Consider the following 287,760-nt stretch of genomic DNA (forward strand, 5'->3'; position numbering starts at 1 on the left):
GAAATTGGACCGTATGTGATTAGAAATACAGGCCAACAACGAGTGTTATTTAATCCATCATGGTCTCTCAGTCGAGTAGAGCTATTAATGCAAATTATATCTCTACAGTCAAACCGACCTGTTCACCATTCTTAGGTACGTCCTATGTGGGATGGACGGCGTGGTTACATAGGCGAACCCTCACCTCTCCAAAACGAACAAGGAGAGATGTGACCGGTATCATAGGAACAGGATTGGGAGTCCTAAACAGTATAGATGCTGAAGTACTCGTAAATAAACTGAGCACAACAAGAAGTGACTTATACAGATTAAAACATCCACTGAGGTCTTCTCTATTAGCATTAGGAACTAACCAATGGCTTTCATCTGAGATATTACCTCAATGGGAAGAAATGACTGAAAAAGATCACCACTTGATAGTGGATGCACTTGGGGAAACCCAAATTAATATTTCCCTGGCCCCCAGTTGCATCCAAGCTCAACTGTGGATGCAATCTATGGTAGCAGCGATTATAAGGGAAGGGGAAGAGGGCACTTTACCCACTGAAATTCGAAAGGTAATTTGGGATAATGCGACCGAATTTGAAAAGGAATTCCAATCCTGGTGGTATCTGGTCAATTTTACTTATGATCCTATCAACACTAAGGCCACAGCCTTTGTTTCAACAATACGTAATGCTTCAACATATACAATATATCCAATCATTGCGTTAGGATTAAATCACAATGGAGCTATACTCTATCCATTGGAACATAGAGTATGGGCCCAACGAAATGGAAATAAATGGCAAACTGTGGACGTTAGCGCATGCATTGTACGGGAACAGCAAGGGTTTATTTGTGAAAGTAATACTATCAAAGCCCAAGACATTTGTCTTGACACTGAGCAAAATGTTTGTCATTTTGAAATACACCCTGATGAAACACCTGAAACTATACTTGTATATATTGGGAGAGGATGCGTATGTATGAGAACCTTTTGTAGTTATAGATGGCATTGTAGTAGATATGAGTAATCATTGAAATATTTGTATTTGTAGCTTTACCAAAATCATGGGATGTGATTTTAATTATTCAGCTCCTATCACGTCTTATCAATTGTTACAATCTAATTATACATTAATTCAAAATTTACTACCTACCCCCATTGGGATGAATCTCACCCTGGTAAGGAAACTACTACAACATGATGATTTGCATCGACTGTTAGAGCGCATCCAGAACAGTGGACAGAAAACTCTAATCACTGTTCCCCATGATGCAAAAGAGATACATCATATCTTGGAAAGGGTAAAAAGGGACGGACAACATCATGGCTGGGAAACTCTTGTAGGGTGGTCACCAACTGCAACAGGGATTTATAATCATGTATTGCACCCGGTAGTAGCTGTGTTCAGTTTAACTGTGTTATGCCTATTGCTTACGATCATATTATACATAAGATTAGGGAAAGTGATAGTATGCCTCGAAAGGCTTCGAGAACTCTGTTTAAAATATTAGCAGGGATGCTTCATAAAAACAAAGGGGGGAAACTGTTAAAGAATAGTGAATTGAAACTGTCTAGAAATGGCTGCTTAGCACAACTTACATAAAACTTGCTTAGCATGAGTGGCTAGATTTGCTGAAGCCTTAGGCCGAGCGTGGGAAAAGTAACGAATCTTTACTTATTTTAATAAAAAATAGTGCCTCAGAGCTCGTTCAGGCTGGGAAGATAAGGGAGCCACACACAGTCGGCGCACCTGTGTCACCGACTCCGAGAGGGAAGACGCCAAAACAATGGGGAAAAATAAGACCTTGGGAAACAGCCGCCAGACCCAACAAAAACAGAAGTACAACCGTCATCAGAGACTGCAAAAAACAAAAATGAGGAGAAAAAACAACTTGCCTCAGAAAGACGATGAGACCCAATGAGGAGCAGGAGACCCCAGACCAAAAAAAATTACTATTGGTCTAACTATCGCGTGAGGGGTGGGAAGTGGAAGTCGAAAAGACTATAATTACCCAGGATTTGTTTATGTTAGGGTCCCTCTTCGGAGGCACCCAGCTCAAGCTCTAATTACGGCACGCATGTGATTAAATTTTAATTTGTTTTGATTTGGCTCTGAACTTTACTTGGGGGAACCTAGGGTCGAACTCTGTTATGGTGGCCGACAAGCCTAATTTCCATAACAGGCTGATGAGGCTGCAAAAAGGGCAGCATTCTCCGTGTCAATGGCAGCATTAGTTCCAGAGAGAATGTTAAAAATGGAAATCCCAGTATACACTGAAAAAGAAAATAAATTAGCAGAAATACTGAAATGCATAAAAACTCCTGAAGGATGGTGGGTGACATCTACTGGACAGTGTGTGGTAACTTTGCTGATAATGAAGAAGCTGATGAAGCAAATACATGATAGTACCCACATGGGAGCTGAGGCATTGGTTGAAACAGTTAAAAGATTTGCTGTGGGAGTTAGTATGTTAATAATTGCAAAGGGTATTACACAAAAATGTGAAATCTGTCTTAGAAATAATCCCAAGATTCAGAAGAAGCCTCCCCCAGGGGAAGTAAAAAGGGGCTTCATGCCCGGGGATTACTGGCAAATTGATTTTTCTGAATTACCAAGATGTAATGGATATAAATATTTGTTGGTAATTGTTGACACCTTTTCAGGATGGCCTGAGGCTTTCCCGTGTCGTACCACAAAAGCAAGGGAGGTAGTGAAAATGTTATTAAAAGAAATCTACCAAGATTTAGGGTACCAGAAGGGTTTTCTTCAGATAGGGGACCTCATTTTATAGCAGAAATAGTACAGCAAATCTCAAAAATACTACAAATTAAATGGGACTTACATACCCCCTGGAGGCCACAATCCAGTGGAAAAGTGGAAAGAATGAATCAAACAATTAAGAGATGAGACAGGTAGGAAAATTGTGTCAGGAGACTCAGATGAAATGGACTGATGTTTTACCTCTGGCATTATTAAGAACCAGAATAACCCCAAGGGTTAGGGAGAAAGTTAGTCCATTTGAGATTCTGTATGGTAAACCTTACACTGTAAATTTAACTGGAAATGAAATTCAAATGCACGTTAAGGGTGATCAAATTTTAAGTGATTATCTCTTGTCTATGGCAAAGGTTCTTCTCTCTGTAGGTACATCCAGTTATACTTTTAGGTTACACCCAAGTGAAAGCAGTACCTCGAGAGACGTGGAAAGCTGAACAAGTTCAACCTCTAAAGTTAAAAATATATAAAGATATATGAGTTGTATTAGAAGCGAATCGGTTTTAAATTTAGATTGTATTCAGGGAAAAAAAATGCTTTAATCTGTTTGTTAGGAATAGGGTTAATATTGTTGTTATGGTATCTGTGTAAAAATGATGTTCTCCTTAACAACCAGGGGAGAAATGTGGTGGTTAGTTTTTCTAGGTTACCTGAGCCAAACAATTAAAGGGAATCAGGAAGGATTTTGGAGTCACAATCTCCATTTGGAAGTAATTACGAAATCTATGAAGATAGTTAACCAGAGGGATTGCTGGGTGTGTACCCATTTCCCTGAACATTCCAACAAGGGCTTCCCACTAATTGGAGTGCCTATGAAACAACCAAACAGGAATGGGAAGTCCAGAGTGTGACAGGAGATTATTATCAATGTATCCAAAGATGTAAGAATAGTAATAAATGGTGGGAGAAAACTATACTTCATGGAAAGCAACCGATCAACTGTACTGGAGCCATTAAGGTAGGAGGTTATAAAGATTGCTCTCGGATAGCTGAATAGGTTTATAAGTGGCCAAGTAAGGAACTAAATGGGTGGCGTGTTCCAAAAGGTAGTGGATGGTATTGGTTGTGTGGAAACAAGGCACGAAAAGTGCTACCTCCTAATTGGTCAGGGACATGTACTTTAGGGGCAATAATCCCTAATGTTACTCTAAGAAAAGAATTGAGTAATAAATACCAAAAATCCTGGCTAAGAACATTCATAAGGAGACAAAAGAGGGTCAATAATCCTTTAATAGATCGACCTACTAGGTTGCAGTCATTCGTAAGGTGGCTGTTTCCACAACTGGGAGTGAGTGAACTTGAAAAAGCAATAGTAAATATTTCAGCAGTTATTGAAAAAAATAGGGAATAAAACCTCTGATGCCATTGCAGCTTTACAAGAGGAGGTTTCAGAAACTGCTAAAATAAGTACCCAAAACAGGATGGCTCTAGAGATGTTATTGGCATCTCAGGGAGGAGTATGTACAATAATAAATACTAGTTGCTGTGTATATGTGGATCAAAGCGGGAGAATTTCTACCGATCTAAATGAAATCTGGAAGCAGACTGAAATCTTACATGGGGTTCAGAAAGAGGATACCTCTTTTGGATTTGAAGAAACATGGAAATGGTTGACTTCCTGGTTCCCTGATGTGAGCTCATGGGTTAAAAAGTGTTTAACAATTTTGGGAATGGTGTTAGTAGTTTTTGTATGCGTTTATGTAGTGATTCAATGCATTTCTAGATGTTGTACAAAATTAATATGGGAAAGATTTTAAAAGAGTGAGACTAATATGAAAATGATCATATAAGTCTCAAAGGGGGGGAATTGTTACAAGACAACCCTGGGAAGCTCAGAAAGAATGTTTGAACTAGGTAGATTAGGATAACTTCTAACATTAAGTCTGAAGTGGTCTAGAGGTAGCCACTTAGATAAAACTTGCTTCATGAGTAGCTAAATTTGCTGATGCCTTAGGCCGCACTCCTAGTTCAGTAAGAAAGGGCCCCAGAGCTGGTGCAGGCTGGAAAGATAAGGGAGTTACAAGCAGGCTGCATTCCTGTGCCCCACACTCCGAAAGGGAGGATGTCAAGGCTTTGAAATAAGGCCTGCTTGGGCACCAGGACCTTGGGGAGCAAAACCTCCTCTCATTGCTGAAACAAAGTTTATTAAGGGGTCTGGACTATCTCCCCCTTGTCAGGACTTTGGGAGATAACACCTACTGTCCCTGCTGGGCAGTGTTAAATGATCTCCCCTCAGTAGGACCTTGAGAGACAGGGGTGGGACCCGGGGAATGAAGAAATCACTGACCAATCAGTGTAAAAGGGAAAACTGCAAATCTGGCAATTTGTTTGTATAAATGCTACTTGAAAAGTTGGGGTGGGGGGAGTGTGCTTGATTTGTGGGAAACCACCGAGCACCCAGGCTTGCGCAACTCTGAAATAAATAAGCAAATGTCTCTCCTGAGTGTGTAATTATTGGCTTATTGCACACCGGGCAACGAATCCGCTTTTCGGACAATAACAGCAGCCTCAGTGCCTGATAGGCTAGTGGCAGGCCCTTAGCTGCTGGCTGTGCTTGTGAGGTAACAGCATCCTCAGTGCTTCACAGGCCAGTGGCAGGCCCCTGGCTGCTGGCTGTGCTTGTGAGGTCACAGCAGCCTCTGTGCCCTATAGGGCAGTGGCAGGCCCCTGGCTGTTTGCTGTGCTTGTGAGGTCACAGCAGTCTGAGTGCCTGATAGCCAGTGGGAGGTCCATACCTGCTGGCTGTGCTTGTGAGGTCACAGCAGTCCTATTGCCTGATAGGCCAGTGGCAGGCCTCTGCGTGCTGGCTGCCTTTTGAGGTCACCTTTGTCTCAGTGCCTCATCAGGCAGTGGGATGCCCATGGCTGCTGACTCTGCTTGTGACCTCACAGAAGTACCAGTGCCTGATAGGCCACTGGCAGGCCCCTGGCGTCTTCCTGTCCTTGTGAGGTCTCATCAGCCTCTGTGTCTGATAGGGCAGTGGAAGATGTTGTAGAGGCCTCCAAGTGCCTTTTTTGTGGTGCAGGGGCCTCCAAGTGCCTTTTTTCGCGTTGTAGCAGCCCCGGAGTTCCTTTTTTTGTGGTGTGTGGGCCACCGAGTGCCTTTCTTTCCAGTGTACAGGCCTGCAAGTGCCTCTTTTTCCAGTGCAGGGCCTCCAAGTGCCTTTATTTCCAGTGTACAGGCCTGCAAGTGCCTCTTTTCCCAGTGCAGGAGCCTCCAAGTGCCTCTTTTGGTGGTGCCGGGCCCTCCGAGTGCCTTGTTCCACATTGTAGCAGCCCCCAAGTGCCTTTTTTTGCAGTGTGGCGGCCTCCGAGTACCTTTTTTTTTCCAGTGTAGGGGCAGCCTTTTGCCTTTTTTTGTGGTGCAGGGGCCTCCAAGTGCCTTTGTTTGAGGTGCACTGCTGTCTGAGTGCCTTTTTTTGCAGTGAAGGGGCATCTAAGTGCCTTTTTTCCTGTCTAGTGGCCTCCAAGTGCCTATTCTTGCGATGCAGGCTCCCAAAGTGCCTTTTTTTCCAGTATACTGCCTTTTTTTCCAGTATAGTGTCCTCCATGGGCATATTTTTGCAGTGCATGGCCTCCTAGTGCCCTTTTTTCCCAGTACTCATGCCTCCAAGTGCCTTTTTTCTGTTATGGTCCTTCAACGTTCTGTGATATCACTTTACCCTCTGCCTGAAATGATATTGTCAGGTCCACCACTGCTGGATGAGATAGTCATGTCACTTCTGCCTCACGGCCTGGTAGGCCAGTCAGGCCCATCAGTCCTTGTTCTGCTTGTGAGGTTGCTTCTGCCTCTGTGCTTGATAGGGCAGTGGCAGGGCCATGCCTCCTGACTGGGCTTGTGAGGATACTTGTGTCTCCATGCCAAAAAGGGCAGTGGCAGGCCCATGGTTGCTGGTTGCGTCTTATGATGTCACTTTGACCTGCATGCCATTGCATGCATGGCATGCATGGCATTCACTGCCACGCCCATGGCTGCTGGTCTGCTTGGGTGTTCCCTTCTTTCTCCGTGCTTGATGCGCCATGGCAGGCCCTTCACTGCTGGCTGTGCTTGTGAGGTCCCTTTGACCTAAGTGCCTGATGAGGCACTCAGAGCGCCAGGAGTCCTGCCTGTGCTTCTGAGCTCACTTCTGCCTCAGTGCCTGATTGGCAAGTGGCAGGCCACTGGCTGCTTGCTGAGGTAGTGAGGTCATTTTTACCAGCAGCCCTAAACTTAGCACTACGGGAGGTTCAGAATCCTCCGTGACAGCCTCTAAGACTATTGCCAGTGGAAATTCTTTTGGGGAGACCTTTAGCCACAGTGGGCAACTCAGGCTAAAAGCAACCGCTTGGGTGGAGATGAGCGAATTACACTTACAAAAGGCAGGGGAAAAGCTCAGTGGGCCCACTCAGTACCAGGTGGCGTGCAAGCACACGCTATCCAGCCTGGACGTAAGGGGTTGGTACAGATAGTCACCTGAAAGTCCGAAGTGCAACCAAATCGCGGGAGGCCCCCTACACTGTACTGTGGAGTTCTTATTTCACTGTTAAACTTCCAGGGAAAGAAAATTGGCTCCAATCAGTCAGATGTAAAGCGGCTGAGTGGACCGGAAGCTCTTGGAAGCACCACATGAGCTAAGCCGTCCGGGACATTAAATGTTACAAAGTGTGGCGTGTAACGCTTGTGCTGTTAGTTGTTGTCGTGACCTTTGTGCTTGCACTGGAGTATTGTTTAACCGCCCTAGCAAAAAACCAACCTGGGGGTAAAATGTGTTGTAGCCAAAATCGAGGAGAAGCAATTTGGGAAGCAAATGAGGAATGCTCTTGTTCCTACTTGTATCAAATAGCGCATCCACAGAGTTGACAGCATGTTGCAGTACTGGCCTGCCACGTTGAAGGTGAGGCAAAAGCCCTGGAGGAGCATCCCATACGGATAGAAATGGGACCAAGACATTACCCAAACTGAGAAGTCCAGTGTGTCACTAACTACAAATTGTAGTGACTCTCGCCTGGTGCCGGAGAGACGATTGCACTGAGAACTTCCGCCTTCCATTGCCCGGGTCCCGGCAGACCCCGGTGATGTGTTCTAACGAATGCTCTTGTAATGGGAGTGTAACTTGTAAGTCTACTCCATTAGTTCTACCCTGCACTCTCAGGAAGGGGCTTTCAACACTCTCTCCTGCTTTAACCACTTCCCCAATGCTCTCCATTTTAACTTTCCCTGCAGTCACTGCAGGAACAGCCCGGCCATCTCCGCAGAGCTCCCACGCAGTTAAATCAACCGGAACACAAAAGTTACTGTTGAACCCTTTGTGGTCTCTAAAACCTGTAGCGTTACTCAGGCAAGAGAACATGTCTATGATTAAACCATCCTGTCTGCCATTTTTAAATATAGCTTACACCGCATGGCTGGAATGGTTACGCAAGCGGACCTGACACACCAAATGGCGAGAAAGAAAGGATGTCAGTGGTGTTACAGGGCCAGGATTAGGAGTTCTAAATAGCATCGATGCTGAGGCATTAGTGAATAAGTAAGTGCCACAAACAGAGATGTGGCTACATTAGCAAAGCCAAGCCATTACGATCATCTCTGTTACCTCTTGGACGTAATCAACGGTGCTCCTCTCAGATTTCTACCTCAGTGGGAGCTCAAAGAAGGAAAGCTCATCAGCTTCCTTAGTTGCATCAGGAGGAGCTGAAACTAATGTTTCTTTGGTGGTCCATTGTATCCAAGCCAAATGGACACAATCTGGACCAGTTGCAACAACTCGGGCAGGTGAGAAAGGGCTCCTACCCAGTGAAATTCGCAAAGCAGGACTCCTTCCAAAGGAGTTCAATATTAAGGAATCTTGGACTGCCACCATCTAGAGTTAATCAGAGTCAGGCCCGGGCAGCCCCATGACATTGCCTCCCGTGCCTCACTTACACCACGTCCACTCACAGCTGCCTCCTAAGACTGCCCGCCTGCTCAGCTGCCTGTCTGAACAGCCCACGCTGACAGGCAAGAGCTGTTGCCAAGCAAGCTTGACCTGCATGCGCAGGGCAGCCCCACAGCACTTTCACAGCTGCCTTCCTTGCCGGTTGACACTTACAGCAGGGCTATTCCCCCCGAACGCCTAGGAGTGCCACACTGCTCCAACGCCTCCACTGACAGTCAGGGCTCACAGGCAGGAGCTAGTCCCAGCCAAGCTTGCCCTGCATGCCTAAGGCAGTCCCACAACAGGATAACGGCTTGCCTTCCTTTCCCGTTGACATTAATAGCACCGCTACTCCTGCCTTCCTCCTAGCAATGCCACGTTGCTCAAATGCCTGTCCAACGAGCAAGGGCTGCTAGGCAAGAGCGCGGGTATGCGAAACTAGCCTTGGGCAGCCCCACAAGAGGTATCCATCTCGCCTTCCTCCCCCGTCAACAATTACAGCAGGTGTACTCACAGCTTCCTCCTAAGAATGCCCAGCTGCTCAGACGCCTGTCCGAACAGCAAGGGCCGCTAGGCAAGAGCTCTGGGCATGCCAAGCTTGCCTCGGGCAGCCCACAGCATATTCCCTGCTCTCTTTCTAGGTGAGGGCCTTTTGGCCTTTACCCCCTGGCTACTCCCAACTTAGTCCTAAGAATGCCAAAATGCTCAGATGCCTTTGTGAGCAAGCAGGGCTCAAAAGCAAGAGCTCGTCCCCACCACACAAGACCTGCTAAGCCACAGCAGGCCCAGTACACCTTCACAGTTGCCTTCCTCTCCTGGCCACACTTAAAGGCTGCGTACTCACGCCTTACTCAGAGGAGTGCCACATTGCGCAAACGCCTCTCTCTCCTTTGTCAGTCCTCACAGGCAAGAATTCTGGACACAAGTTGGAAAAGAGCTTCTGGCAGCCGCACGATATGCGCAGCTCACCGTTCACTTGTGTTGCCGATCACACCAGGCATATTCAGCGCTTCCTCCAATGAATGCCAGAATAGTCAGTGGCGCGTCCGAGCAGCCAGGGCTTACAGACAAGAGCCTTCATCCCTGAGGCCACCGCACAGTATGTTCCTGAGTGGCCATCCTCGCCTGGCAAAACAGAGGGGCTTGCTCGCTCTAAGTGTGGAGGGAAGAGGTGGGCAAGCTGCGAACCTGTTGTAGAGCTGCCTTAGCTATGCAGCTCAAGCCTGTGAGCGCTGGCTGTTCGGACAGCCGTCGGAGCAGTCTGTCGGGCTTAGGAAGAAGCTGTGAGTACGCCTGGTGTAACTGTCGACAAGGGAGGCTGGTGAGCCCGGCTCGTTTTGTGGCCCTGCCAGAGACAATCTTCTCCTGCCCAGATCTCTTGCCTATGAGTGCCGGCTCTCCGGAGAAGCCTCTGAGCAGCCGAGCCCTCTTAAGAGTAAGTATGGTGTAATTGTTGATGGGGGAGGATGGCGAAATGTGACTTCCTGTGGGGATGGCCAGAGACAAGCTTGTTGTGCCAAGAACGCTCGCCTGTGAGTAATGACAGGGGAGAAAGGCATTTGAGCAGTGTGCCACTCCTAGCAGTAGGTTGGAATCGGCGCGCTGTAACTGTCAGCAGGCGAAGAAGGCAAGTCGTGAACGTGTTGTGGAGCTGCCCTAAGCATGCGGTGCAAGCTTGCTGGGGCAACTCTTTTGCCTGTGAGCTCTGGCTGTTCGGACAGTCGTCTGAGCAGTCTGGCATTCTTAGGCAGAAGCTGTGAGTACGCCTGGTGTAATTGTCGATGGGAGGAGGATGGCGAGACGGGCTCATTTTGCTGTGCTCCCAGAGACAAGCTTGTCGTGCCCAGCGCTCTTGCCCGTGAGCTTTCTAAAGCGTAAGCCTGGTGTAATTGGTGACAGCTCTCACAGGCAAGAGTGGTGGACTCTCCCCCCCCCGTCCCAGGATTGCTCTGCATGCTTAGGGCAGCCCGACAACACATTCACGGCTCGCCTTCTCTGCCGGTCGACTCTTACGAGCTTTCTTAAGAGTAAGCATGGTAGTCGGCAGGGGGCACAGGCAGGAAAGCTAGCCAACCAAGCTTCCTTTTCATGCTTAGGGCAGCCCCGCAACACATTGACAGCTGCCTTCCTCGCCGGTCAACACTTACAGCGGGGGTATTCCTCCTGAATGCCTAGGCGTGCCACACCGCTCAAGCGCCACCGACAGTCAGGGCTCACAGGCAGGAGCTAGTCCCAGCCAAGCTTGCCCTGCATGCCTACGGCAGTCCCACAACAGGATAACGGCTTGCCTTCTTCTCCTGTCGACATTAAAAGCACGTCGGCTCCCACCTTCCTCCTAGCAATGCCACATTGCTCAAATGCCTGTCCAACGAGCAAGGGCTGCTGGGCATGCCAAGCTTGCCTCGGGCAGCCCCACAAGACGTATCCGTCTCACTTTCCTCCCCTGTCAACAAACACACCATGCATACTGACAGCTTCCTCCTAAGAATGCCAGAGTGCTCAGATGCCTGAGCGAACGACAAGTGCAGAGCGGTAATAGCTCTGGGCATGCCAAGCTTCCCTTTGGCAGCCCACAAAATATTCCCTTGCTCTCTTCCTAACTGCGCGCCTTTTGGCCCTTTACACCACGGCTACTCACAAGCCTTACTCCTGAGAATGCCGGCCGGCTCCGACACCCGTCGTGGCAGAAGTGGATTCAGAGGGAGAGCTCTGGGCACTACAGGCTTGCCTCGGGCAGCCTCACAAAAAAATCCATGGCTCGCTTTCCTTCCTGTGGACACTTACAGCTGGACTCTTCCCACCTCACTCCTGGGAGAGGCACAGGTATCACACGCCTCTCCCACTAGTCAGCACTCACAGGCAAGAGTTCTAGTCACACCAAACTGGCTTCCGGCAGTCTCGCAAAAAGCCCCCCCTCTCGCCATCCTCCCCCTTGATAAGAAGACCAGGCCAACTCAAAGCTTCCTCCTAAGAATGCCAGAAGACTCAGATACAGCCAAGGCTCACAGGCAAGAGCTCTTCCCAAGCAAGCTGGCCCTTCATCCCTAAGTCCACTGCACAGCATGTTCACGAGCCGGGGGTGGCCTTCGTATGCTGGCGACACATACAGCGGGGTTTGCTTGCTCTGTGGCGAGGAGAGAAGAGGTAGGCAAAGTGCACATCTGTTGTAGAGCCGCCTTAGATATGCAGCTCAGGTCTGTGAGCTCTGGCTATTCGGAAAGGTGTCAGAGCAGTCTGGCACTCTCAGGAGGAAGTTGTGACTATGCCTGGTGTAATTGTCGACGGGGAGGATGGCGAGACGGGCTCATCTGATGGTGCTGTGCAAGACAAGCTTGTCATGCCCAGATCTCATGCCTGTGCATTCTGACAGGTGGAGAGGCGTTTAAGCAGTGTAGCACAAATAGGCGTAAGGTGGGAAAAGGCCTTTTGTTATCGTCGACAGGCGAATAAGGCGAGACTGGGAATTTTGGTGACAATGCCCGAAGAAAGCTGTCCTTCCCCAGAGCGCTTGCCTGTGAGCCTTTGCTTTTCAGACAGGTGTCTGAGTATTTTAGCATTCTTCAGAATAAGGTGCGAGCAGAAGTGGTGTGTCGACCAGGTCGTTGTGGGGGGGTGGTAGTCAAGGGCACGTTCCGCAGGGCTGCCTGAGGAAAGCTTGGCATGCCCAGAGCTCTTTCCTATGAAAGCTTGCTGGTCTCAGACCCCTGTCCCAGCAGCCAGGGCTCACAAGGCAAGAGCTCTTCCCAAGCACGCTTGACTTTCATCCCTAAGGCAGCCGCACAACACAACCAGGCGTGGCCGTCCTCTCCTGGCGACACTTACAGAGGGACTTGCTTGCTCTGTGCTGGGAGAAGAGGCAGGCAAACTGCGAAACTGTTGGAGAGCTGGCTGAGATGTGCAGCTCGGGTCTGTGCGCTCTGGCTGTTTGGACAGGCAGATGAGCAGTCTGGCATTCTAAGTTGGAAGCTATGAGGACACCTGGTGTAATTGTCGATGGGGAGGATGGCGAGGCGGGCTCGTCTTGTGGAGCGTCGCGATACAAGCTTGCCATTTCCAGAGCGCTCGCCTGTGAGCACTGACGAGGAGAGAAGCGTTTGAGCAGTGTGGCACTCCTAGCAGTAAGGCGGGAATAGGCTGCTGCATGTGTTGACGGGCAAAGAAGGGGAGCCGGGAATGTGTTGTTGGGCTGCCCTGAGCATGAGAAGCAAGCTTGGAGGGAGGGGCAGCTCTTTTGCCTGTGAGCGCAGTCGACAACTACACCAGGCTGACTCCTAAGAAAGTAAGCTTGCTGGGACGCCTGTCCGGAGAGCCGGCACTCATGGGCAAGAGCTCTGGACACAACAAGCTTGTCTCGGGACGGCCCATGGGCAAGCCTGATTCTCCATCTTCCCTCGTCGACAATTGCACCAGGCGTTCTCACAGCTTCCTCCTAAGAATGCCAGCCTGCTCAGCTGCCTGTCTGAACAGCCAGAGCTCACAGGCTTGAGCTGCATATCTAAGGCGGCTCTACAACAGTTTCGCTCTTTGCCTACCTCCACACAGCATAAGCAAGCCCCGCTGTAAGTGTCGCCAGGAGAGGAAAGGCCCCCCCCCGTGAAGGGCTGTGCGGCTGCCTTAGGGCTAAAAGTCAAGCGTGCTTGGGAAGAGCTCTTGCCTGTGAACGCTGGCTGTTCGGGCAGGCGTCTGAGCATTTTGGCATTCATAGGAGGAAGCTTTGAGTTGGCCTGGTGTTATAATCGAGGGGAGGATGGCGAGAAAGGGGCGTTTCGCAAGGCTGCCGGAAGCACAATTGGCTTGCCCAGAGCTCTTGCCTCTGAACCCCTTCCAGATGGAAGCTTGTCCTGCCCAGAGGTCTTGCCTGTGAGCGCTGGCTGTTCGTACAGGCAGCAGAGCAGGCGGGCATTCTTTGGAGGAAGCTGTGAGTGGATGTGGTGTAAGTGTCCACGGGGAGGATGGCGAGATGGGCAGAGCCTCGAGAGACAAGCTTGTCGTGTCCAGAGCGCTTGACTGTGAGTACTGACAGGGGCGAGATACACGTTTGAGCAGAGTTGCACTCCCAGCAGTACGATGCAACTGCAGTGTCGACAGCGCCTGCGAGGCCTGGGTGTTCGGACAGTTGTCTGAGAAGTCTGGCATTCTTAGGAGGAGGCTTTGAATACGCCTGCTGTAAGTGTCGACGGAGAGCCGGGTCATCTCGCAGGGCTGCCAGAGACAAGCTTGGCGTGCCCAGACCTCTTGCCCATGAGTGGCGGCTCTCTGGACAGGTGTCCGAGCAGGATGGCTTTCTTAGGAGTCAGCCTGGTGTAGTTGTCGACTGCACTCACAGGCAAGAGAGCTGCCCCACCAAGCTTGCTCCTCATGCTTAGCCCAGCCCAACAACACGTTCCCGGCTCGCGTTCTTTGCCCGTAGACACATACAGCAGGCATATTCCCGCCTTACTGCTAGGAGTGCCACACTGCTCAAACACCTCTCTCCTCACCAGTACACACAGGCAAGCGCTCTAGGCACGAAAAGGTTGTCCCTTGAAGTCCCCATCTCGCCCGTCGACAATTGCAACAGTGCACGCACAGCTTCTGCCTAAGAATGCCAGGCTGCTCTGATGCCTCTTGGACCAGCAGGAGTTCACAGGCAAGTGCTCTGGGCACGGCCAGCTTGCTTCGAGCAGTCTCGCAAAAAGTTCCCCGTCTCGCCTTTCTCCTGTGTTGGCAATGTTCTCCTGTGTGGGCTATGCCCACCTTACTGCTAGGAGTGTCACATTGTTTAAACGTCTCTCCCTTGTCTTTTCCCACAGGCATGAGCTCTGGGCATGCCAAGCTTGTCTCGGGCAGCCCTACAAGACAAGTCCTTCTCGCCATCCTCCCCATCGATAATAAGACCAGGCATACTCAAAGCTTCCGCCTAAGAATGCCAGACGGCTGTCCGAACAACCAGAGCTCACGACGTTGCTCTGCGGCTCTCCAACAGGTTGGCAGTTTGCCTACCTCTTCTCGCCACACTTAGAACAAGCAAGCCCCGCTTTACGTGCTGCCAGGAGAGAACGGCCACTCGGGAACGTGCTGTGCGGTGGCCAGAGCCCAGGCTGTTCGGACAGGTGTCTGAGCAGTCTGGCATTTTTAGGAGGAAGCTCTGAGTATGCCTGGTGTAATTGCCGACGGGGAGGAAGGCGAGATGTGGACTTCCAGTGGGACTGCCAGAAAGAAGCTTGATGTGTCCAGAGCGCTTGCCTGTGACTGCCGCCTGTCCAGAGAGGCATCTGAGCAGGCTTGCTTTCTGAAGATTCAGCCTGCTGTAATTGTCGACTGCGCTCACAAGCAAGAGCACTGCCCCAGCAAGCTTGCTCCGCATGCTCAGGGCAGCCCAACAACACGTTCCCGGCTCCCTTCCTTTGCCTGTCGGCACGTACAGCAGGCCTATTCCACCTTACTGCTAGGAGTGCCACACTGCTCAAACGGCTCTCTCCTCGTCAGTACGCACAGGCAAGCGCACCGGACATGACAAGCTTGTCTCTCGAAGCTCACAAGAAACCTCATCTCGCCCTCCTCCCCTTCGACAATTGCAACAGACATACTCACAACTTCCTCCTTAGAATGCCAGACTGCTCTGACACCTTCCCGAATAGCCAGAGCTGAGAGCCCTGAGCTGCGTATCTAAGGCGGCTCTACAACAGATGTGCACTTTGCCTACCTCTTCTCGCCACACTTAGAGCAAACAAGCCCCGCTGTAAGTGGCTCCAGGAGAGGAAGGCCACTTGCGAACGTGCTGTGCAGTGGCCTTTGGGATGAAGGGCCAGCTTGCTTGGGAAGAGCTCTTGCCTGTGAGCCTTGGCTGTATCTGAGTCTTCTGGCATTCTTAGGAGGAAGCTTTGAGTTGGCCTGGTCTTCTTATCAAGGGAGAGGATGGCGAGAGGGGGCTTTTTGCGAGACTGCCGGAAGCCAGTTTGGTGTGACTAGAACTCTTGCCTGTGAGTGCTGACTAGTGGGAGAGGCGTGTGATACCTGTGCCTCTCCCAGGAGTGAGGTGGGAAGAGTCCAGCTGTAAGTGTCCACAGGAAGGAAAGCGAGCCATGGATTTTTTTGTGAGGCTGCCCGAGGCAAGCCTGTAGTGCCCAGAGCTCTCCCTCTGAATCCACTTCTGCCACGACGGGTGTCGGAGCCGGCCGGCATTCTCAGGAGTATGGCTTGTGAGTAGCCGTGGTGTAAAGGGCCAAAAGGCGCGCAGTTAGGAAGAGAGCAAGGGAATATTTTGTGGGCTGCCAAAGGGAAGCTTGGCATGCCCAGAGCTATTACCGCTCTGCACTTGTCGTTCGCTCAGGCATCTGAGCACTCTGGCATTCTTAGGAGGAAGCTGTCAGTATGCATGGTGTGTTTGTTGACAGGGGAGGAAAGTCAGACGGATACGTCTTGTGGGCTGCCCGAGGCAAGCTTGGCATGCCCAGCAGCCCTTGCTCGTTGGACAGGCATTTGAGCAATGTGGCATTGCTAGGAGGAAGGTGGGAGCCGACGTGCTTTTAATGCCGACAGGAGAAGAAGGCAAGCCGTTATCCTGTTGTGGGACTGCCTTAGGCATGCAGGGCAAGCTTGGCTGGGACTAGCTCCTGCCTGTGAGCCCTGACTGTCAGTGGAGGCGTTGGAGACGTGTGGCACTCCTAGGCGTTCGGGGGGGATAGCCCTGCTGTAAGAGTCGACCGGCAGAGAAGGCGAGCCGTGAATGTGTTGTCGGGCTGCCCTAAGCATGCAGAGCAATCCTGGGGCAGGGGGGGAGTCCATCACTCTTGCCTGTGAGACCTGTCGACAATTACACCAGGCTTATGTATGTGTCCACAGGGACAGAAAGCGAGACCTTTTTTTTTTCTGAGGCTGCCCGAACCAAGCCTGTCGTGCCAGCACATTCGCCTCTGAACCCATTTCTGCTCTTTGGACAGGCGTCTGAGCAGGCTGGCATTCTTAGGAGAAAGCCTTGTGTAATTGTTGATTGGGGAGGATGGTGCGATGGTATGTCTTCTGGAGCTGCCAGAAGCTCTTTTCCAGCTGGTGTCCAGAATTCTTCCTTGTGCGTACTGACGCGGAGAGAAGCATTGGAGCAGTGTGGCACTCCGAGCAGTAAGGTGGGAGTAGGCCTGCTGTAAGTGTTGAGAGGCAAAGAAGGCGAGACGTGGACGCAGAAGAACTCAAGAACTCTTCCCTGTGAGTGCTGACAAGTGGGAGAAGCATGTGATACCTGTGCCTATCTCAGGAGTGAGGTGGGAAGAGTCCTGCTGTAATGTCCACAGGGAAGGAAAGCGAGACCTGGACTTTTTTTGTGAGGCTGCCCGAGGCAAGCCTGTAGCGCCCAGAGCTCTCCCTCTGAAACCACTTCTGCCACGACGGGTGTCGGAGCCAGCCGGCATTCTCGGGAATAAGGCTTGTGAGTAGCCATGGTGTAAAGGGCCAAAAGGCGCGTACTTAGGAAGAGAGCAAGGGAATATTTTGTGGGCTACCAAAGGGAAGTTTGGCATGCCCAGCAGCCCTTGCTCTTTGGACAGGCATTTGAGCAATGTGGCATTGCTAGGAGGAAGGTGGGAGCTGACGTGCTTTTAATGTCAACAGGAGAAGAAGGCAAGCCGTTATCCTGTTGTGGGACTGCCGTAGGCATGCAGGGCAAGCTTGGCTGGGACTAGCTCCCGCCTGTGAGCCCTGACTGTCGGTGGCGCTTGAGCGGTGTGGCACGCCTAGGCATTCAGGAGGAATACCCTTGCTGTAAGTGTTGACCGGCGAGGAAGGCAGCTGTGAATGTGTTGCGGGGCTGCCCTAAGCATGAAAAGGAAGCTTGGTTGGCTAGCTTTCCTGCCTGTGCCCCCTGCCGACTACCATGCTTACTCTTAAGAAAGCTCGTAAGAGTCGACCGGCAGAGAAGGCGAGCCGTGAATGTGTTGTCGGGCTGCCCTAAGCATGCAGAGCAATCCTGGGGCGGGGGGGAGTCCATCACTCTTGCCTGTGAGACCTGTCGACAATTACACCAGGCTTACGCTTTAGAAAGCTCACGGGCAAGAGCGCTGGGCACGACAAGCTTGTCTCTGGGAGCACAGCAAAATGAGCCGGTCTCGCCATCCTCCCCCCCATCGACAATTACACCAGGCGTACTCACACCTTCTGCCCAAAAGGCCCTCACCTAGAAAGAGAGCAGGGAATATGCTGTGGGCTGCCCGAGGCAAGCTTGGCATGCCCAGAGCTCTTGCCTAGCGGCCCTTGCTGTTCGGACAGGCGTCTGAGCAGTTGGGCATTCTTAGGAGGAAGCTGTGAGTACGCCTGCTGTAATTGTTGACGGGGGAGGAAGGCGAGATGGGTACCTCTTGTGGGGCTGCAAAAGGCTAGTTTCGCATACCCCCGCTCTTGCCTAGCAGCCCTTGCTCGTTGGACAGGCATTTGAGCAACGTGGCATTGCTAGGAGGAAGGTGGGAGTAGCGGTGCTATTAATGTCAACGGGAAAGGAAGGCAAGCCGTTATCCTGTTGTGGGACTGCCTTAGGCATGCAGGGCAAGCTTGGCTGGGACTCGCTCCTGCCTGTGAGCCCTGACTGTCAGTGGAGGCGTTGGAGCAGTGTGGCACTCCTAGGCGTTCGGGGGGAATAGCCCTGCTGTAAGTGTCAACCGACGAGGAAGGCAGCTGTGAAAGTGCTGTGGGGCTGCCCTACGCATGCAGGTCAAGCTTGCTTGGCAACAGCTCTTGCCGGTCAGCGTTGGCTGTTCAGACAGGCAGCTGAGCAGGCGGGCAGTCTTAGGAGGCAGCTGTGAGTGGACGTGGTGTAAGTGAGGCACGGGAGGCAATGTCATGGGGCTGCCCGGGCCTGACTCTGATTAACTCTAGATGGTGGCAGTCCAAGATTCCTTAACACTGAACTCCTTTGGAAGGAGTCCTGCTTTGCGAATTTCACTGGGTAGGAGCCCTTTCTCACCTGCCCGAGTTGTTGCAACTGGTCCCGATTGTGTCCATTTGGCTTGGATACAATGGACCGCCAAAGAAACATTAGTTTCAGCTCCTCCTGATGCAACTAAGGAAGCTGATGAGCTTGCCTTCTTTGAGCTCCCACTGAGGTAGAAATCTGAGAGGACCACCGTTGATTACGTCCAAGAGGTAACAGAGATGATCGTAATGGCTTTGCTTTGTCTAATCTGGACACATCTCTGTTTGTGGCACTTACTTATTCACTAATGCCTCAGCATCGATGCTATTTAGAACTCCTAATCCTGGCCCTGTAACACCACTGACATCCTTTCTTTCTCGCCATTTGGCGCTTCAGGTCCGCTTGCGTAACCATTCCAGCCATGCGGTGTAAGCTATATTTAAAAATGGCAGACAGGATGGTTTAATCATAGACATGTTCTCTTGCCTGAGTAACGCTACAGGTTTTAGAGACCACAAAGGGTTCAACAGTAACTTTTGTGTTCCGGTTGATTTAACTGCGTGGGAGCTCTGCGGAGATGGCCGGGCTGTTCCTGCAGTGACCGCAGGGAAAGTTAAAATGGAGAGCATTGGGGAAGTGGTTAAAGCAGGAGAGAGTGTTGAAAGCCCCTTCCTGAGAGTGCAGGGTAGAACTAATGGAGTAGACTTACAAGTTACACTCCCATTACAAGAGCGTTCATTAGAACACATCACCGGGGCCTGCCGGGACCCGGGCAATGGAAGGCGGAAGTTCTCAGTGCAATCGTCTCTCCGGCACCAGGCGAGAGTCACTACAATTTGTAGTTAGTGACACACTGGACTTCTCAGTTTGGGTAATGTCTTGGTCCCATTTCTATCCGTATGGGATGCTCCTCCAGGGCTTTTGCCTCACCTTCAACGTGGCAGGCCAGTACTGCAACATGCTGTCAACTCTGTGGATGCGCTATTTGATACAAGTAGGAACAAGAGCATTCCTCATTTGCTTCCCAAATTGCTTCTCCTCGATTTTGGCTACAACACATTTTACCCCCAGGTTGGTTTTTTGCTAGGGCGGTTAAACAATACTCCAGTGCAAGCACAAAGGTCACGACAACAACTAACAGCACAAGCGTTACACGCCACACTTTGTATCATTTAATGTCCCGGACGGCTTAGCTCATGTGGTGCTTCCAAGAGCTTCCGGTCCACTCAGCCGCTTTACATCTGACTGATTGGAGCCAATTTTCTTTCCCTGGAAGTTTAACAGTGAAATAAGAACTCCACAGTACAGTGTAGGGGCCTCCCGCGATTTGGTTGCACTTCGGACTTTCAGGTGACTATCTGTACCAACCCCTTACGTCCAGGCTGGATAGCGTGTGCTTGCACGCCACCTGGTACTGAGTGGGCCCACTGAGCTTTTCCCCTGCCTTTTGTAAGTGTAATTCGCTCATCTCCACCCAAGCGGTTGCTTTTAGCCTGAGTTGCCCACTGTGGCTAAAGGTCTCCCCAAAAGAATTTCCACTGGCAATAGTCTTAGAGGCTGTCACGGAGGATTCTGAACCTCCCGTAGCGCTAAGTTTAGGGCTGCTGGTAAAAATGACCTCACTACCTCAGCAAGCAGCCAGTGGCCTGCCACTTGCCAATCAGGCACTGAGGCAGAAGTGAGCTCAGAAGCACAGGCAGGACTCATGGCGCTCTGAGTGCCTCATCAGGCACTTAGGTCAAAGGGACCTCACAAGCACAGCCAGCAGCTCTGGGCCTGCCATGGCACATCAAGCACGGAGAAAGAAGGGAACACCCAAGCAGACCAGCAGCCATGGGCCTGCCACTGCCCTTTTTGGCATGCAGACACAAGTATCCTCACAAGCCCAGCCAGGAGGCATGGCCCTGCTACTGCCCTATCAAGCACAGAGGCAGAAGCAACCTCACAAGCAGAACAAGGACTGATGGGCCTGACTGGCCTACCAGGCCGTGAGGCAGAAGTGACATGACTATCTCATCCAGCAGTGGTGGGCCTGACAATATCATTTCAGGCAAAGGATAAAGTGATATCACAGAACACTGAAGGACCATAAGAGAAAAAAAGGCACTTGGAGGCATGAGCACTGGGAAAAAAGGGCACTAGGAAGCCATGCACTGCAAAAATATGCCCATGGAGGACACTATACTGGAAAAAAGGGCACTTTGGGAGTCTGCATCACAAAAATAGGCACTTGGAGGTGGCTAGACCGGAAAAAAGGCACTTAGATGCCCCTTCACTGCAAAAAAAGGCACTCAGACAGCAGTGCACCTCAAACAAAGGCACTCGGAGGCCCCTGCACTGCAGAAAAAAGGCACCCGGAGAAGAGTGAACCACAAGAAAAGGCACTCGGAGGCCGCTACACTGCAAAAAAAAGGCACTTGGAGGCCTCTATGCTGCAAAAAGAGCACGCGGAGGACCATGCACCGCAAAAAAAGGCACTTGGTGGCCCCTACAGCACAAGAAAAGGCACTCGGGGTCTGCTACAATGCAAAAAAAGGCACTCGGAGGGCTCTTCACCGCAAAAAAAGGCACTTGGTGGCCTCTGAAACACAAGAAAAGGCACTCGGGGCCACCACACTGCAAAGAAAAAGGTACATGGAGGCTACTACCCCAAAATAACAGCACTCGGAGGCCCCTGAACCACAAGCAGAGGCACTCGGTGGCACCTACACTGAAAAAAAGGCACTCGGGGGCTGCTATAATGTGAAACATGGCACGTGGAGGGCCCTGCACTGGAAAAAGAGGCACTTGCAGGCCTGTACACTGCAAATAAAGGCACTCGGAGGCTCCTGCACCACAAAAGAAGGCACTTGGAGGCCCCTACATTACAAAGAAAGGCACTCGGAAGCACCTACATTGCAAAAAATGGCACGTGGAGGCTACTACACTGCAAAAATTGCACCCTGAGGCCCCTGCACCGCAAAAAAAGGCACTCGGTGGCCCCGAACGACAAGAAAAGGCACTCGGGGGCTGCTACAATGTGAAACAAGGCACTCGGAGGGCCATGCACCACCAGAAAACGCACTCGGAGGCTCCTGCAGCACAAAAGAAGGCACTCGGAGGCCCCTACATTGCAAAAAAAGGCACTTGGAGACTACTACACTGCAAAAAAAGGCACCCTGAGGCCCATGCACAGCAAAAAAAGGCACCCTGAGGCACATGCACAGCAAAAAAAGGCACTCGGTGGCCCCTACACCACAAAAAAAAGGCACTCGGCTGCCCCTACACTGGAAAAAAAAAAAGGTACTTGGAGGCCCGTACAACACAGAAAAAGGCACTCAGGGGCTGCTAGAATGCAAAAAAAAGGCACTCGGTGGCCCCTACACTGGAAAGAAAGGCATTCAGAGGCCAGTGCACCACAAAAACAGGCACTTGGAGGCCGCTACATCGCAGAGAAAGGCACTCGGAGGCACCTGCAACGGAAAAAAATGCACTCGGAGGCCCCTACACCACAAAAAAAAGGCACTCGGAGGCAGCTACAATACAAAGAAAGGTACTCGGAGGCCCCTACACTGGAAAAAAAGGTACTCGGAGGCCAGTGCACCGCAAGAAAAGGCATTCGGTGGCCCCTGCACTGCCAAAAAAGTCAATCACAGCCCCCTGAACTGCAAAAAAAGGCACTCGGAGGCCGCTACACCACAAAAAAAAGGCACTTGGAGGACGACACCACAAAAAAAGGTACAGGGTGGCCCCGACAGCACAAACAAATGCACTTGGGGGCTGCTGCAATGTGAAACAAGGCACTCGGAGGGCCCGGCACCACCAAGAAAGGCACTCGGAAGCCCCTACATTGCAAAAAAAGGCACTTGGTGGCCCCTACACCACAAAAAAAGGCACTCGGGGCTGCTACAATGCGAAAAGAAAGGCACTCGGAGGATGCTGCAACACAAAGAAAGGCACTCGGAGGGCCCTTCACCGCAAAAAAAGGCACTCGGAGGCCAGTGTACTGAAAAACAGGGCACTTGGAGGCCAGTGCACCGGAAAAAAAAAAAGCACTCAGAGACCTCCACACCACAGAAAAAGGCACTCGGAGGACCACACCACAAAAGAAAGGCACTTGGCTGCCCCTACACTGAAAAAAAGGCACTCGGAGGCCCCTACAGCACAATTTTTTTCCTATTTTTCCCCTATTTTTTTCAATAACTGCTGAAATATTTACTATTGCTTTTTTCAAGTTCACTCACTCCCAGTTGTGGAAACAGCCACCTTACGAATGACTGCAACCTAGTAGGTCGATCTATTAAAGGATTATTGACCCTCTTTTGTCTCCTTATGAATGTTCTTAGCCAGGATTTTTGGTATTATTACTCAATTCTTTTCTTAGAGTAACATTAGGGATTATTGCCCCTAAAGTACATGTCCCTGACCAATTAGGAGGTAGCACTTTTCGTGCCTTGTTTCCACACAACCAATACCATCCACTACCTTTTGGAACACGCCACCCATTTAGTTCCTTACTTGGCCACTTATAAACCTATTCAGCTATCCGAGAGCAATCTTTATAACCTCCTACCTTAATGGCTCCAGTACAGTTGATCGGTTGCTTTCCATAAAGTATAGTTTTCTCCCACCATTTATTACTATTATTACATCTTTGGATACATTGATAATAATCTCCTGTCACACTCTGGACTTCCCATTCCTGTTTGGTTGTTTCATAGGCACTCCAATTAGTGGGAAGCCCTTGTTGGAATGTTCAGGGAAGTGGGTACACACCCAGCAATCCCTCTGGTTAACTATCTTCATAGATTTCGTAATTACTTCCAAATGGAGATTGTGACTCCAAAATCCTTCCTGATTCCCTTTAATTGTTTGGCTCAGGTAACCTAGAAAAACTAACCACCACATTTCTCCCCTGGTTGTTAAGGAGAACATCATTTTTACACAGATACCGTAACAACAATATTAACCCTATTCCTAACAAACAGATTAAAGCATTTTTTTTTCCCTGAATACAATCTAAATTTAAAACCGATTCGCTTCTAATACAACTCATATAGCTTTATATATTTTTAACTTTAGAGGTTGAACTTGTTCAGCTTTCCACATCTCTCGAGATACTGCTTTCACTCGGGTGTAACCTAAAAGTATAACTGGATGTACCTACGGAGAGAAGAACCTTTGCAATAGACAAGAGATAATCACTTAAAATTTGATCACCCTTAACGTGCATTTGAATTTCATTTCCAGTTAAATTTACAGTGTAAGGTTTACCATACAGAATCTCAAATGGACTAACTTTCTCCCTAACCCTTGGGGTTATTCTGGTTCTTAATAATGCCAGAGGTAAAACATCAGTCCATTTCATCTGAGTCTCCTGACACAATTTTCCTACCTGTCTCGTCTCTTAATTGTTTGATTCACTCTTTCCACTTTTCCACTGGATTGTGGCCTCCAGGGGGTATGTAAGTCCCATTTAATTTGTAGTATTTTTGAGATTTGCTGTACTATTTCTGCTATAAAATGAGGTCCCCTATCTGAAGAAAACCCTTCTGGTACCCTAAATCTTGGTAGATTTCTTTTAATAACATTTTCACTACCTCCCTTGCTTTAGTGGTACGACACGGGAAAGCCTCAGGCCATCCTGAAAAGGTGTCAACAATTACCAACAAATATTTATATCCATTACATCTTGGTAATTCAGAAAAATCAATTTGCCAGTAATCCCCAGGCATGAAGCCCCTTTTTACTTCCCCTGGGGGGCTTCTTCTGAATCTTGGGATTATTTCTAAGACAGATTTCACATTTTTGTGTAATACCCTTTGCAATTATTAACATACTAACTCCTACAGCAAATCTTTTAACTGTTTCAACCAATGCCTCAGCTCCCATGTGGGTACTATCATGTATTTGCTTCATCAGCTTCTTCATTATCAGCAAAGTTACCACACACTGTCCAGTAGATGTCACCCACCATCCTTCAGGAGTTTTTATGCATTTCAGTATTTCTGCTAATTTATTTTCTTTTTCAGTGTATACTGGAATTTCCATTTTTAACATTCTCTCTGGAACTAATGCTGCCACTGACACAGACAATGCTGCCCTTTTTGCAGCCTCATCGGCCTGTTATGGAAATTAAACTTGTCGGCCACCATAACAGAGTTCGACCCTAGGTTCCCCCAAGTAAAGTTCAGAGCCAAATCAAAACAAACTAAATTTTAATCACACGCGTGCCGTAATTACAGCTCGAGCTGGGTGCCTCTAAAGAGGGACCCTAACATAAACAAATCCTGGGTAATTATAGTCTTTTCGACTTCCACTTCCCACCCCTCACGCGATAGTTAGACCAATAGTAATTTTTTGGTCTGGGGGTCTCCTGCTCCTCATTGGGTCTCATCGTCTTTCTGAGGCAAGCTGTTTTTCTCCTTATTCTTGTTTTTTTGCAGTCTCTGATGATGGTTGTACCTCTGTTTTTGTTGGGTCTGGCGGTTGCCTCCCAAGGTCTTATCTTCCCAGTTGTTTTGGCGTCTTCCCTCTCGGAGTCGGTGACACAGGTGCGCCGACTGCGTGTGGCGCCCTTATCTTCCCAGCCTGAACGAGCTCTGAGGCACTATTTTTTATTAAAATAAGTAAAGATTCGTTACTTTTCCCACGCTCGGCCTAAGGCTTCAGCAAATCTAGCCACTCATGCTAAGCAAGTTTTATGTAAGTTGTGCTAAGCAGCCATTTCTAGACAGTTTCAATTCACTATTCTTTAACAGTTTCCCCCCTTTGTTTTTATGAAGCATCCCTGCTAATATTTTAAACAGAGTTCTCGAAGCCTTTCGAGGCGTACTATCACTTTCCCTAATCTTATGTATAATATGATCGTAAGCAATAGGCATAACACAGTTAAACTGAATACAACTACTACCGGGTGCAATACATGATTATAAATCCCTGTTGCAGTTGGTGACCACCCTACAAGAGTTTCCCAGCCATGATGTTCTCCGTCCCTTTTTACCCTTTCTAAGATATGATGTATCTCTTTTGCATCATGGGGAACAGTGATTAGAGTTTTCTGTCCACTGTTCTGGATGCGCTCTAGCAGTCGATGCAAATCATCATGTTGTAGTAGTTTCCTTACCAGGGTGAGATTCATCCCAATGGGGGTAGGTAGTAAATTTTGAATTAATGTATAATTAGATTGTAACAATTGATAAGACGTGATAGGAGCTGAATAATTAAAATCACATCCCATGATTTTGGTAAAGCTACAAATACAAATATTTCAATGATTACTTATATCTACTACAATGCCATCTATAACTACAAGACTACAAAAGGTTCTCATACATACGCATCCTCTCCCAATATATACAAGTATAGTTTCAGGTGTTTCATCAGGGTGTATTTCAAAATGACAAACATTTTGCTCAGCATCAAGACAAATGTCTTGGGCTTTGATAGTATTACTTTCACAAATAAACCCTTGCTGTTCCTGTACAATACATGCGCTAACGTCCACAGTTTGCCATTTATTTCCATTTCGTTGGGCCCATACTCTATGTTCCAATGGATAGAGTATAGCTCCATTGTGATTTAATCCTAACGCAATGATTGGATATATTGTATATGTTGAAGCATTACGTATTGTTGAAACAAAGGCTGTGGCCTTAGTGTTGATAGGATCATAAGTAAAATTGACCAGATACCACCAGGATTGGAATTCCTTTTCAAATTCGGTCGCATTATCCCAAATTACCTTTCGAATTTCAGTGGGTAAGGTGCCCTCTTCCCCTTCCCTTATAATCGTTGCTACCATAGATTGCATCCACAGTTGAGCTTGGATGCAACTGAGGGCCAGGGAAATATTAATTTGGGTTTCCCCAAGTGCATCCACTATCAAGTGGTGATCTTTTTCATTCATTTTTTCCCATTGAGGTAATATCTCGGATGAAAGCCATTGGTTAGTTCCTAATGCTAATAAAGAAGCCCTCAATGGATGTTTTAATCTGCATAAGTCACTTCTTGTTGTGCTCAGTTTATTTACGAGTACTTCAGCATCTATACTGTTTAGGACTCCCAATCCTGTTCCTATGATACCGGTCACATCTCTCCTTGTTCGTTTTGGAGAGGTGAGGGTTTGCCTATGTAACCACGCCGTCCATCCCACATAGGACGTACCTAAGAATGGTGAACAGGTCGGTTTGATTGTAGAGATATAATTTGCATTAACAGCTCTACTCGATTGAGAGACCATGATGGATTAAATAACACTCGTTGTTGGCCTGTATTTCTAATCACATACGGTCCAATTTCAAAGATTTGTGGGGATAAGGTTTTCTTACTCTTCATGGTAACAGAGTTATTTATATTGGTGGAAATAATTGTAGTCAGGGTAGGTATTGCTGTACTGGGCTCAATAATGTCTATTTTAAATTTAAATGATAGTCCCACATTGTGGTGAGCCCACAGACAAACTATTAAAACAGGCTGTTCTAAGGTAAAATTGTACCAGCAATCCAGGTTTTCACTGGCACAAATTTTCCTTTCTTTTTCATTTGATTTGATTTTAGTGAGAGAGATTTGAGTCGCCTTCTCATGGGTGGACCCGCCGATCACTCGACACCCTCTTTATTTCCTTTCCTGTCCCTCCCAGGAGTTGGGGAAGTTGGTTAGTATTATCCCAGCTCCATTCATTTTCTGAGTATACTTCAGTTCCATGCATGATTTTTATCCATGATAATTTTAATCACGCGCGTGCAGTAATTACAGCTCGAGCTGGGTGCCTCCGAAGAGGGACCCTAACATAAACAAATCCTGGGTAATTATAGTCTTTTCGACTTCCAGTTCCCACCCTTCACGCGATAGTTAGACCAATAGCAATTTTTTGGTCTGGGGTCTCCTGCTCCTCATTGGGTCTCATCGTCTTTCTGAGGCAAGCTGTTTTTCTCCTTATTCTTGTTTGGCTGCTGGCTGTACTTGTGATGTCTCAGCAGCCTCAGTGTCTCATAGGCCAGTTGCAGGCCCATGGCTGCTGGCTGCATTTTGAGGTCAGCTTTGTCTCAGTGCCTCATACTCCAGTGGGATGCCCATGGCTGCTGGCTGTACTTTTGAGGTCACAGAAGGACCCTTTCCTGATAGCTCAGTGGCAGGCCCCCGGCTGCTGGCTGTCCTTGTGAGATCACAGCAGCCTCAGTGCTTCACAGGCCAGTGGCAGGCCAATGGCTGCTGACTGTACTTGTAAGGTCACATAAGCCTCCGTGCCATATAGGGCAGTGGAAGGCCCACAGCTGCTGTCTGTGCTTGTGAGGTCACAGAAGTACCAGTGCATGATAGGCCAGTGGCAGGCCTCTGGGTGCTGGCTGTGCTTGTTAGGTCACAGCAGCCTCCGTTCCCTATAGGCCAGTGGCAGGACCCTGGCTGCTGGCTGTGCTTGTGAGGTCACAGCAGTCCCATTGCATGATAGGCCAGGGGCAGGCCCCTGGGTGCTGGCTGTTTTTGTGAGGTCACAGCAGCCTCAGTGCCGCATAGGCCAGTGGGATGCCCTGGCTGCTGGCTGCTGGCTGTGCTTGTGAGGTCAGAGAAGCCTCAGTGCCCTATAGGGCAGTGGCAGGCCCATAGCTGCTGGCTCGGCTTGTGAGGTCACAGGAGCCTCAGTGCCTCACAGGCCTGTGGGAGGCCCGTAGCTGCTGGCTGTGCTTGTAAGGTCATAGCAGTCCTATTTCCTGATAGGCCCATGGCAGGCCCCTGTCTGCTGGCTGCCTTTTGAGGTCCCATTTGTCTCTGTACCTTATAGGGCAGTGGGAGGCCCCTGGCTGCTTGCTGTGCTTGTGAGGTCACAGCAGCCTCCTTTTGCTGTAGGCCAGTGGCAGACCCATAGCTGCTGGCTGTGCTTGTGAGGTCACAGCAGTCCTATTTCCTGATAGGCCCGTGGAAGGCCCCGTCTGCTGGCTGCCTTTTGAGGTCACATTTGTCTCTGTACCTTATAGGGCAATGGCAGGCCTCTGGCTCCTCGCTGTGCTTGTCAGGTCACAGCAGCCTCAGTGCCCTATAGGGCAGTGGCAGGCCCATAGCTGCTGCCTGGGCTCGTGAGGTCATAGCAGCCTCAGTGCTTCACAGGCCAGTGGCAGGCCCCTGGCTGCTGGCTGTGCTTGTGAGGTTACAGAAGCCTCCCTGCCCTTGAGGGCAGTGGCAGGCCCATACCTCCTGCTGCTGTGCTTGTCAGGTCACAACACTCCTACAGCCTGGTAGGCCAGTGGCAGACCCACAGCTGCTGGCTTTGCTTGTTACGTCACAGCAGCCTCAGTGTCTCATAGGGCAGTGGCAGGCCCCTGGCTGCTCGCTGTGCTTGTGAGGTCACAGCAGCCTCCTTTTCCTATAGGCCAGAGGGAGGCCCACAGCTGCTGGCTGTGCTTGTGAGGTCACAGCAGTCGTATTGCCTGATAGGCCTGTGGCAGGCCCTTGGCTGCTGGCTGTGCTTGTGAGGTCACAGCAGCCTCAGTGCCTGATAGGCCTGTGGGAGGCCAATGGCTGCTTGGTGTGCTTGTGAGGTCACAGCAGCCTCCGTGCCTCATAGGCCAGTGGCAGGCCCCTTGGTGCTGCCTGGGCTCGTGAGGTCACAGCAGCCTCCGTGCCTCATAGGCCAGTGGCAGGCCCGTAGCTGCTGGCTGTGCTTGTAAGGTCACAGCAGTCCTATTTTCTGATAGGCCCATGGCAGGCCTCTGTCTGCTGGCTGCCTTTTGAGGTCACATTTGTCTCTGTACCTTATAGGGCAGTGGGAGGTCCCTGGCTACTCGCTGTGCTTGTGAGGTCACAGCAGCCTCAGTGGTTAAATTTAAATCAGTTAAATTTAAATTTAAATGATAGTCCCATTTTGTGGTGAGACCACAGGCAAACTATTAAAACAGGTTGTTCTAAGGTAAATTTGTACCAGCAATCCAGGTTTTCACTGGCACAAATTTTCCTTTCTTTTTCATTTGATTTGATTTTAGTGAGAGAGATTTGAGTCGCCTTCTCATGGGTGGACCCGCTGATCACTCGACACCCTCTTTATTTCCTTTCCTGTCCCTCCCAGGAGTTGGGGAAGTTGGTTAGTATTATCCCAGCTCCATTCATTTTCTGAGTATACTTCAGTTCCATGCATGACCAGGGTTGAGAGGTTTAAGTTTTTATCAGAATTTAATCCCATACTTCCGGTATACTTAACACGGGCCTGGGACCATGGCCACTCTAAGGTTCTTTGACCACAGCTTAGGGAAAGTAGCATTGCCAGGGTTTGAAACAGCAACATGAGCACGGCACTTCTGCCTGCCATCCTGCAGGGTGCAGTAAAGGCAAAGAGATTTGTGTTAGTGAGGCGAGTCCCAACAGATTACCCTGGGGAAGTCGTGTATCCCATGGTTGTCTTCATTGTTCTGCTGCAAGCTCTGCTGTGTTTGCTTCTTGGACTGTCACTCGTTTCACGTGAGAGTGGTGAATCCAATTCTCTTTTCCTAGAATTTTAACAGCGTAGTAAGAACTTAACAATACAGTATAGGGTCCTTCCCATTTTGGTTCTAGTTTTGTTTTTCGCGAGAATACCTTTTTCAGCACTTTATCTCCAGGCTGTATATCATGTGCCTGAATGTCTGATGGCACCGGCTAAAACCACTGAGCCTGATTTTGCAAGGCCTTAAACTGTTCTTGTAAGGCTAGTACATATTGTGTCACTCATTCATCTCCGTCTAATAGGCTGGTCTTAGCAGGGATATAAGTCCCTGGTATCGCTAAATGTCTCCCAAAAAGAATTTCTGCTGGTGTTAGTCCTATGGGTTGCCGTGGAGAATTTCAAACATCCCATAGAGCTAAGTTTAATGCCTCTGGCCATTTTAGGCTAGCATGTGTGCATATTCTTGCTGTTTTCTCTTTTAATGCTCTATTCATTCTTTCTACTTGTCCTGAAGATTGTGGGTGATAAGGAGCATGTAGGTTTCTTTTTATTCCTAACGATTTGTATAACTGATTGATTATGCTTGCTGTAAAATGGGCACCCCTGTCTGAATCAATGGCTTCTGGGACCCCATACCTGGGTATGATTTCCTTCAGTAAGGTTTTTACCACTCCCCCTGTGTCAGCCTTTCTTGTTGGGAAAGCTTCTATCCAGCCTGATAACTGATCTACTATCACTAACAAGTGTTTGTATCCATAGACAGATGGCATATCTGCATAATCTATTTGCAGCTTCTGGAAAGGGAAGAAAGCCCATGGTCGCCCCCCCCAAATCTGAGCTTGGCTTGTTATTTGAAAACTTCAGGCAGGTCGGGCAGCTATTCGTTATTCTTGCAGCAGCTGCATAAATTCCTGGAGCAGCCCATACTTTCTGTACCTGTTTAGCTATTGCCTCGGCTCCCCCATGAGCTTTATCGTGAAACCACCTAGCTATAGTAATTAAATATTTTTTTGGTAGAATTGGTTTTTCCCCAATTGTCCATATTCCATCATCATTTTGTTTTGCTTCCCACTGTTCCCATTGTTTTTTCTCTTCCACTGAGCACTCTTTTTCATACATAGTTTTGGGGTCTATTAAGTTTGGCCACTCACTCTGGTCCATCCTTGGAACTGCCCCCATACATTCTCTCAGAGGTTGTTGAGCTGCAGCCCTCGCAGCAGCGTTGGCTAGAGCATTTCCTCTGCTAATTTCTGTAGTGTCTTTAGTATGGGCTGGGCAGTGTATTACCGCAATTTCTTTGGGCAGTTGAACTGCTTCCAGCAAATTACGTATTTCTTCTCCATTAGCTAATTTCTTTCCTGATGATGAAAAGAATCCTTGTTCTTTCCATAACATCCCTGTTGCATGACACACTCCAAATGCATATTTAGAGTCGGTATAGATATTTACCCGCAAGCTCTTACCTATATTTTGCTGCTTGGGGCAATGCTATTAATTCTGCTCCTTGAGCACTTACTGATGGAGACAAAGGATTGGCCTCGAGCACCTCAAAGACGTTAGTGACAGCATAGCTGGAGTGACGTCTTCCGTCCAAATAATAGGATGACCCATCTGTAAACAGAACTAAGTCCGGGTTCTCCAAAAGTTCTTCTTTAAGGTCCTCCTGGGGCTTGCTCGAGCTGACCACCACCTGCTCACAGGAATGATGTGGCTCTCTGTCCTCCGGTTGAGGCAATAGCGTTGCTGGATTCAAAATATTGCATCTTTTTAAAGTCACATTATCTGCATGCAGTATTATCAGTTCATAGCGGTGAGCTCTCTGTGGGGATAGTGCTTGAGTCGCATATTGCTTCATTAACAGTTCTACTTCATGTGGCACATACACAGTCAATGAATGACCCAAAACCACAGGTCGTGTTTTTTTCAATAAGAGCTGCAGTAGCTGCTATTGCTCTGATGCATCCTGGAGTGCCTTTAGCTACCTCATCTAGTTGCGTGGAGTAACAGGCCACTGGTCTACGGTGAGGGCCTAGTTTTTGGGTGAGTACCCCACTTGCTACTCCCTGTCGCTCATGGACAAATAATTCAAATAGTTTGCTATAATCTGGTAACCCGAGAGCAGGGGCTGAAACCAACGCTTTTTTCACAGATGTAAAAGCTTTCTCCCTTTCCCTGGGGCCTTGGGCCCCAGGCCAAAGGCTCTATCTCCTCCTTTTTTGTTGCCTGCACCAGAGGCTTAGTAAGTTCTGCTAACCCAGGAATCCACGGTCAGCAGAAGGGTCAGGCCCCTTGCTGCTGGCTGTGCTTGTGAGGTTACTGAAGCCTCAGTGCCTGATAGGCCAGTTCGAGGCCAATGAGTGCTGGGTGGGCTTGTGAGGTCAGAGAAGCCTCAGTGCCCTATAGGGCAGTGGCAGGCCCATAGCTGCTGGCTGTGCTTGTGAGGTCAGAGCAGCCTCCATGCCCTTGAGGGCAGTGGCAGGCCCCTGACTGTTTACTGTGCTTCTGAGTTGACAGCAGTGTCAGCGCCTCATCGGGCAGTGGGAGGCTAATGGCTGCTGTCTGTGCTTGTGAGGTCACAGCAGCCTCACTGCCTGATAGGCCCCTGGGAGGCCAATGGCTGCTTGGTGTGCTTTTGAGGTCACAGCAGCCTCCGTGCCTCATAGGCCAGTGGCAGGCCCGTAGCTGCTGGCTGTGCTTGTAAGGTCACAGCAGTCCTATTTCCTGATAGGCCCGTGGCAGGCCTCTGTCTGCTGGCTGCCTTTTGAGGTCACATTTGTCTCTGTACCTTATAGGGCAGTGGGTGGCCTCTGGCTCCTCGCTGTGCTTGTGAGGTCACATCAGCCTCCTTTTCCTGTAGGCCAGAGGGAGGCCAATGGCTGCTTGGTGTGCTGGTGAGGTGAAGGCAGCCTGAGAGCCTGTTCGGACAGTGGCAGGCCAATGGCTGCTGGCTGTGCTTGTGAGGTCACATCAGCATCTGTTCCCTATAGGCCAGTGGCAGGCCCATAGCTGCTGGCTGTGCTTGTGAGGTCACAACACTCCTACAGCGTGATAGGCCAGCAGCAGGCCAATGGCTGCTGACTGGGCTTGTGAGGTCACAGCAGCCTCAGTGCTTCACAGGCCAGTGGCAGGCCCATTGCTGCTGGCTGTGCTTGTGAGGTCAGAGCAGCCTCAGTGCCTCATAGGCCAGTGGGCGGCCAATGGCTGTTTGGTGTGCTTGTGAGGTCACAGCAGCCTCAGTGCTTCACAGGCCAGTGGCAGGCCCCTTGCTGCTGGCTGTGCTTGTGAGGTCACAGCAGCCTCAGTGCCTGATAGGCCAGTTCGAGGCCAATGACTGCTGGGTGGGCTAGTGAGGTCAGAGGAGCCTCAGTGCCCTATAGGGCAGTGGCAGGCCCATAGCTGCTGGCTGTGCTCGTGAGGTCACTGCAGCCTCCATGCCCTTGAGGGCAGTGGCAGGCCCCTGATTGTTTACTGTGCTTCTGAGTTGACAGCAGTGTCAGCGCCTCATCGGGCAGTGGGAGGCCAATGGCTGCTGCCTGTGCCTGTGAGGTCACAGCAGCCTCCTTTTCCTATAGGCCAGTGGCAGGCCCTTCACTGCTGGCTGTGCTTGTCAGGTCACAGCAGTCGTATTGCCTGATAGGCCTGTGGCAGGCCCTTGGCTGCTGGCTGTGCTTGTGAGGTCACAGCAGCCTCAGTGCCTGATAGGCCTGTGGGAGGCCAATGGCTGCTTGGTGTGCTGGTGAGGTCACAGCAGCCTCAGTGCCTCATAGGCCAGTGGCAGGCCCCTAGCTGCTGGCTGTGCTTGTCAGGTCACAACACTCCTAGAGCCTGATTGGCCAGCAGCAGGCGCCTGGCTGCTGACTGTGCTTCTGAGGTCACAGCAGCCTCCGTGCCTCATAGGCCAGTTTGAGGCCCATAGCTGCTGCCTGGGCTCGTGAGGTCACAGCAGCCTCAGTGCTTCACAGGCCAGTGGCAGGCCCCTTGCTGCTGGCTGTGCTTGTGAGGTTACTGAAGCCTCAGTGCCTGATAGGCCAGTTCGAGGCCAATGAGTGCTGGGTGGGCTTGTGAGGTCAGAGAAGCCTCAGTGCCCTATAGGGCAGTGGCAGGCCCATAGCTGCTGTCTGGGCTTGTGAGGTCAGAGCAGCCTCCATGTCCTTGAGGGCAGTGGCAGGCCCCTGACTGTTTACTGTGCTTCTGAGTTGACAGCAGTGTCAGCGCCTCATCGGGCAGTGGGAGGCTAATGGCTGCTGTCTGTGCTTGTGAGGTCACAGCAGCCTCAGTGCCTGATAGGCCCGTGGGAGGCCAATGGCTGCTTGGTGTGCTTTTGAGGTCACAGCAGCCTCAGTGCCTCATAGGCCAGTGGCAGGCCCATAGCTGCTGACTGTGCTCGTGAGGTCACAGCAGCCTCAGTGCTTCACAGGCCAGTGGCAGGCCCCTTGGTGCTGCCTGGGCTCGTGAGGTCACAGCAGCCTCCGTGCCTCATACGCCAGTGAACAGGCCCGTAGCTGCTGGCTGTGCTTGTAAGGTCACAGCAGTCCTATTTCCTGATAGGCCCATGGCAGGCCTCTGTCTGCTGGCTGCCTTTTGAGGTCACATTTGTCTCTGTACCTTATAGGGCAGTGGGAGGTCCCTGGCTACTCGCTGTGCTTGTGAGGTCACATCAGCCTCCTTTTGCTGTAGGCCAGAGGGAGGCCAATGGCTGCTTGGTGTGCTGGTGAGGTGAAAGAAGCCTGAGGGCCTGTTTGGACAGTGGCAGGCCAATGGCTGCTGGCTGTGCTTGTGAGGTCACATCAGCCTCTGATTCCCATAGGCCAGTGGCAAGCCCATAGCTGCTGGGTGTGCTTGTGAGGTAACAGCAGCCTCCGTTCCCTATAGGCCAGTGGCAGGCCCATAGCTGCTGCCTGTGCTTGTCAGGTCACAACACTCCTAGAGCCTGGTAGGCCAGCAGCAGGTCCCTGGCTGCTGACTGTGCTTGTCAGGTCACAGCAGCCTCAGTGCCTCATAGGGCAGTGGCAGGCCCATAGCTGCTGGGTGTGCTTGTGAGGTCACAGCAGCCTCCGTTCCCTATAGGCCAGTGGCAGGCCCCTGTCTGCTGGCTGCCTTTTGAGGTCACATTTGTCTCTGTACCTTATAGGGCAATGGGAGGCCCGTGGCTCCTCGCCGTGCTTGTGAGGTCACAGCAGCCTCCTTTTCCTGTAGGCCAGTTCGAGGCCAAAGGCTGCTTGGTGTGCTGGTGAGGTCAAGGCAGCCTGAGAGCCTGTTCGGACAGTGGCAGGCCCCTGGCTGCTGGCTGTGCTTGTGAGGTCACATCAGCCTCTGTTCCCTATAGGCCAGTGGCAGGCCCATAGCTGCTGGCTGTGCTTGTAAGGTCACAACACTCCTAGAGCCTGATAGGCCAGCAGCAGGCCCCTGGCTGCTGACTGTGCTTGTGAGGTCACAGCAGCCTCAGTGCCTCATAGGCCAGTGGCAGGCCCATAGCTGCTGGGTGTGCTTGTAAGGTCACAGCAGTCGTACTGCCTGATAGGCCTGTGGCAGGCCCTTGGCTGCTAGCTGTGCTTGTCAGGTCACAGCAGCCTCAGTGCCTGATAGGCCTGTGGGAGGCCAATGGCTGCTTGGTGTGCTTTTGAGGTCACAGCAGCCTCCGTGCCTCATAGGCCAGTGGAGGCCCGTAGCTGCTGTTTGTTCTTGTAAGGTCACAGCAGTCCTATTTCCTGATAGGCCCATGGCAGGCCTCTGCTTGCTGGCTGCCTTTTGAGGTCACATTTGTCTCTGTACCTTATAGGGCAATGGCAGGCCTCTGGCTCCTCGCTGTGCTTGTGAGGTCACATCAGCCTCCTTTTGCTGTAGGCCAGAGGGAGGCCAATGGCTGCTTGGTGTGCTGGTGAGGTCAGAGGAGCCTCCGTGCCTCTTCGGACAGTGGCAGGCCAATGGCTGCTGGCTGTGCTTGTGAGGTCACAGCAGCCTCAGTGCCCTATAGGCCAGTGGCAGGCCCTTGGCTGCTGGCTGTGCTTGTAAGGTCACAGCAGTCCTATTTTCTGATAGGCCCATGGCAGGCCTCTGTCTGCTGGCTGCCTTTTGAGGTCACATTTGTCTCTGTACCTTATAGGGCAGTGGGAGGCCCCTGGCTACTCGCTGTGCTTGTCAGGTCACATCAGCCTCCTTTTGCTGTAGGCCAGAGGGAGGCCAATGGCTGCTTGGTGTGCTGGTGAGGTCAGAGGAGCCTCCGTGCCTCTTCGGACAGTGGCACGCCAATGGCTGCTGGCTGTGCTTGTCAGATCACAGCAGTCGTATTGCCTGATAGGCCTGTGGCAGGCCCTTGGCTGCTGGGTGTGCTTGTGAGGTCACAGCAGCCTCAGTGCCTGATAGGCCCGTGGGAGGCCAATGGCTGCTTGGTGTGCTGGTGAGGTCACAGCAGCCTCAGTGCCTCATAGGCCAGTGGCAGGCCCCTAGCTGCTGGCTGTGCTTGTCAGGTCACAACACTCCTAGAGCCTGATTGGCCAGCAGCAGGCCCCTGGCTGCTGGCTGTGCTTCTGAGGTCACAGCAGCCTCCGTGCCTCATAGGCCAGTTTGAGGCCCATAGCTGCTGCCTGGGCTCGTGAGGTCACAGCAGCCTCAGTGCTTCACAGGCCAGTGGCAGGCCCCTTGCTGCTGGCTGTGCTTGTGAGGTTACTGAAGCCTCAGTGCCTGATAGGCCAGTTTGAGGCCAATGAGTGCTGGGTGGGCTTGTGAGGTCAGAGAAGCCTCAGTGCCCTATAGGGCAGTGGCAGGCCCATAGCTGCTGTCTGTGCTTGTGAGGTCACAGCAGCCTCAATGCGTGATAGGCCCGTGGGAGGCCAATGGCTGCTTGGTGTGCTTTTGAGGTCACAGCAGCCTCAGTGCCTGATAGGCCCGTGGGAGGCCAATGGCTGCTTGGTGTGCTGGTGAGGTCACAGCAGCCTCCGTGCCTCATAGGCCAGTAGCAGGCCCATAGCTGCTGGCTGTGCTTGTGAGGTCACAACACTCCTAGAGCCTGATTGGCCAGCAGTAGGCCCCTGGCTGCTGACTGTGCTCGTGAGGTCACAGCAGCCTCAGTGCTTCACAGGCCAGTGGCAGGCCCCTTGCTGCTGGCTGTGCTTGTGAGGTTACAGAAGCCTCAGTGCCTGATAGGCCAGTTTGAGGCGAATGACTGCTGGGTGGGCTTGTGAGGTCAGAGGAGCCTCAGTGCCCTATAGGGCAGTGGCAGGCCCATAGCTGCTGTCTGGGCTTCTGAGGTCAGAGCAGCCTCCATGCCCTTGAGGGCAGTGGCAGGCCCCTGACTGTTTACTGTGCTTCTGAGTTGACAGCAGCGTCAGCGCCTCATCGGGCAGTGGGAGGCCAATGGCTGCTGCCTGTGCTTGTGAGGTCACAGCAGCCTCCTTTTCCTATAGGCCAGAGGGAGGCCCATAGCTGCTGGCTGTGCTTGTGAGGTCACAGCAGTCGTATTGCCTGATAGGCCTGTGGCAGGCCCTTGGCTGCTGGCTGTGCTTGTGAGGTCACAGCAGCCTCAGTGCCTGATAGGCCTGTGGGAGGCCAATGGCTGCTTGGTGTGCTTCTGAGGTCAGAGCAGCCTCCATGCCCTTGAGGGCAGTGGCAGGCCCCTGACTGTTCACTGTGCTTCTCAGTTGACAGCAGTGTCAGCGCCTCATCGGGCAGTGGGAGGCCAATGGCTGCTCGCTGTGCTTGTGAGGTCCCAGCAGCCTCCGTGCCTCATAGGCCAGTGGCAGGCCCATAGCTGCTGGCTGTGCTTGTCAGGTCACAACACTCCTAGAGCCTGGTAGGCCAGCAGCAGGTCCCTGGCTGCTGACTGTGCTTGTGAGGTCACAGCAGCCTCAGTGCCTCATAGGGCAGTGGCAGGCCCATAGCTGCTGGGTGTGCTTGTGAGGTCACAGCAGCCTCCGTTCCCTATAAGCCAGTGGCAGGCCCATAGCTGCTGGCTGTGCTTGTCAGGTCACAGCACTCCTACAGCGTGATAGGCCAGCAGCAGGTCCCTGGCTGCTGACTGTGCTTCTGAGGTCACAGCAGCCTCAGTGCCTCATAGGCCAGTGGCAGGCCCATAGCTGCTGGGTGTGCTTGTGAGGTCACAGCAGCCTCCGTTCCCTATAAGCCAGTGGCAGGCCCAGAGCTGCTGGCTGTGCTTGTAAGGTCACAGCAGTCCCATTGCCTGATAGGCCTGTGGCAGGCCCTTGGCTGCTGGTTCTGCTTGTCAGGTCACAGCAGTCGTATTGCCTGATAGGCCTGTGGCAGGCCCTTGGCTGCTGGCTGTGCTTGTGAGGTCACAACAGCCTCAGTGCCTCATAGGCCCGTGGGAGGCATCTGTCTGCTGGTTGCCTTTTGAGGTCACATTTGTCTCTGTACCTTATAGGGCAATGGCAGGCCTCTGGCTCCTCCCTGTGCTTGCGAGGTCACAGCAGCCTCAGTGCCTCAAAGGCCAGTGGCAGGCCCTTGGCTGCTGGCTGTGCTTGTAAGGTCACAGCAGTCCTATTGCCTGATAGGCCCGTGGCAGGCCTCTGTCTGCTGGCTGCCTTTTGAGGTCACATTTGTCTCTGTACCTTATAGGGCAATGGCAGGCCTCTGGCTCCTCGCTGTGCTTGCGAGGCCACAACAGCCTCAGTGCCCTATAGGCCAGTGGCAGGCCCATAGCTGCTGGCTGTGCTTGTAAGGTCACAGTAGTCCTATTTTCTGATAGGCCCATGGCAGGCCTCTCTCTGCTGGCTGCCTTTTGAGGTCAGATTGGTCTCTGTACCTTATATGGCAGTGGGAGGCCCCTGGCTACTCGCTGTGCTTGTCAGGTCACATCAGCCTCCTTTTCTTGTAGGCCAGAGGGAGGCCAATGGCTGCTTGGTGTGCTGGTGAGGTCACAGCAGCCTCAGTGCCTCATAGGCCAGTGGCAGGCCCCTAGCTGCTGGCTGTGCTTGTCAGGTCACAACACTCCTAGAGCCTGATTGGCCAGCAGCAGGCCCCTGGCTGCTGACTGTGCTTCTGAGGTCACAGCAGCCTCCGTGCCTCATAGGCCAGTTTGAGGCCCATAGCTGCTGCCTGGGCTCGTGAGGTCACAGCAGCCTCAGTACTTCACAGGCCAGTGGCAGGCCCCTTGCTGCTGGCTGTGCTTGTGAGGTTACTGAAGCCTCAGTGCCTGATAGGCCAGTTCGAGGCCAATGAGTGCTGGGTGGGCTTGTGAGGTCAGAGAAGCCTCAGTGCCCTATAGGGCAGTGGCAGGCCCATAGCTGCTGGCTGTGCTTGTGAGGTCAGAGAAGCCTCCATGTCCTTGAGGACAGTGGCAGGCCCCTGACTGTTTACTGTGCTTCTGTGTTGACAGCAGTGTCAGCGCCTCATCGGGCAGTGGGAGGCTAATGGCTGCTGTCTGTGCTTGTGAGGTCAGAGCAGCCTCAGTGCCTGATAGGCCCGTGGGAGGCCAATGGCTGCTTGGTGTGCTTTTGAGGTCACAGCGGCCTCAGTGCCTCATAGGCCAGTGGCAGGCCCCTTGGTGCTGCCTGGGCTCGTGAGGTCACAGCAGCCTCCGTGCCTCATACGCCAGTGAACAGGCCCGTAGCTGCTGGCTGTGCTTGTAAGGTCACAGCAGTCCTATTTCCTGATATGGCCCATGGCAGGCCTCTGTCTGCTGGCTGCCTTTTGAGGTCACATTTGTCTCTCTACCTTATAGGGCAGTGGGAGGTCCCTGGCTACTCGCTGTGCTTCTGAGGTCACATTAGCCTCCTTTTGCTGTAGGCCAGGGGGAGGCCAATGGCTGCTTGGTGTGCTGGTGAGGTGAAAGAAGCCTGAGTGCCTGTTTGGACAGTGGCAGGCCAATGGCTGCTGGCTGTGCTTGTGAGGTCACATCAACCTCTGTTCCCTATAGGCCAGTGGCAGGCCCATAGCTGCTGGGTGTGCTTGTGAGGTCACAGCAGCCTCAGTGCCTCATAGGCCCGTGGGAGGCCAATGGCTGCTTGGTGTGCTTTTGAGGTCACAGCAGCCTCAGTGCCTGATAGGCCCGTGGGAGGCCAATGGCTGCTTGGTGTGCTTTTGAGGTCACAGCCGCCTCAGTGCCTCACAGGCCAGTGGCAGGCCCATAGCTGCTGACTGTGCTTGTAAGGTCACAGCAGTCCTATTGCCTGATAGGCCTGTGGCAGGCCTCTGTCTGCTGGCTGCCTTTTGAGGTCACATTTGTCTCTGTACCTTATAGGGCAATGGCAGGCCTCTGGCTCCTCGCTGTGCTTGCGAGGTCACAGCAGCCTCAGTGCCTCAAAGGCCAGTGGCAGGCCCTTGGCTGCTGGCTGTGCTTGTAAGGTCACAGTAGTCCTATTTTCTGATAGGCCCATGGCAGGCCTCTGTCTGCTGGCTGCCTTTTGAGGTCACATTTGTCTCTGTACCTTATAGGGCAGTGGGAGGCCCCTGGCTACTCGCTGTGCTTGTCAGGTCACATCAGCCTCCTTTTGCTGTAGGCCAGAGTGAGGCCAATGGCTGCTTGGTGTGCTGGTGAGGTCAGAGGAGCCTGCGTGCCTCTTCGGACAGTGGCAGGCCCAATGGCTGCTGGCTGTGCTTGTCAGGTCACAGCACTCCTACAGCGTGATAGGCCAGCAGCAGGTCCCTGGCTGCTGACTGTGCTTGTGAGGTCACAGCAGCCTCAGTGCCTCATAGGCCAGTGGAGACCCGTAGCTGCTGCCTGTGCTTGTGAGGTCACAGCAGGCTCAGTGCTTCACAGGCCTGCGGCACGCCCTTGGCTGCTGGCTGTGCTTGTGAGGTCAGAGCAGCGTCAGTGCCTCATAGGCCAGTGGGCGGCCAATGGCTGCTTGGTATGCTTTTGAGGTCACAGCAGCCTCAATGCGTGATAGGCCAGTGGAAGGCCCCTAGCTGCTGGCTGTGCTTGTCAGGTGACAACACTCCTAGAGCCTGATTGGCCAGCAGCAGGCCCCTGGCTGCTGACTGTGCTTGTGAGGTCAGAGCAGCCTCAGTGCCTCATAGGCCAGTGGCAAGCCCATAGCTGCTGCCTGTGCTTGTGAGGTAACAGCAGCCTCCGTTCCCTATAGGGCAGTGGCAGGCCCATAGCTGCTGCCTGTGCTTGTGAGGTTACAGCAGTCGTATTGCCTGATAGGCCTGTGGCAGGCCCTTGGCTGCTGGCTGTGCTTGTGAGGTCACAGCAGCCTCAGTGCCTGATAGGCCCGTGGGAGGCCAATGGCTGCTTGGTGTGCTTTTGAGGTCACAGCAGCCTCCGTGCCTCATAGGCCAGTGGCAGGCCCATAGCTGCTGCCTGGGCTCGTGAGGTCACAGCAGCCTCAGTGCTTCACAGGCCAGTGGCAGGCCCCTTGCTGCTGGCTCTGCTTGTGAGGTTACAGAAGCCTCAGTGCCTGATAGGCCAGTTTGAGGCCAATGACTGCTGGGTGGGCTTGTGAGGTCAGAGGAGCCTCAGTGCCCTATAGGGCAGTGGCAGGCCAATGGCTGCTGTCTGGGCTTGTGAGGTCAGAGCAGCCTCCATGTCCTTGAGGGCAGTGGCAGGCCCCTGACTGTTTACTGTGCTTCTGAGTTGACAGCAGCGTCAGCGCCTCATCGGGCAGTGGGAGGCCAATGGCTGCTGCCTGTGCTTGTGAGGTCACAGCAGCCTCCTTTTCCTATAGGCCAGAGGGAGGCCCATAGCTGCTGGCTGTGCTTGTGAGGTCACAGCAGTCGTATTGCCTGATAGGCCTGTGGCAGGCCCTTGGCTGCTGGCTGTGCTTGTGAGGTCACAGCAGCCTCAGTGCCTGATAGGCCTGTGGGAGGCCAATGGCTGCTTGGTGTGCTTGTGAGGTCACAGCAGCCTCCATGCCCTTGAGGGCAGTGGCAGGCCCCTGACTGTTCACTGTGCTTCTCAGTTGACAGCAGCGTCAGCGCCTCATCGGGCAGTGGGAGGCCAATGGCTGCTCGCTGTGCTTGTGAGGTCCCAGCAGCCTCCGTGCCTCATAGGCCAGTGGCAGGCCCATAGCTGCTGGCTGTGCTTGTCAGGTCACAACACTCCTAGAGCCTGGTAGGCCAGCAGCAGGCCCCTGGCTGCTGACTGTGCTTGTGAGGTCACAGCAGCCTCAGTGCCTCATAGGGCAGTGGCAGGCCCATAGCTGCTGGGTGTGCTTGTGAGGTCACAGCAGCCTCCGTTCCCTATAAGCCAGTGGCAGGCCCATAGCTGCTGGCTGTGCTTGTAAGGTCACAGCAGTCCTATTGCCTGATAGGCCTGTGGCAGGCCCTTGGCTGCTGGTTCTGCTTGTCAGGTCACAACAGCCTCAGTGCCTCATAGGCCCGTGGGAGGCCAATGGCTGCTTGGTGTGCTTTTGAGGTCACATTTGTCTCTGTACCTTATAGGGCAATGGCAGGCCTCTGGCTCCTCGCTGTGCTTGCGAGGTCACAACAGCCTCAGTGCCCTATAGGCCAGTGGCAGGGCCTTGGCTGCTGGCTGTGCTTGTAAGGTCACAGTAGTCCTATTTTCTGATAGGCCCATGGCAGGCCTCTCTCTGCTGGCTGCCTTTTGAGGTCACATTTGTCTCTGTACCTTATATGGCAGTGGGAGGCCCCTGGCTACTCGCTGTGCTTGTCAGGTCACATCAGCCTCCTTTTCCTGTAGGCCAGAGGGAGGCCAATGGCTGCTTGGTGTGCTGGTGAGGTCACAGCAGCCTCAGTGCCTCATAGGCCAGTGGCAGGCCCCTAGCTGCTGGCTGTGCTTGTCAGGTCACAACACTCCTAGAGCCTGATTGGCCAGCAGCAGGCCCCTGGCTGCTGACTGTGCTTGTGAGGTCACAGCAGCCTCCGTGCCTCATAGGCCAGTTTTAGGCCCATAGCTGCTGCCTGGGCTCGTGAGGTCACAGCAGCCTCAGTGCTTCACAGGCCAGTGGCAGGCCCCTTGCTGCTGGCTGTGCTTGTGAGGTTACTGAAGCCTCAGTGCCTGATAGGCCAGTTCGAGGCCAATGAGTGCTGGGTGGGCTTGTGAGGTCAGAGAAGCCTCAGTGCCCTATAGGGCAGTGGCAGGCCCATAGCTGCTGGCTGTGCTTGTAAGGTCACAGCCGTCCTATTTTCTGATAGGCCCATGGCAGGCCCTTGGCTGCTGGCTGTGCTTGTGAGGTCACAGCAGCCTCCGTTCCCTATAGGCCAGTGGCAGGCCCCTGTCTGCTGGCTGCCTTTTGAGGTCACATTTGTCTCTGTACCTTATAGGGCAGTGGGAGGCCCCTGGCTACTCGCTGTGCTTGTCAGGTCACATCAGTCTCCTTTTCCTGTAGGCCAGAGGGAGGCCAATGGCTGCTTGGTGTGCTGGTGAGGTCAGAGGAGACTCCGTGCCTCTTCGGACAGTGGCAGGCCCATAGCTGCTGCCTGTGCTTGTGAAGTCACAGCAGCCTCCTTTTCCTATAGGCCAGTGGCAGGCCCATAGCTGCTGCTTGTGATTGTCAGGTTACAGCAGTCGTATTGCCTGATAGGCCTGTGGTAGGCCCTTGGCTGCTGGCTGTGCTTGTCAGGTCACAGCAGCCTCAGTGCCTGATAGGCCCCTGGGAGGCCAATGGCTGCTTGGTGTGCTTGTGAGGTCACAGCAGCCTCAGTGCCTCATAGGCCAGTGGAGGCCCGTAGCTGCTGTTTGTTCTTGTAAGGTCACAGCAGTCCCATTTCCTGATAGGCCCATGGCAGGCCTCTGTCTGCTGGCTGCCTTTTGAGGTCACATTTGTCTCTGTACCTTATAGGGCAATGGCAGGCCTCTGGCTCCTCGCTGTGCTTGTGAGGTCACATCAGCCTCCTTTTGCTGTAGGCCAGAGGGAGGCCAATGGCTGCTTGGTGTGCTGGTGAGGTCACATCAACCTCTGTTCCCTATAGGTCAGTGGCAGGCCCATAGCTGCTGGCTGTGCTTGTAAGGTCACAGCAGTCCTATTTTCTGATAGGCCCATGGCAGGCCCTTGGCTGCTGGCTGTGCTTGTCAGGTCACAGCAGTCGTATTGCCTGATAGGCCTGTGGCAGGCCCTTGGCTGCTGGCTGTGCTTGTGAGGTCACAGCAGCCTCAGTGCCTGATAGGCCCGTGGGAGGCCAATGGCTGCTTGGTGTGCTTTTGAGGTCACAGCAGCCTCCGTGCCTCATGGCCTGTGGGAGGCCCGTAGCAGCTGCCTGGGCTCGTGAGGTCACAGCAGCCTCAGTGCTTCACAGGCCAGTGGCAGGCCCTTTGCTGCTGGCTGTGCTTGTGAGGTTACAGCAGCCTCAGTGCCTGATAGGCCAGTTTGAGGCGCATAGCTGCTGGGTGGGCTTGTGAGGTCAGAGGAGCCTCAGTGCCCTATAGGGCAGTGGCAGGCCCATAGCTGCTGTCTGGGCTTGTGAGGTCAGAGCAGCCTCCATGCCCTTGAGGGCAGTGGCAGGCCCCTGACTGTTTACTGTGCTTCTGAGTTGACAGCAGCGTCAGCGCCTCATCGGGCAGTGGGAGGCCAATGGCTGCTCGCTGTGCTTGTGAGATCCCAGCAGCCTCTGTGCCTCATAGGCCAGTGGCAGGCCCATAGCTGCTGGCTGTGCTTCTCAGGTCACAACACTCCTAGAGCCTGATAGGCCAGCAGCAGGCCCCTGGCTGCTGGCTGTGCTTGTGAGGTCACAGCAGCCTCAGTGCCTCATAGGCCAGTGGCAGGCCCATAGCTGCTGGGTGTGCTTGTGAGGTAACAGCAGCCTCCGTTCCCTATAAGCCAGTGGCAGGCCCATAGCTGCTGGCTGTGCTTGTAAGGTCACAGCAGTCCTATTGCCTGATAGGCCTGTGGCAAGCCCTTGGCTGCTGGCTGTGCTTGTGAGGTCACAGCAGTCGTATTGCCTGATAGGCCAGTGGCAGGCCCCTGTCTGCTGGCTGCCTTTTGAGGTCACATTTGTCTCTGTACCTTATAGGGCAGTGGGAGGCCCGTGGCTCCTCGCTGTGCTTGTGAGGTCACAGCAGCCTCCTTTTGCTGTAGGCCAGAGGGAGGCCAAAGGCTGCTTGGTGTGCTGGTGAGGTCAAGGCAGCCTGAGAGCCTGTTCGGACAGTGGCAGGCCCCTGGCTGCTGGCTGTGCTTGTGAGGTCACATCAGCCTCTGTTCCCTATAGGCCAGTGGCAGGCCCATAGCTGCTGGCTGTGCTTGTCAGGTCACAACACTCCTAGAGCCTGATAGGCCAGCAGCAGGCCCCTGGCTGCTGACTGTGCTTGTGAGGTCACAGCAGCCTCAGTGCCTCATAGGCCAGTGGCAGGCCCATAGCTGCTGACTGTGCTTGTGAGGTCACAGCAGCCTCCGTTCCCTATAAGCTAGTGGCAGGCCCATAGCTGCTCGCTGTGCTTGTAAGGTCACAGCAGTCGTATTGCCTGATAGGCCTGTGGCCGGCCCTTGGCTGCTAGCTGTGCTTGTGAGGTCACAGCAGCCTCAGTGCCTGATAGGCCTGTGGGAGGCCAATGGCTGCTTGGTGTGCTTTTGAGGTCACAGCAGCCTCCGTGCCTCATAGGCCAGTGGCAGGCCCCTAGCTGCTGGCTGTGCTTGTCAGGTCACAACACTCCTAGAGCCTGATTGGCCAGCAGCAGGCCCCTGGCTGCTGACTGTGCTTCTGAGGTCACAGCAGCCTCCGTGCCTCATAGGCCAGTTTGAGGCCCATAGCTGCTGCCTGGGCTCGTGAGGTCACAGCAGCCTCAGTGCTTCACAGGCCAGTGGCAGGCCCCTTGCTGCTGGCTGTGCTTGTGAGGTTACTGAAGCCTCAGTGCCTGATAGGCCAGTTCGAGGCCAATGAGTGCTGGGTGGGCTTGTGAGGTCAGAGAAGCCTCAGTGCCCTATAGGGCAGTGGCAGGCCCATAGCTGCTGGCTGTGCTTGTGAGGTCAGAGCAGCCTCCATGTCCTTGAGGGCAGTGGCAGGCCCCTGACTGTTTACTGTGCTTCTGAGTTGACAGCAGTGTCAGCGCCTCATCGGGCAGTGGGAGGCTAATGGCTGCTGTCTGTGCTTGTGAGGTCAGAGCAGCCTCAGTGCCTGATAGGCCCGTGGGAGGCCAATGGCTGCTTGGTGTGCTTTTGAGGTCACAGCAGCCTCAGTGCCTCATAGGCCAGTGGCAGGCCCATAGCTGCTGACTGTGCTCGTGAGGTCACAGCAGCCTCAGTGCTTCACAGGCCAGTGGCAGGCCCCTTGGTGCTGCCTGGGCTCGTGAGGTCACAGCAGCCTCCGTGCCTCATACGCCAGTGAACAGGCCTGTAGCTGCTGGCTGTGCTTGTAAGGTCACAGCAGTCCCATTTCCTGATAGGCCCGTGGCAGGCCTCTGTCTGCTGGCTGCCTTTTGAGGTCACATTTGTCTCTGTACCTTATAGGGCAATGGCAGGCCTCTGGCTCCTCGCTGTGCTTGTGAGGTCACATCAGCCTCCTTTTGCTGTAGGCCAGAGGGAGGCCAATGGCTGCTTGGTGTGCTGGTGAGGTCAGAGGAGCCTCCGTGCCTCTTCGGACAGTGGCAGGCCAATGGCGGCTGGCTGTGCTTGTGAGGTCACATCAGCCTCTGTTCCCTATAGGCCAGTGGCAGGCCCATAGCTGCTGGCTGTGCTTGTCAGGTGACAACACTCCTGCAGCCCGATAGGCTAGCAGCAGGCCCCTGGCTGCTGGCTGCCGTTTGAGATCACATTTGTCTCTGTACCTTATAGGGCAATGGCAGGCCTCTGGCTCCTCGCTGTGCTTGCGAGGTCACAGCAGCCTCAGTGCCCTATAGGCCAGTGGCAGGCCCTTGGCTGCTGGCTGTGCTTGTAAGGTCACAGCAGTCCTATTTTCTGATAGGCCCATGGCAGGCCTCTGTCTGCTGGCTGCCTTTTGAGGTCACATTTGTCTCTGTACCTTATAGGGCAGTGGGAGGTCCCTGGCTACTCGCTGTGCTTGTGAGGTCACAGCAGCCTCAGTGGTTAAATTTAAATCAGTTAAATTTAAATTTAAATGATAGTCCCACATTGTGGTGAGACCACAGGCAAACTATTAAAACAGGCTGTTCTAAGGTAAAATTGTACCAACAATCCAGGTTTTCACTGGCACAAATTTTCCTTTCTTTTTCATTTGATTTGATTTTAGTGAGAGAGATTTGAGTTGCCTTCTCATGGGTGGACCCGCTGATCACTCGACACCCTCTTTATTTCCTTTCCTGTCCCTCCCAGGAGTTGGGGAAGTTGGTTAGTATTATCCCAGCTCCATTCATTTTCTGAGTATACTTCAGTTCCATGCATGACCAGGGTTGAGAGGTTTAAGTTTTTATCAGAATTTAATCCCATACTTCCGGTATACTTAACACGGGCCTGGGACCATGGCCACTCTAAGGTTCTTTGACCACAGCTTAGGGAAAGTAGCGTTGCCAGGGTTTGAAACAGCAACATGAGCACGGCACTTCTGCCTGCCATCCTGCAGGGTGCAGTAAAGGCAAAGAGATTTGTGTTAGTGAGGCGAGTCCCAACAGATTACCCTGGGGAAGTCGTGTATCCCATCGAGCTTTACGTGGTTGTCTTCATTGTTCTGCTGCAAGCTCTGCTGTGTTTGCTTCTTGGACTGTCACTCGTTTCACGTGAGAGTGGTGAATCCAATTCTCTTTTCCTAGAATTTTAACAGCGTAGTAAGAACTTAACAATACAGTATAGGGTCCTTCCCATTTTGGTTCTAGTTTTGTTTTTCGCGAGAATACCTTTTTCAGCACTTTATCTCCAGGCTGTATATCATGTGCCTGAATGTCTGATGGCACCGGCTGAAACCACTGAGCCTGATTTTGCAAGGCCTTAAACTGTTCTTGTAAGGCTAGTACATATTGTGTCACTCATTCATCTCCGTCTAATAGGCTGGTCTTAGCAGGGATATAAGTCCCTGGTATCGCTAAAGGTCTCCCAAAAAGAATTTCTGCTGGTGTTAGTCCTATGGGTTGCCGTGGAGAATTTCGAACATCCCATAGAGCTAAGTTTAATGCCTCTGGCCATTTTAGGCTAGCATGTGTGCATATTCTTGCTATTTTCTCTTTTAATGCTCTATTCATTCTTTCTACTTGTCCTGAAGATTGTGGGTGATAAGGAGCATGTAGGTTTCTTTTTATTCCTAACGATTTGTATAACTGATTGATTATGCTTGCTGTAAAATGGGCACCCCTGTCTGAATCAATGGCTTCTGGGACCCCATACCTGGGTATGATTTCCTTCAGTAAGGTTTTTACCACTCCCCCTGTGTCAGCCTTTCTTGTTGGGAAAGCTTCTATCCAGCCTGATAACTGATCTACTATCACTAACAAGTGTTTGTATCCATAGACAGATGGCATATCTGCATAATCTATTTGCAGCTTCTGGAAAGGGAAGAAAGCCCATGGTCGCCCCCCCCAAATCTGAGCTTGGCTTGTTATTTGAAAACTTCAGGCAGGTCGGGCAGCTATTCGTTATTCTTGCAGCAGCTGCATAAATTCCTGGAGCAGCCCATACTTTCTGTACCTGTTTAGCTATTGCCTCGGCTCCCCCATGAGCTTTATCGTGAAACCACCTAGCTATAGTAATTAAATATTTTTTTGGTAGAATTGGTTTTTCCCCAATTGTCCATATTCCATCATCATTTTGTTTTGCTTCCCACTGTTCCCATTGTTTTTTCTCTTCCACTGAGCACTCTTTTTCATACATAGTTTTGGGGTCTATTAAGTTTGGCCACTCACTCTGGTCCATCCTTGGAACTGCCCCCATACATTCTCTCAGAGGTTGTTGAGCTGCAGCCCTCGCAGCAGCGTTGGCTAGAGCATTTCCTCTGCTAATTTCTGTAGTGTCTTTAGTATGGGCTGGGCAGTGTATTACCGCAATTTCTTTGGGCAGTTGAACTGCTTCCAGCAAATTACGTATTTCTTCTCCATTAGCTAATTTCTTTCCTGATGATGAAAAGAATCCTTGTTCTTTCCATAACATCCCTGTTGCATGACACACTCCAAATGCATATTTAGAGTCGGTATAGATATTTACCCGCAAGCTCTTACCTATATTTTGCTGCTTGGGGCAATGCTATTAATTCTGCTCCTTGAGCACTTACTGATGGAGACAAAGGATTGGCCTCGAGCACCTCAAAGACGTTAGTGACAGCATAGCTGGAGTGACGTCTTCCGTCCAAATAATAGGATGACCCATCTGTAAACAGAACTAAGTCCGGGTTCTCCAAAGGTTCTTCTTTAAGGTCCTCCCGGGGCTTGCTCGAGCTGACCACCACCTGCTCACAGGAATGATGTGGCTCTCTGTCCTCCGGTTGAGGCAATAGCGTTGCTGGATTCAAAATATTGCATCTTTTTAAAGTCACATTATCTGCATGCAGTATTATCAGTTCATAGCGGTGAGCTCTCTGTGGGGATAGTGCTTGAGTCGCATATTGCTTCATTAACAGTTCTACTTCATGTGGCACATACACAGTCAATGAATGACCCAAAACCACAGGTCGTGTTTTTTTCAATAAGAGCTGCAGTAGCTGCTATTGCTCTGATGCATCCTGGAGTGCCTTTAGCTACCTCATCTAGTTGCGTGGAGTAACAGGCCACTGGTCTACGGTGAGGGCCTAGTTTTTGGGTGAGTACCCCACTTGCTACTCCCTGTCGCTCATGGACAAATAATTCAAATAGTTTGCTATAATCTGGTAACCCGAGAGCAGGGGCTGAAACCAACGCTTTTTTCACAGATGTAAAAGCTTTCTCCCTTTCCCTGGGGCCTTGGGCCCCAGGCCAAAGGCTCTATCTCCTCCTTTTTTGTTGCCTGCACCAGAGGCTTAGTAAGTTCTGCTAACCCAGGAATCCACGGTCAGCAGAAGGGTCAGGCCCCTTGCTGCTGGCTGTGCTTGTGAGGTTACTGAAGCCTCAGTGCCTGATAGGCCAGTTCGAGGCCAATGAGTGCTGGGTGGGCTTGTGAGGTCAGAGAAGCCTCAGTGCCCTATAGGGCAGTGGCAGGCCCATAGCTGCTGGCTGTGCTTGTGAGGTCACTGCAGCCTCCATGCCCTTGAGGGCAGTGGCAGGCCCCTGACTGTTTACTGTGCTTCTGAGTTGACAGCAGTGTCAGCGCCTCATCGGGCAGTGGGAGGCTAATGGCTGCTGTCTGTGCTTGTGAGGTCAGAGCAGCCTCAGTGCCTGATAGGCCCGTGGGAGGCCAATGGCTGCTTGGTGTGCTTTTGAGGTCACAGCAGCCTCAGTGCCTCATAGGCCAGTGGCAGGCCCGTAGCTGCTGGCTGTGCTTGTAAGGTCACAGCAGTCCTATTTCCTGATAGGCCCGTGGCAGGCCTCTGTCTGCTGGCTGCCTTTTGAGGTCACATTTGTCTCTGTACCTTATAGGGCAGTGGGTGGCCTCTGGCTCCTCGCTGTGCTTGTGAGGTCACATCAGCCTCCTTTTCCTGTAGGCCAGAGGGAGGCCAATGGCTGCTTGGTGTGCTGGTGAGGTGAAGGCAGCCTGAGAGCCTGTTCGGACAGTGGCAGGCCAATGGCTGCTGGCTGTGCTTGTGAGGTCACATCAGCCTCTGTTCCCTATAGGCCAGTGGCAGGCCCATAGCTGCTGGCTGTGCTTGTGAGGTCACAACACTCCTACAGCGTGATAGGCCAGCAGCAGGCCAATGGCTGCTGACTGGGCTTGTGAGGTCAGAGCAGCCTCAGTGCTTCACAGGCCAGTGGCAGGCCCATTGCTGCTGGCTGTGCTTGTGAGGTCAGAGCAGCGTCAGTGCCTCATAGGCCAGTGGGCGGCCAATGGCTGTTTGGTGTGCTTGTGAGGTCACAGCAGCCTCAGTGCTTCACAGGCCAGTGGCAGGCCCCTTGCTGCTGGCTGTGCTTGTGAGGTCACAGCAGCCTCAGTGCCTGATAGGCCAGTTCGAGGCCAATGACTGCTGGGTGGGCTAGTGAGGTCAGAGGAGCCTCAGTGCCCTATAGGGCAGTGGCAGGCCCATAGCTGCTGGCTGTGCTCGTGAGGTCACTGCAGCCTCCATGCCCTTGAGGGCAGTGGCAGGCCCATGACTGTTTACTGTGCTTCTGAGTTGACAGCAGTGTCAGCGCCTCATCGGGCAGTGGGAGGCCAATGGCTGCTGCCTGTGCCTGTGAGGTCACAGCAGCCTCCTTTTCCTATAGGCCAGTGGCAGGCCCTTCACTGCTGGCTGTGCTTGTCAGGTCACAGCAGTCGTATTGCCTGATAGGCCTGTGGCAGGCCCTTGGCTGCTGGCTGTGCTTGTGAGGTCACAGCAGCCTCAGTGCCTGATAGGCCCGTGGGAGGCCAATGGCTGCTTGGTGTGCTGGTGAGGTCACAGCAGCCTCCGTGCCTCATAGTACAGTGGCAGGCCCCTAGCTGCTGGCTGTGCTTGTCAGGTCACAACACTCCTAGAGCCTGATTGGCCAGCAGCAGGCCCCTGGCTGCTGACTGTGCTTCTGAGGTCACAGCAGCCTCCGTGCCTCATAGGCCAGTTTGAGGCCCATAGCTGCTGCCTGGGCTCGTGAGGTCACAGCAGCCTCAGTGCTTCACAGGCCAGTGGCAGGCCCCTTGCTGCTGGCTGTGCTTGTGAGGTTACTGAAGCCTCAGTGCCTGATAGGCCAGTTCGAGGCCAATGAGTGCTGGGTGGGCTTGTGAGGTCAGAGAAGCCTCAGTGCCCTATAGGGCAGTGGCAGGCCCATAGCTGCTGGCTGTGCTTGTGAGGTCAGAGCAGCCTCCATGTCCTTGAGGGCAGTGGCAGGCCCCTGACTGTTTACTGTGCTTCTCAGTTGACAGCAGTGTCAGCGCCTCATCGGGCAGTGGGAGGCTAATGGCTGCTGTCTGTGCTTGTGAGGTCAGAGCAGCCTCAGTGCCTGATAGGCCCGTGGGAGGCCAATGGCTGCTTGGTGTGCTTTTGAGGTCACAGCAGCCTCAGTGCCTCATAGGCCAGTGGCAGGCCCATAGCTGCTGACTGTGCTTGTGAGGTCACAGCAGCCTCAGTGCTTCACAGGCCAGTGGCAGGCCCCTTGGTGCTGCCTGGGCTCGTGAGGTCACAGCAGCCTCCGTGCCTCATAGGCCAGTGAACAGGCCCGTAGCTGCTGGCTGTGCTTGTAAGGTCACAGCAGTCCCATTTCCTGATAGGCCCGTGGCAGGCCTCTGTCTGCTGGCTGCCTTTTGAGGTCACATTTGTCTCTCTACCTTATAGGGCAATGGCAGGCCTCTGGCTCCTCGCTGTGCTTGTGAGGTCACATCAGCCTCCTTTTGCTGTAGGCCAGAGGGAGGCCAATGGCTGCTTGGTGTGCTGGTGAAGTCAGAGGAGCCTCCGTGCCTCTTCGGACAGTGGCAGGCCAATGGCGGCTGGCTGTGCTTGTGAGGTCACATCAACCTCTGTTCCCTATAGGCCAGTGGCAGGCCCATAGCTGCTGGCTGTGCTTGTCAGGTGACAACACTCCTGCAGCCCGATAGGCTAGCAGCAGGCCCCTGGCTGCTGGCTGCCGTTTGAGATCACATTTGTCTCTGTACCTTATAGGGCAATGGCAGGCCTCTGGCTCCTCGCTGTGCTTGCGAGGTCACAGCAGCCTCAGTGCCCTATAGGCCAGTGGCAGGCCCTTGGCTGCTGGCTGTGCTTGTAAGGTCACAGCAGTCCTATTTTCTGATAGGCCCATGGCAGGCCTCTGTCTGCTGGCTGCCTTTTGAGGTCACATTTGTCTCTGTACCTTATAGGGCAGTGGGAGGCCCCTGGCTACTTGCTGTGCTTGTCAGGTCACATCAGCCTCCTTTTGCTGTAGGCCAGAGGGAGGCCAATGGCTGCTTGGTGTGCTGGTGAGGTCAGAGGAGCCTCCGTGCCTCTTCGGACAGTGGCACGCCAATGGCTGCTGGCTGTGCTTGTCAGGTCACAGCACTCCTACAGCGTGGTAGGCCACCAGCAGGCCCCTGGCTGCTGACTGTGCTTGTGAGCTCACAGCAGCCTCAGTGCCTCATAGGCCAGTGGCAGGCCCATAGCTGCTGCCTGTGCTTGTGAAGTCACAGCAGCCTCCTTTTCCTATAGGCCAGTGGCAGGCCCATAGCTGCTGCCTGTGCTTGTCAGGTCACAGCAGTCATATTGCCTGATAGGCCTGTGGTAGGCCCTTGGCTGCTGGCTGTGCTTGTGAGGTCAGAGCAGCCTCAGTGCCTGATAGGCCCCTGGGAGGCCAATGGCTGCTTGGTGTGCTTTTGAGGTCACAGCAGCCTCAGTGCCTCATAGGCCAGTGGAGGCCCGTAGCTGCTGTTTGTTCTTGTAAGGTCACAGCAGTCCCATTTCCTGATAGGCCCGTGGCAGGCCTCTGTCTGCTGGCTGCCTTTTGAGGTCACATTTGTCTCTGTACCTTATAGGGCAATGGCAGGCCTCTGGCTCCTCGCTGTGCTTGTGAGGTCACATCAGCCTCCTTTTGCTGTAGGCCAGAGGGAGGCCAATGGCTGCTTGGTGTGCTGGTGAGGTCACATCAACCTCTGTTCCCTATAGGTCAGGGGCAGGCCCATAGCTGCTGGCTGTGCTTGTAAGGTCACAGCAGTCCTATTACCTGATAGGCCTGTGGCAAGCCCTTGGCTGCTGGCTGTGCTTGTGAGGTCACAGCAGTCGTATTGCCTGATAGGCCTGTGGCAGGCCCTTGGCTGCTGGCTGTGCTTGTGAGGTCACAGCAGCCGCAGTGCCTGATAGGCCCCTGGGAGGCCAATGGCTGCTTGGTGTGCTTTTGAGGTCACAGCAGCCTCCGTGCCTCATAGTCCAGTGGCAGGCCCATAGCTGCTGGCTGTGCTTGTAAGGTCACAGCAGTCCTATTGCCTGATAGGCCCGTGGCAGGCCTCTGTCTGCTGGCTGCCTTTTGAGGTCACATTTGTCTCTGTACCTTATAGGGCAATGGCAGGCCTCTGGCTCCTTGCTGTGCTTGCGAGGTCACAGCAGCCTCAGTGCCCTATAGGCCAGTGGCAGGCCCTTGGCTGCTGGCTGTGCTTGTAAGGTCACAGCAGTCCTATTTCCTGATAGGCCCATGGCAGGCCTCTGTCTGCTGGCTGCCTTTTGAGGTCACATTTGTCTCTGTACCTTACAGGGCAGTGGGAGGCCCCTGGCTACTCGCTGTGCTTGTCAGGTCACATCAGCCTCCTTTTGCTGTAGGCCAGAGGGAGGCCAATGGCTGCTTGGTGTGCTGGTGAGGTGAAAGAAGCCTGAGTGCCTGTTTGGACAGTGGCAGGCCAATGGCTGCTGGCTGTGCTTGTAAGGTCACATCAGCCTCTGTTCCCTATAGGCCAGTGGCAGGCCCATAGCTGCTGGCTGTGCTTGTCAGGTCACAACACTCCTAGAGCCTGATAGGCCAGCAGCAGGCCCCTGGCTGCTGACTGTGCTTGTGAGGTCACAGCAGCCTCAGTGCCTCATAGGCCAGTGGCAGGCCCCTTGCTGCTGGCTGTGCTTGTGAGGTAACAGCAGCCTCCGTTCCCTATAAGCTAGTGGCAGGCCCATAGCTGCTCGCTGTGCTTGTAAGGTCACAGCAGTCGTATTGCCTGATAGGCCTGTGGCAGGCCCTTGGCTGCTAGCTGTGCTTGTCAGGTCACAGCAGCCTCAGTGCCTGATAGGCCTGTGGGAGGCCAATGGCTGCTTGGTGTGCTTTTGAGGTCACAGCAGCCTCCGTGCCTCATAGGCCAGTGGAGGCCCATAGGGGCTGTTTGATCTTGTAAGGTCACAGCAGTCCTATTTCCTGATAGGCCCATGGCAGGCCTTCTCCTGCTGGCTGCCTTTTGAGGTCACATTTGTCTCTGTACCTTATAGGGCAATGGCAGGCCTCTGGCTCCTCGCTGTGCTTGTGAGGTCACATCAGCCTCCTTTTGCTGTAGGCCAGAGGGAGGCCAATGGCTGCTTGGTGTGCTGGTGAGGTCAGAGGAGCCTCCGTGCCTCTTCGGACAGTGGCAGGCCAATGGCGGCTGGCTGTGCTTGTGAGGTCACATCAACCTCTGTTCCCTATAGGCCAGTGGCAGGCCCATAGCTGCTGGCTGTGCTTGTCAGGTGACAACACTCCTGCAGCCCGATAGGCTAGCAGCAGGCCCCTGGCTGCTGGCTGCCGTTTGAGATCACATTTGTCTCTGTATCTTATAGGGCAATGGCAGGCCTCTGGCTCCTCGCTGTGCTTGCGAGGTCACAGCAGCCTCAGTGCCCTATAGGCCAGTGGCAGGCCCTTGGCTGCTGGCTGTGCTTGTAAGGTCACAGCAGTCCTATTTTCTGATAGGCCCATGGCAGGCCTCTGTCTGCTGGCTGCCTTTTGAGGTCACATTTGTCTCTGTACCTTATAGGGCAGTGGGAGGCCCCTGGCTACTCGCTGTGCTTGTCAGGTCACATCAGCCTCCTTTTGCTGTAGGCCAGAGGGAGGCCAATGGCTGCTTCGTGTGCTGGTGAGGTCAGAGGAGCCTCCGTGCCTCTTCGGACAGTGGCACGCCAATGGCTGCTGGCTGTGCTTGTCAGGTCACAGCACTCCTACAGCGTGATAGGCCAGCAGGAGGCCCCTGGCTGCTGACTGTGCTTGTGAGCTCACAGCAGCCTCAGTGCCTCATAGGCCAGTGGCAGGCCCATAGCTGCTGCCTGTGCTTGTGAAGTCACAGCAGCCTCCTTTTCCTATAGGCCAGTGGCAGGCCCATAGCTGCTGCCTGTGCTTGTCAGGTCACAGCAGTCATATTGCCTGATAGGCCTGTGGTAGGCCCTTGGCTGCTGGCTGTGCTTGTCAGGTCACAGCAGCCTCAGTGCCTGATAGGCCCCTGGGAGGCCAATGGCTGCTTGGTGTGCTTGTGAGGTCACAGCAGCCTCAGTGCCTCATAGGCCAGTGGAGGCCCGTAGCTGCTGTTTGTTCTTGTAAGGTCACAGCAGTCCCATTTCCTGATAGGCCCATGGCAGGCCTCTGTCTGCTGGCTGCCTTTTGAGGTCACATTTGTCTCTCTACCTTATAGGGCAATGGCAGGCCTCTGGCTCCTCGCTGTGCTTGTGAGGTCACATCAGCCTCCTTTTGCTGTAGGCCAGAGGGAGGCCAATGGCTGCTTGGTGTGCTGGTGAGGTCACATCAACCTCTGTTCCCTATAGGTCAGTGGCAGGCCCATAGCTGCTGGCTGTGCTTGTAAGGTCACAGCAGTCCTATTTTCTGATAGGCCCATGGCAGGCCCTTGGCTGCTGGCTGTGCTTGTCAGGTCACAGCAGTCGTATTGCCTGATAGGCCTGTGGCAGGCCCTTGGCTGCTGGCTGTGCTTGTGAGGTCACAGCAGCCTCAGTGCCTGATAGGCCCGTGGGAGGCCAATGGCTGCTTGGTGTGCTTTTGAGGTCACAGCAGCCTCTGTGCCTCATGGCCTGTGGGAGGCCCGTAGCAGCTGCCTGGGCTCGTGAGGTCACAGCAGCCTCAGTGCTTCACAGGCCAGTGGCAGGCCCCTTGCTGCTGGCTGTGCTTGTGAGGTTACAGCAGCCTCAGTGCCTGATAGGCCAGTTTGAGGCGCATAGCTGCTGGGTGGGCTTGTGAGGTCAGAGGAGCCTCAGTGCCCTATAGGGCAGTGGTAGGCCCATAGCTGCTGTCTGGGCTTGTGAGGTCAGAGCAGCCTCCATGCCCTTGAGGGCAGTGGCAGGCCCCTGACTGTTTACTGTGCTTCTGAGTTGACAGCAGCGTCAGCGCCTCATCGGGCAGTGGGAGGCCAATGGCTGCTCGCTGTGCTTGTGAGATCCCAGCAGCCTCTGTGCCTCATAGGCCAGTGGCAGGCCCATAGCTGCTGGCTGTGCTTGTCAGGTCACAACACTCCTAGAGCCTGATAGGCCAGCAGCAGGCCCCTGGCTGCTGACTGTGCTTGTGAGGTCACAGCAGCCTCAGTGCCTCATAGGCCAGTGGCAGGCCCATAGCTGCTGACTGTGCTTGTGAGGTAACAGCAGCCTCCGTTCCCTATAAGCCAGGGGCAGGCCCATAGCTGCTGGCTGTGCTTGTAAGGTCACAGCAGTCCTATTGCCTGATAGGCCTGTGGCAAGCCCTTGGCTGCTGGCTGTGCTTGTGAGGTCACAGCAGTCGTATTGCCTGATAGGCCTGTGGCAGGCCCTTGGCTGCTGGCTGTGCTTGTGAGGTCACAGCAGCCGCAGTGCCTGATAGGCCCCTGGGAGGCCAATGGCTGCTTGGTGTGCTTTTGAGGTCACAGCAGCCTCCGTGCCTCATAGGCCAGTGGCAGGCCCATAGCTGCTGGCTGTGCTTGTAAGGTCACAGCAGTCCTATTGCCTGATAGGCCCCTGGCAGGCCTCTGTCTGCTGGCTGCCTTTTGAGGTCACATTTGTCTCTGTACCTTATAGGGCAATGGCAGGCCTCTGGCTCCTTGCTGTGCTTGCGAGGTCACAGCAGCCTCAGTGCCCTATAGGCCAGTGGCAGGCCCTTGGCTGCTGGCTGTGCTTGTAAGGTCACAGCAGTCCTATTTTCTGATAGGCCCATGGCAGGCCTCTGTCTGCTGGCTGCCTTTTGAGGTCACATTTGTCTCTGTACCTTACAGGGCAGTGGGAGGCCCCTGGCTACTCGCTGTGCTTGTGAGGTCACATCAGCCTCCTTTTGCTGTAGGCCAGAGGGAGGCCAATGGCTGCTTGGTGTGCTGGTGAGGTGAAAGAAGCCTGAGTGCCTGTTTGGACAGTGGCAGGCCAATGGCTGCTGGCTGTGCTTGTAATGTCACATCAGCCTCTGTTCCCTATAGGCCAGTGGCAGGCCCATAGCTGCTGGCTGTGCTTGTCAGGTGACAACACTCCTAGAGCCTGATAGGCCAGCAGCAGGCCCCTGGCTGCTGACTGTGCTTGTGAGGTCACAGCAGCCTCAGTGCCTCATAGGCCAGTGGCAGGCCCATAGCTGCTGGCTGTGCTTGTAAGGTCACAGCAGTCCTATTTCCTGATAGGCCCGTGGCAGGCCTCTGTCTGCTGGCTGCCTTTTGAGGTCACATTTGTCTCTGTACCTTATAGGGCAATGGCAGGCCTCTGGCTCCTCGCTGTGCTTGTAAGGTCACAGCAGTCCTATTTTCTGATAGGCCCATGGCAGGCCTCTGTCTGCTGGCTGCCTTTTGAGGTCACATTTGTCTCTGTACCTTATAGGGCAGTGGGAGGTCCCTGGCTACTCGCTGTGCTTGTGAGGTCACAGCAGCCTCAGTGGTTAAATTTAAATCAGTTAAATTTAAATTTAAATGATAGTCCCACATTGTGGTGAGACCACAGGCAAACTATTAAAACAGGCTGTTCTAAGGTAAAATTGTACCAACAATCCAGGTTTTCACTGGCACAAATTTTCCTTTCTTTTTCATTTGATTTGATTTTAGTGAGAGAGATTTGAGTTGCCTTCTCATGGGTGGACCCGCTGATCACTCGACACCCTCTTTATTTCCTTTCCTGTCCCTCCCAGGAGTTGGGGAAGTTGGTTAGTATTATCCCAGCTCCATTCATTTTCTGAGTATACTTCAGTTCCATGCATGACCAGGGTTGAGAGGTTTAAGTTTTTATCAGAATTTAATCCCATACTTCCGGTATACTTAACACGGGCCTGGGACCATGGCCACTCTAAGGTTCTTTGACCACAGCTTAGGGAAAGTAGCATTGCCAGGGTTTGAAACAGCAACATGAGCACGGCACTTCTGCCTGCCATCCTGCAGGGTGCAGTAAAGGCAAAGAGATTTGTGTTAGTGAGGCGAGTCCCAACAGATTACCCTGGGGAAGTCGTGTATCCCATCGAGCTTTACGTGGTTGTCTTCATTGTTCTGCTGCAAGCTCTGCTGTGTTTGCTTCTTGGACTGTCACTCGTTTCACGTGAGAGTGGTGAATCCAATTCTCTTTTCCTAGAATTTTAACAGCGTAGTAAGAACTTAACAATACAGTATAGGGTCCTTCCCATTTTGGTTCTAGTTTTGTTTTTCGCGAGAATACCTTTTTCAGCACTTTATCTCCAGGCTGTATATCATGTGCCTGAATGTCTGATGGCACCGGCTGAAACCACTGAGCCTGATTTTGCAAGGCCTTAAACTGTTCTTGTAAGGCTAGTACATATTGTGTCACTCATTCATCTCCGTCTAATAGGCTGGTCTTAGCAGGGATATAAGTCCCTGGTATCGCTAAAGGTCTCCCAAAAAGAATTTCTGCTGGTGTTAGTCCTATGGGTTGCCGTGGAGAATTTCGAACTTCCCATAGAGCTAAGTTTAATGCCTCTGGCCATTTTAGGCTAGCATGTGTGCATATTCTTGCTATTTTCTCTTTTAATGCTCTATTCATTCTTTCTACTTGTCCTGAAGATTGTGGGTGATAAGGAGCATGTAGGTTTCTTTTTATTCCTAACGATTTGTATAACTGATTGATTATGCTTGCTGTAAAATGGGCACCCCTGTCTGAATCAATGGCTTCTGGGACCCCATACCTGGGTATGATTTCCTTCAGTAAGGCTTTTACCACTCCCCCTGTGTCAGCCTTTCTTGTTGGGAAAGCTTCTATCCAGCCTGATAACTGATCTACTATCACTAACAAGTGTTTGTATCCATAGACAGATGGCATATCTGCATAATCTATTTGCAGCTTCTGGAAAGGGAAGAAAGCCCATGGTCGCCCCCCCCAAATCTGAGCTTGGCTTGTTATTTGAAAACTTCAGGCAGGTCGGGCAGCTATTCGTTATTCTTGCAGCAGCTGCATAAATTCCTGGAGCAGCCCATACTTTCTGTACCTGTTTAGCTATTGCCTCGGCTCCCCCATGAGCTTTATCGTGAAACCACCTAGCTATAGTAATTAAATATTTTTTTGGTAGAATTGGTTTTTCCCCAATTGTCCATATTCCATCATCATTTTGTTTTGCTTCCCACTGTTCCCATTGTTTTTTCTCTTCCACTGAGCACTCTTTTTCATACATAGTTTTGGGGTCTATTAAGTTTGGCCACTCACTCTGGTCCATCCTTGGAACTGCCCCCATACATTCTCTCAGAGGTTGTTGAGCTGCAGCCCTCGCAGCAGCGTTGGCTAGAGCATTTCCTCTGCTAATTTCTGTAGTGTCTTTAGTATGGGCTGGGCAGTGTATTACCGCAATTTCTTTGGGCAGTTGAACTGCTTCCAGCAAATTACGTATTTCTTCTCCATTAGCTAATTTCTTTCCTGATGATGAAAAGAATCCTTGTTCTTTCCATAACATCCCTGTTGCATGACACACTCCAAATGCATATTTAGAGTCGGTATAGATATTTACCCGCAAGCTCTTACCTATATTTTGCTGCTTGGGGCAATGCTATTAATTCTGCTCCTTGAGCACTTACTGATGGAGACAAAGGATTGGCCTCGAGCACCTCAAAGACGTTAGTGACAGCATAGCTGGAGTGACGTCTTCCGTCCAAATAATAGGATGACCCATCTGTAAACAGAACTAAGTCCGGGTTCTCCAAAGGTTCTTCTTTAAGGTCCTCCCGGGGCTTGCTCGAGCTGACCACCACCTGCTCACAGGAATGATGTGGCTCTCTGTCCTCCGGTTGAGGCAATAGCGTTGCTGGATTCAAAATATTGCATCTTTTTAAAGTCACATTATCTGCATGCAGTATTATCAGTTCATAGCGGTGAGCTCTCTGTGGGGATAGTGCTTGAGTCGCATATTGCTTCATTAACAGTTCTACTTCATGTGGCACATACACAGTCAATGAATGACCCAAAACCACAGGTCGTGTTTTTTTCAATAAGAGCTGCAGTAGCTGCTATTGCTCTGATGCATCCTGGAGTGCCTTTAGCTACCTCATCTAGTTGCGTGGAGTAACAGGCCACTGGTCTACGGTGAGGGCCTAGTTTTTGGGTGAGTACCCCACTTGCTACTCCCTGTCGCTCATGGACAAATAATTCAAATAGTTTGCTATAATCTGGTAACCCGAGAGCAGGGGCTGAAACCAACGCTTTTTTCACAGATGTAAAAGCTTTCTCCCTTTCCCTGGGGCCTTGGGCCCCAGGCCAAAGGCTCTATCTCCTCCTTTTTTGTTGCCTGCACCAGAGGCTTAGTAAGTTCTGCTAACCCAGGAATCCACGGTCAGCAGAAGGGTCAGGCCCCTTGCTGCTGGCTGTGCTTGTGAGGTTACTGAAGCCTCAGTGCCTGATAGGCCAGTTCGAGGCCAATGAGTGCTGGGTGGGCTTGTGAGGTCAGAGGAGCCTCAGTGCCCTATAGGGCAGTGGCAGGCCCATAGCTGCTGGCTGTGCTTGTGAGGTCAGAGCAGCCTCCATGCCCTTGAGGGCAGTGGCAGGCCCCTGACTGTTTACTGTGCTTCTGAGTTGACAGCAGTGTCAGCGCCTCATCGGGCAGTGGGAGGCTAATGGCTGCTGTCTGTGCTTGTGAGGTCACAGCAGCCTCAGTGCCTGATAGGCCCCTGGGAGGCCAATGGCTGCTTGGTGTGCTTTTGAGGTCACAGCAGCCTCCGTGCCTCATAGGCCAGTGGCAGGCCCGTAGCTGCTGGCTGTGCTTGTAAGGTCACAGCAGTCCTATTTCCTGATAGGCCCGTGGCAGGCCTCTGTCTGCTGGCTGCCTTTTGAGGTCACATTTGTCTCTGTACCTTATAGGGCAGTGGGTGGCCTCTGGCTCCTCGCTGTGCTTGTGAGGTCACATCAGCCTCCTTTTCCTGTAGGCCAGAGGGAGGCCAATGGCTGCTTGGTGTGCTGGTGAGGTGAAGGCAGCCTGAGAGCCTGTTCGGACAGTGGCAGGCCAATGGCTGCTGGCTGTGCTTGTGAGGTCACATCAGCCTCTGTTCCCTATAGGCCAGTGGCAGGCCCATAGCTGCTGGCTGTGCTTGTGAGGTCACAACACTCCTACAGCGTGATAGGCCAGCAGCAGGCCAATGGCTGCTGACTGGGCTTGTGAGGTCACAGCAGCCTCAGTGCTTCACAGGCCAGTGGCAGGCCCATTGCTGCTGGCTGTGCTTGTGAGGTCAGAGCAGCGTCAGTGCCTCATAGGCCAGTGGGCGGCCAATGGCTGTTTGGTGTGCTTGTGAGGTCACAGCAGCCTCAGTGCTTCACAGGCCAGTGGCAGGCCCCTTGCTGCTGGCTGTGCTTGTGAGGTCACAGCAGCCTCAGTGCCTGATAGGCCAGTTTGAGGCCAATGACTGCTGGGTGGGCTAGTGAGGTCAGAGGAGCCTCAGTGCCCTATAGGGCAGTGGCAGGCCCATAGCTGCTGCCTGGGCTCGTGAGGTCACTGCAGCCTCCATGCCCTTGAGGGCAGTGGCAGGCCCCTGACTGTTTACTGTGCTTCTGAGTTGACAGCAGTGTCAGCGCCTCATCGGGCAGTGGGAGGCCAATGGCTGCTGCCTGTGCCTGTGAGGTCACAGCAGCCTCCTTTTCCTATAGGCCAGTGGCAGGCCCTTCACTGCTGGCTGTGCTTGTCAGGTCACAGCAGTCGTATTGCCTGATAGGCCTGTGGCAGGCCCTTGGCTGCTGGCTGTGCTTGTGAGGTCACAGCAGCCTCAGTGCCTGATAGGCCCGTGGGAGGCCAATGGCTGCTTGGTGTGCTGGTGAGGTCACAGCAGCCTCCGTGCCTCATAGTCCAGTGGCAGGCCCCTAGCTGCTGGCTGTGCTTGTCAGGTCACAACACTCCTAGAGCCTGATTGGCCAGCAGCAGGCCCCTGGCTGCTGACTGTGCTTCTGAGGTCACAGCAGCCTCCGTGCCTCATAGGCCAGTTTGAGGCCCATAGCTGCTGCCTGGGCTCGTGAGGTCACAGCAGCCTCAGTGCTTCACAGGCCAGTGGCAGGCCCCTTGCTGCTGGCTGTGCTTGTGAGGTTACTGAAGCCTCAGTGCCTGATAGGCCAGTTCGAGGCCAATGAGTGCTGGGTGGGCTTGTGAGGTCAGAGAAGCCTCAGTGCCCTATAGGGCAGTGGCAGGCCCCTGACTGTTTACTGTGCTTCTGAGTTGACAGCAGTGTCAGCGCCTCATCGGGCAGTGGGAGGCTAATGGCTGCTGTCTGTGCTTGTGAGGTCAGAGCAGCCTCAGTGCCTGATAGGCCAGAGGGAGGCCAATGGCTGCTTGGTGTGCTTTTGAGGTCACAGCAGCCTCAGTGCCTCATAGGCCAGTGGCAGGCCCATAGCTGCTGACTGTGCTCGTGAGGTCACAGCAGCCTCAGTGCTTCACAGGCCAGTGGCAGGCCCCTTGGTGCTGCCTGGGCTCGTGAGGTCACAGCAGCCTCCGTGCCTCATACGCCAGTGAACAGGCCCGTAGCTGCTGGCTGTGCTTGTAAGGTCACAGCAGTCCCATTTCCTGATAGGCCCGTGGCAGGCCTCTGTCTGCTGGCTGCCTTTTGAGGTCACATTTGTCTCTCTACCTTATAGGGCAATGGCAGGCCTCTGGCTCCTCGCTGTGCTTGTGAGGTCACATCAGCCTCCTTTTGCTGTAGGCCAGAGGGAGGCCAATGGCTGCTTGGTGTGCTGGTGAGGTCAGAGGAGCCTCCGTGCCTCTTCGGACAGTGGCAGGCCAATGGCGGCTGGCTGTGCTTGTGAGGTCACATCAACCTCTGTTCCCTATAGGCCAGTGGCAGGCCCATAGCTGCTGGCTGTGCTTGTCAGGTGACAACACTCCTGCAGCCCGATAGGCTAGCAGCAGGCCCCTGGCTGCTGGCTGCCGTTTGAGATCACATTTGTCTCTGTATCTTATAGGGCAATGGCAGGCCTCTGGCTCCTCGCTGTGCTTGCGAGGTCACAGCAGCCTCAGTGCCCTATAGGCCAGTGGCAGGCCCTTGGCTGCTGGCTGTGCTTGTGAGGTCACATCAACCTCTGTTCCCTATAGGCCAGTGGCAGGCCCATAGCTGCTGGCTGTGCTTGTCAGGTGACAACACTCCTGCAGCCCGATAGGCTAGCAGCAGGCCCCTGGCTGCTGGCTGCCGTTTGAGATCACATTTGTCTCTGTATCTTATAGGGTAATGGCAGGCCTCTGGCTCCTCGCTGTGCTTGCGAGGTCACAGCAGCCTCAGTGCCCTATAGGCCAGTGGCAGGCCCTTGGCTGCTGGCTGTGCTTGTAAGGTCACAGCAGTCCTATTTTCTGATAGGCCCATGGCAGGCCTCTGTCTGCTGGCTGCCTTTTGAGGTCACATTTGTCTCTGTACCTTATAGGGCAGTGGGAGGCCCCTGGCTACTCGCTGTGCTTGTCAGGTCACATCAGCCTCCTTTTGCTGTAGGCCAGAGGGAGGCCAATGGCTGCTTGGTGTGCTGGTGAGGTCAGAGGAGCCTCCGTGCCTCTTCGGACAGTGGCACGCCAATGGCTGCTGGCTGTGCTTGTCAGGTCACAGCACTCCTACAGCGTGATAGGCCAGCAGGAGGCCCCTGGCTGCTGACTGTGCTTGTGAGCTCACAGCAGCCTCAGTGCCTCATAGGCCAGTGGGAGGCCCATAGCTGCTGCCTGTGCTTGTGAAGTCACAGCAGCCTCCTTTTCCTATAGGCCAGTGGCAGGCCCATAGCTGCTGCCTGTGCTTGTCAGGTCACAGCAGTCATATTGCCTGATAGGCCTGTGGTAGGCCCTTGGCTGCTGACTGTGCTTGTGAGGTCACAGCAGCCTCAGTGCATGATAGGCCCCTGGGAGGCCAATGGCTGCTTGGTGTGCTTGTGAGGTCACAGCAGCCTCAGTGCCTCATAGGCCAGTGGAGGCCCGTAGCTGCTGTTTGTTCTTGTAAGGTCACAGCAGTCCCATTTCCTGATAGGCCCGTGGCAGGCCTCTGTCTGCTGGCTGCCTTTTGAGGTCACATTTGTCTCTGTACCTTATAGGGCAATGGCAGGCCTCTGGCTCCTCGCTGTGCTTGTGAGGTCACATCAGCCTCCTTTTGCTGTAGGCCAGAGGGAGGCCAATGGCTGCTTGGTGTGCTGGTGAGGTCACATCAACCTCTGTTCCCTATAGGTCAGGGGCAGGCCCATAGCTGCTGGCTGTGCTTGTAAGGTCACAGCAGCCTCAGTGCCTGATAGGCCTGTGGCAAGCCCTTGGCTGCTGGCTGTGCTTGTGAGGTCACAGCAGTCGTATTGCCTGATAGGCCTGTGGCAGGCCCTTGGCTGCTGGCTGTGCTTGTGAGGTCACAGCAGCCGCAGTGCCTGATAGGCCCCTGGGAGGCCAATGGCTGCTTGGTGTGCTTTTGAGGTCACAGCAGCCTCCGTGCCTCATAGTCCAGTGGCAGGCCCATAGCTGCTGGCTGTGCTTGTAAGGTCACAGCAGTCCTATTGCCTGATAGGCCCGTGGCAGGCCTCTGTCTGCTGGCTGCCTTTTGAGGTCACATTTGTCTCTGTACCTTATAGGGCAGTGGGAGGCCCCTGGCTACTCGCTGTGCTTGTGAGGTCACAGCAGCCTCAGTGGTTAAATTTAAATCAGTTAAATTTAAATCAGTTAAATTTAAATTTAAATGATAGTCCCACATTGTGGTGAGACCACAGGCAAACTATTAAAACAGGCTGTTCTAAGGTAAAATTGTACCAACAATCCAGGTTTTCACTGGCACAAATTTTCCTTTCTTTTTCATTTGATTTGATTTTAGTGAGAGAGATTTGAGTTGCCTTCTCATGGGTGGACCCGCTGATCACTCGACACCCTCTTTATTTCCTTTCCTGTCCCTCCCAGGAGTTGGGGAAGTTGGTTAGTATTATCCCAGCTCCATTCATTTTCTGAGTATACTTCAGTTCCATGCATGACCAGGGTTGAGAGGTTTAAGTTTTTATCAGAATTTAATCCCATACTTCCGGTATACTTAACACGGGCCTGGGACCATGGCCACTCTAAGGTTCTTTGACCACAGCTTAGGGAAAGTAGCATTGCCAGGGTTTGAAACAGCAACATGAGCACGGCACTTCTGCCTGCCATCCTGCAGGGTGCAGTAAAGGCAAAGAGATTTGTGTTAGTGAGGCGAGTCCCAACAGATTACCCTGGGGAAGTCGTGTATCCCATCGAGCTTTACGTGGTTGTCTTCATTGTTCTGCTGCAAGCTCTGCTGTGTTTGCTTCTTGGACTGTCACTCGTTTCATGTGAGAGTGGTGAATCCAATTCTCTTTTCCTAGAATTTTAACAGCGTAGTAAGAACTTAACAATACAGTATAGGGTCCTTCCCATTTTGGTTCTAGTTTTGTTTTTCGCGAGAATACCTTTTTCAGCACTTTATCTCCAGGCTGTATATCATGTGCCTGAATGTCTGATGGCACCGGCTGAAACCACTGAGCCTGATTTTGCAAGGCCTTAAACTGTTCTTGTAAGGCTAGTACATATTGTGTCACTCATTCATCTCCGTCTAATAGGCTGGTCTTAGCAGGGATATAAGTCCCTGGTATCGCTAAAGGTCTCCCAAAAAGAATTTCTGCTGGTGTTAGTCCTATGGGTTGCCGTGGAGAATTTCAAACATCCCATAGAGCTAAGTTTAATGCCTCTGGCCATTTTAGGCTAGCATGTGTGCATATTCTTGCTGTTTTCTCTTTTAATGCTCTATTCATTCTTTCTACTTGTCCTGAAGATTGTGGGTGATAAGGAGCATGTAGGTTTCTTTTTATTCCTAACGATTTGTATAACTGATTGATTATGCTTGCTGTAAAATGGGCACCCCTGTCTGAATCAATGGCTTCTGGGACCCCATACCTGGGTATGATTTCCTTCAGTAAGGTTTTTACCACTCCCCCTGTGTCAGCCTTTCTTGTTGGGAAAGCTTCTATCCAGCCTGATAACTGATCTACTATCACTAACAAGTGTTTGTATCCATAGACAGATGGCATATCTGCATAATCTATTTGCAGCTTCTGGAAAGGGAAGAAAGCCCATGGTCGCCCCCCCCAAATCTGAGCTTGGCTTGTTATTTGAAAACTTCAGGCAGGTCGGGCAGCTATTCGTTATTCTTGCAGCAGCTGCATAAATTCCTGGAGCAGCCCATACTTTCTGTACCTGTTTAGCTATTGCCTCGGCTCCCCCATGAGCTTTATCGTGAAACCACCTAGCTATAGTAATTAAATATTTTTTTGGTAGAATTGGTTTTTCCCCAATTGTCCATATTCCATCATCATTTTGTTTTGCTTCCCACTGTTCCCATTGTTTTTTCTCTTCCACTGAGCAGTCTTTTTCATACATAGTTTTGGGGTCTGTTAAGTTTGGCCACTCACTCTGGTCCATCCTTGGAACTGCCCCCATACATTCTCTCAGAGGTTGTCGAGCTGCAGCCCTCGCAGCAGCGTTGGCTAGAGCATTTCCTCTGCTAATTTCTGTAGTGTCTTTAGTATGGGCTGGGCAGTGTATTACCGCAATTTCTTTGGGCAGTTGAACTGCTTCCAGCAAATTACGTATTTCTTCTCCATTAGCTAATTTCTTTCCTGATGACGAAAAGAATCCTCGTTCTTTCCATAACATCCCTGTTGCATGACACACTCCAAATGCATATTTAGAGTCGGTATAGATATTTACCCGCAAGCTCTTACCTATATTTTGCTGCTTGGGGCAATGCTATTAATTCTGCTCCTTGAGCACTTACTGATGGAGACAAAGGATTGGCCTCGAGCACCTCAAAGACGTTAGTGACAGCATAGCTGGAGTGACGTCTTCCGTCCAAATAATAGGATGACCCATCTGTAAACAGAACTAAGTCCGGGTTCTCCAAAGGTTCTTCTTTAAGGTCCTCCCGGGGCTTGCTCGAGCTGACCACCACCTGCTCACAGGAATGATGTGGCTCTCTGTCCTCCGGTTGAGGCAATAGCGTTGCTGGATTCAAAATATTGCATCTTTTTAAAGTCACATTATCTGCATGCAGTATTATCAGTTCATAGCGGTGAGCTCTCTGTGGGGATAGTGCTTGAGTCGCATATTGCTTCATTAACAGTTCTACTTCATGTGGCACATACACAGTCAATGAATGACCCAAAACCACAGGTCGTGTTTTTTTCAATAAGAGCTGCAGTAGCTGCTATTGCTCTGATGCATCCTGGAGTGCCTTTAGCTACCTCATCTAGTTGCGTGGAGTAACAGGCCACTGGTCTACGGTGAGGGCCTAGTTTTTGGGTGAGTACCCCACTTGCTACTCCCTGTCGCTCATGGACAAATAATTCAAATAGTTTGCTATAATCTGGTAACCCGAGAGCAGGGGCTGAAACCAACGCTTTTTTCACAGATGTAAAAGCTTTCTCCCTTTCCCTGGGGCCTTGGGCCCCAGGCCAAAGGCTCTATCTCCTCCTTTTTTGTTGCCTGCACCAGAGGCTTAGTAAGTTCTGCTAACCCAGGAATCCACGGTCAGCAGAAGGGTCAGGCCCCTTGCTGCTGGCTGTGCTTGTGAGGTTACTGAAGCCTCAGTGCCTGATAGGCCAGTTCGAGGCCAATGAGTGCTGGGTGGGCTTGTGAGGTCAGAGAAGCCTCAGTGCCCTATAGGGCAGTGGCAGGCACATAGCTGCTGGCTGTGCTTGTGAGGTCAGAGCAGCCTCCATGCCCTTGAGGGCAGTGGCAGGCCCCTGACTGTTTACTGTGCTTCTGAGTTGACAGCAGTGTCAGCGCCTCATCGGGCAGTGGGAGGCTAATGGCTGCTGTCTGTGCTTGTGAGGTCACAGCAGCCTCAGTGCCTGATAGGCCCCTGGGAGGCCAATGGCTGCTTGGTGTGCTTTTGAGGTCACAGCAGCCTCCGTGCCTCATAGGCCAGTGGCAGGCCCGTAGCTGCTGGCTGTGCTTGTAAGGTCACAGCAGTCCTATTTCCTGATAGGCCCGTGGCAGGCCTCTGTCTGCTGGCTGCCTTTTGAGGTCACATTTGTCTCTGTACCTTATAGGGCAGTGGGTGGCCTCTGGCTCCTCGCTGTGCTTGTGAGGTCACATCAGCCTCCTTTTCCTGTAGGCCAGAGGGAGGCCAATGGCTGCTTGGTGTGCTGGTGAGGTGAAGGCAGCCTGAGAGCCTGTTCGGACAGTGGCAGGCCAATGGCTGCTGGCTGTGCTTGTGAGGTCACATCAGCCTCTGTTCCCTATAGGCCAGTGGCAGGACCATAGCTGCTGGCTGTGCTTGTGAGGTCACAACACTCCTACAGCGTGATAGGCCAGCAGCAGGCCAATGGCTGCTGACTGGGCTTGTGAGGTCAGAGCAGCCTCAGTGCTTCACAGGCCAGTGGCAGGCCCATTGCTGCTGGCTGTGCTTGTGAGGTCAGAGCAGCGTCAGTGCCTCATAGGCCAGTGGGCGGCCAATGGCTGTTTGGTGTGCTTGTGAGGTCACAGCAGCCTCAGTGCTTCACAGGCCAGTGGCAGGCCCCTTGCTGCTGGCTGTGCTTGTGAGGTCACAGCAGCCTCAGTGCCTGATAGGCCAGTTCGAGGCCAATGACTGCTGGGTGGGCTAGTGAGGTCAGAGGAGCCTCAGTGCCCTATAGGGCAGTGGCAGGCCCATAGCTGCTGCCTGGGCTCGTGAGGTCACTGCAGCCTCCATGCCCTTGAGGGCAGTGGCAGGCCCCTGACTGTTTACTGTGCTTCTGAGTTGACAGCAGTGTCAGCGCCTCATCGGGCAGTGGGAGGCCAATGGCTGCTGCCTGTGCCTGTGAGGTCACAGCAGCCTCCTTTTCCTATAGGCCAGTGGCAGGCCCTTCACTGCTGGCTGTGCTTGTCAGGTCACAGCAGTCGTATTGCCTGATAGGCCTGTGGCAGGCCCTTGGCTGCTGGCTGTGCTTGTGAGGTCACAGCAGCCTCAGTGCCTGATAGGCCCGTGGGAGGCCAATGGCTGCTTGGTGTGCTGGTGAGGTCACAGCAGCCTCATTGCCTCATAGGCCAGTGGCAGGCCCCTAGCTGCTGGCTGTGCTTGTCAGGTCACAACACTCCTAGAGCCTGATTGGCCAGCAGCAGGCCCCTGGCTGCTGACTGTGCTTCTGAGGTCACAGCAGCCTCCGTGCCTCATAGGCCAGTTTGAGGCCCATAGCTGCTGCCTGGGCTCGTGAGGTCACAGCAGCCTCAGTGCTTCACAGGCCAGTGGCAGGCCCCTTGCTGCTGGCTGTGCTTGTGAGGTTACTGAAGCCTCAGTGCCTGATAGGCCAGTTCGAGGCCAATGAGTGCTGGGTGGGCTTGTGAGGTCAGAGAAGCCTCAGTGCCCTATAGGGCAGTGGCAGGCCCATAGCTGCTGGCTGTGCTTGTGAGGTCAGAGCAGCCTCCATGTCCTTGAGGGCAGTGGCAGGCCCCTGACTGTTTACTGTGCTTCTGAGTTGACAGCAGTGTCAGCGCCTCATCGGGCAGTGGGAGGCTAATGGCTGCTGTCTGTGCTTGTGAGGTCACAGCAGCCTCAGTGCCTGATAGGCCCGTGGGAGGCCAATGGCTGCTTGGTGTGCTTGCGAGGTCACAGCAGCCTCAGTGCCTCATAGGCCAGTGGCAGGCCCACAGCTGCTGACTGTGCTCGTGAGGTCACAGCAGCCTCAGTGATTCACAGGCCAGTGGCAGGCCCCTTGGTGCTGCCTGGGCTCGTGAGGTCACAGCAGCCTCCGTGCCTCATACGCCAGTGAACAGGCCCGTAGCTGCTGGCTGTGCTTGTAAGGTCACAGCAGTCCCATTTCCTGATAGGCCCGTGGCAGGCCTCTGTCTGCTGGCTGCCTTTTGAGGTCACATTTGTCTCTGTACCTTATAGGGCAATGGCAGGCCTCTGGCTCCTCGCTGTGCTTGCGAGGTCACAGCAGCCTCAGTGCCCTATAGGCCAGTGGCAGGCCCTTGGCTGCTGGCTGTGCTTGTAAGGTCACAGCAGTCCTATTTCCTGATAGGCCCATGGCAGGCCTCTGTCTGCTGGCTGCCTTTTGAGGTCACATTTGTCTCTGTACCTTACAGGGCAGTGGGAGGCCCCTGGCTACTCGCTGTGCTTGTCAGGTCACATCAGCCTCCTTTTGCTGTAGGCCAGAGGGAGGCCAATGGCTTCTTGTTGTGCTGGTGAGGTGAAAGAAGCCTGAGTGCCTGTTTGGACAGTGGCAGGCCAATGGCTGCTGGCTGTGCTTGTAAGGTCACATCAGCCTCTGTTCCCTATAGGCCAGTGGCAGGCCCATAGCTGCTGGCTGTGCTTGTCAGGTGACAACACTCCTAGAGTCTGATAGGCCAGCAGCAGGCCCCTGGCTGCTGACTGTGCTTGTGAGGTCACAGCAGCCTCAGTGCCTCATAGGCCAGTGGCAGGCCCGTAGCTGCTGGCTGTGCTTGTAAGGTCACAGCAGTCCTATTTCCTGATAGGCCCGTGGCAGGCCTCTGTCTGCTGGCTGCCTTTTGAGGTCACATTTGTCTCTGTACCTTATAGGGCAGTGGGTGGCCTCTGGCTCCTCGCTGTGCTTGTGAGGTCACATCAGCCTCCTTTTCCTGTAGGCCAGAGGGAGGCCAATGGCTGCTTGGTGTGCTGGTGAGGTGAAGGCAGCCTGAGAGCCTGTTCGGACAGTGGCAGGCCAATGGCTGCTGGCTGTGCTTGTGAGGTCACATCAGCCTCTGTTCCCTATAGGCCAGTGGCAGGACCATAGCTGCTGGCTGTGCTTGTGAGGTCACAACACTCCTACAGCGTGATAGGCCAGCAGCAGGCCAATGGCTGCTGACTGGGCTTGTGAGGTCACAGCAGCCTCAGTGCTTCACAGGCCAGTGGCAGGCCCATTGCTGCTGGCTGTGCTTGTGAGGTCAGAGCAGCGTCAGTGCCTCATAGGCCAGTGGGCGGCCAATGGCTGTTTGGTGTGCTTGTGAGGTCACAGCAGCCTCAGTGCTTCACAGGCCAGTGGCAGGCCCCTTGCTGCTGGCTGTGCTTGTGAGGTCACAGCAGCCTCAGTGCCTGATAGGCCAGTTCGAGGCCAATGACTGCTGGGTGGGCTAGTGAGGTCAGAGGAGCCTCAGTGCCCTATAGGGCAGTGGCAGGCCCATAGCTGCTGCCTGGGCTCGTGAGGTCACTGCAGCCTCCATGCCCTTGAGGGCAGTGGCAGGCCCCTGACTGTTTACTGTGCTTCTGAGTTGACAGCAGTGTCAGCGCCTCATCGGGCAGTGGGAGGCCAATGGCTGCTGCCTGTGCCTGTGAGGTCACAGCAGCCTCCTTTTCCTATAGGCCAGTGGCAGGCCCTTCACTGCTGGCTGTGCTTGTCAGGTCACAGCAGTCGTATTGCCTGATAGGCCTGTGGCAGGCCCTTGGCTGCTGGCTGTGCTTGTGAGGTCACAGCAGCCTCAGTGCCTGATAGGCCCGTGGGAGGCCAATGGCTGCTTGGTGTGCTGGTGAGGTCACAGCAGCCTCATTGCCTCATAGGCCAGTGGCAGGCCCCTAGCTGCTGGCTGTGCTTGTCAGGTCACAACACTCCTAGAGCCTGATTGGCCAGCAGCAGGCCCCTGGCTGCTGACTGTGCTTCTGAGGTCACAGCAGCCTCCGTGCCTCATAGGCCAGTTTGAGGCCCATAGCTGCTGCCTGGGCTCGTGAGGTCACAGCAGCCTCAGTGCTTCACAGGCCAGTGGCAGGCCCCTTGCTGCTGGCTGTGCTTGTGAGGTTACTGAAGCCTCAGTGCCTGATAGGCCAGTTCGAGGCCAATGAGTGCTGGGTGGGCTTGTGAGGTCAGAGAAGCCTCAGTGCCCTATAGGGCAGTGGCAGGCCCATAGCTGCTGGCTGTGCTTGTGAGGTCAGAGCAGCCTCCATGTCCTTGAGGGCAATGGCAGGCCTCTGGCTCCTCGCTGTGCTTGTAAGGTCACAGCAGTCCTATTTTCTGATAGGCCCATGGCAGGCCTCTGTCTGCTGGCTGCCTTTTGAGGTCACATTTGTCTCTGTACCTTATAGGGCAGTGGGAGGTCCCTGGCTACTCGCTGTGCTTGTGAGGTCACAGCAGCCTCAGTGGTTAAATTTAAATCAGTTAAATTTAAATTTAAATGATAGTCCCACATTGTGGTGAGACCACAGGCAAACTATTAAAACAGGCTGTTCTAAGGTAAAATTGTACCAACAATCCAGGTTTTCACTGGCACAAATTTTCCTTTCTTTTTCATTTGATTTGATTTTAGTGAGAGAGATTTGAGTTGCCTTCTCATGGGTGGACCCGCTGATCACTCGACACCCTCTTTATTTCCTTTCCTGTCCCTCCCAGGAGTTGGGGAAGTTGGTTAGTATTATCCCAGCTCCATTCATTTTCTGAGTATACTTCAGTTCCATGCATGACCAGGGTTGAGAGGTTTAAGTTTTTATCAGAATTTAATCCCATACTTCCGGTATACTTAACACGGGCCTGGGACCATGGCCACTCTAAGGTTCTTTGACCACAGCTTAGGGAAAGTAGCATTGCCAGGGTTTGAAACAGCAACATGAGCACGGCACTTCTGCCTGCCATCCTGCAGGGTGCAGTAAAGGCAAAGAGATTTGTGTTAGTGAGGCGAGTCCCAACAGATTACCCTGGGGAAGTCGTGTATCCCATCGAGCTTTACGTGGTTGTCTTCATTGTTCTGCTGCAAGCTCTGCTGTGTTTGCTTCTTGGACTGTCACTCGTTTCACGTGAGAGTGGTGAATCCAATTCTCTTTTCCTAGAATTTTAACAGCGTAGTAAGAACTTAACAATACAGTATAGGGTCCTTCCCATTTTGGTTCTAGTTTTGTTTTTCGCGAGAATACCTTTTTCAGCACTTTATCTCCAGGCTGTATATCATGTGCCTGAATGTCTGATGGCACCGGCTGAAACCACTGAGCCTGATTTTGCAAGGCCTTAAACTGTTCTTGTAAGGCTAGTACATATTGTGTCACTCATTCATCTCCGTCTAATAGGCTGGTCTTAGCAGGGATATAAGTCCCTGGTATCGCTAAAGGTCTCCCAAAAAGAATTTCTGCTGGTGTTAGTCCTATGGGTTGCCGTGGAGAATTTCGAACTTCCCATAGAGCTAAGTTTAATGCCTCTGGCCATTTTAGGCTAGCATGTGTGCATATTCTTGCTATTTTCTCTTTTAATGCTCTATTCATTCTTTCTACTTGTCCTGAAGATTGTGGGTGATAAGGAGCATGTAGGTTTCTTTTTATTCCTAACGATTTGTATAACTGATTGATTATGCTTGCTGTAAAATGGGCACCCCTGTCTGAATCAATGGCTTCTGGGACCCCATACCTGGGTATGATTTCCTTCAGTAAGGCTTTTACCACTCCCCCTGTGTCAGCCTTTCTTGTTGGGAAAGCTTCTATCCAGCCTGATAACTGATCTACTATCACTAACAAGTGTTTGTATCCATAGACAGATGGCATATCTGCATAATCTATTTGCAGCTTCTGGAAAGGGAAGAAAGCCCATGGTCGCCCCCCCCAAATCTGAGCTTGGCTTGTTATTTGAAAACTTCAGGCAGGTCGGGCAGCTATTCGTTATTCTTGCAGCAGCTGCATAAATTCCTGGAGCAGCCCATACTTTCTGTACCTGTTTAGCTATTGCCTCGGCTCCCCCATGAGCTTTATCGTGAAACCACCTAGCTATAGTAATTAAATATTTTTTTGGTAGAATTGGTTTTTCCCCAATTGTCCATATTCCATCATCATTTTGTTTTGCTTCCCACTGTTCCCATTGTTTTTTCTCTTCCACTGAGCACTCTTTTTCATACATAGTTTTGGGGTCTGTTAAGTTTGGCCACTCACTCTGGTCCATCCTTGGAACTGCCCCCATACATTCTCTCAGAGGTTGTCGAGCTGCAGCCCTCGCAGCAGCGTTGGCTAGAGCATTTCCTCTGCTAATTTCTGTAGTGTCTTTAGTATGGGCTGGGCAGTGTATTACCGCAATTTCTTTGGGCAGTTGAACTGCTTCCAGCAAATTACGTATTTCTTCTCCATTAGCTAATTTCTTTCCTGATGACGAAAAGAATCCTCGTTCTTTCCATAACATCCCTGTTGCATGACACACTCCAAATGCATATTTAGAGTCGGTATAGATATTTACCCGCAAGCTCTTACCTATATTTTGCTGCTTGGGGCAATGCTATTAATTCTGCTCCTTGAGCACTTACTGATGGAGACAAAGGATTGGCCTCGAGCACCTCAAAGACGTTAGTGACAGCATAGCTGGAGTGACGTCTTCCGTCCAAATAATAGGATGACCCATCTGTAAACAGAACTAAGTCCGGGTTCTCCAAAGGTTCTTCTTTAAGGTCCTCCCGGGGCTTGCTCGAGCTGACCACCACCTGCTCACAGGAATGATGTGGCTCTCTGTCCTCCGGTTGAGGCAATAGCGTTGCTGGATTCAAAATATTGCATCTTTTGAAAGTCACATTATCTGCATGCAGTATTATCAGTTCATAGCGGTGAGCTCTCTGTGGGGATAGTGCTTGAGTCGCATATTGCTTCATTAACAGTTCTACTTCATGTGGCACATACACAGTCAATGAATGACCCAAAACCACAGGTCGTGTTTTTTTCAATAAGAGCTGCAGTAGCTGCTATTGCTCTGATGCATCCTGGAGTGCCTTTAGCTACCTCATCTAGTTGCGTGGAGTAACAGGCCACTGGTCTACGGTGAGGGCCTAGTTTTTGGGTGAGTACCCCACTTGCTACTCCCTGTCGCTCATGGACAAATAATTCAAATAGTTTGCTATAATCTGGTAACCCGAGAGCAGGGGCTGAAACCAACGCTTTTTTCACAGATGTAAAAGCTTTCTCCCTTTCCCTGGGGCCTTGGGCCCCAGGCCAAAGGCTCTATCTCCTCCTTTTTTGTTGCCTGTACCAGAGGCTTAGTAAGTTCTGCTAACCCAGGAATCCACGGTTGGCAGAATCCTACAGCTCCTAAAAATCCCCTAAGCTGTTTTTTTGTTACAGGACGAGGCATATCAAGAATTGTCTTTACTCATTCTGGATCAACTAACCTGTGTCCTTCTCTTAAGATAAAACCCAAATATTTTACCTCTCTTTGACACAGCTGGAGTTTAGACAGAGATGCTCGATGCCCTTTTTCTGCAAGAGCGTTACATAGAGAAACAGTATCTTTCAAACATGTCTCATAATCTTTACTTGCTAATAACAAATCATCTACATATTGTATTAATACAGAATGTCCTGGAAGTTCGATATCTGAGAGGTCATTTTTAAGTATACGCGAAAAAATAGTCGGAGACCCAGTAAATCCCTGTGGCAGCCTTGTCCAAGTTAATTGTTGTCCCTTCCAAGTGAAAGCAAAGAGATCTTGGCTATCTTCAGCTATTGGTATACTAAAAAAGGCTGCTGTTAGGTCAATCACAGTAAAATAAGTTGCCCAATGGGGTATCTGTAGTAAAATGGTTGATGGGTCGGGGACTACTGGATGTGGAGCAACTACATGTTCGTTTATAGCCCTTAAGTCTTGTACAAAGCGATACTCTGGATCACCATCAGCATCTTGCCTGTTCTTTTTAGCTGGCAGAATTGGGGTGTTATATGGGGATTCACAGACTCTAAGGATACCCATTTTCAGATAATGATCAATTTGTTTTTGGATACTCTTCTCTGCTTCCTTCGGGATAGGATATTGTTTAACTGCAGGAGGCAATCCCCCCTTTGTTTTTATCGAGACTAGACTGGCTGATTTCAGTAGTCCCACATCCATTCCTGAAGAGCTCCATAATTTTTTAGAAACTGATCCTAAACCTGTTGGAATTTGCAGACTAGTTGACTCTGGTTCTGGTGTCTTAGCCAGAACACACGAACCCATAATTATTAGATTTATCCCTTCCGGCTGTAAGCAGATCTGAGTATCCAAGGCTTGCAGGAGATCCCTCCCCAAAAGGCATATAGGTGCGTCTGTGGAAATTATAAAACGTCCCCACACTGTTTTACCCCCAATAGTGAGTAATAAGGGCTTAGATAACTTCGTTTGCCCTTTCCCATCACTCCTTGCATCACTATTTTATCTGATGATTTGCATCCTTTAGGCTCAAAATTTAAAAGGGAAAGGGTGGCTCCAGTATCCACTAGAAAGGGAACTTCTAAACCTTCTGTATTGCCATTACGTGACCCTCAAAATCCAAATCTACATCCCATAAATTTACTCCAATTTCCACAGTATTTTCTGAGTCTCCTGTTTCCTCTCATTGTGGATTGACTGGGAATCGCCTGGTCTCCTCCTTAGTGTTTGATTGTCTCATGCCGGTTCCTCTGTTCCTAACTACATGGGGCCTCACTGGGCACTCCCGCTGCCAGTGTCCTTGTTCCCCACAATTATAACAAACATCATTAACTCCTGACTGTACAGCACATTCACTTTGACTCCATCTATCTCTCCTGGCTCTTTCACGTCCCCTCCCCCTGGGTCCTCTAAATCCATCTCTTAACACAGCTGCTAACACACTAACTTCCTCTCTTTTTTGCTGTCTCTTTTCTTTTGCCCTCTCCTCCTCTCGACTGTTATACACAAATGTGGCTAAACGTAATATTTCATCCATTCGCTTTCCTGGCCAGTCAGGGACATGTTTGGAAAACTACTTTTTAATGTCCGGGGCTGCTTGGTCTACAAATGTGGAAATCATTAGCGGCCTGTTAGCCTCAGCTTCTGGGTCTAGTCCTCCCCCATACATTCTGACTTGCTTAATTAGCCTAGCAAAGTAAGCCGAGGGGTGTTCCTCTGCCTGTTGCTGACACTCCCTTACTTTAGACCAATTTGCAGTCTTTTGTCCTGCCAAAGGTATAGCTTCTTCTAAGCCCTCTCTGGCTAATTGCAACTGCCTGTAATCTGCATCTACATTATGATTCCATCCGGGGTCCACAGCTGGCCAGGCTGTTTGAGCAGTCCCGACACCCCCCTTTGCTGCCCAACGGCAGTTTGCATCCAAAATTGAGCACCTTTCATCTGGAGTGAACACAGATTCAAGGCGTGTTTGTACATCTCCCCAGGTAGGGCCATACGCCCGCATAATTCCCCTTATGATTTGTAACACTCTTTCTGGATCATCCCCAAGTCTGGGGAGCCGTTGACTCCATATAATTAAATCTTGGGGTCTCCAGGGTCGGTAAACTCGTGTAGTGGCGACCCGAGGTACCCCTTCCAGATCGGGTGGGGGCACTCCTGGCACAGGAAGGCCTTCCAGAGGAGCTTGAAAGGCGGGGGCGGAAGGCAAGCGGGGGTATAGGGAAGCTGAAGCAGAGGGTAGCGCATAGGGTGGAATAGTTTCCACAAGTGTTTCAGCAGCTGCGGTACTTACAGCATTCTGAGGAAAGATTCTCTCTTTCCTAGGCGCCTCTTTTCGTCTAGCAAATGCCCAGTTGTCCCATAGATACCAGTAATCCATTTGTCTGGGGAACCTGTTCTCCAAATGATGACGCAGGAAAGTTAGTTCCTGGTAACCGAAGGTCCCCTGGGGCGGCCATCGCTCTGCCAGATTACCTTCCTTAGTCAGGAACGGCCAATCCTCCTGACATAGTTGGACTAACCTTTTTCTCCCTAAAGTTTTGGTACCATCAATCTTACTCCAGTTTACCAAAATTTCGGCTAAGGGCATCCCCTTTTCTATGCCGAAATTATTTCCCATATTGAGTTCCTGAAAAGTGCGTCTTAAGCAAATCAGGCAGTGCACTTCCTTACCGGTAACACCAGATGCTGTAGCTGGTGTGATCACACGCACTATTTCTCTCTTTCTCTTTCTCTCGCTCCCTGGGAACCACACTCACACCACCCGAGTCTTTAACTGCTAGGACTGCTGTCCCTTCGCAGCGGGCGGCTTCTCAGTCGACGGGTGCCCCAATCGGTTCCCAGGCTACACGCACTCACACACACACACGCAAACACACAGTACTGTTTACACTCACACCAGTCACAGTGACTCTAGATTTCGGTCTTATAGTTTTGCAGTGCGCCTTATGCTGATCAGGCTGCACACCCCTCCTCCGGCCGAACCGAGCTGGGACTTAAAACCCACTCTAACCCTGGGGATGGGACTCCTACCTGTCCCCCTGGTATGCCTTACAGTGACCAGCCCGCGTACACCCCCCCCACACACACACACCTGGTACGCCTTACGGTGATCAGCCCGCGTACCCCTTCAGTGCACTGTTACCAGACTAGATTTTAGAATTTAGGCGGGAGTTTAAGACTCACCTTCTCGGTGCCTCTCGTTGCCAAAGATCCCAGGTGAACTCACCCGATGGCGCCAGATGATTGTTTGGAGATGAGAGGCCCCGACAGTGGTCGCCTAGGGTCCCATCTGGGGTGCCAAACTGTTATGGAAAATAGGCTTGTCGGCCACCATAACAGGGCTCGACCCTAGGTTCCCGCAAGTAAAGTTCAGAGTCAAATCAAAACAAATTAGATAATTTTAATCACGCGTGTGCAGTAATTACAGCTCGAGCTGGGTGCCTCCGAAGAGGGACCCTAACATAAACAAATCCTGGGTAATTATAGTCTTTTCGACTTCCAGTTCCCACCCTTCACGCGATAGTTAGACCAATAGCAATTTTTTGGTCTGGGGTCTCCTGCTCCTCATTGGGTCTCATCGTCTTTCTGAGGCAAGCTGTTTTTCTCCTTATTCTTGTTTGGCTGCTGGCTGTACTTGTGATGTCTCAGCAGCCTCAGTGTCTCATAGGCCAGTTGCAGGCCCATGGCTGCTGGCTGCATTTTGAGGTCAGCTTTGTCTCAGTGCCTCATACTCCAGTGGGATGCCCATGGCTGCTGGCTGTACTTTTGAGGTCACAGAAGGACCCTTTCCTGATAGCTCAGTGGCAGGCCCCCGGCTGCTGGCTGTCCTTGTGAGATCACAGCAGCCTCAGTGCTTCACAGGCCAGTGGCAGGCCAATGGCTGCTGACTGTACTTGTAAGGTCACATAAGCCTCCGTGCCATATAGGGCAGTGGAAGGACCATAGCTGCTGTCTGTGCTTGTGAGGTCACAGAAGTACCAGTGCCGCATAGGCCAGTGGCAGGCCTCTGGGTGCTGGCTGTGCTTGTTAGGTCACAGCAGCCTCCGTTCCCTATAGGCCAGTGGCAGGACACTGGCTGCTGGGTGTGCTTCTGAGGTCACAGCAGTCCCATTGCATGATAGGCCAGGGGCAGGCCCCTGGGTGCTGGCTGTTTTTGTGAGGTCACAGCAGCCTCAGTGCCGCATAGGCCAGTGGGATGCCCTGGCTGCTGGCTGCTGGCTGTGCTTGTGAGGTCAGAGAAGCCTCAGTGCCCTATAGGGCAGTGGCAGGCCCATAGCTGCTGGCTCGGCTTGTGAGGTCACAGCAGCCTCCGTGCTGTATAGGCTAGTGGCAGGCCCTTGGCTGCTGGCTGTGCTTGTGAGGTCACAGGAGCCTCAGTGCCTCACAGGCCTGTGGGAGGCCCGTAGCTGCTGGCTGTGCTTGTAAGGTCATAGCAGTCCTATTTCCTGATAGGCCCGTGGCAGGCCCCTGTCTGCTGGCTGCCTTTTGAGGTCACATTTGTCTCTGTACCTTATAGGGCAGTGGGAGGCCCCTGGCTGCTTGCTGTGCTTGTGAGGTCACAGCAGCCTCCTTTTGCTGTAGGCCAGTGGCAGACCCATAGCTGCTGGCTGTGCTTGTGAGGTCACAGCAGTCCTATTTCCTGATAGGCCCGTGGCAGGCCTCTGTCTGCTGGCTGCCTTTTGAGGTCACATTTGTCTCTGTACCTTATAGGGCAATGGCAGGCCTCTGGCTCCTCGCTGTGCTTGTCAGGTCACAGCAGCCTCAGTGCCCTATAGGGCAGTGGCAGGCCCATAGCTGCTGCCTGGGCTCGTGAGGTCATAGCAGCCTCAGTGCTTCACAGGGCAGTGGCAGGCCCATAGCTGCTGCCTGGGCTCGTGAGGTCATAGCAGCCTCAGTGCTTCACAGGCCAGTGGCAGGCCCCTGGCTGCTGGCTGTGCTTGTGAGGTTACAGAAGCCTCCCTGCCCTTGAGGGCAGTGGCAGGCCCATTCCTCCTGCTGCTGTGCTTGTCAGGTCAGAACACTCCTACAGCCTGGTAGGCCAGTGGCAGACCCACAGCTGCTGGCTTTGCTTGTTACGTCACAGCAGCCTCAGTGTCTCATAGGGCAGTGGCAGGCCCCTGGCTGCTGGCTGTGCTTGTGAGGTCACAGCAGCCTCAGTGCTTCACAGGCCAGTGTCAGGCCCCTGGCTGCTGGCTGTGCTTGTCAGGTCACAGCAGCTTCCGTGCCCTTTATGGCAGTGGCAGGCCCGTGACAGTGTGCTGTGCTTGTGAGGTCAGAGCAGTGTCAGCGCCTCATCGGGCAGTGGAAGGCCAATGGCTGCTGGCTGTGTTTGTGAGGTAACATCAGCCTCCGTTCCCTATAGGCCAGTGGCAGGCCCTTCACTGCTGGCTGTGCTTGTGAGGTCACAGCAGCCTCAGTGCCTGATAGGCCAGTGGCAGGCCAATGGCTGTTTGCTGTGCTTGTGAGATCACAGCAGCCTCCCTGCCTGACAGGCCAGTGGCAGACCCACAGCTGCTGGCTTTGCTTGTGACATCACAGCAGCCTCAGTGCCGCATAGGCCAGTGGAATGCCCTGGCTGCTGGCTGTGCTTGTGAGGTCACAGCAGTCCTGTTGCCTGATAGGCCAGTGGCAGGCCAATGGCTGCTGACTGTGCTTGTGAGGTCAGAGAAGCCTCAGTGCCCTATAGGGCAGTGTCAGGCCCATAGCTGCTGGCTCAGCTTGTGAGGTCAGAGCAGTCCTATTTCCTGATAGGCCCGTGGCAGGCCTCTGTCTGCTGGCTGCCTTTTGAGGTCACATTTGTCTCTGTACCTTATAGGGCAGTGGGAGCCCCCTCGTTTTTCTCCTTATTTTTGTTTTTTTGCAGTCTCTGATGACGGTTGTACCTCTGTTTTTGTTGGGTCTGGCGGCTGTTTCCCAAGGTCTTATTTTTCCCCATTGTTTTGGCGTCTTCCCTCTCGGAGTCGGTGACACAGGAGCGCAGACTGCGTGTGGCTCCCTTATTTTCCCAGCCTGAACGAGCTCTGAGGCACTATTTTTTATTAAACTAGGTAAAGATTCGTTACTTTTCCCATGCTTGGCCTAAGGCTTCAGCAAATCTAGCCACTCATGCTAAGCAAGTTTTATGTAAGTTGTGCTAAGCAGCTATTTCTAGACAGTTTCTATTCACTATTCTTTAACACTCACAAACACAGCCAGCAGCCAGGGGCCTCTCTCTGGCCTATGAGGCACTGAGGCTTCTCTGACCTCACAAGCACAACCAGCAGCTATGGACCTCACACTGGCTATCAGGCACTCATAGTGCTGTGACCTCACAAGCACAGCCAGCAGCCATGGGCCTGCCCCGGTGTATGAGGAACTGGGACTCCTGTGCCTTCACAAGCACAGGCAGCAGCTGTGGGCCTGCCACTGAACTGTGAAGCACGGAGACGAACATGGCCTCACAAGCACAGCCAGCAGCCGGGGCATCCCACTGGCCTATGAGGCACTGAGACAAAGGCGACCTCAAAACACAGCCAGGAGCCAGGGGCCTGCCACTGCCCTATGAGACACTGAGGCTGCTGTGACCTCACAAGCAAAGCCAGCAGCCAGGGGACTCCCTTTGGCCTATGAGGCACTGAGGCTGCTATGACCTCACAAGGACAGCCAACAGCCAGGAGCCATCCCACTGGCCTATGAGGCTATAGGACTGCTGTGACCTCACAAGCACAGCCAGCAGCTATGGGCCTGCCAGTGACCTATCAGACACGTGTCACGGCCCGAAAGGAGTCATTCAGGACGACCTCCCTCCCCTTAGGACCAATGACCAAGTTCGTGATGCCCTTGGACTGATTTAAGGTGAAAACGACACCAGCCAACCAGTTTAAGATTTATTAAGGCAAAATGGAATCAACTAACCAGACACATCCCGCATGACATGTTTAGGGAAAAAGACAGGAAAAGGGGAAGAGAGAGAGAGAGAGAGAGAGAGAGAGAGAGAAAGATATCACCACCCGTGGATCCAGCGGCGTCCCGTTGGTCCTCTTCTTTTGGGAGTCTTGGCGGCGGGGGGGGCAGAGGGGGGAAGCTTCCGTCTGGTTCTGCTGACTCCGCTCGAGTTCTTCAGTCGTCGCAAGCAAGCCCCCCCATTCACACAGGCTGCAGTTTTTATAGGTTCTTGCCCGGCCTCTGGGAGGTGCTTCCTCGCTTCCCATGCAGATTAACGGTCATGTGCAGTCCGCCCTCTCGGAACCTCCAGAAACGGGCTGGGGCATCTGGGGCTCTCCTGCTCATGTGCAGATGGCAAATGAGTACGTGCGGTTCGTGCCCTAGAGACGACCTTCGGCCCTTTTCGCACCTTTTTTACACCGTGCAGGTGCACGAGGTTGTTTACTTCGCGGACGGCTCCCGGGGGCGCCAGCGTGGCATTACCTGACGCACCTTGGTAGCGGCGGCTTTGCAGCACCAGCAGAAATGTCGAGACAAAACCGCATTTAGCACCGGTCCTCTACAACACGGAGGCTGCTGTGACCTCACAAGCACAGCCGGCAGCCATTGGCCTCTCACTGGCCTCTCAGGTATTAAGGCTGCTGTTACCTAACAAGGAAAGCTAACAGCCAGGAGCCATCCCACTGGCCTATCACGCTATAGGACTGCTGTGACCTCACAAGCACAGCCAGGAGCTATGGGGCTGCCACTGGCCTATAGCAAACGGAGGCTGATGTGACCTGAGAAGCACAGCCAGCAGCCATCGGCCTCCCACTGGCCTATGAGGCGCTGACCCTGCTGTGACCTCACAAGCACAGCCAGCAGCCAAGGGCCTGCCAGTGACCTATCAGACACGGAGGCTGCTGTGACCTCACAAGCACACCAAGAAGCCAGAGGCCTGCCGCTCGCGTATCAGGCAATGGGAGTGCTGTGACCTCACAAGCACAGGCAGCAGCTATGGGCCTGCCACTGGCCTATGAGGCCCCGAGACAAACGTGATCTCACAACGCAGCCAGCAGGCATGGGCCTGCCACTGGCCTATAGGGAATCAAGGCTTCTGTGACCTCGCAAGCACAGCCAGCAGCCATTGGTCTCCCACGGGCCTATCAGGTAGTAAGGCTGCTGTGACCTCACAAGCACAGCCAGCAGACAGGGGCCTACCACTGGCCTATGAGGCAATTGGACTGCTGTGACCTCACAGGCACAGCCAGCAGCTATGGATCTGCCACTGGCCTATAGGAAACCCAGGCTGATGTAACCTGACAAACACAGCCAGCAGCCTTTGGCCTCCCAATGGCCTATCAGGCACTGAGACTGCTGTGACCTCACAAGCACAGCCAGCAGACAGGGGCCTGCCACTGGCTTATAAGGCAATTGGACTGCTGTTCTTGTCCGAAAAGCGGATTCGTTGCCCGGTGTGCAATGAGCCAATAATTACACACTCAGGAGAGACATTTATTTATTTATTTCAGAGTTGCGCAAGCCTGGGTGCTCGGTGGTCTCCCACAAATCGAGCACACCCCCCCAACTTTTCAGGTAGCATTTATACAAACAAATTGCCAGATTTGCGACTTTCCCTTGTACACTGATTGGTTAGTGATTTCTTCATTCCCTGGGTCCCACCCCTGCTTCTCAAGGTCCTGATCAATTAACACTGCCCCAGCTAGGTCAGTAGACGTTATCTCCCAAGGTCCTGACGAAGAGGACATAATCCAGACCCCTTAATTAACACTGTTTCAACAGTGAGAGGAGGCTTTGCTTCCCAAGGTCCTGGCACCCAAACAGGCCTTATTTCTCAGCCTTGGCATCCTCCCTTCTGGAGAGTGGGGCACAGGAATGCAGACTGCTTGTAACTCCCTTATCTTTCCAGCCTGCACCAGCTCTGAGGCCTTTTCTTAACGAACTAGGAGCACGGCCTAAGGCTTCAGCAAATTTAGCTACTTATGCTAAGCAAGTGTGCGGCTACTCATGCTAAATAAATTCTGTCTAAGATAGAAGTTATCCAAATCTACCTACTTCAAACATTCTTTCTGAGCTTCTCAGGGTTGTCTTGTAACAACCTCACAAGCACAGCCAGCAGCCAGGGGCCTGCCACTGCCCTATAAGACACTGAGGCTGCTGTGACCTCACAAGCAAAGCCAGCAGCTGTGGCTCTGCCACTGGCCTATCAGCCTGTAGGAGTGTTGTGACCTGACAAGCACAGCCAGCAGCCAGGGGCCTGCCACTGGCCTGTGAAGCACTGAGGCTGCTGTGACCTCACAAGCACAGCCAGCAGCTATGGGCCTGCCACTGGCCTATGAGGCACTGAGGCTGCTGTGACCTCACAAGCACAGCGAGGAGCCAGAGGCCTGCCATTGCCCTATAAGGTACAGAGACAAATGTGACCTCAAAAGGCAGCCAGTAGACAGAGGCCTTCCACGGGCCTATCAGGAAATAGGACTGCTGTGACCTGACAAGCAAAGCCAGCAGCTATGGGCCTGCCACTGGCCTATAGGAAACGGACGCTGCTGTGACCTCGCAAGCATATCCAGCAGCTGTGCGCTTGCAACTGGCCTATCAGGCACGGAGGCTGCTGTGACCTCACCAGCACAGCCAGCAGCCATTGGCCTCCCACTGGCCTATCAGGTCCTGACGCTGCTGTGACCTCACAAGCACAGCCAGCAGTGAAGGGCCTGCCATGGCGCATCAAGCACGGAGAAAGAAGGGAACACCCAAGCAGACCAGCAGCCATGGGCGTGGCAGTGCATGCCATGCATGCCATGCATGCAATGGCATGCAGGTCAAAGTGACATCATAAGACACAACCAGCAACCATGGGCCTGCCACTGCCCTTTTTGGCATGGAGACACAAGTATCCTCACAAGCCCAGTCAGGAGGCATGGCCCTGCCACTGCCCTATCAAGCACAGAGGCAGAAGCAACCTCACAAGCAGAGCAAGGACTGATGGGCCTGACTGGCCTACCAGGCCGTGAGGCAGAAGTGACATGACTATCTCATCCAGCAGTGGTGGACCTGACAATATCATTTCAGGCAGAGGGTAAAGTGATATCACAGAACACTGAAGGACCATAACAGAACAAAAGGCACTTGGAGGCATGAGCACTGGGAAAAAAGGGCACTAGGAGGCGATGCACTGCAAAAATATGCACATGGAGGACACTATACTGGGAAAAAGGGCACTTTGGGAGCCTGCATCACAAAAATAGGCACTTGGAGGCCGCTAGGCCGGAGAAAAAGGCACTTAGATGCCCCTTCACTGCAAAAAAAAGGCACTCAGACAGCAGTGCACCTCAAACAAAGGCACTCGGTGGCCCCTGAACCACAAGGAAAGGCACTCGGTGGCTCCTACAGCACAAAAAAAGGCACTCGGGGGCTGCTGCAATGTGAAAAAAGGCACTCAGAGGCCCCTGAACCACAAGAAAAGGCACTCGGTGGCCTCTGAACCACAAGAAAAGGCACTTGGTGGACCCTACAGCACAATAAAAGGCACTTGGGGGCTGCTACAATGTGAAACAAGGCACTCACAGGGCCCAGCACCACCACAAAAAGCACTCGGAGGCTCCTGCACCACCAAAAAAGGCACTCGGAGGCTCCTGCACTGGAAATAAAGGCACTTGGAGGCCCCTGCACCACAAGAAAAGTCACTCGGAAGCCCCTACATTGCAAAAAAAGGCACTTGGAGGCTACTACACTGCAAAAAAATGCACCCTGAGGCCCCTGCACCGCAAAAAAAGGCACTTGGAGGCCCCTGCACCACAAAAAAAAGGCACATGGAGGCCCCTACAGTGGAAAAAAAGGCACTCGGAGGCCCCTACACCACAAAAAAAGGCACTTCAGGGCTGCTACACTGGAAAAAAGGCACTCGGAGGCCCCTTCACCAGAAACAAAGGCACTTGGAGGGCCCTGCACCACAAAAGAAGGCACTCGGAGGCCCCTGACCCACAAGAAAAGGCACTCGGAGGCCGCTGCATCACAAAAAAAGGCACTTGGAGGCTACTACACTGCAAAAAAATGCACCCTGAGGCCCATGCTCAGCAAAAAAAGGCACTCGGTAGCCCCTGCATTGCAAAAAAAGGCACTCGGAGGCCTCCACACCGCAAAAAAAGGCACTTGGAGGCCGCTACACTGCAAAAAAAAAAATGCACCCAGAGGCCTCGACACCACAAAAGAAAGGCACTCGGAGGACCACACCACAAAAAAAGGCACTCGGCTGCCCCTACACTGGAAAAAAAGGCACTCGGCTGCCCCTACACCACAAGAAAAGGCACTCAGTGGCCCCTACAGCACAAAAAAAGGCACTTGGTGGATGCTAAAATGCAAAAAAAGGCACTCGGAGGCTGCTACAACGCGGAAAAAGGCACTCAGAGGGCCCTGCACCACAAAAAAAAGCACTCGGAGGCTCCTGCACTGGGAAAAGAGGCACTAGCAGGCCTATACACCGGATATAAAGGCACTTGGAGGCCCCTGCACCACATAAGAAGGCACTTGGAGGCCCCTACACTGCAAAAAAAAAGGCACTCGGAGGCCCCTACACCACAAAAAAAGGCACTCGGCTGCCCCTACAGTGGAAAAAAAGGCACTCGGAGGCCCCTACACAACAAAAAAAGGCACTTGGAGGCTGCTACAATGCAAAAAATGGCACTTGGAGGCCCCTGCACCAGAAACAAAGGCACTTGGAGGGCCCTGCACCACAAAAGAAGGCACTCGGAGGCCCCTGACCCACAAGAAAAGGCACTCGGTGGCCCCTACAGCACAATAAAAGGCACTCGGGGGCTGCTACAATGTGAAACAAGGCACTCGGAGGGCCCAGCACCACCAAAAAAGGCACTCGGAGGCCCCTGCACTGGGAAAAGAGCCACTTGCAGGCCTGTACACTGGAAATAAAGGCACTTGGAGGCCCCAGCACCACAAAAAAAGGCACTCGGAAGCCCCCACATTGCAAAAAAAGGCACTCGGTGGCCCCTGCACCGCAAAAAAAGGCACTCGGTGGCCCCTGCACCGCAAAAAAAGGCACTTGGAGGCCTCTACAACACCTTCCACTGCCCTATCAGACACAGAGGCTCATGTGACCTCACAAGGAAAGGAAGCCGCCAGGGGCCTGCCACTGGCCTGTCAGGCACTGGTACTTCTGTGAGCTCACAAGCAGAGTCAGCAGCCATGAGCATCCCACTGCCTGATGAGGCACTGAGACAAAGGTGACCTCAAAATGCAGCCAGCACGCAGAGGCCTGCCACTGGCCTATCAGGCAATAGGACTGCCGTGACCTCAAAAGGACAGCCAGCAGCCAATGGCCTCGCACGGGCCTATCAGGCAATAGGACTGCTGTGACCTCACGAGCACAGCCAGCAGCTATGGGCCTCCCACTGGCTATCAGGCACTCAGACTGCTGTGACCTCACAAGCACAGCAAACAGCCAGGGGCCTGCCACTGCCCTATAGGGCACAGAGGCTGCTGTGACCTCACAAGCACAGCCAGCAGTGAAGGGCCTGCCACTGGCCTATAGGGAACGGAGGCTGATGTTACCTCACAAACACAGCCAGCAGCCATTGGCCTTCCACTGCCCAATGAGGCGCTGACACTGCTCTGACCTCACAAGCACAGCACACTGTCACGGGCCTGCCACTGCCATAAACGGCACGGAGGCTGCTGTGACCTGACAAGCACAGCCAGCAGCCAGGGGCCTGACACTGGCCTGTGAAGCACTGAGGCTGCTGTGACCTCACAAGCACAGCCAGCAGCCAGGGGCCTGCCACTGCCCGATAAGACACTGAGGCTGCTGTGACGTAACAAGCAAAGCCAGCAGCTGTGGGTCTGCCACTGGCCTACCAGGCTGTAGGAGTGTTGTGACCTGACAAGCACAGCCAGCAGCTATGGGCCTGCCACTGCCCTCAAGGGCAGGGAGGCTTCTGTAACCTCACAAGCACAGCCAGCAGCCAGGGGCCTGCCACTGGCCTGTGAAGCACTGAGGCTGCTATGACCTCACGAGCCCAGGCAGCAGCTATGGGCCTACCACTGCCCTATAGGGCAGGGAGGCTGTGTGACCTGACAAGCACAGCGAGGAGCCAGAGGCCTGCCATTGCCCTATAAGGTACAGAGACAAATGTGACCTCAAAAGGCAGCCAGCAGACGGGGCCTTCCACGGGCCTATCAGGAAATAGGACTGCTGTGACCTCACAAGCACAGCCAGCAGCTATGGGCCTGCCACTGCCCTATAGGGCACTGAGGCTTCTCTGACCTCACAAGCCCACCCAGCAGTCATTGGCCTCAGACTGGCCTATCAGGCACTGAGGCTTCTGTAACCTCACAAGCAGAGCCAGCAGCAAGGGGCCTGCCACTGGCCTGTGAAGCACTGAGGCTGCTGTGACCTCACGAGCCCAGGCAGCAGCTATGGGCCTCCCACAGGCCTATGAGGCACGGAGGCTGCTGTGACCTCACAAGCACACCAAGCAGCCATTGGCCTCCCACGGGCCTATCAGGCACTGAGGCTGCTGTGACCTCACAAGCACAGCCAGCAGCCAGCAGCCTGCCACAGGCCTATCAGGCAATACGACTGCTGTGACCTCACAAGCACAGCCAGCAGCTGTGGGTCTGCCACTGGCCTATCAGGCACGGAGGCTGCTGTGACCTAACAAGCACAGCCAGCAGCCATTGGCCTCCCACTGGCCTATGAGGCAATGAGGCTGCTGTGACCTAACAAGCAAAGCCAGCAGCCATTGGCCTGCCACTGGCCTATGAGGCAATGAGGCTGCTGTGACCTCACAAGCACAGCCAGCAGCCATTGGCCTCCCACTGGCCTATGAGGCACTGAGGCTGCTGTGACCTCACAAGCAAAGCCAGCAGCTGTGGGTCTGCCACTGGCCTACCAGGCTGTAGGAGTGTTGTGACCTGACAAGCACAGCCAGCAGCTATGGGCCTGCCACTGCCCTCAAGGGCAGGGAGGCTTCTGTAACCTCACAAGCACAGCCAGCAGCCAGGGGCCTGCCACTGCCCTATGAGGTACAGAGACAAATGTGACCTCAAAACGCGGCCAGCAGCAAGGGGCCTGCCACTGGCCTGTGAAGCACTGAGGCTGCTGTGACCTCACGAGCCCAGGCAGCAGCTATGGGCCTCCCACTGGCCTATGAGGCACGGAGGCTGCTGTGACCTCACAAGCACAGCCAGCAGCCATTGGCCTCCCACGGGCCTATCAGGCACTGAGGCTGCTGTGACCTCACAAGCACAGCCAGCAGCCAAGGGCATGCCACAGGCCTATCAGGCAATACGACTGCTGTGACCTCACAAGCACAGGCAGCAGCTATGGGCCTGCCACTGGCCTATAGGAAAAGGAGGCTGCTGTGACTTCACAAGCACAGGCAGCAGCTATGGGCCTGCCACTGGCCTATGAGGCCCCGAGACAAACGTGATCTCACAACGCAGCTAGCAGGCATGGGCCTGCCACTGGCCTATAGGGAACCAAGGCTTCTGTGACCTCGCAAGCACAGCCAGCAGCCATTGGTCTCCCACAGGCCTATCAGGTAATAAGGGTGCTGTGACCTCACAAGCACAGCCAGTAGACAAGGGCCTACCACTGGCCTATGAGGCAATTGGACTGCTGTGACCTCACAGGCACAGCCAGCAGCTATGGATCTGCCACTGGCCTATAGGAAACCCAGGCTGATGTAACCTGACAAACACAGCCAGCAGCCATTCGCCTACCACTGCCCGATGAGGCGCTGACGCTGCTGTCAACTGAGAAGCACAGTAACAGTCGATGCCTGCCACTGCACTAAAGGGCATAGAGGCTGCTGTGACCTCAGAAGCCCAGCGAGCAGCTATGGGCCTGCCACTGCCCTATAGGGCACTGAGGCTTCTCTGACCTCAGAAGCCCACCCAGCAGTGGAACTGGCCTCGAACTGGCCTATCAGGCACGGAGGCTGCTGTGACCTCACAAGTACAACCAGCAGCCATGGGCATCCCACTGGCCAATGAGGCACTAAGACAAAGGTGACCTCAAAATGCAGCCAGCAGCCATGGGCCTCCCACTGGCCTATCAGGCAACAGGACTGCTGTGACCTCACCAGCACAGCCAGCAGCCAGGGCATCGCACTGGCCTATGAGGCACTGAGGCTGCTGTCACCTCACAAAAACAGCCAGCACCCAGAGGCCTGCCACTTGCCTATCAGTAACTCAGACTGCTGTGAACTCAAAAGGACAGCCAGCAGCCAGGGGCCTGCCACTGACCTATCAGGCAATAGGACTGCTGTGACCTCACAAGCACAGCCAGCAGCCAGGGGCCTGCCACTGCCCTATGAGGTACAGAGACAAATGTGACCTCAAAATGCGGCCAGCAGCCAGGGCCCTGCCACTGCCCTACAAGATACTGAAGCTGATTTCACCGAACAAGTAAAGCCAGCAGCTGTGGGTATGCCACTGGCCTATGAGGCACGGAGGCTGCTGTGACCTAACAAGCACAGAAAGCAGCCAGTGGCCTGCCCTTGGCCTAGGAGGCACTGAGGCTGCTCTGACCTCACAAGCACAGCCAGCAGCCATGAGCCTGCCACTAGCCTAGGAGGCACTGAGACTGCTGTGACCGCACAAGCACGGCCAGCGGCCATTAGTCTGCCACTGGCCTAGGAGGCATGGAGGGTGCTATGACCTCACAAGCACAGCCAGCAGCCAGAAGCCTCCCACTGCCCTTTGAGGCACTGAGGGTGCTGTGACCTCACAAGCACAGCCAGCAGCCATGAGCCTGCCACTGGCCTAGGAGGCACGGTGGCTGCTGTTACTTCACAAGCACAGCCAGCAGCTACGAGCCTGCCACTGCCCTGTGTGGCACTGAGGCTGCTGTGACCTGACAAGCACAGCCAGCCGCTATGGGCCTCCACTGGCCTATGAGGCACGGAGGCTACTGTGACCTCACAAGCACAGTCAGCAGCCAAGGGCCTGCCACTGTCCTATTAGATACAGAGACAAATGTGACCTCAAAACGCGGCAAGCTGCCAGGGGCCTGCCACTGCCCTATAAGACACTGAGGCTGCTGTGACCTCACAAGCACAGCCAGCAGTGAAGGGCCTGCCACTGGCCTATGAGGCACGGAGGCTGCTATGACCTGACAAGCACAGCCAGCAGCCATTGGCCTCCAACTTCCCGATCAGGTGCTGATGCTGCTGTCAACTCAGAAGCACAGTAAACAGTCAGGGGCCTGCCACTGCCCTAAAGGGCATGGAGGCTGCTGTGATATCACAAGCCCAGCCAGCAGCTATGGGCCTGCCACTGGCCTATAGGACACTGAGGCTTCTCTGACCTCACAAGCCCACCCAGCAGTCATTGGCCTCGAACTGGCCTATGAGGCAACAGGACTGCTGTGACCTCACAAGCATGGCCAGCAGGCATGGGCATCCAACTGCCCTATGAGGCCCGAGGCAAACATGACCTCATAACACAGCCAGCAGGCATGGAGCTGTCACTGGCCTATCAGGCAACAGGACTGCTGTGACCTCACAAGCACAGCCAGCAGCCAGCAGCCATGGCATCCAACCTGCCGATGAGCCACTGAGGCTGCTGTCACCTCACAAAAACAGCCAGCACCCAGAGGCCTGCCACTGGCCTATGAGGCAATGTGACTGCTGTGACCTCAGAAGGACAGCCAGCAGCCATTGGCCTGCCACTGACCTATCAGGGAATAGGACTGCTCTGACCTCACAAGCACAGCCAGCAGCCATTGGCCTCCCACTGGCTATCAGGCACTCAGACTGCTGTGACCTGACAAGCACAGCCAGCAGACAGGGGCCTGCCACCACCCTCAAGGGCAGGGAGGCTTCTGTAACATCACAAGCACAGCCAGCAGCCAGAGGCCTGCCACTGGCCTGTGAAGCACTGAGGCTGCTGTGACCTCACAAGCACAGACAGCAGCTATGGGCCTGCCACTGCCCTATAGGGCACTGAGGCTGCTGTGACCTCACAAGCACAGCGAGGAGCCAGAGGCCTCCCACTGCCCTATAAGGTACAGAGACAAATGTGACCTCAAAAGGCAGCCAGTAGACAGGGGCCTTCCACGGGCCTATCAGGCACTGAGGCTGCTGTGACCTGACAAGCACAGCCAGCAGCTATGGGCCTGCCATTGTCCTACAGGGAATGGAGGCTGATGTGACCTCAGATGCACAGCCAGCAGCCAAGGGCCTGCCACTGTACGATCAAGCACTGAGGCTGCTGTGACCTCACCAGCACACCAAGCAGCCTTTGGCCTCCCTCTGGCCTACAGGAAAAGGAGGCTGCTGTGACCTCACAAGCACAGCGAGGAGCCACGGGCCTCCCACTGCCCTATAAGGTACAGAGACAAATGTGACCTCAAAAGGCAGCCAGCAGACAGGGGCCTGCCACAGGCCTATCAGGAAATACGACTGCTGTGACCTGAGAAGCACAGCCAGAAGCTACAGGCCTGCCCCTGGCCTATGAGGCACAGAGGCTGCTGTGACGTCACAAGCAAAGCCAGCAGCTGTGGGTCTGCCACTGGCCTATCAGGCACGGAGGCTGCTGTGACCTAACAAGCACAGCCAGCAGCCATTGGCCTCCCACTGGCCTATGAGGCAATGAGGCTGCTGTGACCTAACAAGCAAAGCCAGCAGCCATTGGCCTCCCACTGGCCTATGAGGCACTGAGGCTGCTGTGACCTCACAAGCACAGCCAGCATCCATTGGCCTTCCACTGCCCAATGAGGCGCTGACACTGCTCTGACCTCACAAGCACAGCACACTGTCACGGGCCTGCCACTGCCATAAATGGCACGGAGGCTGCTGTGACCTCACAAGCACAGCCAGCAGCCATTGGCCTCCCACTGGCCTGTGAAGCACTGAGGCTGCTGTGACCTCACAAGCACAGCCAGCAGCCAGGGGCCTGCCACTGCCCGATAAGACACTGAGGCTGCTGTGACGTAACAAGCAAAGCCAGCAGCTGTGGGTCTGCCACTGGCCTACCAGGCTGTAGGAGTGTTGTGACCTGACAAGCACAGCCAGCAGCCATTGGGACTGCCACCACCCTCAAGGGCAGGGAGGCTTCTCTGACCTCACAAGCACAGCCAGCAGCTATGGGCCTGCCACTGCCCTATGAGGTACAGAGACAAATGTGACCTCAAAACGCGGCCAGCAGCCAGGGGCCTGCCACTGCCCTGTAAGACACTGAGGCTTCTCTGACCTGACAAGCACAGCCAGCAGCTGTGGGTCTGCCACTGGCCTATGAGGCACGGAGGCTGCTGTGACCTCACAAGCACAGCCAGCAGCCATTGGCCTCCCACTGGCCTATCAGGTCCTGACGCTGCTGTGACCTCACAAGCACAGCCAAGCAGACAGGGGCCTGCCACTGGCCTATCAGGCACTGAGGCTGCTGTGACCTCACAAGCACAGCCAGCAGTGAAGGGCCTGCCATGGCGCATCAAGCACGGAGAAAGAAGGGAACACCCAAGCAGACCAGCAGCCATGGGTGTGGCAGTGCATGCCATGCATGCCATGCATGCAATGGCATGCAGGTCAAAGTGACATCATAAGACACAACCAGCAACCATGGGCCTGCCACTGCCCTTTTTGGCATGGAGACACAAGTATCCTCACAAGCCCAGTCAGGAGGCCCTGCCTCTGCAATAGCTGCCACTGGCCCTGCCACTGCCCTATCAAGCACAGAGGCAGAAGCAACCTCACAAGCAGAGCAAGGACTGATGGGCCTGACTGGCCTACCAGGCCGTGAGGCAGAAGTGACATGACTATCTCATCCAGCAGTGGTGGACCTGACAATATCATTTCAGGCAGAGGGTAAAGTGATATCACAGAACACTGAAGGACCATAACAGAAAAAAAGGCACTTGGAGGCACGAGCACTGGGAAAAAAGGGCACTAGGAGGCGATGCACTGCAAAAATATGCACATGGAGGACACTATACTGGAAAAAAGGGCACTTTGGGAGCCTGCATCACAAAAATAGGCACTTGGAGGCCGCTAGGCCAGAGAAAAAGGCACTTAGATGCCCCTTCACTGCAAAAAAAAGGCACTCAGACAGCAGTGCACCTCAAACAAAGGCACTCGGTGGCCCCTGAACCACAAGGAAAGGCACTCGGTGGCTCCTACAGCACAAAAAAAGGCACTCGGGGGCTGCTGCAATGTGAAAAAAGGCACTCAGAGGCCCCTGAACCACAAGAAAAGGCACTCGGTGGCCTCTGAACCACAAGAAAAGGCACTTGGTGGACCCTACAGCACAATAAAAGGCACTTGGGGGCTGCTACAATGTGAAACAAGGCACTCACAGGGCCCAGCACCACCACAAAAAGCACTCGGAGGCTCCTGCACCACCAAAAAAGGCACTCGGAGGCTCCTGAACTGGAAATAAAGGCACTTGGAGGCCCCTGCACCACAAGAAAAGTCACTCGGAAGCCCCTACATTGCAAAAAAAGGCACTTGGAGGCTACTACACTGCAAAAAAATGCACCCTGAGGCCCCTGCACCGCAAAAAAAGGCACTTGGAGGCCCCTGCACCACAAAAAAAAGGCACATGGAGGCCCCTACAGTGGAAAAAAAGGCACTCGGAGGCCCCTACACCACAAAAAAAGGCACTTCAGGGCTGCTACACTGGAAAAAAGGCACTCGGAGGCCCCTTCACCAGAAACAAAGGCACTTGGAGGGCCCTGCACCACAAAAGAAGGCACTCGGAGGCCCCTGACCCACAAGAAAAGGCACTCGGAGGCCGCTGCATCACAAAAAAAGGCACTTGGAGGCTAATACACTGCAAAAAAGGCACTCGGAGGACCATGCACGGCAAAAAAAGGCACTCGGTGGTCCCGACACCACAAAAAAAGGTCCTCGGGGGCTGCTACAATGCGAAAACAGGCACTCCGATGCCCCTACACCAGAAAGAAAGGCACTCAGAGGGCCCTGCAGCAGAAAAAAAGGCACTCGGCTGCCCTTACACTGGAAAAACAGGCACTCGGAGGCCTCTACACCCCAGAAAAAGGCACTCAGTGGCCCCTACACTGCAAAAAAAGGCACTCGGGGGCTACTACAATGTGAAACAAGGCACTCGGAGGGCCCTGCACCACCAAAAGAAGCACTCAGAGGCTCCTGCACTGGAAAAAGAGGCACTTGCAGGCCTGTACACCGGAAAAAAAGGCACTTGGAGGCCGCTACACCACAGAGAAAGGCACTCGGAGGCACCGGCAACGGAAAAAAATGCACTCGGAGGCCCCTACACCACAAAAAAAGGCACTTGGAGGCCCCTACACTGGAAAAAAAGGCACTCGGAGGCCCCTACACCACAAAAAAAGGCACTTGGGGGCTGCTACAATGCAAAAAAAGGCACTTGGAGGCCCCTGAACCACAAGAAAAGGCTCTCGGGGCCACTACACCGCAAAAAAAGGTACATGGAGGACCACACACCCAAAAATAACAGCACTCGGTGGCCCCTGAACCACAAGGAAAGGCACTCGGTGGCTCCTACAGCACAAAAAAAGGCACTCGGGGGCTGCTACAATGTGAAAAAAGGCACTCAGAGGCCCCTGAACCACAAGAAAAGGCACTCGGTGGCCTCTGAACCACAAGAAAAGGCACTTGGTGGACCCTACAGTACAATAAAAGGCACTCGGGGGCTGCTGCAACGTGAAACAAGGCACTCAGAGGGCCCAGCACCACCACAAAAAGCACTCGGAAGCTCCTGCACCACAAAAGAAGGCACTCAGAGGCCCCTACACCACCAAGAAAGGCACTCGGTGGCCCCCACATTGCAAAAAAAGGCACTTGGAGGCTACTACACTGCAAAAAAATGCACCCTGAGGCCCATGCTCAGCAAAAAAAGGCACTCAGTAGCCCCTGCATTGCAAAAAAAGGCACTCGGAGGCCTCCACACCGCAAAAAAAGGCACTTGGAGGCCGCTACACTGCAAAAAAAAAAAATGCACCCAGAGGCCTCGAAACCACAAAAGAAAGGCACTCGGAGGACCACACCACAAAAAAAGGCACTCGGCTGCCCCTACACTGGAAAAAAAGGCACTCGGCTGCCCCTACACCACAAGAAAAGGCACTCAGTGGCCCCTACAGCACAAAAAAAGGCACTTGGTGGATGCTAAAATGCAAAAAAAGGCACTCGGAGGCTGCTACAACGCGGAAAAAGGCACTCAGAGGGCCCTGCACCACAAAAAAAAGCACTCGGAGGCTCCTGCACTGGGAAAAGAGGCACTAGCAGGCCTATACACCGGATATAAAGGCACTTGGAGGCCCCTGCACCACATAAGAAGGCACTTGGAGGCCCCTACACTGCAAAAAAAAAGGCACTCGGAGGCCCCTACACCACAAAAAAAGGCACTCGGCTGCCCCTACAGTGGAAAAAAAGGCACTCGGAGGCCCCTACACCACAAAAAAAGGCACTTGGAGGCTGCTACAATGCAAAAAATGGCACTTGGAGGCCCCTGCACCAGAAACAAAGGCACTTGGAGGGCCCTGCACCACAAAAGAAGGCACTCGGAGGCCCCTGACCCACAAGAAAAGGCACTCGGTGGCCCCTACAGCACAATAAAAGGCACTCGGGGGCTGCTACAATGTGAAACAAGGCACTCGGAGGGCCCAGCACCACCAAAAAAGGCACTCGGAGGCCCCTGCACTGGGAAAAGAGCCACTTGCAGGCCTGTACACTGGAAATAAAGGCACTTGGAGGCCCCAGCACCACAAAAAAAGGCACTCGGAAGCCCCCACATTGCAAAAAAAGGCACTCGGTGGCCCCTGCACCGCAAAAAAAGGCACTCGGTGGCCCCTGCACCGCAAAAAAAGGCACTTGGAGGCCTCTACAACACCTTCCACTGCCCTATCAGACACAGAGGCTCATGTGACCTCACAAGGAAAGGAAGCCGCCAGGGGCCTGCCACTGGCCTGTCAGGCACTGGTACTTCTGTGAGCTCACAAGCAGAGTCAGCAGCCATGAGCATCCCACTGCCTGATGAGGCACTGAGACAAAGGTGACCTCAAAATGCAGCCAGCACGCAGAGGCCTGCCACTGGCCTATCAGGCAATAGGACTGCCGTGACCTCAAAAGGACAGCCAGCAGCCAATGGCCTCGCACTGGCCTATCAGGCAATAGGACTGCTGTGACCTCACAAGCACAGCAAACAGCCAGGGGCCTGCCACTGCCCTATAGGGCACAGAGGCTGCTGTGACCTCACAAGCACAGCCAGCAGTGAAGGGCCTGCCACTGGCCTGTGAAGCACTGAGGCTGCTGTGACCTCACAAGCACAGACAGCAGCTATGGGCCTGCCACTGCCCTATAGGGCACAGAGGCTGCTGTGACCTCACAAGCACAGCGAGGAGCCAGAGGCCTGCCATTGCCCTATAAGGTACAGAGACAAATGTGACCTCAAAAGGCAGCCAGTAGACAGGGGCCTTCCACGGGCCTATCAGGCACTGAGGCTGCTGTGACCTGACAAGCACAGCCAGCAGCTATGGGCCTGCCATTGTCCTACAGGGAATGGAGGCTGATGTGACCTCAGATGCACAGCCAGCAGCTATGGGCCTGCCACTGTACGATCAAGCACTGCGGCTGCTGTGACCTCACCAGCGCACCAAGCAGCCTTTGGCCTCCCTCTGGCCTACAGGAAAAGGAGGCTGCTGTGACCTCACAAGCACAGCGAGGAGCCACGGGCCTCCCACTGCCCTATAAGGTACAGAGACAAATGTGACCTCAAAAGGCAGCCAGCAGACAGGGGCCTGCCACAGGCCTATCAGGAAATACGACTGCTGTGACCTGAGAAGCACAGCCAGCAGCTACAGGCCTGCCCCTGGCCTATGAGGCACAGAGGCTGCTGTGACGTCACAAGCACAGCCAGCAGCTGTGGGTCTGCCACTGGCCTATCAGGCACGGAGGCTGCTGTGACCTAACAAGCACAGCCAGCAGCCATTGGCCTCCCACTGGCCTATGAGGCAATGAGGCTGCTGTGACCTCACAAGCACAGCCAGCAGCCATTGGCCTCCCACTGGCCTATGAGGCACTGAGGCTGCTGTGACGTCACAAGCAAAGCCAGCAGCTGTGGGTCTGCCACTGGCCTATCAGGCTGTAGGAGTGTTGTGACCTGACAAGCACAGCCAGCAGCCATTGGGCCTGCCACCACCCTCAAGGGCAGGGAGGCTTCTCTGACCTCACAAGCACAGCCAGCAGCCAGGGGCCTGCCACTGACCTATCAGGCAATAGGACTGCTCTGACCTCACAAGCACAGCCAGCAGCTATGGGCCTGCCACTGCCCTATGAGGTACAGAGACAAATGTGACCTCAAAACGCGGCCAGCAGCCAGGGGCCTGCCACTGCCCTGTAAGACACTGAGGCTTCTCTGACCTGACAAGCACAGCCAGCAGCTGTGGGTCTGCCACTGGCCTATGAGGCACGGAGGCTGCTGTGACCTCACAAGCACAGCCAGCAGCCATTGGCCTCCCACTGGCCTATCAGGTCCTGACGCTGCTGTGACCTCGCAAGCACAGCCAAGCAGACAGGGGCCTGCCACTGGCCTATCAGGCACTGAGGCTGCTGTGACCTCACAAGCACAGCCAGCAGTGAAGGGCCTGCCATGGCGCGTCAAGCACGGAGAAAGAAGGGAACACCCAAGCAGACCAGCAGCCATGGGCGTGGCAGTGCATGCCATGCATGCCATGCATGCAATGGCATGCAGGTCAAAGTGACATCATAAGACACAACCAGCAACCATGGGCCTGCCACTGCCCTTTTTGGCATGGAGACACAAGTATCCTCACAAGCCCAGTCAGGAGGCATGGCCCTGCCACTGCCCTATCAAGCACAGAGGCAGAAGCAACCTCACAAGCAGAGCAAGGACTGATGGGCCTGACTGGCCTACCAGGCCGTGAGGCAGAAGTGACATGACTATCTCATCCAGCAGTGGTGGACCTGACAATATCATTTCAGGCAGAGGGTAAAGTGATATCACAGAACACTGAAGGACCATAACAGAAAAAAAGGCACTTGGAGGCACGAGCACTGGGAAAAAAGGGCACTAGGAGGCGATGCACTGCAAAAATATGCACATGGAGGACACTATACTGGAAAAAAGGGCACTTTGGGAGCCTGCATCACAAAAATAGGCACTTGGAGGCCGCTAGGCCAGAGAAAAAGGCACTTAGATGCCCCTTCACTGCAAAAAAAAGGCACTCAGACAGCAGTGCACCTCAAACAAAGGCACTCGGTGGCCCCTGAACCACAAGGAAAGGCACTCGGTGGCTCCTACAGCACAAAAAAAGGCACTCGGGGGCTGCTGCAATGTGAAAAAAGGCACTCAGAGGCCCCTGAACCACAAGAAAAGGCACTCGGTGGCCTCTGAACCACAAGAAAAGGCACTTGGTGGACCCTACAGCACAATAAAAGGCACTTGGGGGCTGCTACAATGTGAAACAGTGCACCGGAGGGCCCAGCACCACCAAAAAAGGCACTCGGAGGCTCCTGCACTGGAAATAAAGGCACTTGGAGGCCCCTGCACCACAAGAAAAGTCACTCGGAAGCCCCTACATTGCAAAAAAAGGCACTTGGAGGCTACTACACTGCAAAAAAATGCACCCTGAGGCCCCTGCACCGCAAAAAAAGGCACTTGGAGGCCCCTGCACCACAAAAAAAAAGGCACATGGAGGCCCCTACACCACAAAAAAAGGCACTCGGCTGCCCCTACAGTGGAAAAAAAGGCACTCGGAGGCCCCTACACCACAAAAAAAGGCACTTCGGGGCTGCTACACTGGAAAAAAGGCACTCGGAGGCCCCTGCACCAGAAACAAAGGCACTTGGAGGGCCCTGCACCACAAAAGAAGGCACTCGGAGGCCCCTACACCACAAGAAAAGGCACTCGGAGGCCGCTGCATCACAAAAAAAGGCACTTGGAGGCTAATACACTGCAAAAAAGGCACTCAGAGGACCATGCACGGCAAAAAAAGGCACTCGGTGGCCCCGACACCACAAAAAAAGGTACTCGGGGGCTGCTACAATGCGAAAACAGGCACTCCGATGCCCCTACACCAGAAAGAAAGGCACTCAGAGGGCCCTGCAGCACAAAAAAAGGCACTCAGCTGCCCTTACACTGGAAAAACAGGCACTCGGAGGCCTCTACACCCCAGAAAAAGGCACTCAGTGGCCCCTACACTGCAAAAAAAGGCACTCGGGGGCTACTACAATGTGAAACAAGGCACTCGGAGGGCCCTGCACCACCAAAAGAAGCACTCAGAGGCTCCTGCACTGGAAAAAGAGGCACTTGCAGGCCTGTACACCGGAAAAAAAGGCACTTGGAGGCCGCTACACCACAGAGAAAGGCACTCGGAGGCACCGGCAACGGAAAAAAATGCACTCGGAGGCCCCTACACCACAAAAAAAGGCACTTGGAGGCCCCTACACTGGAAAAAAAGGCACTCGGAGGCCCCTACACCACAAAAAAAGGCACTTGGGGGCTGCTACAATGCAAAAAAAGGCACTTGGAGGCCCCTGAACCACAAGAAAAGGCTCTCGGGGCCACTACACCGCAAAAAAAAGGTACATGGAGGACCACACACCCAAAAATAACAGCACTCGGTGGCCCCTGAACCACAAGGAAAGGCACTCGGTGGCTCCTACAGCACAAAAAAAGGCACTCGGGGGCTGCTACAATGTGAAAAAAGGCACTCAGAGGCCCCTGAACCACAAGAAAAGGCACTCGGTGGCCTCTGAACCACAAGAAAAGGCACTTGGTGGACCCTACAGTACAATAAAAGGCACTCGGGGGCTGCTACAACGTGAAACAAGGCACTCAGAGGGCCCAGCACCACCACAAAAAGCACTCGGAGGCTCCTGCACCACAAAAGAAGGCACTCAGAGGCCCCTACACCACCAAGAAAGGCACTCGGTGGCCCCCACATTGCAAAAAAAGGCACTTGGAGGCTACTACACTGCAAAAAAATGCACCCTGAGGCCCATGCTCAGCAAAAAAAGGCACTCAGTAGCCCCTGCATTGCAAAAAAAGGCACTCAGAGGCCTCCACACCGCAAAAAAAGGCACTCGGAGGCCTCCACACCGCAAGAAAAGGCACTTGGAGGCCGCTACACTGCAAAAAAAAAATGCACCCAGAGGCCTCGACACCACAAAAGAAAGGCACTCGGAGGACCACACCACAAAAAAAGGCACTCGGCTGCCCCTACACTGGAAAAAAAGGCACTCGGCTGCCCCTACACCACAAGAAAAGGCACTCAGTGGCCCCTACAGCACAAAAAAAGGCACTTGGTGGCTGCTAAAATGCAAAAAAAGGCACTCGGAGGCTGCTACAACGCGGAAAAAGGCACTCAGAGGGCCCTGCACCACAAAAAAAAGCACTCGGAGGCTCCTGCACTGGGAAAAGAGGCACTTGCAGGCCTGTACACCGGATATAAAGGCACTTGGAGGCCCCTGCACCAGAAACAAAGGCACTTGGAGGGCCCTGCACCACAAAAGAAGGCACTCGGAGGCCCCTACACCACAAAAAAAGGCACTCGGCTGCCCCTACACTGGAAAAAAAGGCACTCGGAGGCCCCTACACCACAAAAAAAGGCACTTGGAGGCTGCTACAATGCAAAAAATGGCACTTGGAGGCCCCTGCACCAGAAACAAAGGCACTTGGAGGGCCCTGCACCACAAAAGAAGGCACTCGGAGGCCCCTGACCCACAAGAAAAGGCACTCGGTGGCCCCTACAGCACAATAAAAGGCACTCGGGGGCTGCTACAATGTGAAACAAGGCACTCGGAGGGCCCAGCACCACCAAAAAAGGCACTCGGAGGCCCCTGCACTGGGAAAAGAGCCACTTGCAGGCCTGTACACTGGAAATAAAGGCACTTGGAGGCCCCAGCACCACAAAAAAAGGCACTCGGAAGCCCCCACATTGCAAAAAAAGGCACTCGGTGGCCCCTGCACCGCAAAAAAAGGCACTCGGTGGCCCCTGCACCGCAAAAAAAGGCACTTGGAGGCCTCTACAACACCTTCCACTGCCCTATCAGACACAGAGGCTCATGTGACCTCACAAGGAAAGGAAGCCGCCAGGGGCCTGCCACTGGCCTGTCAGGCACTGGTACTTCTGTGAGCTCACAAGCAGAGTCAGCAGCCATGAGCATCCCACTGCCTGATGAGGCACTGAGACAAAGGTGACCTCAAAATGCAGCCAGCACGCAGAGGCCTGCCACTGGCCTATCAGGCAATAGGACTGCCGTGACCTCAAAAGGACAGCCAGCAGCCAATGGCCTCGCACGGGCCTATCAGGCAATAGGACTGCTGTGACCTCACGAGCACAGCCAGCAGCTATGGGCCTCCCACTGGCTATCAGGCACTCAGACTGCTGTGACCTCACAAGCACAGCAAACAGCCAGGGGCCTGCCACTGCCCTATAGGGCACAGAGGCTGCTGTGACCTCACAAGCACAGCCAGCAGTGAAGGGCCTGCCACTGGCCTGTGAAGCACTGAGGCTGCTGTGACCTCACAAGCACAGACAGCAGCTATGGGCCTGCCACTGCCCTATAGGGCACAGAGGCTGCTGTGACCTCACAAGCACAGCGAGGAGCCAGAGGCCTGCCATTGCCCTATAAGGTACAGAGACAAATGTGACCTCAAAAGGCAGCCAGCAGACAGGGGCCTTCCACGGGCCTATCAGGCACTGAGGCTGCTGTGACCTGACAAGCACAGCCAGCAGCTATGGGCCTGCCATTGTCCTACAGGGAATGGAGGCTGATGTGACCTCAGATGCACAGCCAGCAGCTATGGGCCTGCCACTGTACGATCAAGCACTGAGGCTGCTGTGACCTCACCAGCACACCAAGCAGCCTTTGGCCTCCCTCTGGCCTACAGGAAAAGGAGGCTGCTGTGACCTCACAAGCACAGCGAGGAGCCACAGGCCTCCCACTGCCCTATAAGGTACAGAGACAAATGTGACCTCAAAAGGCAGCCAGCAGACAGGGGCCTGCCACAGGCCTATCAGGAAATACGACTGCTGTGACCTGAGAAGCACAGCCAGCAGCTACAGGCCTGCCCCTGGCCTATGAGGCACAGAGGCTGCTGTGACGTCACAAGCACAGCCAGCAGCTGTGGGTCTGCCACTGGCCTATGAGGCACGGAGGCTGCTGTGACCTAACAAGCACAGCCAGCAGCCATTGGCCTCCCACTGGCCTATGAGGCAATGAGGCTGCTGTGACCTAACAAGCAAAGCCAGCAGCCATTGGCCTCCCACTGGCCTATGAGGCACTGAGGCTGCTGTGACCTCACAAGCACAGCCAGCAGCCATTGGCCTCCCACTGGCCTATGAGGCACTGAGGCTGCTGTGACGTCACAAGCAAAGCCAGCAGCTGTGGGTCTGCCACTGGCCTATCAGGCTGTAGGAGTGTTGTGACCTGACAAGCACAGCCAGCAGCCACTGGGACTGCCACCACCCTCAAGGGCAGGGAGGCTTCTGTAACCTCACAAGCACAGCCAGCAGCCAGGGGCCTGCCACTGACCTATCAGGCAATAGGACTGCTCTGACCTCACAAGCACAGCCAGCAGCTATGGGCCTGCCACTGCCCTATGAGGTACAGAGACAAATGTGACCTCAAAACGCGGCCAGCAGCCAGGGGCCTGCCACTGCCCTGTAAGACACTGAGGCTTCTCTGACCTGACAAGCACAGCCAGCAGCTATGGGCCTCCCACTGGCTATCAGGCACTCAGACTGCTGTGACCTCACAAGCACAGCAAACAGCCAGGGGCCTGCCACTGCCCTATAGGGCACAGAGGCTGCTGTGACCTCACAAGCACAGCCAGCAGTGAAGGGCCTGCCACTGGCCTGTGAAGCACTGAGGCTGCTGTGACCTCACAAGCACAGACAGCAGCTATGGGCCTGCCACTGCCCTATAGGGCACTGAGGCTGCTGTGACCTCACAAGCACAGCGAGGAGCCAGAGGCCTGCCATTGCCCTATAAGGTACAGAGACAAATGTGACCTCAAAAGGCAGCCAGCAGACAGGGGCCTTCCACGGGCCTATCAGGCACGGAGGCTGCTGTGACCTAACAAGCACAGCCAGCAGCCATTGGCCTCCCACAGGCCTATGAGGCAATGAGGCTGCTGTGACCTAACAAGCAAAGCCAGCAGCCATTGGCCTCCCACTGGCCTATGAGGCACTGAGGCTGCTGTGACCTCACAAGCACAGCCAGCAGCCATTGGCCTCCCACTGGCCTATGAGGCACTGAGGCTGCTGTGACCTCACAAGCACAGCCAAGCAGACAGGGGCCTCCCACTGGCCTATCAGTAACTCAGACTGCTGTGAACTCAAAAAGACAGCCAGCAGCCAGGGGCCTGCCACTGACCTATCAGGCAATAGGACTGCTGTGACCTCACAAGCACAGCCAGCAGCCAGGGGCCTGCCACTGCCCTATGAGGTACAGAGACAAATGTGACCTCAAAATGCGGCCAGCAGCCAGGGCCCTGCCACTGCCCTACAAGATACTGAAGCTGATTTCACCTAACAAGTAAAGCCAGCAGCTGTGGGTATGCCACTGGCCTATGAGGCACGGAGGCTGCTGTGACCTAACAAGCACAGAAAGCAGCCAGTGGCCTGCCCTTGGCCTAGGAGGCACTGAGGCTGCTCTGACCTCACAAGCACAGCCAGCAGCCATGAGCCTGCCACTAGCCTAGGAGGCACTGAGACTGCTGTGACCGCACAAGCACAGCCAGCAGTGAAGGGCCTGCCACTGGCCTGTGAAGCACTGAGGCTGCTGTGACCTCACAAGCACAGCGAGGAGCCAGAGGCCTGCCACTGCCCTATAAGGTACAGAGACAAATGTGACCTCAAAAGGCAGCGAGCAGACAGGGGCCTGCCACAGGCCTATCAGGAAATACGACTGCTGTGACCTGAGAAGCACAGCCAGCAGCTACAGGCCTGCCCCTGGCCTATGAGGCACAGAGGCTGCTGTGACGTCACAAGCACAGCCAGCAGCTGTGGGTCTGCCACTGGCCTATGAGGCACGGAGGCTGCTGTGACCTAACAAGCACAGCCAGCAGCTATGGGCCTCCCACTGGCTATCAGGCACTCAGACTGCTGTGACCTCACAAGCACAGCAAACAGCCAGGGGCCTGCCACTGCCCTATAGGGCACAGAGGCTGCTGTGACCTCACAAGCACAGCCAGCAGTGAAGGGCCTGCCACTGGCCTGTGAAGCACTGAGGCTGCTGTGACCTCACAAGCACAGACAGCAGCTATGGGCCTGCCACTGCCCTATAGGGCACTGAGGCTGCTGTGACCTCACAAGCACAGCGACGAGCCAGAGGACTGCCATTGCCCTATAAGGTACAGAGACAAATGTGACCTCAAAAGGCAGCCAGCAGACAGGGGCCTTCCACGGGCCTATCAGGCACTGAGGCTGCTGTGACCTGACAAGCACAGCCAGCAGCTATGGGCCTGCCATTGTCCTACAGGGAATGGAGGCTCTGATGTGACCTCAGATGCACAGCCAGCAGCTATGGGCCTGCCACTGTACGATCAAGCACTGAGGCTGCTGTGACCTCACCAGCACACCAAGCAGCCTTTGGCCTCCCTCTGGCCTACAGGAAAAGGAGGCTGCTGTGACCTCACAAGCACAGCGAGGAGCCACAGGCCTCCCACTGCCCTATAAGGTACAGAGACAAATGTGACCTCAAAAGGCAGCCAGCAGACAGGGGCCTGCCACAGGCCTATCAGGAAATACGACTGCTGTGACCTGAGAAGCACAGCCAGCAGCTACAGGCCTGCCCCTGGCCTATGAGGCACAGAGGCTGCTGTGACGTCACAAGCACAGCCAGCAGCTGTGGGTCTGCCACTGGCCTATGAGGCACGGAGGCTGCTGTGACCTAACAAGCACAGCCAGCAGCCATTGGCCTCCCACTGGCCTATGAGGCAATGAGGCTGCTGTGACCTAACAAGCAAAGCCAGCAGCCATTGGCCTCCCACTGGCCTATGAGGCACTGAGGCTGCTGTGACCTCACAAGCACAGCCAGCAGCCATTGGCCTCCCACTGGCCTATGAGGCACTGAGGCTGCTGTGACGTCACAAGCAAAGCCAGCAGCTGTGGGTCTGCCACTGGCCTATCAGGCTGTAGGAGTGTTGTGACCTGACAAGCACAGCCAGCAGCCACTGGGACTGCCACCACCCTCAAGGGCAGGGAGGCTTCTGTAACCTCACAAGCACAGCCAGCAGCCAGGGGCCTGCCACTGACCTATCAGGCAATAGGACTGCTCTGACCTCACAAGCACAGCCAGCAGCTATGGGCCTGCCACTGCCCTATGAGGTACAGAGACAAATGTGACCTCAAAACGCGGCCAGCAGCCAGGGGCCTGCCACTGCCCTGTAAGACACTGAGGCTTCTCTGACCTGACAAGCACAGCCAGCAGCTATGGGCCTCCCACTGGCTATCAGGCACTCAGACTGCTGTGACCTCACAAGCACAGCAAACAGCCAGGGGCCTGCCACTGCCCTATAGGGCACAGAGGCTGCTGTGACCTCACAAGCACAGCCAGCAGTGAAGGGCCTGCCACTGGCCTGTGAAGCACTGAGGCTGCTGTGACCTCACAAGCACAGACAGCAGCTATGGGCCTGCCACTGCCCTATAGGGCACTGAGGCTGCTGTGACCTCACAAGCACAGCGAGGAGCCAGAGGCCTGCCATTGCCCTATAAGGTACAGAGACAAATGTGACCTCAAAAGGCAGCCAGCAGACAGGGGCCTTCCACGGGCCTATCAGGCACGGAGGCTGCTGTGACCTAACAAGCACAGCCAGCAGCCATTGGCCTCCCACAGGCCTATGAGGCAATGAGGCTGCTGTGACCTAACAAGCAAAGCCAGCAGCCATTGGCCTCCCACTGGCCTATGAGGCACTGAGGCTGCTGTGACCTCACAAGCACAGCCAGCAGCCATTGGCCTCCCACTGGCCTATGAGGCACTGAGGCTGCTGTGACCTCACAAGCACAGCCAAGCAGACAGGGGCCTCCCACTGGCCTATCAGTAACTCAGACTGCTGTGAACTCAAAAAGACAGCCAGCAGCCAGGGGCCTGCCACTGACCTATCAGGCAATAGGACTGCTGTGACCTCACAAGCACAGCCAGCAGCCAGGGGCCTGCCACTGCCCTATGAGGTACAGAGACAAATGTGACCTCAAAATGCGGCCAGCAGCCAGGGCCCTGCCACTGCCCTACAAGATACTGAAGCTGATTTCACCTAACAAGTAAAGCCAGCAGCTGTGGGTATGCCACTGGCCTATGAGGCACGGAGGCTGCTGTGACCTAACAAGCACAGAAAGCAGCCAGTGGCCTGCCCTTGGCCTAGGAGGCACTGAGGCTGCTCTGACCTCACAAGCACAGCCAGCAGCCATGAGCCTGCCACTAGCCTAGGAGGCACTGAGACTGCTGTGACCGCACAAGCACAGCCAGCAGTGAAGGGCCTGCCACTGGCCTGTGAAGCACTGAGGCTGCTGTGACCTCACAAGCACAGCGAGGAGCCAGAGGCCTGCCACTGCCCTATAAGGTACAGAGACAAATGTGACCTCAAAAGGCAGCCAGTAGACAGGGGCCTTCCACAGGCCTATCAGGAAATACGACTGCTGTGACCTGAGAAGCACAGCCAGCAGCTATGGGCCTGCCATTGTCCTACAGGGAATGGAGGCTGATGTGACCTCAGATGCACAGCCAGCAGCTATGGGCCTGCCACTGTACGATCAAGCACTGCGGCTGCTGTGACCTCACCAGCGCACCAAGCAGCCTTTGGCCTCCCTCTGGCCTACAGGAAAAGGAGGCTGCTGTGACCTCACAAGCACAGCGAGGTGCCACGGGCCTCCCACTGCCCTATAAGGTACAGAGACAAATGTGACCTCAAAAGGCAGCCAGCAGACAGGGGCCTGCCACAGGCCTATCAGGAAATACGACTGCTGTGACCTGAGAAGCACAGCCAGCAGCTACAGGCCTGCCCCTGGCCTATGAGGCACAGAGGCTGCTGTGACGTCACAAGCACAGCCAGCAGCTGTGGGTCTGCCACTGGCCTATGAGGCACGGAGGCTGCTGTGACCTAACAAGCACAGCCAGCAGCCATTGGCCTCCCACTGGCCTATGAGGCAATGAGGCTGCTGTGACCTCACAAGCAAAGCCAGCAGCCATTGGCCTCCCACTGGCCTATGAGGCACTGAGGCTGCTGTGACGTCACAAGCAAAGCCAGCAGCTGTGGGTCTGCCACTGGCCTATCAGGCTGTAGGAGTGTTGTGACCTGACAAGCACAGCCAGCAGCCATTGGGACTGCCACCACCCTCAAGGGCAGGGAGGCTTCTCTGACCTCACAAGCACAGCCAGCAGCCAGGGGCCTGCCACTGACCTATCAGGCAATAGGACTGCTCTGACCTCACAAGCACAGCCAGCAGCTATGGGCCTGCCACTGCCCTATGAGGTACAGAGACAAATGTGACCTCAAAACACGGCCAGCAGCCAGGGGCCTGCCACTGCCCTGTAAGACACTGAGGCTTCTCTGACCTGACAAGCACAGCCAGCAGCTGTGGGTCTGCCACTGGCCTATGAGGCACGGAGGCTGCTGTGACCTCACAAGCACAGCCAGCAGCCATTGGCCTCCCACTGGCCTATCAGGTCCTGACGCTGCTGTGACCTCACAAGCACAGCCAAGCAGACAGGGGCCTGCCACTGGCCTATCAGGCACTGAGGCTGCTGTGACCTCACAAGCACAGCCAGCAGTGAAGGGCCTGCCATGGCGCGTCAAGCACGGAGAAAGAAGGGAACACCCAAGCAGACCAGCAGCCATGGGCGTGGCAGTGCATGCCATGCATGCCATGCATGCAATGGCATGCAGGTCAAAGTGACATCATAAGACACAACCAGCAACCATGGGCCTGCCACTGCCCTTTTTGGCATGGAGACACAAGTATCCTCACAAGCCCAGTCAGGAGGCATGGCCCTGCCACTGCCCTATCAAGCACAGAGGCAGAAGCAACCTCACAAGCAGAGCAAGGACTGATGGGCCTGACTGGCCTACCAGGCCGTGAGGCAGAAGTGACATGACTATCTCATCCAGCAGTGGTGGACCTGACAATATCATTTCAGGCAGAGGGTAAAGTGATATCACAGAACACTGAAGGACCATAACAGAACAAAAGGCACTTGGAGGCATGAGCACTGGGAAAAAAGGGCACTAGGAGGCGATGCACTGCAAAAATATGCACATGGAGGACACTATACTGGGAAAAAGGGCACTTTGGGAGCCTGCATCACAAAAATAGGCACTTGGAGGCCGCTAGGCCGGAGAAAAAGGCACTTAGATGCCCCTTCACTGCAAAAAAAAGGCACTCAGACAGCAGTGCACCTCAAACAAAGGCACTCGGTGGCCCCTGAACCACAAGGAAAGGCACTCGGTGGCTCCTACAGCACAAAAAAAGGCACTCGGGGGCTGCTGCAATGTGAAAAAAGGCACTCAGAGGCCCCTGAACCACAAGAAAAGGCACTCGGTGGCCTCTGAACCACAAGAAAAGGCACTTGGTGGACCCTACAGCACAATAAAAGGCACTTGGGGGCTGCTACAATGTGAAACAAGGCACTCACAGGGCCCAGCACCACCACAAAAAGCACTCGGAGGCTCCTGCACTGGAAATAAAGGCACTTGGAGGCCCCTGCACCACAAAAAAAGTCACTCGGAAGCCCCTACATTGCAAAAAAAGGCACTTGGAGGCTACTACACTGCAAAAAAATGCACCCTGAGGCCCCTGCACCGCAAAAAAAGGCACTTGGAGGCCCCTGCACTGCAAAAAAAAGGCACATGGAGGCCCCTACACCACAAAAAAAGGCACTCGGAGGCCCCTACACCACAAAAAAAGGCACTTCGGGGCTGCTACACTGGAAAAAAGGCACTCGGAGGCCCCTGCACCAGAAACCCCTTCACCAGAAACAAAGGCACTTGGAGGGCCCTGCACCACAAAAGAAGGCACTCGGAGGCCCCTACACCACAAGAAAAGGCACTCGGAGGCCGCTGCATCACAAAAAAAGGCACTTGGAGGCTAATACACTGCAAAAAAGGCACTCGGAGGACCATGCACGGCAAAAAAAGGCACTCGGTGGCCCCGACACCACAAAAAAAGGTCCTCGGGGGCTGCTACAATGCGAAAACAGGCACTCCGATGCCCCTACACCAGAAAGAAAGGCACTCAGAGGGCCCTGCAGCACAAAAAAAGGCACTCAGCTGCCCTTACACTGGAAAAACAGGCACTCGGAGGCCTCTACACCCCAGAAAAAGGCACTCAGTGGCCCCTACACTGCAAAAAAAGGCACTCGGGGGCTACTACAATGTGAAACAAGGCACTCGGAGGGCCCTGCACCACCAAAAGAAGCACTCAGAGGCTCCTGCACTGGAAAAAGAGGCACTTGCAGGCCTGTACACCGGAAAAAAAGGCACTTGGAGGCCGCTACACCACAGAGAAAGGCACTCGGAGGCACCGGCAACGGAAAAAAATGCACTCGGAGGCCCCTACACCACAAAAAAAGGCACTTGGGGGCTGCTACAATGCAAAAAAAGGCACTTGGAGGCCCCTGAACCACAAGAAAAGGCTCTCGGGGCCACTACACCGCAAAAAAAAGGTACATGGAGGACCACACACCCAAAAATAACAGCACTCGGTGGCCCCTGAACCACAAGGAAAGGCACTCGGTGGCTCCTACAGCACAAAAAAAGGCACTCGGGGGCTGCTACAATGTGAAAAAAGGCACTCAGAGGCCCCTGAACCACAAGAAAAGGCACTTGGTGGCCTCTGAACCACAAGAAAAGGCACTTGGTGGACCCTACAGTACAATAAAAGGCACTCGGGGGCTGCTACAACGTGAAACAAGGCACTCAGAGGTCCCAGCACCACCAAAAAAAGCACTCGGAAGCTCCTGCACCACAAAAGAAGGCACTCAGAGGCCCCTACACCACCAAGAAAGGCACTCGGTGGCCCCCACATTGCAAAAAAAGGCACTTGGAGGCTAATACACTGCAAAAAAGGCACTCGGAGGACCATGCACGGCAAAAAAAGGCACTCGGTGGCCCCGACACCACAAAAAAAGGTACTCGGGGGCTGCTACAATGTGAAAACAGGCACTCCGATGCCCCTACACCAGAAAGAAAGGCACTCAGAGGGCCCTGCAGCACAAAAAAAGGCACTTCGGGGCTGCTACACTGGAAAAAAGGCACTCGGAGGCCCCTGCACCAGAAACCCCTTCACCAGAAACAAAGGCACTTGGAGGGCCCTGCACCACAAAAGAAGGCACTCGGAGGCCCCTACACCACAAGAAAAGGCACTCGGAGGCCGCTGCATCACAAAAAAAGGCACTTGGAGGCTAATACACTGCAAAAAAGGCACTCGGAGGACCATGCACGGCAAAAAAAGGCACTCGGTGGCCCCGACACCACAAAAAAAGGTCCTCGGGGGCTGCTACAATGCGAAAACAGGCACTCCGATGCCCCTACACCAGAAAGAAAGGCACTCAGAGGGCCCTGCAGCACAAAAAAAGGCACTCAGCTGCCCTTACACTGGAAAAACAGGCACTCGGAGGCCTCTACACCCCAGAAAAAGGCACTCAGTGGCCCCTACACTGCAAAAAAAGGCACTCGGGGGCTACTACAATGTGAAACAAGGCACTCGGAGGGCCCTGCACCACCAAAAGAAGCACTCAGAGGCTCCTGCACTGGAAAAAGAGGCACTTGCAGGCCTGTACACCGGAAAAAAAGGCACTTGGAGGCCGCTACACCACAGAGAAAGGCACTCGGAGGCACCGGCAACGGAAAAAAATGCACTCGGAGGCCCCTACACCACAAAAAAAGGCACTTGGGGGCTGCTACAATGCAAAAAAAGGCACTTGGAGGCCCCTGAACCACAAGAAAAGGCTCTCGGGGCCACTACACCGCAAAAAAAAGGTACATGGAGGACCACACACCCAAAAATAACAGCACTCGGTGGCCCCTGAACCACAAGGAAAGGCACTCGGTGGCTCCTACAGCACAAAAAAAGGCACTCGGGGGCTGCTACAATGTGAAAAAAGGCACTCAGAGGCCCCTGAACCACAAGAAAAGGCACTTGGTGGCCTCTGAACCACAAGAAAAGGCACTTGGTGGACCCTACAGTACAATAAAAGGCACTCGGGGGCTGCTACAACGTGAAACAAGGCACTCAGAGGTCCCAGCACCACCAAAAAAAGCACTCGGAAGCTCCTGCACCACAAAAGAAGGCACTCAGAGGCCCCTACACCACCAAGAAAGGCACTCGGTGGCCCCCACATTGCAAAAAAAGGCACTTGGAGGCTAATACACTGCAAAAAAGGCACTCGGAGGACCATGCACGGCAAAAAAAGGCACTCGGTGGCCCCGACACCACAAAAAAAGGTACTCGGGGGCTGCTACAATGTGAAAACAGGCACTCCGATGCCCCTACACCAGAAAGAAAGGCACTCAGAGGGCCCTGCAGCACAAAAAAAGGCACTCAGCTGCCCTTACACTGGAAAAACAGGCACTCGGAGGCCTCTACACCCCAGAAAAAGGCACTCAGTGGCCCCTACACTGCAAAAAAAGGCACTCGGGGGCTACTACAATGTGAAACAAGGCACTCGGAGGGCCCTGCACCACCAAAAGAAGCACTCAGAGGCTCCTGCACTGGAAAAAGAGGCACTTGCAGGCCTGTACACCGGAAAAAAAGGCACTTGGAGGCCGCTACACCACAGAGAAAGGCACTCGGAGGCACCGGCAACGGAAAAAAATGCACTCGGAGGCCCCTACACCACAAAAAAAGGCACTTGGAGGCCCCTACACTGGAAAAAAAGGCACTCGGAGGCCCCTACACCACAAAAAAAGGCACTTGGGGGCTGCTACAATGCAAAAAATGGCACTTGGAGGCCCCTGAACCACAAGAAAAGGCTCTCGGGGCCACTACACCGCAAAAAAAAGGTACATGGAGGACCACACACCCAAAAATAACAGCACTCGGTGGCCCCTGAACCACAAGGAAAGGCACTCGGTGGCTCCTACAGCACAAAAAAAGGCACTCGGGGGCTGCTACAATGTGAAAAAAGGCACTCAGAGGCCCCTGAACCACAAGAAAAGGCACTTGGTGGCCTCTGAACCACAAGAAAAGGCACTTGGTGGACCCTACAGTACAATAAAAGGCACTCGGGGGCTGCTACAACGTGAAACAAGGCACTCAGAGGGCCCAGCACCACCAAAAAAAGCACTCGGAAGCTCCTGCACCACAAAAGAAGGCACTCAGAGGCCCCTACACCACCAAGAAAGGCACTCGGTGGCCCCCACATTGCAAAAAAAGGCACTTGGAGGCTAATACACTGCAAAAAAGGCACTCGGAGGACCATGCACGGCAAAAAAAGGCACTCGGTGGCCCCGACACCACAAAAAAAGGTACTCGGGGGCTGCTACAATGTGAAAACAGGCACTCCGATGCCCCTACACCAGAAAGAAAGGCACTCAGAGGGCCCTGCAGCACAAAAAAAGGCACTTCGGGGCTGCTACACTGGAAAAAAGGCACTCGGAGGCCCCTGCACCAGAAACCCCTTCACCAGAAACAAAGGCACTTGGAGGGCCCTGCACCACAAAAGAAGGCACTCGGAGGCCCCTACACCACAAGAAAAGGCACTCGGAGGCCGCTGCATCACAAAAAAAGGCACTTGGAGGCTAATACACTGCAAAAAAGGCACTCGGAGGACCATGCACGGCAAAAAAAGGCACTCGGTGGCCCCGACACCACAAAAAAAGGTCCTCGGGGGCTGCTACAATGCGAAAACAGGCACTCCGATGCCCCTACACCAGAAAGAAAGGCACTCAGAGGGCCCTGCAGCACAAAAAAAGGCACTCAGCTGCCCTTACACTGGAAAAACAGGCACTCGGAGGCCTCTACACCCCAGAAAAAGGCACTCAGTGGCCCCTACACTGCAAAAAAAGGCACTCGGGGGCTACTACAATGTGAAACAAGGCACTCGGAGGGCCCTGCACCACCAAAAGAAGCACTCAGAGGCTCCTGCACTGGAAAAAGAGGCACTTGCAGGCCTGTACACCGGAAAAAAAGGCACTTGGAGGCCGCTACACCACAGAGAAAGGCACTCGGAGGCACCGGCAACGGAAAAAAATGCACTCGGAGGCCCCTACACCACAAAAAAAGGCACTTGGGGGCTGCTACAATGCAAAAAAAGGCACTTGGAGGCCCCTGAACCACAAGAAAAGGCTCTCGGGGCCACTACACCGCAAAAAAAAGGTACATGGAGGACCACACACCCAAAAATAACAGCACTCGGTGGCCCCTGAACCACAAGGAAAGGCACTCGGTGGCTCCTACAGCACAAAAAAAGGCACTCGGGGGCTGCTACAATGTGAAAAAAGGCACTCAGAGGCCCCTGAACCACAAGAAAAGGCACTTGGTGGCCTCTGAACCACAAGAAAAGGCACTTGGTGGACCCTACAGTACAATAAAAGGCACTCGGGGGCTGCTACAACGTGAAACAAGGCACTCAGAGGTCCCAGCACCACCAAAAAAAGCACTCGGAAGCTCCTGCACCACAAAAGAAGGCACTCAGAGGCCCCTACACCACCAAGAAAGGCACTCGGTGGCCCCCACATTGCAAAAAAAGGCACTTGGAGGCTAATACACTGCAAAAAAGGCACTCGGAGGACCATGCACGGCAAAAAAAGGCACTCGGTGGCCCCGACACCACAAAAAAAGGTACTCGGGGGCTGCTACAATGTGAAAACAGGCACTCCGATGCCCCTACACCAGAAAGAAAGGCACTCAGAGGGCCCTGCAGCACAAAAAAAGGCACTCAGCTGCCCTTACACTGGAAAAACAGGCACTCGGAGGCCTCTACACCCCAGAAAAAGGCACTCAGTGGCCCCTACACTGCAAAAAAAGGCACTCGGGGGCTACTACAATGTGAAACAAGGCACTCGGAGGGCCCTGCACCACCAAAAGAAGCACTCAGAGGCTCCTGCACTGGAAAAAGAGGCACTTGCAGGCCTGTACACCGGAAAAAAAGGCACTTGGAGGCCGCTACACCACAGAGAAAGGCACTCGGAGGCACCGGCAACGGAAAAAAATGCACTCGGAGGCCCCTACACCACAAAAAAAGGCACTTGGAGGCCCCTACACCACAAAAAAAGGCACTTGGAGGCCCCTACACCACAAAAAAAGGCACTTGGGGGCTGCTACAATGCAAAAAATGGCACTTGGAGGCCCCTGAACCACAAGAAAAGGCTCTCGGGGCCACTACACCGCAAAAAAAAGGTACATGGAGGACCACACACCCAAAAATAACAGCACTCGGTGGCCCCTGAACCACAAGGAAAGGCACTCGGTGGCTCCTACAGCACAAAAAAAGGCACTCGGGGGCTGCTACAATGTGAAAAAAGGCACTCAGAGGCCCCTGAACCACAAGAAAAGGCACTTGGTGGCCTCTGAACCACAAGAAAAGGCACTTGGTGGACCCTACAGTACAATAAAAGGCACTCGGGGGCTGCTACAACGTGAAACAAGGCACTCAGAGGGCCCAGCACCACCAAAAAAAGCACTCGGAAGCTCCTGCACCACAAAAGAAGGCACTCAGAGGCCCCTACACCACCAAGAAAGGCACTCAGTGGCCCCCACATTGCAAAAAAAGGCACTTGGAGGCTACTACACTGCAAAAAAATGCACCCTGAGGCCCCTGCACCGCAAAAAAAGGCACTTGGAGGCCCCTGCACTGCAAAAAAAAGGCACATGGAGGCCCCTGCACTGCAAAAAAAAGGCACATGGAGGCCCCTACACCACAAAAAAAGGCACTCGGAGGCCTCCACACCGCAAAAAAAGGCACTTGGAGGCCGCTACACTGCAAAAAAAAAAATGCACCCAGAGGCCTCGAAACCACAAAAGAAAGGCACTCGGAGGACCACACCACAAAAAAAGGCACTCGGCTGCCCCTACACTGGAAAAAAAGGCACTCGGCTGCCCCTACACCACAAGAAAAGGCACTCAGTGGCCCCTACAGCACAAAAAAAGGCACTTGGTGGATGCTAAAATGCAAAAAAAGGCACTCGGAGGCTGCTACAACGCGGAAAAAGGCACTCAGAGGGCCCTGCACCACAAAAAAAAGCACTCGGAGGCTCCTGCACTGGGAAAAGAGGCACTAGCAGGCCTGTACACCGGATATAAAGGCACTTGGAGGCCCCTGAACCACATAAGAAGGCACTCGGAGGCCCCTACACTGCAAAAAAAAGGCACTCGGAGGCCCCTACACCACAAAAAAAGGCACTCGGCTGCCCCTACAGTGGAAAAAAAGGCACTCGGAGGCCCCTACACCACAAAAAAAGGCACTTGGAGGCTGCTACAATGCAAAAAATGGCACTTGGAGGCCCCTGCACCAGAAACAAAGGCACTTGGAGGGCCCTGCACCACAAAAGAAGGCACTCGGAGGCCCCTGACCCACAAGAAAAGGCACTCGGTGGCTCCTACAGCACAATAAAAGGCACTCGGGGGCTGCTACAATGTGAAACAAGGCACTCGGAGGGCCCAGCACCACCAAAAAAGGCACTCGGAGGCCCCTGCACTGGGAAAAGAGCCACTTGCAGGCCTGTACACTGGAAATAAAGGCACTCGGAAGCCCCCACATTGCAAAAAAAGGCACTCGGAAGCCCCCACATTGCAAAAAAAGGCACTCGGTGGCCCCTGCACCGCAAAAAAAGGCACTCGGTGGCCCCTGCACCGCAAAAAAAGGCACTTGGAGGCCTCTACAACACCTTCCACTGCCCTATCAGACACAGAGGCTCATGTGACCTCACAAGGAAAGGAAGCCGCCAGGGGCCGGCCACTGGCCTGTCAGGCACTGGTACTTCTGTGAGCTCACAAGCAGAGTCAGCAGCCATGAGCATCCCACTGCCTGATGAGGCACTGAGACAAAGGTGACCTCAAAATGCAGCCAGCACGCAGAGGCCTGCCACTGGCCTATCAGGCAATAGGACTGCCGTGACCTCAAAAGGACAGCCAGCAGCCAATGGCCTCGCACTGGCCTATCAGGCAATAGGACTGCTGTGACCTCACGAGCACAGCCAGCAGCTATGGGCCTCCCACTGGCTATCAGGCACTCAGACTGCTGTGACCTCACAAGCACAGCAAACAGCCAGGGGCCTGCCACTGCCCTATAGGGCACAGAGGCTGCTGTGACCTCACAAGCACAGCCAGCAGTGAAGGGCCTGCCACTGGCCTGTGAAGCACTGAGGCTGCTGTGACCTCACAAGCACAGCGAGGAGCCAGAGGCCTGCCATTCCCCTATAAGGTACAGAGACAAATGTGACCTCAAAAGGCAGCCAGCAGACAGGGGCCTTCCACGGGCCTATCAGGCACTGAGGCTGCTGTGACCTGACAAGCACAGCCAGCAGCTATGGGCCTGCCATTGTCCTACAGGGAATGGAGGCTGATGTGACCTCAGATGCACAGCCAGCAGCCAAGGGCCTGCCACTGTACGATCAAGCACTGCGGCTGCTGTGACCTCACCAGCACACCAAGCAGCCTTTGGCCTCCCTCTGGCCTACAGGAAAAGGAGGCTGCTGTGACCTCACAAGCACAGCGAGGAGCCACGGGCCTCCCACTGCCCTGTAAGGTACAGAGACAAATGTGACCTCAAAAGGCAGCCAGCAGACAGGGGCCTGCCACAGGCCTATCAGGAAATACGACTGCTGTGACCTGAGAAGCACAGCCAGCAGCTACAGGCCTGCCCCTGGCCTATGAGGCACAGAGGCTGCTGTGACGTCACAAGCACAGCCAGCAGCTGTGGGTCTGCCACTGGCCTATGAGGCACGGAGGCTGCTGTGACCTAACAAGCACAGCCAGTAGCCATTGGCCTCCCACAGGCCTATGAGGCAATGAGGCTGCTGTGACCTAACAAGCAAAGCCAGCAGCCATTGGCCTCCCACTGGCCTATGAGGCACTGAGGCTGCTGTGACCTCACAAGCACAGCCAGCAGCCATTGGCCTCCCACTGGCCTATGAGGCACTGAGGCTGCTGTGACCTCACAAGCACAGCCAAGCAGACAGGGGCCTGCCACTGGCCTATCAGGCTGTAGGAGTGTTGTGACCTCACAAGCACAGCCAGCAGTGAAGGGCCTGGCATGGCGCATCAAGCACGGAGAAAGAAGGGAACACCCAAGCAGACCAGCAGCCATGGGCGTGGCAGTGCATGCCATGCATGCCATGCATGCAATGGCATGCAGGTCAAAGTGACATCATAAGACACAACCAGCAACCATGGGCCTGCCACTGCCCTTTTTGGCATGGAGACACAAGTATCCTCACAAGCCCAGTCAGGAGGCATGGCCCTGCCACTGCCCTATCAAGCACAGAGGCAGAAGCAACCTCACAAGCAGAGCAAGGACTGATGGGCCTGACTGGCCTACCAGGCCGTGAGGCAGAAGTGACATGACTATCTCATCCAGCAGTGGTGGACCTGACAATATCATTTCAGGCAGAGGGTAAAGTGATATCACAGAACACTGAAGGACCATAACAGAAAAAAAGGCACTTGGAGGCACGAGCACTGGGAAAAAAGGGCACTAGGAGGCGATGCACTGCAAAAATATGCACATGGAGGACACTATACTGGAAAAAAGGGCACTTTGGGAGCCTGCATCACAAAAATAGGCACTTGGAGGCCGCTAGGCACTTAGATGCCCCTTCACTGCAAAAAAAAGGCACTCAGACAGCAGTGCACCTCAAACAAAGGCACTCGGTGGCCCCTGAACCACAAGGAAAGGCACTCGGTGGCTCCTACAGCACAAAAAAAGGCACTCGGGGGCTGCTGCAATGTGAAAAAAGGCACTCAGAGGCCCCTGAACCACAAGAAAAGGCACTCGGTGGCCTCTGAACCACAAGAAAAGGCACTTGGTGGACCCTACAGCACAATAAAAGGCACTTGGGGGCTGCTACAATGTGAAACAAGGCACTCACAGGGCCCAGCACCACCACAAAAAGTCACTCGGAAGCCCCTACATTGCAAAAAAAGGCACTTGGAGGCCCCTGCACCACAAAAAAAGTCACTCGGAAGCCCCTACATTGCAAAAAAAGGCACTTGGAGGCTACTACACTGCAAAAAAATGCACCCTGAGGCCCCTGCACCGCAAAAAAAGGCACTTGGAGGCCCCTGCACCACAAAAAAAAGGCACATGGAGGCCCCTACACCACAAAAAAAGGCACTCGGAGGCCCCTACACCACAAAAAAAGGCACTTCGGGGCTGCTACACTGGAAAAAAGGCACTCGGAGGCCCCTGCACCAGAAACCCCTTCACCAGAAACAAAGGCACTTGGAGGGCCCTGCACCACAAAAGAAGGCACTCGGAGGCCCCTACACCACAAGAAAAGGCACTCGGAGGCCGCTGCATCACAAAAAAAGGCACTTGGAGGCTAATACACTGCAAAAAAGGCACTCGGAGGACCATGCACGGCAAAAAAAGGCACTCGGTGGCCCCGACACCACAAAAAAAGGTCCTCGGGGGCTGCTACAATGCGAAAACAGGCACTCCGATGCCCCTACACCAGAAAGAAAGGCACTCAGAGGGCCCTGCAGCACAAAAAAAGGCACTCAGCTGCCCTTACACTGGAAAAACAGGCACTCGGAGGCCTCTACACCCCAGAAAAAGGCACTCAGTGGCCCCTACACTGCAAAAAAAGGCACTCGGGGGCTACTACAATGTGAAACAAGGCACTCGGAGGGCCCTGCACCACCAAAAGAAGCACTCAGAGGCTCCTGCACTGGAAAAAGAGGCACTTGCAGGCCTGTACACCGGAAAAAAAGGCACTTGGAGGCCGCTACACCACAGAGAAAGGCACTCGGAGGCACCGGCAACGGAAAAAAATGCACTCGGAGGCCCCTACACCACAAAAAAAGGCACTTGGGGGCTGCTACAATGCAAAAAAAGGCACTTGGAGGCCCCTGAACCACAAGAAAAGGCTCTCGGGGCCACTACACCGCAAAAAAAAGGTACATGGAGGACCACACACCCAAAAATAACAGCACTCGGTGGCCCCTGAACCACAAGGAAAGGCACTCGGTGGCTCCTACAGCACAAAAAAAGGCACTCGGGGGCTGCTACAATGTGAAAAAAGGCACTCAGAGGCCCCTGAACCACAAGAAAAGGCACTTGGTGGCCTCTGAACCACAAGAAAAGGCACTTGGTGGACCCTACAGTACAATAAAAGGCACTCGGGGGCTGCTACAACGTGAAACAAGGCACTCAGAGGGCCCAGCACCACCACAAAAAGCACTCGGAAGCTCCTGCACCACAAAAGAAGGCACTCAGAGGCCCCTACACCACCAAGAAAGGCACTCGGTGGCCCCCACATTGCAAAAAAAGGCACTTGGAGGCTAATACACTGCAAAAAAGGCACTCGGAGGACCATGCACGGCAAAAAAAGGCACTCGGTGGCCCCGACACCACAAAAAAAGGTACTCGGGGGCTGCTACAATGTGAAAACAGGCACTCCGATGCCCCTACACCAGAAAGAAAGGCACTCAGAGGGCCCTGCAGCACAAAAAAAGGCACTCAGCTGCCCTTACACTGGAAAAACAGGCACTCGGAGGCCTCTACACCCCAGAAAAAGGCACTCAGTGGCCCCTACACTGCAAAAAAAGGCACTCGGGGGCTACTACAATGTGAAACAAGGCACTCGGAGGGCCCTGCACCACCAAAAGAAGCACTCAGAGGCTCCTGCACTGGAAAAAGAGGCACTTGCAGGCCTGTACACCGGAAAAAAAGGCACTTGGAGGCCGCTACACCACACAGAAAGGCACTCGGAGGCACCGGCAACGGAAAAAAATGCACTCGGAGGCCCCTACACCACAAAAAAAGGCACTTGGAGGCCCCTACACCACAAAAAAAGGCACTTGGAGGCCCCTACACCACAAAAAAAGGCACTTGGGGGCTGCTACAATGCAAAAAATGGCACTTGGAGGCCCCTGAACCACAAGAAAAGGCTCTCGGGGCCACTACACCGCAAAAAAAAGGTACATGGAGGACCACACACCCAAAAATAACAGCACTCGGTGGCCCCTGAACCACAAGGAAAGGCACTCGGTGGCTCCTACAGCACAAAAAAAGGCACTCGGGGGCTGCTACAATGTGAAAAAAGGCACTCAGAGGCCCCTGAACCACAAGAAAAGGCACTTGGTGGCCTCTGAACCACAAGAAAAGGCACTTGGTGGACCCTACAGTACAATAAAAGGCACTCGGGGGCTGCTACAACGTGAAACAAGGCACTCAGAGGGCCCAGCACCACCACAAAAAGCACTCGGAGGCTCCTGCACCACAAAAGAAGGCACTCAGAGGCCCCTACACCACCAAGAAAGGCACTCGGTGGCCCCCACATTGCAAAAAAAGGCACTTGGAGGCTACTACACTGCAAAAAAATGCACCCTGAGGCCCATGCTCAGCAAAAAAAGGCACTCAGTAGCCCCTGCATTGCAAAAAAAGGCACTCAGAGGCCTCCACACCGCAAAAAAAGGCACTCGGAGGCCTCCACACCGCAAAAAAAGGCACTTGGAGGCCGCTACACTGCAAAAAAAAAAATGCACCCAGAGGCCTCGAAACCACAAAAGAAAGGCACTCGGAGGACCACACCACAAAAAAAGGCACTCGGCTGCCCCTACACTGGAAAAAAAGGCACTCGGCTGCCCCTACACCACAAGAAAAGGCACTCAGTGGCCCCTACAGCACAAAAAAAGGCACTTGGTGGATGCTAAAATGCAAAAAAAGGCACTCGGAGGCTGCTACAACGCGGAAAAAGGCACTCAGAGGGCCCTGCACCACAAAAAAAAGCACTCGGAGGCTCCTGCACTGGGAAAAGAGGCACTAGCAGGCCTGTACACCGGATATAAAGGCACTTGGAGGCCCCTGAACCACATAAGAAGGCACTCGGAGGCCCCTACACTGCAAAAAAAAGGCACTCGGAGGCCCCTACACCACAAAAAAAGGCACTTGGAGGCCCCTACACCACAAAAAAAGGCACTTGGAGGCTGCTACAATGCAAAAAATGGCACTTGGAGGCCCCTGCACCAGAAACAAAGGCACTTGGAGGGCCCTGCACCACAAAAGAAGGCACTCGGAGGCCCCTGACCCACAAGAAAAGGCACTCGGTGGCCCCTACAGCACAATAAAAGGCACTCGGGGGCTGCTACAATGTGAAACAAGGCACTCGGAGGGCCCAGCACCACCAAAAAAGGCACTCGGAGGCCCCTGCACTGGGAAAAGAGCCACTTGCAGGCCTGTACACTGGAAATAAAGGCACTCGGAAGCCCCCACATTGCAAAAAAAGGCACTCGGAAGCCCCCACATTGCAAAAAAAGGCACTCGGTGGCCCCTGCACCGCAAAAAAAGGCACTCGGTGGCCCCTGCACCGCAAAAAAAGGCACTTGGAGGCCTCTACAACACCTTCCACTGCCCTATCAGACACAGAGGCTCATGTGACCTCACAAGGAAAGGAAGCCGCCAGGGGCCGGCCACTGGCCTGTCAGGCACTGGTACTTCTGTGAGCTCACAAGCAGAGTCAGCAGCCATGGGCATCCCACTGCCTGATGAGGCACTGAGACAAAGGTGACCTCAAAATGCAGCCAGCACGCAGAGGCCTGCCACTGGCCTATCAGGCAATAGGACTGCCGTGACCTCAAAAGGACAGCCAGCAGCCAATGGCCTCGCACTGGCCTATCAGGCAATAGGACTGCTGTGACCTCACGAGCACAGCCAGCAGCTATGGGCCTCCCACTGGCTATCAGGCACACAGACTGCTGTGACCTCACAAGCACAGCAAACAGCCAGGGGCCTGCCACTGCCCTATAGGGCACAGAGGCTGCTGTGACCTCACAAGCACAGCCAGCAGTGAAGGGCCTGCCACTGGCCTGTGAAGCACTGAGGCTGCTGTGACCTCACAAGCACAGCGAGGAGCCAGAGGCCTGCCATTCCCCTATAAGGTACAGAGACAAATGTGACCTCAAAAGGCAGCCAGCAGACAGGGGCCTTCCACGGGCCTATCAGGCACTGAGGCTGCTGTGACCTGACAAGCACAGCCAGCAGCTATGGGCCTGCCATTGTCCTACAGGGAATGGAGGCTGATGTGACCTCAGATGCACAGCCAGCAGCCAAGGGCCTGCCACTGTACGATCAAGCACTGCGGCTGCTGTGACCTCACCAGCACACCAAGCAGCCTTTGGCCTCCCTCTGGCCTACAGGAAAAGGAGGCTGCTGTGACCTCACAAGCACAGCGAGGAGCCACGGGCCTCCCACTGCCCTGTAAGGTACAGAGACAAATGTGACCTCAAAAGGCAGCCAGCAGACAGGGGCCTGCCACAGGCCTATCAGGAAATACGACTGCTGTGACCTGAGAAGCACAGCCAGCAGCTACAGGCCTGCCCCTGGCCTATGAGGCACAGAGGCTGCTGTGACGTCACAAGCACAGCCAGCAGCTGTGGGTCTGCCACTGGCCTATCAGGCACGGAGGCTGCTGTGACCTAACAAGCACAGCCAGTAGCCATTGGCCTCCCACAGGCCTATGAGGCAATGAGGCTGCTGTGACCTAACAAGCAAAGCCAGCAGCCATTGGCCTCCCACTGGCCTATGAGGCACTGAGGCTGCTGTGACCTCACAAGCACAGCCAGCAGCCATTGGCCTCCCACTGGCCTATGAGGCACTGAGGCTGCTGTGACCTCACAAGCACAGCCAAGCAGACAGGGGCCTGCCACTGGCCTATCAGGCTGTAGGAGTGTTGTGACCTCACAAGCACAGCCAGCAGTGAAGGGCCTGGCATGGCGCATCAAGCACGGAGAAAGAAGGGAACACCCAAGCAGACCAGCAGCCATGGGCGTGGCAGTGCATGCCATGCATGCCATGCATGCAATGGCATGCAGGTCAAAGTGACATCATAAGACACAACCAGCAACCATGGGCCTGCCACTGCCCTTTTTGGCATGGAGACACAAGTATCCTCACAAGCCCAGTCAGGAGGCATGGCCCTGCCACTGCCCTATCAAGCACAGAGGCAGAAGCAACCTCACAAGCAGAGCAAGGACTGATGGGCCTGACTGGCCTACCAGGCCGTGAGGCAGAAGTGACATGACTATCTCATCCAGCAGTGGTGGACCTGACAATATCATTTCAGGCAGAGGGTAAAGTGATATCACAGAACACTGAAGGACCATAACAGAACAAAAGGCACTTGGAGGCATGAGCACTGGGAAAAAAGGGCACTAGGAGGCGATGCACTGCAAAAATATGCACATGGAGGACACTATACTGGGAAAAAGGGCACTTTGGGAGCCTGCATCACAAAAATAGGCACTTGGAGGCCGCTAGGCACTTAGATGCCCCTTCACTGCAAAAAAAAGGCACTCAGACAGCAGTGCACCTCAAACAAAGGCACTCGGTGGCCCCTGAACCACAAGGAAAGGCACTCGGTGGCTCCTACAGCACAAAAAAAGGCACTCGGGGGCTGCTGCAATGTGAAAAAAGGCACTCAGAGGCCCCTGAACCACAAGAAAAGGCACTCGGTGGCCTCTGAACCACAAGAAAAGGCACTTGGTGGACCCTACAGCACAATAAAAGGCACTTGGGGGCTGCTACAATGTGAAACAAGGCACTCACAGGGCCCAGCACCACCACAAAAAGCACTCGGAGGCTCCTGCACTGGAAATAAAGGCACTTGGAGGCCCCAGCACCACAAAAAAAGTCACTCGGAAGCCCCTACATTGCAAAAAAAGGCACTTGGAGGCTACTACACTGCAAAAAAATGCACCCTGAGGCCCCTGCACCGCAAAAAAAGGCACTTGGAGGCCCCTGCACTGCAAAAAAAAGGCACATGGAGGCCCCTACACCACAAAAAAAGGCACTCGGAGGCCCCTACACCACAAAAAAAGGCACTTCGGGGCTGCTACACTGGAAAAAAGGCACTCGGAGGCCCCTGCACCAGAAACCCCTTCACCAGAAACAAAGGCACTTGGAGGGCCCTGCACCACAAAAGAAGGCACTCGGAGGCCCCTACACCACAAGAAAAGGCACTCGGAGGCCGCTGCATCACAAAAAAAGGCACTTGGAGGCTAATACACTGCAAAAAAGGCACTCGGAGGACCATGCACGGCAAAAAAAGGCACTCGGTGGCCCCGACACCACAAAAAAAGGTCCTCGGGGGCTGCTACAATGCGAAAACAGGCACTCCGATGCCCCTACACCAGAAAGAAAGGCACTCAGAGGGCCCTGCAGCACAAAAAAAGGCACTCAGCTGCCCTTACACTGGAAAAACAGGCACTCGGAGGCCTCTACACCCCAGAAAAAGGCACTCAGTGGCCCCTACACTGCAAAAAAAGGCACTCGGGGGCTACTACAATGTGAAACAAGGCACTCGGAGGGCCCTGCACCACCAAAAGAAGCACTCAGAGGCTCCTGCACTGGAAAAAGAGGCACTTGCAGGCCTGTACACCGGAAAAAAAGGCACTTGGAGGCCGCTACACCACAGAGAAAGGCACTCGGAGGCACCGGCAACGGAAAAAAAATGCACTCGGAGGCCCCTACACCACAAAAAAAGGCACTTGGAGGCCCCTACACTGGAAAAAAAGGCACTCGGAGGCCCCTACACCACAAAAAAAGGCACTTGGGGGCTGCTACAATGCAAAAAAAGGCACTTGGAGGCCCCTGAACCACAAGAAAAGGCTCTCGGGGCCACTACACCGCAAAAAAAAGGTACATGGAGGACCACACACCCAAAAATAACAGCACTCGGTGGCCCCTGAACCACAAGGAAAGGCACTCGGTGGCCTCTGAACCACAAGAAAAGGCACTTGGTGGACCGTACAGTACAATAAAAGGCACTCGGGGGCTGCTACAACGTGAAACAAGGCACTCAGAGGGCCCAGCACCACCACAAAAAGCACTCGGAGGCTCCTGCACCACAAAAGAAGGCACTCAGAGGCCCCTACACCACCAAGAAAGGCACTCGGTGGCCCCCACATTGCAAAAAAAGGCACTTGGAGGCTACTACACTGCAAAAAAATGCACCCTGAGGCCCATGCTCAGCAAAAAAAGGCACTCAGTAGCCCCTGCGTTGCAAAAAAAGGCACTCAGAGGCCTCCACACCGCAAAAAAAGGCACTCGGAGGCCTCCACACCGCAAAAAAAGGCACTTGGAGGCCGCTACACTGCAAAAAAAAAATGCACCCAGAGGCCTCGACACCACAAAAGAAAGGCACTCGGAGGACCACACCACAAAAAAAGGCACTCGGCTGCCCCTACACTGGAAAAAAAGGCACTCGGCTGCCCCTACACCACAAGAAAAGGCACTCAGTGGCCCCTACAGCACAAAAAAAGGCACTTGGTGGATGCTAAAATGCAAAAAAAGGCACTCGGAGGCTGCTACAACGCGGAAAAAGGCACTCAGAGGGCCCTGCACCACAAAAAAAAGCACTCGGAGGCTCCTGCACTGGGAAAAGAGGCACTCGCAGGCCTGTACACCGGATATAAAGGCACTTGGAGGCCCCTGAACCACATAAGAAGGCACTCGGAGGCCCCTACACTGCAAAAAAAGAAGCACTCGGAGGCCCCTACACCACAAAAAAAGGCACTCGGCTGCCCCTACACTGGAAAAAAAGGCACTCGGAGGCCCCTACACCACAAAAAAAGGCACTTGGAGGCTGCTACAATGCAAAAAATGGCACTTGGAGGCCCCTGCACCAGAAACAAAGGCACTTGGAGGGCCCTGCACCACAAAAGAAGGCACTCGGAGGCCCCTGACCCACAAGAAAAGGCACTCGGTGGCCCCTACAGCACAATAAAAGGCACTCGGGGGCTGCTACAATGTGAAACAAGGCACTCGGAGGGCCCAGCACCACCAAAAAAGGCACTCAGAGGCCCCTGCACTGGGAAAAGAGCCACTTGCAGGCCTGTACACTGGAAATAAAGGCACTTGGAGGCCCCAGCACCACAAAAAAAGGCACTCGGAAGCCCCCACATTGCAAAAAAAGGCACTCGGTGGCCCCTGCACCGCAAAAAAAGGCACTCGGTGGCCCCTGCACCGCAAAAAAAGGCACTTGGAGGCCTCTACAACACCTTCCACTGCCCTATCAGACACAGAGGCTCATGTGACCTCACAAGGAAAGGAAGCCGCCAGGGGCCTGCCACTGGCCTGTCAGGCACTGGTACTTCTGTGAGCTCACAAGCAGAGTCAGCAGCCATGAGCATCCCACTGCCTGATGAGGCACTGAGACAAAGGTGACCTCAAAATGCAGCCAGCACGCAGAGGCCTGCCACTGGCCTATCAGGCAATAGGACTGCCGTGACCTCAAAAGGACAGCCAGCAGCCAATGGCCTCGCACTGGCCTATCAGGCAATAGGACTGCTGTGACCTCACGAGCACAGCCAGCAGCTATGGGCCTCCCACTGGCTATCAGGCACTCAGACTGCTGTGACCTCACAAGCACAGCAAACAGCCAGGGGCCTGCCACTGCCCTATAGGGCACAGAGGCTGCTGTGACCTCACAAGCACAGCCAGCAGTGAAGGGCCTGCCACTGGCCTGTGAAGCACTGAGGCTGCTGTGACCTCACAAGCACAGCCAGCAGCTATGGGCCTGCCACTGCCCTATAGGGCACTGAGGCTGCTGTGACCTCACAAGCACAGCGAGGAGCCAGAGGCCTGCCATTGCCCTATAAGGTACAGAGACAAATGTGACCTCAAAAGGCAGCCAGTAGACAGGGGCCTTCCACGGGCCTATCAGGCACTGAGGCTGCTGTGACCTGACAAGCACAGCCAGCAGCTATGGGCCTGCCATTGTCCTACAGGGAATGGAGGCTGATGTGACCTCAGATGCACAGCCAGCAGCCAAGGGCCTGCCACTGTACGATCAAGCACTGCGGCTGCTGTGACCTCACCAGCACACCAAGCAGCCTTTGGCCTCCCTCTGGCCTACAGGAAAAGGAGGCTGCTGTGACCTCACAAGCACAGCGAGGAGCCACGGGCCTCCCACTGCCCTATAAGGTACAGAGACAAATGTGACCTCAAAAGGCAGCCGGCAGACAGGGGCCTGCCACAGGCCTATCAGGAAATACGACTGCTGTGACCTGAGAAGCACAGCCAGCAGCTACAGGCCTGCCCCTGGCCTATGAGGCACAGAGGCTGCTGTGACGTCACAAGCACAGCCAGCAGCTGTGGGTCTGCCACTGGCCTATGAGGCACGGAGGCTGCTGTGACCTAACAAGCACAGCCAGCAGCCATTGGCCTCCCACTGGCCTATGAGGCAATGAGGCTGCTGTGACCTCACAAGCACAGCCAGCAGCCATTGGCCTCCCACTGGCCTATGAGGCACTGAGGCTGCTGTGACGTCACAAGCACAGCCAGCAGCTGTGGGTCTGCCACTGGCCTATCAGGCTGTAGGAGTGTTGTGACCTGACAAGCACAGCCAGCAGCCATTGGGACTGCCACCACCCTCAAGGGCAGGGAGGCTTCTCTGACCTCACAAGCACAGCCAGCAGCCAGGGGCCTGCCACTGACCTATCAGGCAATAGGACTGCTCTGACCTCACAAGCACAGCCAGCAGCTATGGGCCTGCCACTGCCCTATGAGGTACAGAGACAAATGTGACCTCAAAACGCGGCCAGCAGCCAGGGGCCTGCCACTGCCCTGTAAGACACTGAGGCTTCTCTGACCTGACAAGCACAGCCAGCAGCTGTGGGTCTGCCACTGGCCTATGAGGCACGGAGGCTGCTGTGACCTCACAAGCACAGCCAGCAGCCATTGGCCTCCCACTGGCCTATCAGGTCCTGACGCTGCTGTGACCTCACAAGCACAGCCAAGCAGACAGGGGCCTGCCACTGGCCTATCAGGCACTGAGGCTGCTGTGACCTCACAAGCACAGCCAGCAGTGAAGGGCCTGCCATGGCGCGTCAAGCACGGAGAAAGAAGGGAACACCCAAGCAGACCAGCAGCCATGGGCGTGGCAGTGCATGCCATGCATGCCATGCATGCAATGGCATGCAGGTCAAAGTGACATCATAAGACACAACCAGCAACCATGGGCCTGCCACTGCCCTTTTTGGCATGGAGACACAAGTATCCTCACAAGCCCAGTCAGGAGGCATGGCCCTGCCACTGCCCTATCAAGCACAGAGGCAGAAGCAACCTCACAAGCAGAGCAAGGACTGATGGGCCTGACTGGCCTACCAGGCCGTGAGGCAGAAGTGACATGACTATCTCATCCAGCAGTGGTGGACCTGACAATATCATTTCAGGCAGAGGGTAAAGTGATATCACAGAACACTGAAGGACCATAACAGAACAAAAGGCACTTGGAGGCATGAGCACTGGGAAAAAAGGGCACTAGGAGGCGATGCACTGCAAAAATATGCACATGGAGGACACTATACTGGGAAAAAGGGCACTTTGGGAGCCTGCATCACAAAAATAGGCACTTGGAGGCCGCTAGGCCGGAGAAAAAGGCACTTAGATGCCCCTTCACTGCAAAAAAAAGGCACTCAGACAGCAGTGCACCTCAAACAAAGGCACTCGGTGGCCCCTGAACCACAAGGAAAGGCACTCGGTGGCTCCTACAGCACAAAAAAAGGCACTCGGGGGCTGCTGCAATGTGAAAAAAGGCACTCAGAGGCCCCTGAACCACAAGAAAAGGCACTTGGTGGACCCTACAGCACAATAAAAGGCACTTGGGGGCTGCTACAATGTGAAACAGTGCACCGGAGGGCCCAGCACCACCAAAAAAGGCACTCGGAGGCTCCTGCACTGGAAATAAAGGCACTTGGAGGCCCCTGCACCACAAAAAAAGTCACTCGGAAGCCCCTACATTGCAAAAAAAGGCACTTGGAGGCTACTACACTGCAAAAAAATGCACCCTGAGGCCCCTGCACCACAAAAAAAGGCACTTGGAGGCCCCTGCACCACAAAAAAAAGGCACATGGAGGCCCCTACACCACAAAAAAAGGCACTCGGCTGCCCCTACAGTGGAAAAAAAGGCACTCGGAGGCCCCTACACCACAAAAAAAGGCACTTCGGGGCTGCTACACTGGAAAAAAGGCACTCGGAGGCCCCTTCACCAGAAACAAAGGCACTTGGAGGGCCCTGCACCACAAAAGAAGGCACTCGGAGGCCCCTACACCACAAGAAAAGGCACTCGGAGGCCGCTGCATCACAAAAAAAGGCACTTGGAGGCTAATACACTGCAAAAAAGGCACTCGGAGGACCATGCACGGCAAAAAAAGGCACTCGGTGGCCCCGACACCACAAAAAAAGGTACTCGGGGGCTGCTACAATGCGAAAACAGGCACTCCGATGCCCCTACACCAGAAAGAAAGGCACTCAGAGGGCCCTGCAGCAGAAAAAAAGGCACTCGGCTGCCCTTACACTGGAAAAACAGGCACTCGGAGGCCTCTACACCCCAGAAAAAGGCACTCAGTGGCCCCTACACTGCAAAAAAAGGCACTCGGGGGCTACTACAATGTGAAACAAGGCACTCGGAGGGCCCTGCACCACCAAAAGAAGCACTCAGAGGCTCCTGCACTGGAAAAAGAGGCACTTGCAGGCCTGTACACCGGAAAAAAAGGCACTTGGAGGCCGCTACACCACAGAGAAAGGCACTCGGAGGCACCGGCAACGGAAAAAAATGCACTCGGAGGCCCCTACACCACAAAAAAAGGCACTTGGAGGCCCCTACACTGGAAAAAAAGGCACTCGGAGGCCCCTACACCACAAAAAAAGGCACTTGGGGGCTGCTACAATGCAAAAAAAGGCACTTGGAGGCCCCTGAACCACAAGAAAAGGCTCTCGGGGCCACTACACCGCAAAAAAAAAGGTACATGGAGGACCACACACCCAAAAATAACAGCACTCGGTGGCCCCTGAACCACAAGGAAAGGCACTCGGTGGCTCCTACAGCACAAAAAAAGGCACTCGGGGGCTGCTACAATGTGAAAAAAGGCACTCAGAGGCCCCTGAACCACAAGAAAAGGCACTTGGTGGCCTCTGAACCACAAGAAAAGGCACTTGGTGGACCCTACAGTACAATAAAAGGCACTCGGGGGCTGCTACAACGTGAAACAAGGCACTCAGAGGGCCCAGCACCACCACAAAAAGCACTCGGAAGCTCCTGCACCACAAAAGAAGGCACTCAGAGGCCCCTACACCACCAAGAAAGGCACTCGGTGGCCCCCACATTGCAAAAAAAGGCACTTGGAGGCTACTACACTGCAAAAAAATGCACCCTGAGGCCCATGCTCAGCAAAAAAAGGCACTCAGTAGCCCCTGCGTTGCAAAAAAAGGCACTCAGAGGCCTCCACACCGCAAAAAAAGGCACTCGGAGGCCTCCACACCGCAAAAAAAGGCACTTGGAGGCCGCTACACTGCAAAAAAAAAATGCACCCAGAGGCCTCGACACCACAAAAGAAAGGCACTCGGAGGACCACACCACAAAAAAAGGCACTCGGCTGCCCCTACACTGGAAAAAAAGGCACTCGGCTGCCCCTACACCACAAGAAAAGGCACTCAGTGGCCCCTACAGCACAAAAAAAGGCACTTGGTGGATGCTAAAATGCAAAAAAAGGCACTCGGAGGCTGCTACAACGCGGAAAAAGGCACGCAGAGGGCCCTGCACCACAAAAAAAAGCACTCGGAGGCTCCTGCACTGGGAAAAGAGGCACTCGCAGGCCTGTACACCGGATATAAAGGCACTTGGAGGCCCCTGCACCACATAAGAAGGCACTCGGAGGCCCCTACACTGCAAAAAAAAGGCACTCGGAGGCCCCTACACCACAAAAACAGGCACTCGGCTGCCCCTACACTGGAAAAAAAGGCACTCGGAGGCCCCTACACCACAAAAAAAGGCACTTCGAGGCTGCTACAATGCAAAAAATGGCACTTGGAGGCCCCTGCACCAGAAACAAAGGCACTTGGAGGGCCCTGCACCACAAAAGAAGGCACTCGGAGGCCCCTGACCCACAAGAAAAGGCACTCGGTGGCCCCTACAGCACAATAAAAGGCACTCGGGGGCTGCTACAATGTGAAACAAGGCACTCGGAGGGCCCAGCACCACCAAAAAAGGCACTCGGAGGCCCCTGCACTGGGAAAAGAGCCACTTGCAGGCCTGTACACTGGAAATAAAGGCACTTGGAGGCCCCAGCACCACAAAAAAAGGCACTCAGAAGCCCCCACATTGCAAAAAAAGGCACTCGGTGGCCCCTGCACCGCAAAAAAAGGCACTCGGTGGCCCCTGCACCGCAAAAAAAGGCACTTGGAGGCCTCTACAACACCTTCCACTGCCCTATCAGACACAGAGGCTCATGTGACCTCACAAGGAAAGGAAGCCGCCAGGGACCTGCCACTGGCCTGTCAGGCACTGGTACTTCTGTGAGCTCACAAGCAGAGTCAGCAGCCATGGGCATCCCACTGCCTGATGAGGCACTGAGACAAAGGTGACCTCAAAATGCAGCCAGCACGCAGAGGCCTGCCACTGGCCTATCAGGCAATAGGACTGCCATGACCTCAAAAGGACAGCCAGCAGCCAATGGCCTCGCACTGGCCTATCAGGCAATAGGACTGCTGTGACCTCACAAGCACAGCCAGCAGCAAGGGGCCTGCCACTGGCCTGTGAAGCACTGAGGCTGCTGTGACCTCACGAACCCAGGCAGCAGCTATGGGCCTCCCACAGGCCTATGAGGCACGGAGGCTGCTGTGACCTCACAAGCACACCAAGCAGCCATTGGCCTCCCACGGGCCTATCAGGCACTGAGGCTGCTGTGACCTCACAAGCACAGCCAGCAGCCAAGGGCCTGCCACAGGCCTATCAGGCAATACGACTGCTGTGACCTCACAAGCACAGGCAGCAGCTATGGGCCTGCCACTGGCCTATAGGAAAAGGAGGCTGCTGTGACTTCACAAGCACAGGCAGCAGCTATGGGCCTGCCACTGCCCTATGAGGCCCCGAGACAAACGTGATCTCACAACGCAGCCAGCAGGCATGGGCCTGCCACTGGCCTATAGGGAACCAAGGCTTCTGTGACCTCGCAAGCACAGCCAGCAGCCATTGGTCTCCCACGGGCCTATCAGGTAATAAGGCTGCTGTGACCTCACAAGCACAGCCAGTAGACAAGGGCCTACCACTGGCCTATGAGGCAATTGGACTGCTGTGACCTCACAGGCACAGCCAGCAGCTATGGATCTGCCACTGGCCTATAGGAAACCCAGGCTGATGTAACCTGACAAACACAGCCAGCAGCCATTCGCCTACCACTGCCCGATGAGGCGCTGACGCTGCTGTCAACTGAGAAGCACAGTAACAGTCGATGCCTGCCACTGCACTAAAGGGCATAGAGGCTGCTGTGACCTCAGAAGCCCAGCGAGCAGCTATGGGCCTGCCACTGCCCTATAGGGCACTGAGGCTTCTCTGACCTCAGAAGCCCACCCAGCAGTGGAACTGGCCTCGAACTGGCCTATCAGGCACGGAGGCTGCTGTGACCTCACAAATACAACCAGCAGCCATGGGCATCCCACTGGCCAATGAGGCACTAAGACAAAGGTGACCTCAAAATGCAACCAGCAGCCATGGGCCTCCCACTGGCCTATCAGGCAACAGGACTGCTGTGACCTCACCAGCACAGCCAGCAGCCAGGGCATCGCACTGGCCTATGAGGCACTGAGGCTGCTGTCACCTCACAAAAACAGCCAGCACCCAGAGGCCTGCCACTTGCCTATCAGTAACTCAGACTGCTGTGAACTCAAAAGGACAGCCAGCAGCCAGGGGCCTGCCACTGACCTATCAGGCAATAGGACTGCTGTGAACTCACAAGCACAGCCAGCAGCCAGGGCCCTGCCACTGCCCTACAAGATACTGAAGCTGATTTCACCGAACAAGTAAAGCCAGCAGCTGTGGGTATGCCACTGGCCTATGAGGCACGGAGGCTGCTGTGACCTAACAAGCACAGAAAGCAGCCAGTGGCCTGCCCTTGGCCTAGGAGGCACTGAGGCTGCTCTGACCTCACAAGCACAGCCAGCAGCCATGAGCCTGCCACTAGCCTAGGAGGCACTGAGACTGCTGTGACCGCACAAGCACAGCCAGCAGTGAAGGGCCTGCCACTGCCCTATGAGGCCCCGAGACAAACGTGATCTCACAACGCAGCCAGCAGGCATGGGCCTGCCACTGGCCTATAGGGAACCAAGGCTTCTGTGACCTCGCAAGCACAGCCAGCAGCCATTGGTCTCCCACGGGCCTATCAGGTAATAAGGCTGCTGTGACCTCACAAGCACAGCCAGTAGACAAGGGCCTACCACTGGCCTATGAGGCAATTGGACTGCTGTGACCTCACAGGCACAGCCAGCAGCTATGGATCTGCCACTGGCCTATAGGAAACCCAGGCTGATGTAACCTGACAAACACAGCCAGCAGCCATTCGCCTACCACTGCCCGATGAGGCGCTGACGCTGCTGTCAACTGAGAAGCACAGTAACAGTCGATGCCTGCCACTGCACTAAAGGGCATAGAGGCTGCTGTGACCTCAGAAGCCCAGCGAGCAGCTATGGGCCTGCCACTGCCCTATAGGGCACTGAGGCTTCTCTGACCTCAGAAGCCCACCCAGCAGTGGAACTGGCCTCGAACTGGCCTATCAGGCACGGAGGCTGCTGTGACCTCACAAATACAACCAGCAGCCATGGGCATCCCACTGGCCAATGAGGCACTAAGACAAAGGTGACCTCAAAATGCAACCAGCAGCCATGGGCCTCCCACTGGCCTATCAGGCAACAGGACTGCTGTGACCTCACCAGCACAGCCAGCAGCCAGGGCATCGCACTGGCCTATGAGGCACTGAGGCTGCTGTCACCTCACAAAAACAGCCAGCACCCAGAGGCCTGCCACTTGCCTATCAGTAACTCAGACTGCTGTGAACTCAAAAGGACAGCCAGCAGCCAGGGGCCTGCCACTGACCTATCAGGCAATAGGACTGCTGTGACCTCACAAGCACAGCCAGCAGCCAGGGGCCTGCCACTGCCCTATGAGGTACAGAGACAAATGTGACCTCAAAATGCGGCCAGCAGCCAGGGCCCTGCCACTGCCCTACAAGATACTGAAGCTGATTTCACCGAACAAGTAAAGCCAGCAGCTGTGGGTATGCCACTGGCCTATGAGGCACGGAGGCTGCTGTGACCTAACAAGCACAGAAAGCAGCCAGTGGCCTGCCCTTGGCCTAGGAGGCACTGAGGCTGCTCTGACCTCACAAGCACAGCCAGCAGCCATGAGCCTGCCACTAGCCTAGGAGGCACTGAGACTGCTGTGACCGCACAAGCACAGCCAGCAGTGAAGGGCCTGCCACTGGCCTGTGAAGCACTGAGGCTGCTGTGACCTCACAAGCACAGCGAGGAGCCAGAGGCCTGCCACTGCCCTATAAGGTACAGAGACAAATGTGACCTCAAAAGGCAGCCAGCAGACAGGGGCCTTCCACGGGCCTATCAGGCACTGAGGCTGCTGTGACCTGACAAGCACAGCCAGCAGCTATGGGCCTGCCATTGTCCTACAGGGAATGGAGGCTGATGTGACCTCAGATGCACAGCCAGCAGCCAAGGGCCTGCCACTGTACGATCAAGCACTGCGGCTGCTGTGACCTCACCAGCACACCAAGCAGCCTTTGGCCTCCCTCTGGCCTACAGGAAAAGGAGGCTGCTGTGACCTCACAAGCACAGCGAGGAGCCACGGGCCTCCCACTGCCCTGTAAGGTACAGAGACAAATGTGACCTCAAAAGGCAGCCAGCAGACAGGGGCCTGCCACAGGCCTATCAGGAAATACGACTGCTGTGACCTGAGAAGCACAGCCAGCAGCTACAGGCCTGCCCCTGGCCTATGAGGCACAGAGGCTGCTGTGACGTCACAAGCACAGCCAGCAGCTGTGGGTCTGCCACTGGCCTATCAGGCACGGAGGCTGCTGTGACCTAACAAGCACAGCCAGTAGCCATTGGCCTCCCACAGGCCTATGAGGCAATGAGGCTGCTGTGACCTAACAAGCAAAGCCAGCAGCCATTGGCCTCCCACTGGCCTATGAGGCACTGAGGCTGCTGTGACCTCACAAGCACAGCCAGCAGCCATTGGCCTCCCACTGGCCTATGAGGCACTGAGGCTGCTGTGACCTCACAAGCACAGCCAAGCAGACAGGGGCCTGCCACTGGCCTATCAGGCTGTAGGAGTGTTGTGACCTCACAAGCACAGCCAGCAGTGAAGGGCCTGGCATGGCGCATCAAGCACGGAGAAAGAAGGGAACACCCAAGCAGACCAGCAGCCATGGGCGTGGCAGTGCATGCCATGCATGCCATGCATGCAATGGCATGCAGGTCAAAGTGACATCATAAGACACAACCAGCAACCATGGGCCTGCCACTGCCCTTTTTGGCATGGAGACACAAGTATCCTCACAAGCCCAGTCAGGAGGCATGGCCCTGCCACTGCCCTATCAAGCACAGAGGCAGAAGCAACCTCACAAGCAGAGCAAGGACTGATGGGCCTGACTGGCCTACCAGGCCGTGAGGCAGAAGTGACATGACTATCTCATCCAGCAGTGGTGGACCTGACAATATCATTTCAGGCAGAGGGTAAAGTGATATCACAGAACACTGAAGGACCATAACAGAAAAAAAGGCACTTGGAGGCACGAGCACTGGGAAAAAAGGGCACTAGGAGGCGATGCACTGCAAAAATATGCACATGGAGGACACTATACTGGAAAAAAGGGCACTTTGGGAGCCTGCATCACAAAAATAGGCACTTGGAGGCCGCTAGGCTGGAGAAAAAGGCACTTAGATGCCCCTTCACTGCAAAAAAAAGGCACTCAGACAGCAGTGCACCTCAAACAAAGGCACTCGGAGGCCCCTGAACCACAAGGAAAGGCACTCGGTGGCTCCTACAGCACAAAAAAAGGCACTCGGGGGCTGCTGCAATGTGAAAAAAGGCACTCAGAGGCCCCTGAACCACAAGAAAAGGCACTCGGTGGCCTCTGAACCACAAGAAAAGGCACTTGGTGGACCCTACAGCACAATAAAAGGCACTTGGGGGCTGCTACAATGTGAAACAGTGCACCGGAGGGCCCAGCACCACCAAAAAAGGCACTCGGAGGCTCCTGCACTGGAAATAAAGGCACTTGGAGGCCCCTGCACCACAAAAAAAGTCACTCGGAAGCCCCTACATTGCAAAAAAAGGCACTTGGAGGCTACTACACTGCAAAAAAATGCACCCTGAGGCCCCTGCACCACAAAAAAAGGCACTTGGAGGCCCCTGCACCACAAAAAAAAGGCACATGGAGGCCCCTACACCACAAAAAAAGGCACTCGGCTGCCCCTACAGTGGAAAAAAAGGCACTCGGAGGCCCCTACACCACAAAAAAAGGCACTTCGGGGCTGCTACACTGGAAAAAAGGCACTCGGAGGCCCCTGCACCAGAAACAAAGGCACTTGGAGGGCCCTGCACCACAAAAGAAGGCACTCGGAGGCCCCTACACCACAAGAAAAGGCACTCGGAGGCCGCTGCATCACAAAAAAAGGCACTTGGAGGCTAATACACTGCAAAAAAGGCACTCGGAGGACCATGCACGGCAAAAAAAGGCACTCGGTGGCCCCGACACCACAAAAAAAGGTACTCGGGGGCTGCTACAATGCGAAAACAGGCACTCCGATGCCCCTACACCAGAAAGAAAGGCACTCAGAGGGCCCTGCAGCAGAAAAAAAGGCACTCGGCTGCCCTTACACTGGAAAAACAGGCACTCGGAGGCCTCTACACCCCAGAAAAAGGCACTCAGTGGCCCCTACACTGCAAAAAAAGGCACTCGGGGGCTACTACAATGTGAAACAAGGCACTCGGAGGGCCCTGCACCACCAAAAGAAGCACTCAGAGGCTCCTGCACTGGAAAAAGAGGCACTTGCAGGCCTGTACACCGGAAAAAAAGGCACTTGGAGGCCGCTACACCACAGAGAAAGGCACTCGGAGGCACCGGCAACGGAAAAAAATGCACTCGGAGGCCCCTACACCACAAAAAAAGGCACTTGGAGGCCCCTACACTGGAAAAAAAGGCACTCGGAGGCCCCTACACCACAAAAAAAAGGCACTTGGGGGCTGCTACAATGCAAAAAAAGGCACTTGGAGGCCCCTGAACCACAAGAAAAGGCTCTCGGGGCCACTACACCGCAAAAAAAAGGTACATGGAGGACCACACACCCAAAAATAACAGCACTCGGTGGCCCCTGAACCACAAGGAAAGGCACTCGGTGGCCTCTGAACCACAAGAAAAGGCACTTGGTGGACCGTACAGTACAATAAAAGGCACTCGGGGGCTGCTACAACGTGAAACAAGGCACTCAGAGGGCCCAGCACCACCACAAAAAGCACTCGGAGGCTCCTGCACCACAAAAGAAGGCACTCAGAGGCCCCTACACCACCAAGAAAGGCACTCGGTGGCCCCCACATTGCAAAAAAAGGCACTTGGAGGCTACTACACTGCAAAAAAATGCACCCTGAGGCCCATGCTCAGCAAAAAAAGGCACTCAGTAGCCCCTGCATTGCAAAAAAAGGCACTCAGAGGCCTCCACACCGCAAAAAAAGGCACTCGGAGGCCTCCACACCGCAAAAAAAGGCACTCGGAGGCCGCTACACTGCAAAAAAAAAATGCACCCAGAGGCCTCGACACCACAAAAGAAAGGCACTCGGAGGACCACACCACAAAAAAAGGCACTCGGCTGCCCCTACACTGGAAAAAAAGGCACTCGGCTGCCCCTGCACCACAAGAAAAGGCACTCAGTGGCCCCTACAGCACAAAAAAAGGCACTTGGTGGATGCTAAAATGCAAAAAAAGGCACTCGGAGGCTGCTACAACGCGGAAAAAGGCACTCAGAGGGCCCTGCACCACAAAAAAAAGCACTCGGAGGCTCCTGCACTGGGAAAAGAGGCACTAGCAGGCCTGTACACCGGATATAAAGGCACTTGGAGGCCCCTGCACCACATAAGAAGGCACTCGGAGGCCCCTACACTGCAAAAAAAAAGGCACTCGGAGGCCCCTACACCACAAAAAAAGGCACTCGGCTGCCCCTACACTGGAAAAAAAGGCACTCGGAGGCCCCTACACCACAAAAAAAGGCACTTGGAGGCTGCTACAATGCAAAAAATGGCACTTGGAGGCCCCTGCACCAGAAACAAAGGCACTTGGAGGGCCCTGCACCACAAAAGAAGGCACTCGGAGGCCCCGACCCACAAGAAAAGGCACTCGGTGGCCCCTACAGCACAAAAAAAGGCACTCGGGGGCTGCTACAATGTGAAACAAGGCACTCGGAGGGCCCAGCACCACCAAAAAAGGCACTCGGAGGCCCCTGCACTGGGAAAAGAGCCACTTGCAGGCCTGTACACTGGAAATAAAGGCACTTGGAGGCCCCAGCACCACAAAAAAAGGCACTCGGAAGCCCCCACATTGCAAAAAAAGGCACTCGGTGGCCCCTGCACCGCAAAAAAAGGCACTCGGTGGCCCCTGCACCGCAAAAAAAGGCACTTGGAGGCCTCTACAACACCTTCCACTGCCCTATCAGACACAGAGGCTCATGTGACCTCACAAGGAAAGGAAGCCGCCAGGGGCCTGCCAGTGGCCTGTCAGGCACTGGTACTTCTGTGAGCTCACAAGCAGAGTCAGCAGCCATGGGCATCCCACTGCCTGATGAGGCACTGAGACAAAGGTGACCTCAAAATGCAGCCAGCACGCAGAGGCCTGCCACTGGCCTATCAGGCAATAGGACTGCCATGACCTCAAAAGGACAGCCAGCAGCCAATGGCCTCGCACTGGCCTATCAGGCAATAGGACTGCTGTGACCTCACAAGCACAGCCAGCAGCTATGGGCCTCCCACTGGCTATCAGGCACTCAGACTGCTGTGACCTCACAAGCACAGCAAACAGCCAGGGGCCTGCCACTGCCCTATAGGGCACAGAGGCTGCTGTGACCTCACAAGCACAGCCAGCAGTGAAGGGCCTGCCACTGGCCTATAGGGAACGGAGGCTGATGTTACCTCACAAACACAGCCAGCAGCCATTGGCCTTCCACTGCCCAATGAGGCGCTGACACTGCTCTGACCTCACAAGCACAGCACACTGTCACGGGCCTGCCAATGCCATAAACGGCACGGAGGCTGCTGTGACCTCACAAGCACAGCCAGCAGCCAGGGGCCTGACACTGGCCTGTGAAGCACTGAGGCTGCTGTGACCTCACAAGCACAGCCAGCAGCCAGGGGCCTGCCACTGCCCGATAAGACACTGAGGCTGCTGTGACGTAACAAGCAAAGCCAGCAGCTGTGGGTCTGCCACTGGCCTACCAGGCTGTAGGAGTGTTGTGACCTGACAAGCACAGCCAGCAGCTATGGGCCTGCCACTGCCCTCAAGGGCAGGGAGGCTTCTGTAACCTCACAAGCACAGCCAGCAGCCAGGGGCCTGCCACTGGCCTGTGAAGCACTTAGGCTGCTATGACCTCACGAGCCCAGGCAGCAGCTATGGGCCTACCACTGCCCTGTAGGGCAGGGAGGCTGCTGTGACCTGACAAGCACAGCGAGGAGCCAGAGGCCTGCCATTGCCCTATAAGGTACAGAGACAAATGTGACCTCAAAAGGCAGCCAGCAGACGGGGCCTTCCACGGGCCTATCAGGAAATAGGACTGCTGTGACCTTACAAGCACAGCCAGCAGCTATGGGCCTGCCACTGCCCTATAGGGCACTGAGGCTTCTCTGACCTCAGAAGCCCACCCAGCAGTCATTGGCCTCAAGCTGGCCTATCAGGCACTGAGGCTTCTGTAACCTCACAAGCAGAGCCAGCAGCAAGGGGCCTGCCACTGGCCTGTGAAGCACTGAGGCTGCTGTGACCTCACGAGCCCAGGCAGCAGCTACGGGCCTCCCACAGGCCTATGAGGCACGGAGGCTGCTGTGACCTCACAAGCACACCAAGCAGCCATTGGCCTCCCACGGGCCTATCAGGCACTGAGGCTGCTGTGACCTCACAAGCACAGCCAGCAGCTATGGGCCTGCCACAGGCCTATCAGGCAATACGACTGCTGTGACCTCACAAGCACAGGCAGCAGCTATGGGCCTGCCACTGGCCTATAGGAAAAGGAGGCTGCTGTGACTTCACAAGCACAGGCAGCAGCTATGGGCCTGCCACTGCCCTATGAGGCCCCGAGACAAACGTGATCTCACAACGCAGCCAGCAGGCATGGGCCTGCCACTGGCCTATAGGGAACCAAGGCTTCTGTGACCTCGCAAGCACAGCCAGCAGCCATTGGTCTCCCACGGGCCTATCAGGTAATAAGGCTGCTGTGACCTCACAAGCACAGCCAGTAGACAAGGGCCTACCACTGGCCTATGAGGCAATTGGACTGCTGTGACCTCACAGGCACAGCCAGCAGCTATGGATCTGCCACTGGCCTATAGGAAACCCAGGCTGATGTAACCTGACAAACACAGCCAGCAGCCATTCGCCTACCACTGCCCGATGAGGCGCTGACGCTGCTGTCAACTGAGAAGCACAGTAACAGTCGATGCCTGCCACTGCACTAAAGGGCATAGAGGCTGCTGTGACCTCAGAAGCCCAGCGAGCAGCTATGGGCCTGCCACTGCCCTATAGGGCACTGAGGCTTCTCTGACCTCAGAAGCCCACCCAGCAGTGGAACTGGCCTCGAACTGGCCTATCAGGCACGGAGGCTGCTGTGACCTCACAAGTACAACCAGCAGCCATGGGCATCCCACTGGCCAATGAGGCACTAAGACAAAGGTGACCTCAAAATGCAGCCAGCAGCCATGGGCCTCCCACTGGCCTATCAGGCAACAGGACTGCTGTGACCTCACCAGCACAGCCAGCAGCCAGGGCATCGCACTGGCCTATGAGGCACTGAGGCTGCTGTCACCTCACAAAAACAGCCAGCACCCAGAGGCCTGCCACTTGCCTATCAGTAACTCAGACTGCTGTGAACTCAAAAGGACAGCCAGCAGCCAGGGGCCTGCCACTGCCCTATGAGGTACAGAGACAAATGTGACCTCAAAATGCGGCCAGCAGCCAGGGCCCTGCCACTGCCCTACAAGATACTGAAGCTGATTTCACCGAACAAGTAAAGCCAGCAGCTGTGGGTATGCCACTGGCCTATGAGGCACGGAGGCTGCTGTGACCTAACAAGCACAGAAAGCAGCCAGTGGCCTGCCCTTGGCCTAGGAGGCACTGAGGCTGCTCTGACCTCACAAGCACAGCCAGCAGCCATGAGCCTGCCACTAGCCTAGGAGGCACTGAGACTGCTGTGACCGCACAAGCACAGCCAGCAGTGAAGGGCCTGCCACTGGCCTGTGAAGCACTGAGGCTGCTGTGACCTCACAAGCACAGCGAGGAGCCAGAGGCCTGCCACTGCCCTATAAGGTACAGAGACAAATGTGACCTCAAAAGGCAGCCAGTAGACAGGGGCCTTCCACGGGCCTATCAGGCACTGAGGCTGCTGTGACCTGACAAGCACAGCCAGCAGCTATGGGCCTGCCATTGTCCTACAGGGAATGGAGGCTGATGTGACCTCAGATGCACAGCCAGCAGCTATGGGCCTGCCACTGTACGATCAAGCACTGAGGCTGCTGTGACCTCACCAGCGCACCAAGCAGCCTTTGGCCTCCCTCTGGCCTACAGGAAAAGGAGGCTGCTGTGACCTCACAAGCACAGCGAGGTGCCACGGGCCTCCCACTGCCCTATAAGGTACAGAGACAAATGTGACCTCAAAAGGCAGCCAGCAGACAGGGGCCTGCCACAGGCCTATCAGGAAATACGACTGCTGTGACCTGAGAAGCACAGCCAGCAGCTACAGGCCTGCCCCTGGCCTATGAGGCACAGAGGCTGCTGTGACGTCACAAGCACAGCCAGCAGCTGTGGGTCTGCCACTGGCCTATGAGGCACGGAGGCTGCTGTGACCTAACAAGCACAGCCAGCAGCCATTGGCCTCCCACTGGCCTATGAGGCAATGAGGCTGCTGTGACCTCACAAGCAAAGCCAGCAGCCATTGGCCTCCCACTGGCCTATGAGGCACTGAGGCTGCTGTGACGTCACAAGCAAAGCCAGCAGCTGTGGGTCTGCCACTGGCCTATCAGGCTGTAGGAGTGTTGTGACCTGACAAGCACAGCCAGCAGCCATTGGGACTGCCACCACCCTCAAGGGCAGGGAGGCTTCTCTGACCTCACAAGCACAGCCAGCAGCCAGGGGCCTGCCACTGACCTATCAGGCAATAGGACTGCTCTGACCTCACAAGCACAGCCAGCAGCTATGGGCCTGCCACTGCCCTATGAGGTACAGAGACAAATGTGACCTCAAAACGCGGCCAGCAGCCAGGGGCCTGCCACTGCCCTGTAAGACACTGAGGCTTCTCTGACCTGACAAGCACAGCCAGCAGCTGTGGGTCTGCCACTGGCCTATGAGGCACGGAGGCTGCTGTGACCTCACAAGCACAGCCAGCAGCCATTGGCCTCCCACTGGCCTATCAGGTCCTGACGCTGCTGTGACCTCACAAGCACAGCCAAGCAGACAGGGGCCTGCCACTGGCCTATCAGGCACTGAGGCTGCTGTGACCTCACAAGCACAGCCAGCAGTGAAGGGCCTGCCATGGCGCGTCAAGCACGGAGAAAGAAGGGAACACCCAAGCAGACCAGCAGCCATGGGCGTGGCAGTGCATGCCATGCATGCCATGCATGCAATGGCATGCAGGTCAAAGTGACATCATAAGACACAACCAGCAACCATGGGCCTGCCACTGCCCTTTTTGGCATGGAGACACAAGTATCCTCACAAGCCCAGTCAGGAGGCATGGCCCTGCCACTGCCCTATCAAGCACAGAGGCAGAAGCAACCTCACAAGCAGAGCAAGGACTGATGGGCCTGACTGGCCTACCAGGCCGTGAGGCAGAAGTGACATGACTATCTCATCCAGCAGTGGTGGACCTGACAATATCATTTCAGGCAGAGGGTAAAGTGATATCACAGAACACTGAAGGACCATAACAGAAAAAAAGGCACTTGGAGGCACGAGCACTGGGAAAAAAGGGCACTAGGAGGCGATGCACTGCAAAAATATGCACATGGAGGACACTATACTGGAAAAAAGGGCACTTTGGGAGCCTGCATCACAAAAATAGGCACTTGGAGGCCGCTAGGCCGGAGAAAAAGGCACTTAGATGCCCCTTCACTGCAAAAAAAAGGCACTCAGACAGCAGTGCACCTCAAACAAAGGCACTCGGTGGCCCCTGAACCACAAGGAAAGGCACTCGGTGGCTCCTACAGCACAAAAAAAGGCACTCGGGGGCTGCTGCAATGTGAAAAAAGGCACTCAGAGGCCCCTGAACCACAAGAAAAGGCACTCGGTGGCCTCTGAACCACAAGAAAAGGCACTTGGTGGACCCTACAGCACAATAAAAGGCACTTGGGGGCTGCTACAATGTGAAACAGTGCACCGGAGGGCCCAGCACCACCAAAAAAGGCACTCGGAGGCTCCTGCACTGGAAATAAAGGCACTTGGAGGCCCCTGCACCACAAAAAAAGTCACTCGGAAGCCCCTACATTGCAAAAAAAGGCACTTGGAGGCTACTACACTGCAAAAAAATGCACCCTGAGGCCCCTGCACCACAAAAAAAGGCACTTGGAGGCCCCTGCACCACAAAAAAAAGGCACATGGAGGCCCCTACACCACAAAAAAAGGCACTCGGCTGCCCCTACAGTGGAAAAAAAGGCACTCGGAGGCCCCTACACCACAAAAAAAGGCACTTCGGGGCTGCTACACTGGAAAAAAGGCACTCGGAGGCCCCTTCACCAGAAACAAAGGCACTTGGAGGGCCCTGCACCACAAAAGAAGGCACTCGGAGGCCCCTACACCACAAGAAAAGGCACTCGGAGGCCGCTGCATCACAAAAAAAGGCACTTGGAGGCTAATACACTGCAAAAAAGGCACTCGGAGGACCATGCACGGCAAAAAAAGGCACTCGGTGGCCCCGACACCACAAAAAAAGGTACTCGGGGGCTGCTACAATGCGAAAACAGGCACTCCGATGCCCCTACACCAGAAAGAAAGGCACTCAGAGGGCCCTGCAGCAGAAAAAAAGGCACTCGGCTGCCCTTACACTGGAAAAACAGGCACTCGGAGGCCTCTACACCCCAGAAAAAGGCACTCAGTGGCCCCTACACTGCAAAAAAAGGCACTCGGGGGCTACTACAATGTGAAACAAGGCACTCGGAGGGCCCTGCACCACCAAAAGAAGCACTCAGAGGCTCCTGCACTGGAAAAAGAGGCACTTGCAGGCCTGTACACCGGAAAAAAAGGCACTTGGAGGCCGCTACACCACAGAGAAAGGCACTCGGAGGCACCGGCAACGGAAAAAAATGCACTCGGAGGCCCCTACACCACAAAAAAAGGCACTTGGAGGCCCCTACACTGGAAAAAAAGGCACTCGGAGGCCCCTACACCACAAAAAAAAGGCACTTGGGGGCTGCTACAATGCAAAAAAAGGCACTTGGAGGCCCCTGAACCACAAGAAAAGGCTCTCGGGGCCACTACACCGCAAAAAAAAGGTACATGGAGGACCACACACCCAAAAATAACAGCACTCGGTGGCCCCTGAACCACAAGGAAAGGCACTCGGTGGCCTCTGAACCACAAGAAAAGGCACTTGGTGGACCGTACAGTACAATAAAAGGCACTCGGGGGCTGCTACAACGTGAAACAAGGCACTCAGAGGGCCCAGCACCACCACAAAAAGCACTCGGAGGCTCCTGCACCACAAAAGAAGGCACTCAGAGGCCCCTACACCACCAAGAAAGGCACTCGGTGGCCCCCACATTGCAAAAAAAGGCACTTGGAGGCTACTACACTGCAAAAAAATGCACCCTGAGGCCCATGCTCAGCAAAAAAAGGCACTCAGTAGCCCCTGCATTGCAAAAAAAGGCACTCAGAGGCCTCCACACCGCAAAAAAAGGCACTCGGAGGCCTCCACACCGCAAAAAAAGGCACTTGGAGGCCGCTACACTGCAAAAAAAAAATGCACCCAGAGGCCTCGACACCACAAAAGAAAGGCACTCGGAGGACCACACCACAAAAAAAGGCACTCGGCTGCCCCTACACTGGAAAAAAAGGCACTCGGCTGCCCCTGCACCACAAGAAAAGGCACTCAGTGGCCCCTACAGCACAAAAAAAGGCACTTGGTGGATGCTAAAATGCAAAAAAAGGCACTCGGAGGCTGCTACAACGCGGAAAAAGGCACTCAGAGGGCCCTGCACCACAAAAAAAAGCACTCGGAGGCTCCTGCACTGGGAAAAGAGGCACTAGCAGGCCTGTACACCGGATATAAAGGCACTTGGAGGCCCCTGCACCACATAAGAAGGCACTCGGAGGCCCCTACACTGCAAAAAAAAAGGCACTCGGAGGCCCCTACACCACAAAAAAAGGCACTCGGCTGCCCCTACACTGGAAAAAAAGGCACTCGGAGGCCCCTACACCACAAAAAAAGGCACTTGGAGGCTGCTACAATGCAAAAAATGGCACTTGGAGGCCCCTGCACCAGAAACAAAGGCACTTGGAGGGCCCTGCACCACAAAAGAAGGCACTCGGAGGCCCCGACCCACAAGAAAAGGCACTCGGTGGCCCCTACAGCACAAAAAAAGGCACTCGGGGGCTGCTACAATGTGAAACAAGGCACTCGGAGGGCCCAGCACCACCAAAAAAGGCACTCGGAGGCCCCTGCACTGGGAAAAGAGCCACTTGCAGGCCTGTACACTGGAAATAAAGGCACTTGGAGGCCCCAGCACCACAAAAAAAGGCACTCGGAAGCCCCCACATTGCAAAAAAAGGCACTCGGTGGCCCCTGCACCGCAAAAAAAGGCACTCGGTGGCCCCTGCACCGCAAAAAAAGGCACTTGGAGGCCTCTACAACACCTTCCACTGCCCTATCAGACACAGAGGCTCATGTGACCTCACAAGGAAAGGAAGCCGCCAGGGGCCTGCCAGTGGCCTGTCAGGCACTGGTACTTCTGTGAGCTCACAAGCAGAGTCAGCAGCCATGGGCATCCCACTGCCTGATGAGGCACTGAGACAAAGGTGACCTCAAAATGCAGCCAGCACGCAGAGGCCTGCCACTGGCCTATCAGGCAATAGGACTGCCATGACCTCAAAAGGACAGCCAGCAGCCAATGGCCTCGCACTGGCCTATCAGGCAATAGGACTGCTGTGACCTCACAAGCACAGCCAGCAGCTATGGGCCTCCCACTGGCTATCAGGCACTCAGACTGCTGTGACCTCACAAGCACAGCAAACAGCCAGGGGCCTGCCACTGCCCTATAGGGCACAGAGGCTGCTGTGACCTCACAAGCACAGCCAGCAGTGAAGGGCCTGCCACTGGCCTATAGGGAACGGAGGCTGATGTTACCTCACAAACACAGCCAGCAGCCATTGGCCTTCCACTGCCCAATGAGGCGCTGACACTGCTCTGACCTCACAAGCACAGCACACTGTCACGGGCCTGCCAATGCCATAAACGGCACGGAGGCTGCTGTGACCTCACAAGCACAGCCAGCAGCCAGGGGCCTGACACTGGCCTGTGAAGCACTGAGGCTGCTGTGACCTCACAAGCACAGCCAGCAGCCAGGGGCCTGCCACTGCCCGATAAGACACTGAGGCTGCTGTGACGTAACAAGCAAAGCCAGCAGCTGTGGGTCTGCCACTGGCCTACCAGGCTGTAGGAGTGTTGTGACCTGACAAGCACAGCCAGCAGCTATGGGCCTGCCACTGCCCTCAAGGGCAGGGAGGCTTCTGTAACCTCACAAGCACAGCCAGCAGCCAGGGGCCTGCCACTGGCCTGTGAAGCACTTAGGCTGCTATGACCTCACGAGCCCAGGCAGCAGCTATGGGCCTACCACTGCCCTGTAGGGCAGGGAGGCTGCTGTGACCTGACAAGCACAGCGAGGAGCCAGAGGCCTGCCATTGCCCTATAAGGTACAGAGACAAATGTGACCTCAAAAGGCAGCCAGCAGACGGGGCCTTCCACGGGCCTATCAGGAAATAGGACTGCTGTGACCTTACAAGCACAGCCAGCAGCTATGGGCCTGCCACTGCCCTATAGGGCACTGAGGCTTCTCTGACCTCAGAAGCCCACCCAGCAGTCATTGGCCTCAAGCTGGCCTATCAGGCACTGAGGCTTCTGTAACCTCACAAGCAGAGCCAGCAGCAAGGGGCCTGCCACTGGCCTGTGAAGCACTGAGGCTGCTGTGACCTCACGAGCCCAGGCAGCAGCTACGGGCCTCCCACAGGCCTATGAGGCACGGAGGCTGCTGTGACCTCACAAGCACACCAAGCAGCCATTGGCCTCCCACGGGCCTATCAGGCACTGAGGCTGCTGTGACCTCACAAGCACAGCCAGCAGCTATGGGCCTGCCACAGGCCTATCAGGCAATACGACTGCTGTGACCTCACAAGCACAGGCAGCAGCTATGGGCCTGCCACTGGCCTATAGGAAAAGGAGGCTGCTGTGACTTCACAAGCACAGGCAGCAGCTATGGGCCTGCCACTGCCCTATGAGGCCCCGAGACAAACGTGATCTCACAACGCAGCCAGCAGGCATGGGCCTGCCACTGGCCTATAGGGAACCAAGGCTTCTGTGACCTCGCAAGCACAGCCAGCAGCCATTGGTCTCCCACGGGCCTATCAGGTAATAAGGCTGCTGTGACCTCACAAGCACAGCCAGTAGACAAGGGCCTACCACTGGCCTATGAGGCAATTGGACTGCTGTGACCTCACAGGCACAGCCAGCAGCTATGGATCTGCCACTGGCCTATAGGAAACCCAGGCTGATGTAACCTGACAAACACAGCCAGCAGCCATTCGCCTACCACTGCCCGATGAGGCGCTGACGCTGCTGTCAACTGAGAAGCACAGTAACAGTCGATGCCTGCCACTGCACTAAAGGGCATAGAGGCTGCTGTGACCTCAGAAGCCCAGCGAGCAGCTATGGGCCTGCCACTGCCCTATAGGGCACTGAGGCTTCTCTGACCTCAGAAGCCCACCCAGCAGTGGAACTGGCCTCGAACTGGCCTATCAGGCACGGAGGCTGCTGTGACCTCACAAGTACAACCAGCAGCCATGGGCATCCCACTGGCCAATGAGGCACTAAGACAAAGGTGACCTCAAAATGCAGCCAGCAGCCATGGGCCTCCCACTGGCCTATCAGGCAACAGGACTGCTGTGACCTCACCAGCACAGCCAGCAGCCAGGGCATCGCACTGGCCTATGAGGCACTGAGGCTGCTGTCACCTCACAAAAACAGCCAGCACCCAGAGGCCTGCCACTTGCCTATCAGTAACTCAGACTGCTGTGAACTCAAAAGGACAGCCAGCAGCCAGGGGCCTGCCACTGCCCTATGAGGTACAGAGACAAATGTGACCTCAAAATGCGGCCAGCAGCCAGGGCCCTGCCACTGCCCTACAAGATACTGAAGCTGATTTCACCGAACAAGTAAAGCCAGCAGCTGTGGGTATGCCACTGGCCTATGAGGCACGGAGGCTGCTGTGACCTAACAAGCACAGAAAGCAGCCAGTGGCCTGCCCTTGGCCTAGGAGGCACTGAGGCTGCTCTGACCTCACAAGCACAGCCAGCAGCCATGAGCCTGCCACTAGCCTAGGAGGCACTGAGACTGCTGTGACCGCACAAGCACAGCCAGCAGTGAAGGGCCTGCCACTGGCCTGTGAAGCACTGAGGCTGCTGTGACCTCACAAGCACAGCGAGGAGCCAGAGGCCTGCCACTGCCCTATAAGGTACAGAGACAAATGTGACCTCAAAAGGCAGCCAGTAGACAGGGGCCTTCCACGGGCCTATCAGGCACTGAGGCTGCTGTGACCTGACAAGCACAGCCAGCAGCTATGGGCCTGCCATTGTCCTACAGGGAATGGAGGCTGATGTGACCTCAGATGCACAGCCAGCAGCTATGGGCCTGCCACTGTACGATCAAGCACTGAGGCTGCTGTGACCTCACCAGCGCACCAAGCAGCCTTTGGCCTCCCTCTGGCCTACAGGAAAAGGAGGCTGCTGTGACCTCACAAGCACAGCGAGGTGCCACGGGCCTCCCACTGCCCTATAAGGTACAGAGACAAATGTGACCTCAAAAGGCAGCCAGCAGACAGGGGCCTGCCACAGGCCTATCAGGAAATACGACTGCTGTGACCTGAGAAGCACAGCCAGCAGCTACAGGCCTGCCCCTGGCCTATGAGGCACAGAGGCTGCTGTGACGTCACAAGCACAGCCAGCAGCTGTGGGTCTGCCACTGGCCTATGAGGCACGGAGGCTGCTGTGACCTAACAAGCACAGCCAGCAGCCATTGGCCTCCCACTGGCCTATGAGGCAATGAGGCTGCTGTGACCTCACAAGCAAAGCCAGCAGCCATTGGCCTCCCACTGGCCTATGAGGCACTGAGGCTGCTGTGACGTCACAAGCAAAGCCAGCAGCTGTGGGTCTGCCACTGGCCTATCAGGCTGTAGGAGTGTTGTGACCTGACAAGCACAGCCAGCAGCCATTGGGACTGCCACCACCCTCAAGGGCAGGGAGGCTTCTCTGACCTCACAAGCACAGCCAGCAGCCAGGGGCCTGCCACTGACCTATCAGGCAATAGGACTGCTCTGACCTCACAAGCACAGCCAGCAGCTATGGGCCTGCCACTGCCCTATGAGGTACAGAGACAAATGTGACCTCAAAACGCGGCCAGCAGCCAGGGGCCTGCCACTGCCCTGTAAGACACTGAGGCTTCTCTGACCTGACAAGCACAGCCAGCAGCTGTGGGTCTGCCACTGGCCTATGAGGCACGGAGGCTGCTGTGACCTCACAAGCACAGCCAGCAGCCATTGGCCTCCCACTGGCCTATCAGGTCCTGACGCTGCTGTGACCTCACAAGCACAGCCAAGCAGACAGGGGCCTGCCACTGGCCTATCAGGCACTGAGGCTGCTGTGACCTCACAAGCACAGCCAGCAGTGAAGGGCCTGCCATGGCGCGTCAAGCACGGAGAAAGAAGGGAACACCCAAGCAGACCAGCAGCCATGGGCGTGGCAGTGCATGCCATGCATGCCATGCATGCAATGGCATGCAGGTCAAAGTGACATCATAAGACACAACCAGCAACCATGGGCCTGCCACTGCCCTTTTTGGCATGGAGACACAAGTATCCTCACAAGCCCAGTCAGGAGGCATGGCCCTGCCACTGCCCTATCAAGCACAGAGGCAGAAGCAACCTCACAAGCAGAGCAAGGACTGATGGGCCTGACTGGCCTACCAGGCCGTGAGGCAGAAGTGACATGACTATCTCATCCAGCAGTGGTGGACCTGACAATATCATTTCAGGCAGAGGGTAAAGTGATATCACAGAACACTGAAGGACCATAACAGAAAAAAAGGCACTTGGAGGCACGAGCACTGGGAAAAAAGGGCACTAGGAGGCGATGCACTGCAAAAATATGCACATGGAGGACACTATACTGGAAAAAAGGGCACTTTGGGAGCCTGCATCACAAAAATAGGCACTTGGAGGCCGCTAGGCCGGAGAAAAAGGCACTTAGATGCCCCTTCACTGCAAAAAAAAGGCACTCAGACAGCAGTGCACCTCAAACAAAGGCACTCGGTGGCCCCTGAACCACAAGGAAAGGCACTCGGTGGCTCCTACAGCACAAAAAAAGGCACTCGGGGGCTGCTGCAATGTGAAAAAAGGCACTCAGAGGCCCCTGAACCACAAGAAAAGGCACTCGGTGGCCTCTGAACCACAAGAAAAGGCACTTGGTGGACCCTACAGCACAATAAAAGGCACTTGGGGGCTGCTACAATGTGAAACAGTGCACCGGAGGGCCCAGCACCACCAAAAAAGGCACTCGGAGGCTCCTGCACTGGAAATAAAGGCACTTGGAGGCCCCTGCACCACAAAAAAAGTCACTCGGAAGCCCCTACATTGCAAAAAAAGGCACTTGGAGGCTACTACACTGCAAAAAAATGCACCCTGAGGCCCCTGCACCACAAAAAAAGGCACTTGGAGGCCCCTGCACCACAAAAAAAAGGCACATGGAGGCCCCTACACCACAAAAAAAGGCACTCGGCTGCCCCTACAGTGGAAAAAAAGGCACTCGGAGGCCCCTACACCACAAAAAAAGGCACTTCGGGGCTGCTACACTGGAAAAAAGGCACTCGGAGGCCCCTTCACCAGAAACAAAGGCACTTGGAGGGCCCTGCACCACAAAAGAAGGCACTCGGAGGCCCCTACACCACAAGAAAAGGCACTCGGAGGCCGCTGCATCACAAAAAAAGGCACTTGGAGGCTAATACACTGCAAAAAAGGCACTCGGAGGACCATGCACGGCAAAAAAAGGCACTCGGTGGCCCCGACACCACAAAAAAAGGTACTCGGGGGCTGCTACAATGCGAAAACAGGCACTCCGATGCCCCTACACCAGAAAGAAAGGCACTCAGAGGGCCCTGCAGCAGAAAAAAAGGCACTCGGCTGCCCTTACACTGGAAAAACAGGCACTCGGAGGCCTCTACACCCCAGAAAAAGGCACTCAGTGGCCCCTACACTGCAAAAAAAGGCACTCGGGGGCTACTACAATGTGAAACAAGGCACTCGGAGGGCCCTGCACCACCAAAAGAAGCACTCAGAGGCTCCTGCACTGGAAAAAGAGGCACTTGCAGGCCTGTACACCGGAAAAAAAGGCACTTGGAGGCCGCTACACCACAGAGAAAGGCACTCGGAGGCACCGGCAACGGAAAAAAATGCACTCGGAGGCCCCTACACCACAAAAAAAGGCACTTGGAGGCCCCTACACTGGAAAAAAAGGCACTCGGAGGCCCCTACACCACAAAAAAAAGGCACTTGGGGGCTGCTACAATGCAAAAAAAGGCACTTGGAGGCCCCTGAACCACAAGAAAAGGCTCTCGGGGCCACTACACCGCAAAAAAAAGGTACATGGAGGACCACACACCCAAAAATAACAGCACTCGGTGGCCCCTGAACCACAAGGAAAGGCACTCGGTGGCCTCTGAACCACAAGAAAAGGCACTTGGTGGACCGTACAGTACAATAAAAGGCACTCGGGGGCTGCTACAACGTGAAACAAGGCACTCAGAGGGCCCAGCACCACCACAAAAAGCACTCGGAGGCTCCTGCACCACAAAAGAAGGCACTCAGAGGCCCCTACACCACCAAGAAAGGCACTCGGTGGCCCCCACATTGCAAAAAAAGGCACTTGGAGGCTACTACACTGCAAAAAAATGCACCCTGAGGCCCATGCTCAGCAAAAAAAGGCACTCAGTAGCCCCTGCATTGCAAAAAAAGGCACTCAGAGGCCTCCACACCGCAAAAAAAGGCACTCGGAGGCCTCCACACCGCAAAAAAAGGCACTTGGAGGCCGCTACACTGCAAAAAAAAAATGCACCCAGAGGCCTCGACACCACAAAAGAAAGGCACTCGGAGGACCACACCACAAAAAAAGGCACTCGGCTGCCCCTACACTGGAAAAAAAGGCACTCGGCTGCCCCTGCACCACAAGAAAAGGCACTCAGTGGCCCCTACAGCACAAAAAAAGGCACTTGGTGGATGCTAAAATGCAAAAAAAGGCACTCGGAGGCTGCTACAACGCGGAAAAAGGCACTCAGAGGGCCCTGCACCACAAAAAAAAGCACTCGGAGGCTCCTGCACTGGGAAAAGAGGCACTAGCAGGCCTGTACACCGGATATAAAGGCACTTGGAGGCCCCTGCACCACATAAGAAGGCACTCGGAGGCCCCTACACTGCAAAAAAAAAGGCACTCGGAGGCCCCTACACCACAAAAAAAGGCACTCGGCTGCCCCTACACTGGAAAAAAAGGCACTCGGAGGCCCCTACACCACAAAAAAAGGCACTTGGAGGCTGCTACAATGCAAAAAATGGCACTTGGAGGCCCCTGCACCAGAAACAAAGGCACTTGGAGGGCCCTGCACCACAAAAGAAGGCACTCGGAGGCCCCGACCCACAAGAAAAGGCACTCGGTGGCCCCTACAGCACAAAAAAAGGCACTCGGGGGCTGCTACAATGTGAAACAAGGCACTCGGAGGGCCCAGCACCACCAAAAAAGGCACTCGGAGGCCCCTGCACTGGGAAAAGAGCCACTTGCAGGCCTGTACACTGGAAATAAAGGCACTTGGAGGCCCCAGCACCACAAAAAAAGGCACTCGGAAGCCCCCACATTGCAAAAAAAGGCACTCGGTGGCCCCTGCACCGCAAAAAAAGGCACTTGGAGGCCTCTACAACACCTTCCACTGCCCTATCAGACACAGAGGCTCATGTGACCTCACAAGGAAAGGAAGCCGCCAGGGGCCTGCCAGTGGCCTGTCAGGCACTGGTACTTCTGTGAGCTCACAAGCAGAGTCAGCAGCCATGGGCATCCCACTGCCTGATGAGGCACTGAGACAAAGGTGACCTCAAAATGCAGCCAGCACGCAGAGGCCTGCCACTGGCCTATCAGGCAATAGGACTGCCGTGACCTCAAAAGGACAGCCAGCAGCCAATGGCCTCGCACTGGCCTATCAGGCAATAGGACTGCTGTGACCTCACGAGCACAGCCAGCAGCTATGGGCCTCCCACTGGCTATCAGGCACTCAGACTGCTGTGACCTCACAAGCACAGCAAACAGCCAGGGGCCTGCCACTGCCCTATAGGGCACAGAGGCTGCTGTGACCTCACAAGCACAGCCAGCAGTGAAGGGCCTGCCACTGGCCTATAGGGAACGGAGGCTGATGTTACCTCACAAACACAGCCAGCAGCCATTGGCCTTCCACTGCCCAATGAGGCGCTGACACTGCTCTGACCTCACAAGCACAGCACACTGTCACGGGCCTGCCAATGCCATAAACGGCACGGAGGCTGCTGTGACCTCACAAGCACAGCCAGCAGCCAGGGGCCTGACACTGGCCTGTGAAGCACTGAGGCTGCTGTGACCTCACAAGCACAGCCAGCAGCCAGGGGCCTGCCACTGCCCGATAAGACACTGAGGCTGCTGTGACGTAACAAGCAAAGCCAGCAGCTGTGGGTCTGCCACTGGCCTACCAGGCTGTAGGAGTGTTGTGACCTGACAAGCACAGCCAGCAGCTATGGGCCTGCCACTGCCCTCAAGGGCAGGGAGGCTTCTGTAACCTCACAAGCACAGCCAGCAGCCAGGGGCCTGCCACTGGCCTGTGAAGCACTTAGGCTGCTATGACCTCACGAGCCCAGGCAGCAGCTATGGGCCTACCACTGCCCTGTAGGGCAGGGAGGCTGCTGTGACCTGACAAGCACAGCGAGGAGCCAGAGGCCTGCCATTGCCCTATAAGGTACAGAGACAAATGTGACCTCAAAAGGCAGCCAGCAGACGGGGCCTTCCACGGGCCTATCAGGAAATAGGACTGCTGTGACCTTACAAGCACAGCCAGCAGCTATGGGCCTGCCACTGCCCTATAGGGCACTGAGGCTTCTCTGACCTCAGAAGCCCACCCAGCAGTCATTGGCCTCAAGCTGGCCTATCAGGCACTGAGGCTTCTGTAACCTCACAAGCAGAGCCAGCAGCAAGGGGCCTGCCACTGGCCTGTGAAGCACTGAGGCTGCTGTGACCTCACGAGCCCAGGCAGCAGCTACGGGCCTCCCACAGGCCTATGAGGCACGGAGGCTGCTGTGACCTCACAAGCACACCAAGCAGCCATTGGCCTCCCACGGGCCTATCAGGCACTGAGGCTGCTGTGACCTCACAAGCACAGCCAGCAGCCAAGGGCCTGCCACAGGCCTATCAGGCAATACGACTGCTGTGACCTCACAAGCACAGGCAGCAGCTATGGGCCTGCCACTGGCCTATAGGAAAAGGAGGCTGCTGTGACTTCACAAGCACAGGCAGCAGCTATGGGCCTGCCACTGCCCTATGAGGCCCCGAGACAAACGTGATCTCACAACGCAGCCAGCAGGCATGGGCCTGCCACTGGCCTATAGGGAACCAAGGCTTCTGTGACCTCGCAAGCACAGCCAGCAGCCATTGGTCTCCCACGGGCCTATCAGGTAATAAGGCTGCTGTGACCTCACAAGCACAGCCAGTAGACAAGGGCCTACCACTGGCCTATGAGGCAATTGGACTGCTGTGACCTCACAGGCACAGCCAGCAGCTATGGATCTGCCACTGGCCTATAGGAAACCCAGGCTGATGTAACCTGACAAACACAGCCAGCAGCCATTCGCCTACCACTGCCCGATGAGGCGCTGACGCTGCTGTCAACTGAGAAGCACAGTAACAGTCGATGCCTGCCACTGCACTAAAGGGCATAGAGGCTGCTGTGACCTCAGAAGCCCAGCGAGCAGCTATGGGCCTGCCACTGCCCTATAGGGCACTGAGGCTTCTCTGACCTCAGAAGCCCACCCAGCAGTGGAACTGGCCTCGAACTGGCCTATCAGGCACGGAGGCTGCTGTGACCTCACAAGTACAACCAGCAGCCATGGGCATCCCACTGGCCAATGAGGCACTAAGACAAAGGTGACCTCAAAATGCAGCCAGCAGCCATGGGCCTCCCACTGGCCTATCAGGCAACAGGACTGCTGTGACCTCACCAGCACAGCCAGCAGCCAGGGCATCGCACTGGCCTATGAGGCACTGAGGCTGCTGTCACCTCACAAAAACAGCCAGCACCCAGAGGCCTGCCACTTGCCTATCAGTAACTCAGACTGCTGTGAACTCAAAAGGACAGCCAGCAGCCAGGGGCCTGCCACTGACCTATCAGGCAATAGGACTGCTGTGACCTCACAAGCACAGCCAGCAGCCAGGGGCCTGCCACTGCCCTATGAGGTACAGAGACAAATGTGACCTCAAAATGCGGCCAGCAGCCAGGGCCCTGCCACTGCCCTACAAGATACTGAAGCTGATTTCACCGAACAAGTAAAGCCAGCAGCTGTGGGTATGCCACTGGCCTATGAGGCACGGAGGCTGCTGTGACCTAACAAGCACAGAAAGCAGCCAGTGGCCTGCCCTTGGCCTAGGAGGCACTGAGGCTGCTCTGACCTCACAAGCACAGCCAGCAGCCATGAGCCTGCCACTAGCCTAGGAGGCACTGAGACTGCTGTGACCGCACAAGCACGGCCAGCAGCCAGAAGCCTCCCACTGCCCTTTGAGGCACTGAGGGTGCTGTGACCTCACAAGCACAGCCAGCAGCCAGGAGCCTGCCACTGCCCTGTGTGGCACTGAGGCTGCTGTGACCTGACAAGCACAGCCAGCCGCTACGGGCCTCCACTGGCCTATGAGGCACGGAGGCTACTGTGACCTCACAAGCACAGTCAGCAGCCAAGGGCCTGCCACTGTCCTATGAGATACAGAGACAAATGTGACCTCAAAACGCGGCAAGCTGCCAGGGGCCTGCCACTGCCCTATAAGACACTGAGGCTGCTGTGACCTCACAAGCACAGCCAGCAGTGAAGGGCCTGCCACTGGCCTATGAGGCACGGAGGCTGCTGTGACCTGACAAGCACAGCCAGCAGCCATTGGCCTCCAACTTCCCGATCAGGTGCTGATGCTGCTGTCAACTCAGAAGCACAGTAAACAGTCAGGGGCCTGCCACTGCCCTAAAGGGCATGGAGGCTGCTGTGATATCACAAGCCCAGCCAGCAGCTATGGGCCTGCCACTGGCCTATAGGACACTGAGGCTTCTCTGACCTCACAAGCCCACCCAGCAGTCATTGGCCTCGAACTGGCCTATGAGGCAACAGGACTGCTGTGACCTCACAAGCATGGCCAGCAGGCATGGGCATCCAACTGCCCTATGAGGCCCCGAGACAAACATGACCTCATAACACAGCCAGCAGGCATGGAGCTGTCACTGGCCTATCAGGCAACAGGACTGCTGTGACCTCACAAGCACAGCCAGCAGCCAGCAGCCATGGCATCCAACCTGCCGATGAGCCACTGAGGCTGCTGTCACCTCACAGAAACAGCCAGCACCCAGAGGCCTGCCACTGGCCTATGAGGCAATGTGACTGCTGTGACCTCAGAAGGACAGCCAGCAGCCATTGGCCTGCCACTGACCTATCAGGGAATAGGACTGCTCTGACCTCACAAGCACAGCCAGCAGCCATTGGACTCCCACTGGCCTATGAGGCACTGAGGCTGCTGTGACCTGACAAGCACAGCCAGCAGACAGGGGCCTGCCACCACCCTCAAGGGCAGGGAGGCTTCTGTAACATCACAAGCACAGCCAGCAGCCAGAGGCCTGCCACTGGCCTGTGAAGCACTGAGGCTGCTGTGACCTCACAAGCACAGCCAGCAGCTATGGGCCTGCCATTGTCCTACAGGGAATGGAGGCTGATGTGACCTGACATGCACAGCCAGCAGCCAAGGGCCTGCCACTGTACGATCAAGCACTGCGGCTGCTGTGACCTCACCAGCACACCAAGCAGCCTTTGGCCTCCCTCTGGCCTACAGGAAAAGGAGGCTGCTGTGACCTCACAAGCACAGCGAGGAGCCACAGGCCTCCCACTGCCCTATAAGGTACAGAGACAAATGTGACCTCAAAAGGCAGCCAGCAGACAGGGGCCTGCCACAGGCCTATCAGGAAATACGACTGCTGTGACCTGAGAAGCACAGCCAGCAGCTACAGGCCTGCCCCTGGCCTATGAGGCACAGAGGCTGCTGTGACGTCACAAGCACAGCCAGCAGCTGTGGGTCTGCCACTGGCCTATGAGGCACGGAGGCTGCTGTGACCTAACAAGCACAGCCAGCAGCCATTGGCCTCCCACTGGCCTATGAGGCAATGAGGCTGCTGTGACCTAACAAGCAAAGCCAGCAGCCATTGGCCTGCCACTGGCCTATGAGGCACTGAGGCTGCTGTGACCTCACAAGCACAGCCAGCAGCCATTGGCCTCCCACTGGCCTATGAGGCACTGAGGCTGCTGTGACATCACAAGCAAAGCCAGCAGCTGTGGGTCTGCCACTGGCCTATCAGGCTGTAGGAGTGTTGTGACCTGACAAGCACAGCCAGCAGCCATTGGGACTGCCACCACCCTCAAGGGCAGGGAGGCTTCTCTGACCTCACAAGCACAGCCAGCAGCCAGGGGCCTGCCACTGACCTATCAGGCAATAGGACTGCTCTGACCTCACAAGCACAGCCAGCAGCTATGGGCCTGCCACTGCCCTATGAGGTACAGAGACAAATGTGACCTCAAAACACGGCCAGCAGCCAGGGGCCTGCCACTGCCCTGTAAGACACTGAGGCTTCTCTGACCTGACAAGCACAGCCAGCAGCTGTGGGTCTGCCACTGGCCTATGAGGCACGGAGGCTGCTGTGACCTCACAAGCACAGCCAGCAGCCATTGGCCTCCCACTGGCCTATCAGGTCCTGACGCTGCTGTGACCTCACAAGCACAGCCAAGCAGACAGGGGCCTGCCACTGGCCTATCAGGCACTGAGGCTGCTGTGACCTCACAAGCACAGCCAGCAGTGAAGGGCCTGCCATGGCGCGTCAAGCACGGAGAAAGAAGGGAACACCCAAGCAGACCAGCAGCCATGGGCGTGGCAGTGCATGCCATGCATGCCATGCATGCAATGGCATGCAGGTCAAAGTGACATCATAAGACACAACCAGCAACCATGGGCCTGCCACTGCCCTTTTTGGCATGGAGACACAAGTATCCTCACAAGCCCAGTCAGGAGGCATGGCCCTGCCACTGCCCTATCAAGCACAGAGGCAGAAGCAACCTCACAAGCAGAGCAAGGACTGATGGGCCTGACTGGCCTACCAGGCCGTGAGGCAGAAGTGACATGACTATCTCATCCAGCAGTGGTGGACCTGACAATATCATTTCAGGCAGAGGGTAAAGTGATATCACAGAACACTGAAGGACCATAACAGAAAAAAAGGCACTTGGAGGCACGAGCACTGGGAAAAAAGGGCACTAGGAGGCGATGCACTGCAAAAATATGCACATGGAGGACACTATACTGGGAAAAAGGGCACTTTGGGAGCCTGCATCACAAAAATAGGCACTTGGAGGCCGCTAGGCCGGAGAAAAAGGCACTTAGATGCCCCTTCACTGCAAAAAAAAGGCACTCAGACAGCAGTGCACCTCAAACAAAGGCACTCGGTGGCCCCTGAACCACAAGGAAAGGCACTCGGTGGCTCCTACAGCACAAAAAAAGGCACTCGGGGGCTGCTGCAATGTGAAAAAAGGCACTCAGAGGCCCCTGAACCACAAGAAAAGGCACTTGGTGGACCCTACAGCACAATAAAAGGCACTTGGGGGCTGCTACAATGTGAAACAGTGCACCGGAGGGCCCAGCACCACCAAAAAAGGCACTCGGAGGCTCCTGCACTGGAAATAAAGGCACTTGGAGGCCCCTGCACCACAAGAAAAGTCACTCGGAAGCCCCTACATTGCAAAAAAAGGCACTTGGAGGCTACTACACTGCAAAAAAATGCACCCTGAGGCCCCTGCACCACAAAAAAAGGCACTTGGAGGCCCCTGCACCACAAAAAAAAGGCACATGGAGGCCCCTACACCACAAAAAAAGGCACTCGGCTGCCCCTACAGTGGAAAAAAAGGCACTCGGAGGCCCCTACACCACAAAAAAAGGCACTTCGGGGCTGCTACACTGGAAAAAAGGCACTCGGAGGCCCCTTCACCAGAAACAAAGGCACTTGGAGGGCCCTGCACCACAAAAGAAGGCACTCGGAGGCCCCTACACCACAAGAAAAGGCACTCGGAGGCCGCTGCATCACAAAAAAAGGCACTTGGAGGCTAATACACTGCAAAAAAGGCACTCGGAGGACCATGCACGGCAAAAAAAGGCACTCGGTGGCCCCGACACCACAAAAAAAGGTACTCGGGGGCTGCTACAATGCGAAAACAGGCACTCCGATGCCCCTACACCAGAAAGAAAGGCACTCAGAGGGCCCTGCAGCAGAAAAAAAGGCACTCGGCTGCCCTTACACTGGAAAAACAGGCACTCGGAGGCCTCTACACCCCAGAAAAAGGCACTCAGTGGCCCCTACACTGCAAAAAAAGGCACTCGGGGGCTACTACAATGTGAAACAAGGCACTCGGAGGGCCCTGCACCACCAAAAGAAGCACTCAGAGGCTCCTGCACTGGAAAAAGAGGCACTTGCAGGCCTGTACACCGGAAAAAAAGGCACTTGGAGGCCGCTACACCACAGAGAAAGGCACTCGGAGGCACCGGCAACGGAAAAAAATGCACTCGGAGGCCCCTACACCACAAAAAAAGGCACTTGGAGGCCCCTACACTGGAAAAAAAGGCACTCGGAGGCCCCTACACCACAAAAAAAGGCACTTGGGGGCTGCTACAATGCAAAAAAAGGCACTTGGAGGCCCCTGAACCACAAGAAAAGGCTCTCGGGGCCACTACACCGCAAAAAAAAAGGTACATGGAGGACCACACACCCAAAAATAACAGCACTCGGTGGCCCCTGAACCACAAGGAAAGGCACTCGGTGGCTCCTACAGCACAAAAAAAGGCACTCGGGGGCTGCTACAATGTGAAAAAAGGCACTCAGAGGCCCCTGAACCACAAGAAAAGGCACTTGGTGGCCTCTGAACCACAAGAAAAGGCACTTGGTGGACCCTACAGTACAATAAAAGGCACTCGGGGGCTGCTACAACGTGAAACAAGGCACTCAGAGGGCCCAGCACCACCACAAAAAGCACTCGGAAGCTCCTGCACCACAAAAGAAGGCACTCAGAGGCCCCTACACCACCAAGAAAGGCACTCGGTGGCCCCCACATTGCAAAAAAAGGCACTTGGAGGCTACTACACTGCAAAAAAATGCACCCTGAGGCCCATGCTCAGCAAAAAAAGGCACTCAGTAGCCCCTGCGTTGCAAAAAAAGGCACTCAGAGGCCTCCACACCGCAAAAAAAGGCACTCGGAGGCCTCCACACCGCAAAAAAAGGCACTTGGAGGCCGCTACACTGCAAAAAAAAAATGCACCCAGAGGCCTCGACACCACAAAAGAAAGGCACTCGGAGGACCACACCACAAAAAAAGGCACTCGGCTGCCCCTACACTGGAAAAAAAGGCACTCGGCTGCCCCTACACCACAAGAAAAGGCACTCAGTGGCCCCTACAGCACAAAAAAAGGCACTTGGTGGATGCTAAAATGCAAAAAAAGGCACTCGGAGGCTGCTACAACGCGGAAAAAGGCACGCAGAGGGCCCTGCACCACAAAAAAAAGCACTCGGAGGCTCCTGCACTGGGAAAAGAGGCACTAGCAGGCCTGTACACCGGATATAAAGGCACTTGGAGGCCCCTGCACCACATAAGAAGGCACTCGGAGGCCCCTACACTGCAAAAAAAAGGCACTCGGAGGCCCCTACACCACAAAAACAGGCACTCGGCTGCCCCTACACTGGAAAAAAAGGCACTCGGAGGCCCCTACACCACAAAAAAAGGCACTTCGAGGCTGCTACAATGCAAAAAATGGCACTTGGAGGCCCCTGCACCAGAAACAAAGGCACTTGGAGGGCCCTGCACCACAAAAGAAGGCACTCGGAGGCCCCTGACCCACAAGAAAAGGCACTCGGTGGCCCCTACAGCACAATAAAAGGCACTCGGGGGCTGCTACAATGTGAAACAAGGCACTCGGAGGGCCCAGCACCACCAAAAAAGGCACTCGGAGGCCCCTGCACTGGGAAAAGAGCCACTTGCAGGCCTGTACACTGGAAATAAAGGCACTTGGAGGCCCCAGCACCACAAAAAAAGGCACTCAGAAGCCCCCACATTGCAAAAAAAGGCACTCGGTGGCCCCTGCACCGCAAAAAAAGGCACTCGGTGGCCCCTGCACCGCAAAAAAAGGCACTTGGAGGCCTCTACAACACCTTCCACTGCCCTATCAGACACAGAGGCTCATGTGACCTCACAAGGAAAGGAAGCCGCCAGGGACCTGCCACTGGCCTGTCAGGCACTGGTACTTCTGTGAGCTCACAAGCAGAGTCAGCAGCCATGGGCATCCCACTGCCTGATGAGGCACTGAGACAAAGGTGACCTCAAAATGCAGCCAGCACGCAGAGGCCTGCCACTGGCCTATCAGGCAATAGGACTGCCATGACCTCAAAAGGACAGCCAGCAGCCAATGGCCTCGCACTGGCCTATCAGGCAATAGGACTGCTGTGACCTCACAAGCACAGCCAGCAGCAAGGGGCCTGCCACTGGCCTGTGAAGCACTGAGGCTGCTGTGACCTCACGAACCCAGGCAGCAGCTATGGGCCTCCCACAGGCCTATGAGGCACGGAGGCTGCTGTGACCTCACAAGCACACCAAGCAGCCATTGGCCTCCCACGGGCCTATCAGGCACTGAGGCTGCTGTGACCTCACAAGCACAGCCAGCAGCCAAGGGCCTGCCACAGGCCTATCAGGCAATACGACTGCTGTGACCTCACAAGCACAGGCAGCAGCTATGGGCCTGCCACTGGCCTATAGGAAAAGGAGGCTGCTGTGACTTCACAAGCACAGGCAGCAGCTATGGGCCTGCCACTGCCCTATGAGGCCCCGAGACAAACGTGATCTCACAACGCAGCCAGCAGGCATGGGCCTGCCACTGGCCTATAGGGAACCAAGGCTTCTGTGACCTCGCAAGCACAGCCAGCAGCCATTGGTCTCCCACGGGCCTATCAGGTAATAAGGCTGCTGTGACCTCACAAGCACAGCCAGTAGACAAGGGCCTACCACTGGCCTATGAGGCAATTGGACTGCTGTGACCTCACAGGCACAGCCAGCAGCTATGGATCTGCCACTGGCCTATAGGAAACCCAGGCTGATGTAACCTGACAAACACAGCCAGCAGCCATTCGCCTACCACTGCCCGATGAGGCGCTGACGCTGCTGTCAACTGAGAAGCACAGTAACAGTCGATGCCTGCCACTGCACTAAAGGGCATAGAGGCTGCTGTGACCTCAGAAGCCCAGCGAGCAGCTATGGGCCTGCCACTGCCCTATAGGGCACTGAGGCTTCTCTGACCTCAGAAGCCCACCCAGCAGTGGAACTGGCCTCGAACTGGCCTATCAGGCACGGAGGCTGCTGTGACCTCACAAATACAACCAGCAGCCATGGGCATCCCACTGGCCAATGAGGCACTAAGACAAAGGTGACCTCAAAATGCAACCAGCAGCCATGGGCCTCCCACTGGCCTATCAGGCAACAGGACTGCTGTGACCTCACCAGCACAGCCAGCAGCCAGGGCATCGCACTGGCCTATGAGGCACTGAGGCTGCTGTCACCTCACAAAAACAGCCAGCACCCAGAGGCCTGCCACTTGCCTATCAGTAACTCAGACTGCTGTGAACTCAAAAGGACAGCCAGCAGCCAGGGGCCTGCCACTGACCTATCAGGCAATAGGACTGCTGTGAACTCACAAGCACAGCCAGCAGCCAGGGCCCTGCCACTGCCCTACAAGATACTGAAGCTGATTTCACCGAACAAGTAAAGCCAGCAGCTGTGGGTATGCCACTGGCCTATGAGGCACGGAGGCTGCTGTGACCTAACAAGCACAGAAAGCAGCCAGTGGCCTGCCCTTGGCCTAGGAGGCACTGAGGCTGCTCTGACCTCACAAGCACAGCCAGCAGCCATGAGCCTGCCACTAGCCTAGGAGGCACTGAGACTGCTGTGACCGCACAAGCACAGCCAGCAGTGAAGGGCCTGCCACTGCCCTATGAGGCCCCGAGACAAACGTGATCTCACAACGCAGCCAGCAGGCATGGGCCTGCCACTGGCCTATAGGGAACCAAGGCTTCTGTGACCTCGCAAGCACAGCCAGCAGCCATTGGTCTCCCACGGGCCTATCAGGTAATAAGGCTGCTGTGACCTCACAAGCACAGCCAGTAGACAAGGGCCTACCACTGGCCTATGAGGCAATTGGACTGCTGTGACCTCACAGGCACAGCCAGCAGCTATGGATCTGCCACTGGCCTATAGGAAACCCAGGCTGATGTAACCTGACAAACACAGCCAGCAGCCATTCGCCTACCACTGCCCGATGAGGCGCTGACGCTGCTGTCAACTGAGAAGCACAGTAACAGTCGATGCCTGCCACTGCACTAAAGGGCATAGAGGCTGCTGTGACCTCAGAAGCCCAGCGAGCAGCTATGGGCCTGCCACTGCCCTATAGGGCACTGAGGCTTCTCTGACCTCAGAAGCCCACCCAGCAGTGGAACTGGCCTCGAACTGGCCTATCAGGCACGGAGGCTGCTGTGACCTCACAAATACAACCAGCAGCCATGGGCATCCCACTGGCCAATGAGGCACTAAGACAAAGGTGACCTCAAAATGCAACCAGCAGCCATGGGCCTCCCACTGGCCTATCAGGCAACAGGACTGCTGTGACCTCACCAGCACAGCCAGCAGCCAGGGCATCGCACTGGCCTATGAGGCACTGAGGCTGCTGTCACCTCACAAAAACAGCCAGCACCCAGAGGCCTGCCACTTGCCTATCAGTAACTCAGACTGCTGTGAACTCAAAAGGACAGCCAGCAGCCAGGGGCCTGCCACTGACCTATCAGGCAATAGGACTGCTGTGAACTCACAAGCACAGCCAGCAGCCAGGGGCCTGCCACTGCCCTATGAGGTACAGAGACAAATGTGACCTCAAAATGCGGCCAGCAGCCAGGGCCCTGCCACTGCCCTACAAGATACTGAAGCTGATTTCACCGAACAAGTAAAGCCAGCAGCTGTGGGTATGCCACTGGCCTATGAGGCACGGAGGCTGCTGTGACCTAACAAGCACAGAAAGCAGCCAGTGGCCTGCCCTTGGCCTAGGAGGCACTGAGGCTGCTCTGACCTCACAAGCACAGCCAGCAGCCATGAGCCTGCCACTAGCCTAGGAGGCACTGAGACTGCTGTGACCGCACAAGCACAGCCAGCAGTGAAGGGCCTGCCACTGGCCTGTGAAGCACTGAGGCTGCTGTGACCTCACAAGCACAGCGAGGAGCCAGAGGCCTGCCACTGCCCTATAAGGTACAGAGACAAATGTGACCTCAAAAGGCAGCCAGCAGACAGGGGCCTTCCACGGGCCTATCAGGCACTGAGGCTGCTGTGACCTGACAAGCACAGCCAGCAGCTATGGGCCTGCCATTGTCCTACAGGGAATGGAGGCTGATGTGACCTCAGATGCACAGCCAGCAGCCAAGGGCCTGCCACTGTACGATCAAGCACTGCGGCTGCTGTGACCTCACCAGCACACCAAGCAGCCTTTGGCCTCCCTCTGGCCTACAGGAAAAGGAGGCTGCTGTGACCTCACAAGCACAGCGAGGAGCCACGGGCCTCCCACTGCCCTGTAAGGTACAGAGACAAATGTGACCTCAAAAGGCAGCCAGCAGACAGGGGCCTGCCACAGGCCTATCAGGAAATACGACTGCTGTGACCTGAGAAGCACAGCCAGCAGCTACAGGCCTGCCCCTGGCCTATGAGGCACAGAGGCTGCTGTGACGTCACAAGCACAGCCAGCAGCTGTGGGTCTGCCACTGGCCTATCAGGCACGGAGGCTGCTGTGACCTAACAAGCACAGCCAGTAGCCATTGGCCTCCCACAGGCCTATGAGGCAATGAGGCTGCTGTGACCTAACAAGCAAAGCCAGCAGCCATTGGCCTCCCACTGGCCTATGAGGCACTGAGGCTGCTGTGACCTCACAAGCACAGCCAGCAGCCATTGGCCTCCCACTGGCCTATGAGGCACTGAGGCTGCTGTGACCTCACAAGCACAGCCAAGCAGACAGGGGCCTGCCACTGGCCTATCAGGCTGTAGGAGTGTTGTGACCTCACAAGCACAGCCAGCAGTGAAGGGCCTGGCATGGCGCATCAAGCACGGAGAAAGAAGGGAACACCCAAGCAGACCAGCAGCCATGGGCGTGGCAGTGCATGCCATGCATGCCATGCATGCAATGGCATGCAGGTCAAAGTGACATCATAAGACACAACCAGCAACCATGGGCCTGCCACTGCCCTTTTTGGCATGGAGACACAAGTATCCTCACAAGCCCAGTCAGGAGGCATGGCCCTGCCACTGCCCTATCAAGCACAGAGGCAGAAGCAACCTCACAAGCAGAGCAAGGACTGATGGGCCTGACTGGCCTACCAGGCCGTGAGGCAGAAGTGACATGACTATCTCATCCAGCAGTGGTGGACCTGACAATATCATTTCAGGCAGAGGGTAAAGTGATATCACAGAACACTGAAGGACCATAACAGAAAAAAAGGCACTTGGAGGCACGAGCACTGGGAAAAAAGGGCACTAGGAGGCGATGCACTGCAAAAATATGCACATGGAGGACACTATACTGGAAAAAAGGGCACTTTGGGAGCCTGCATCACAAAAATAGGCACTTGGAGGCCGCTAGGCCGGAGAAAAAGGCACTTAGATGCCCCTTCACTGCAAAAAAAAGGCACTCAGACAGCAGTGCACCTCAAACAAAGGCACTCGGAGGCCCCTGAACCACAAGGAAAGGCACTCGGTGGCTCCTACAGCACAAAAAAAGGCACTCGGGGGCTGCTGCAATGTGAAAAAAGGCACTCAGAGGCCCCTGAACCACAAGAAAAGGCACTCGGTGGCCTCTGAACCACAAGAAAAGGCACTTGGTGGACCCTACAGCACAATAAAAGGCACTTGGGGGCTGCTACAATGTGAAACAGTGCACCGGAGGGCCCAGCACCACCAAAAAAGGCACTCGGAGGCTCCTGCACTGGAAATAAAGGCACTTGGAGGCCCCTGCACCACAAAAAAAGTCACTCGGAAGCCCCTACATTGCAAAAAAAGGCACTTGGAGGCTACTACACTGCAAAAAAATGCACCCTGAGGCCCCTGCACCACAAAAAAAGGCACTTGGAGGCCCCTGCACCACAAAAAAAAGGCACATGGAGGCCCCTACACCACAAAAAAAGGCACTCGGCTGCCCCTACAGTGGAAAAAAAGGCACTCGGAGGCCCCTACACCACAAAAAAAGGCACTTCGGGGCTGCTACACTGGAAAAAAGGCACTCGGAGGCCCCTGCACCAGAAACAAAGGCACTTGGAGGGCCCTGCACCACAAAAGAAGGCACTCGGAGGCCCCTACACCACAAGAAAAGGCACTCGGAGGCCGCTGCATCACAAAAAAAGGCACTTGGAGGCTAATACACTGCAAAAAAGGCACTCGGAGGACCATGCACGGCAAAAAAAGGCACTCGGTGGCCCCGACACCACAAAAAAAGGTACTCGGGGGCTGCTACAATGCGAAAACAGGCACTCCGATGCCCCTACACCAGAAAGAAAGGCACTCAGAGGGCCCTGCAGCAGAAAAAAAGGCACTCGGCTGCCCTTACACTGGAAAAACAGGCACTCGGAGGCCTCTACACCCCAGAAAAAGGCACTCAGTGGCCCCTACACTGCAAAAAAAGGCACTCGGGGGCTACTACAATGTGAAACAAGGCACTCGGAGGGCCCTGCACCACCAAAAGAAGCACTCAGAGGCTCCTGCACTGGAAAAAGAGGCACTTGCAGGCCTGTACACCGGAAAAAAAGGCACTTGGAGGCCGCTACACCACAGAGAAAGGCACTCGGAGGCACCGGCAACGGAAAAAAATGCACTCGGAGGCCCCTACACCACAAAAAAAGGCACTTGGAGGCCCCTACACTGGAAAAAAAGGCACTCGGAGGCCCCTACACCACAAAAAAAAGGCACTTGGGGGCTGCTACAATGCAAAAAAAGGCACTTGGAGGCCCCTGAACCACAAGAAAAGGCTCTCGGGGCCACTACACCGCAAAAAAAAGGTACATGGAGGACCACACACCCAAAAATAACAGCACTCGGTGGCCCCTGAACCACAAGGAAAGGCACTCGGTGGCCTCTGAACCACAAGAAAAGGCACTTGGTGGACCGTACAGTACAATAAAAGGCACTCGGGGGCTGCTACAACGTGAAACAAGGCACTCAGAGGGCCCAGCACCACCACAAAAAGCACTCGGAGGCTCCTGCACCACAAAAGAAGGCACTCAGAGGCCCCTACACCACCAAGAAAGGCACTCGGTGGCCCCCACATTGCAAAAAAAGGCACTTGGAGGCTACTACACTGCAAAAAAATGCACCCTGAGGCCCATGCTCAGCAAAAAAAGGCACTCAGTAGCCCCTGCATTGCAAAAAAAGGCACTCAGAGGCCTCCACACCGCAAAAAAAGGCACTCGGAGGCCTCCACACCGCAAAAAAAGGCACTCGGAGGCCGCTACACTGCAAAAAAAAAATGCACCCAGAGGCCTCGACACCACAAAAGAAAGGCACTCGGAGGACCACACCACAAAAAAAGGCACTCGGCTGCCCCTACACTGGAAAAAAAGGCACTCGGCTGCCCCTGCACCACAAGAAAAGGCACTCAGTGGCCCCTACAGCACAAAAAAAGGCACTTGGTGGATGCTAAAATGCAAAAAAAGGCACTCGGAGGCTGCTACAACGCGGAAAAAGGCACTCAGAGGGCCCTGCACCACAAAAAAAAGCACTCGGAGGCTCCTGCACTGGGAAAAGAGGCACTAGCAGGCCTGTACACCGGATATAAAGGCACTTGGAGGCCCCTGCACCACATAAGAAGGCACTCGGAGGCCCCTACACTGCAAAAAAAAAGGCACTCGGAGGCCCCTACACCACAAAAAAAGGCACTCGGCTGCCCCTACACTGGAAAAAAAGGCACTCGGAGGCCCCTACACCACAAAAAAAGGCACTTGGAGGCTGCTACAATGCAAAAAATGGCACTTGGAGGCCCCTGCACCAGAAACAAAGGCACTTGGAGGGCCCTGCACCACAAAAGAAGGCACTCGGAGGCCCCGACCCACAAGAAAAGGCACTCGGTGGCCCCTACAGCACAAAAAAAGGCACTCGGGGGCTGCTACAATGTGAAACAAGGCACTCGGAGGGCCCAGCACCACCAAAAAAGGCACTCGGAGGCCCCTGCACTGGGAAAAGAGCCACTTGCAGGCCTGTACACTGGAAATAAAGGCACTTGGAGGCCCCAGCACCACAAAAAAAGGCACTCGGAAGCCCCCACATTGCAAAAAAAGGCACTCGGTGGCCCCTGCACCGCAAAAAAAGGCACTCGGTGGCCCCTGCACCGCAAAAAAAGGCACTTGGAGGCCTCTACAACACCTTCCACTGCCCTATCAGACACAGAGGCTCATGTGACCTCACAAGGAAAGGAAGCCGCCAGGGGCCTGCCAGTGGCCTGTCAGGCACTGGTACTTCTGTGAGCTCACAAGCAGAGTCAGCAGCCATGGGCATCCCACTGCCTGATGAGGCACTGAGACAAAGGTGACCTCAAAATGCAGCCAGCACGCAGAGGCCTGCCACTGGCCTATCAGGCAATAGGACTGCCGTGACCTCAAAAGGACAGCCAGCAGCCAATGGCCTCGCACTGGCCTATCAGGCAATAGGACTGCTGTGACCTCACGAGCACAGCCAGCAGCTATGGGCCTCCCACTGGCTATCAGGCACTCAGACTGCTGTGACCTCACAAGCACAGCAAACAGCCAGGGGCCTGCCACTGCCCTATAGGGCACAGAGGCTGCTGTGACCTCACAAGCACAGCCAGCAGTGAAGGGCCTGCCACTGGCCTATAGGGAACGGAGGCTGATGTTACCTCACAAACACAGCCAGCAGCCATTGGCCTTCCACTGCCCAATGAGGCGCTGACACTGCTCTGACCTCACAAGCACAGCACACTGTCACGGGCCTGCCAATGCCATAAACGGCACGGAGGCTGCTGTGACCTCACAAGCACAGCCAGCAGCCAGGGGCCTGACACTGGCCTGTGAAGCACTGAGGCTGCTGTGACCTCACAAGCACAGCCAGCAGCCAGGGGCCTGCCACTGCCCGATAAGACACTGAGGCTGCTGTGACGTAACAAGCAAAGCCAGCAGCTGTGGGTCTGCCACTGGCCTACCAGGCTGTAGGAGTGTTGTGACCTGACAAGCACAGCCAGCAGCTATGGGCCTGCCACTGCCCTCAAGGGCAGGGAGGCTTCTGTAACCTCACAAGCACAGCCAGCAGCCAGGGGCCTGCCACTGGCCTGTGAAGCACTTAGGCTGCTATGACCTCACGAGCCCAGGCAGCAGCTATGGGCCTACCACTGCCCTGTAGGGCAGGGAGGCTGCTGTGACCTGACAAGCACAGCGAGGAGCCAGAGGCCTGCCATTGCCCTATAAGGTACAGAGACAAATGTGACCTCAAAAGGCAGCCAGCAGACGGGGCCTTCCACGGGCCTATCAGGAAATAGGACTGCTGTGACCTTACAAGCACAGCCAGCAGCTATGGGCCTGCCACTGCCCTATAGGGCACTGAGGCTTCTCTGACCTCAGAAGCCCACCCAGCAGTCATTGGCCTCAAGCTGGCCTATCAGGCACTGAGGCTTCTGTAACCTCACAAGCAGAGCCAGCAGCAAGGGGCCTGCCACTGGCCTGTGAAGCACTGAGGCTGCTGTGACCTCACGAGCCCAGGCAGCAGCTACGGGCCTCCCACAGGCCTATGAGGCACGGAGGCTGCTGTGACCTCACAAGCACACCAAGCAGCCATTGGCCTCCCACGGGCCTATCAGGCACTGAGGCTGCTGTGACCTCACAAGCACAGCCAGCAGCTATGGGCCTGCCACAGGCCTATCAGGCAATACGACTGCTGTGACCTCACAAGCACAGGCAGCAGCTATGGGCCTGCCACTGGCCTATAGGAAAAGGAGGCTGCTGTGACTTCACAAGCACAGGCAGCAGCTATGGGCCTGCCACTGCCCTATGAGGCCCCGAGACAAACGTGATCTCACAACGCAGCCAGCAGGCATGGGCCTGCCACTGGCCTATAGGGAACCAAGGCTTCTGTGACCTCGCAAGCACAGCCAGCAGCCATTGGTCTCCCACGGGCCTATCAGGTAATAAGGCTGCTGTGACCTCACAAGCACAGCCAGTAGACAAGGGCCTACCACTGGCCTATGAGGCAATTGGATTGCTGTGACCTCACAGGCACAGCCAGCAGCTATGGATCTGCCACTGGCCTATAGGAAACCCAGGCTGATGTAACCTGACAAACACAGCCAGCAGCCATTCGCCTACCACTGCCTGATGAGGCGCTGACGCTGCTGTCAACTGAGAAGCACAGTAACAGTCGATGCCTGCCACTGCACTAAAGGGCATAGAGGCTGCTGTGACCTCAGAAGCCCAGCGAGCAGCTATGGGCCTGCCACTGCCCTATAGGGCACTGAGGCTTCTCTGACCTCAGAAGCCCACCCAGCAGTGGAACTGGCCTCGAACTGGCCTATCAGGCACGGAGGCTGCTGTGACCTCACAAGTACAACCAGCAGCCATGGGCATCCCACTGGCCAATGAGGCACTAAGACAAAGGTGACCTCAAAATGCAGCCAGCAGCCATGGGCCTCCCACTGGCCTATCAGGCAACAGGACTGCTGTGACCTCACCAGCACAGCCAGCAGCCAGGGCATCGCACTGGCCTATGAGGCACTGAGGCTGCTGTCACCTCACAAAAACAGCCAGCACCCAGAGGCCTGCCACTTGCCTATCAGTAACTCAGACTGCTGTGAACTCAAAAGGACAGCCAGCAGCCAGGGGCCTGCCACTGCCCTATGAGGTACAGAGACAAATGTGACCTCAAAATGCGGCCAGCAGCCAGGGCCCTGCCACTGCCCTACAAGATACTGAAGCTGATTTCACCGAACAAGTAAAGCCAGCAGCTGTGGGTATGCCACTGGCCTATGAGGCACGGAGGCTGCTGTGACCTAACAAGCACAGAAAGCAGCCAGTGGCCTGCCCTTGGCCTAGGAGGCACTGAGGCTGCTCTGACCTCACAAGCACAGCCAGCAGCCATGAGCCTGCCACTAGCCTAGGAGGCACTGAGACTGCTGTGACCGCACAAGCACAGCCAGCAGTGAAGGGCCTGCCACTGGCCTGTGAAGCACTGAGGCTGCTGTGACCTCACAAGCACAGCGAGGAGCCAGAGGCCTGCCACTGCCCTATAAGGTACAGAGACAAATGTGACCTCAAAAGGCAGCCAGTAGACAGGGGCCTTCCACGGGCCTATCAGGCACTGAGGCTGCTGTGACCTGACAAGCACAGCCAGCAGCTATGGGCCTGCCATTGTCCTACAGGGAATGGAGGCTGATGTGACCTCAGATGCACAGCCAGCAGCTATGGGCCTGCCACTGTACGATCAAGCACTGAGGCTGCTGTGACCTCACCAGCGCACCAAGCAGCCTTTGGCCTCCCTCTGGCCTACAGGAAAAGGAGGCTGCTGTGACCTCACAAGCACAGCGAGGTGCCACGGGCCTCCCACTGCCCTATAAGGTACAGAGACAAATGTGACCTCAAAAGGCAGCCAGCAGACAGGGGCCTGCCACAGGCCTATCAGGAAATACGACTGCTGTGACCTGAGAAGCACAGCCAGCAGCTACAGGCCTGCCCCTGGCCTATGAGGCACAGAGGCTGCTGTGACGTCACAAGCACAGCCAGCAGCTGTGGGTCTGCCACTGGCCTATGAGGCACGGAGGCTGCTGTGACCTAACAAGCACAGCCAGCAGCCATTGGCCTCCCACTGGCCTATGAGGCAATGAGGCTGCTGTGACCTCACAAGCAAAGCCAGCAGCCATTGGCCTCCCACTGGCCTATGAGGCACTGAGGCTGCTGTGACGTCACAAGCAAAGCCAGCAGCTGTGGGTCTGCCACTGGCCTATCAGGCTGTAGGAGTGTTGTGACCTGACAAGCACAGCCAGCAGCCATTGGGACTGCCACCACCCTCAAGGGCAGGGAGGCTTCTCTGACCTCACAAGCACAGCCAGCAGCCAGGGGCCTGCCACTGACCTATCAGGCAATAGGACTGCTCTGACCTCACAAGCACAGCCAGCAGCTATGGGCCTGCCACTGCCCTATGAGGTACAGAGACAAATGTGACCTCAAAACGCGGCCAGCAGCCAGGGGCCTGCCACTGCCCTGTAAGACACTGAGGCTTCTCTGACCTGACAAGCACAGCCAGCAGCTGTGGGTCTGCCACTGGCCTATGAGGCACGGAGGCTGCTGTGACCTCACAAGCACAGCCAGCAGCCATTGGCCTCCCACTGGCCTATCAGGTCCTGACGCTGCTGTGACCTCACAAGCACAGCCAAGCAGACAGGGGCCTGCCACTGGCCTATCAGGCACTGAGGCTGCTGTGACCTCACAAGCACAGCCAGCAGTGAAGGGCCTGCCATGGCGCGTCAAGCACGGAGAAAGAAGGGAACACCCAAGCAGACCAGCAGCCATGGGCGTGGCAGTGCATGCCATGCATGCCATGCATGCAATGGCATGCAGGTCAAAGTGACATCATAAGACACAACCAGCAACCATGGGCCTGCCACTGCCCTTTTTGGCATGGAGACACAAGTATCCTCACAAGCCCAGTCAGGAGGCATGGCCCTGCCACTGCCCTATCAAGCACAGAGGCAGAAGCAACCTCACAAGCAGAGCAAGGACTGATGGGCCTGACTGGCCTACCAGGCCGTGAGGCAGAAGTGACATGACTATCTCATCCAGCAGTGGTGGACCTGACAATATCATTTCAGGCAGAGGGTAAAGTGATATCACAGAACACTGAAGGACCATAACAGAAAAAAAGGCACTTGGAGGCACGAGCACTGGGAAAAAAGGGCACTAGGAGGCGATGCACTGCAAAAATATGCACATGGAGGACACTATACTGGAAAAAAGGGCACTTTGGGAGCCTGCATCACAAAAATAGGCACTTGGAGGCCGCTAGGCCGGAGAAAAAGGCACTTAGATGCCCCTTCACTGCAAAAAAAAGGCACTCAGACAGCAGTGCACCTCAAACAAAGGCACTCGGTGGCCCCTGAACCACAAGGAAAGGCACTCGGTGGCTCCTACAGCACAAAAAAAGGCACTCGGGGGCTGCTGCAATGTGAAAAAAGGCACTCAGAGGCCCCTGAACCACAAGAAAAGGCACTCGGTGGCCTCTGAACCACAAGAAAAGGCACTTGGTGGACCCTACAGCACAATAAAAGGCACTTGGGGGCTGCTACAATGTGAAACAGTGCACCGGAGGGCCCAGCACCACCAAAAAAGGCACTCGGAGGCTCCTGCACTGGAAATAAAGGCACTTGGAGGCCCCTGCACCACAAAAAAAGTCACTCGGAAGCCCCTACATTGCAAAAAAAGGCACTTGGAGGCTACTACACTGCAAAAAAATGCACCCTGAGGCCCCTGCACCACAAAAAAAGGCACTTGGAGGCCCCTGCACCACAAAAAAAAGGCACATGGAGGCCCCTACACCACAAAAAAAGGCACTCGGCTGCCCCTACAGTGGAAAAAAAGGCACTCGGAGGCCCCTACACCACAAAAAAAGGCACTTCGGGGCTGCTACACTGGAAAAAAGGCACTCGGAGGCCCCTTCACCAGAAACAAAGGCACTTGGAGGGCCCTGCACCACAAAAGAAGGCACTCGGAGGCCCCTACACCACAAGAAAAGGCACTCGGAGGCCGCTGCATCACAAAAAAAGGCACTTGGAGGCTAATACACTGCAAAAAAGGCACTCGGAGGACCATGCACGGCAAAAAAAGGCACTCGGTGGCCCCGACACCACAAAAAAAGGTACTCGGGGGCTGCTACAATGCGAAAACAGGCACTCCGATGCCCCTACACCAGAAAGAAAGGCACTCAGAGGGCCCTGCAGCAGAAAAAAAGGCACTCGGCTGCCCTTACACTGGAAAAACAGGCACTCGGAGGCCTCTACACCCCAGAAAAAGGCACTCAGTGGCCCCTACACTGCAAAAAAAGGCACTCGGGGGCTACTACAATGTGAAACAAGGCACTCGGAGGGCCCTGCACCACCAAAAGAAGCACTCAGAGGCTCCTGCACTGGAAAAAGAGGCACTTGCAGGCCTGTACACCGGAAAAAAAGGCACTTGGAGGCCGCTACACCACAGAGAAAGGCACTCGGAGGCACCGGCAACGGAAAAAAATGCACTCGGAGGCCCCTACACCACAAAAAAAGGCACTTGGAGGCCCCTACACTGGAAAAAAAGGCACTCGGAGGCCCCTACACCACAAAAAAAAGGCACTTGGGGGCTGCTACAATGCAAAAAAAGGCACTTGGAGGCCCCTGAACCACAAGAAAAGGCTCTCGGGGCCACTACACCGCAAAAAAAAGGTACATGGAGGACCACACACCCAAAAATAACAGCACTCGGTGGCCCCTGAACCACAAGGAAAGGCACTCGGTGGCCTCTGAACCACAAGAAAAGGCACTTGGTGGACCGTACAGTACAATAAAAGGCACTCGGGGGCTGCTACAACGTGAAACAAGGCACTCAGAGGGCCCAGCACCACCACAAAAAGCACTCGGAGGCTCCTGCACCACAAAAGAAGGCACTCAGAGGCCCCTACACCACCAAGAAAGGCACTCGGTGGCCCCCACATTGCAAAAAAAGGCACTTGGAGGCTACTACACTGCAAAAAAATGCACCCTGAGGCCCATGCTCAGCAAAAAAAGGCACTCAGTAGCCCCTGCATTGCAAAAAAAGGCACTCAGAGGCCTCCACACCGCAAAAAAAGGCACTCGGAGGCCTCCACACCGCAAAAAAAGGCACTCGGAGGCCTCCACACCGCAAAAAAAGGCACTTGGAGGCCGCTACACTGCAAAAAAAAAATGCACCCAGAGGCCTCGACACCACAAAAGAAAGGCACTCGGAGGACCACACCACAAAAAAAGGCACTCGGCTGCCCCTACACTGGAAAAAAAGGCACTCGGCTGCCCCTGCACCACAAGAAAAGGCACTCAGTGGCCCCTACAGCACAAAAAAAGGCACTTGGTGGATGCTAAAATGCAAAAAAAGGCACTCGGAGGCTGCTACAACGCGGAAAAAGGCACTCAGAGGGCCCTGCACCACAAAAAAAAGCACTCGGAGGCTCCTGCACTGGGAAAAGAGGCACTAGCAGGCCTGTACACCGGATATAAAGGCACTTGGAGGCCCCTGCACCACATAAGAAGGCACTCGGAGGCCCCTACACTGCAAAAAAAAAGGCACTCGGAGGCCCCTACACCACAAAAAAAGGCACTCGGCTGCCCCTACACTGGAAAAAAAGGCACTCGGAGGCCCCTACACCACAAAAAAAGGCACTTGGAGGCTGCTACAATGCAAAAAATGGCACTTGGAGGCCCCTGCACCAGAAACAAAGGCACTTGGAGGGCCCTGCACCACAAAAGAAGGCACTCGGAGGCCCCGACCCACAAGAAAAGGCACTCGGTGGCCCCTACAGCACAAAAAAAGGCACTCGGGGGCTGCTACAATGTGAAACAAGGCACTCGGAGGGCCCAGCACCACCAAAAAAGGCACTCGGAGGCCCCTGCACTGGGAAAAGAGCCACTTGCAGGCCTGTACACTGGAAATAAAGGCACTTGGAGGCCCCAGCACCACAAAAAAAGGCACTCGGAAGCCCCCACATTGCAAAAAAAGGCACTCGGTGGCCCCTGCACCGCAAAAAAAGGCACTCGGTGGCCCCTGCACCGCAAAAAAAAGCACTTGGAGGCCTCTACAACACCTTCCACTGCCCTATCAGACACAGAGGCTCATGTGACCTCACAAGGAAAGGAAGCCGCCAGGGGCCTGCCAGTGGCCTGTCAGGCACTGGTACTTCTGTGAGCTCACAAGCAGAGTCAGCAGCCATGGGCATCCCACTGCCTGATGAGGCACTGAGACAAAGGTGACCTCAAAATGCAGCCAGCACGCAGAGGCCTGCCACTGGCCTATCAGGCAATAGGACTGCCGTGACCTCAAAAGGACAGCCAGCAGCCAATGGCCTCGCACTGGCCTATCAGGCAATAGGACTGCTGTGACCTCACGAGCACAGCCAGCAGCTATGGGCCTCCCACTGGCTATCAGGCACTCAGACTGCTGTGACCTCACAAGCACAGCAAACAGCCAGGGGCCTGCCACTGCCCTATAGGGCACAGAGGCTGCTGTGACCTCACAAGCACAGCCAGCAGTGAAGGGCCTGCCACTGGCCTATAGGGAACGGAGGCTGATGTTACCTCACAAACACAGCCAGCAGCCATTGGCCTTCCACTGCCCAATGAGGCGCTGACACTGCTCTGACCTCACAAGCACAGCACACTGTCACGGGCCTGCCAATGCCATAAACGGCACGGAGGCTGCTGTGACCTCACAAGCACAGCCAGCAGCCAGGGGCCTGACACTGGCCTGTGAAGCACTGAGGCTGCTGTGACCTCACAAGCACAGCCAGCAGCCAGGGGCCTGCCACTGCCCGATAAGACACTGAGGCTGCTGTGACGTAACAAGCAAAGCCAGCAGCTGTGGGTCTGCCACTGGCCTACCAGGCTGTAGGAGTGTTGTGACCTGACAAGCACAGCCAGCAGCTATGGGCCTGCCACTGCCCTCAAGGGCAGGGAGGCTTCTGTAACCTCACAAGCACAGCCAGCAGCCAGGGGCCTGCCACTGGCCTGTGAAGCACTTAGGCTGCTATGACCTCACGAGCCCAGGCAGCAGCTATGGGCCTACCACTGCCCTGTAGGGCAGGGAGGCTGCTGTGACCTGACAAGCACAGCGAGGAGCCAGAGGCCTGCCATTGCCCTATAAGGTACAGAGACAAATGTGACCTCAAAAGGCAGCCAGCAGACGGGGCCTTCCACGGGCCTATCAGGAAATAGGACTGCTGTGACCTTACAAGCACAGCCAGCAGCTATGGGCCTGCCACTGCCCTATAGGGCACTGAGGCTTCTCTGACCTCAGAAGCCCACCCAGCAGTCATTGGCCTCAAGCTGGCCTATCAGGCACTGAGGCTTCTGTAACCTCACAAGCAGAGCCAGCAGCAAGGGGCCTGCCACTGGCCTGTGAAGCACTGAGGCTGCTGTGACCTCACGAGCCCAGGCAGCAGCTACGGGCCTCCCACAGGCCTATGAGGCACGGAGGCTGCTGTGACCTCACAAGCACACCAAGCAGCCATTGGCCTCCCACGGGCCTATCAGGCACTGAGGCTGCTGTGACCTCACAAGCACAGCCAGCAGCTATGGGCCTGCCACAGGCCTATCAGGCAATACGACTGCTGTGACCTCACAAGCACAGGCAGCAGCTATGGGCCTGCCACTGGCCTATAGGAAAAGGAGGCTGCTGTGACTTCACAAGCACAGGCAGCAGCTATGGGCCTGCCACTGCCCTATGAGGCCCCGAGACAAACGTGATCTCACAACGCAGCCAGCAGGCATGGGCCTGCCACTGGCCTATAGGGAACCAAGGCTTCTGTGACCTCGCAAGCACAGCCAGCAGCCATTGGTCTCCCACGGGCCTATCAGGTAATAAGGCTGCTGTGACCTCACAAGCACAGCCAGTAGACAAGGGCCTACCACTGGCCTATGAGGCAATTGGATTGCTGTGACCTCACAGGCACAGCCAGCAGCTATGGATCTGCCACTGGCCTATAGGAAACCCAGGCTGATGTAACCTGACAAACACAGCCAGCAGCCATTCGCCTACCACTGCCCGATGAGGCGCTGACGCTGCTGTCAACTGAGAAGCACAGTAACAGTCGATGCCTGCCACTGCACTAAAGGGCATAGAGGCTGCTGTGACCTCAGAAGCCCAGCGAGCAGCTATGGGCCTGCCACTGCCCTATAGGGCACTGAGGCTTCTCTGACCTCAGAAGCCCACCCAGCAGTGGAACTGGCCTCGAACTGGCCTATCAGGCACGGAGGCTGCTGTGACCTCACAAGTACAACCAGCAGCCATGGGCATCCCACTGGCCAATGAGGCACTAAGACAAAGGTGACCTCAAAATGCAGCCAGCAGCCATGGGCCTCCCACTGGCCTATCAGGCAACAGGACTGCTGTGACCTCACCAGCACAGCCAGCAGCCAGGGCATCGCACTGGCCTATGAGGCACTGAGGCTGCTGTCACCTCACAAAAACAGCCAGCACCCAGAGGCCTGCCACTTGCCTATCAGTAACTCAGACTGCTGTGAACTCAAAAGGACAGCCAGCAGCCAGGGGCCTGCCACTGCCCTATGAGGTACAGAGACAAATGTGACCTCAAAATGCGGCCAGCAGCCAGGGCCCTGCCACTGCCCTACAAGATACTGAAGCTGATTTCACCGAACAAGTAAAGCCAGCAGCTGTGGGTATGCCACTGGCCTATGAGGCACGGAGGCTGCTGTGACCTAACAAGCACAGAAAGCAGCCAGTGGCCTGCCCTTGGCCTAGGAGGCACTGAGGCTGCTCTGACCTCACAAGCACAGCCAGCAGCCATGAGCCTGCCACTAGCCTAGGAGGCACTGAGACTGCTGTGACCGCACAAGCACAGCCAGCAGTGAAGGGCCTGCCACTGGCCTGTGAAGCACTGAGGCTGCTGTGACCTCACAAGCACAGCGAGGAGCCAGAGGCCTGCCACTGCCCTATAAGGTACAGAGACAAATGTGACCTCAAAAGGCAGCCAGTAGACAGGGGCCTTCCACGGGCCTATCAGGCACTGAGGCTGCTGTGACCTGACAAGCACAGCCAGCAGCTATGGGCCTGCCATTGTCCTACAGGGAATGGAGGCTGATGTGACCTCAGATGCACAGCCAGCAGCTATGGGCCTGCCACTGTACGATCAAGCACTGAGGCTGCTGTGACCTCACCAGCGCACCAAGCAGCCTTTGGCCTCCCTCTGGCCTACAGGAAAAGGAGGCTGCTGTGACCTCACAAGCACAGCGAGGTGCCACGGGCCTCCCACTGCCCTATAAGGTACAGAGACAAATGTGACCTCAAAAGGCAGCCAGCAGACAGGGGCCTGCCACAGGCCTATCAGGAAATACGACTGCTGTGACCTGAGAAGCACAGCCAGCAGCTACAGGCCTGCCCCTGGCCTATGAGGCACAGAGGCTGCTGTGACGTCACAAGCACAGCCAGCAGCTGTGGGTCTGCCACTGGCCTATGAGGCACGGAGGCTGCTGTGACCTAACAAGCACAGCCAGCAGCCATTGGCCTCCCACTGGCCTATGAGGCAATGAGGCTGCTGTGACCTCACAAGCAAAGCCAGCAGCCATTGGCCTCCCACTGGCCTATGAGGCACTGAGGCTGCTGTGACGTCACAAGCAAAGCCAGCAGCTGTGGGTCTGCCACTGGCCTATCAGGCTGTAGGAGTGTTGTGACCTGACAAGCACAGCCAGCAGCCATTGGGACTGCCACCACCCTCAAGGGCAGGGAGGCTTCTCTGACCTCACAAGCACAGCCAGCAGCCAGGGGCCTGCCACTGACCTATCAGGCAATAGGACTGCTCTGACCTCACAAGCACAGCCAGCAGCTATGGGCCTGCCACTGCCCTATGAGGTACAGAGACAAATGTGACCTCAAAACGCGGCCAGCAGCCAGGGGCCTGCCACTGCCCTGTAAGACACTGAGGCTTCTCTGACCTGACAAGCACAGCCAGCAGCTGTGGGTCTGCCACTGGCCTATGAGGCACGGAGGCTGCTGTGACCTCACAAGCACAGCCAGCAGCCATTGGCCTCCCACTGGCCTATCAGGTCCTGACGCTGCTGTGACCTCACAAGCACAGCCAAGCAGACAGGGGCCTGCCACTGGCCTATCAGGCACTGAGGCTGCTGTGACCTCACAAGCACAGCCAGCAGTGAAGGGCCTGCCATGGCGCGTCAAGCACGGAGAAAGAAGGGAACACCCAAGCAGACCAGCAGCCATGGGCGTGGCAGTGCATGCCATGCATGCCATGCATGCAATGGCATGCAGGTCAAAGTGACATCATAAGACACAACCAGCAACCATGGGCCTGCCACTGCCCTTTTTGGCATGGAGACACAAGTATCCTCACAAGCCCAGTCAGGAGGCATGGCCCTGCCACTGCCCTATCAAGCACAGAGGCAGAAGCAACCTCACAAGCAGAGCAAGGACTGATGGGCCTGACTGGCCTACCAGGCCGTGAGGCAGAAGTGACATGACTATCTCATCCAGCAGTGGTGGACCTGACAATATCATTTCAGGCAGAGGGTAAAGTGATATCACAGAACACTGAAGGACCATAACAGAAAAAAAGGCACTTGGAGGCACGAGCACTGGGAAAAAAGGGCACTAGGAGGCGATGCACTGCAAAAATATGCACATGGAGGACACTATACTGGAAAAAAGGGCACTTTGGGAGCCTGCATCACAAAAATAGGCACTTGGAGGCCGCTAGGCCGGAGAAAAAGGCACTTAGATGCCCCTTCACTGCAAAAAAAAGGCACTCAGACAGCAGTGCACCTCAAACAAAGGCACTCGGTGGCCCCTGAACCACAAGGAAAGGCACTCGGTGGCTCCTACAGCACAAAAAAAGGCACTCGGGGGCTGCTGCAATGTGAAAAAAGGCACTCAGAGGCCCCTGAACCACAAGAAAAGGCACTCGGTGGCCTCTGAACCACAAGAAAAGGCACTTGGTGGACCCTACAGCACAATAAAAGGCACTTGGGGGCTGCTACAATGTGAAACAGTGCACCGGAGGGCCCAGCACCACCAAAAAAGGCACTCGGAGGCTCCTGCACTGGAAATAAAGGCACTTGGAGGCCCCTGCACCACAAAAAAAGTCACTCGGAAGCCCCTACATTGCAAAAAAAGGCACTTGGAGGCTACTACACTGCAAAAAAATGCACCCTGAGGCCCCTGCACCACAAAAAAAGGCACTTGGAGGCCCCTGCACCACAAAAAAAAGGCACATGGAGGCCCCTACACCACAAAAAAAGGCACTCGGCTGCCCCTACAGTGGAAAAAAAGGCACTCGGAGGCCCCTACACCACAAAAAAAGGCACTTCGGGGCTGCTACACTGGAAAAAAGGCACTCGGAGGCCCCTTCACCAGAAACAAAGGCACTTGGAGGGCCCTGCACCACAAAAGAAGGCACTCGGAGGCCCCTACACCACAAGAAAAGGCACTCGGAGGCCGCTGCATCACAAAAAAAGGCACTTGGAGGCTAATACACTGCAAAAAAGGCACTCGGAGGACCATGCACGGCAAAAAAAGGCACTCGGTGGCCCCGACACCACAAAAAAAGGTACTCGGGGGCTGCTACAATGCGAAAACAGGCACTCCGATGCCCCTACACCAGAAAGAAAGGCACTCAGAGGGCCCTGCAGCAGAAAAAAAGGCACTCGGCTGCCCTTACACTGGAAAAACAGGCACTCGGAGGCCTCTACACCCCAGAAAAAGGCACTCAGTGGCCCCTACACTGCAAAAAAAGGCACTCGGGGGCTACTACAATGTGAAACAAGGCACTCGGAGGGCCCTGCACCACCAAAAGAAGCACTCAGAGGCTCCTGCACTGGAAAAAGAGGCACTTGCAGGCCTGTACACCGGAAAAAAAGGCACTTGGAGGCCGCTACACCACAGAGAAAGGCACTCGGAGGCACCGGCAACGGAAAAAAATGCACTCGGAGGCCCCTACACCACAAAAAAAGGCACTTGGAGGCCCCTACACTGGAAAAAAAGGCACTCGGAGGCCCCTACACCACAAAAAAAAGGCACTTGGGGGCTGCTACAATGCAAAAAAAGGCACTTGGAGGCCCCTGAACCACAAGAAAAGGCTCTCGGGGCCACTACACCGCAAAAAAAAGGTACATGGAGGACCACACACCCAAAAATAACAGCACTCGGTGGCCCCTGAACCACAAGGAAAGGCACTCGGTGGCCTCTGAACCACAAGAAAAGGCACTTGGTGGACCGTACAGTACAATAAAAGGCACTCGGGGGCTGCTACAACGTGAAACAAGGCACTCAGAGGGCCCAGCACCACCACAAAAAGCACTCGGAGGCTCCTGCACCACAAAAGAAGGCACTCAGAGGCCCCTACACCACCAAGAAAGGCACTCGGTGGCCCCCACATTGCAAAAAAAGGCACTTGGAGGCTACTACACTGCAAAAAAATGCACCCTGAGGCCCATGCTCAGCAAAAAAAGGCACTCAGTAGCCCCTGCATTGCAAAAAAAGGCACTCAGAGGCCTCCACACCGCAAAAAAAGGCACTCGGAGGCCTCCACACCGCAAAAAAAGGCACTTGGAGGCCGCTACACTGCAAAAAAAAAATGCACCCAGAGGCCTCGACACCACAAAAGAAAGGCACTCGGAGGACCACACCACAAAAAAAGGCACTCGGCTGCCCCTACACTGGAAAAAAAGGCACTCGGCTGCCCCTGCACCACAAGAAAAGGCACTCAGTGGCCCCTACAGCACAAAAAAAGGCACTTGGTGGATGCTAAAATGCAAAAAAAGGCACTCGGAGGCTGCTACAACGCGGAAAAAGGCACTCAGAGGGCCCTGCACCACAAAAAAAAGCACTCGGAGGCTCCTGCACTGGGAAAAGAGGCACTAGCAGGCCTGTACACCGGATATAAAGGCACTTGGAGGCCCCTGCACCACATAAGAAGGCACTCGGAGGCCCCTACACTGCAAAAAAAAAGGCACTCGGAGGCCCCTACACCACAAAAAAAGGCACTCGGCTGCCCCTACACTGGAAAAAAAGGCACTCGGAGGCCCCTACACCACAAAAAAAGGCACTTGGAGGCTGCTACAATGCAAAAAATGGCACTTGGAGGCCCCTGCACCAGAAACAAAGGCACTTGGAGGGCCCTGCACCACAAAAGAAGGCACTCGGAGGCCCCGACCCACAAGAAAAGGCACTCGGTGGCCCCTACAGCACAAAAAAAGGCACTCGGGGGCTGCTACAATGTGAAACAAGGCACTCGGAGGGCCCAGCACCACCAAAAAAGGCACTCGGAGGCCCCTGCACTGGGAAAAGAGCCACTTGCAGGCCTGTACACTGGAAATAAAGGCACTTGGAGGCCCCAGCACCACAAAAAAAGGCACTCGGAAGCCCCCACATTGCAAAAAAAGGCACTCGGTGGCCCCTGCACCGCAAAAAAAGGCACTTGGAGGCCTCTACAACACCTTCCACTGCCCTATCAGACACAGAGGCTCATGTGACCTCACAAGGAAAGGAAGCCGCCAGGGGCCTGCCAGTGGCCTGTCAGGCACTGGTACTTCTGTGAGCTCACAAGCAGAGTCAGCAGCCATGGGCATCCCACTGCCTGATGAGGCACTGAGACAAAGGTGACCTCAAAATGCAGCCAGCACGCAGAGGCCTGCCACTGGCCTATCAGGCAATAGGACTGCCGTGACCTCAAAAGGACAGCCAGCAGCCAATGGCCTCGCACTGGCCTATCAGGCAATAGGACTGCTGTGACCTCACGAGCACAGCCAGCAGCTATGGGCCTCCCACTGGCTATCAGGCACTCAGACTGCTGTGACCTCACAAGCACAGCAAACAGCCAGGGGCCTGCCACTGCCCTATAGGGCACAGAGGCTGCTGTGACCTCACAAGCACAGCCAGCAGTGAAGGGCCTGCCACTGGCCTATAGGGAACGGAGGCTGATGTTACCTCACAAACACAGCCAGCAGCCATTGGCCTTCCACTGCCCAATGAGGCGCTGACACTGCTCTGACCTCACAAGCACAGCACACTGTCACGGGCCTGCCAATGCCATAAACGGCACGGAGGCTGCTGTGACCTCACAAGCACAGCCAGCAGCCAGGGGCCTGACACTGGCCTGTGAAGCACTGAGGCTGCTGTGACCTCACAAGCACAGCCAGCAGCCAGGGGCCTGCCACTGCCCGATAAGACACTGAGGCTGCTGTGACGTAACAAGCAAAGCCAGCAGCTGTGGGTCTGCCACTGGCCTACCAGGCTGTAGGAGTGTTGTGACCTGACAAGCACAGCCAGCAGCTATGGGCCTGCCACTGCCCTCAAGGGCAGGGAGGCTTCTGTAACCTCACAAGCACAGCCAGCAGCCAGGGGCCTGCCACTGGCCTGTGAAGCACTTAGGCTGCTATGACCTCACGAGCCCAGGCAGCAGCTATGGGCCTACCACTGCCCTGTAGGGCAGGGAGGCTGCTGTGACCTGACAAGCACAGCGAGGAGCCAGAGGCCTGCCATTGCCCTATAAGGTACAGAGACAAATGTGACCTCAAAAGGCAGCCAGCAGACGGGGCCTTCCACGGGCCTATCAGGAAATAGGACTGCTGTGACCTTACAAGCACAGCCAGCAGCTATGGGCCTGCCACTGCCCTATAGGGCACTGAGGCTTCTCTGACCTCAGAAGCCCACCCAGCAGTCATTGGCCTCAAGCTGGCCTATCAGGCACTGAGGCTTCTGTAACCTCACAAGCAGAGCCAGCAGCAAGGGGCCTGCCACTGGCCTGTGAAGCACTGAGGCTGCTGTGACCTCACGAGCCCAGGCAGCAGCTACGGGCCTCCCACAGGCCTATGAGGCACGGAGGCTGCTGTGACCTCACAAGCACACCAAGCAGCCATTGGCCTCCCACGGGCCTATCAGGCACTGAGGCTGCTGTGACCTCACAAGCACAGCCAGCAGCCAAGGGCCTGCCACAGGCCTATCAGGCAATACGACTGCTGTGACCTCACAAGCACAGGCAGCAGCTATGGGCCTGCCACTGGCCTATAGGAAAAGGAGGCTGCTGTGACTTCACAAGCACAGGCAGCAGCTATGGGCCTGCCACTGCCCTATGAGGCCCCGAGACAAACGTGATCTCACAACGCAGCCAGCAGGCATGGGCCTGCCACTGGCCTATAGGGAACCAAGGCTTCTGTGACCTCGCAAGCACAGCCAGCAGCCATTGGTCTCCCACGGGCCTATCAGGTAATAAGGCTGCTGTGACCTCACAAGCACAGCCAGTAGACAAGGGCCTACCACTGGCCTATGAGGCAATTGGACTGCTGTGACCTCACAGGCACAGCCAGCAGCTATGGATCTGCCACTGGCCTATAGGAAACCCAGGCTGATGTAACCTGACAAACACAGCCAGCAGCCATTCGCCTACCACTGCCCGATGAGGCGCTGACGCTGCTGTCAACTGAGAAGCACAGTAACAGTCGATGCCTGCCACTGCACTAAAGGGCATAGAGGCTGCTGTGACCTCAGAAGCCCAGCGAGCAGCTATGGGCCTGCCACTGCCCTATAGGGCACTGAGGCTTCTCTGACCTCAGAAGCCCACCCAGCAGTGGAACTGGCCTCGAACTGGCCTATCAGGCACGGAGGCTGCTGTGACCTCACAAGTACAACCAGCAGCCATGGGCATCCCACTGGCCAATGAGGCACTAAGACAAAGGTGACCTCAAAATGCAGCCAGCAGCCATGGGCCTCCCACTGGCCTATCAGGCAACAGGACTGCTGTGACCTCACCAGCACAGCCAGCAGCCAGGGCATCGCACTGGCCTATGAGGCACTGAGGCTGCTGTCACCTCACAAAAACAGCCAGCACCCAGAGGCCTGCCACTTGCCTATCAGTAACTCAGACTGCTGTGAACTCAAAAGGACAGCCAGCAGCCAGGGGCCTGCCACTGACCTATCAGGCAATAGGACTGCTGTGACCTCACAAGCACAGCCAGCAGCCAGGGGCCTGCCACTGCCCTATGAGGTACAGAGACAAATGTGACCTCAAAATGCGGCCAGCAGCCAGGGCCCTGCCACTGCCCTACAAGATACTGAAGCTGATTTCACCGAACAAGTAAAGCCAGCAGCTGTGGGTATGCCACTGGCCTATGAGGCACGGAGGCTGCTGTGACCTAACAAGCACAGAAAGCAGCCAGTGGCCTGCCCTTGGCCTAGGAGGCACTGAGGCTGCTCTGACCTCACAAGCACAGCCAGCAGCCATGAGCCTGCCACTAGCCTAGGAGGCACTGAGACTGCTGTGACCGCACAAGCACGGCCAGCAGCCAGAAGCCTCCCACTGCCCTTTGAGGCACTGAGGGTGCTGTGACCTCACAAGCACAGCCAGCAGCCAGGAGCCTGCCACTGCCCTGTGTGGCACTGAGGCTGCTGTGACCTGACAAGCACAGCCAGCCGCTACGGGCCTCCACTGGCCTATGAGGCACGGAGGCTACTGTGACCTCACAAGCACAGTCAGCAGCCAAGGGCCTGCCACTGTCCTATGAGATACAGAGACAAATGTGACCTCAAAACGCGGCAAGCTGCCAGGGGCCTGCCACTGCCCTATAAGACACTGAGGCTGCTGTGACCTCACAAGCACAGCCAGCAGTGAAGGGCCTGCCACTGGCCTATGAGGCACGGAGGCTGCTGTGACCTGACAAGCACAGCCAGCAGCCATTGGCCTCCAACTTCCCGATCAGGTGCTGATGCTGCTGTCAACTCAGAAGCACAGTAAACAGTCAGGGGCCTGCCACTGCCCTAAAGGGCATGGAGGCTGCTGTGATATCACAAGCCCAGCCAGCAGCTATGGGCCTGCCACTGGCCTATAGGACACTGAGGCTTCTCTGACCTCACAAGCCCACCCAGCAGTCATTGGCCTCGAACTGGCCTATGAGGCAACAGGACTGCTGTGACCTCACAAGCATGGCCAGCAGGCATGGGCATCCAACTGCCCTATGAGGCCCCGAGACAAACATGACCTCATAACACAGCCAGCAGGCATGGAGCTGTCACTGGCCTATCAGGCAACAGGACTGCTGTGACCTCACAAGCACAGCCAGCAGCCAGCAGCCATGGCATCCAACCTGCCGATGAGCCACTGAGGCTGCTGTCACCTCACAGAAACAGCCAGCACCCAGAGGCCTGCCACTGGCCTATGAGGCAATGTGACTGCTGTGACCTCAGAAGGACAGCCAGCAGCCATTGGCCTGCCACTGACCTATCAGGGAATAGGACTGCTCTGACCTCACAAGCACAGCCAGCAGCCATTGGACTCCCACTGGCCTATGAGGCACTGAGGCTGCTGTGACCTGACAAGCACAGCCAGCAGACAGGGGCCTGCCACCACCCTCAAGGGCAGGGAGGCTTCTGTAACATCACAAGCACAGCCAGCAGCCAGAGGCCTGCCACTGGCCTGTGAAGCACTGAGGCTGCTGTGACCTCACAAGCACAGCCAGCAGCTATGGGCCTGCCATTGTCCTACAGGGAATGGAGGCTGATGTGACCTGACATGCACAGCCAGCAGCCAAGGGCCTGCCACTGTACGATCAAGCACTGCGGCTGCTGTGACCTCACCAGCACACCAAGCAGCCTTTGGCCTCCCTCTGGCCTACAGGAAAAGGAGGCTGCTGTGACCTCACAAGCACAGCGAGGAGCCACAGGCCTCCCACTGCCCTATAAGGTACAGAGACAAATGTGACCTCAAAAGGCAGCCAGCAGACAGGGGCCTGCCACAGGCCTATCAGGAAATACGACTGCTGTGACCTGAGAAGCACAGCCAGCAGCTACAGGCCTGCCCCTGGCCTATGAGGCACAGAGGCTGCTGTGACGTCACAAGCACAGCCAGCAGCTGTGGGTCTGCCACTGGCCTATGAGGCACGGAGGCTGCTGTGACCTAACAAGCACAGCCAGCAGCCATTGGCCTCCCACTGGCCTATGAGGCAATGAGGCTGCTGTGACCTAACAAGCAAAGCCAGCAGCCATTGGCCTGCCACTGGCCTATGAGGCACTGAGGCTGCTGTGACCTCACAAGCACAGCCAGCAGCCATTGGCCTCCCACTGGCCTATGAGGCACTGAGGCTGCTGTGACATCACAAGCAAAGCCAGCAGCTGTGGGTCTGCCACTGGCCTATCAGGCTGTAGGAGTGTTGTGACCTGACAAGCACAGCCAGCAGCCATTGGGACTGCCACCACCCTCAAGGGCAGGGAGGCTTCTCTGACCTCACAAGCACAGCCAGCAGCCAGGGGCCTGCCACTGACCTATCAGGCAATAGGACTGCTCTGACCTCACAAGCACAGCCAGCAGCTATGGGCCTGCCACTGCCCTATGAGGTACAGAGACAAATGTGACCTCAAAACACGGCCAGCAGCCAGGGGCCTGCCACTGCCCTGTAAGACACTGAGGCTTCTCTGACCTGACAAGCACAGCCAGCAGCTGTGGGTCTGCCACTGGCCTATGAGGCACGGAGGCTGCTGTGACCTCACAAGCACAGCCAGCAGCCATTGGCCTCCCACTGGCCTATCAGGTCCTGACGCTGCTGTGACCTCACAAGCACAGCCAAGCAGACAGGGGCCTGCCACTGGCCTATCAGGCACTGAGGCTGCTGTGACCTCACAAGCACAGCCAGCAGTGAAGGGCCTGCCATGGCGCGTCAAGCACGGAGAAAGAAGGGAACACCCAAGCAGACCAGCAGCCATGGGCGTGGCAGTGCATGCCATGCATGCCATGCATGCAATGGCATGCAGGTCAAAGTGACATCATAAGACACAACCAGCAACCATGGGCCTGCCACTGCCCTTTTTGGCATGGAGACACAAGTATCCTCACAAGCCCAGTCAGGAGGCATGGCCCTGCCACTGCCCTATCAAGCACAGAGGCAGAAGCAACCTCACAAGCAGAGCAAGGACTGATGGGCCTGACTGGCCTACCAGGCCGTGAGGCAGAAGTGACATGACTATCTCATCCAGCAGTGGTGGACCTGACAATATCATTTCAGGCAGAGGGTAAAGTGATATCACAGAACACTGAAGGACCATAACAGAAAAAAAGGCACTTGGAGGCACGAGCACTGGGAAAAAAGGGCACTAGGAGGCGATGCACTGCAAAAATATGCACATGGAGGACACTATACTGGGAAAAAGGGCACTTTGGGAGCCTGCATCACAAAAATAGGCACTTGGAGGACGCTAGGCCGGAGAAAAAGGCACTTAGATGCCCCTTCACTGCAAAAAAAAGGCACTCAGACAGCAGTGCACCTCAAACAAAGGCACTCGGTGGCCCCTGAACCACAAGGAAAGGCACTCGGTGGCTCCTACAGCACAAAAAAAGGCACTCGGGGGCTGCTGCAATGTGAAAAAAGGCACTCAGAGGCCCCTGAACCACAAGAAAAGGCACTCGGAGGCCGCTGCATCACAAAAAAAGGCACTTGGAGGCTAATACACTGCAAAAAAGGCACTCGGAGGACCATGCACGGCAAAAAAAGGCACTCGGTGGCCCCGACACCACAAAAAAAGGTCCTCGGGGGCTGCTACAATGCGAAAACAGGCACTCCGATGCCCCTACACCAGAAAGAAAGGCACTCAGAGGGCCCTGCAGCACAAAAAAAGGCACTCAGCTGCCCTTACACTGGAAAAACAGGCACTCGGAGGCCTCTACACCCCAGAAAAAGGCACTCAGTGGCCCCTACACTGCAAAAAAAGGCACTCGGGGGCTACTACAATGTGAAACAAGGCACTCGGAGGGCCCTGCACCACCAAAAGAAGCACTCAGAGGCTCCTGCACTGGAAAAAGAGGCACTTGCAGGCCTGTACACCGGAAAAAAAGGCACTTGGAGGCCGCTACACCACAAAAAAAGGCACTTGGGGGCTGCTACAATGCAAAAAAAGGCACTTGGAGGCCCCTGAACCACAAGAAAAGGCTCTCGGGGCCACTACACCGCAAAAAAAAGATACATGGAGGACCACACACCCAAAAATAACAGCACTCGGTGGCCTCTGAACCACAAGGAAAGGCACTCGGTGGCTCCTACAGCACAAAAAAAGGCACTTGGAGGCCCCTGAACAACAAGAAAAGGCTCTCGGGGCCACTACACCGCAAAAAAAAGATACATGGAGGACCACACACCCAAAAATAACAGCACTCGGTGGCCCCTGAACCACAAGAAAAGGCTCTCGGGGCCACTACACCGCAAAAAAAAGATACATGGAGGACCACACACCCAAAAATAACAGCACTCGGTGGCCTCTGAACCACAAGGAAAGGCACTCGGTGGCTCCTACAGCACAAAAAAAGGCACTCGGGGGCTGCTACAATGTGAAAAAAGGCACTCAGAGGCCCCTGAACCACAAGAAAAGGCACTCGGAGGCCGCTGCATCACAAAAAAAGGCACTTGGAGGCTAATACACTGCAAAAAAGGCACTCGGAGGACCATGCACGGCAAAAAAAGGCACTCGGTGGCCCCGACACCACAAAAAAAGGTCCTCGGGGGCTGCTACAATGCGAAAACAGGCACTCCGATGCCCCTACACCAGAAAGAAAGGCACTCAGAGGGCCCTGCACCACCAAAAAAGGCACTCAGCTGCCCTTACACTGGAAAAAGAGGCACTCGGAGGCCTCTACACCCCAGAAAAAGGCACTCAGTGGCCCCTACACTGCAAAAAAAGGTACTCGGGGGCTACTACAATGTGAAACAAGGCACTCGGAGGGCCCAGCACCACCACAAAAAGCACTCGGAGGCTCCTGCACCACAAAAGAAGGCACTCAGAGGCCCCTACACCACCAAGAAAGGCACTCGGTGGCCCCCACATTGCAAAAAAAGGCACTTGGAGGCTACTACACTGCAAAAAAATGCACCCTGAGGCCCATGCTCAGCAAAAAAAGGCACTCAGTAGCCCCTGCATTGCAAAAAAAGGCACTCAGAGGCCTCCACACCGCAAAAAAAGGCACTCGGAGGCCTCCACACCGCAAGAAAAGGCACTTGGAGGCCGCTACACTGCAAAAAAAAAATGCACCCAGAGGCCTCGACACCACAAAAGAAAGGCACTCGGAGGACCACACCACAAAAAAAGGCACTCGGCTGCCCCTACACCACAAGAAAAGGCACTCAGTGGCCCCTACACCACAAAAAAAGGCACTTGGTGGATGCTACAATGCAAAAAAAGGCACTCAGAGGCCCCTGCACCACAAGAAAAGGCCCTCGGGGCCACTACACTACAAAAAAAAGGTACATGGAGGACCACACCCCCCAAAATAACAGCACTTGGAGGGCCCTGAACCACAAGAAAAGGCATTCAGTGGCCTATACAGCAAAATAAAAGGCACTCGGGGGCTGCTACAATGTGAAACAGTGCACCGGAGGGCCCAGCACCACCAAAAAAGGCACTAGGAGGCTCCTGCACTGGAAAAAGAGGCACTTGCAGGCCTGTACACTGGAAATAAAGGCACTTGGAGGCCCCTGCACCACAAAAATAGGCACTCGGCTGCCCCTACATTGCAAAAAAAGGCACTTGGAGGCTACTATACTGCAAAAAAATGCACCCTGAGGCCCCTGCACTGCAAAAAAAGGCACTTGGAGGCCCCTACACTGCAAAAAAAAAGCACTTGGAGGCCCCTACACCACAAAAAAAGGCACTCGGCTGCCCCTACAGTGGAAAAAAAGGCACTCGGAGGCCCCTACACCACAAAAAAAGGCACTTGGAGGCTGCTACAATGCAAAAAAAAGGCACTCGGAGTCCCCTGCACCAGAAACAAAGGCACTTGGAGGGCCCTGCACCACAAAAGAAGGCACTCGGAGGCCCCTGACCCACAAGAAAAGGCACTCGGTGGCCCCTACAGCACAATAAAAGGCACTCGGGGGCTGCTACAATGTGAAACAAGGCACTCGGGGGGCCCAGCACCACCAAAAAAGGCACTCGGAGGCCCCTGCACTGGGAAAAGAGCCACTTGCAGGCCTGTACACTGGAAATAAAGGCACTTGGAGGCCCCAGCACCACAAAAAAAGGCACTTGGAGGCCCCCACATTGCAAAAAAAGGCACTTGGAGGCTACTACACTGCAAAAAAATGCACCCTGAGGCCCCTGCACCGCGAAAAAAGGCACTCGGTGGCCCCTGCACCGCGAAAAAAGGCACTCGGTGGCCCCTGCACCGCAAAAAAAGGCACTTGGAGGCCTCTACAACACCTTCCACTGCCCTATCAGACACAGAGGCTCATGTGACCTCACAAGGAAAGGAAGCCGCCAGGGGCCTGCCACTGGCCTGTCAGGCACTGGTACTTCTGTGAGCTCACAAGCAGAGTCAGCAGCCATGGGCATCCCACTGCCTGATGAGGCACTGAGACAAAGGTGACCTCAAAATGCAGCCAGCACGCAGAGGCCTGCCACTGGCCTATCAGGCACTGAGGCTTCTGTAACCTCACAAGCAGAGCCAGCAGCAAGGGGCCTGCCACTGGCCTGTGAAGCACTGAGGCTGCTGTGACCTCACGAGCCCAGGCAGCAGCTACGGGCCTCCCACAGGCCTATGAGGCACGGAGGCTGCTGTGACCTCACAAGCACACCAAGCAGCCATTGGCCTCCCACGGGCCTATCAGGCACTGAGGCTGCTGTGACCTCACAAGCACAGCCAGCAGCCAAGGGCCTGCCACAGGCCTATCAGGCAATACGACTGCTGTGACCTCACAAGCACAGGCAGCAGCTATGGGCCTGCCACTGGCCTATAGGAAAAGGAGGCTGCTGTGACTTCACAAGCACAGGCAGCAGCTATGGGCCTGCCACTGCCCTATGAGGCCCCGAGACAAACGTGATCTCACAACGCAGCCAGCAGGCATGGGCCTGCCACTGGCCTATAGGGAACCAAGGCTTCTGTGACCTCGCAAGCACAGCCAGCAGCCATTGGTCTCCCACGGGCCTATCAGGTAATAAGGCTGCTGTGACCTCACAAGCACAGCCAGTAGACAAGGGCCTACCACTGGCCTATGAGGCAATTGGACTGCTGTGACCTCACAGGCACAGCCAGCAGCTATGGATCTGCCACTGGCCTATAGGAAACCCAGGCTGATGTAACCTGACAAACACAGCCAGCAGCCATTCGCCTACCACTGCCCGATGAGGCGCTGACGCTGCTGTCAACTGAGAAGCACAGTAACAGTCGATGCCTGCCACTGCACTAAAGGGCATAGAGGCTGCTGTGACCTCAGAAGCCCAGCGAGCAGCTATGGGCCTGCCACTGCCCTATAGGGCACTGAGGCTTCTCTGACCTCAGAAGCCCACCCAGCAGTGGAACTGGCCTCGAACTGGCCTATCAGGCACGGAGGCTGCTGTGACCTCACAAGTACAACCAGCAGCCATGGGCATCCCACTGGCCAATGAGGCACTAAGACAAAGGTGACCTCAAAATGCAGCCAGCAGCCATGGGCCTCCCACTGGCCTATCAGGCAACAGGACTGCTGTGACCTCACCAGCACAGCCAGCAGCCAGGGCATCGCACTGGCCTATGAGGCACTGAGGCTGCTGTCACCTCACAAAAACAGCCAGCACCCAGAGGCCTGCCACTTGCCTATCAGTAACTCAGACTGCTGTGAACTCAAAAGGACAGCCAGCAGCCAGGGGCCTGCCACTGACCTATCAGGCAATAGGACTGCTGTGACCTCACAAGCACAGCCAGCAGCCAGGGGCCTGCCACTGCCCTATGAGGTACAGAGACAAATGTGACCTCAAAATGCGGCCAGCAGCCAGGGCCCTGCCACTGCCCTACAAGATACTGAAGCTGATTTCACCGAACAAGTAAAGCCAGCAGCTGTGGGTATGCCACTGGCCTATGAGGCACGGAGGCTGCTGTGACCTAACAAGCACAGAAAGCAGCCAGTGGCCTGCCCTTGGCCTAGGAGGCACTGAGGCTGCTCTGACCTCACAAGCACAGCCAGCAGCCATGAGCCTGCCACTAGCCTAGGAGGCACTGAGACTGCTGTGACCGCACAAGCACGGCCAGCGGCCATTAGTCTGCCACTGGCCTAGGAGGCATGGAGGGTGCTATGACCTCACAAGCACAGCCAGCAGCCAGAAGCCTCCCACTGCCCTTTGAGGCACTGAGGGTGCTGTGACCTCACAAGCACAGCCAGCAGCCATGAGCCTGCCACTGGCCTAGGAGGCACGGTGGCTGCTGTTACTTCACAAGCACAGCTAGCAGCCAGGAGCCTGCCACTGCCCTGTGTGGCACTGAGGCTGCTGTGACCTGACAAGCACAGCCAGCCGCTACGGGCCTCCACTGGCCTATGAGGCACGGAGGCTACTGTGACCTCACAAGCACAGTCAGCAGCCAAGGGCCTGCCACTGTCCTATGAGATACAGAGACAAATGTGACCTCAAAACGCGGCAAGCTGCCAGGGGCCTGCCACTGCCCTATAAGACACTGAGGCTGCTGTGACCTCACAAGCACAGCCAGCAGTGAAGGGCCTGCCACTGGCCTATGAGGCACGGAGGCTGCTGTGACCTGACAAGCACAGCCAGCAGCCATTGGCCTCCAACTTCCCGATCAGGTGCTGATGCTGCTGTCAACTCAGAAGCACAGTAAACAGTCAGGGGCCTGCCACTGCCCTAAAGGGCATGGAGGCTGCTGTGATATCACAAGCCCAGCCAGCAGCTATGGGCCTGCCACTGGCCTATAGGACACTGAGGCTTCTCTGACCTCACAAGCCCACCCAGCAGTCATTGGCCTCGAACTGGCCTATGAGGCAACAGGACTGCTGTGACCTCACAAGCATGGCCAGCAGGCATGGGCATCCAACTGCCCTATGAGGCCCCGAGACAAACATGACCTCATAACACAGCCAGCAGGCATGGAGCTGTCACTGGCCTATCAGGCAACAGGACTGCTGTGACCTCACAAGCACAGCCAGCAGCCAGCAGCCATGGCATCCAACCTGCCGATGAGCCACTGAGGCTGCTGTCACCTCACAGAAACAGCCAGCACCCAGAGGCCTGCCACTGGCCTATGAGGCAATGTGACTGCTGTGACCTCAGAAGGACAGCCAGCAGCCATTGGCCTGCCACTGACCTATCAGGGAATAGGACTGCTCTGACCTCACAAGCACAGCCAGCAGCCATTGGACTCCCACTGGCCTATGAGGCACTGAGGCTGCTGTGACCTGACAAGCACAGCCAGCAGACAGGGGCCTGCCACCACCCTCAAGGGCAGGGAGGCTTCTGTAACATCACAAGCACAGCCAGCAGCCAGAGGCCTGCCACTGGCCTGTGAAGCACTGAGGCTGCTGTGACCTCACAAGCACAGCCAGCAGCTATGGGCCTGCCATTGTCCTACAGGGAATGGAGGCTGATGTGACCTGACATGCACAGCCAGCAGCCAAGGGCCTGCCACTGTACGATCAAGCACTGCGGCTGCTGTGACCTCACCAGCACACCAAGCAGCCTTTGGCCTCCCTCTGGCCTACAGGAAAAGGAGGCTGCTGTGACCTCACAAGCACAGCGAGGAGCCACAGGCCTCCCACTGCCCTATAAGGTACAGAGACAAATGTGACCTCAAAAGGCAGCCAGCAGACAGGGGCCTGCCACAGGCCTATCAGGAAATACGACTGCTGTGACCTGAGAAGCACAGCCAGCAGCTACAGGCCTGCCCCTGGCCTATGAGGCACAGAGGCTGCTGTGACGTCACAAGCACAGCCAGCAGCTGTGGGTCTGCCACTGGCCTATGAGGCACGGAGGCTGCTGTGACCTAACAAGCACAGCCAGCAGCCATTGGCCTCCCACTGGCCTATGAGGCAATGAGGCTGCTGTGACCTAACAAGCAAAGCCAGCAGCCATTGGCCTGCCACTGGCCTATGAGGCACTGAGGCTGCTGTGACCTCACAAGCACAGCCAGCAGCCATTGGCCTCCCACTGGCCTATGAGGCACTGAGGCTGCTGTGACATCACAAGCAAAGCCAGCAGCTGTGGGTCTGCCACTGGCCTATCAGGCTGTAGGAGTGTTGTGACCTGACAAGCACAGCCAGCAGCCATTGGGACTGCCACCACCCTCAAGGGCAGGGAGGCTTCTCTGACCTCACAAGCACAGCCAGCAGCCAGGGGCCTGCCACTGACCTATCAGGCAATAGGACTGCTCTGACCTCACAAGCACAGCCAGCAGCTATGGGCCTGCCACTGCCCTATGAGGTACAGAGACAAATGTGACCTCAAAACACGGCCAGCAGCCAGGGGCCTGCCACTGCCCTGTAAGACACTGAGGCTTCTCTGACCTGACAAGCACAGCCAGCAGCTGTGGGTCTGCCACTGGCCTATGAGGCACGGAGGCTGCTGTGACCTCACAAGCACAGCCAGCAGCCATTGGCCTCCCACTGGCCTATCAGGTCCTGACGCTGCTGTGACCTCACAAGCACAGCCAAGCAGACAGGGGCCTGCCACTGGCCTATCAGGCACTGAGGCTGCTGTGACCTCACAAGCACAGCCAGCAGTGAAGGGCCTGCCATGGCGCGTCAAGCACGGAGAAAGAAGGGAACACCCAAGCAGACCAGCAGCCATGGGCGTGGCAGTGCATGCCATGCATGCCATGCATGCAATGGCATGCAGGTCAAAGTGACATCATAAGACACAACCAGCAACCATGGGCCTGCCACTGCCCTTTTTGGCATGGAGACACAAGTATCCTCACAAGCCCAGTCAGGAGGCATGGCCCTGCCACTGCCCTATCAAGCACAGAGGCAGAAGCAACCTCACAAGCAGAGCAAGGACTGATGGGCCTGACTGGCCTACCAGGCCGTGAGGCAGAAGTGACATGACTATCTCATCCAGCAGTGGTGGACCTGACAATATCATTTCAGGCAGAGGGTAAAGTGATATCACAGAACACTGAAGGACCATAACAGAAAAAAAGGCACTTGGAGGCACGAGCACTGGGAAAAAAGGGCACTAGGAGGCGATGCACTGCAAAAATATGCACATGGAGGACACTATACTGGGAAAAAGGGCACTTTGGGAGCCTGCATCACAAAAATAGGCACTTGGAGGACGCTAGGCCGGAGAAAAAGGCACTTAGATGCCCCTTCACTGCAAAAAAAAGGCACTCAGACAGCAGTGCACCTCAAACAAAGGCACTCGGTGGCCCCTGAACCACAAGGAAAGGCACTCGGTGGCTCCTACAGCACAAAAAAAGGCACTCGGGGGCTGCTGCAATGTGAAAAAAGGCACTCAGAGGCCCCTGAACCACAAGAAAAGGCACTCGGAGGCCGCTGCATCACAAAAAAAGGCACTTGGAGGCTAATACACTGCAAAAAAGGCACTCGGAGGACCATGCACGGCAAAAAAAGGCACTCGGTGGCCCCGACACCACAAAAAAAGGTCCTCGGGGGCTGCTACAATGCGAAAACAGGCACTCCGATGCCCCTACACCAGAAAGAAAGGCACTCAGAGGGCCCTGCAGCACAAAAAAAGGCACTCAGCTGCCCTTACACTGGAAAAACAGGCACTCGGAGGCCTCTACACCCCAGAAAAAGGCACTCAGTGGCCCCTACACTGCAAAAAAAGGCACTCGGGGGCTACTACAATGTGAAACAAGGCACTCGGAGGGCCCTGCACCACCAAAAGAAGCACTCAGAGGCTCCTGCACTGGAAAAAGAGGCACTTGCAGGCCTGTACACCGGAAAAAAAGGCACTTGGAGGCCGCTACACCACAAAAAAAGGCACTTGGGGGCTGCTACAATGCAAAAAAAGGCACTTGGAGGCCCCTGAACCACAAGAAAAGGCTCTCGGGGCCACTACACCGCAAAAAAAAGATACATGGAGGACCACACACCCAAAAATAACAGCACTCGGTGGCCTCTGAACCACAAGGAAAGGCACTCGGTGGCTCCTACAGCACAAAAAAAGGCACTTGGAGGCCCCTGAACAACAAGAAAAGGCTCTCGGGGCCACTACACCGCAAAAAAAAGATACATGGAGGACCACACACCCAAAAATAACAGCACTCGGTGGCCCCTGAACCACAAGAAAAGGCTCTCGGGGCCACTACACCGCAAAAAAAAGATACATGGAGGACCACACACCCAAAAATAACAGCACTCGGTGGCCTCTGAACCACAAGGAAAGGCACTCGGTGGCTCCTACAGCACAAAAAAAGGCACTCGGGGGCTGCTACAATGTGAAAAAAGGCACTCAGAGGCCCCTGAACCACAAGAAAAGGCACTCGGAGGCCGCTGCATCACAAAAAAAGGCACTTGGAGGCTAATACACTGCAAAAAAGGCACTCGGAGGACCATGCACGGCAAAAAAAGGCACTCGGTGGCCCCGACACCACAAAAAAAGGTACTCGGGGGCTGCTACAATGCGAAAACAGGCACTCCGATGCCCCTACACCAGAAAGAAAGGCACTCAGAGGGCCCTGCACCACCAAAAAAGGCACTCAGCTGCCCTTACACTGGAAAAAGAGGCACTCGGAGGCCTCTACACCCCAGAAAAAGGCACTCAGTGGCCCCTACACTGCAAAAAAAGGCACTCGGGGGCTACTACAATGTGAAACAAGGCACTCGGAGGGCCCAGCACCACCACAAAAAGCACTCGGAGGCTCCTGCACCACAAAAGAAGGCACTCAGAGGCCCCTACACCACCAAGAAAGGCACTCGGTGGCCCCCACATTGCAAAAAAAGGCACTTGGAGGCTACTACACTGCAAAAAAATGCACCCTGAGGCCCATGCTCAGCAAAAAAAGGCACTCAGTAGCCCCTGCATTGCAAAAAAAGGCACTCAGAGGCCTCCACACCGCAAAAAAAGGCACTCGGAGGCCTCCACACCGCAAGAAAAGGCACTTGGAGGCCGCTACACTGCAAAAAAAAAATGCACCCAGAGGCCTCGACACCACAAAAGAAAGGCACTCGGAGGACCACACCACAAAAAAAGGCACTCGGCTGCCCCTACACCACAAGAAAAGGCACTCAGTGGCCCCTACACCACAAAAAAAGGCACTTGGTGGATGCTACAATGCAAAAAAAGGCACTCAGAGGCCCCTGCACCACAAGAAAAGGCCCTCGGGGCCACTACACTACAAAAAAAAGGTACATGGAGGACCACACCCCCCAAAATAACAGCACTTGGAGGGCCCTGAACCACAAGAAAAGGCATTCAGTGGCCTATACAGCAAAATAAAAGGCACTCGGGGGCTGCTACAATGTGAAACAGTGCACCGGAGGGCCCAGCACCACCAAAAAAGGCACTAGGAGGCTCCTGCACTGGAAAAAGAGGCACTTGCAGGCCTGTACACTGGAAATAAAGGCACTTGGAGGCCCCTGCACCACAAAAATAGGCACTCGGCTGCCCCTACATTGCAAAAAAAGGCACTTGGAGGCTACTATACTGCAAAAAAATGCACCCTGAGGCCCCTGCACTGCAAAAAAAGGCACTTGGAGGCCCCTACACTGCAAAAAAAAAGCACTTGGAGGCCCCTACACCACAAAAAAAGGCACTCGGCTGCCCCTACAGTGGAAAAAAAGGCACTCGGAGGCCCCTACACCACAAAAAAAGGCACTTGGAGGCTGCTACAATGCAAAAAAAAGGCACTCGGAGTCCCCTGCACCAGAAACAAAGGCACTTGGAGGGCCCTGCACCACAAAAGAAGGCACTCGGAGGCCCCTGACCCACAAGAAAAGGCACTCGGTGGCCCCTACAGCACAATAAAAGGCACTCGGGGGCTGCTACAATGTGAAACAAGGCACTCGGGGGGCCCAGCACCACCAAAAAAGGCACTCGGAGGCCCCTGCACTGGGAAAAGAGCCACTTGCAGGCCTGTACACTGGAAATAAAGGCACTTGGAGGCCCCAGCACCACAAAAAAAGGCACTTGGAGGCCCCCACATTGCAAAAAAAGGCACTTGGAGGCTACTACACTGCAAAAAAATGCACCCTGAGGCCCCTGCACCGCGAAAAAAGGCACTCGGTGGCCCCTGCACCGCAAAAAAAGGCACTCGGTGGCCCCTGCACCGCAAAAAAAGGCACTTGGAGGCCTCTACAACACCTTCCACTGCCCTATCAGACACAGAGGCTCATGTGACCTCACAAGGAAAGGAAGCCGCCAGGGGCCTGCCAGTGGCCTGTCAGGCACTGGTACTTCTGTGAGCTCACAAGCAGAGTCAGCAGCCATGGGCATCCCACTGCCTGATGAGGCACTGAGACAAAGGTGACCTCAAAATGCAGCCAGCACGCAGAGGCCTGCCACTGGCCTATCAGGCAATAGGACTGCCGTGACCTCAAAAGGACAGCCAGCAGCCAATGGCCTCGCACTGGCCTATCAGGCAATAGGACTGCTGTGACCTCACGAGCACAGCCAGCAGCTATGGGCCTCCCACTGGCTATCAGGCACTCAGACTGCTGTGACCTCACAAGCACAGCAAACAGCCAGGGGCCTGCCACTGCCCTATAGGGCACAGAGGCTGCTGTGACCTCACAAGCACAGCCAGCAGTGAAGGGCCTGCCACTGGCCTATAGGGAACGGAGGCTGATGTTACCTCACAAACACAGCCAGCAGCCATTGGCCTTCCACTGCCCAATGAGGCGCTGACACTGCTCTGACCTCACAAGCACAGCACACTGTCACGGGCCTGCCACTGCCATAAATGGCACGGAGGCTGCTGTGACCTCACAAGCACAGCCAGCAGCCAGGGGCCTGACACTGGCCTGTGAAGCACTGAGGCTGCTGTGACCTCACAAGCACAGTCAGCAGCCAGGGGCCTGCCACTGCCCGATAAGACACTGAGGCTGCTGTGACGTAACAAGCAAAGCCAGCAGCTGTGGGTCTGCCACTGGCCTACCAGGCTGTAGGAGTGTTGTGACCTGACAAGCACAGCCAGCAGCCAGGGGCCTGCCACTGGCCTGTGAAGCACTGAGGCTGCTATGACCTCACGAGCCCAGGCAGCAGCTATGGGCCTACCACTGCCCTATAGGGCAGGGAGGCTGCTGTGACCTCACAAGCACAGCCAGCAGCCAAGGGCCTGCCACTAGCCTATACAGCACGGAGGCTGATTTGACCTCACAAGCCAAGCCAGCAGCTATGGGCCTGCCACTGCCCTATAGGGCACTGAGGCTTCTCTGACCTCACAAGCACAGCCAGCAGCCAGCAGCCAGGGCATCCCACTGGCCTATGCGGCACTGGTACTTCTGTGACCTCACAAGCACAGACAGCAGCTATGGGCCTTCCACTGCCCTATATGGCATGGAGGCTTATGTGACCTTACAAGTACAGTCAGCAGCCATTGGCCTGCCACTGGCCTGTGAAGCACTGAGGCTGCTGTGATCTCACAAGGACAGCCAGCAGCCGGGGGCCTGCCACTGAGCTATCAGGAAAGGGTCCTTCTGTGACCTCAAAAGTACAGCCAGCAGCCATGGGCATCCCACTGGAGTATGAGGCACTGAGACAAAGCTGACCTCAAAATGCAGCCAGCAGCCATGGGCCTGCAACTGGCCTATGAGACACTGAGGCTGCTGAGACATCACAAGTACAGCCAGCAGCCAAACAAGAATAAGGAGAAAAACAGCTTGCCTCAGAAAGACGATGAGACCCAATGAGGAGCAGGAGACCCCAGACCAAAAAATTGCTATTGGTCTAACTATCGCGTGAAGGGTGGGAACTGGAAGTCGAAAAGACTATAATTACCCAGGATTTGTTTATGTTAGGGTCCCTCTTCGGAGGCACCCAGCTCGAGCTGTAATTACTGCACACGCGTGATTAAAATTATCTAATTTGTTTTGATTTGACTCTGAACTTTACTTGCGGGAACCTAGGGTCGAGCCCTGTTATGGTGGCCGACAAGCCTATTTTCCATAACAGTTTGGCACCCCAGATGGGACCCTAGGCGACCACTGTCGGGGCCTCTCATCTCCAAACAATCATCTGGCGCCATCGGGTGAGTTCACCTGGGATCTTTGGCAACGAGAGGCACCGAGAAGGTGAGTCTTAAACTCCCGCCTAAATTCTAAAATCTAGTCTGGTAACAGTGCACTGAAGGGGTACGCGGGCTGATCACCGTAAGGCGTACCAGGTGTGTGTGTGTGGGGGGGGTGTACGCGGGCTGGTCACTGTAAGGCATACCAGGGGGACAGGTAGGAGTCCCATCCCCAGGGTTAGAGTGGGTTTTAAGTCCCAGCTCGGTTCGGCCGGAGGAGGGGTGTGCAGCCTGATCAGCATAAGGCGCACTGCAAAACTATAAGACCGAAATCTAGAGTCACTGTGACTGGTGTGAGTGTAAACAGTACTGTGTGTTTGCGTGTGTGTGTGTGAGTGCGTGTAGCCTGGGAACCGATTGGGGCACCCGTCGACTGAGAAGCCGCCCGCTGCGAAGGGACAGCAGTCCTAGCAGTTAAAGACTCGGGTGGTGTGAGTGTGGTTCCCAGGGAGCGAGAGAAAGAGAAAGAGAGAAATAGTGCGTGTGATCACACCAGCTACAGCATCTGGTGTTACCGGTAAGGAAGTGCACTGCCTGATTTGCTTAAGACGCACTTTTCAGGAACTCAATATGGGAAATAATTTCGGCATAGAAAAGGGGACGCCCTTAGCCGAAATTTTGGTAAACTGGAGTAAGATTGATGGTACCAAAACTTTAGGGAGAAAAAGGTTAGTCCAACTATGTCAGGAGGATTGGCTGTTCCTGACTAAGGAAGGTAATCTGGCAGAGCGATGGCCGCCCCAGGGGACCTTCGGTTACCAGGAACTAACTTTCCTGCGTCATCATTTGGAGAACAGGTTCCCCAGACAAATGGATTACTGGTATCTATGGGACAACTGGGCATTTGCTAGACGAAAAGAGGCGCCTAGGAAAGAGAGAATCTTTCCTCAGAATGCTGTAAGTACCGCAGCTGCTGAAACGCTTGTGGAAACTATTCCACCCTATGCGCTACCCTCTGCTTCAGCTTCCCTATACCCCCGCTTGCCTTCCGCCCCCGCCTTTCAAGCTCCTCTGGAAGGCCTTCCTGTGCCAGGAGTGCCCCCACCCGATCTGGAAGGGGTACCTCGGGTCGCCACTACACGAGTTTACCGACCCTGGAGACCCCAAGATTTAATTATATGGAGTCAACGGCTCCCCAGACTTAGGGATGATCCAGAAAGAGTGTTACAAATCATAAGGGGAATTATGCGGGCGTATGGCCCTACCTGGGGAGATGTACAAACACGCCTTGAATCTGTGTTCACTCCAGATGAAAGGTGCTCAATTTTGGATGCAAACCGCCGTTGGGCAGCAAAGGGGGGTGTCGGGACTGCTCAAACAGCCTGGCCAGCTGTGGACCCCGGATGGAATCATAATGTAGATTCAGATTACAGGCAGTTGCAATTAGCCAGAGAGGACTTAGAAGAAGCTATACCTTTGGCAGGACAAAAGACTGCAAATTGGTCTAAAGTGAGGGAGTGTCAGCAACAGGCAGAGGAACACCCCTCGGCTTACTTTGCTAGGCTAATTAAGCAAGTCAGAATGTATGGGGGAGGACTAGACCCAGAAGCTGAGGCTAACAGGCCGCTAATGATTTCCACATTTGTAGACCAAGCAGCCCCGGACATTAAAAAGTAGTTTTCCAAACATGTCCCTGACTGGCCAGGAAAGCGAATGGATGAAATATTACATTTAGCCACATTTGTGTATAACAGTCGAGAGGAGGAGAGGGCAAAAGAAAAGAGACAGCAAAAAAGAGAGGAAGTTAGTGTGTTAGCAGCTGTGTTAAGAGATGGATTTAGAGGACCCAGGGGGAGGGGACGTGAAAGAGCCAGGAGAGATAGATGGAGTCAAAGTGAATGTGCTGTACAGTCAGGAGTTAATGATGTTTGTTATAATTGTGGGGAACAAGGACACTGGCAGCGGGAGTGCCCAGTGAGGCCCCATGTAGTTAGGCACAGAGGAACCGGCATGAGACAATCAAACACTAAGGAGGAGACCAGGCGATTCCCAGTCAATCCACAATGAGAGGAAACAGGAGACTCAGAAAATACTGTGGAAATTGGAGTAAATTTATGGGATGTAGATTTGGATTTTGAGGGTCACGTAATGGCAAATACAGAAGGTTTAGAAGTTCCCTTTCTAGTGGATACTGGAGCCACCCTTTCCCTTTTAAATTTTGAGCCTAAAGGATGCAAATCATCAGATAAAATAGTGATGCAAGGAGTGATGGGAAAGGGCAAACGAAGTTATCTAAGCCCTTATTACTCACTATTGGGGGTAAAACAGTGTGGGGACGTTTTATAATTTCCACAGACGCACCTATATGCCTTTTGGGGAGGGATCTCCTGCAAGCCTTGGATACTCAGATCTGCTTACAGCCAGAAGGGACAAAGCTAATAATTATGGGTTCGTGTGTTCTGGCTAAGACACCAGAACCAGAGTCAACTAATCTGCAAATTCCAACAGGTTTAGAATCAGTTTCTAAAAAATTATGGAGCTCTTCAGGAATGGATGTGGGACTACTGAAATCAGCCAGTCTAGTCTCGATAAAAACAAAGGGGGGATTGCCTCCTGCAGTTAAACAATATCCTATCCCGAAGGAAGCAGAGAAGAGTATCCAAAAACAAATTGATCATTATCTGAAAATGGATATCCTTAGAGTCTGTGAATCCCCATATAACACCCCAATTCTGCCAGCTAAAAAGAACAGGCAAGATGCTGATGGTGATCCAGAGTATCGCTTTGTACAAGACTTAAGGGCTATAAACCAACATGTAGTTGCTCCACATCCAGTAGTCCCCGACCCATCAACCATTTTACTACAGATACCCCATTGGGCAACTTATTTTACTGTGATTGACCTAACAGCAGCCTTTTTTAGTATACCAATAGCTGAAGATAGCCAAGATCTCTTTGCTTTCACTTGGAAGGGACAACAATTAACTTGGACAAGGCTGCCACAGGGATTTACTGGGTCTCCGACTATTTTTTCGCGTATACTTAAAAATGACCTCTCAGATATCGAACTTCCAGGACATTCTGTATTAATACAATATGTAGATGATTTGTTATTAGCAAGTAAAGATTATGAGACATGTTTGAAAGATACTGTTTCTCTATGTAACGCTCTTGCAGAAAAAGGGCATCGAGCATCTCTGTCTAAACTCCAGCTGTGTCAAAGAGAGGTAAAATATTTGGGTTTTATCTTAAGAGAAGGACACAGGTTAGTTGATCCAGAATGAGTAAAGACAATTCTTGATATGCCTCGTCCTGTAACAAAAAAACAGCTTAGGGGATTTTTAGGAGCTGTAGGATTCTGCCAACCGTGGATTCCTGGGTTAGCAGAACTTACTAAGCCTCTGGTACAGGCAACAAAAAAGGAGGAGATAGAGCCTTTGGCCTGGGGCCCAAGGCCCCAGGGAAAGGGAGAAAGCTTTTACATCTGTGAAAAAAGCGTTGGTTTCAGCCCCTGCTCTCGGGTTACCAGATTATAGCAAACTATTTGAGTTATTTGTCCATGAGCGACAGGGAGTAGCAAGTGGGGTACTCACCCAAAAACTAGGCCCTCACCGTAGACCAGTGGCCTGTTACTCCACGCAACTAGATGAGGTAGCTAAAGGCACTCCAGGATGCATCAGAGCAATAGCAGCTACTGCAGCTCTTATTGAAAAAAACATGACCTGTGGTTTTGGGTCATTCATTGACTGTGTATGTGCCACATGAAGTAGAACTGTTAATGAAGCAATATGCGACTCAAGCACTATCCCCACAGAGAGCTCACCGCTATGAACTGATAATACTGCATGCAGATAATGTGACTTTAAAAAGATGCAATATTTTGAATCCAGCAACGCTATTGCCTCAACCGGAGGACAGAGAGCCACATCATTCCTGTGAGCAGGTGGTGGTCAGCTCGAGCAAGCCCCGGGAGGACCTTAAAGAAGAACCTTTGGAGAACCCGGACTTAGTTCTGTTTACAGATGGGTCATCCTATTATTTGGACGGAAGACGTCACTCCAGCTATGCTGTCACTAACGTCTTTGAGGTGCTCGAGGCCAATCCTTTGTCTCCATCAGTAAGTGCTCAAGGAGCAGAATTAATAGCATTGCCCCAAGCAGCAAAATATAGGTAAGAGCTTGCGGGTAAATATCTATACCGACTCTAAATATGCATTTGGAGTGTGTCATGCAACAGGGATGTTACGGAAAGAACAAGGATTCTTTTCATCATCAGGAAAGAAATTAGCTAATGGAGAAGAAATATGTAATTTGCTGGAAGCAGTTCAACTGCCCAAAGAAATTGCGGTAATACACTGCCCAGCCCATACTAAAGACACTACAGAAATTAGCAGAGGAAATGCTCTAGCCAACGCTGCTGCGAGGGCTGCAGCTCGACAACCTCTGAGAGAATGTATGGGGGCAGTTCCAAGGATGGACCAGAGTGAGTGGCCAAACTTAATAGACCCCAAAACTATGTATGAAAAAGAGTGCTCAGTGGAAGAGAAAAAACAATGGGAACAGTGGGAAGCAAAACAAAATGATGATGGAATATGGACAATTGGGGAAAAACCAATTCTACCAAAAAAATATTTAATTACTATAGCTAGGTGGTTTCACGATAAAGCTCATGGGGGAGCCGAGGCAATAGCTAAACAGGTACAGAAAGTATGGGCTGCTCCAGGAATTTATGCAGCTGCTGCAAGAATAACGAATAGCTGCCCGACCTGCCTGAAGTTTTCAAATAACAAGCCAAGCTCAGATTTGGGGGGGGCGACCATGGGCTTTCTTCCCTTTCCAGAAGCTGCAAATAGATTATACAGATATGCCATCTGTCTATGGATACAAACACTTGTTAGTGATAGTAGATCAGTTATCAGGCTGGATAGAAGCTTTCCCAACAAGAAAGGCTGACACAGGGGGAGTGGTAAAAGCCTTACTGAAGGAAATCATACCCAGGTATGGGGTCCCAGAAGCCATTGATTCAGACAGGGGTGCCCATTTTACAGCAAGCATAATCAATCAGTTATACAAATCGTTAGGAATAAAAAGAAACCTACATACTCCTTATCACCCACAATCTTCAGGACAAGTAGAAAGAATGAATAGAGCATTAAAAGAGAAAACAGCAAGAATATGCACACATGCTAGCCTAAAATGGCCAGAGGCATTAAACTTAGCTCTATGGGATGTTTGAAATTCTCCACGGCAACCCATAGGACTAACACCAGCAGAAATTCTTTTTGGGAGACATTTAGCGATACCAGGGACTTATATCCCTGCTAAGACCAGCCTATTAGACGGAGATGAATGAGTGACACAATATGTACTAGCCTTACAAGAACAGTTTAAGGCCTTGCAAAATCAGGCTCAGTGGTTTCAGCCGGTGCCATCAGACATTCAGGCACATGATATACAGCCTGGAGATAAAGTGCTGAAAAAGGTATTCTCGCGAAAAACAAAACTAGAACCAAAATGGGAAGGACCCTATACTGTATTGTTAAGTTCTTACTACGCTGTTAAAATTCTAGGAAAAGAGAATTGGATTCACCACTCTCACGTGAAACGAGTGACAGTCCAAGAAGCAAACACAGCAGAGCTTGCAGCAGAACAATGAAGACAACCACGTAAAGCTCGATGGGATACACGACTTCCCCAGGGTAATCTGTTGGGACTCGCCTCACTAACACAAATCTCTTTGCCTTTACTGCACCCTGCAGGATGGCAGGCAGAAGTGCCGTGCTCATGTTGCTGTTTCAAACCCTGGCAATGCTACTTTCCCTAAGCTGTGGTCAAAGAACCTTAGAGTGGCCATGGTCCCAGGCCCGTGTTAAGTATACCGGAAGTATGGGATTAAATTCTGATAAAAACTTAAACCTCTCAACCCTGGTCATGCATGGAACTGAAGTATACTCAGAAAATGAATGGAGCTGGGATAATACTAACCAACTTCCCCAACTCCTGGGAGGGACAGGAAAGGAAATAAAGAGGGTGTCGAGTGATCAGCGGGTCCACCCATGAGAAGGCGACTCAAATCTCTCTCACTAAAATCAAATCAAATGAAAAAGAAAGGAAAATTTGTGCCAGTGAAAACCTGGATTGTTGGTACAATTTTACCTTAGAACAGCCTGTTTTAATAGTTTGCCTGTGGTCTCACCACAATGTGGGACTATCATTTAAATTTAAATTTAACTGATTTAAATTTAACCACTGAGGCTGCTGTGACCTCACAAGCACAGCGAGTAGCCAGGGACCTCCCACTGCCCTATAAGGTACAGAGACAAATGTGACCTCAAAAGGCAGCCAGCAGACAGAGGCCTGCCATGGGCCTATCAGAAAATAGGACTGCTGTGACCTTACAAGCACAGCGAGGAGCCAGAGGCCTGCCATTGCCCTATAAGGTACAGAGACAAATGTGACCTCAAAAGGCAGCCAGCAGACAGAGGCCTGCCACGGGCCTATCAGGAAATAGGACTGCTGTGACCTTACAAGCACAGCCAGCAGCTATGGGCCTGCCACTGGCCTATGAGGCACTGAGGCTGCTGTGACCTCACAAGCACAGTCAGCAGCCAGGGGCCTGCTGCTGGCCTATCAGGCTCTAGGAGTGTTGTCACCTGACAAGCACAGCCAGCAGCTATGGGCCTGCCACTGGCCTATAGGGAACAGAGGCTGATGTGACCTTACAAGCACAGCCAGCAGCCATTGGCCGGCCACTGTCCAAACAGGCACTCAGGCTTCTTTCACCTCACCAGCACACCAAGCAGCCATTGGCCTCCCTCTGGCCTACAGCAAAAGGAGGCTGATGTGACCTCACAAGCACAGCGAGTAGCCAGGGGCCTCCCACTGCCCTGTAAGGTACAGAGACAAATGTGACCTCAAAAGGCAGCCAGCAGACAGAGGCCTGCCATGGGCCTATCAGAAAATAGGACTGCTGTGACCTTACAAGCACAGCCAGCAGCCAAGGGCCTGCCACTGGCCTATAGGGCACTGAGGCTGCTGTGACCTCGCAAGCACAGCAAGGAGCCAGAGGCCTGCCATTGCCCTATAAGGTACAGAGACAAATGTGACCTCAAAAGGCAGCCAGCAGACAGAGGCCTTCCACGGGCCTATCAGGCAATAGGACTGCTGTGACCTTACAAGCACAGCCAGCAGCTATGGGCCTGCCACTGGCCTATGAGGCACGGAGGCTGCTGTGACCTCAAAAGCACACCAAGCAGCCATTGGCCTCCCAGGGGCCTATCAGGCACTGCGGCTGCTGTGACCTCACAAGCACAGCCAGCAGCCAAGGGCCTGCCACAGGCCTATCAGGCAATACGACTGCTGTGACCTCACAAGCACAGCCAGCAGCCAAGGGCTTGCCACAGGCCTATCAGGCAATAGGACTGCTGTGACCTTACAAGCACAGCCAGCAGCTATGGGCCTGCCCCTGGCTTATAGGGAACGGAGGCTGCTGTTACCTCACAAGCACAGTCAGCAGCTATGGGCCTGCCACTGGCCTATGAGGCACTGAGGCTGCTGTGACCTCACAAGCACAGTCAGCAGCCAGGGGCCTGCTGCTGGCCTATCAGGCTCTAGGAGTGTTGTGACCTGACAAGCACAGCCAGCAGCTATGGGCCTGCCACTGGCCTATGAGGCACAGAGGCTGCTGGGATCTCACAAGCACAGCGAGCAGCCATTGGCCTCCCACTGCCCGATGAGGCGCTGACGCTGCTGTCAACTCAGAAGCACAGTAAACAGTCAGGGGCCTGCCACTGCCCTCAAGGGCATGGAGGCTGCTCTGACCTCACAAGCCCAGACAGCAGCTATGGGCCTGCCACTGCCCTATAGGGCACTGAGGCTCCTCTGACCTCACAAGCCCACCCAGCAGCTATGCGCCTCAAACTGGCCTATCAGGCACTGAGGCTGCTGTAACCTCACAAGCACAGCCAGCAGCAATGGGCCTGCCACTGGCCTGTGAAGCACTGAGGCTGCTGTGACCTCACGAGCCCAGGCAGCTGCTACGGGCCTCCCACAGGCCATGAGGCACAGAGGCTGCTGTGACCTCAAAAGCACACCAAGCAGCCATTGGCCTCCCACGGGCCTATCAGGCACTGAGGCTGCTGTGACCTCACAAGCACAGCCAGCAGCCAAGGGCCTGCCACAGGCCTATCAGGAAATAGGACTGCTGTGACCTCACAAGCACAGCCAGCAGCTATGGGTCTGCCACTGGCCTACAGCAAAAGGAGGCTGCTGTGACCTCACAAGCACAGCAAGCAGCCAGGGGCCTCCCACTGCCCTATAAGGTACAGAGACAAATGTGACCTCAAAAGGCAGCCAGCAGACAGGGGCCTGCCATGGGCCTATCAGGAAATAGGACTGCTATGACCTTACAAGCACAGCCAGCAGCTACGGGCCTCCCACAGGCCTGTGAGGCACTGAGGCTCCTGTGACCTCACAAGCACAGCCAGCAGCCAAGGGCCTGCCACTAGCCTATACAGCATGGAGGCTGATTTGACCTCACAAGCCGAGCCAGCAGCTATGGGCCTGCCACTGCCCTATAGGGCACTGAGGCTTCTCTGACCTCACAAGCACAGCCAGCAGCCAGCAGCCAGGGCATCCCACTGGCCTATGCGGCACTGAGGCTGCTGTGACCTCACAAAAACAGCCAGCACCCAGGGGCCTGCCCCTGGCCTATCATGCAATGGGACTGCTGTGACCTCACAAGCACAGCCAGCAGCCAGGGTCCTGCCACTGGCCTATAGGGAACGGAGGCTGCTGTGACCTAACAAGCACAGCCAGCACCCAGAGGCCTGCCACTGGCCTATGCGGCACTGGTACTTCTGTGACCTCACAAGCACAGACAGCAGCTATGGGCCTTCCACTGCCCTATATGGCACGGAGGCTTATGTGACCTTACAAGTACAGTCAGCAGCCATTGGCCTGCCACTGGCCTGTGAAGCACTGAGGCTGCTGTGATCTCACAAGGACAGCCAGCAGCCGGGGGCCTGCCACTGAGCTATCAGGAAAGGGTCCTTCTGTGACCTCAAAAGTACAGCCAGCAGCCATGGGCATCCCACTGGAGTATGAGGCACTGAGACAAAGCTGACCTCAAAATGCAGCCAGCAGCCATGGGCCTGCAACTGACCTATGAGACACTGAGGCTGCTGAGACATCACAAGTACAGCCAGCAGGCAAACAAGAATAAGGAGAAAAACAGCTTGCCTCAGAAAGACGATGAGACCCAATGAGGAGCAGGAGACCCCAGACCAAAAAATTGCTATTGATCTAACTATCGCGTGAAGGGTGGGAACTGGAAGTCGAAAAGACTATAATTACCCAGGATTTGTTTATGTTAGGGTCCCTCTTCGGAGGCACCCAGCTCGAGCTGTAATTACTGCACGCGCGTGATTAAAATTATCATGGATAAAAATCATGCATGGAACTGAAGTATACTCAGAAAATGAATGGAGCTGGGATAATACTAACCAACTTCCCCAACTCCTGGGAGGGACAGGAAAGGAAATAAAGAGGGTGTCGAGTGATCAGCGGGTCCACCCATGAGAAGGCGACTCAAATCTCTCTCACTAAAATCAAATCAAATGAAAAAGAAAGGAAAATTTGTGCCAGTGAAAACCTGGATTGCTGGTACAATTTTACCTTAGAACAGCCTGTTTTAATAGTTTGTCTGTGGTCTCACCACAATGTGGGACTATCATTTAAATTTAAAATAGACATTATTGAGCCCAGTACAGCAATACCTACCCTGACTACAATTATTTTCACCAATATAAATAACTCTGTTACCATGAACAGTAAGAAAACCTTATCCCCACAAATCTTTGAAATTGGACCGTATGTGATTAGAAATACAGGCCAACAACGAGTGTTATTTAATCCATCATGGTCTCTCAATCGAGTAGAGCTGTTAATGCAAATTATATCTCTACAATCAAACCGACCTGTTCACCATTCTTAGGTACGTCCTATGTGGGATGGACGGCGTGGTTACATAGGCAAACCCTCACCTCTCCAAAACGAACAAGGAGAGATGTGACCGGTATCATAGGAACAGGATTGGGAGTCCTAAACAGTATAGATGCTGAAGTACTCGTAAATAAACTGAGCACAACAACAAGTGACTTATGCAGATTAAAACATCCATTGAGGGCTTCTTTATTAGCATTAGGAACTAACCAATGGCTTTCATCTGAGATATTACCTCAATGGGAAAAAATGAATGAAAAAGATCACCACTTGATAGTGGATGCACTTGGGGAAACCCAAATTAATATTTCCCTGGCCCTCAGTTGCATCCAAGCTCAACTGTGGATGCAATCTATGGTAGCAACGATTATAAGGGAAGGGGAAGAGGGCACTTTACCCACTGAAATTCGAAAGGTAATTTGGGATAATGCGACCGAATTTGAAAAGGAATTCCAATCCTGGTGGTATCTGGTCAATTTTACTTATGATCCTATCAACACTAAGGCCACAGCCTTTGTTTCAACAATACGTAATGCTTCAACATATACAATATATCCAATCATTGCGTTAGGATTAAATCACAATGGAGCTATACTCTATCCATTGGAACATAGAGTATGGGCCCAACGAAATGGAAATAAATGGCAAACTGTGGACGTTAGCGCATGTATTGTACAGGAACAGCAAGGGTTTATTTGTGAAAGTAATACTATCAAAGCCCAAGACATTTGTCTTGACGCTGAGCAAAATGTTTGTCATTTTGAAATACACCCTGATGAAACACCTGAAACTATACTTGTATATATTGGGAGAGGATGCGTATGTATGAGAACCTTTTGTAGTCTTGTAGTTATAGATGGCATTGTAGTAGATATAAGTAATCATTGAAATATTTGTATTTGTAGCTTTACCAAAATCATGGGATGTGATTTTAATTATTCAGCTCCTATCACGTCTTATCAATTGTTACAATCTAATTATACATTAATTCAAAATTTACTACCTACCCCCATTGGGATGAATCTCACCCTGGTAAGGAAACTACTACAACATGATGATTTGCATCGACTGCTAGAGCGCATCCAGAACAGTGGACAGAAAACTCTAATCACTGTTCCCCATGATGCAAAAGAGATACATCATATCTTGGAAAGGGTAAAAAGGGACGGAGAACATCATGGCTGGGAAACTCTTGTAGGGTGGTCACCAACTGCAACAGGGATTTATAATCATGTATTGCACCCGGTAGTAGTTGTATTCAGTTTAACTGTGTTATGCCTATTGCTTACGATCATATTATACATAAGATTAGGGAAAGTGATAGTACACCTCGAAAGGCTTCGAGAACTCTGTTTAAAATATTAGCAGGGATGCTTCATAAAAACAAAGGGGGGAAACTGTTAAAGAATAGTGAATTGAAACTGTCTAGAAATGGCTGCTTAGCACAACTTACATAAAACTTGCTTAGCATGAGTGGCTAGATTTGCTGAAGCCTTAGGCCGAGCGTGGGAAAAGTAACGAATCTTTACTTATTTTAATAAAAAATAGTGCCTCAGAGCTCGTTCAGGCTGGGAAGATAAGGGCGCCACACGCAGTCGGCGCACCTGTGTCACCGACTCCGAGAGGGAAGACGCCAAAACAACTGGGAAGATAAGACCTTGGGAGGCAACCGCCAGACCCAACAAAAGCAGAGGTACAACCATCATCAGAGACTGCAAAAAAACAAGAATAAGGAGAAAAACAGCTTGCCTCAGAAAGACGATGAGACCCAATGAGGAGCAGGAGACCCCCAGACCAAAAAATTACTATTGGTCTAACTATCGCGTGAGGGGTGGGAAGTGGAAGTCGAAAAGACTATAATTACCCAGGATTTGTTTATGTTAGGGTCCCTCTTTAGAGGCACCCAGCTCGAGCTGTAATTACGGCACGCGTGTGATTAAAATTTAGTTTGTTTTGATTTGGCTCTGAACTTTACTTGGGGGAACCTAGGGTCGAACTCTGTTATGGTGGCCGACAAGTTTAATTTCCATAACAGGCCGATGAGGCTGCAAAAAGGGCAGCATTATCTGTGTCAGTGGCAGCATTAGTTCCAGAGAGAATGTTAAAAATGGAAATTCCAGTATACACTGAAAAAGAAAATAAATTAGCAGAAATACTGAAATGCATAAAAACTCCTGAAGGATGGTGGGTGACATCTACTGGACAGTGTGTGGTAACTTTGCTGATAATGAAGAAGCTGATGAAGCAAATACATGATAGTACCCACATGGGAGCTGAGGCATTGGTTGAAACAGTTAAAAGATTTGCTGTAGGAGTTAGTATGTTAATAATTGCAAAGGGTATTACACAAAAATGTGAAATCTGTCTTAGAAATAATCCCAAGATTCAGAAGAAGCCCCCCAGGGGAAGTAAAAAGGGGCTTCATGCCTGGGGATTACTGGCAAATTGATTTTTCTGAATTACCAAGATGTAATGGATATAAATATTTGTTGGTAATTGTTGACACCTTTTCAGGATGGCCTGAGGCTTTCCCGTGTCATACCACAAAAGCAAGGGAGGTAGTGAAAATGTTATTAAAAGAAATCTACCAAGATTTAGGGTACCAGAAGGGTTTTCTTCAGATAGGGGACCTCATTTTATAGCAGAAATAGTACAGCAAATCTCAAAAATACTACAAATTAAATGGGACTTACATACCCCCTGGAGGCCACAATCCAGTGGAAAAGTGGAAAGAGTGAATCATACAATTAAGAGACGAGACAGGTAGGAAAATTGTGTCAGGAGACTCAGATGAAATGGACTGATGTTTTACCTCTGGCATTATTAAGAACCAGAATAACCCCAAGGGTTAGGGAGAAAGTTAGTCCATTTGAGATTCTGTATGGTAAACCTTACACTGTAAATTTAACTGGAAATGAAATTCAAATGCACGTTAAGGGTGATCAAATTTTAAGTGATTATCTCTTGTCTATTGCAAAGGTTCTTCTCTCCGTAGGTACATCCAGTTATACTTTTAGGTTACACCCGAGTGAAAGCAGTACCTCGAGAGATGTGGAAAGCTGAACAAGTTCAACCTCTAAAGTTAAAAATATATAAAGATATATGAGTTGTATTAGAAGCGAATCGGTTTTAAATTTAGATTGTATTCAGGGAAAAAAAAATGCTTTAATCTGTTTGTTAGGAATAGGGTTAATATTGTTGTTACGGTATCTGTGTAAAAATGATGTTCTCCTTAACAACCAGGGGAGAAATGTGGTGGTTAGTTTTTCTAGGTTACCTGAGCCAAACAATTAAAGGGAATCAGGAAGGATTTTGGAGTCACAATCTCCATTTGGAAGTAATTACGAAATCTATGAAGATAGTTAACCAGAGGGATTGCTGGGTGTGTACCCACTTCCCTGAACATTCCAACAAGGGCTTCCCGCTAATTGGAGTGCCTATGAAACAACCAAACAGGAATGGGAAGTCCAGAGTGTGACAGGAGATTATTATCAATGTATCCAAAGATGTAATAATAGTAATAAATGGTGGGAGAAAACTATACTTTATGGAAAGCAATCGATCAACTGTACTGGAGCCATTAAGGTAGGAGGTTATAAAGATTGCTCTCGGATAGCTGAATAGGTTTATAAGTGGCCAAGTAAGGAACTAAATGGGTGGCGTGTTCCAAAAGGTAGTGGATGGTATTGGTTGTGTGGAAACAAGGCACGAAAAGTGCTACCTCCTAATTGGTCAGGGACATGTACTTTAGGGGCAATAATCCCTAATGTTACTCTAAGAAAAGAATTGAGTAATAAATACCAAAAATCCTGGCTAAGAACATTCATAAGGAGACAAAAGAGGGTCAATAATCCTTTAATAGATCGACCTACTAGGTTGCAGTCATTCGTAAGGTGGCTGTTTCCACAACTGGGAGTGAGTGAACTTGAAAAAGCAATAGTAAATATTTCAGCAGTTATTGAAAAAAATAGGGGAAAAATAGGAAAAAAATTGTGCTGTAGGGGCCTCCGAGTGCCTTTTTTTTTCAGTGTAGGGGCAGCCAAGTGCCTTTCTTTTGTGGTGTGGTCCTCTGAGTGCCTTTTTTTGTGGTGTGGAGGCCTCTGAGTGCTTTTTTTTTTTTCTGGTGCACTGGCCTCCAAGTGCCCTGTTTTTCAGTACACTGGCCTCCGAGTGCCTTTTTTTGCGGTGAAGGGCCCTCCGAGTGCCTTTCTTCGTGTTGCAGCATCCTCCGAGTGCCTTTCTTTTCGCATTGTAGCAGCCCCTGAGTGCCTTTTTTTGTGGTGTAGGGGCCACCAAGTGCCTTTTTTTGCAATGTAGGGGCTTCCGAGTGCCTTTCTTGGTGGTGCCGGGCCCTCCGAGTGCCTTGTTTCACATTGCAGCAGCCCCCAAGTGCATTTTTTTGTGCTGTCGGGGCCACCCTGTACCTTTTTTTGTGGTGTCGTCCTCCAAGTGCCTTTTTTTTGTGGTGTAGCGGCCTCCGAGTGCCTTTTTTTGCAGTTCAGGGGGCTGTGATTGACTTTTTTGGCAGTGCAGGGGCCACCGAATGCCTTTTCTTGTGGTGCACTGGCCTCCGAGTACCTTTTTTTCCAGTGTAGGGGCCTCCGAGTACCTTTCTTTGTATTGTAGCTGCCTCCGAGTGCCTTTTTTTTGTGGTGTAGGGGCCTCCGAGTGCATTTTTTTCCGTTGCAGGTGCCTCCGAGTGCCTTTCTCTGCGATGTAGCGGCCTCCAAGTGCCTGTTTTTGTGGTGCACTGGCCTCTGAATGCCTTTCTTTCCAGTGTAGGGGCCACCGAGTGCCTTTTTTTGCATTCTAGCAGCCCCTGAGTGCCTTTTTCTGTGTTGTACGGGCCTCCAAGTACCTTTTTTTTTTCCAGTGTAGGGGCAGCCGAGTGCCTTTTATTGTGGTGTAGAGGCCTCTGAGTGCCTTTTTTGCAGTGCAGGGGCCACCGAGTGCCTTTTTTAGCATTCTAGCAGCCCCTGAGTGCCTTTTTCTGTGTTGTACGGGCCTCCAAGTACCTTTTTTTTTCCAGTGTAGGGGCAGCCGAGTGCCTTTTTTTTGTGGTGTAGAGGCCACCGAGTGCCTTTTTTTGCTGTGCATGTGCCTCAGGGTGCCTTTTTTTGCTGTGCATGGGCCTCAGGGTGCCTTTTTTTGCAGTGTAGTAGTCTCCAAGTGCCTTTTTTTGCAATGTAGGGGCCTCCGAGTGCCTTCTTTTGTGCTGCAGGAGCCTCCGAGTGCGTTTTCTGGTGGTGCATGGCCCTCCGAGTGCCTTGTTTCACATTGTAGCAGCCCCCGAGTGCCTTTTCTTGTCGTTCGGGGCCACCGAGTGCCTTTTTTTGCGGTGCAGGGGCCTCCGAGTGCCTTTTTTTGCAGTGTACTAGCCTCCAAGTGCCTTTTTTTGTGCTGCAGGGCCCACTGAGTACATTTCTATCCGCTGTAGGGGCACTGGAGTGCCTGTTTTCGCATTGTAGCAGCCCCTGAGTGCCTTTTTTTGCGGTGCAGGGGCCTCAGGGTTCAATTTTTGCAGTGTAGTAGCCTCCACGTGCCATTTTTTGCAATGTAGGTGCTTCCGAGTGCCTTTCTTTGTAATGTAGGGGCCTCCAAGTGCCTTCTTTTGTGGTGCAGGAGCCTCCGAGTGCCTTTATTTGCAGTGTACAGGCCTGCAAGTGCCTCTTTTTCCAGTGCGGGGCCCTCCACGTGCCATGTTTCACATTATAGCAGCCCCCAAGTGCCTTTTTTTCAGTGTAGGTGCCACCGAGTGCCTTTGCTTGTGGTTCAGGGGCCTCCGAGTGCTGTTATTTTGGGGTAGTAGCCTCCATGTACCTTTTTCTTTGCAGTGTAGTGGCCCCGAGTGCCTTTTCTTGTGTTTCAGAGGCCACCAAGTGCCTTTTTTTGCGGTGAAGAGCCCTTCGAGTGCCTTTTTTTGCATTGTAGCAGACCCCGAGTGCCTTTTCTTGTGCTGTAGCGGCCACCGAGTGCCTTTTTTTGCGATGCATGGTCCTCCGCGTGCTCTTTTTGCAGCGTAGAGGCCTCCAAGTGCCTTTTTTTGCAGTGTAGCGGCCTCCGAGTGCCTTTTCTTGTGGTTCACTCTTCTCCGGGTGCCTTTTTTTTTGCAGTGCAGGGGCCTCCGAGTGCCTTTGTTTGAGGTGCACTGCTGTCTGAGTGCCTTTTTTTGCAGTGAAGGGGCATCTAAGTGCCTTTTTTCCGGTCTAGCCACCTCCAAGTGCCTATTTTTGTGATGCAGACTCCCAAAGTGCCTTTTTTTCCAGTATAGTGTCCTCCATGTGCATATTTTTGCAGTGCATCGCCTCCTAGTGCCCTTTTTTCCCAGTGCTCATGCCTCCAAGTGCCTTTTTTTCTGTTATGGTCCTTCAGTGTTCTGTGATATCACTTTATCCTTTGCCTGAAATGATATTGTCAGGCCCACCACTGCTGGATGAGATAGTCATGTCACTTCTGCCTCACGGCCTGGTAGGCCAGTCAGGCCCATCAGTCCTTGCTCTGCTTGTGAGGTTGCTTCTGCCTCTGTGCTTGATAGGGCAGTGGCAGGGCCATGCCTCCTGGCTGGGCTTGTGAGGATACTTGTGTCTGCATGCCAAAAAGGGCAGTGGCAGGCCCATGGCTGCTGGTCTGCTTGGGTGTTCCCTTCTTTCTCCGTGCTTGATGCGCCATGGCAGGCCCTTCACTGCTGGCTGTGCTTGTGAGGTCCCTTTGACCTAAGTGCCTGATGAGGCACTCAGAGCGCCATGAGTCCTGCCTGTGCTTCTGAGCTCACTTCTGCCTCAGTGCCTGATTGGCAAGTGGCAGGCCACTGGCTGCTTGCTGAGGTAGTGAGGTCATTTTTACCAGCAGCCCTAAACTTAGCACTACGGGAGGTTCAGAATCCTCCGTGACAGCCTCTAGGACTATTGCCAGTGGAAATTCTTTTGGGGAGACCTTTAGCCACAGTGGGCAACTCAGGCTAAAAGCAACCGCTTGGGTGGAGATGAGCGAATTACACTTACAAAAGGCAGGGGAAAAGCTCAGTGGGCCCACTCAGTACCAGGTGGCGTGCAAGCACACGCTAGCCAGCCTGGACGTAAGGGGTTGGTACAGATAGTCACCTGAAAGTCCGAAGTGCAACCAAATCGCGGGAGGCCCCTACACTGTACTGTGGAGTTCTTATTTCACTGTTAAACTTCCAGGGAAAGAAAATTGGCTCCAATCAGTCAGATGTAAAGCGGCTGAGTGGACCGGAAGCTCTTGGAAGCACCACATGAGCTAAGCCGTCCGGGACATTAAATGATACAAAGTGTGGCGTGTAACGCTTGTGCTGTTAGTTGTTGTCGTGACCTTTGTGCTTGCACTGGAGTATTGTTTAACCACCCTAGCAAAAAACCAAGCTGCGAGTAAAATGTGTTGTAGCCAAAATCGAGGAGAAGCAATTTGGGAAGCAAATGAGGAATGCTCTTGTTCCTACTTGTATCAAATAGCGCATCCACAGAGTTGACAGCATGTTGCAGTACTGGCCTGCCACGTTGAAGGTGAGGCAAAAGCCCTGGAGGAGCATCCCATACGGATGGAAATGGGACCAAGACATTACCCAAACTGAGAAGTCCAGTGTGTCACTAACTACAAATTGTAGTGACTCTCGCCTGGTGCCGGAGAGACGATTTCACTGAGAACTTCCGCCTTCCATTGCCTGGGTCCCGGCAGGCCCCGGTGATGTGTTCTAACGAATGCTCTTGTAATGGGAGTGTAACTTGTAAGTCTACTCCATTAGTTCTACCCTGCACTCTCAGGAACGAGCTTTCAACACTCTCTCCTGCTTTAACCACTTCCCCAATGCTCTCCATTTTAACTTTCCCTGCGGTCACTGCAGGAACAGCTCGACCATCTCCGCAGAGCTCCCACGGAGTTAAATCAACCGGAACACAAAAGTTACTGTTGAACCCTTTGTGGTCTCTAAAACTTGTAGCGTTACTCAGGCAAGAGAACATGTCTATGATTAAACTATCCTGTCTGCCATTTTTAAATATAGCTTACACCGCATGGCTGGAATGGTTACGCAAGCGGACCTGACACACCAAATGGCGAGAAAGAAAGGATGTCAGTGGTGTTACAGGGCCAGGATTAGGAGTTCTAAATAGCATCGATGCTGAGGCATTAGTGAATAAGTAAGTGCCACAAACAGAGATGTGGCTACATTAGCAAAGCCAAGCCATTACGATCATCTCTGTTACCTCTTGGAAGTAATCAACGGTGCTCCTCTCAGATTTCTACCTCAGTGGGAGCTCAAAGAAGGCAAGCTCATCAGCTTCCTTAGTTGCATCAGGAGGAGCTGAAACTAATGTTTCTTTGGCGGTCCATTGTATCCAAGCCAAATGGACACAATCCGGACCAGTTGCAACAACTCGGGCAGGTGAGAAAGGGCTCCTACCCAGTGAAATTCGCAAAGCAGGACTCCTTCCAAAGGAGTTCAGTGTTAAGGAATCTTGGACTGCCACCATCTAGAGTTAATCAGAGTCAGGCCCGGGCAGCCCCATGACATTGCCTCCCGTGCCTCACTTACACCACGTCCACTCACAGCTGCCTCCTAAGACTGCCCGCCTGCTCAGCTGCCTGTCTGAACAGCCCACGCTGACAGGCAAGAGCTGTTGCCAAGCAAGCTTGACCTGCATGCGTAGGGCAGCCCCACAGCACTTTCACAGCTGCCTTCCTCGCTGGGTGACACTTACAGCAGGGCTATTCCCTCCGAACGCCTAGGAGTGCCACACTGCTCCAACGCCTCCACTGACAGTCAGGGCTCACAGGCAGGAGCTAGTCCCAGCCAAGCTTGCCCTGCATGCCTAAGGCAGTCCCACAACAGGATAATGGCTTGCCTTCCCTTCCTGTCAACATTAATAGCACCGCTACTCCCGCCTTCCTCCTAGCAATGCCACGTTGCTCAAATGCCTGTCCAACGAGCAAGGGCTGCTGGGCAAGAGCGCGGGTATGCGAAACTAGCCTTGGGCAGCCCCACAAGAGGTACCCATCTCGCCTTCCTCCCCCGTCAACAATTACAGCAGGCGTACTCACAGCTTCCTCCTAAGAATGCCCAGCTGCTCAGACGCCTGTCCGAACAGCAAGGGCCGCTAGGCAAGAGCTCTGGGCATGCCAAGCTTGCCTCGGGCAGCCCACAGCATATTCCCTGCTCTCTTTCTAGGTGAGGGCCTTTTGGCCTTTACCGCCGGCTACTCCCAACTTAGTCCTAAGAATGCCAAAATGCTCAGATGCCTTTGTGAGCAAGCAGGGCTCAAAAGCAAGAGCTCGTCCCCACCACACAAAACCTGCTAAGCCACAGCAGGCCCACTACACCTTCACAGTTGCCTTCCTCTCCTGGCCACACTTAAAGGCTGCGTACTCACGCCTTACTCCGAGGAGTGCCACATTGCGCAAACGCCTCTCTCTCTGCTGTCAGTCCTCACAGGCAAGAATTCTGGACACAAGTTGGAAAAGAGCTTCTGGCAGCCGCACAAGATATGCGCAGCTCACCGTTCACTTGTGTTGCCGATCACACCAGGCATACGCAGCGCTTCCTCCAATGAATGCCAGAATAGTCAGTGGCGCGTCCGAGCAGCCAGGGCTCACAGACAAGAGCCTTCATCCCTGAGGCCACCGCAAGTATGTTCCTGAGTGGCCATCCTCGCCTGGCAAAACAGAGGGGCTTGCTCGCTCTAAGTGTGGAGGGAAGAGGTGGGCAAGCTGCGAACCTGTTGTAGAGCTGCCTTAGCTATGCAGCTCAAGCCTGTGAGCGCTGGCTGTTCGGACAGCCGTCGGAGCAGTCTGTCGGGCTTAGGCAGAAGCTGTGAGTACGCCTGGTGTAACTGTCGACAAGGGAGGATGGTGAGCCCGGCTCGTTTTGTGGCCCTGCCAGAGACAATCTTCTCCTGCCCAGATCTCTTGCCTATGAGTGCCGGCTCTCCGGAGAAGCCTCTGAGCAGCCGAGCCCTCTTAAGAGTAAGCATGGTGTAATTGTTGATGGGGAGGATGGCGAAATGTGACTTCCAGAGACAAGCTTGTTGTGCCAAGAACGCTCGCCTGTGAGTAATGACAGGGGAGAAAGGCATTTGAGCAGTGTGCCACTCCCAGCAGCAGGTTGGAATCGGCGCGCTGTAACTGTCAGCAGGCGAAGAAGGCAAGTCATGAACGTGTTGTGGAGCTGCCCTAAGCATGCAGTGCAAGCTTGCTGGGGCAACTCTTTTGCCTGTGAGCTCTGGCTGTTCGGACAGTCGTCTGAGCAGTCTGGCATTCTTAGGCAGAAGCTGTGAGTACGCCTGGTGTAATTGTCGATGGGAGGAGGATGGCGAGACGGGCTCATTTTGCTGTGCTCCCAGAGACAAGCTTGTCGTGCCTAGCGCTCTTGCCCGTGAGCTTTCTAAAGCGTAAGCCTGGTGTAATTGTCGACAGGTCTCACAGGCATGAGTGATGGACTCCCCCCGCCCCAGGATTGCTCTGCATGCTTAGGGCAGCCCGACAACACATTCACGGCTCGCCTCCTTTGCCGGTCGACTCTTAAGAGCTTTCTTAAGAGTAAGCATGGTAGTCGGCAGGGGGCACAGGCAGGAAAGCTAGCCAACCAAGCTTCCTTTTCATGCTTAGGGCAGCCCCGCAACACATTCACAGCTGCCTTCCTCGCCGGTCAACACTTACAGCAGGGCTATTCCTCCTGAATGCCTAGGCGTGCCACACAGCTCAAGCGCCACCGACAGTCAGGGCTCACAGGCGGGAGCTAGTCCCAGCCAAGCTTGCCCTGCATGCCTAAGGCAGTCCCACAACAGGGTAATGGCTTGCCTTCCCTTCCTGTCAACATTAATAGCACCGCTACTCCCGCCTTCCTCCTAGCAATGCCACGTTGCTCAAATGCCTGCTCACAAAAAAATCCAGGGCTCGCTTTCCTTCCCTGTGGACACTTAACAGCTGGACTCTTCCCACCTCACTCCTGGGAGAGGCACAGGTATCACATGCCTCTCCCACTTGTCAGCACTCACAGGCAAGAGTTCTAGTCACACCAAACTGGCTTCCGACAGCCTCGCAAAAAGTCCCTCTCTCGCCATCCTCCTCCATCGATAAGAAGACCAGGCCAACTCAAAGCTTCCTCCTAAGAATGCCAGAAGACTCAGATACAGCCAAGGCTCACAGGCAAGAGCTCTTCCCAAGCAAGCTGGCCCTTCATTCCTAAGGCCACTGCACAGCACATTCACAAGTGGCCTTCCTTTCCTGGCGCCACTTACAGCGGGGCTTGTTTGCTCTAAGTGTGGCGAGACGAGGTAGGCAAAGTGCGAACCTGTACACATCTGTTGTAGAGCCGCCTTAGATATGCAGCTTAGGGCTGTCAGCTCTGGCTATTCGGGAAGGTGTCAGTGCAGTCTGGCATTCTAAGGAGGAAGTTGTGAGTATGCCCGTTGCAATTGTCCAAGGGGAGGAGGGCGAGATGAGGTTTCTTGTGAACTTCGAGAGACAAGCTTGTCACGTCTGGAGCGCTTGCCTGTGCGTACTGACGAGGAGAGAGCCGTTTGAGCAGTGTGGCATTCCTAGCAGTAAGGTGGAATAGGCCTGCTGTACGTGCCGACAGGCAAAGGAAGGGAGCCGGGAACGTGCTGTTGGGCTGCCCTGAGCATGCGGAGCAAGCTTGCTGGGGCAGTGCTCTTCCCTGTGAGCGCAGTCGACAATTACAGCAGGCTGAATCTTAAGAGAGCAAGCCTGCTCAGATGCCTCTCTGGACAGGCGGCAGTCACAGGCAAGCGCTCTGGACACAACAAGCTTCTTTCTGGCAGTCCCACTGGAAGTCCACATCTCGCCTTCCTCCCCGTCGGCAATTACACCAGGCATACTCAGAGCTTCCTCCTAAGAATGCCAGACTGCTCAGACACCTGTCCGAACAGCCTGGGCTCTGGCCACCGCATAGCACGTTCCCGAGTGGCCGTTCTCTCCTGGCAGCACGTAAAGCGGGGGCTTGCTTGTTCTAAGTGGGGAGAGAAGAGGTAGGCAAACTGCGAACCTGTCGGAGGGCCGCAGATCAACGTCGTGAGCTCTGGTTGTTCGGACAGCCGTCTGGCATTCTTAGGCGGAAGCTTTGAGTATGCCTGGTCTTCTTATCGATGGGGAGGATGGCGAGACGGCCTCGTCTTGTAGGGCTACCCGAGACGAGCTTGGCATGCCCAGAGCTCATGCCTGTGGGAAAAGACAAGGGAGAGACGTTTAAACAATGTGACACTCCTAGCAGTAAGGTGGGCTTAGCCCACACAGGAGAACATTGCCAACACAGGAGAAAGGCGAGACGGGGAACTTTTTGCGAGACTGCTCGAAGCAAGCTGGCCGTGCCCAGAGCTCTTGCCTGTGAACTCCTGCTGGTCCAAGAGGCATCAGAGCAGCCTGGCATTCTTAGGCAGAAGCTGTGCGTGCACTGTTGCAATTGTCGACGGGCGAGATGGGGACTTCAAGAGACAACCTTTTCGTGCCTAGAGCGCTTGCCTGTGTGTACTGGTGAGGAGAGAGGTGTTTGAGCAGTGTGGCACTCCTAGCAGTAAGGCGGGAATATGCCTGCTGTATGTGTCTACGGGCAAAGAACGCGAGCCGGGAACGTGTTGTTGGGCTGGGCTAAGCATGAGGAGCAAGCTTGGTGGGGCAGCTCTCTTGCCTGTGAGTGCAGGCGACAACTACACCAGGCTGACTCCTAAGAAAGCCATCCTGTTCGGACACCTGTCCAGAGAGCCGCCACTCATGGGCAAGAGGTCTGGGCACGCCAAGTTTGTCTCTGGCAGCCCTGCGAGATGACCCGGCTCTCCGTCGACACTTACAGCAGGCGTATTCAAAGCCTCCTCCTAAGAATGCCAGACTTCTCAGACAACTGTCCGAACACCCAGGCCTCGCAGATGCTGTCGACACCGCAGTTGCATCGTACTGCTGGGAGTGCAACTCTGCTCAAACGTGTATCTCGCCCCTGTCAGTACTCACAGTCAAGCGCTCTGGACACGACAAGCTTGTCTCTCGAAGCTCTGCCCTTCTCACCATCCTCCCCGTGGACACTTACACCACATCCACTCACAGCTTCCTCCAAAGAATGCCCGCCTGCTCTGCTGCCTGTACGAACAGCCAGCGCTCACAGGCAAGACCTCTGGGCAGGACAAGCTTCCATCTGGAAGGGGTTCAGAGGCAAGAGATCTGGGCAAGCCAATTGTGCTTCCGGCAGCCTTTCTCGCCATCCGAAAGGATGCCAAACACGACAGGCTTGTCTCTCGACGCTCTGCCCATCTCGCCATCCTCCCCTCGATTATAACACCAGGCCAACTCAAAGCTTCCTCCTATGAATGCCAAAATGCTCAGACGCCTGCCCGAACAGCCAGCGTTCACAGGCAAGAGCTCTTCCCAAGCACGCTTGACTTTTAGCCCTAAGGCAGCCGCACAGCCCTTCACGGGGGGGGCCTTTCCTCTCCTGGCGACACTTACAGCGGGGCTTGCTTACGCTGTGTGGAGGTAGGCAAAGAGCGAAACTGTTGTAGAGCCGCCTTAGATATGCAACTCAAGCCTGTGAGCTCTGGCTGTTCAGACAGGCAGCTGAGCAGGCTGGCATTCTTAGGAGGCAGCTGTGAGATCGCCTGGTGCAATTGTCGACGAGGGAAGATGGAGAATCAGGCTTGCCCATGGGCCGTCCGGAGACAAGCTTGTTGTGTCCAGAGCTCTTGCCCATGAGTGCCGGCTCTCCGGACACGCGTCCGAGCAAGCTTACTTTCTTAGGCGTCAGCCTGGTGTAACTGTCGACTGCGCTCACAGGCAAAAGAGCTGCCCCCACCAAGCTTGCTCCGCATGCTCAGGGCAGCCCAACAACACGTTCCCGGCTCCCCTTCTTTGCCCGTCAACACATGCAGCAGCCTATTCCCGCCTTACTGCTAGGAGTGCCACACTGCTCAAACGCTTCTCTCCTCGTCAGTGCTCACAGGCGAGCGCTCTGGAAATGACAAGCTTGTCTCGTGCCGCTCCACAAGACGAGCCCGTCTCGCCATCCTCCCCATCGACAATTACACCAGGTGTCCTCATAGCTTCCAACTTAGAATGCCAGACTGCTCATCTGCCTGTCCAAACAGCCAGAGCGCACAGACCCGAGCTGCACATCTCAGCCAGCTCTCCAACAGTTTGCCTACCTCTTCTCCCAGCACAGAGCAAGCAAATCCCTCTGTAAGTGCCGCCAGGAGGGGACGGCCACTCCTGGTTGTGTTGTGCAGCTGCTTTAGGGATGAAAGTCAAGCGTGCTTGGGAAGAGCTCTTGCCTTGTGAGCCCTGGCTGCTGGGACAGGGGTCTGAGACCAGCAAGCTTTCATAGGAAAGAGCTCTGGGCATGCCAAGCTTTCCTCAGGCAGCCCCGCAGAATGTTCCCATGAGTGCCACCCCCACATCGACCTGGTCGACACCACTTCTGCTCGCACCTTATTCTGAAGAATGCTAAAATACTCAGACACCTGTCTGAAAAGCAAAGGCTCACAGGCAAGCGCTCTGGGCAAGGACAGCTTTCTTCGGGCATTGTCGCCAAAATTCCCAGTCTCGCCTTATTCGCCTGTCGACGATAACAAAAGGCCTTTTCCCACCTTACGCCTATTTGTGCTACACTGCTTAAACGCCTCTCCACCTGTCAGAATGCACAGGCATGAGATCTGGGCACGCCAAGCTTGTCTTGCACAGCACCATCAGAGGAGCCCGTCTCGCCATCCTCCCCGTCGACAATTACACCAGGCATAGTCACAACTTCCTCCTGAGAGTGCCAGACTGCTCTGACACCTTTCCGAATAGCCAGAGCTCACAGACCTGATCTGCATATCTAAGGCGGCTCTACAACAGGTTCGCACTTTGCCTACCTCTTCTCTCCTCGCCACAGAGCAAGCAAACCCCGCTGTATGTGTCGCCAGGAAAGGAAGGCCCCCCCCCCCGGCTCCTGAACATGCTGTGCAGTGGCCTTAGGGATGAAGGGCCAGCTTGCTTGGGAAGAGCTCTTGCCTGTGAGCCCTGGCTGTATCTGAGTCTTCTGGCATTCTTAGGAGGAAGCTTTGAGTTGGCCTGGTCTTCTTATCAAGGGGGAGGATGGCGGGGGGGGGCTTTTTGCGAGACTGCGGGAAGCCAGTTTGGTGTGCCCAGAGCTCTTGCCTGTGAGTGCTGACTAGTGGGAGAGGCGGGTGATACTTGTGACACGCCTAGGAGGGAGGTGGGAAGAGTCCTGCTGTATGTGTCCACAGGGAGGGAAAGCGAGACCTGGATTTTTTCTGAGGCTGCCCGAAGCAAGCCTGTCGTGCCAGCACATTCGCCTCTGAACCCATTTCTGCTCTTTGGACAGGCGTCTGAGCAGGCTGGCATTCTTAGGAGAAAGCCTTGTGTAATTGTTGACTGGGGAGGATGGTGCGATGGTATGTCTTCTGGAGCTGCCAGAAGCTCTTTTCCAGCTGGTGTCCAGAATTCTTCCTTGTGCATATTGACGCGGAGAGAAGCATTGGAGCAGTGTGGCACTCCGAGCAGTAAGGTGGGAGTAGGCCTGCTTTGTCAAGAGGCAAAGAAGGCGAGACGTGGACGCAGAAGAACTGAAGAACTCTTCCCTGTGAGTGCTGACAAGTGGGAGAAGCATGTGATACCTGTGCCTATCTCAGGAGTGAGGTGGGAAGAGTCCTGCTGTAATGTCCACAGGGAAGGAAAGCGAGACCTGGATTTTTTTGTGAGGCTGCCCGAGGCAAGCCTGTAGCGCCCAGAGCTCTCCCTCTGAATCCACTTCTGCCACGACGGGTGTCGGAGCCAGCCGGCATTCTCGGGAATAAGGCTTGTGAGTAGCCATGGTGTAAAGGGCCAAAAGGCGCGCACTTAGGAAGAGAGCAAGGGAATATTTTGTGGGCTGCCAAAGGGAAGCCTGGCATGCCCAGCAGCCCTTGCTCGTTGGACAGGCATTTGAGCAATGTGGCATTCCTAAGAGGAAGGTGGGAGCCGACGTGCTTTTAATGTCGACAGGAGAAGGCAAGCAGTTATCCTGTTGTGGGGCTGCCTTAGGCATGCAGGGCAAGCTAGGCTGGGACTAGCTCCCGCCTGTGAGCCCTGACTGTCGGTGGCGCTTGAGCGGTGTGGCACGCCTAGGCATTCAGGAGGAATAGCCCTGCTGTAAGTGTTGACCGGCGAGGAAGGCAGCTGTGAATGTGTTGCGGGGCTGCCCTAAGCATGAAAAGGAAGCTTGGTTGGCTAGCTTTCCTGCCTGTGCCCCCTGCCGACTACCATGCTTACTCTTAAGAAAGCTCGTAAGAGTCGACCGGCAAAGAAGGCGAGCCGTGAATGTGTTGTCGGGCTGCCCTAAGCATGCAGAGCAATCCTGGGGCGGGGGGAGTCCATCACTCATGCCTGTGAGACCTGTCGACAATTACACCAGGCTTACGCTTTAGAAAGCTCACGGGCAAGAGCGCTAGGCACGACAAGCTTGTCTCTGGGAGCACAGCAAAATGAGCCCGTCTCGCCATCCTCCTCCCATCGACAATTACACCAGGCGTACTCACAGCTTCTGCCTAAGAATGCCAGACTGCTCAGACGACTGTCCGAACAGCCAGAGCTCACAGGCAAAAGAGTTGCCCTAAGAAGCTTGCACTGCATGCTTAGGGCAGCTCCACAACACGTTCACGACTTGCCTTCTTCGCCTGCTGACAGTTACAGCGCGCCGATTCCAACCTACTGCTAGGAGTGGCACACTGCTCAAATGCCTTTCTCCCCTGTCATTACTCACAGGCGAGCGTTCTTGGCACAACAAGCTTGTCTCTGGAAGTCACATTTCGCCATCCTCCCCATCAACAATTACACCATGCTTACTCTTAAGAGGGCTCGGTTGCTCAGAGGCTTCTCCGGAGAGCCGGCACTCATAGGCAAGAGATCTGGGCAGGAGAAGATTGTCTCTGGCAGGGCCACAAAACGAGCCGGGCTCACCATCCTCCCTTGTCGACAGTTACACCAGGCGTACTCACAGCTTCTTCCTAAGCCCGACAGACTGCTCCGACGGCTGTCCGAACAGCCAGCGCTCACAGGCTTGAGCTGCATAGCTAAGGCAGCTCTACAACAGGTTCGCAGCTTGCCCACCTCTTCCCTCCACACTTAGAGCGAGCAAGCCCCTCTGTTTTGCCAGGCGAGGATGGCCACTCGGGAACATACTGTGCGGTGGCCTCAGGGATGAAGGCTCTTGTCTGTAAGCCCTGGCTGCTCGGACGCGCCACTGACTATTCTGGCATTCATTGGAGGAAGCGCTGAATATGCCTGGTGTGATCGGCAACACAAGTGAACGGTGAGCTGCGCATATCGTGCGGCTGCCAGAAGCTCTTTTCCAACTTGTGTCCAGAATTCTTGCCTGTGAGGACTGACAAAGGAGAGAGAGGCGTTTGCGCAATGTGGCACTCCTCGGAGTAAGGCGTGAGTACGCAGCCTTTAAGTGTGGCCAGGAGAGGAAGGCAACTGTGAAGGTGTAGTGGGCCTGCTGTGGCTTAGCAGGATTTGTGTGGTGGGGACGAGCTCTTGCTTTTGAGCCCTGCTTGCTCACAAAGGCATCTGAGCATTTTGGCATTCTTAGGACTAAGTTGGGAGTAGCCGGCGGTAAAGGCCAAAAGGCCCTCACCTAGAAAGAGAGCAGGGAATATGCTGTGGGCTGCCCGAGGCAAGCTTGGCATGCCCAGAGCTCTTGCCTAGCGGCCCTTGCTCGTTGGACAGGCATTTGAGCAACGTGGCATTGCTAGGAGGAAGGAGGGAATAGCGGTGCTATTAATGTCGACAGGAAGGGAAGGCAAGCCGTTATCCTGTTGTGGGACTGCCTTAGGCATGCAGGGCAAGCTTGGCTGGGACTAGCTCCTGCCTGTGAGCCCTGACTGTCAGTGGAGGCGTTGGAGCAGTGTGGCACTCCTAGGCGTTCGGAGGGAATAGCCCTGCTGTAAGTGTCAACCGGCGAGGAAGGCAGCTGTGAAAGTGCTGTGGGGCTGCCCTACGCATGCAGGTCAAGCTTGCTTGGCAACAGCTCTTGCCGGTCAGCGTGGGCTGTTCAGACAGGCAGCTGAGCAGGCGGGCAGTCTTAGGAGGCAGCTGTGAGTGGACGTGGTGTAAGTGAGGCACGGGAGGCAATGTCATGGGGCTGCCCGGGCCTGACTCTGATTAACTCTAGATGGTGGCAGTCCAAGATTCCTTAATATTGAACTCCTTTGGAAGGAGTCCTGCTTTGCGAATTTCACTGGGTAGGAGCCCTTTCTCACCTGCCCGAGTTGTTGCAACTGGTCCCGATTGTGTCCATTTGGCTTGGATACAATGGACCGCCAAAGAAACATTAGTTTCAGCTCCTCCTGATGCAACTAAGGAAGCTGATGAGCTTGCCTTCTTTGAGCTCCCACTGAGGTAGAAATCTGAGAGGAGCACCGTTGATTACTTCCAAGAGGTAACAGAGATGATCGTAATGGCTTGGCTTTGCTAATGTAGCCACATCTCTGTTTGTGGCACTTATTCACTAATGCCTCAGCATCGATGCTATTTAGAACTCCTAATCCTGGCCCTGTAACACCACTGACATCCTTTCTTTCTCGCCATTTGGTGTGTCAGGTCCGCTTGCGTAACCATTCCAGCCATGCGGTGTAAGCTATATTTAAAAATGGCAGACAGGATGGTTTAATCATAGACATGTTCTCTTGCCTGAGTAACGCTACAAGTTTTAGAGACCACAAAGGGTTCAACAGTAATTTTTGTGTTCTGGTTGATTTAACTCCGTGGGAGCTCTGCGGAGATGGTCGAGCTGTTCCTGCAGTGACTGCAGGGAAAGTTAAAATGGAGAGCATTGGGGAAGTGGTTAAAGCAGGAGAGAGTGTTGAAAGCCCCTTCCTGAGAGTGCAGGGTAGAACTAATGGCGTAGACTTACAAGTTACACTCCCATTACAAGAGCGTTCGTTAGAACACATCACCGGGGCCTGCCGGGACCCGGGCAATGGAAGGCGGAAGTTCTCAGTGCAATCGTCTCTCCGGCACCAGGCGAGAGTCACTACAATTTGTAGTTAGTGACACACTGGACTTCTCAGTTTGGGTAATGTCTTGGTCCCATTTCCATCCGTATGGGATGCTCCTCCAGGGCTTTTGCCTCACCTTCAACGTGGCAGGCCAGTACTGCAACATGCTGTCAACTCTGTGGATGCGCTATTTGATACAAGTAGGAACAAGAGCATTCCTCATTTGCTTCCCAAATTGCTTCTCCTCGATTTTGGCTACAACACATTTTACCCCCAGGTTGGTTTTTTGCTAGGGCGGTTAAACAATACTCCAGTGCAAGCACAAAGGTCACGACAACAACTAACAACACAAGCAAGTGTTACACGCCACACTTTGTAACATTTAATGTCCCGGACGGCTTAGCTCATGTGGTGCTTCCAAGAGCTTCCGGTCCACTCAGCCGCTTTACATCTGACTGATTGGAGCCAATTTTCTTTCCCTGGAAGTTTAACAGTGAAATAAGAACTCCACAGTACAGTGTAGGGGCCTCCCGCGATTTGGTTGCACTTCGGACTTTCAGGTGACTATCTGTACCAACCCCTTACGTCCAGGCTGGCTAGCATGTGCTTGCACGTCACCTGGTACTGAGTGGGCCCACTGAGCTTTTCCCCTGCCTTTTGTAAGTGTAATTCGCTCATCTCCACCCAAGCGGTTGCTTTTAGCCTGAGTTGCCCACTGTGGCTAAAGGTCTCCCCAAAAGAATTTCCACTGGCAATAGTCTTAGAGGCTGTCACAGAGGATTCTGAACCTCCCGTAGTGCTAAGTTTAGGGCTGCTGGTAAAAATGACCTCACTAGCTCAGCAAGCAGCCAGTGGCCTGCAACGTGCCAATCAGGCACTGAGGCAGAAGTGAGCTCAGAAGCACAGGCAGGACTCCTGGCGCTCTGAGTGCCTCATCAGGCCCTGAGGTCAAAGGGACCTCACAAGCACAGCCAGCAGCTCTGGGCCTGCCATGGCGCATCAAGCACGGAGAAAGAAGGGAACACCCAAGCAGACCAGCAGCCATGGGCGTGGCAGTGCATGCCATGCATGCCATGCATGCAATGGCATGCAGGTCAAAGTGACATCATAAGACACAACCAGCAACCATGGGCCTGCCACTGCCCTTTTTGGCATGGAGAAACAAGTATCCTCACAAGCCCAGCCAGGAGGCATGGCCCTGCCACTGGCCTATCAAGCACAGAGGCAGAAGCAACCTCACAAGCAGAGCGAGGACTGATGGGCCTGACTGGCCTACCAGGCCGTGAGGCAGAAGTGACATGACTATCTCATCCAGCAGTGGTGGACCTGACAATATCATTTCAGGCAAAGGATAAACTGACATCACAGAACGTTGAAGGACCATAACAGAAAAAAGGCACGAGCACTGGGAAAAAAGGGCACTAGGAGGCGATGCACTGCAAAAAATATGCCCACGGAGGACATTATACTGGAAAAAAGGCACTTTGGGAGCCTGCATCGCAAAAATAGGCACTTGGAGGCGGCTAGACCAGAAAAAAGGCACTTAGATGCCCCTTCACTGCAAAAAAAAGGCACTCAGAGAGCAGTGCACCTCAAACAAAGGCATTCGGAGGCCCCTGCACCACAAAAACAGGCACCAGGAGAACAGTGCACCACAAAAAAAGGCACTCAGAGGCCTCCACACCTCAAACAAAGGCACTCGGTGGCCCCTGAACCACAAGGAAAGGCACTCGGTGGCTCCTACAGCACAAAAAAAGGCACTCGGGGGCTGCTGCAATGTGAAAAAAGGCACTCAGAGGCCCCTGAACCACAAGAAAAGGCACTCGGTGGCCTCTGAACCACAAGAAAAGGCACTTGGTGGACCCTACAGCACAATAAAAGGCACTTGGGGGCTGCTACAATGTGAAACAGTGCACCGGAGGGCCCAGCACCACCAAAAAAGGCACTCGGAGGCTCCTGCACTGGAAATAAAGGCACTTGGAGGCCCCTGCACCACAAAAAAAGTCACTCGGAAGCCCCTACATTGCAAAAAAAGGCACTTGGAGGCTACTACACTGCAAAAAAATGCACCCTGAGGCCCCTGCACCGCAAAAAAAGGCACTTGGAGGCCCCTGCACCACAAAAAAAAGGCACATGGAGGCCCCTACACCACAAAAAAAGGCACTCGGCTGCCCCTACAGTGGAAAAAAAGGCACTCGGAGGCCCCTACACCACAAAAAAAGGCACTTCGGGGCTGCTACACTGGAAAAAAGGCACTCGGAGGCCCCTTCACCAGAAACAAAGGCACTTGGAGGGCCCTGCACCACAAAAGAAGGCACTCGGAGGCCCCTACACCACAAGAAAAGGCACTTGGAGGCCGCTGCATCACAAAAAAAGGCACTTGGAGGCTAATACACTGCAAAAAAGGCACTCAGACGACCATGCACGGCAAAAAAAGGCACTCGGTGGCCCCGACACCACAAAAAAAGGTACTCGGGGGCTGCTACAATGCGAAAACAGGCACTCCGATGCCCCTACACCAGAAAGAAAGGCACTCAGAGGGCCCTGCAGCACAAAAAAAGGCACTCAGCTGCCCTTACACTGGAAAAACAGGCACTCGGAGGCCTCTACACCCCAGAAAAAGGCACTCAGTGGCCCCTACACTGCAAAAAAAGGCACTCAGGGGCTACTACAATGTGAAACAAGGCACTGGGAGGGCCCTGCACCACCAAAAGAAGCACTCAGAGGCTCCTGCACTGGAAAAAGAGGCACTTGCAGGCCTGTACACCGGAAAAAAAGGCACTTGGAGGCCGCTACACCACAGAGAAAGGCACTCGGCGGCACCGGCAACGGAAAAAAATGCACTCGGAGGCCCCTACACCACAAAAAAAGGCACTTGGAGGCCCCTACTCTGGAAAAAAAGGCACTCGGAGGCCCCTACACCACATAAAAAGGCACTTGGGGGCTGCTACAATGCAAAAAAAGGCACTTGGAGGCCCCTGAACCACAAGAAAAGGCTCTCGGGGCCACTACACCGCAAAAAAAAGGTACATGGAGGACCACACACCCAAAAATAACAGCACTCGGTGGCCCCTGAACCACAAGGAAAGGCACTCGGTGGCTCCTACAGCACAAAAAAAGGCACTCGGGGGCTGCTACAATGTGAAAAAAGGCACTCAGAGGCCCCTGAACCACAAGAAAAGGCACTCGGTGGCCTCTGAACCACAAGAAAAGGCACTTGGTGGACCCTACAGTACAATAAAAGGCACTCGGGGGCTGCTACAACGTGAAACAAGGCACTCAGAGGGCCCAGCACCACCACAAAAAGCACTCGGAGGCTCCTGCACCACAAAAGAAGGCACTCAGAGGCCCCTACACCACCAAGAAAGGCACTCGGTGGCCCCCACATTGCAAAAAAAGGCACTTGGAGGCCTCCACACCGCAAAAAAAGGCACTTGGAGGCCGCTACACTGCAAAAAAAAAATGCACCCAGAGGCCTCGACACCACAAAAGAAAGGCACTCGGAGGACCACACCACAAAAAAAGGCACTCGGCTGCCCCTACACTGGAAAAAAAGGCACTCGGCTGCCCCTACACCACAAGAAAAGGCACTCAGTGGCCCCTATAGCACAAAAAAAGGCACTTGGTGGATGCTAAAATGCAAAAAAAGGCACTCGGAGGCTGCTACAACGCGGAAAAAGGCACTCAGAGGGCCCTGCACCACAAAAAAAAGCACTCGGAGGCTCCTGCACTGGGAAAAGAGGCACTCGCAGGCCTGTACACCGGATATAAAGGCACTTGGAGGCCCCTGCACCACATAAGAAGGCACTCGGAGGCCCCTACACTGCAAAAAAAAGGCACTCAGAGAGCAGTGCACCTCAAACAAAGGCACTCGGTGGCCCCTGAACCACAAGGAAAGGCACTCGGTGGCTCCTACAGCACAAAAAAAGGCACTCGGGGGCTGCTGCAATGTGAAAAAAGGCACTCAGAGGCCCCTGAACCGCAAGAAAAGGCACTCGGTGGCCTCTGAACCACAAGAAAAGGCACTTGGTGGACCCTACAGCACAATAAAAGGCACTTGGGGGCTGCTACAATGTGAAACAGTGCACCGGAGGGCCCAGCACCACCAAATAAGGCACTCGGAGGCTCCTGCACTGGAAATAAAGGCACTTGGAGGCCCTGCACCACAAAAAAAGTCACTCGGAAGCCCCTACATTGCAAAAAAAGGCACTTGGAGGCTACTACACTGCAAAAAAATGCACCCTGAGGCCCCTGCACCGCAAAAAAAGGCACTTGGAGGCCCCTGCACTGCAAAAAAAAGGCACATGGAGGCCCCCTACACCACAAAAAAAGGCACTCGGCTGCCCCTACAGTGGAAAAAAAGGCACTCGGAGGCCCCTACACCACAAAAAAAGGCACTTGGAGGCTGCTACACTGGAAAAAAGGCACTCGGAGGCCCCTTCACCAGAAACAAAGGCACTTGGAGGGCCCTGCACCACAAAAGAAGGCACTCGGAAGCCCCTACACCACAAGAAAAGGCACTCGGAGGCCGCTGCATCACAAAAAAAGGCTCTTGGAGGCTAATACACTGCAAAAAAGGCACTCGGAGGACCATGCACGGCAAAAAAAGGCACTCGGTGGCCCCGACACCACAAAAAAAGGTACTCGGGGGCTGCTACAATGCGAAAACAGGCACTCCGATGCCCCTACACCAGAAAGAAAGGCACTCAGAGGGCCCTGCACCACCAAAAAAGGCACTCAGCTGCCCTTACACTGGAAAAACAGGCACTCGGAGGCCTCTACACCCCAGAAAAAGGCACTCAGTGGCCCCTACACTGCAAAAAAAGGCACTCGGGGGCTACTACAATGTGAAACAAGGCACTCGGAGGGCCCTGCACCACCAAAAGAAGCACTCAGAGGCTCCTGCACTGGAAAAAGAGGCACTTGCAGGCCTGTACACCGGAAAAAAAGGCACTTGGAGGCCGCTACACCACAGAGAAAGGCACTTGGAGGCACCGGCAACGGAAAAAAATGCACTCGGAGGCCCCTACACCACAAAAAAAGGCACTTGGAGGCCCCTACACTGGAAAAAAAGGCACTCGGAGGCCCCTACACCACAAAAAAAAGGCACTTGGGGGCTCCTACAATGCAAAAAAAGGCACTTGGAGGCCCCTGAACCACAAGAAAAGGCTCTCGGGGCCACTACACCGCAAAAAAAAGGTACATGGAGGACCACACACCCAAAAATAACAGCACTCGGTGGCCCCTGAACCACAAGGAAAGGCACTCGGTGGCTCCTACAGCACAATAAAAGGCACTCGGGGGCTGCTACAATGTGAAACAAGGCACTAGGAGGGCCCAGCACCACCAAAAAGGGCACTCGGAGGCCCCTGCACTGGGAAAAGAGCCACTTGCAGGCCTGTACACTGGAAATAAAGGCACTTGGAGGCCCCAGCACCACAAAAAAAGGCACTCGGAAGCCCCCACATTGCAAAAAAAGGCACTCGGTGGCCCCTGCACCACAAAAAAAGGCACTCGGTGGCCCCTGCACCACAAAAAAAGGCACTTGGAGGCCTCTACAACACCTTCCACTGCCCTATCAGACACAGAGGCTCATGTGACCTCACAAGGAAAGGAAGCCGCCAGGGGCCTGCCAGTGGCCTGTCAGGCACTGGTACTTCTGTGAGCTCACAAGCAGAGTCAGCAGCCATGGGCATCCCACTGCCTGATGAGGCACTGAGACAAAGGTGACCTCAAAATGCAGCCAGCACGCAGAGGCCTGCCACTGGCCTATCAGGCAATAGGACTGCCATGACCTCAAAAGGACAGCCAGCAGCCAATGGCCTCGCACTGGCCTATCAGGCAATAGGACTGCTGTGACCTCACGAGCACAGCCAGCAGCTATGGGCCTCCCACTGGCTATCAGGCACTCAGACTGCTGTGACCTCACAAGCACAGCAAACAGCCAGGGGCCTGCCACTGCCCTATAGGGCACAGAGGCTGCTGTGACCTCACAAGCACAGCCAGCAGTGAAGGGCCTGCCACTGGCCTATAGGGAACAGAGGCTTCTGTAACCTCACAAGCACAGCCAGCAGCCATTGGCCTTCCACTGCCCAATGAGGCGCTGACACTGCTCTGACCTCACAAGCACAGCACACTGTCACGGGCCTGCCAATGCCATAAACGGCACGGAGGCTGCTGTGACCTCACAAGCACAGCCAGCAGCCAGGGGCCTACCACTGCCCTATAGGGCAGGGAGGCTGCTGTGACCTGACAAGCACAGCGAGGAGCCAGAGGCCTGCCATTGCCCTATAAGGTACAGAGACAAATGTGACCTCAAAAGGCAGCCAGCAGACGGGGCCTTCCACGGGCCTATCAGGAAATAGGACTGCTGTGACCTTACAAGCACAGCCAGCAGCTATGGGCCTGCCACTGCCCTATAGGGCACTGAGGCTTCTCTGACCTCAGAAGCCCACCCAGCAGTCATTGGCCTCAAGCTGGCCTATCAGGCACTGAGGCTTCTGTAACCTCACAAGCAGAGCCAGCAGCAAGGGGCCTGCCACTGGCCTGTGAAGCACGGAGGCTGCTGTGACCTCACGAGCCCAGGCAGCAGCTACGGGCCTCCCACAGGCCTATGAGGCACGGAGGCTGCTGTGACCTCACAAGCACACCAAGCAGCCATTGGCCTCCCATGGGCCTATCAGGCACTGAGGCTGCTGTGACCTCACAAGCACAGCCAGCAGCCAAGGGCCTGCCACAGGCCTATCAGGCAATACGACTGCTGTGACCTCACAAGCACAGGCAGCAGCTATGGGCCTGCCACTGGCCTATAGGAAAAGGAGGCTGCTGTGACTTCACAAGCACAGGCAGCAGCTATGGGCCTGCCACTGGCCTATGAGGCCCCGAGACAAACGTGATCTCACAACGCAGCCAGCAGGCATGGGCCTGCCACTGGCCTATAGGGAACCAAGGCTTCTGTGACCTCGCAAGCACAGCCAGCAGCCATTGGTCTCCCACGGGCCTATCAGGTAATAAGGCTGCTGTGACCTCACAAGCACAGCCAGTAGACAAGGGCCTACCACTGGCCTATGAGGCAATTGGACTGCTGTGACCTCACAGGCACAGCCAGCAGCTATGGATCTGCCACTGGCCTATAGGAAACCCAGGCTGATGTAACCTGACAAACACAGCCAGCAGTCATTCGCCTACCACTGCCCGATGAGGCACTGACGCTGCTGTCAGCTGAGAAGCACAGTAACAGTCGATGCCTGCCACTGCACTAAAGGGCATAGAGGCTGCTGTGACCTCAGAAGCCCAGCGAGCAGCTATGGGCCTGCCACTGCCCTATAGGGCACTGAGGCTTCTCTGACCTCAGAAGCCCACCCAGCAGTGGAACTGGCCTCGAACTGGCCTATCAGGCACGGAGGCTGCTGTGACCTCACAAGTACAACCAGCAGCCATGGGCATCCCACTGGCCAATGAGGCACTAAGACAAAGGTGACCTCAAAATGCAGCCAGCAGCCATGGGCCTCCCACTGGCCTATCAGGCAACAGGACTGCTGTGACCTCACCAGCACAGCCAGCAGCCAGGGCATCGCACTGGCCTATGAGGCACTGAGGCTGCTGTCACCTCACAAAAACAGCCAGCACCCAGAGGCCTGCCACTTGCCTATCAGTAACTCAGACTGCTGTGAACTCAAAAGGACAGCCAGCAGCCAGGGGCCTGCCACTGACCTATCAGGCAATAGGACTGCTGTGACCTCACAAGCACAGCCAGCAGCCAGGGGCCTGCCACTGCCCTACAAGATACTGAAGCTGATTTCACCGAACAAGTAAAACCAGCAGCTGTGGGTATGCCACTGGCCTATGAGGCACGGAGGCTGCTGTGACCTAACAAGCACAGAAAGCAGCCAGTGGCCTGCCCTTGGCCTAGGAGGCACTGAGGCTGCTCTGACCTCACAAGCACAGCCAGCAGCCATGAGCCTGCCACTAGCCTAGGAGGCACTGAGACTGCTGTGACCGCACAAGCACAGCCAGCAGCCAGAGGCCTGCCACTGGCCTGTGAAGCACTGAGGCTGCTGTGACCTCACAAGCACAGACAGCAGCTATGGGCCTGCCACTGCCCTATAGGGCACTGAGGCTGCTGTGACCTCACAAGCACAGCGAGGAGCCAGAGGCCTGCCATTGCCCTATAAGGTACAGAGACAAATGTGACCTCAAAAGGCAGCCAGCAGACAGGGGCCTTCCACGGGCCTATCAGGCACTGAGGCTGCTGTGACCTGACAAGCACAGCCAGCAGCTATGGGCCTGCCATTGTCCTACAGGGAATGGAGGCTGATGTGACCTCAGATGCACAGCCAGCAGCCAAGGGCCTGCCACTGTACGATCAAGCACTGCGGCTGCTGTGACCTCACCAGCACACCAAGCAGCCTTTGGCCTCCCTCTGGCCTACAGGAAAAGGAGGCTGCTGTGACCTCACAAGCACAGCGAGGAGCCACGGGCCTCCCACTGCCCTATAAGGTACAGAGACAAATGTGACCTCAAAAGGCAGCCAGCAGACAGGGGCCTGCCACAGGCCTATCAGGAAATACGACTGCTGTGACCTGAGAAGCACAGCCAGCAGCTACAGGCCTGCCCCTGGCCTATGAGGCACAGAGGCTGCTGTGACGTCACAAGCACAGCCAGCAGCTGTGGGTCTGCCACTGGCCTATGAGGCACGGAGGCTGCTGTGACCTAACAAGCACAGCCAGCAGCCATTGGCCTCCCACTGGCCTATGAGGCAATGAGGCTGCTGTGACCTCACAAGCACAGCCAGCAGCCATTGGCCTCCCACTGGCCTATGAGGCACTGAGGCTGCTGTGACCTCACAAGCAAAGCCAGCAGCTGTGGGTCTGCCACTGGCCTATCAGGCTGTAGGAGTGTTGTGACCTGACAAGCACAGCCAGCAGCCATTGGGACTGCCACCACCCTCAAGGGCAGGGAGGCTTCTCTGACCTCACAAGCACAGCCAGCAGCCAGGGGCCTGCCACTGACCTATCAGGCAATAGGACTGCTCTGACCTCACAAGCACAGCCAGCAGCTATGGGCCTGCCACTGCCCTTTTTGGCATGGAGACACAAGTATCCTCACAAGCCCAGCCAGGAGGCATGGCCCTGCCACTGCCCTATCAAGCACAGAGGCAGAAGCAACCTCACAAGCAGAGCAAGGACTGATGGGCCTGACTGGCCTACCAGGCCGTGAGGCAGAAGTGACATGACTATCTCATCCAGCAGTGGTGGACCTGACAATATCATTTCAGGCAGAGGGTAAAGTGATATCACAGAACACTGAAGGACCATAACAGAAAAAAAGGCACTTGGAGGCATGAGCACTGGGAAAAAAGGGCACTAGGAGGCGATGCACTGCAAAAATATGCACATGGAGGACACTATACTGGAAAAAAGGGCACTTTGGGAGCCTGCATCACAAAAATAGGCACTTGGAGGCCACTAGGCCGGAGAAAAAGGCACTTAGATGCCCCTTCACTGCAAAAAAAAGGCACTCAGACAGCAGTGCACCTCAAACAAAGGCACTCGGTGGCCCCTGAACCACAAGAAAAGGCACTCGGTGGCTCCTACAGCACAAAAAAAGGCACTTGGGGGCTGCTACAATGTGAAACAGTGCACCGGAGGGCCCAGCACCACCAAAAAAGGCACTCGGAGGCTCCTGCACTGGAAATAAAGGCACTTGGAGGCCCCTGCACCACAAAAAAAGTCACTTGGAGGCCCCTGCACCACAAAAAAAAGGCACATGGAGGCCCCTACACCACAAAAAAAGGCACTCGGCTGCCCCTACAGTGGAAAAAAAGGCACTCGGAGGCCCCTGAACCACAAAAAAAGGCACTTCGGGGCTGCTACACTGGAAAAAAGGCACTCGGAGGCCCCTTCACCAGAAACAAAGGCACTTGGAGGGCCCTGCACCACAAAAGAAGGCACTCGGAGGCCCCTACACCACAAGAAAAGGCACTCGGAGGCCGCTGCATCACAAAAAAAGGCTCTTGGAGGCTAATACACTGCAAAAAAGGCACTCGGAGGACCATGCACGGCAAAAAAAGGCACTCGGTGGCCCCGACACCACAAAAAAAGGTACTCGGGGGCTGCTACAATGCGAAAACAGGCACTCCGATGCCCCTACACCAGAAAGAAAGGCACTCAGAGGGCCCTGCACCACCAAAAAAGGCACTCAGCTGCCCTTACACTGGAAAAACAGGCACTCAGAGGCCTCTACACCCCAGAAAAAGGCACTCAGTGGCCCCTACACTGCAAAAAAAGGCACTCGGGGGCTACTACAATGTGAAACAAGGCACTCGGAGGGCCCTGCACCACCAAAAGAAGCACTCAGAGGCTCCTGCACTGGAAAAAGAGGCACTTGCAGGCCTGTACACCGGAAAAAAAGGCACTTGGAGGCCGCTACACCACAGAGAAAGGCACTCGGAGGCACCGGCAACGGAAAAAAATGCACTCGGAGGCCCCTACACCACAAAAAAAGGCACTTGGAGGCCCCTACACTGGAAAAAAAGGCACTCGGAGGCCCCTACACTGGAAAAAAAGGCACTTGGGGGCTGCTACAATGCAAAAAAAGGCACTTGGAGGCCCCTGAACCACAAGAAAAGGCTCTCGGGGCCACTACACCGCAAAAAAAAGGTACATGGAGGACCACACACCCAAAAATAACAGCACTCGGTGGCCCCTGAACCACAAGGAAAGGCACTCGGTGGCTCCTACAGCACAATAAAAGGCACTCGGGGGCTGCTACAATGTGAAAAAAGGCACTCAGAGGCCCCTGAACCACAAGAAAAGGCACTCGGTGGCCTCTGAACCACAAGAAAAGGCACTTGGTGGACCCTACAGCACAATAAAAGGCACTCGGGGGCTGCTACAACGTGAAACAAGGCACTCAGAGGGCCCAGCACCACCACAAAAAGCACTCGGAGGCTCCTGCACCACAAAAGAAGGCACTCAGAGGCCCCTACACCACCAAGAAAGGCACTCGGTGGCCCCCACATTGCAAAAAAAGGCACTTGGAGGCTACTACACTGCAAAAAAATGCACCCTGAGGCCCATGCTCAGCAAAAAAAGGCACTCAGTAGCCCCTGCATTGCAAAAAAAGGCACTCAGAGGCCTCCACACCGCAAAAAAAGGCACTCGGAGGCCTCCACACCGCAAGAAAAGGCACTTGGAGGCCGCTACACTGCAAAAAAAAAATGCACCCAGAGGCCTCGACACCACAAAAGAAAGGCACTCGGAGGACCACACCACAAAAAAAGGCACTCGGCTGCCCCTACACTGGAAAAAAAGGCACTCGGCTGCCCCTACACCACAAGAAAAGGCACTCAGTGGCCCCTACAGCACAAAAAAAGGCACTTGGTGGATGCTAAAATGCAAAAAAAGGCACTCGGAGGCTGCTACAACGCGGAAAAAGGCACTCAGAGGGCCCTGCACCACAAAAAAAGGCACTCGGCTGCCCCTACAGTGGAAAAAAAGGCACTCGGAGGCCCCTACACCACAAAAAAAGGCACTTGGAGGCTGCTACAATGCAAAAAATGGCACTTGGAGGCCCCTGCACCAGAAACAAAGGCACTTGGAGGGCCCTGCACCACAAAAGAAGGCACTCGGAGGCCCCTGACCCACAAGAAAAGGCACTCGGTGGCCCCTACAGCACAATAAAAGGCACTCGGGGGCTGCTACAATGTGAAACAAGGCACTCGGAGGGCCCAGCACCACCAAAAAAGGCACTCGGAGGCCCCTGCACTGGGAAAAGAGCCACTTGCAGGCCTGTACACTGGAAATAAAGGCACTTGGAGGCCCCAGCACCACAAAAAAAGGCACTCGGAAGCCCCCACATTGCAAAAAAAGGCACTCGGTGGCCCCTGCACCGCAAAAAAAGGAACTCGGTGGCCCCTGCACCGCAAAAAAAGGCACTTGGAGGCCTCTACAACACCTTCCACTGCCCTATCAGACACAGAGGCTCATGTGACCTCACAAGGAAAGGAAGCCGCCAGGGGCCTGCCACTGGCCTGTCAGGCACTGGTACTTCTGTGAGCTCACAAGCAGAGTCAGCAGCCATGGGCATCCCACTGCCTGATGAGGCACTGAGACAAAGGTGACCTCAAAATGCAGCCAGCACGCAGAGGCCTGCCACTGGCCTATCAGGCAATAGGACTGCCATGACCTCAAAAGGACAGCCAGCAGCCAATGGCCTCGCACTGGCCTATCAGGCAATAGGACTGCTGTGACCTCACGAGCACAGCCAGCAGCTATGGGCCTCCCACTGGCTATCAGGCACTCAGACTGCTGTGACCTCACAAGCACAGCAAACAGCCAGGGGCCTGCCACTGCCCTATAGGGCACAGAGGCTGCTGTGACCTCACAAGCACAGCCAGCAGTGAAGGGCCTGCCACTGGCCTATAGGGAACGGAGGCTGATGTTACCTCACAAGCACAGCCAGCAGCCATTGGCCTTCCACTGCCCAATGAGGCGCTGACACTGCTCTGACCTCACAAGCACAGCACACTGTCACGGGCCTGCCACTGCCATAAACGGCACGGAGGCTGCTGTGACTTCACAAGCACAGCCAGCAGCCAGGGGCCTGACACTGGCCTGTGAAGCACTGAGGCTGCTGTGACCTCACAAGCACAGCCAGCAGCCAGGGGCCTGCCACTGCCCGATAAGACACTGAGGCTGCTGTGACGTAACAAGCAAAGCCAGCAGCTGTGGGTCTGCCACTGGCCTACCAGGCTGTAGGAGTGTTGTGACCTGACAAGCACAGCCAGCAGCTATGGGCCTGCCACTGCCCTCAAGGGCAGGGAGGCTTCTGTAACCTCACAAGCACAGCCAGCAGCCAGGGGCCTGCCACTGGCCTGTGAAGCACTTAGGCTGCTATGACCTCACGAGCCCAGGCAGCAGCTATGGGCCTACCACTGCCCTATAGGGCAGGGAGGCTGCTGTGACCTGACAAGCACAGCGAGGAGCCAGAGGCCTGCCATTGCCCTATAAGGTACAGAGACAAATGTGACCTCAAAAGGCAGCCAGCAGACGGGGCCTTCCACGGGCCTATCAGGAAATAGGACTGCTGTGACCTTACAAGCACAGCCAGCAGCTATGGGCCTGCCACTGCCCTATAGGGCACTGAGGCTTCTCTGACCTCAGAAGCCCACCCAGCAGTCATTGGCCTCAAGCTGGCCTATCAGGCACTGAGGCTTCTGTAACCTCACAAGCAGAGCCAGCAGCAAGGGGCCTGCCACTGGCCTGTGAAGCACGGAGGCTGCTGTGACCTCACGAGCCCAGGCAGCAGCTACGGGCCTCCCACAGGCCTATAAGGCACGGAGGCTGCTGTGACCTCACAAGCACACCAAGCAGCCATTGGCCTCCCACGGGCCTATCAGGCACTGAGGCTGCTGTGACCTCACAAGCACAGCCAGCAGCCAAGGGCCTGCCACAGGCCTATCAGGCAATACGACTGCTGTGACCTCACAAGCACAGGCAGCAGCTATGGGCCTGCCACTGGCCTATAGGAAAAGGAGGCTGCTGTGACTTCACAAGCACAGGCAGCAGCTATGGGCCTGCCACTGGCCTATGAGGCCCTGAGACAAACGTGATCTCACAACGCAGCCAGCAGGCATGGGCCTGCCACTGGCCTATAGGGAACCAAGGCTTCTGTGACCTCGCAAGCACAGCCAGCAGCCATTGGTCTCCCACGGGCCTATCAGGTAATAAGGCTGCTGTGACCTCACAAGCACAGCCAGTAGACAAGGGCCTACCACTGGCCTATGAGGCAATTGGACTGCTGTGACCTCACAGGCACAGCCAGCAGCTATGGATCTGCCACTGGCCTATAGGAAACCCAGGCTGATGTAACCTGACAAACACAGCCAGCAGTCATTCGCCTACCACTGCCCGATGAGGCGCTGACGCTGCTGTCAGCTGAGAAGCACAGTAACAGTCGATGCCTGCCACTGCACTAAAGGGCATAGAGGCTGCTGTGACCTCAGAAGCCCAGCGAGCAGCTATGGGCCTGCCACTGCCCTATAGGGCACTGAGGCTTCTCTGACCTCAGAAGCCCACCCAGCAGTGGAACTGGCCTCGAACTGGCCTATCAGGCACGGAGGCTGCTGTGACCTCACAAGTACAACCAGCAGCCATGGGCATCCCACTGGCCAATGAGGCACTAAGACAAAGGTGACCTCAAAATGCAGCCAGCAGCCATGGGCCTCCCACTGGCCTATCAGGCAACAGGACTGCTGTGACCTCACCAGCACAGCCAGCAGCCAGGGCATCGCACTGGCCTATGAGGCACTGAGGCTGCTGTCACCTCACAAAAACAGCCAGCACCCAGAGGCCTGCCACTTGCCTATCAGTAACTCAGACTGCTGTGAACTCAAAAGGACAGCCAGCAGCCAGGGGCCTGCCACTGACCTATCAGGCAATAGGACTGCTGTGACCTCACAAGCACAGCCAGCAGCCAGGGCCCTGCCACTGCCCTACAAGATACTGAAGCTGATTTCACCGAACAAGTATAACCAGCAGCTGTGGGTATGCCACTGGCCTATGAGGCACGGAGGCTGCTGTGACCTAACAAGCACAGAAAGCAGCCAGTGGCCTGCCCTTGGCCTAGGAGGCACTGAGGCTGCTCTGACCTCACAAGCACAGCCAGCAGCCATGAGCCTGCCACTAGCCTAGGAGGCACTGAGACTGCTGTGACCGCACAAGCACAGCCAGCAGTGAAGGGCCTGCCACTGGCCTGTGAAGCACTGAGGCTGCTGTGACCTCACAAGCACAGACAGCAGCTATGGGCCTGCCACTGCCCTATAGGGCACTGAGGCTGCTGTGACCTCACAAGCACAGCGAGGAGCCAGAGGCCTGCCATTGCCCTATAAGGTACAGAGACAAATGTGACCTCAAAAGGCAGCTAGTAGACAGGGGCCTTCCACGGGCCTATCAGGCACTGAGGCTGCTGTGACCTGACAAGCACAGCCAGCAGCTATGGGCCTGCCATTGTCCTACAGGGAATGGAGGCTGATGTGACCTCAGATGCACAGCCAGCAGCCAAGGGCCTGCCACTGTACGATCAAGCACTGAGGCTGCTGTGACCTCACCAGCACACCAAGCAGCCTTTGGCCTCCCTCTGGCCTACAGGAAAAGGAGGCTGCTGTGACCTCACAAGCACAGCGAGGAGCCACGGGCCTCCCACTGCCCTATAAGGTACAGAGACAAATGTGACCTCAAAAGGCAGCCAGCAGACAGGGGCCTGCCACAGGCCTATCAGGAAATACGACTGCTGTGACCTGAGAAGCACAGCCAGCAGCTACAGGCCTGCCCCTGGCCTATGAGGCACAGAGGCTGCTGTGACGTCACAAGCACAGCCAGCAGCTGTGGGTCTGCCACTGGCCTATGAGGCACGGAGGCTGCTGTGACCTAACAAGCAAAGCCAGCAGCCATTGGCCTGCCACTGGCCTATGAGGCAATGAGGCTGCTGTGACCTCACAAGCACAGCCAGCAGCCATTGGCCTCCCACTGGCCTATGAGGCACTGAGGCTGCTGTGACCTCACAAGCAAAGCCAGCAGCTGTGGGTCTGCCACTGGCCTATCAGGCTGTAGGAGTGTTGTGACCTGACAAGCACAGCCAGCAGCCATTGGGACTGCCACCACCCTCAAGGGCAGGGAGGCTTCTCTGACCTCACAAGCACAGCCAGCAGCCAGGGGCCTGCCACTGACCTATCAGGCAATAGGACTGCTCTGACCTCACAAGCACAGCCAGCAGCTATGGGCCTGCCACTGCCCTATGAGGTACAGAGACAAATGTGACCTCAAAACGCGGCCAGCAGCCAGGGGCCTGCCACTGCCCTGTAAGACACTGAGGCTTCTCTGACCTGACAAGCACAGCCAGCAGCTGTGGGTCTGCCACTGGCCTATGAGGCACGGAGGCTGCTGTGACCTCACAAGCACAGCCAGCAGCCATTGGCCTCCCACTGGCCTATCAGGTCCTGACGCTGCTGTGACCTCACAAGCACAGCCAAGCAGACAGGGGCCTGCCACTGGCCTATCAGGCACTGAGGCTGCTGTGACCTCACAAGCACAGCCAGCAGTGAAGGGCCTGCCATGGCGCGTCAAGCACGGAGAAAGAAGGGAACACCCAAGCAGACCAGCAGCCATGGGCGTGGCAGTGCATGCCATGCATGCCATGCATGCAATGGCATGCAGGTCAAAGTGACATCATAAGACACAACCAGCAACCATGGGCCTGCCACTGCCCTTTTTGGCATGGAGACACAAGTATCCTCACAAGCCCAGCCAGGAGGCATGGCCCTGCCACTGCCCTATCAAGCACAGAGGCAGAAGCAACCTCACAAGCAGAGCAAGGACTGATGGGCCTGACTGGCCTACCAGGCCGTGAGGCAGAAGTGACATGACTATCTCATCCAGCAGTGGTGGACCTGACAATATCATTTCAGGCAGAGGGTAAAGTGATATCACAGAACACTGAAGGACCATAACAGAAAAAAAGGCACTTGGAGGCATGAGCACTGGGAAAAAAGGGCACTAGGAGGCGATGCACTGCAAAAATATGCACATGGAGGACACTATACTGGAAAAAAGGGCACTTTGGGAGCCTGCATCACAAAAATAGGCACTTGGAGGCCACTAGGCCGGAGAAAAAGGCACTTAGATGCCCCTTCACTGCAAAAAAAAGGCACTCAGACAGCAGTGCACCTCAAACAAAGGCACTCGGTGGCCCCTGAACCACAAGAAAAGGCACTCGGTGGCTCCTACAGCACAAAAAAAGGCACTTGGGGGCTGCTACAATGTGAAACAGTGCACCGGAGGGCCCAGCACCACCAAAAAAGGCACTCGGAGGCTCCTGCACTGGAAATAAAGGCACTTGGAGGCCCCTGCACCACAAAAAAAGTCACTTGGAGGCCCCTACATTGCAAAAAAAGGCACTTGGAGGCTACTACACTGCAAAAAAATGCACCCTGAGGCCCCTGCACCGCAAAAAAGGCACTTGGAGGCCCCTGCACCACAAAAAAAAGGCACATGGAGGCCCCTACACCACAAAAAAAGGCACTCGGCTGCCCCTACAGTGGAAAAAAAGGCACTCGGAGGCCCCTACACCACAAAAAAAGGCACTTCGGGGCTGCTACACTGGAAAAAAGGCACTCGGAGGCCCCTTCACCAGAAACAAAGGCACTTGGAGGGCCCTGCACCACAAAAGAAGGCACTCGGAGGCCCCTACACCACAAGAAAAGGCACTCGGAGGCCGCTGCATCACAAAAAAAGGCACTTGGAGGCTAATACACTGCAAAAAAGGCACTCGGAGGACCATGCACGGCAAAAAAAGGCACTCGGTGGCCCCGACACCACAAAAAAAGGTACTCGGGGGCTGCTACAATGCGAAAACAGGCACTCCGATGCCCCTACACCAGAAAGAAAGGCACTCAGAGGGCCCTGCACCACCAAAAAAGGCACTCAGCTGCCCTTACACTGGAAAAACAGGCACTCGGAGGCCTCTACACCCCAGAAAAAGGCACTCAGTGGCCCCTACACTGCAAAAAAAGGCACTCGGGGGCTACTACAATGTGAAACAAGGCACTGGGAGGGCCCTGCACCACCAAAAGAAGCACTCAGAGGCTCCTGCACTGGAAAAAGAGGCACTTGCAGGCCTGTACACAGGAAAAAAAGGCACTTGGAGGCCGCTACACCACAGAGAAAGGCACTCGGAGGCACCGGCAACGGAAAAAAATGCACTCGGAGGCCCCTACACCACAAAAAAAGGCACTCGGAGGCCACTGCATCACAAAAAAAGGCTCTTGGAGGCTAATACACTGCAAAAAAGGCACTCGGAGGACCATGCACGGCAAAAAAAGGCACTCGGTGGCCCCGACACCACAAAAAAAGGTACTCGGGGGCTGCTACAATGCGAAAACAGGCACTCCGATGCCCCTACACCAGAAAGAAAGGCACTCAGAGGGCCCTGCAGCACAAAAAAAGGCACTCAGCTGCCCTTGCACTGGAAAAACAGGCACTCGGAGGCCTCTACACCCCAGAAAAAGGCACTCAGTGGCCCCTACACTGCAAAAAAAGGCACTCGGGGGCTACTACAATGTGAAACAAGGCACTCGGAGGGCCCTGCACCACCAAAAGAAGCACTCAGAGGCTCCTGCACTGGAAAAAGAGGCACTTGCAGGCCTGTACACAGGAAAAAAAGGCACTTGGAGGCCGCTACACCACAGAGAAAGGCACTCGGAGGCACCAGCAACGGAAAAAAATGCACTCGGAGGCCCCTACACCACAAAAAAAGGCACTTGGAGGCCCCTACTCTGGAAAAAAAGGCACTCGGAGGCCCCTACACCACAAAAAAAGGCACTTGGGGGCTGCTACAATGCAAAAAAAGGCACTTGGAGGCCCCTGAACCACAAGAAAAGGCTCTCGGGGCCACTACACCGCAAAAAAAAGGTACATGGAGGACCACACACCCAAAAATAACAGCACTCGGTGGCCCCTGAACCACAAGGAAAGGCACTCGGTGGCTCCTACAGCACAAAAAAAGGCACTCGGGGGCTGCTACAATGTGAAAAAAGGCACTCAGAGGCCCCTGAACCACAAGAAAAGGCACTCGGTGGCCTCTGAACCACAAGAAAAGGCACTTGGTGGACCCTACAGTACAATAAAAGGCACTCGGGGGCTGCTACAACGTGAAACAAGGCACTCAGAGGGCCCAGCACCACCACAAAAAGCACTCGGAGGCTCCTGCACCACAAAAGAAGGCACTCAGAGGCCCCTACACCACCAAGAAAGGCACTCGGTGGCCCCCACATTGCAAAAAAAGGCACTTGGAGGCTACTACACTGCAAAAAAATGCACCCTGAGGCCCATGCTCAGCAAAAAAAGGCACTCAGTAGCCCCTGCATTGCAAAAAAAGGCACTCAGAGGCCTCCACACCGCAAAAAAAGGCACTCGGAGGCCTCCACACCGCAAGAAAAGGCACTTGGAGGCCGCTACACTGCAAAAAAAAAATGCACCCAGAGGCCTCGACACCACAAAAGAAAGGCACTCGGAGGACCACACCACAAAAAAAGGCACTCGGCTGCCCCTACACTGGAAAAAAAGGCACTCGGCTGCCCCTACACCACAAGAAAAGGCACTCAGTGGCCCCTACAGCACAAAAAAAGGCACTTGGTGGATGCTAAAATGCAAAAAAAGGCACTCGGAGGCTGCTACAACGCGGAAAAAGGCACTCAGAGGGCCCTGCACCACAAAAAAAAGCACTCGGAGGCTCCTGCACTGGGAAAAGAGGCACTCGCAGGCCTATACACCGGATATAAAGGCACTTGGAGGCCCCTGCACCACATAAGAAGGCACTCGGAGGCCCCTACACTGCAAAAAAAAGGCACTCGGAGGCCCCTACACCACAAAAAAAGGCACTCGGCTGCCCCTACAGTGGAAAAAAAGGCACTCGGAGGCCCCTACACCACAAAAAAAGGCACTTGGAGGCTGCTACAATGCAAAAAATGGCACTTGGAGGCCCCTGCACCAGAAACAAAGGCACTTGGAGGGCCCTGCACCACAAAAGAAGGCACTCGGAGGCCCCTGACCCACAAGAAAAGGCACTCGGTGGCCCCTACAGCACAATAAAAGGCACTCGGGGGCTGCTACAATGTGAAACAAGGCACTCGGAGGGCCCAGCACCACCAAAAAAGGCACTCGGAGGCCCCTGCACTGGGAAAAGAGCCACTTGCAGGCCTGTACACTGGAAATAAAGGCACTTGGAGGCCCCAGCACCACAAAAAAAGGCACTCGGAAGCCCCCACATTGCAAAAAAAGGCACTCGGTGGCCCCTGCACCGCAAAAAAAGGCACTCGGTGGCGCCTGCACCGCAAAAAAAGGCACTTGGAGGCCTCTACAACACCTTCCACTGCCCTATCAGACACAGAGGCTCATGTGACCTCACAAGGAAAGGAAGCCGCCAGGGGCCTGCCAGTGGCCTGTCAGGCACTGGTACTTCTGTGAGCTCACAAGCAGAGTCAGCAGCCATGGGCATCCCACTGCCTGATGAGGCACTGAGACAAAGGTGACCTCAAAATGCAGCCAGCACGCAGAGGCCTGCCACTGGCCTATCAGGCAATAGGACTGCCATGACCTCAAAAGGACAGCCAGCAGCCAATGGCCTCGCACTGGCCTATCAGGCAATAGGACTGCTGTGACCTCACAAGCACAGCCAGCAGCCATGAGCCTGCCACTAGCCTAGGAGGCACTCAGACTGCTGTGACCGCACAAGCACAGCCAGCAGTGAAGGGCCTGCCACTGGCCTGTGAAGCACTGAGGCTGCTGTGACCTCACAAGCACAGACAGCAGCTATGGGCCTGCCACTGCCCTATAGGGCACTGAGGCTGCTGTGACCTCACAAGCACAGCGAGGAGCCAGAGGCCTGCCATTGCCCTATAAGGTACAGAGACAAATGTGACCTCACAAGCACAGCCAGTAGACAGGGGCCTTCCACGGGCCTATCAGGCACTGAGGCTGCTGTGACCTGACAAGCACAGCCAGCAGCTATGGGCCTGCCATTGTCCTACAGGGAATGGAGGCTGATGTGACCTCAGATGCACAGCCAGCAGCCAAGGGCCTGCCACTGTACGATCAAGCACTGCGGCTGCTGTGACCTCACCAGCACACCAAGCAGCCTTTGGCCTCCCTCTGGCCTACAGGAAAAGGAGGCTGCTGTGACCTCACAAGCACAGCGAGGAGCCACGGGCCTCCCACTGCCCTATAAGGTACAGAGACAAATGTGACCTCAAAAGGCAGCCAGCAGACAGGGGCCTGCCACAGGCCTATCAGGAAATACAACTGCTGTGACCTGAGAAGCACAGCCAGCAGCTACAGGCCTGCCCCTGGCCTATGAGGCACAGAGGCTGCTGTGACGTCACAAGCACAGCCAGCAGCTGTGGGTCTGCCACTGGCCTATGAGGCACGGAGGCTGCTGTGACCTAACAAGCAAAGCCAGCAGCCATTGGCCTCCCACTGGCCTATGAGGCAATGAGGCTGCTGTGACCTCACAAGCACAGCCAGCAGCCATTGGCCTCCCACTGGCCTATGAGGCACTGAGGCTGCTGTGACCTCACAAGCAAAGCCAGCAGCTGTGGGTCTGCCACTGGCCTATCAGGCTGTAGGAGTGTTGTGACCTGACAAGCACAGCCAGCAGCCATTGGGACTGCCACCACCCTCAAGGGCAGGGAGGCTTCTCTGACCTCACAAGCACAGCCAGCAGCCAGGGGCCTGCCACTGACCTATCAGGCAATAGGACTGCTCTGACCTCACAAGCACAGCCAGCAGCTATGGGCCTGCCACTGCCCTATGAGGTACAGAGACAAATGTGACCTCAAAACGCGGCCAGCAGCCAGGGGCCTGCCACTGCCCTGTAAGACACTGAGGCTTCTCTGACCTGACAAGCACAGCCAGCAGCTGTGGGTCTGCCACTGGCCTATGAGGCACGGAGGCTGCTGTGACCTCACAAGCACAGCCAGCAGCCATTGGCCTCCCACTGGCCTATCAGGTCCTGACGCTGCTGTGACCTCACAAGCACAGCCAAGCAGACAGGGGCCTGCCACTGGCCTATCAGGCACTGAGGCTGCTGTGACCTCACAAGCACAGCCAGCAGTGAAGGGCCTGCCATGGCGCGTCAAGCACGGAGAAAGAAGGGAACACCCAAGCAGACCAGCAGCCATGGGCGTGGCAGTGCATGCCATGCATGCCATGCATGCAATGGCATGCAGGTCAAAGTGACATCATAAGACACAACCAGCAACCATGGGCCTGCCACTGCCCTTTTTGGCATGGAGACACAAGTATCCTCACAAGCCCAGTCAGGAGGCATGGCCCTGCCACTGCCCTATCAAGCACAGAGGCAGAAGCAACCTCACAAGCAGAGCAAGGACTGATGGGCCTGACTGGCCTACCAGGCCGTGAGGCAGAAGTGACATGACTATCTCATCCAGCAGTGGTGGACCTGACAATATCATTTCAGGCAGAGGGTAAAGTGATATCACAGAACACTGAAGGACCATAACAGAAAAAAAGGCACTTGGAGGCATGAGCACTGGGAAAAAAGGGCACTAGGAGGCGATGCACTGCAAAAATATGCACATGGAGGACACTATACTGGAAAAAAGGGCACTTTGGGAGCCTGCATCACAAAAATAGGCACTTGGAGGCCACTAGGCCGGAGAAAAAGGCACTTAGATGCCCCTTCACTGCAAAAAAAAGGCACTCAGACAGCAGTGCACCTCAAACAAAGGCACTCGGTGGCCCCTGAACCACAAGAAAAGGCACTCGGTGGCTCCTACAGCACAAAAAAAGGCACTTGGGGGCTGCTACAATGTGAAACAGTGCACCGGAGGGCCCAGCACCACCAAAAAAGGCACTCGGAGGCTCCTGCACTGGAAATAAAGGCACTTGGAGGCCCCTGCACCACAAAAAAAGTCACTTGGAGGCCCCTACATTGCAAAAAAAGGCACTTGGAGGCTACTACACTGCAAAAAAATGCACCCTGAGGCCCCTGCACCGCAAAAAAGGCACTTGGAGGCCCCTGCACCACAAAAAAAAGGCACATGGAGGCCCCTACACCACAAAAAAAGGCACTCGGCTGCCCCTACAGTGGAAAAAAAGGCACTCGGAGGCCCCTACACCACAAAAAAAGGCACTTCGGGGCTGCTACACTGGAAAAAAGGCACTCGGAGGCCCCTTCACCAGAAACAAAGGCACTTGGAGGGCCCTGCACCACAAAAGAAGGCACTCGGAGGCCCCTACACCACAAGAAAAGGCACTCGGAGGCCGCTGCATCACAAAAAAAGGCACTTGGAGGCTAATACACTGCAAAAAAGGCACTCGGAGGACCATGCACGGCAAAAAAAGGCACTCGGTGGCCCCGACACCACAAAAAAAGGTACTCGGGGGCTGCTACAATGCGAAAACAGGCACTCCGATGCCCCTACACCAGAAAGAAAGGCACTCAGAGGGCCCTGCACCACCAAAAAAGGCACTCAGCTGCCCTTACACTGGAAAAACAGGCACTCGGAGGCCTCTACACCCCAGAAAAAGGCACTCAGTGGCCCCTACACTGCAAAAAAAGGCACTCGGGGGCTACTACAATGTGAAACAAGGCACTCGGAGGGCCCTGCACCACCAAAAGAAGCACTCAGAGGCTCCTGCACTGGAAAAAGAGGCACTTGCAGGCCTGTACACAGGAAAAAAAGGCACTTGGAGGCCGCTACACCACAGAGAAAGGCACTCGGAGGCACCAGCAACGGAAAAAAATGCACTTGGAGGCCCCTACACCACAAAAAAAGGCACTTGGAGGCCCCTACTCTGGAAAAAAAGGCACTCGGAGGCCCCTACACCACAAAAAAAGGCACTTGGGGGCTGCTACAATGCAAAAAAAGGCACTTGGAGGCCCCTGAACCACAAGAAAAGGCTCTCGGGGCCACTACACCGCAAAAAAAAGGTACATGGAGGACCACACACCCAAAAATAACAGCACTCGGTGGCCCCTGAACCACAAGGAAAGGCACTCGGTGGCTCCTACAGCACAAAAAAAGGCACTCGGGGGCTGCTACAATGTGAAAAAAGGCACTCAGAGGCCCCTGAACCACAAGAAAAGGCACTCGGTGGCCTCTGAACCACAAGAAAAGGCACTTGGTGGACCCTACAGTACAATAAAAGGCACTCGGGGGCTGCTACAACGTGAAACAAGGCACTCAGAGGGCCCAGCACCACCACAAAAAGCACTCGGAGGCTCCTGCACCACAAAAGAAGGCACTCAGAGGCCCCTACACCACCAAGAAAGGCACTCGGTGGCCCCCACATTGCAAAAAAAGGCACTTGGAGGCTACTACACTGCAAAAAAATGCACCCTGAGGCCCATGCTCAGCAAAAAAAGGCACTCAGTAGCCCCTGCATTGCAAAAAAAGGCACTCAGAGGCCTCCACACCGCAAAAAAAGGCACTCGGAGGCCTCCACACCGCAAAAAAAGGCACTTGGAGGCCGCTACACTGCAAAAAAAAAATGCACCCAGAGGCCTCGACACCACAAAAGAAAGGCACTCGGAGGACCACACCACAAAAAAAGGCACTCGGCTGCCCCTACACTGGAAAAAAAGGCACTCGGCTGCCCCTACACCACAAGAAAAGGCACTCAGTGGCCCCTACAGCACAAAAAAAGGCACTTGGTGGATGCTAAAATGCAAAAAAAGGCACTCGGAGGCTGCTACAACGCGGAAAAAGGCACTCAGAGGGCCCTGCACCACAAAAAAAAGCACTCGGAGGCTCCTGCACTGGGAAAAGAGGCACTCGCAGGCCTATACACCGGATATAAAGGCACTTGGAGGCCCCTGCACCACATAAGAAGGCACTCGGAGGCCCCTACACTGCAAAAAAAAGGCACTCGGAGGCCCCTACACCACAAAAAAAGGCACTCGGCTGCCCCTACAGTGGAAAAAAAGGCACTCGGAGGCCCCTACACCACAAAAAAAGGCACTTGGAGGCTGCTACAATGCAAAAAATGGCACTTGGAGGCCCCTGCACCAGAAACAAAGGCACTTGGAGGGCCCTGCACCACAAAAGAAGGCACTCGGAGGCCCCTGACCCACAAGAAAAGGCACTCGGTGGCCCCTACAGCACAATAAAAGGCACTCGGGGGCTGCTACAATGTGAAACAAGGCACTCGGAGGGCCCAGCACCACCAAAAAAGGCACTCGGAGGCCCCTGCACTGGGAAAAGAGCCACTTGCAGGCCTGTACACTGGAAATAAAGGCACTTGGAGGCCCCAGCACCACAAAAAAAGGCACTCGGAAGCCCCCACATTGCAAAAAAAGGCACTCGGTGGCCCCTGCACCGCAAAAAAAGGCACTCGGTGGCGCCTGCACCGCAAAAAAAGGCACTTGGAGGCCTCTACAACACCTTCCACTGCCCTATCAGACACAGAGGCTCATGTGACCTCACAAGGAAAGGAAGCCGCCAGGGGCCTGCCAGTGGCCTGTCAGGCACTGGTACTTCTGTGAGCTCACAAGCAGAGTCAGCAGCCATGGGCATCCCACTGCCTGATGAGGCACTGAGACAAAGGTGACCTCAAAATGCAGCCAGCACGCAGAGGCCTGCCACTGGCCTATCAGGCAATAGGACTGCCATGACCTCAAAAGGACAGCCAGCAGCCAATGGCCTCGCACTGGCCTATCAGGCAATAGGACTGCTGTGACCTCACAAGCACAGCCAGCAGCCATGAGCCTGCCACTAGCCTAGGAGGCACTCAGACTGCTGTGACCGCACAAGCACAGCCAGCAGTGAAGGGCCTGCCACTGGCCTGTGAAGCACTGAGGCTGCTGTGACCTCACAAGCACAGACAGCAGCTATGGGCCTGCCACTGCCCTATAGGGCACTGAGGCTGCTGTGACCTCACAAGCACAGCGAGGAGCCAGAGGCCTGCCATTGCCCTATAAGGTACAGAGACAAATGTGACCTCAAAAGGCAGCCAGTAGACAGGGGCCTTCCACGGGCCTATCAGGCACTGAGGCTGCTGTGACCTGACAAGCACAGCCAGCAGCTATGGGCCTGCCATTGTCCTACAGGGAATGGAGGCTGATGTGACCTCAGATGCACAGCCAGCAGCCAAGGGCCTGCCACTGTACGATCAAGCACTGAGGCTGCTGTGACCTCACCAGCACACCAAGCAGCCTTTGGCCTCCCTCTGGCCTACAGGAAAAGGAGGCTGCTGTGACCTCACAAGCACAGCGAGGAGCCACGGGCCTCCCACTGCCCTATAAGGTACAGAGACAAATGTGACCTCAAAAGGCAGCCAGCAGACAGGGGCCTGCCACAGGCCTATCAGGAAATACGACTGCTGTGACCTGAGAAGCACAGCCAGCAGCTACAGGCCTGCCCCTGGCCTATGAGGCACAGAGGCTGCTGTGACGTCACAAGCACAGCCAGCAGCTGTGGGTCTGCCACTGGCCTATGAGGCACGGAGGCTGCTGTGACCTAACAAGCACAGCCAGCAGCCATTGGCCTCCCACTGGCCTATGAGGCAATGAGGCTGCTGTGACCTAACAAGCAAAGCCAGCAGCCATTGGCCTGCCACTGGCCTATGAGGCACTGAGGCTGCTGTGACCTCACAAGCAAAGCCAGCAGCTGTGGGTCTGCCACTGGCCTATCAGGCTGTAGGAGTGTTGTGACCTGACAAGCACAGCCAGCAGCCATTGGGACTGCCACCACCCTCAAGGGCAGGGAGGCTTCTCTGACCTCACAAGCACAGCCAGCAGCCAGGGGCCTGCCACTGACCTATCAGGCAATAGGACTGCTCTGACCTCACAAGCACAGCCAGCAGCTATGGGCCTGCCACTGCCCTATGAGGTAGAGAGACAAATGTGACCTCAAAACGCGGCCAGCAGCCAGGGGCCTGCCACTGCCCTGTAAGACACTGAGGCTTCTCTGACCTGACAAGCACAGCCAGCAGCTGTGGGTCTGCCACTGGCCTATGAGGCACGGAGGCTGCTGTGACCTCACAAGCACAGCCAGCAGCCATTGGCCTCCCACTGGCCTATCAGGTCCTGACGCTGCTGTGACCTCACAAGCACAGCCAAGCAGACAGGGGCCTGCCACTGGCCTATCAGGCACTGAGGCTGCTGTGACCTCACAAGCACAGCCAGCAGTGAAGGGCCTGCCATGGCGCGTCAAGCACGGAGAAAGAAGGGAACACCCAAGCAGACCAGCAGCCATGGGCGTGGCAGTGCATGCCATGCATGCCATGCATGCAATGGCATGCAGGTCAAAGTGACATCATAAGACACAACCAGCAACCATGGGCCTGCCACTGCCCTTTTTGGCATGGAGACACAAGTATCCTCACAAGCCCAGTCAGGAGGCATGGCCCTGCCACTGCCCTATCAAGCACAGAGGCAGAAGCAACCTCACAAGCAGAGCAAGGACTGATGGGCCTGACTGGCCTACCAGGCCGTGAGGCAGAAGTGACATGACTATCTCATCCAGCAGTGGTGGACCTGACAATATCATTTCAGGCAGAGGGTAAAGTGATATCACAGAACACTGAAGGACCATAACAGAAAAAAAGGCACTTGGAGGCATGAGCACTGGGAAAAAAGGGCACTAGGAGGCGATGCACTGCAAAAATATGCACATGGAGGACACTATACTGGAAAAAAGGGCACTTTGGGAGCCTGCATCACAAAAATAGGCACTTGGTGGCCACTAGGCCGGAGAAAAAGGCACTTAGATGCCCCTTCAATGCAAAAAAAAGGCACTCAGACAGCAGTGCACCTCAAACAAAGGCACTCGGTGGCCCCTGAACCACAAGAAAAGGCACTCGGTGGCTCCTACAGCACAAAAAAAGGCACTTGGGGGCTGCTACAATGTGAAACAGTGCACCGGAGGGCCCAGCACCACCAAAAAAGGCACTCGGAGGCTCCTGCACTGGAAATAAAGGCACTTGGAGGCCCCTGCACCACAAAAAAAGTCACTTGGAGGCCCCTACATTGCAAAAAAAGGCACTTGGAGGCTACTACACTGCAAAAAAATGCACCCTGAGGCCCCTGCACCGCAAAAAAGGCACTTGGAGGCCCCTGCACCACAAAAAAAAGGCACATGGAGGCCCCTACACCACAAAAAAAGGCACTCGGCTGCCCCTACAGTGGAAAAAAAGGCACTCGGAGGCCCCTACACCACAAAAAAAGGCACTTCGGGGCTGCTACACTGGAAAAAAGGCACTCGGAGGCCCCTTCACCAGAAACAAAGGCACTTGGAGGGCCCTGCACCACAAAAGAAGGCACTCGGAGGCCCCTACACCACAAGAAAAGGCACTCGGAGGCCGCTGCATCACAAAAAAAGGCACTTGGAGGCTAATACACTGCAAAAAAGGCACTCGGAGGACCATGCACGGCAAAAAAAGGCACTCGGTGGCCCCGACACCACAAAAAAAGGTACTCGGGGGCTGCTACAATGCGAAAACAGGCACTCCGATGCCCCTACACCAGAAAGAAAGGCACTCAGAGGGCCCTGCACCACCAAAAAAGGCACTCAGCTGCCCTTACACTGGAAAAACAGGCACTCGGAGGCCTCTACACCCCAGAAAAAGGCACTCAGTGGCCCCTACACTGCAAAAAAAGGCACTCGGGGGCTACTACAATGTGAAACAAGGCACTCGGAGGGCCCTGCACCACCAAAAGAAGCACTCAGAGGCTCCTGCACTGGAAAAAGAGGCACTTGCAGGCCTGTACACAGGAAAAAAAGGCACTTGGAGGCCGCTACACCACAGAGAAAGGCACTCGGAGGCACCGGCAACGGAAAAAAATGCACTTGGAGGCCCCTACACCACAAAAAAAGGCACTTGGAGGCCCCTACTCTGGAAAAAAAGGCACTCGGAGGCCCCTACACCACAAAAAAAGGCACTTGGGGGCTGCTACAATGCAAAAAAAGGCACTTGGAGGCCCCTGAACCACAAGAAAAGGCTCTCGGGGCCACTACACCGCAAAAAAAAGGTACATGGAGGACCACACACCCAAAAATAACAGCACTCGGTGGCCCCTGAACCACAAGGAAAGGCACTCGGTGGCTCCTACAGCACAATAAAAGGCACTCGGGGGCTGCTACAATGTGAAAAAAGGCACTCAGAGGCCCCTGAACCACAAGAAAAGGCACTCGGTGGCCTCTGAACCACAAGAAAAGGCACTTGGTGGACCCTACAGTACAATAAAAGGCACTCGGGGGCTGCTACAACGTGAAACAAGGCACTCAGAGGGCCCAGCACCACCACAAAAAGCACTCGGAGGCTCCTGCACCACAAAAGAAGGCACTCAGAGGCCCCTACACCACCAAGAAAGGCACTCGGTGGCCCCCACATTGCAAAAAAAGGCACTTGGAGGCTACTACACTGCAAAAAAATGCACCCTGAGGCCCATGCTCAGCAAAAAAAGGCACTCAGTAGCCCCTGCATTGCAAAAAAAGGCACTCAGAGGCCTCCACACCGCAAAAAAAGGCACTCGGAGGCCTCCACACCGCAAAAAAAGGCACTTGGAGGCCGCTACACTGCAAAAAAAAAATGCACCCAGAGGCCTCGACACCACAAAAGAAAGGCACTCGGAGGACCACACCACAAAAAAAGGCACTCGGCTGCCCCTACACTGGAAAAAAAGGCACTCGGCTGCCCCTACACCACAAGAAAAGGCACTCAGTGGCCCCTACAGCACAAAAAAAGGCACTTGGTGGATGCTAAAATGCAAAAAAAGGCACTCGGAGGCTGCTACAACGCGGAAAAAGGCACTCAGAGGGCCCTGCACCACAAAAAAAAGCACTCGGAGGCTCCTGCACTGGGAAAAGAGGCACTCGCAGGCCTATACACCGGATATAAAGGCACTTGGAGGCCCCTGCACCACATAAGAAGGCACTCGGAGGCCCCTACACTGCAAAAAAAAGGCACTCGGAGGCCCCTACACCACAAAAAAAGGCACTCGGCTGCCCCTACAGTGGAAAAAAAGGCACTCGGAGGCCCCTACACCACAAAAAAAGGCACTTGGAGGCTGCTACAATGCAAAAAATGGCACTTGGAGGCCCCTGCACCAGAAACAAAGGCACTTGGAGGGCCCTGCACCACAAAAGAAGGCACTCGGAGGCCCCTGACCCACAAGAAAAGGCACTCGGTGGCCCCTACAGCACAATAAAAGGCACTCGGGGGCTGCTACAATGTGAAACAAGGCACTCGGAGGGCCCAGCACCACCAAAAAAGGCACTCGGAGGCCCCTGCACTGGGAAAAGAGCCACTTGCAGGCCTGTACACTGGAAATAAAGGCACTTGGAGGCCCCAGCACCACAAAAAAAGGCACTCGGAAGCCCCCACATTGCAAAAAAAGGCACTCGGTGGCCCCTGCACCGCAAAAAAAGGCACTCGGTGGCGCCTGCACCGCAAAAAAAGGCACTTGGAGGCCTCTACAACACCTTCCACTGCCCTATCAGACACAGAGGCTCATGTGACCTCACAAGGAAAGGAAGCCGCCAGGGGCCTGCCAGTGGCCTGTCAGGCACTGGTACTTCTGTGAGCTCACAAGCAGAGTCAGCAGCCATGGGCATCCCACTGCCTGATGAGGCACTGAGACAAAGGTGACCTCAAAATGCAGCCAGCACGCAGAGGCCTGCCACTGGCCTATCAGGCAATAGGACTGCCATGACCTCAAAAGGACAGCCAGCAGCCAATGGCCTCGCACTGGCCTATCAGGCAATAGGACTGCTGTGACCTCACGAGCACAGCCAGCAGCTATGGGCCTCCCACTGGCTATCAGGCACTCAGACTGCTGTGACCTCACAAGCACAGCAAACAGCCAGGGGCCTGCCACTGCCCTATAGGGCACAGAGGCTGCTGTGACCTCACAAGCACAGCCAGCAGTGAAGGGCCTGCCACTGGCCTATAGGGAACGGAGGCTGATGTTACCTCACAAACACAGCCAGCAGCCATTGGCCTTCCACTGCCCAATGAGGCGCTGACACTGCTCTGACCTCACAAGCACAGCACACTGTCACGGGCCTGCCAATGCCATAAACGGCACGGAGGCTGCTGTGACCTCACAAGCACAGCCAGCAGCCAGGGGCCTGCCACTGCCCGATAAGACACTGAGGCTGCTGTGACGTAACAAGCAAAGCCAGCAGCTGTGGGTCTGCCACTGGCCTACCAGGCTGTAGGAGTGTTGTGACCTGACAAGCACAGCCAGCAGCTATGGGCCTGCCACTGCCCTCATGGGCAGGGAGGCTTCTGTAACCTCACAAGCACAGCCAGCAGCCAGGGGCCTGCCACTGGCCTGTGAAGCACTTAGGCTGCTATGACCTCACGAGCCCAGGCAGCAGCTATGGGCCTACCACTGCCCTATAGGGCAGGGAGGCTGCTGTGACCTGACAAGCACAGCGAGGAGCCAGAGGCCTGCCATTGCCCTATAAGGTACAGAGACAAATGTGACCTCAAAAGGCAGCCAGCAGACGGGGCCTTCCACGGGCCTATCAGGAAATAGGACTGCTGTGACCTTACAAGCACAGCCAGCAGCTATGGGCCTGCCACTGCCCTATAGGGCACTGAGGCTTCTCTGACCTCAGAAGCCCACCCAGCAGTCATTGGCCTCAAGCTGGCCTATCAGGCACTGAGGCTGCTGTGACCTCACAAGCACAGCCAGCAGCAAGGGGCCTGCCACTGGCCTGTGAAGCACGGAGGCTGCTGTGACCTCACGAGCCCAGGCAGCAGCTACGGGCCTCCCACAGGCCTATGAGGCACGGAGGCTGCTGTGACCTCACAAGCACACCAAGCAGCCATTGGCCTCCCACGGGCCTATCAGGCACTGAGGCTGCTGTGACCTCACAAGCACAGCCAGCAGCCAAGGGCCTGCCACAGGCCTATCAGGCAATACGACTGCTGTGACCTCACAAGCACAGGCAGCAGCTATGGGCCTGCCACTGGCCTATAGGAAAAGGAGGCTGCTGTGACTTCACAAGCACAGGCAGCAGCTATGGGCCTGCCACTGGCCTATGAGGCCCCGAGACAAACGTGATCTCACAACGCAGCCAGCAGGCATGGGCCTGCCACTGGCCTATAGGGAACCAAGGCTTCTGTGACCTCGCAAGCACAGCCAGCAGCCATTGGTCTCCCACGGGCCTATCAGGTAATAAGGCTGCTGTGACCTCACAAGCACAGCCAGTAGACAAGGGCCTACCACTGGCCTATGAGGCAATTGGACTGCTGTGACCTCACAGGCACAGCCAGCAGCTATGGATCTGCCACTGGCCTATAGGAAACCCAGGCTGATGTAACCTGACAAACACAGCCAGCAGCCATTCGCCTACCACTGCCCGATGAGGCGCTGACGCTGCTGTCAACTGAGAAGCACAGTAACAGTCGATGCCTGCCACTGCACTAAAGGGCATAGAGGCTGCTGTGACCTCAGAAGCCCAGCGAGCAGCTATGGGCCTGCCACTGCCCTATAGGGCACTGAGGCTTCTCTGACCTCAGAAGCCCACCCAGCAGTGGAACTGGCCTTGAACTGGCCTATCAGGCACGGAGGCTGCTGTGACCTCACAAGTACAACCAGCAGCCATGGGCATCCCACTGGCCAATGAGGCACTAAGACAAAGGTGACCTCAAAATGCAGCCAGCAGCCATGGGCCTCCCACTGGCCTATCAGGCAACAGGACTGCTGTGACCTCACCAGCACAGCCAGCAGCCAGGGCATCGCACTGGCCTATGAGGCACTGAGGCTGCTGTCACCTCACAAAAACAGCCAGCACCCAGAGGCCTGCCACTTGCCTATCAGTAACTCAGACTGCTGTGAACTCAAAAGGACAGCCAGCAGCCAGGGGCCTGCCACTGACCTATCAGGCAATAGGACTGCTGTGACCTCACAAGCACAGCCAGCAGCCAGGGGCCTGCCACTGCCCTATGAGGTACAGAGACAAATGTGACCTCAAAATGCGGCCAGCAGCCAGGGCCCTGCCACTGCCCTACAAGATACTGAAGCTGATTTCACCTAACAAGTAAAGCCAGCAGCTGTGGGTATGCCACTGGCCTATGAGGCACGGAGGCTGCTGTGACCTAACAAGCACAGAAAGCAGCCAGTGGCCTGCCCTTGGCCTAGGAGGCACTGAGGCTGCTCTGACCTCACAAGCACAGCCAGCAGCCATGAGCCTGCCACTAGCCTAGGAGGCACTGAGACTGCTGTGACCGCACAAGCACGGCCAGCGGCCATTAGTCTGCCACTGGCCTAGGAGGCATGGAGGGTGCTATGACCTCACAAGCACAGCCAGCAGCCAGAAGCCTCCCACTGCCCTTTGAGGCACTGAGGGTGCTGTGACCTCACAAGCACAGCCAGCAGCCATGAGCCTGCCACTGGCCTAGGAGGCACGGTGGCTGCTGTTACTTCACAAGCACAGCCAGCAGCCAGGAGCCTGCCACTGCCCTGTGTGGCACTGAGGCTGCTGTGACCTGACAAGCACAGCCAGCCGCTACGGGCCTCCACTGGCCTATGAGGCACGGAGGCTACTGTGACCTCACAAGCACAGTCAGCAGCCAAGGGCCTGCCACTGTCCTATGAGATACAGAGACAAATGTGACCTCAAAACGCGGCAAGCTGCCAGGGGCCTGCCACTGCCCTATAAGACACTGAGGCTGCTGTGACCTCACAAGCACAGCCAGCAGTGAAGGCCTGCCACTGGCCTATGAGGCACGGAGGCTGCTGTGACCTGACAAGCACAGCCAGCAGCCATTGGCCTCCAACTTCCCGATCAGGTGCTGATGCTGCTGTCAACTCAGAAGCACAGTAAACAGTCAGGGGCCTGCCACTGCCCTAAAGGGCATGGAGGCTGCTGTGATATCACAAGCCCAGCCAGCAGCTATGGGCCTGCCACTGGCCTATAGGACACTGAGGCTTCTCTGACCTCACAAGCCCACCCAGCAGTCATTGGCCTCGAACTGGCCTATCAGGCAACAGGACTGCTGTGACCTCACAAGCATGGCCAGCAGGCATGGGCATCCAACTGCCCTATGAGGCCCCGAGACAAACATGACCTCATAACACAGCCAGCAGGCATGGAGCTGTCACTGGCCTATCAGGCAACAGGACTGCTGTGACCTCACAAGCACAGCCAGCAGCCAGCAGCCATGGCATCCAACCTGCCGATGAGCCACTGAGGCTGCTGTCACCTCACAAAAACAGCCAGCACCCAGAGGCCTGCCACTGGCCTATGAGGCAATGTGACTGCTGTGACCTCAGAAGGACAGCCAGCAGCCATTGGCCTGCCACTCACCTATCAGGGAATAGGACTGCTCTGACCTCACAAGCACAGCCAGCAGCCATTGGCCTCCCACTGGCCTATGAGGCACTGAGGCTGCTGTGACCTCACAAGCACAGCCAGCAGACAGGGGCCTGCCACCACCCTCAAGGGCAGGGAGGCTTCTGTAACATCACAAGCACAGCCAGCAGCCAGAGGCCTGCCACTGGCCTGTGAAGCACTGAGGCTGCTGTGACCTGACAAGCACAGCCAGCAGCTATGGGCCTGCCATTGTCCTACAGGGAATGGAGGCTGATGTGACCTCAGATGCACAGCCAGCAGCCAAGGGCCTGCCACTGTACGATCAAGCACTGAGGCTGCTGTGACCTCACCAGCACACCAAGCAGCCTTTGGCCTCCCTCTGGCCTACAGGAAAAGGAGGCTGCTGTGACCTCACAAGCACAGCGAGGAGCCACGGGCCTCCCACTGCCCTATAAGGTACAGAGACAAATGTGACCTCAAAAGGCAGCCAGCAGACAGGGGCCTGCCACAGGCCTATCAGGAAATACGACTGCTGTGACCTGAGAAGCACAGCCAGCAGCTACAGGCCTGCCCCTGGCCTATGAGGCACAGAGGCTGCTGTGACGTCACAAGCACAGCCAGCAGCTGTGGGTCTGCCACTGGCCTATGAGGCACGGAGGCTGCTGTGACCTAACAAGCACAGCCAGCAGCCATTGGCCTCCCACTGGCCTATGAGGCAATGAGGCTGCTGTGACCTAACAAGCAAAGCCAGCAGCCATTGGCCTGCCACTGGCCTATGAGGCACTGAGGCTGCTGTGACCTCACAAGCACAGCCAGCAGCCATTGGCCTCCCACTGGCCTATGAGGCACTGAGGCTGCTGTGACGTCACAAGCAAAGCCAGCAGCTGTGGGTCTGCCACTGGCCTATCAGGCTGTAGGAGTGTTGTGACCTGACAAGCACAGCCAGCAGCCATTGGGACTGCCACCACCCTCAAGGGCAGGGAGGCTTCTCTGACCTCACCAGCACAGCCAGCAGCCAGGGCATCGCACTGGCCTATGAGGCACTGAGGCTGCTGTCACCTCACAAAAACAGCCAGCACCCAGAGGCCTGCCACTTGCCTATCAGTAACTCAGACTGCTGTGAACTCAAAAGGACAGCCAGCAGCCAGGGGCCTGCCACTGACCTATCAGGCAATAGGACTGCTGTGACCTCACAAGCACAGCCAGCAGCCAGGGGCCTGCCACTGCCCTATGAGGTACAGAGACAAATGTGACCTCAAAATGCGGCCAGCAGCCAGGGCCCTGCCACTGCCCTACAAGATACTGAAGCTGATTTCACCTAACAAGTAAAGCCAGCAGCTGTGGGTATGCCACTGGCCTATGAGGCACGGAGGCTGCTGTGACCTAACAAGCACAGAAAGCAGCCAGTGGCCTGCCCTTGGCCTAGGAGGCACTGAGGCTGCTCTGACCTCACAAGCACAGCCAGCAGCCATGAGCCTGCCACTAGCCTAGGAGGCACTGAGACTGCTGTGACCGCACAAGCACGGCCAGCGGCCATTAGTCTGCCACTGGCCTAGGAGGCATGGAGGGTGCTATGACCTCACAAGCACAGCCAGCAGCCAGAAGCCTCCCACTGCCCTTTGAGGCACTGAGGGTGCTGTGACCTCACAAGCACAGCCAGCAGCCATGAGCCTGCCACTGGCCTAGGAGGCACGGTGGCTGCTGTTACTTCACAAGCACAGCCAGCAGCCAGGAGCCTGCCACTGCCCTGTGTGGCACTGAGGCTGCTGTGACCTGACAAGCACAGCCAGCCGCTACGGGCCTCCACTGGCCTATGAGGCACGGAGGCTACTGTGACCTCACAAGCACAGTCAGCAGCCAAGGGCCTGCCACTGTCCTATGAGATACAGAGACAAATGTGACCTCAAAACGCGGCAAGCTGCCAGGGGCCTGCCACTGCCCTATAAGACACTGAGGCTGCTGTGACCTCACAAGCACAGCCAGCAGTGAAGGCCTGCCACTGGCCTATGAGGCACGGAGGCTGCTGTGACCTGACAAGCACAGCCAGCAGCCATTGGCCTCCAACTTCCCGATCAGGTGCTGATGCTGCTGTCAACTCAGAAGCACAGTAAACAGTCAGGGGCCTGCCACTGCCCTAAAGGGCATGGAGGCTGCTGTGATATCACAAGCCCAGCCAGCAGCTATGGGCCTGCCACTGGCCTATAGGACACTGAGGCTTCTCTGACCTCACAAGCCCACCCAGCAGTCATTGGCCTCGAACTGGCCTATCAGGCAACAGGACTGCTGTGACCTCACAAGCATGGCCAGCAGGCATGGGCATCCAACTGCCCTATGAGGCCCCGAGACAAACATGACCTCATAACACAGCCAGCAGGCATGGAGCTGTCACTGGCCTATCAGGCAACAGGACTGCTGTGACCTCACAAGCACAGCCAGCAGCCAGCAGCCATGGCATCCAACCTGCCGATGAGCCACTGAGGCTGCTGTCACCTCACAAAAACAGCCAGCACCCAGAGGCCTGCCACTGGCCTATGAGGCAATGTGACTGCTGTGACCTCAGAAGGACAGCCAGCAGCCATTGGCCTGCCACTCACCTATCAGGGAATAGGACTGCTCTGACCTCACAAGCACAGCCAGCAGCCATTGGCCTCCCACTGGCCTATGAGGCACTGAGGCTGCTGTGACCTCACAAGCACAGCCAGCAGACAGGGGCCTGCCACCACCCTCAAGGGCAGGGAGGCTTCTGTAACATCACAAGCACAGCCAGCAGCCAGAGGCCTGCCACTGGCCTGTGAAGCACTGAGGCTGCTGTGACCTGACAAGCACAGCCAGCAGCTATGGGCCTGCCATTGTCCTACAGGGAATGGAGGCTGATGTGACCTCAGATGCACAGCCAGCAGCCAAGGGCCTGCCACTGTACGATCAAGCACTGAGGCTGCTGTGACCTCACCAGCACACCAAGCAGCCTTTGGCCTCCCTCTGGCCTACAGGAAAAGGAGGCTGCTGTGACCTCACAAGCACAGCGAGGAGCCACGGGCCTCCCACTGCCCTATAAGGTACAGAGACAAATGTGACCTCAAAAGGCAGCCAGCAGACAGGGGCCTGCCACAGGCCTATCAGGAAATACGACTGCTGTGACCTGAGAAGCACAGCCAGCAGCTACAGGCCTGCCCCTGGCCTATGAGGCACAGAGGCTGCTGTGACGTCACAAGCACAGCCAGCAGCTGTGGGTCTGCCACTGGCCTATGAGGCACGGAGGCTGCTGTGACCTAACAAGCACAGCCAGCAGCCATTGGCCTCCCACTGGCCTATGAGGCAATGAGGCTGCTGTGACCTAACAAGCAAAGCCAGCAGCCATTGGCCTGCCACTGGCCTATGAGGCACTGAGGCTGCTGTGACCTCACAAGCACAGCCAGCAGCCATTGGCCTCCCACTGGCCTATGAGGCACTGAGGCTGCTGTGACGTCACAAGCAAAGCCAGCAGCTGTGGGTCTGCCACTGGCCTATCAGGCTGTAGGAGTGTTGTGACCTGACAAGCACAGCCAGCAGCCATTGGGACTGCCACCACCCTCAAGGGCAGGGAGGCTTCTCTGACCTCACCAGCACAGCCAGCAGCCAGGGCATCGCACTGGCCTATGAGGCACTGAGGCTGCTGTCACCTCACAAAAACAGCCAGCACCCAGAGGCCTGCCACTTGCCTATCAGTAACTCAGACTGCTGTGAACTCAAAAGGACAGCCAGCAGCCAGGGGCCTGCCACTGACCTTTCAGGCAATAGGACTGCTGTGACCTCACAAGCACAGCCAGCAGCCAGGGGCCTGCCACTGCCCTATGAGGTACAGAGACAAATGTGACCTCAAAATGCGGCCAGCAGCCAGGGCCCTGCCACTGCCCTACAAGATACTGAAGCTGATTTCACCTAACAAGTAAAGCCAGCAGCTGTGGGTATGCCACTGGCCTATGAGGCACGGAGGCTGCTGTGACCTAACAAGCACAGAAAGCAGCCAGTGGCCTGCCCTTGGCCTAGGAGGCACTGAGGCTGCTCTGACCTCACAAGCACAGCCAGCAGCCATGAGCCTGCCACTAGCCTAGGAGGCACTGAGACTGCTGTGACCGCACAAGCACGGCCAGCGGCCATTAGTCTGCCACTGGCCTAGGAGGCATGGAGGGTGCTATGACCTCACAAGCACAGCCAGCAGCCAGAAGCCTCCCACTGCCCTTTGAGGCACTGAGGGTGCTGTGACCTCACAAGCACAGCCAGCAGCCATGAGCCTGCCACTGGCCTAGGAGGCACGGTGGCTGCTGTTACTTCACAAGCACAGCCAGCAGCCAGGAGCCTGCCACTGCCCTGTGTGGCACTGAGGCTGCTGTGACCTGACAAGCACAGCCAGCCGCTACGGGCCTCCACTGGCCTATGAGGCACGGAGGCTACTGTGACCTCACAAGCACAGTCAGCAGCCAAGGGCCTGCCACTGTCCTATGAGATACAGAGACAAATGTGACCTCAAAACGCGGCAAGCTGCCAGGGGCCTGCCACTGCCCTATAAGACACTGAGGCTGCTGTGACCTCACAAGCACAGCCAGCAGTGAAGGGCCTGCCACTGGCCTATGAGGCACGGAGGCTGCTGTGACCTGACAAGCACAGGCAGCAGCCATTGGCCTCCAACTTCCCGATCAGGTGCTGATGCTGCTGTCAACTCAGAAGCACAGTAAACAGTCAGGGGCCTGCCACTGCCCTAAAGGGCATGGAGGCTGCTGTGATATCACAAGCCCAGCCAGCAGCTATGGGCCTGCCACTGGCCTATAGGACACTGAGGCTTCTCTGACCTCACAAGCCCACCCAGCAGTCATTGGCCTCGAACTGGCCTATCAGGCAACAGGACTGCTGTGACCTCACAAGCATGGCCAGCAGGCATGGGCATCCAACTGCCCTATGAGGCCCCGAGACAAACATGACCTCATAACACAGCCAGCAGGCATGGAGCTGTCACTGGCCTATCAGGCAACAGGACTGCTGTGACCTCACAAGCACAGCCAGCAGCCAGCAGCCATGGCATCCAACCTGCCGATGAGCCACTGAGGCTGCTGTCACCTCACAAAAACAGCCAGCACCCAGAGGCCTGCCACTGGCCTATGAGGCAATGTGACTGCTGTGACCTCAGAAGGACAGCCAGCAGCCATTGGCCTGCCACTCACCTATCAGGGAATAGGACTGCTCTGACCTCACAAGCACAGCCAGCAGCCATTGGCCTCCCACTGGCCTATGAGGCACTGAGGCTGCTGTGACCTCACAAGCACAGCCAGCAGACAGGGGCCTGCCACCACCCTCAAGGGCAGGGAGGCTTCTGTAACATCACAAGCACAGCCAGCAGCCAGAGGCCTGCCACTGGCCTGTGAAGCACTGAGGCTGCTGTGACCTGACAAGCACAGCCAGCAGCTATGGGCCTGCCATTGTCCTACAGGGAATGGAGGCTGATGTGACCTCAGATGCACAGCCAGCAGCCAAGGGCCTGCCACTGTACGATCAAGCACTGAGGCTGCTGTGACCTCACCAGCACACCAAGCAGCCTTTGGCCTCCCTCTGGCCTACAGGAAAAGGAGGCTGCTGTGACCTCACAAGCACAGCGAGGAGCCACGGGCCTCCCACTGCCCTATAAGGTACAGAGACAAATGTGACCTCAAAAGGCAGCCAGCAGACAGGGGCCTGCCACAGGCCTATCAGGAAATACGACTGCTGTGACCTGAGAAGCACAGCCAGCAGCTACAGGCCTGCCCCTGGCCTATGAGGCACAGAGGCTGCTGTGACGTCACAAGCACAGCCAGCAGCTGTGGGTCTGCCACTGGCCTATGAGGCACGGAGGCTGCTGTGACCTAACAAGCACAGCCAGCAGCCATTGGCCTCCCACTGGCCTATGAGGCAATGAGGCTGCTGTGACCTAACAAGCAAAGCCAGCAGCCATTGGCCTGCCACTGGCCTATGAGGCACTGAGGCTGCTGTGACCTCACAAGCACAGCCAGCAGCCATTGGCCTCCCACTGGCCTATGAGGCACTGAGGCTGCTGTGACGTCACAAGCAAAGCCAGCAGCTGTGGGTCTGCCACTGGCCTATCAGGCTGTAGGAGTGTTGTGACCTGACAAGCACAGCCAGCAGCCATTGGGACTGCCACCACCCTCAAGGGCAGGGAGGCTTCTCTGACCTCACAAGCACAGCCAGCAGCCAGGGGCCTGCCACTGACCTATCAGGCAATAGGACTGCTCTGACCTCACAAGCACAGCCAGCAGCTATGGGCCTGCCACTGCCCTATGAGGTACAGAGACAAATGTGACCTCAAAACGCGGCCAGCAGCCAGGGGCCTGCCACTGCCCTGTAAGACACTGAGGCTTCTCTGACCTGACAAGCACAGCCAGCAGCTGTGGGTCTGCCACTGGCCTATGAGGCACGGAGGCTGCTGTGACCTAACAAGCACAGCCAGCAGCCATTGGCCTCCCACTGGCCTATGAGGCAATGAGGCTGCTGTGACCTCACAAGCACAGCCAGCAGCCATTGGCCTCCCACTGGCCTATGAGGCACTGAGGCTGCTGTGACGTCACAAGCAAAGCCAGCAGCTGTGGGTCTGCCACTGGCCTATCAGGCTGTAGGAGTGTTGTGACCTGACAAGCACAGCCAGCAGCCATTGGGACTGCCACCACCCTCAAGGGCAGGGAGGCTTCTCTGACCTCACAAGCACAGCCAGCAGCCAGGGGCCTGCCACTGCCCTATGAGGTACAGAGACAAATGTGACCTCAAAACGCGGCCAGCAGCCAGGGGCCTGCCACTGCCCTGTAAGACACTGAGGCTTCTCTGACCTGACAAGCACAGCCAGCAGCTGTGGGTCTGCCACTGGCCTATGAGGCACGGAGGCTGCTGTGACCTCACAAGCACAGCCAGCAGCCATTGGCCTCCCACTGGCCTATCAGGTCCTGACGCTGCTGTGACCTCACAAGCACAGCCAAGCAGACAGGGGCCTGCCACTGGCCTATCAGGCACGGAGGCTGCTGTGACCTCACAAGTACAACCAGCAGCCATGGGCATCCCACTGGCCAATGAGGCACTAAGACAAAGGTGACCTCAAAATGCAGCCAGCAGCCATGGGCCTCCCACTGGCCTATCAGGCAACAGGACTGCTGTGACCTCACCAGCACAGCCAGCAGCCAGGGCATCGCACTGGCCTATGAGGCACTGAGGCTGCTGTCACCTCACAAAAACAGCCAGCACCCAGAGGCCTGCCACTTGCCTATCAGTAACTCAGACTGCTGTGAACTCAAAAGGACAGCCAGCAGCCAGGGGCCTGCCACTGACCTATCAGGCAATAGGACTGCTGTGACCTCACAAGCACAGCCAGCAGCCAGGGGCCTGCCACTGCCCTATGAGGTACAGAGACAAATGTGACCTCAAAATGCGGCCAGCAGCCAGGGCCCTGCCACTGCCCTACAAGATACTGAAGCTGATTTCACCTAACAAGTAAAGCCAGCAGCTGTGGGTATGCCACTGGCCTATGAGGCACGGAGGCTGCTGTGACCTAACAAGCACAGAAAGCAGCCAGTGGCCTGCCCTTGGCCTAGGAGGCACTGAGGCTGCTGTGACCTCACAAGCACAGCCAGCAGCCATGAGCCTGCCACTAGCCTAGGAGGCACTGAGACTGCTGTGACCGCACAAGCACGGCCAGCGGCCATTAGTCTGCCACTGGCCTAGGAGGCATGGAGGGTGCTATGACCTCACAAGCACAGCCAGCAGCCAGAAGCCTCCCACTGCCCTTTGAGGCACTGAGGGTGCTGTGACCTCACAAGCACAGCCAGCAGCCATGAGCCTGCCACTGGCCTAGGAGGCACGGTGGCTGCTGTTACTTCACAAGCACAGCCAGCAGCCAGGAGCCTGCCACTGCCCTGTGTGGCACTGAGGCTGCTGTGACCTGACAAGCACAGCCAGCCGCTACGGGCCTCCACTGGCCTATGAGGCACGGAGGCTACTGTGACCTCACAAGCACAGTCAGCAGCCAAGGGCCTGCCACTGTCCTATGAGATACAGAGACAAATGTGACCTCAAAACGCGGCAAGCTGCCAGGGGCCTGCCACTGCCCTATAAGACACTGAGGCTGCTGTGACCTCACAAGCACAGCCAGCAGTGAAGGGCCTGCCACTGGCCTATGAGGCACGGAGGCTGCTGTGACCTGACAAGCACAGCCAGCAGCCATTGGCCTCCAACTTCCCGATCAGGTGCTGATGCTGCTGTCAACTCAGAAGCACAGTAAACAGTCAGGGGCCTGCCACTGCCCTAAAGGGCATGGAGGCTGCTGTGATATCACAAGCCCAGCCAGCAGCTATGGGCCTGCCACTGGCCTATAGGACACTGAGGCTTCTCTGACCTCACAAGCCCACCCAGCAGTCATTGGCCTCGAACTGGCCTATCAGGCAACAGGACTGCTGTGACCTCACAAGCATGGCCAGCAGGCATGGGCATCCAACTGCCCTATGAGGCCCCGAGACAAACATGACCTCATAACACAGCCAGCAGGCATGGAGCTGTCACTGGCCTATCAGGCAACAGGACTGCTGTGACCTCACAAGCACAGCCAGCAGCCAGCAGCCATGGCATCCAACCTGCCGATGAGCCACTGAGGCTGCTGTCACCTCACAAAAACAGCCAGCACCCAGAGGCCTGCCACTGGCCTATGAGGCAATGTGACTGCTGTGACCTCAGAAGGACAGCCAGCAGCCATTGGCCTGCCACTCACCTATCAGGGAATAGGACTGCTCTGACCTCACAAGCACAGCCAGCAGCCATTGGCCTCCCACTGGCCTATGAGGCACTGAGGCTGCTGTGACCTCACAAGCACAGCCAGCAGACAGGGGCCTGCCACCACCCTCAAGGGCAGGGAGGCTTCTGTAACATCACAAGCACAGCCAGCAGCCAGAGGCCTGCCACTGGCCTGTGAAGCACTGAGGCTGCTGTGACCTGACAAGCACAGCCAGCAGCTATGGGCCTGCCATTGTCCTACAGGGAATGGAGGCTGATGTGACCTCAGATGCACAGCCAGCAGCCAAGGGCCTGCCACTGTACGATCAAGCACTGAGGCTGCTGTGACCTCACCAGCACACCAAGCAGCCTTTGGCCTCCCTCTGGCCTACAGGAAAAGGAGGCTGCTGTGACCTCACAAGCACAGCGAGGAGCCACGGGCCTCCCACTGCCCTATAAGGTACAGAGACAAATGTGACCTCAAAAGGCAGCCAGCAGACAGGGGCCTGCCACAGGCCTATCAGGAAATACGACTGCTGTGACCTGAGAAGCACAGCCAGCAGCTACAGGCCTGCCCCTGGCCTATGAGGCACAGAGGCTGCTGTGACGTCACAAGCACAGCCAGCAGCTGTGGGTCTGCCACTGGCCTATGAGGCACGGAGGCTGCTGTGACCTAACAAGCACAGCCAGCAGCCATTGGCCTCCCACTGGCCTATGAGGCAATGAGGCTGCTGTGACCTAACAAGCAAAGCCAGCAGCCATTGGCCTGCCACTGGCCTATGAGGCACTGAGGCTGCTGTGACCTCACAAGCACAGCCAGCAGCCATTGGCCTCCCACTGGCCTATGAGGCACTGAGGCTGCTGTGACGTCACAAGCAAAGCCAGCAGCTGTGGGTCTGCCACTGGCCTATCAGGCTGTAGGAGTGTTGTGACCTGACAAGCACAGCCAGCAGCCATTGGGACTGCCACCACCCTCAAGGGCAGGGAGGCTTCTCTGACCTCACAAGCACAGCCAGCAGCAAGGGGCCTGCCACTGACCTATCAGGCAATAGGACTGCTCTGACCTCACAAGCACAGCCAGCAGCTATGGGCCTGCCACTGCCCTATGAGGTACAGAGACAAATGTGACCTCAAAACGCGGCCAGCAGCCAGGGGCCTGCCACTGCCCTGTAAGACACTGAGGCTTCTCTGACCTGACAAGCACAGCCAGCAGCTGTGGGTCTGCCACTGGCCTATGAGGCACGGAGGCTGCTGTGACCTAACAAGCACAGCCAGCAGCCATTGGCCTCCCACTGGCCTATGAGGCAATGAGGCTGCTGTGACCTCACAAGCACAGCCAGCAGCCATTGGCCTCCCACTGGCCTATGAGGCACTGAGGCTGCTGTGACGTCACAAGCAAAGCCAGCAGCTGTGGGTCTGCCACTGGCCTATCAGGCTGTAGGAGTGTTGTGACCTGACAAGCACAGCCAGCAGCCATTGGGACTGCCACCACCCTCAAGGGCAGGGAGGCTTCTCTGACCTCACAAGCACAGCCAGCAGCCAGGGGCCTGCCACTGACCTATCAGGCAATAGGACTGCTCTGACCTCACAAGCACAGCCAGCAGCTATGGGCCTGCCACTGCCCTATGAGGTACAGAGACAAATGTGACCTCAAAACGCGGCCAGCAGCCAGGGGCCTGCCACTGCCCTGTAAGACACTGAGGCTTCTCTGACCTGACAAGCACAGCCAGCAGCTGTGGGTCTGCCACTGGCCTATGAGGCACGGAGGCTGCTGTGACCTCACAAGCACAGCCAGCAGCCATTGGCCTCCCACTGGCCTATCAGGTCCTGACGCTGCTGTGACCTCACAAGCACAGCCAAGCAGACAGGGGCCTGCCACTGGCCTATCAGGCACGGAGGCTGCTGTGGCCTCACAAGTAAACCAGCAGCCATGGGCATCCCACTGGCCAATGAGGCACTAAGACAAAGGTGACCTCACAAGCACAGCCAGCAGCCAGGGGCCTGCCACTGGCCTATCAGGCAACAGGACTGCTGTGACCTCAACCAGCACAGCCAGCAGCCAGGGCATCGCACTGGCCTATGAGGCACTGAGGCTGCTGTCACCTCACAAAAACAGCCAGCACCCAGAGGCCTGCCACTTGCCTATCAGTAACTCAGACTGCTGTGAACTCAAAAGGACAGCCAGCAGCCAGGGGCCTGCCACTGACCTATCAGGCAATAGGACTGCTGTGACCTCACAAGCACAGCCAGCAGCCAGGGGCCTGCCACTGCCCTATGAGGTACAGAGACAAATGTGACCTCAAAATGCGGCCAGCAGCCAGGGCCCTGCCACTGCCCTACAAGATACTGAAGCTGATTTCACCTAACAAGTAAAGCCAGCAGCTGTGGGTATGCCACTGGCCTATGAGGCACGGAGGCTGCTGTGACCTAACAAGCACAGAAAGCAGCCAGTGGCCTGCCCTTGGCCTAGGAGGCACTGAGGCTGCTCTGACCTCACAAGCACAGCCAGCAGCCATGAGCCTGCCACTAGCCTAGGAGGCACTGACACTGCTGTGACCGCACAAGCACGGCCAGCGGCCATTAGTCTGCCACTGGCCTAGGAGGCATGGAGGGTGCTATGACCTCACAAGCACAGCCAGCAGCCAGAAGCCTCCCACTGCCCTTTGAGGCACTGAGGGTGCTGTGACCTCACAAGCACAGCCAGCAGCCATGAGCCTGCCACTGGCCTAGGAGGCACGGTGGCTGCTGTTACTTCACAAGCACAGCCAGCAGCCAGGAGCCTGCCACTGCCCTGTGTGGCACTGAGGCTGCTGTGACCTGACAAGCACAGCCAGCCGCTACGGGCCTCCACTGGCCTATGAGGCACGGAGGCTACTGTGACCTCACAAGCACAGTCAGCAGCCAAGGGCCTGCCACTGTCCTATTAGATACAGAGACAAATGTGACCTCAAAACGCGGCAAGCTGCCAGGGGCCTGCCACTGCCCTATAAGACACTGAGGCTGCTGTGACCTCACAAGCACAGCCAGCAGTGAAGGGCCTGCCACTGGCCTATGAGGCACGGAGGCTGCTGTGACCTGACAAGCACAGGCAGCAGCCATTGGCCTCCAACTTCCCGATCAGGTGCTGATGCTGCTGTCAACTCAGAAGCACAGTAAACAGTCAGGGGCCTGCCACTGCCCTAAAGGGCATGGAGGCTGCTGTGATATCACAAGCCCAGCCAGCAGCTATGGGCCTGCCACTGGCCTATAGGACACTGAGGCTTCTCTGACCTCACAAGCCCACCCAGCAGTCATTGGCCTCGAACTGGCCTATCAGGCAACAGGACTGCTGTGACCTCACAAGCATGGCCAGCAGGCATGGGCATCCAACTGCCCTATGAGGCCCCGAGACAAACATGACCTCATAACACAGCCAGCAGGCATGGAGCTGTCACTGGCCTATCAGGCAACAGGACTGCTGTGACCTCACAAGCACAGCCAGCAGCCAGCAGCCATGGCATCCAACCTGCCGATGAGCCACTGAGGCTGCTGTCACCTCACAAAAACAGCCAGCACCCAGAGGCCTGCCACTGGCCTATGAGGCAATGTGACTGCTGTGACCTCAGAAGGACAGCCAGCAGCCATTGGCCTGCCACTCACCTATCAGGGAATAGGACTGCTCTGACCTCACAAGCACAGCCAGCAGCCATTGGCCTCCCACTGGCCTATGAGGCACTGAGGCTGCTGTGACCTCACAAGCACAGCCAGCAGACAGGGGCCTGCCACCACCCTCAAGGGCAGGGAGGCTTCTGTAACATCACAAGCACAGCCAGCAGCCAGAGGCCTGCCACTGGCCTGTGAAGCACTGAGGCTGCTGTGACCTGACAAGCACAGCCAGCAGCTATGGGCCTGCCATTGTCCTACAGGGAATGGAGGCTGATGTGACCTCAGATGCACAGCCAGCAGCCAAGGGCCTGCCACTGTACGATCAAGCACTGCGGCTGCTGTGACCTCACCAGCACACCAAGCAGCCTTTGGCCTCCCTCTGGCCTACAGGAAAAGGAGGCTGCTGTGACCTCACAAGCACAGCGAGGAGCCACGGGCCTCCCACTGCCCTATAAGGTACAGAGACAAATGTGACCTCAAAAGGCAGCCAGCAGACAGGGGCCTGCCACAGGCCTATCAGGAAATACGACTGCTGTGACCTGAGAAGCACAGCCAGCAGCTACAGGCCTGCCCCTGGCCTATGAGGCACAGAGGCTGCTGTGACGTCACAAGCACAGCCAGCAGCTGTGGGTCTGCCACTGGCCTATGAGGCACGGAGGCTGCTGTGACCTAACAAGCACAGCCAGCAGCCATTGGCCTCCCACTGGCCTATGAGGCAATGAGGCTGCTGTGACCTAACAAGCAAAGCCAGCAGCCATTGGCCTGCCACTGGCCTATGAGGCACTGAGGCTGCTGTGACCTCACAAGCACAGCCAGCAGCCATTGGCCTCCCACTGGCCTATGAGGCACTGAGGCTGCTGTGACGTCACAAGCAAAGCCAGCAGCTGTGGGTCTGCCACTGGCCTATCAGGCTGTAGGAGTGTTGTGACCTGACAAGCACAGCCAGCAGCCATTGGGACTGCCACCACCCTCAAGGGCAGGGAGGCTTCTCTGACCTCACAAGCACAGCCAGCAGCCAGGGGCCTGCCACTGCCCTATGAGGTACAGAGACAAATGTGACCTCAAAACGCGGCCAGCAGCCAGGGGCCTGCCACTGCCCTGTAAGACACTGAGGCTTCTCTGACCTGACAAGCACAGCCAGCAGCTGTGGGTCTGCCACTGGCCTATGAGGCACGGAGGCTGCTGTGACCTAACAAGCACAGCCAGCAGCCATTGGCCTCCCACTGGCCTATGAGGCAATGAGGCTGCTGTGACCTCACAAGCACAGCCAGCAGCCATTGGCCTCCCACTGGCCTATGAGGCACTGAGGCTGCTGTGACGTCACAAGCAAAGCCAGCAGCTGTGGGTCTGCCACTGGCCTATCAGGCTGTAGGAGTGTTGTGACCTGACAAGCACAGCCAGCAGCCATTGGGACTGCCACCACCCTCAAGGGCAGGGAGGCTTCTCTGACCTCACAAGCACAGCCAGCAGCCAGGGGCCTGCCACTGACCTATCAGGCAATAGGACTGCTCTGACCTCACAAGCACAGCCAGCAGCTATGGGCCTGCCACTGCCCTATGAGGTACAGAGACAAATGTGACCTCAAAACGCGGCCAGCAGCCAGGGGCCTGCCACTGCCCTGTAAGACACTGAGGCTTCTCTGACCTGACAAGCACAGCCAGCAGCTGTGGGTCTGCCACTGGCCTATGAGGCACGGAGGCTGCTGTGACCTAACAAGCACAGCCAGCAGCCATTGGCCTCCCACTGGCCTATGAGGCAATGAGGCTGCTGTGACCTCACAAGCACAGCCAGCAGCCATTGGCCTCCCACTGGCCTATGAGGCACTGAGGCTGCTGTGACGTCACAAGCAAAGCCAGCAGCTGTGGGTCTGCCACTGGCCTATCAGGCTGTAGGAGTGTTGTGACCTGACAAGCACAGCCAGCAGCCATTGGGACTGCCACCACCCTCAAGGGCAGGGAGGCTTCTCTGACCTCACAAGCACAGCCAGCAGCCAGGGGCCTGCCACTGACCTATCAGGCAATAGGACTGCTCTGACCTCACAAGCACAGCCAGCAGCTATGGGCCTGCCACTGCCCTATGAGGTACAGAGACAAATGTGACCTCAAAACGCGGCCAGCAGCCAGGGGCCTGCCACTGCCCTGTAAGACACTGAGGCTTCTCTGACCTGACAAGCACAGCCAGCAGCTGTGGGTCTGCCACTGGCCTATGAGGCACGGAGGCTGCTGTGACCTAACAAGCACAGCCAGCAGCCATTGGCCTCCCACTGGCCTATGAGGCAATGAGGCTGCTGTGACCTCACAAGCACAGCCAGCAGCCATTGGCCTCCCACTGGCCTATGAGGCACTGAGGCTGCTGTGACGTCACAAGCAAAGCCAGCAGCTGTGGGTCTGCCACTGGCCTATCAGGCTGTAGGAGTGTTGTGACCTGACAAGCACAGCCAGCAGCCATTGGGACTGCCACCACCCTCAAGGGCAGGGAGGCTTCTCTGACCTCACAAGCACAGCCAGCAGCCAGGGGCCTGCCACTGACCTATCAGGCAATAGGACTGCTCTGACCTCACAAGCACAGCCAGCAGCTATGGGCCTGCCACTGCCCTATGAGGTACAGAGACAAATGTGACCTCAAAACGCGGCCAGCAGCCAGGGGCCTGCCACTGCCCTGTAAGACACTGAGGCTTCTCTGACCTGACAAGCACAGCCAGCAGCTGTGGGTCTGCCACTGGCCTATGAGGCACGGAGGCTGCTGTGACCTCACAAGCACAGCCAGCAGCCATTGGCCTCCCACTGGCCTATCAGGTCCTGACGCTGCTGTGACCTCACAAGCACAGCCAAGCAGACAGGGGCCTGCCACTGGCCTATCAGGCACGGAGGCTGCTGTGGCCTCACAAGTACAACCAGCAGCCATGGGCATCCCACTGGCCAATGAGGCACTAAGACAAAGGTGACCTCAAAATGCAGCCAGCAGCCATGGGCCTCCCACTGGCCTATCAGGCAACAGGACTGCTGTGACCTCACCAGCACAGCCAGCAGCCAGGGCATCGCACTGGCCTATGAGGCACTGAGGCTGCTGTCACCTCACAAAAACAGCCAGCACCCAGAGGCCTGCCACTTGCCTATCAGTAACTCAGACTGCTGTGAACTCAAAAGGACAGCCAGCAGCCAGGGGCCTGCCACTGACCTATCAGGCAATAGGACTGCTGTGAACTCACAAGCACAGCCAGCAGCCAGGGGCCTGCCACTGCCCTATGAGGTACAGAGACAAATGTGACCTCAAAATGCGGCCAGCAGCCAGGGCCCTGCCACTGCCCTACAAGATACTGAAGCTGATTTCACCTAACAAGTAAAGCCAGCAGCTGTGGGTATGCCACTGGCCTATGAGGCACGGAGGCTGCTGTGACCTAACAAGCACAGAAAGCAGCCAGTGGCCTGCCCTTGGCCTAGGAGGCACTGAGGCTGCTCTGACCTCACAAGCACAGCCAGCAGCCATGAGCCTGCCACTAGCCTAGGAGGCACTGAGACTGCTGTGACCGCACAAGCACGGCCAGCGGCCATTAGTCTGCCACTGGCCTAGGAGGCATGGAGGGTGCTATGACCTCACAAGCACAGCCAGCAGCCAGAAGCCTCCCACTGCCCTTTGAGGCACTGAGGGTGCTGTGACCTCACAAGCACAGCCAGCAGCCATGAGCCTGCCACTGGCCTAGGAGGCACGGTGGCTGCTGTTACTTCACAAGCACAGCCAGCAGCCAGGAGCCTGCCACTGCCCTGTGTGGCACTGAGGCTGCTGTGACCTGACAAGCACAGCCAGCCGCTACGGGCCTCCACTGGCCTATGAGGCACGGAGGCTACTGTGACCTCACAAGCACAGTCAGCAGCCAAGGGCCTGCCACTGTCCTATGAGATACAGAGACAAATGTGACCTCAAAACGCGGCAAGCTGCCAGGGGCCTGCCACTGCCCTATAAGACACTGAGGCTGCTGTGACCTCACAAGCACAGCCAGCAGTGAAGGGCCTGCCACTGGCCTATGAGGCACGGAGGCTGCTGTGACCTGACAAGCACAGCCAGCAGCCATTGGCCTCCAACTTCCCGATCAGGTGCTGATGCTGCTGTCAACTCAGAAGCACAGTAAACAGTCAGGGGCCTGCCACTGCCCTAAAGGGCATGGAGGCTGCTGTGATATCACAAGCCCAGCCAGCAGCTATGGGCCTGCCACTGCCCTATAGGACACTGAGGCTTCTCTGACCTCACAAGCCCACCCAGCAGTCATTGGCCTCGAACTGGCCTATCAGGCAACAGGACTGCTGTGACCTCACAAGCATGGCCAGCAGGCATGGGCATCCAACTGCCCTATGAGGCCCCGAGACAAACATGACCTCATAACACAGCCAGCAGGCATGGAGCTGTCACTGGCCTATCAGGCAACAGGACTGCTGTGACCTCACAAGCACAGCCAGCAGCCAGCAGCCATGGCATCCAACCTGCCGATGAGCCACTGAGGCTGCTGTCACCTCACAAAAACAGCCAGCACCCAGAGGCCTGCCACTGGCCTATGAGGCAATGTGACTGCTGTGACCTCAGAAGGACAGCCAGCAGCCATTGGCCTGCCACTCACCTATCAGGGAATAGGACTGCTCTGACCTCACAAGCACAGCCAGCAGCCATTGGCCTCCCACTGGCCTATGAGGCACTGAGGCTGCTGTGACCTCACAAGCACAGCCAGCAGACAGGGGCCTGCCACCACCCTCAAGGGCAGGGAGGCTTCTGTAACATCACAAGCACAGCCAGCAGCCAGAGGCCTGCCACTGGCCTGTGAAGCACTGAGGCTGCTGTGACCTGACAAGCACAGCCAGCAGCTATGGGCCTGCCATTGTCCTACAGGGAATGGAGGCTGATGTGACCTCAGATGCACAGCCAGCAGCCAAGGGCCTGCCCCTGTACGATCAAGCACTGAGGCTGCTGTGACCTCACCAGCGCACCAAGCAGCCTTTGGCCTCCCTCTGGCCTACAGGAAAAGGAGGCTGCTGTGACCTCACAAGCACAGCGAGGAGCCACGGGCCTCCCACTGCCCTATAAGGTACAGAGACAAATGTGACCTCAAAAGGCAGCCAGCAGACAGGGGCCTGCCACAGGCCTATCAGGAAATACGACTGCTGTGACCTGAGAAGCACAGCCAGCAGCTACAGGCCTGCCCCTGGCCTATGAGGCACAGAGGCTGCTGTGACGTCACAAGCACAGCCAGCAGCTGTGGGTCTGCCACTGGCCTATGAGGCACAGAGGCTGCTGTGACCTAACAAGCACAGCCAGCAGCCATTGGCCTCCCACTGGCCTATGAGGCAATGAGGCTGCTGTGACCTAACAAGCAAAGCCAGCAGCCATTGGCCTGCCACTGGCCTATGAGGCACTGAGGCTGCTGTGACCTCACAAGCACAGCCAGCAGCCATTGGCCTGCCACTAGCCTAGGAGGCACTGAGACTGCTGTGACGTCACAAGCAAAGCCAGCAGCTGTGGGTCTGCCACTGGCCTATCAGGCTGTAGGAGTGTTGTGACCTGACAAGCACAGCCAGCAGCCATTGGGACTGCCACCACCCTCAAGGGCAGGGAGGCTTCTCTGACCTCACAAGCACAGCCAGCAGCCAGGGGCCTGCCACTGACCTATCAGGCAATAGGACTGCTCTGACCTCACAAGCACAGCCAGCAGCTATGGGCCTGCCACTGCCCTATGAGGTACAGAGACAAATGTGACCTCAAAACGCGGCCAGCAGCCAGGGGCCTGCCACTGCCCTGTAAGACACTGAGGCTTCTCTGACCTGACAAGCACAGCCAGCAGCTGTGGGTCTGCCACTGGCCTATGAGGCACGGAGGCTGCTGTGACCTCACAAGCACAGCCAGCAGCCATTGGCCTCCCACTGGCCTATCAGGTCCTGACGCTGCTGTGACCTCACAAGCACAGCCAAGCAGACAGGGGCCTGCCACTGGCCTATCAGGCACTGAGGCTGCTGTGACCTCACAAGCACAGCCAGCAGTGAAGGGCCTGCCATGGCGCGTCAAGCACGGAGAAAGAAGGGAACACCCAAGCAGACCAGCAGCCATGGGCGTGGCAGTGCATGCCATGCATGCCATGCATGCAATGGCATGCAGGTCAAAGTGACATCATAAGACACAACCAGCAACCATGGGCCTGCCACTGCCCTTTTTGGCATGGAGACACAAGTATCCTCACAAGCCCAGTCAGGAGGCATGGCCCTGCCACTGCCCTATCAAGCACAGAGGCAGAAGCAACCTCACAAGCAGAGCAAGGACTGATGGGCCTGACTGGCCTACCAGGCCGTGAGGCAGAAGTGACATGACTATCTCATCCAGCAGTGGTGGACCTGACAATATCATTTCAGGCAGAGGGTAAAGTGATATCACAGAACACTGAAGGACCATAACAGAAAAAAAGGCACTTGGAGGCATGAGCACTGGGAAAAAAGGGCACTAGGAGGCGATGCACTGCAAAAATATGCACATGGAGGACACTATACTGGAAAAAAGGGCACTTTGGGAGCCTGCATCACAAAAATAGGCACTTGGAGGCCACTAGGCCGGAGAAAAAGGCACTTAGATGCCCCTTCACTGCAAAAAAAAGGCACTCAGACAGCAGTGCACCTCAAACAAAGGCACTCGGTGGCCCCTGAACCACAAGGAAAGGCACTCGGTGGCTCCTACAGCACAAAAAAAGGCACTCGGGGGCTGCTGCAATGTGAAAAAAGGCACTCAGAGGCCCCTGAACCACAAGAAAAGGCACTCGGTGGCCTCTGAACCACAAGAAAAGGCACTTGGTGGACCCTACAGCACAATAAAAGGCACTTGGGGGCTGCTACAATGTGAAACAGTGCACCGGAGGGCCCAGCACCACCAAAAAAGGCACTCGGAGGCTCCTGCACTGGAAATAAAGGCACTTGGAGGCCCCTGCACCACAAAAAAAGTCACTCGGAAGCCCCTACATTGCAAAAAAAGGCACTTGGAGGCTACTACACTGCAAAAAAATGCACCCTGAGGCCCCTGCACCGCAAAAAAAGGCACTTGGAGGCCCCTGCACCACAAAAAAAAGGCACATGGAGGCCCCTACACCACAAAAAAAGGCACTCGGCTGCCCCTACAGTGGAAAAAAAGGCACTCGGAGGCCCCTACACCACAAAAAAAGGCACTTCGGGGCTGCTACACTGGAAAAAAGGCACTCGGAGGCCCCTTCACCAGAAACAAAGGCACTTGGAGGGCCCTGCACCACAAAAGAAGGCACTCGGAGGCCCCTACACCACAAGAAAAGGCACTCGGAGGCCGCTGCATCACAAAAAAAGGCACTTGGAGGCTAATACACTGCAAAAAAGGCACTCGGAGGACCATGCACGGCAAAAAAAGGCACTCGGTGGCCCCGACACCACAAAAAAAGGTACTCGGGGGCTGCTACAATGCGAAAACAGGCACTCCGATGCCCCTACACCAGAAAGAAAGGCACTCAGAGGGCCCTGCAGCACAAAAAAAGGCACTCAGCTGCCCTTACACTGGAAAAACAGGCACTTGGAGGCCTCTACACCCCAGAAAAAGGCACTCAGTGGCCCCTACACTGCAAAAAAAGGCACTCGGGGGCTACTACAATGTGAAACAAGGCACTCAGAGGGCCCAGCACCACCACAAAAAGCACTCGGAGGCTCCTGCACCACAAAAGAAGGCACTCAGAGGCCCCTACACCACCAAGAAAGGCACTCGGTGGCCCCCACATTGCAAAAAAAGGCACTTGGAGGCTACTACACTGCAAAAAAATGCACCCTGAGGCCCATGCTCAGCAAAAAAAGGCACTCAGTAGCCCCTGCATTGCAAAAAAAGGCACTCAGAGGCCTCCACACCGCAAAAAAAGGCACTCGGAGGCCTCCACACCGCAAAAAAAGGCACTTGGAGGCCGCTACACTGCAAAAAAAAAATGCACCCAGAGGCCTCGACACCACAAAAGAAAGGCACTCGGAGGACCACACCACAAAAAAAGGCACTCGGCTGCCCCTACACTGGAAAAAAAGGCACTCGGCTGCCCCTACACCACAAGAAAAGGCACTCAGTGGCCCCTACAGCACAAAAAAAGGCACTTGGTGGCTGCTAAAATGCAAAAAAAGGCACTCGGAGGCTGCTACAACGCGGAAAAAGGCACTCAGAGGGCCCTGCACCACAAAAAAAAGCACTCAGAGGCTCCTGCACTGGGAAAAGAGGCACTTGCAGGCCTGTACACCGGATATAAAGGCACTTGGAGGCCCCTGCACCACATAAGAAGGCACTCGGAGGCCCCTACACTGCAAAAAAAAGGCACTCGGAGGCCCCTACACCACAAAAAAAGGCACTCGGCTGCCCCTACACTGGAAAAAAAGGCACTCGGAGGCCCCTACACCACAAAAAAAGGCACTTGGAGGCTGCTACAATGCAAAAAATGGCACTTGGAGGCCCCTGCACCAGAAACAAAGGCACTTGGAGGGCCCTGCACCACAAAAGAAGGC

The sequence above is a fragment of the Dromaius novaehollandiae genome, chromosome 7, assembly GCF_036370855.1.
Source record: "Dromaius novaehollandiae isolate bDroNov1 chromosome 7, bDroNov1.hap1, whole genome shotgun sequence".
Classification (NCBI taxonomy): Eukaryota; Metazoa; Chordata; class Aves; order Casuariiformes; family Dromaiidae; genus Dromaius; species Dromaius novaehollandiae.